Source organism: Delphinus delphis, chromosome 3 (genome assembly GCF_949987515.2).
Source record: "Delphinus delphis chromosome 3, mDelDel1.2, whole genome shotgun sequence".
Taxonomy (NCBI): Eukaryota; Metazoa; Chordata; class Mammalia; order Artiodactyla; family Delphinidae; genus Delphinus; species Delphinus delphis.
Genome location: NC_082685.1, coordinates 123831002 through 124067119, shown reverse-complemented (window position 1 = coordinate 124067119; position 236118 = coordinate 123831002). Strand labels below are relative to the sequence as shown.

General features: G+C 36.4%; 2 protein-coding genes, 1 non-coding gene and 1 pseudogene across 3 annotated transcripts; 3 read left to right on the top strand and 1 right to left on the bottom strand.

Annotated features, from left to right (window-relative positions):
• Positions 1 to 2605: 2605 nt before the first annotated feature.
• IPO11 (importin 11) lies at positions 2606 to 224507 on the top strand. The gene is made up of 30 exons (XM_060009435.1): positions 2606 to 2752; positions 32051 to 32194; positions 35192 to 35292; positions 50796 to 50868; positions 52258 to 52461; positions 61141 to 61273; positions 65775 to 65833; positions 70550 to 70598; positions 72080 to 72150; positions 74467 to 74659; positions 75510 to 75662; positions 76983 to 77026; positions 78673 to 78763; positions 80869 to 80916; positions 81677 to 81782; positions 85036 to 85162; positions 93058 to 93091; positions 93303 to 93343; positions 94632 to 94748; positions 100129 to 100242; positions 108849 to 108964; positions 113503 to 113579; positions 119350 to 119429; positions 119867 to 119947; positions 128598 to 128693; positions 129006 to 129119; positions 150966 to 151087; positions 189247 to 189342; positions 196549 to 196633; positions 223106 to 224507. Exons 2-30 carry the CDS (start codon positions 32057 to 32059, stop codon positions 223268 to 223270), a joined length of 2928 nt encoding a protein of 975 aa, XP_059865418.1. The 5' UTR covers positions 2606 to 2752; positions 32051 to 32056; the 3' UTR covers positions 223271 to 224507.
• LOC132423740 (U6 spliceosomal RNA) lies at positions 35397 to 35500 on the top strand. Its single transcript, XR_009519058.1, has one exon. It is a non-coding gene; the product is annotated as a U6 spliceosomal RNA (small nuclear RNA).
• LOC132422221 (mitochondrial nicotinamide adenine dinucleotide transporter SLC25A51-like) lies at positions 157044 to 158545 on the bottom strand (annotated as a pseudogene).
• LRRC70 (leucine rich repeat containing 70) lies at positions 171533 to 174120 on the top strand. Its single transcript, XM_060007029.1, has 2 exons — positions 171533 to 172584; positions 172963 to 174120. The coding sequence occupies exons 1-2, from the start codon at positions 171921 to 171923 to the stop codon at positions 173814 to 173816; spliced, it is 1518 nt and encodes a 505-aa protein (XP_059863012.1). The 5' UTR covers positions 171533 to 171920; the 3' UTR covers positions 173817 to 174120.
• Positions 224508 to 236118: the final 11611 nt, after the last annotated feature.

The window sequence follows — 236118 nt, the reverse complement described above, 5'->3', positions numbered from 1 at the left end:
CTGAAGGTTAGAAGTTTAAAGTCATCTGCAGGACAGAGTTTCTTACAGAGGCTGTAGGGGAGAATCCATTTCCTTGACTTTCCCAGCTTCTCTGTGCTGCCTGTATTCATTGACTCATGGCCCCGTGTCGCTGTGACCTCTGCTTCCATGGTCACATCTCTCTCTCGGATACTCCTGTCTCTCTCTTATAAAGACCCTTGTGAATACATTGGGCCCACAAGATAATATTTCCAGCTCAAGATTCTTAATTGAATCATAGTAGCAAAGTCCCTTTTGGCATGAAAAGTAATATATTCACAGGTTTCAGGGACTAGGATTTGGCTATCTTTTATTCTATCTACCACAAAGCATGTATCTAAATTTGAGTCTGTGCTTCTCCAGTTAAGAATTTGAAATTACTTAATTCATGAGCATCATCTTCTAATCTGTAAAATTAGGGAAAGAATAATCTCCATATAGGGTGGTGATGAGGATAATAAACTACATGAAATGTCTACAGTTCAATGTCAGGCACTTAAAAAACAGAACAGTAACTGGCACATAGGGAATATTTAGAAGTTAGCAATCATAATATTACTGAGGCAAATAATTTGCATTGTTATTATGTATGTCTGTTTTTTGGAACCTACTTGAGACTGAGGGGTGAGGGAAGCTAATGTTTCTTTAACTTATCATTTGCTCCATCAATTTTCTGCTTTCTCTTTTCAGTTTTCAACCATTTTGGGGGGAAAGCACTGAACATATATTTATATTTTAAATATGTTCTGAACAGCCCAATGATCATGTAATTTAAATTAATTTAATATTTGTCTTTTTCTTCAAAGAACGTGAGAATATGAGAATATAGCAACAAAATGCAGTCATATGAGATTTATCCAGCTGTACATATTTGTTTTGTACATACTATATTACTAGATTTTACATTCATAGTAGCTGAAGCTAGGACCTCCAAGTGCATCTTAATTTGGTGCCCTGAAACTGTAGGCAAAATTTATGTATGTGTATTTTTCTGAGTTACAGGTTTCCTTCAATATCTGACGAACCCATTATTCCAAACAGAAAAGATCCTTCTAAACAAATTTTTTCATTTTAATTAAAATTAGGCAATTTTTTCCTGCTTTATTGCATATTCCTTACAGCCTTGTTACACAACGTGTGATCTATGAAGAGCAGCATTAACTGGAAACTCATTAGAAATGAAGACTCTCAGGCCCCACCTCAGACCAACTGAATCAGGTTCTGTATTTTAACAAGACCCCCATGTGATTCTATGCACATTTAAAATTTGAGAAGTATTACCTTTCAGTAAAATCAGAAGATACAATCAAACAAAATAAATTTAAAAATAAAACATGCCCATAATACCATCCAACTAGTGACAAACCCTAACATTTTCGCATATACTTATTCCAAAAATGTAACCATACTGAGCATATTGTTTTGTAACCCACTCTTTCCCTAATGCATTGTGAACATGTTAACATATCAACATAATTTAAAAATTTTTTTAAATTTAATTTTTATTTTATATTGGAGTATAGTTAGTTGATTTACAATGTTTTGTTAGTTTCAGGTGTACAGCAAAGTGATTCAATTATACATACACATATATCCATTCTTTTTCAGATTCTTTTTCAACATTATTTTTAATGGCCAATTTGTATTATATATGCATGTGTCATGATTTAGTCATTCCTTTTGGTGGTCATTTAGGTAATTTTTATATTTTTTATATATATTTTATATTTTTATATTTTTACTTTCAAAAATAGCCCTTGTGTGATGAGCATCTTGTAATGCAAGGCTTATGATTGCCTGGTTCAAACCTAACACTGCTAGTTACTACTTACTAGCTGTGCGAACTTAGGCAGGTTACTTGATCTTTCTAATGTTTCAGCTTCTTCAACCTCTTAGGGTTGTTTTAAGGATTTAAATACATGATTCATCTGAAGATCTTAGAACTGTATCTGGCACATTCTAAATGATTAATGAATGTTATCTATTATTTTTATTAATCTTTGTGAACACTAAACTATTTTTTTCTAAATGTAAGAAAACTTACGTCACTAAGCTAATTAGAAGCAGAGGCAGAGAGAACTGGATTTACTCCCTTTTAATCTTTCCACTCTTGCTATCGTTCTGGACTGGAGCGCCAAGCAAGTTTAGGACCTTAAAAAAATAAATATTCGTGGGAGGGCTGACTGCTGAGAGTAGGATTATTTTAAATAATTCTTCTTTACCGAGACAGATCCGTAAAACAATGCAGTTTGGCAGCTGATATCTGGAATAAGAAAGGGAAAATGATTCTGATTTAAGCTTCAGTCAACCCAGGACAGTTGATTTTCCCAGGAGTGGGGCAGAGCCGAACTATGGTTTCCATGGTTACAGGTCGCTCAGCGTCCGGTGGGGGGGGGGTGGTCCCAGCTCTCTATACTGCGCAAGCGCACAGAGCTGCCTTAGACGCCCGGCGCCTTCGGTTTCGAAGGGAAAGCTCCTCCCTCTCCTTTCGCCGTTCTCCTATCGTCTTCTGTCTTTGCCTAGTCCACGCGCTCCGGGTGTCTGTGACGCAGTATTCGAGCGCCCGCGTCGTTTGGAGGCGCGACGCGGAACATGGCGCGTTACTAGAAGCGGCTTTCGGCATCAGTAGGCGGCGGCGTGTGGACTGGAAGCGTGGGGCGCAGGACGAGCTGACGCCGCTTCGTGTTGGAGCGTGGAAGTGGGAGAGCCGGGCCATTCCGGACCGAACCAAACGGTGAGGCCCAGGCCTGAGAGCCCCAGAGCGCGGGCGAGCGGAAGGGAGGAGTGGGCTGGGCAGCGGAGACCCGAGAGGTGAGGGAAGAACGTGTGGCTAGTGGGAGGCCAGGCATAGCATTAGCGGGAGAAGGGCGGCCTGCAGGCTTGGCTCTCCGTTACCCCAAGGACCCCTGGGAGCTCGAGGCTGCCCCAGTCAGCCCGGGAGCGGGAAGCATGGTCGCGGAGGAATCAGGGCGCGGGGAGGCAGGGAGTGGGTGCCAGAATGAGGACGTAGGGTGCTCATTGTGGCTGCGTTGCGGGTTAGGGTGGTTCATTTGCCCTTGGGGGATCGGTGGTGCCACTTTTCAGAGAACGTGGTCATCTTTAGTATAAAACCACTGTATGTTGTGATTGCACCCACAGTATTGCTACTAATAGTAATACTGTGAAAGCTTTAATTGACCATTAGACCCTTGCTTGACTTTAACGAACAAGTGAAGGAAGTTATACATGTTCATAGAGGACTTACTTGCTGAGGTATGGCCGACAGTGCTCGAGCCCAGCGACTTCTGCAGCTTTATAACTTGACGGTATTTGTGATTCAGCAAAACTATTTTGAGGCCCATTGCATTTGTCATTTTTTAAAAAAATCCTTTTGTGACCTGGTGGTGAATGAGGGAAGTCTTATTTTTTCAGAGTGACTTGTCTAGATAGATAGGACTGCTAAATTGCCTCCTGGTACCAAGGTTGCAGTTGATCTCCCCTCCCCACCCCATTTGAACGGGCTCGATTGTAGTGCGCTAGTGCCCTTGCGATTTGGTTATTCTTCAGAAGGGAATAAGGAAGAGTAGTTTACAGCCATAATATTTTTTATTTTTTCTTGGATAGGGAGTTCATTACTTCGTTTTCACGTTATTTCAAACTTCTCTGTTCAGTACAGAGGTTTCAGGTTAAAGGCAGAGTGACTCTACGATATGAGGCATCCATTTCATGACATTTTTTCTTAGGTCTTTTGTCACTGAAGAAGATTTCTGTGAAATTAGATTGAAAATCTCTCCCTGTTGGTTGTGATAGGATTGTGGAATTTACCTCCTGTAACCCCTAGCACAGGGAATAGTAAAAACCGGTTTAATTATAGCAATGATTTGTGGCGATATATTATAGCCCTAAGGCAGCTGGGCTGTCTCTGCCCTAGTTACACTTCCTAAAGCAGAAGAGAATTCTCAACACAAACAAATTTAGTTGTGATAATACAATTGGAGGTTCTAAACAAATAGGTGAAGATTATCTGGGAATTAACATAAAAATCTTTAGGTTTAAAAAAAAACAACTTTAGGTTTTGTGACACTGTAGAATTTGTTTGCGTTCAGGATCAAACCAGAATGCAAAAGAATCTTTGTAGACATGTGACAGTTAAAGTATACTGAAGATTTTTCTAGAGATAAATACATGTGTTTTTCCAGAAATGTTCATATTTTGAGAAAGAAAATGTATTTGATTAGATAGGTTTTAACCTTTGTGTTGTATATCTGTGTACATGTGTGTGTTTGTATTTAATCTTGGGCTTCTCCTAATTTAGTGTTATTGATGGCAATTCCTTTCTTTTCCTATGATTCCTTTCTTTTCCTGTCTGCACCAAATGGGGACTATCAGTTAATTTCAGAGTGTTTCACGGAATGGCAAGACATTTCGTGCAGGTGTGAGTCTAGAATGTTTTTCCTTGGTTTTCTAAATATCAGGCTGATTACAGATAAGCCGATAATTATAAGCTTTGTAGAACTTGATCTGGATCAGTGTTCTACACCCTTGCAGCTCAAAATATGGTGTAGGCATCACCTGAAAGTTCGTTAGAAATGCACAATCTCAGGCTTACCCCCAGGTCTACTGAATCAGAATCTGCATTTTAACATGCTCTCCAGATGAATGTACATTACAGCTTGAGACACACTACCTTGGTTGGTAAAAGTTGAAGACCAAGGTCATGCACAAACCTGCATAAACATTATAGCACTTCTTATTTTTAATCTGAGGTGATCTTATGCTGATTATCAAGTCTGGTTTGTCTGGTTGAAGAAACTTAAGGCCCAGAATGGTAAGTGACTTGCACAAGGTCCCATGTTATCTAGATTTTTAAACCAGGTTCTGATTCATTGCAATGCATTTCTTTTACTAGTTACTGCTAGAGTTCACTGTATTGAAATTGAACTAAAGCATTCATGAATGACACTACGTAACAAACATTTACTGACTAATGGAAAGGCAGCCTAATAATCCTCTGTGTCTTTAGTAACTACTCTTGTTTCCCATGGTGGTTATTAGCCCACCACCTCCTTCCTTCCTTCCTCTTTCCTGGATAATGTTGTCTTCTGCTTCACAGAGGAAATGCAATACATTGGTGGGAACTTCATTGCTTTTTGCCCTCTTTCACCTGCGTACTTGTCTACCTCTATCTGTTGATCTCTAATTGTGTTCCGAGTTTTTTCTCCTCAGGGACAGTGTTTCCTTGGTGTATTAGTTTGCTGGGGCTGACATAACAAAAAGCAGAGACTGGGTGGCTTAAAGAAGAGAAATTTATTTTCTCACAGTTTTGAAGGCTGGAAGTCCACAATTAAGGTTAGGGCAGAAATAGTTTCTTCTGAGGCCTCTCTCCTTGAGTTATAGATGCCCTCTTTCTGCCTCTTTACATGGTTGTACCTTTGTGCACTAGAACCTCTAGTGTCTCTTTTTCTCATTAAAACACCAGTCATATTGGATGAGAGTCCACTCTGATGGCCTCATTTTAACTTAATCTTCAAAATTCTTATCTTCAGTACTGGGGATACTGAGGGTTAGGGCTTCCAACATATGAATTTTGGGGAATACAGTTTAGTCCATAACACTTGGTTATTCCTTTTACTCTCAACTGGTACTAACTTACCAGGATTTAAATGCACTTGTCTTAAATACACTCTTTTCACTCTAGATTCCTCTTCAATTTTATCTGTAATTATTTCCTTTAAGGTTCTTGAAAAAGTTGTCTATGTTCATTATCTCCACCTTCTTCTTATTTATTTATTTATTTTTTAGTGTGTTGAAGTCTGCCAATCCACTGCAGTCACTGAATTTGATGGGGTGATGCTCACTATTGATTTCCTTATTCTGAAATCTAATGGAATCTTTTTAATCATTTAACATTTTGACTAGTCCTTGAAATTCTCTTACGTTTCTGTGACACTGTAGTCTCCTTATGTTCCTTCCATGTCTTGGTCAGTCTTTCCTTATATTTTTCTCTCTTCTCTGGCCACTCTGGCCACTTTAAATATTCATTTCACTCTATCTACTATCTTCTCCTCTCTTCTGCCTCTGCCTACTCTCCTTGAAGGCTTTCATGCTTTATGAGTTCAACTTCTATATCTATTTTGATGACTCCCAGATCTGTTTAGCACAGATCAACTCTGATACATTGTGGTTGTATTAAGATACCTTAAACTCATGTCAAAAAAATTATGTATCTCACCCTTTCTGAAGTTGCTTCTCTTCTTCCTGTGATTCGTGCATGCAGCTCATCACTCAGTCAGAGACACTAGAATCTTAACTCTTCCCTGTTATTACCCTTATGTGCTAACCTTCCCACACTTAACTATATTACTGTTTACCAAATCATCTACTTTTTCTCTGTGGCTACTGCCTTGGTTCAGATTATCATTATTATCTGGACTTCTATGTAAACCTTCTAAATAATTTCCATGCTTCTGAGAATGCATACCATCCCTCTGTACCTTTCCTTTTTCTGTAGGCAGATGGTGCTGTTATTCTGCAATCCTTCTATGCAGACTTTCAGATAAAAATCCAAACTACCAAGCCTTGGAAATAGGGATGTTAATGATTTGAGCCTTGCTTGTTTTTGCTTTCACCTTCTGTTATTTCCTGCCTCACATTGTTTTGTCATGCTGAATTGTTTACAGTTCTTCAAAAGTGTTAGGATGTTTTTTAAAATTGAGGCACTTTTATGTTGTGTGTCTTCTGCCTAGAATGTAGCCATCACCTATCTGACAAATACCCATAATGTGCTCATCTGGATAACTTCTACTCAGCACAAATGCTGCCTTGCTCCCCTCTGGGAAGCCCTCCCCAGCCTTCCTAGGGTGAGTTAGGTCATCTTCTGACCTCCTTCCATAACAGCTTATCATAGCGCTTATACTATATTGTAATTGTCTTTTTTCCTCTCTAGACTTGAATGCAAAGACTCCCTTATTTATTTCTCAGAGTAGTGCCTGGCCATGAGAAGCTGCTTCATTGCTGAATACTGTGAATGCAAATTGAATTGCCAGGGAGTTGAAAAAAATGTGGAATGTTATATACTCTGGAGGTTATATAACCACTCAGGTTATATACTGTGAGTGGGTTTGAAAAGTCAGAGACTTGGGTTCATTTATGTGACTTTACACAGCTATAAGCGGAGATTGGGATGTAGTCATTGAATTCATTTGTTGAACAAATATTTGTTAATCACTTTCTATGTGCCAGGTACTAATTCTAGATTCTGGTGGTATTCCTTTGAACAAATCTCCTGGTGTCTGGATTTTACATTCTAATTGGGATTCTGAACAATAAACACATGTGTATTAGAATGTCAGACAGTTAAAAGTGTTACGCAGAAAAATGGAAGATTAGAAAATAGAAGGAAGGATATCTGGACTAGAGAGATTCTGGATTGAAAGGTAAGATATTTTAGATTGGGCAGTCAGGGAAGACTTATTTGATTAGTTGAAAATTTGAGCAGAAACTGGATTGAAGCTAAAGAGCAAGACATGCAGATATCTAGAGGCAGGAGATTTGCAGCCAGAGGGAACATATTCTGCAAGGGGAGGATAAGATATATTTTATATATCTGTTCCACTAACGGTGGACAGCATATTGTCTCTAGCTCTCTCTTACTGTAGACAACTCCAAGACAAACACCCTTATCCTTGTCTCTTCCTTGTATGCCTATGCAGGAGTTTCTTTAGGTATAGTACCAAGTGTGGAACTGCTGGGTCATAGGATATTACCTGATCATAGAATGTACCCACACACACAAGCACATTTCATTCATGATGACAAGATTGCTCTCCAAAGTGGTTTTACTAATGTATACTCCTAGCAGCAGTGCATAAAGGTTTCTATTTACATACATTCTTGCCAGCACTGAATATTTTCAGAATTTGTAATTTTTGCCAATCTGATGATTATAAAGTAATACCTCTTTAAAAAAAATTCCTGATAAATCTTGTTAACTTTGTGTATGGTATTTTCATTGACTTTTAATTTTGGTTTTCAATTTTGCTATAGTAAAATTTATCAGGAATATAAACTCTAGTCTTTTGATACAATATTTTGGTTGTCAGGTCTAAAGATTTTTTAAATTTTGGTTTTCAGTTTTGCTGTAACAGAATTTATCAGGAAGATAAGCTCTAGTCTTGATATTGTATTTTGGTTCTCAGGTCTAAAGATTTTTAAAAACTGGTTAATTTCATTGGTATTTGACAACGCTGTGATCTAAAGGAAAAATGTGGTAGTCAATAGAGAGTGTTGGGTTGGGATAGGAGACTTGAATTCTAGGTTTCCAGAAATGTCACCAATTTGCCTGTGTGTGACTGTACAAGAGTCACAATTTTTCTCTTCAACCTTTTTAGGACACAGTTTCTTGGTCAGTAAAACAAAATGCTTAAATTAGATATACTTACTGTTTAGAGAACTGATGTGGATGGCTCTAAGGTGATAGAAAATTATTTTAATGACTCAGAACATAATTCTAATGATAAAATGTAGAACAGTTTCTAATTTTAGGGTGTTACTGGCATACTGCCTATACATTTTTTTTTTTTTTTTTTGCGGTACGTGGGCCTCTCACTGTTGTGGCCTCTCCCGTTGCGGAGCACAGGCTCCGGACACGCAGGCTCAGCGGCCATGGCTCACGGACCCAGCCACTCCGCGGCATGTGGGATCTTCCCGGACCAGGGCACGAACCCGTGTCCCCTGCATCGACAGGTGGACTCTCAACCACTGCGCCACCAGGGAAGCCGTATACATGTTTTAATGAGTGAATTTTTATAAATTCAAGTGAGTCCTTAGGCTGAACTCTCACAACAAGAATGAGATTCTTCTAAGACGAGTTGTATGATATCCTGGATCAGTAATTGGAAACTAATCAAAGATATGTATATTTGGAGAGGACTGATGTTCCCTTAACAGTTAGCAAAAAGTTTTGACTAAAATTTGGTCAGTTATGGTCTGTTAAATTTAGGCTGTGCTATTACTGCCATTCAAAGAACAGTATCTTCCCAAAATCAAGCGCACAGCTTTTCCTTACTATTTCTTTGACATCAGAGAAGGAACTTTAAAACCAATAAGCATAATTGCTGTTCTTTAATAGTTTTTATACAGTTGTATATTTTTTTCTTTCACCTAAAGAGGTGTCACAGAAGTTGGTGGTGACACTAGTTGCGGCCTCACTGCTGACACTACCTTGGTGGGTGTCACTATTGTTTAGGATAAGCTCCTTAACTTTTCCTATGAGGAGGTGTTCAGTCATGGGGGACTCTCGTGTATACCAAACAGGCAAGAGACTTATTGAAGTTTATCAATGCCATTTACTAAAAACCCCCAGTACGACATGAATACTTGGGTTTATTGGACAGGACTTGTTTCACAGCCGTCTTCTGGCACTGTATACTGTATGTAAATTATACATACTGTATAATTTACTTCTCTCTTTCCACCCACTAGCATATACTCTCCATGAGAGCAGAGATTTTTTGTCTTTTTAGTTCATTGATGTATCTTAAGTGCCTAGAATAATGTCTGTCATTGTAGGTGTTCAGTAAATATTTGAATGAATGAATGTGGAAAAGTCTAATGACAGGCCAATAAGTATCAGAAACCTGATTGAGAGAACAGGATTAGAACAGAGGATGTTAGATATTCCCAGTGAAAAGCATTGTTAAATTTTATTGGCTCAATGTGCCTCATTTCAGTAGGTGAAGATACTGAGCGAATTATTCATTCATTTATTCCTTCCTTCAATTTTTTTTTTAGCTCTTCAGCACACTGTTTACTTTCGTAGTATCTTTTATAGATATTTCTCTCTTTACTGTGATATAATTTCTGTACTTCCAGAAATATTGTTGTTCTTTGACCTCTTTTTCATCATTTCTAAAAGCCTGCCTTCCACTTTTAGAAATTACAATCACATTATTGCTTTGTTCAGTTCATCAAACATTTACTGAGCATTTGCTATAGCCCTGACACTGTATTAGGTGCTCGCATGTATGGATGAATAAGACACAATATTTGCCTTTAAGTAGCTCGTGATTTTGTAGATGGGACTCAAAAGGAAATAGATGTACCAACAGAAGTATGTTCTATGTAGAAGAGTGGTGTGGAGGAAGGAGCGCTTTACTATCTAGTGCATTTAAAGATTTCCAGGGCTTCCTTGGTGGCGCAGTGGTTGAGAGTCCGCCTGCCGATGCAGGGGACATGGGTTCGTGCCCCGGTCCGGGAAGATCCCACATGCCGCGGAGCAGCTGGGCCCGTGAGCCATGGCCGCTGAGCCTGCGCGTCCGGAGCCTGTGCTTCGCAGCTGGAGAGGCCACAACAGTGAGAGGCCCGCATACCGCAAAAAAAAAAAAAAAAAAAAAAAAAAAAAGATTTCCAGAGCGGCTGATGTCAGCAGCTTTAGTATTCTCTGTATCATGGTCCATTAGCTGCCACTTTAAAAAACATACACAAAAATAGACAGAATTGTATCATGAGCCCTTATCTACTCACCACCCAGGTTTAACAGTTGTCAGCTCATGGTCAGTTTTGTTTCATCTTACCTCCACCTACTTCCGCTCTAACTACATTGGTCGTGCTGTCTAGAAGCTTGGTCATTTTCAGGTTTAACTTTTTTTTTGGCAAAGCTGCTTTAAGATTTCTGTTTCTCAGAGTTTGAACTCTTCCCCTGGTCTTCACAGAAATTCATTTCTTTCTTGTCTTTGACACATTGTCTTTCTCTAGTTTGCTTTTGACTCCAGGCAGTTGAACAGTTTTGTAATATTTCCTATCCATAATTCCTCAAGAATGTTTTCTGCCTCTTACTGTTCTTTTCTTAGACTTGGGCTATAGATCATGATTTGACTTGCAGGAATTTAACTATCTTTGAAAAAATGACATCTTCCTCACATCTCTCTGTAAGAAATGTTCCAGTGATTCATGGTAAATACTATATTGCTTATACATTTCACAAAAAGGGCTACTCGCCATTCAAGTTTTTATTCGCCCAGTACCTGTTCTTCCAGGAGGAAATTTGGAGCTTTCAAGTTCTTATGCCACTGTCTCAATGGCTTGTATCTGGCTTTTCTTCCTCTTTCTGAATATTTGTCCTTCTGTCAAATGTCCTTCTGTCAAACTACTGCATGTTTTTCTCCTTAGGTGATTTCATCCTGCTCCTCATATCACTCTGCCTGTTCTGTTCTACAATTTCTCAGTCTCCTTTATGCTACAATATTGCTTATGAATATTACATTTTCTTAAGTTCTGTCATATTTATTTTGTGTAAAGCTCAAACATATTTATGTCTTCATCTCACATTTTCTTTTGCTAGAGAAGAGAGTATTTTTTGTTTTTAATAAATTTATTTATTTATTTTTGGCTGCATTGGGTCTTCGTTGCTGCCGCACAGCCTTTCTCTAGTTGTGGCGAGTGGTGGCTACTCTTCGTTGTGGTGCACGGGCTTCTCACTGCAGTGGCTTCTCTTGTTGCGGAGCATGGGCTCTAGGCGTGCGGGATTCAGTAGTTGTGGCACGCAGGCTCAGTAGTTGTGACTTGTGGGCCCTAGAGCACAGGCTCAGTAGTTGTGGTGCATGGGTTTAGTTGCTTTGCGGCATGTGGGATCTTCCTGGACCAGGGCTCCAACCTATGTCCCCTGCATTGACAGGCAGATTCTTAACCACTGCACCATCAGGGAAGTCCTGAAGAGAGTATTTTTAATCTTCCTTTTGTTTTTTTTTGGCTGTACCGCACGGCTTGTGGGATCTTAGTTCCCCAACCAGGAATTGAACCCGGGCCTTTGGCAGTGAAAGTGCAGAGTCCTAACCACTGGACGGCCAGGGAATTCCCGAGAAGAGAGTAGTTTTTTTTTTTTTCAAACATTGTTATTTTAATGTAATCACCATTAACAGGCTATAGTAAAATACTATAGTCTCTTTAGTAAAATAAATTTAGTAAAATGTAACTATAGATTTTTCTATATATATATATTTTTTTGGGTGTATAATTTTTTTTTTTACTGGAGTATAATTGCTTTACAATGATGTGTTAGTTTCAGCTTCACAACAAAATGAATCAGTTATATATATACATATGTTACTATATCTCTTCCCGCTTGCGTCTCCCTCCCACCCACCCACCCTATCCCACCCCTCCAGGCGGTCATAAAGCACTGAACTGATCTCCCTGTGCTATGCGGCTGCTTCCCACTAGCTATCTACCTTACGTTTGGTAGTGCATAGATTTCCATGCCTCTCTCTCGCTTTGTCACAGTTTACCCTTCCCCTTCCCCTTCTCCATAGCCTCAAGTCCATTCTCTAGTAAGTCTGTGTCTTTATTCCTGTTTAACCCCTAGGTTCTTCATGACATTTTTTTTCTTAAATTCCATATATATGTGTTAGCATATGGTATTTGCCTCTCTTTCTGACTTACTTCACTCTGTATGACAGACTCTAGGTCTATCCACCTCATTACAAATAGCTCAATTTCGTTTCTTTTTATAGCTGAGTAATATTCCATTGTATATATGTGCCACATCTTCTTTATCCATTCATCCGATGATGGACACTTAGGTTGTTTCCATCTCTGGGCTATTGTAAATAGAGCTGCAGTGAACATTTTGGTACATGACTCTTTTTGAATTATGGTTTTCTCAGGGTATATGCCCAGTAGTGGGATTGCTGGGTCATATGGTAGTTCTATTTTTAATTTTTTAAGGAACCTCCATACTGTTCTCCACAGTGGCTGTATCAATTTACATTCCCACCAACACTGTAAGAGGGTTCCCTTTTCTCCACACCCTCTCCAGCATTTATTGTTTGTAGATTTTTTGATGATGGCCATTCTGACTGGTGTGAGCTGATATCTCATTGTAGTTTTGATTTGCATTTCTCTAATGATTAGTGATGTTGAGCATTCTTTCATGTGTTTGTTGGCAGTCTGTATATCTTCTTTGGAGAAATGTCTATTTAGGTCTTCTGCCCATTTTTGAGTTGGGTTGTTTGTTTTTTTGTTATTGACCTGCATGAGCTGCTTATAAATTTTGGAGATTAATCCTTTGTCAGTTGCTTCATTTGCAAATATTTTCTCCCATTCTGAGGGTTGTCTTTTGGTCTTGTTTATGGTTTCCTTTGCTGGGCAAAAGCTTTGAAGTTTCATTAGGTCCCATTTGTTTACTTTTGTTTTTATTTCCATTTCTCTAGGAGGTGGGTCTAAAAGGAGCTTGCTGTGATTTATGTCATAGAGTGTCCTGCCTATGTTTTCCTCTAAGAGTTTGATAGTTTCTGGCCTTACATTTAGGTCTTTAATCCATTTTGAGTTTATTTTTGTGTACGGTGTTAGGGAGTGACCTAATCTCATACTTTTACATGTAGCTGTCCAGTTTTCCCAGCACCACTTATGGAAGAGGCTGTCCTTTCTCCACTGTACATTCCTGCCTCCTTTATCAACGATAAGGTGACCATATGTGCGTGACTTTATCTCTGGGCTTTCTATCCTGTTCCACTGATCTATATTTCTGTTTTTGTGCCAGTACCATACTGTCCTGATTACTGTAGCTTTGTAGTATAGTCTGAAGTCAGGAAGTCTGATTCCTCCAGCTCTGTTTTTCGTTCTCAAGATTGCTTTGGCTATTTGGGGTCTTTTCTGTTTCTATACAAATTGTGAAATTTTTTGTTCTAGTTCTGTGAAAAATGCCAATGGTAGTTTGATAGGGATTGCATTGAATCTGTAGATTGCTTTGGGTAGTAGAGTCATTTTTACAATGTTGATTCTTCCAATCCAAGAACATGGTATATCTCTCCATCTATTTGTATCATCTTTAATTTCTTTCATCAGTGTCTTATAATTTTCTGCATACAGGTCTTTTGTCTCCTTAGGTAGGTTTATTCCTAGATATTTTTTTCTTTTTGTTGCAATGGTAAATGGGAGTGTTTTCTTGATTTCACTATCATCTGGTCCTGAGCTTTTGTTTGTTGGACGATTTTTAATCACAGTTTCAATTTCAGTGCTTGTGATTGGTCTGTTCATATTTTCTGTTTCTTCCTGATTCAGTCTTGGCAGGTTGTGCATTTCTAAGAATTTGTCCATTTCTTCCAGATTGTCCATTTTATTGGCATAGAGTTGCTTGTAGTAATCTCTCATGATCTTTTGTATTTCTGCAGTGTCAGTTGTTACTTCTCCTTTTTCATTTCTAATTCTGTTGATTTGAGTCTTCTCCCTTTTTTTCTTGATGAGTCTGGCTAATGGTTTATCAATTTTGTTTATCTTCTCAAGGAACCAGCTTTTAGTTTTATTGATCTTTGCTATCGTTTCCTTCACTTCTTTTAAATTGATTTCTAATCTGATTTTTATGATTTCTTTCCTTCTGCTAACTTTGGGTTTTTTTTCCTTCTTTCTCTAATTGCTTTAGGTGCAAGTTTAGGTTCTTTATTCGAGATGTTTCCTGTTTCTTAAGGTAGGATTGTATTGCTATAAACTTCCCTCTTAGAACTGCTTTTGCTGCATCCCATAGATTTTGAGTTGTCGTGTCTCCATTGTCATTTGTTTCTAGGTATTTTTTGATTTTCTCTTTGATTTCTTCAGTGATCACTTCGTTTTTAAGTAGTGTATTGTTTAGCCTCCATGTGTTTGTATTTTTTACAGATCTTTTCCTGTAATTGATATCTAGTCTCACAGCATTGTGGTCGGAAAAGATACTTGATACAATTTCAATTTTCTTAAATTTACCAAGGCTTGATTTGTGACCCAAGATATGATCTATCCTGGAGAATGTTCCATGAGCACTTGAGAAAAATGTGTGTTCTGTTGTTTTTGGATGGAATGTCCTATAAATATCAATTAAGTCCATCTTGTTTAATGTATCATTTAAAGCTTGTGTTTCCTTATTTATTTTCATTTTGGATGATCTGTCCATTGGTGAAAGTGGGGTGTGAAAGTCCCCTACTATGAATGTGTTACTGTCAATTTCCCCTTTTATGGCTGTTAGTATTTGCCTTATGTATTGAGGTGCTCCTATGTTGGGTGCATAAATATCTACAATTGTTATATCTTCTTCTGGATCGATCCCTTGATCATTACGTAGTGTCCTTCTTTGTCTCTTGTAATAGTCTTTATTTTAAAGTCTATTTTGTCTGATATGAGAATTGCTACTCCAGCTTTCTTTTGGTTTCCATTTGCATGAAATGTCTTTTTCCATCCCCTTACTTTCAGTCTGTATGTGTCTCTAGGTCTGAAGTGGGTCTCTTGTAGACAGCAAATATATGCGTCTTGATTTTGTATCCATTCAGCCAATCTGTGTCTTTTGGTGGTAGCATTTAGTCCATTTACGTCTAAGGTAATTATCGATATTTATGTTCCTGTTCCCATTTTCTTAATTGTTTTGGGTTCCTTATTGTAGGTCTTTTCCTTCTCTTGTGTTTCTTGCCTAGAGAAGTTCCTTTAGCAGCTGTTGTAGAGCTGGTTTGGTGGTTCTGAACTCTCTCAGCTTTTGCTTGTCTGTAAAGGTTTTAATTTCTCCATCAAATCTGAATGAGATCCTTGCTGGGTAGAGTAATCTTGGTTGCAGGTTTTTCTCCTTCATCACTTTCAGTATATCCTGCCAATCCCTTCTGGCTTGCAGAGTTTCTGCTGAAAGATCAGCTGTTAACCTTATGGGGATTCCCTTGTTTGTTGTTTTTCCCTTGCTGCTTTTAATATGCTTTCTTCGTATTTAATTTTTGACAGTTTGATTAATATGTGTCTTGGCATATTCTCCTTGGATTTATCCTGTATGGGACTCTCTGTGCTTCCTGGACTTGATTAACTATTTCCTTTCCCATATTAGGGAAGTTTTCAACTATAATCTCTTCAAATATTTTCTCAGTCCCTTTCTTTTTCTCTTCTTCTTCTGGAACCCCTATAATTCGAATGTTGCTGCATTTAATGTTGTCCCAGAGGTCTCTGAGACTGTCCTCAGTTCTTTTCATTCTTCTTTCTTTATTCTGCTCTGCAGTAGTTATTTCCACTATTTTATCTTCCAGGTCACTTATCCATTCTTCTGCCTCAGTTATTCTGCTATTGATCCCATCTAGAGTATTTTTCATTTCATTTATTGTGTTGTTCATCATTGTTTGTTTAATCTTTAGTTCTTCTAGGTCCTTGTTAAATGTTTCTTGCATGTTTATTCTATTTCCAAGATTTTGGATCATCTTTACTATCATTATTCTGAATTCTTTTTCAGGTAGACTGCCTATTTCCTCTTCATTTGTTAGGTCTGGTGGGTTTTTATCTTGCTCCTCCATCTGCTGTGTGTTTTTCTGTCTTCTCATTTTGCTTATCTTACTGTGTTTGGGGTCTCCTTTTTGCAGGCTGCAGGTTCGTAGTTCCCGTTGTTTTTGGTATCTGTCCCAGTGGCTAAGGTTGGTTTAGTGGGTTGTGTAGGCTTCCTGGTGGAGGGGACTAGTGCCTGTGTTCTGGTGGATGAGGCTGGATCTTGTCTTTCTGGTGGGCAGGTCCACGTCTGGTGGTGTGTTTTGGTGTGTCTGTCGGCTTATTATGATTTTGGGCAGCTTCTCTGCAATGGGTGGGGTTGTGTTCCTGTCTTGCTAGTTGTTTGGCATAGGATGTCCAGCACTGTAGCTTGCTGGTCGTTGAGTGAAGCTGGGTGCTGGTGTTGAGATGGAGATCTCTGGGAGATTTTTGCCGTTTGATATTGTGTGCAGCTGGGAAGTCTCTTGTGGACCAGTGTCCTGAAGTTGGCTCTCCCACCTCAGAGGCACAGCACTAACTCCTGGCTGCAGCACCAAGAGCCTTTCATCCACACGGCTCAGAAGAAAAGGGAGAAAAAGTAGAAAAAAAGAATTAGGAGAAAGAAAGAAAGGAAGAAAGAAAGGAGGGAGGGAGGGAGGGAGGGAGGGAAGAAGGAAGGCGGGAAGGAAGGAAGAAAAGAAAGAAAGACGATAAAGTAAAATAAAATAAAGTAAGATAAAATATAATATAGTTATTAAAATAAAAAAATAATTATTAAGAGGAAAAAAAAACCAAAAAACAAAAAAATGGATGGATAGAAGCCTGGAACAAATGCTGGAAGCAAAGCTCTACAGACAAAATCTCACACGGAAGCATACACATACACACTCACAAAAAGAGGAAAAGGGGAAAAAAATCATAAATCTTGCTCTCAAAGTTCACCTACTCAATTTGGGATGATTCGTTGTCTAAAGGAGGGAAGAAAGGAAAGAAAGAACGAAGATAAAGTAAAATAAAATAAAGTTATTAAAATAAAAACTACTTATTAAGAAAAGAAAAAAAAAAGGACGGATAGAACCCTTGGACAAATGGTGGAAACAAAGCTCTACAGACAAAATCTCACACGGAAGCATACACATACACACTCACAAAAAAAGGAAAAGGGGAATAAATAATAAATCTTACTCTCAAAGTCCACCTCCTTAATTTGGGATGAATCGTTGTCTATTCATGTATTCCATAGCTGCAGGGTGCATCAAGTTGATTGTGGAGCTTTAATCCGCTGCTCCTGAGGCTGCTGGGAGAGATTTCCTTTTCTCTTCTTTGTTCTCACAGCTCCCAGGGGATCAGCTTTGGATTGGGCCCCGCCTGTGCGTGTAGGTCGCCGGGAGGGCGTCTGTTCTTTGGTCAGACAGGACGGGGTTAAAGGAGCCGCTGATTCGGAGGCTCTGGCTCACTCAGGCCGGGGGTAGGGAGGGTCACGGAGTGCAGGGCGAACCTGTGGCGGTGGAGGCCGGCGTGACGTTGCACCAGCCTCAGGCGTGCCGTGCGTTCTCCCAGGAAAGTTGTCCCTGGATCCCGGGACCCTGGCAGTGGCGGGCTGCACAGGCTCCCCGGAAGGGGGTGTGTGGATAGTGACCTGTGTTCGCACACAGGCTTCTTGGTGGCGGCAGTGGCAGCCTTAGTGTCTCATGTCTGTCTCTGGGGTCCGCGCTTTTAGTCGCGGTTCGGGCCCGTCTCTGGAGCTCCTTTAAGCAGCGTTCTTAATCCCCTCTCCTGGAGCACCAGGAAATAAAGAGGGAAGAAAAAGTCTCTTGCCTCTTAGGCAGGTCCAGACTTTTCCCCGGACTCCCTCCCGGCTAGCTGTGGTGCACCAACCCCCTGCAGGGTGTGTTCACACCGCCAACCCCAGTCCTCTCCCTGGGATCTGACCAATGCCCGAGCCTCAGCTCCCAGCCCCGCCCGCTGCGGCGGGGGAGCAGACAAGCCACTGGTGAGTGCCGGTCGGCCCTGATCCTCTGTGCGGGAATCTCTCTGCTTTGGCCTCCGCACCCCTGTTGCTGTGCTCTCCTCCGCGGCCCCGAAGCTCCCCCCCTCCACCACCCGCAGTCTCCGCCCGCGAAGGGGCTTCCAAGTGTGTGGACACTTTTCCTCCTTCACAGCTCCCTCCCACTGGTGCAGGTCCCGTCCCTATCCTTTTGTCTCTGTTTATTCTTTTTTCTTTTGCCCTACCCAGGTACGTGGCGGAGGGGCTTTCTTGCCTTTTGGGAGGTCCGAGGGCTTCTGCCAGCGTTCAGTAGGTGTTCTGTAGGAGTTGTTCCACGTGTAGATGTATTTCTGGTGTATCTGTGGGGAGGAAGGTGATCTCCGCGTCTTACTCTTCCTCTATCTTCCGAGAGTAGTTTTAATGATGCATTATTTAAGTACAGAAGTAGAGACAGTGCTGTAAAGTTGTTGTCATGCTTTGCCTCTGTGAAGTTTTTCATTTTCATGTTTTCAATCCCATCTTGTATTACATTATTCTTTAGGCTCCCATTCATTTCTTTCCCTCAGGAGTGCTTTTCTCAGCATTCTTTGCCCTAACTTCCTGAACCCTGAAAACACTTGCTGTAAGTTTGTCCTGTCACTTTGCAGATGGTTGTCCTGGCCAAGTGGTCACTGAGAATTCCAGTGTCGTCCTCTTCCCCTGTCGTTGATGGGAAGAGGATGCTTAGAACACACTCTTTGGGATGTGCTACTTACTTCTTACCATCAGGTGGCACTGCAGATTAATCAGTTTATTTCTACATCTTTAGAAATAGTAGATCTAGTAGGATGTTATCTTGTAAAGGAACAAGTTGATGTGGAACCTTTCATGGAAAATACTTGGAAGTGAAATTAAAGATAAACACGATATTGCTAACAAACACAAATTTATTTTCCTTTTATATCATGGAAGTGTACAGTATATATGTGAAGCTTAAAGGAAAGTAAATAATAAATCAGAATTTTTTTTCTTAGTTTCATTTTTCTCAGACTGTTAAATGTTTTAAAGTTTTGTTTTTATGAATGTCACATAGTAAGAATTTTTAGAGATGAATATTTGTAGGTAAAACTGCTGTTAGAATATAAGACTCAGAGTCCCCTGCATGAGGAAAATGTCTTTTGGTAAATATTGCCATCACAAATCCAGGTAATATGGCAGAACTGTTGCTTATCAACTCTTGCTACTGAAAACCAAGTCCTGAATGTTTATGATGAGAGTGCAGTTATTGACTACATTATGTACTTAAATGTGTATATATAATATATTACCATGTGTGCTGGACAGGAGAAATACATGATGATTTGAAACTCTTGAGGAGTTTGAATAAGTTTTAGGATTACAGAAGAGAAATCAAGCAAATATTCCCATGGAAATTTAGAGTAGGTGTAAAGTGAAAATTCTTGGCCTTTTAAAAAAAATGTTTTTTCATCGTTAAGGTAAAATGTGTAGACTATTAGAATCCCCATAACTCCTAGGACTACCTTAGCACAACACTTTATAATCTTACGTTTCCTGCTTGTCTTTTATTCTTAGGCATTTTTATATTTGTATAGCTTTATTATGTTTATGTGGTATTTTTTATTTGACATTATAGATATTCCTCTAATTACAAAATAGACTAAGAGTATTTTTAAAATCCTGATTGATTTAGGAGTTAAGCTTGAGTTTCTACCACCAAGCAGGAGTTTGTAAGTCCTTTGAAACTCTTGAGTAGGTAGAATATTTTAGGAGTAGAGAAGAGAAGGCAAGGGAATGTCTCCTCTCCTCCTTGTTCTGTATGTTTTAGTGTGTATCTTTTACTCCAGAATAGACCAGTCTTTGACAGTGTGCATGATGTCTCATAGGGAATGCTTCCATAGCCCTCGTGGTTCTTTGAGTTGAAGGTATTTGGAGATATATGGAAGCATCTTGAGTCAAAACAATCCCTAGGAAGTGTTATTTACATATACTATGCAGGGATACTAAACAACCTATAATGCATGCACAGAGAAGAATTTTCCTGCCAAGCAGTCTCTGTTGAGAAACTGAAATGAATCCAAATGGTACAGTGTGAATTTGAATAGGACTAGCATCTTTGGAACCTTCTGGCTTATGTCAGAAGTCTTTTGTCCTTTCATCTTGCTTTAGTTTCTTAAACAAGTGCTCTTCCTCGCTCTCAGTTAACATCACTTGTTGTTACTTTAGCCACATTTTTCATTTCTTCAGCTTTTCCTGGTCTCTTGCTAACTTTGGCATTTACATAGTCAGAACACTTAAAAGAAAATAACAGCTTTATTAAGATATAATTCACAGACCATACAATTCACCCACTGCAAATGTACAATTCAGTGAGTTTTAGTATATTCACAGAGTTGTGTGATCATCACTACAATTGATTTTAGAACACTTCATCACCTCAAACTGAAGTCATTCCACATTTTTCCCCAATCCCTTTTTATGGCTTGATAGATCATTTCTTTGTAGCATTGAATAATATTCTATTGTCTGGATATACCACAGTTTGTTTATCCATTCACCTACTAGAGGACATCTTGGTTACTTCCAGGTTTTGGCAGTTATGAATAAAGCTGCTATAAATATGTATGTGCAGGTTTTTGTGTGGACATAAAGTTTTCATCTCCTTTGAGTAGGTACCATCGAATGCGATGGCTGGATTTTATAGTAAGAGTATGTTTAGTTTTGTAAGAAACCACCAAACAGTCTTCCAAAAGTGGCTGTACCATTTTGTACTTCCACCAGCAATGTCTGAGAGTTCCTGTTGCTGCACGTTCTTGCTAGCATTTGGCCATTCTAAAAGGTATGTAGTGGTATCTCATCGTCATTTTAATTTGTATTTCCCTGATGACATATAATGGGGAGCATCCTCTCATATGCTTATTTTGACATCTGTATATCTTCTTTGGTAAGGTGTCTGTTAAGGTCTTTGACTGATTTTTTTTAATCGGGTTGTTTTCTTGTTGTTGAGTTTTAAGAGTTCTTTTTATATTTTGGGTAACAGTTCATTATCAGATGTGTCTTTTGTACATATTTTCTGTCAGTCTGTGGCTTGTCTTCTCATTCTCTTGACATTGTCTTTTGCCGAGCAGAAGTTTTAAATTTTAGTAAAGTCCAGCTTATCAATTATTTCTTTCATGGATTGTGTCTTTGGTGTTGAATCTAAAAAGAAATCACTATACCCAAGGTCATCTAGGTTTTCTCCTATGTTATTTTCTAGGAGTCTTTTAGTTTTATGTTTTAAGTTTTGGTTTATGATCCATTTTGAGTTAATTTTTGTGAAGGGTGTAAAGTCTGGGTTTAGATTCATTTTGTTTTGCATGGATGTTCATTTGTTCCTGCACCATTTGTTGAAGAGCCTATCTTTCCTCTATTGTACTACCTTTGCTCCTTTGTCAAAGATCAGTTGGCTATATTTATGGGCGTCTATTTCTGGGCTTTCAAATCTGTTCCATTGATCAGTTTGTCTACCCTTCACCAGTATCACTCTCCTGATTCATGTAGCTTTATAGTAAGTCTTGAAGTGGGTAGTGTCAGTCCTCCCAGTTTGTTCTTCAATATTGTATTGGCTAATCCATGTCTTTTGTTTCTACATGTAAACATTAGAATCAGATTGTTCATATCTGTAAGTTAACTTGTTGGGATTTTGATTGGAATTGCATTGAATCCACAGATCAGGTTGAGAAGAAGTGACATCTTGACAATGTTGAGTCTTTCTATCTATGAACATGGAATATCTATTCAATATTTATTTAGTTCCTTCATTTCATTGGTATTTTGTGGTTTTCCTCATATAGATCTTGTACATATTTTGTTAGATTTATACGTAAGTATTTCATTTTTAGGGGTGCTAATGTAAATGATTTTAATGTGTTTTTAATTTTCATTTCCACTTGTTCATTGATGGTATATAGGAAAGCATTTGACTTTTGTCTATTAACCTTGTATCCCACAACTTTGCTATAAATTGCCTATTAGTTCCAGGAAGTTTTTGGTTGATTCTTTCAGATTTCTACATAGATGATCATGTCACTTCTGAACAGAGACAGAGTTATGTCTTCCTTCCGGATATGTATACCGTTTATCTTCTTTTCTTACCTTATTGCATGACCAAGGACTTCTAGTTCCATGTGGAAAAGGAGTGTTGAGAAGGGACATCCTTGCTTTGTACCTGATCTTAGTGGGAAGGCTTTGAGTTTCTCACCATTAAGTATGGTGTTATGTGTAGGTTTTCTGTAGATTGTCTTTATCAGGTTGAGAAACCTCTCCTCATCTTTTGCCTTTTAATCGATTGTTTATCTTTTTATTGTTGGATTATAAACATTCTTTGTATATTTTGCTTATAAGCCCCTTATCAGGTATATGATTTGCAAATATTTTCTCTTGTCCTGTGAATTGTATTTATTTTCTCAATGGTATTTGGTAAAGTTTTAAATTTTGATGAATTTAACTGATCTTACTTTAGTTGCATGTGCTTTGGTATCATATTTGAGAATGCTTTACCTAGCCCAAGGTCATGAAAGTATACTCCTAGATCTTCTTCTAAGAGTTTTATAGAGTTGCCTCTTTATGCTTAGCTTTATGATCCACTTGGAGTTAATTTCTGTCTATGGTGTAAGGAAGAGGTCCAGCTGTTCTTTTGCATGTGGATATCTAGTGGTTCCAGCACTATTTGTTGAAAAGACTATTCTTTCTCCATTGAATTGTCTTGGTACCCTTGCCAAAAATCACTTGACTTTAGATGTAAGGGTCTGTTTCTGGATTTTAAAATCTGTTTTATTGATGTGTGTTATCTGTCCTTTTGCCAGTACCAACACTGTCTTGATTACTGTAGCTTTGTAGTAAGCTTTGAAATCTGGAAGTGTGAGTGAATTTCCCACATTTCTGTTACTGATTGCAATCTGAGGACATATTTGTATGATTTCAACCCTTTCAAATTTGTCAGGACTTGTTTTGTGGCCTAGCATATGGTCTGTCCTGGAGAATGTTTCATGTGCACTTGAGATGAATGGTTGCTTTCATTCTGCTGTTGAGTGGAATGTCTGTTAAGTCAAGTTTGTGTATAATGTTGTTCAAGACATATTTCCTTTTTTCTTTTTTTTTTTTTGCCATGCCGTGTGTCTTGTGGGATCTTAGTTCCCTGACCAGGGATTGAACCGGGGCCCTCAGCAGTGAAAGTGTGGAGTCCTAACCACTGTACTGCCAGTGAATTCCCAAGACATATTTCCTCATTGATCTTTCTAGATGTTCTCTCCATTTTTGAAAGTGGAGTATTGAAATCTCCAACTGTTATTGTTCCTGGCTGAGCAAGCTGGGTTGGACATGACTGAGGCCCACTGTTTTTGGCCTGATATGCCTGGGGTAGAGCTTCTGCCCCATGACTGATGCCTGGGTGGAAGAAGAGTACCCCAGACCTTTTGGCTGTGCTTGTCTGGAATAGAGCTTCAGTATGTAGCTCAGTTAGATGAGAAATGCTAGCTGTCGGGCTTCCCTGGTGGCGCAGTGGTTGAGAGTCCTCCTGCCGATGCAGGGAACACGGGTTCGTGCCCCGGTCCGGGAAGATCCCGCATGCCGCGGAGCGGCTGGGCCCGTGAGCCATGGCCGCTGAGCCTGTGCGTCCGGAGTCTGTGCTCTGGAACGGGAGAGGCCACAACAGTGAGAGGCCCACGTACCGCAAAAAAAAAGAAAGAAAGAAAGAAAGAAAAGAAATGCTAGCTGTCTGCTTTTCTTGGGGAGAAACTGTAGCCCTAGATTAAGAGCCGGAGTGAGAGGGCCCCATGTTCTTGGCTCATTCTGCCTGGAGTATAGCTTCTGTCACACTGGGGCAGGAGTGAGTTTGTGGCTCAAATGCCACAGATTGTTGCTATTTTTACCAAGATTTAGTAGTATTTCTTGCATAAATGTTTCTCCATTTGCTGTATGTCCTTAAATATGCTTTCCAGAGACTGTAAATGGTTGCTTTTTATAACTTTTATCAGTTACAGTTGTTTAACTGAGGAGAGGATCTGTGGAGCTCTTCATGCCACCATCCCAGAAGTATTCTCTCTCCTTTCTTTTAAACTGGAAATTGAATCTAGAGTCTTGATTAGATTGTGGCTGATCAGTTTTGGTAGTTCAGAGATGAGGTTGTATACTTCTTTTTGCATCATCACATCAGGAGGCACTTTAGCTCAAGTTGTGCAGCTGTTGGTGATACTAAAGTTGCTTTCTTGGTTGAGCCGGAGACTGACAGATCCCTTCATTTTAAAGGTTTGTTTATTTCTTCATTGTATTTAGCAAGTAATCTGTGGGGCGATACACTGGGAATATTCTGTTCCCCAACAGCTCTTCTTTCACTTAATGGTTTTAGCATCCATATTGATCTATGCCTGAATAAATTATTTCACTGAGGGAACCTTTTTTGATTTTGAAATTCTTTTTTCTTCAATTTTTCTTATAATCTTACACCTTCTTTTCTTCAGTCAGTTTACTTACTGCTTTAACTTTTAAAAGTGGGGTGTGGTTATTGTTTGTGTGGAATGTCCTAAAACTAAGGACAAGCACAGATAATGTAGTAGTCTAAAGAAAATTGTCATGGCTGAAGTTAAAGTCGATGCAGGCCTGAGAAGTCTTGTTTGTTGGTGGCAGGCAGGGGTACTGAGTTTCCCTATTTGTTTCTTTTAATGAAAATTGGTAAATTTCCAACTACAGGTGCATCTGTATTACCTTTGGATTTCGGATTTTTCCACAGTTGGCAAAGTATCTTATAGAATCAAGCCTAGAAAGTCCAGTTACAAGGTATGAGTATTTTTAGGCTCTTGGTCACATATTGCTAGATTATTTAGACTTTAATAGAATCAAAGCCTACAATAAAGTTCAGTAATGAATAAATTGAACTGACTGACTTGTGAAATAGTGAGAAGGGTGAAATGCCTGCCCTTTTAATTTTCACCTTCTCCTTTCGTATTATTGTTCTTAGAGGAAAAAAAGAGTATGCATTTAGATTTTGAATAATGCTCTTCTGTAGTGTAGTTGAGAGCTAATAAAATGCTCACAAGCAGTGTTTCCTCTTGCTTATGATTTTGAAACTATACATATTAATGAAAATCAAAGCAACCTCAGTGTATACACTATTAATTAGAAGACCTAGGCAAATTTAATCTTGCTGTTTGCTTGGTTGTCTCTTGATAATTTATAGGAGCACAGAAAGGGAAAGGATACATTGTTTTAACATAGGTATGGGATTTCTCTCACTACACATAGACCTCAACAGAGGAGATGTAACAGCACTTCTACTGTGAGAGACTAGCTTCCATGGCCTTCAGGCCTACATGATGATTGATCACCATGAAGATCCTGTCAAGTTCTTTGAGAAATACCTCTGCCCATTCCCACCAGTTAGTCTGTGTCTGTCTCTCCCTCTCCTCTTACCTTCTACCCTGTCCCTTCTTTTCTCATTCCTTACCCCCTTCTTTTCTTCTTCCCTCTCTTTCTCTGTCAGTCTCAGGTCTCTGGCTTTTTTTGGAGACTAGTTGTGTGTCTGCTTCACTACTATGTGCAAATAACAGTAGTAGCCCTGTTATATTTCTGCATGCTAATTCCAAGAGAAAGATATTGAAGGTTAGTTTCCAGGTGTATTACCCTCCAAACTGACTACTGCTAGTCAGTAGTCATCTATCTTTTATCCCAAATGAAGTTTATTTCCACACTGTTACATTTGAATGACTCAGTACATTTCTCCCCCTGTTCTTTGTTGCCATTGTTGTCCTCTCAAGAAAACTCCACAATTGAGTACTGTATGAATATTTAATACATAGAAAATGTAGTCCTTTCAGATTTCTGATGGATTTAGGAATCTTTTTCTCCAGGAACCTATTATGGGAGAGCCTGGTGTGTTTCTAATTATTAGGGAGTAGGGTGGTATGTTTTAGTAGGAAGAGCTGGGATTCTAAACACCTTGTTATTAGGGCTCACTCTGCCATGTACTAGTTTTCTACAATGATCCTGGACAGTTCTCTTGATAGCTGTAAGTTCTTCCTCTATAAAACAGTGATATTAGTACACATGCCAGATTTGCTTTTTTATAGGTTTGTTATGGGATCTTTAAAAAATTTAATAGGCTTTAGTAATGTGGTATGTTTAATAATCCATTATGGGTCTGGATTGTTATTTTTGATGATGCACTTAATCTGCAATTTAGGAACTGATTGCTGCCTGAAGCTTCCCTTCAGGAAGTTGATTAGTACTTGGAAATATTTCCAGTATAAGTTATGAATGATGATTTGTTTCTCAGACCGAAAAGCCTTTTTACCCAATAGATAAATCACTCATAATATTGTTTCTGTGGGGGAAATATACTCTGATTCCAACTGGTATTCTAGAAACTTATTTTTCATAGTTTTTTTTTTTTTAATACTTAGCAGCATCAGTATTTATTTATTTATTTATTTGGCCATGCCGTGTGGCATGCAGGATCTTAGTTACCCGACCAGGCATCAAACCCGTGCCCCCTGCATTGGGAGCTTGGAGTCTTAACCACTGGACCGCCAGGGAAGTCCTGTAGTTTGTTTTAGTAAGAATAATTCTCTGCCTCCCACCTCATTATTTCCCATATTTTGGGGAGAGAAAATGACCCTTTCTAATTCTTATCTTAACAACTACTGCAGTGCTTGGCATAGAATTGGTTCTCCAAAAATATATAAGCTGAGCTTTCCTTCCCAGACTGGATGAGCTTTTTGGGAGCAAGGATCAAAGCAAGAGGAGGAGAGGACAGGGCATATACTGCTGGGGAAGACCTGGATGGAGCAGGGTGCTGGAGGGAGGTAGGGATGGGGAACTCTAGCATTTCCATTAGAACAGGTGAATGGCGAGAGTAAGTGGGGCATAAAGTTAAGAGTACATAGACTTAAAATTTTTTTAAATATTTATTTAGGCTGTGCTGGGTCTTAGTTGTGGCATGCAGGATCTTCCTTGTGGCGTGTTTAGTTGCAGCATGTGGGCTTCTTAGTTGCGGCATGCATGTGGGATCTAGTTCCCCGACCAGGGATCGAACTTGGGCCCCCTGCATTGGGAGCACAGAGTGTTACCCAGTGGACCACCAGGGAAGTCCCAGAGATAAGAGAACATAGACTTAAGGATTGCTTTGTTGCGAAGGTCCAGAGAAGTGTGAAGGTGTGTGTGTATGTGAGTGCTCTGCACAATCTTTGTTCTAGGTAACAATTGCTCTGGGGGTTGGCAGTAGTCAGTGATTTTATTTTTCAAGTAGGAACCCAAAACAGAGACATGGCTTTTTTCTTTCTTTTTGCAGGTTGAGTTTGGGGTAGGGATGAGTTCTGGTATAGCCTTTCTCTATTATTATATTCGTATATTTTTCCTATCTTCCAGTGACTTTTTTTGTGTGTGTATCAAAGTCCAGACACTTTATTTTCCCTTACAAGGTCGTCCGTCACATGATCTGTTCCTGCCTATATCTCCAATCTCATCTTGTACTACTTTCCACTTTTCTCATTAAGTGCCAATTATACTGGCTTTCTTAAGTTTGTTTATAATATTAAGGACTTGTTTTCAGTTGTTTTCCCAATCCAGAACTCTGCTTTCAGATCTTTGCTTGTGGGTCTCTCTTGTCACTCTCATGTCTCTTGTAAATGTCACTAGAGAAACCTTCTCTGAACACCCAATCTGAAGTAACACATTCAGTTAGAGTCAATTTTTAACATTATTTTCTTCATATCACTACCTCTTTCTTTTTTTAAAAAACAGATCTGTTTTCTTCCACTAGAATGTAAACTGCATGAAGTCAGAACACCATTTTGTTCACTGCTATTTTCTCAGCACCTAGAACAGTGCCTGGTATGCAGCAGGCTTTCAGCAGTTTTATTGAATAAATCAGTTAATTAGCTCCTGTGTGGTTCAGTGTGAAGTCCTTTATTGCTCGAAATTGATCACTTTTGTTAATTCAGCAAATATTTATTAAGCATATGTCATGTATCTTGTTGGGCCCTGGGACTACAGAGATGCCTTAAATGTCTGTTCTGTCACTCAAGGAAGGCAGTATTAGATATTGATTAAGAATAGTGGCTTTGGGGATTTCCCTGGTGGTCCAGCAGTTAAGACTACGCTCCCAGTGCAGGGGGCCTGGGTTTGATCCCTGGTCAGGGAACTAGATCCCACATGCCGCAACTAAGAGCCTGCACGCTGCAACTAAGAGATCCCGCATGCCGCAATGAAGATCCCACGTGCTGCAACTAAGACCTGGTGCAGCCAAATAAGCAAACAAACAATTGAGTCCCCATCCTGGCCTCTTGTCTAAGGCCAGCATTTAAAAAAAAAGAATAAAATAAAGAATAGTGGCTTTGGTGTTCAAGTCCAGGGACTGCTACTTAGTAGATTGTGACCTTGGCAAGGTAAGGTCTCTGATCCTTTAGGTTTCTCCCTAAAAAATGGGGATAAGAGTATCTACTACATAGAATAATTATTAGGAATAAATAAATGAATAAAGCACTTAGTACAATGCTTGGCATGTAATATATGCTCAAATCTTGGCTTTTGTTTTTATTTATTTTATTATTTTTTTTTAAAGCTGGTTGCTCTTACATTGCTTGGGAGAGAATCAGTGAATTCCTGCTCTGTATACCTCAGTTCCCTTGTGAGAACTGCAAATTAGTGCTGGGTCAACCTTTTTTTAAATATATATATATATATATATATATATATAAAATATATTTAATTTGTTTATTTTTGGCCACGTTGGTTCTTTGTTGCTGTGCACAGGCTTTCTCTAGTTGTGGTGAGCGGGGGCCACTCTTTGTTGTGGTGTGCAGGCTTCTCATTGCGGTGGCTTCTCGTCGCGGAGCACAGGCTCTAGGCGCACAGGCTTCCGTAGTTGTGGCACACGGGCTCAGTAGTTGTGGCTCACGGGCTCTAGAGCGCAGTCTCAGTAGTTGTGGCGCACAGGCTTAATTGCTCCGCAGCACGTGGGATCTTCCCGGACCTGGGCTTGAACCCATGTCCCCTACATTGGCAGGCGGATTCTTAACCACTGCACCACCAGGGAAGCCCTAGCTTTTTCTTTTTTTAAAATTAATTAATTAATATTTATTTTTGGCTGCATTGGGTCTTCGTTGCTGTGCTCGGGCTTTCTCTAGCTGTGGCGACTGGGGGCTACTCTTCATTGCGGTGCGTGGGCTTCTCATTGCAGTGGCTTCTCTTGTTGAGGAGCACGGGCTCTAGGTGTGCAGGCTTCAGTAGGTGTGGCTTGCGGGCTCAGTAGTTGTGGCGCATGGGATTAGTTGCTGCGAGGCATGTGGGATCTTCCCGGACCAGGGATCAAACCCATGTCCCCTGCATTGGAAGGCAGATTCTTAACCATTGTGCTGCCAGGGAAGTCTTGGGTCTACCTTTTTTAGTAAGAATGTATAATCGAAACTGCTGTACATCTTGTCATTCACTGCATTAGCAGTAGAGCTGGACTTTCAGGTGTACCTTAGTTTTAGATGTTCTAAAGTTGTGCTTCTCAAACTCTGACAATTATTAAGATTTACCTAGAGAACTTACTAAAGCACAGCTTTTTGTCCCACTGCCTCCTGCCTTCAGCCCCTATTTTCATTTGCTAGGTTTGGAGAGAGGGTTGAGAATTTGCATTTCTGTGAGGTGATGCTGGTGTTGCCAGTCCTTGGGCCACACTTTCAGTGAGATTGTGCTAATATGGTATAGCCACTAGCCACATGTGGCTATTGAGTACTTGAAATGTGGTTAGTTTGAAATAAGATGTGCCTTAAGTATAAAATATACACAGGAGTTTGAAGATTTAGTATAAGAAATGTAAAATATCTCATTGTTACTTTCAAAAATATTGATTGCATGTTGAAAGGATAACATTTTGGAAATATTGAGTTAAATGTAATATAATAAATCTAATTCCACATGTTTCTATTTCTTAATGTGGCTACTTAAAAGGTAAAAAGTACATACATGGCTTGCTTTTGTGGCTTGCATTATATTTCAACTAGGCAGGAAGACATACTGCCTATCTCTTTAAAGTATCTTCTTAGGGCCTCCATGAAGTGAGTCTCTCTTATATAGCCTGTTTTTGAAATCACACATTACCAACGAACCGTCTAAATTGAGTAAAAATCCATTCACTTATTACCAAGTGGTAATGAAACATGGAAACTTACATTGTTCAAGAAACTCCTATAATGGAAAAGAATCTGAAAAAGTATCTATGTATCTATCTAACTGAATCACTTTGCTGGGTACTTAAAACTAACACAACATTGTAAATTAACTATACTTCAATAAAAAAAAATTTACCAAGAAAGTAAACAAAACAAAACACCCCCAAAACTCCTAATTAGTGAGGGAGACAATATATATTTACAGGGTACCACCCTAGTCAGTTCTAAAATACAGACAACAGACTACTAATTTAAAAGTAGTTCAGCTCCATTGCTAATTGGTAATATTTTGTCTGATTCCAGTTATTATGCCCTAGCGCTGCTTTACTCACATAGACTTCAAAATGAGTAATTTCCTTAAAAGTTGTAATATTTGGGTAAAATTTCTTGTTGAATCAACTTTTGGAATCTTCCCTTTTCATGAGTCATTGCAATTTAATTACAACTCTTAACAAAGGAGGTAATTTGCTTTGGCTATATTCCTTATGGGTTAATGACTTTTAGACTTTTACTGTCTGGAAGATTCTTCAGTTTTAGGTAACTACTGTCATAAAGCTAATTCCCAGTCACCTCTGTACTGGGAACTATTTTTTATCAACTCTTAGTTTTCAGTTTTAATCTTGCATACTTTGTATATGTGTATTGTGAACTATACATACTTTTCTGAGTAAACAATTGTACACAATTTTGGGGATGATTAGAAACAGAATCCTGGAGAATTCAATAAATTGCTTATGTATTTTTAGAATGGCTTCAGATTCTTGGTATAGGATTAGATCATCCAACCCTTAAGATCCTTTCTAACTTAGGGTTTTATTTTGTTTGTTGGTTCAGTTCTTTATTTCCCCTCCACAATATTTCTTGGGTATGCATTTGTCTTTTATATTAAAAAAAAGAATTTTCAGACATGTTTTATTGGTGGCACCTAAGATGATAATGTGAGGTACTTAGCACTCTGTCAAAGCATTCCTTTTTCAGTTCTCTTCCTCCTGGTCTTGTTAGGAATAAAGTAGTTAATACTTTTATAGCTTTTATAATGCTTATCTTTTTTTTTTTTTTTTTTTTTGCGGTACACGGGCCTCTCACTGTTGTGGCCTCTCCGGTTGTGGAGCACAGACTCCGGACGCGCAGGCTCAGTGGCCATGGCTCACGGGCCCAGCCGCTCCGCGGCATGTGGAATCCTCCCGGACCGGGGCACGAACCTGTGTCCCCTGCATCGGCAGGCGGACTCTCAACCACTGCGCCACCAGGGAAGCCCTATAATGCTTATCTTTAAAAACAAACTAACAAACAAAGAAGGCATTATGATTAGAGTCTTGGACAGGCAGTGGTATTTAACCAGAATTTAGAAACTTTGGTTTTTGTTTGTCATCTTTTTCCCCCCAATTTACTACCTTCTATATATGGGACAATAAAAGGCAGTTTCCTTTAGAAATAAATTGATTTAAGCAAAGGCGATTTGAATTATGGGAGTTTTAAGTTAGAGTATGGGTGGTACATAAAAGATAGAAATCCAGCAGATACATGAAAGAGTAGATACGAAGTATGGGGTAATTCAGAACATTGAAGCCCCTTTTCTCCCTTTTATTAGTGTTAATTTTTTAAGTATAATATACATTCAAGTATGTTAACTTATCATTGCCAGGTTTCCATGGATCTCAATAGTGCCAGTACTGTCGTTCTTCAGGTCTTAACACAGGCCACCAGTCAGGATACTGCTGTGTTAAAACCAGCTGAGGAGCAGTTGAAACAGTGGGAGACGCAGCCAGGTTTCTATTCAGTGTTGCTGGTAAGTTGTTCTAAAAGAGTTTACTATAAATTTTAATAAAATGAGACACTATTATTTTTAATTGTTCTAAAAACTTACTTGTATTGGTGGTTTACTTTAGTGAAACTGATCCAAATGTTTGCCTGCCATTGCTCCTGCCACATATAAATTCAGAGCATGGCTCTTTGAGAATGTTTAAAAAATGTTTATTGATGATTGAATAAATAACCCAGCAGGGTACTGGTAGAATCTGCTCAGTAGACAACACTGTGCTGATAATCTATTTTAGTGTGTTAATGCTGACCTGAAGACTTTAGGTAGTACACTTTGATGTTTTGTCTTCATCCTTATCCTTGCCCCAGTTAATTTATGTTGTCAGAGTTGTTCAGGTCTCCCCACCACTGCATCCGTCAGGTCTACCTTGGTCAGTGTGTTTCACTTTAAAACGCCATTTTCTTTTCCCCTGTCTAAAAATTTTATTTTCTTAACATATCTGATCTTTTCCTGGGTATTATGGGAAATAGTATGATAATTAACAATATGTGCTTTAACTATATCTTTCTGCGAGTTAGAAGCTTTTGGTTAATTAATGAAAATCATTTTCTCAATGCCAGAATGAAAAGATGTCTTTTTGTATTGAAGGCCTTTCTTATTCTTTTCTTCTTCGGAAAATTTCTGAACTCTGATTAGTGTGTGAGATTTAGTTTCTGGCCATGGCAAGGAGGTTACCAGTTGGATCAAAAACCAATTCAGTATGTGTGACTGGGTCAAAAATTCAGAGCAGAACTGTTTACTATATCTTGTAAAATAGAAAATTATGACATTACATACATATTTTGACTTCATGACTAAAAAGTTTTGAGTTGTTACATTTAAGAAGTTCCTAGTCATGCCTGGAAGGGAAATTAAATATCTGGAGTCATACTTGATATTCTGAATATATAACATGAAAGTTGGCTCTTTGACACAATAACACAAAGATAAAAAACATTAATTTCTAAAGATACTAAAGAAAGTATCTTATTCTTGTAGATAATCCCAGCATTATGTTTGTAAATTTGGGGCATAGTATAAATCTTTAGAAAATCTCTGACTATATGCTTATTTAAATGAATGTGCTCTGTATTTAGCCTTGTGTTTTTTCAGGCCAAAATAGAAAACATTTTATCTTATTTTGGTTACTGCTTGACCTTGGAAAAACCAATAGACTTGCTTGATACCTTTTGTGTAATGTATGAATTATTAATATTAAGTGCCTAGACCTTTTTGTTTTTATTTTTACTAGGTATACTTTTCTTCTTAGAGGGATAGTAAAATTTCTTTTAGATAGAATAGATTATAATAGATTTAAAAACTGCTGAGTTTATTTTTTCTTTTTTCCCTGTACTCACTGTCTTGCCACATTTGCTCTGTTTGAGCCTTAGCCATCCAGTTTAGTCTGGAGATTCCTACATTTGTATATCTGATCTCAGGTGTGTGTTCCAATCCTGTTATTCAGTATGTTTATTCAGTATATAATATATATTTACTTGGATTGACACCTGCAGCTTGACTTTTCTTGGTTCCTAAGTGTAGCTGAGTTCGGCTGAGATCCGCCAACTTCCGCAGTATTCCCACGTTACTTTCATTCATTCACTCATTTGCTCAGTTGAAATTTATGAATTTTCTGCTTTGCTGGGCTGTGTGCTAGACTCCACTCATAAGACACAACTCAATCTAGTGTGGGAGGTAGGCATGTAAAGTGTTGAAGTCGAATGCAATTAATTAGTTATGCAATTAATGTGGTGAGAGAATCTGTTCTTTCTTTTGCAAAGGAGACCCAAAAGAGGGACTCTGACTCAGTTGTCAGGGGTCTTAAGGGATAAGTGGGCATTACACAACTATCTTCGTAACTTTTTTTTCGTTGCACATGATTTTTTAAAAGTAGGTTTATAGTATACATACCTATTTTTAATACTTAACATCAATTGTTTTTATAGTAAAGGAGATACTTCCACATCATTGTTTTTGGCTTTGAGGTTTTCCCACACAAGGTTGTGTTTAAGAGGTCAACTCCAGGGATTTGAGTTGTTTTTGGTGTGAGGTGTAGTACAGTTTTAGTTAGTTAACATATTCCTACAATCCTGTTTGTCCTATGTACCCGCTATTCTAGAAACATTTTTTAGAAAGCAGTAAAACATTTTAATTCTCACTGTGATGTTTTAAATTACAGTGTTAGTATTAGGTTTACTATTCTTTTTATTTCATATACATATTATAACTATCACTTATAAGCTTTTGATAACAATTTTAATAAATTTTAAAATCAATTAAAGGTTATAGAACAGTTGTAATTTTGACTTCAAGGTCGTGTTGCATGGTTTAGCTTGCACAGTCATTTTTACACTGTCCCACTATGGTGCAAGGCAGGGACTGCCTGTATTTGATTAACACAGTGAATAAATTTTTTGAGTAATGGTTAACTTTGAGTTGAAATTATTCATATCACTTCTGCCTTTATATTACTTGAAAATATTTTGCTGTCGAACTCATTTGTAAGCATAATTGCTTTGATAAGGAGGATGCTTTGAAATTGTTTATTTCATAGCATGAATTAATAACCCAGGGGCTTTGGCTCTTTGAATCTGTGCTGTGGTGGGTCTGCTTTTTCTTTTTTAATTTAGCAGTGTTTATTTTAGTTCCGTGTGTGTGCGTGTAGATTATGCTGTGTAATTAGATTTGTTTCTGAATTTAATTTTTTATTAGGAAAAATTTAAAACCTACCTAAATATAGAATAGTATAATGAATCTCCACATACCCATTACTCAGCTTACATAATTAACATGCTCCCGAGCAGATATGCTTTCTTACATGAATTGTAGAGCTATAGATATTTAGAAAATAACGATATGATATGGGTAGTGATAAAATTTAAGTGAAGCATTTAATTAAAAATCTATCCATACTTTTTTGAGTTATGTTAATTATACTTTTAACTTATTACATGTTCATTCTGATGCTTTGTTTTTTATTTACAGAATATTTTCACAAACCACACTCTGGATATAAATGTAAGGTGGCTTGCTGTGCTGTATTTTAAAAATGGAATTGATCGCTACTGGAGACGTGTAGCACCTCAGTAAGTTCCACCTCTTCCCCCCCTCAGTGTCATCCTTTTCAAATTCAAGGCGATGTAAGACTGTTATCTGTTAATCTTCATTCTTTATGTGAAAGAATTCATTTGTGCTTACTTCAGCAGCACATGTACTAAAATTGGAACAGTACAGAGATTAACATGCTCCCTGCTCTAGGATGATATGCAGATTTGTGATGTGTTTGATATTTAAAAGAAAAGAAGTGTGTTAACTACTGAAGAAGTAAAGTGTTCTACATAGTTAATTACAAGTCAGCATCTATAATACTGCCTTTTTCTGTGAGTTTTTTTTTTCCCCATGGGCATAGGGTTTGTGGATTTCTCATTGGCCTTCTGTCTTAGAGGATCTCTGATTTTATGGGCATAAAACAAATGCTGAATTAATGAATCATGTTCAGAAATGTCCTTTTTTTTTAAAGGAAGTACAAGGCTTGAATTCTGGAAAATGTCATTGAGAGGGAACTCCCAGTTCATTTCTGAGCCAACTGATGTTAATTCTCTAGTCTTCTGCATAATTGCCTCTGTGGTGGAAATTGGGTAGTATATATTTGTAATCTCATCAGATTCAGTTGTAACTTCTCTTTACGTGGTTAAGTGAACAAATTTTTCTTAATAGTTAATTACATGTTATATAATTGATGGAAAGACAGTGTAGACTGGACCCAGGAATTTGTTGGATAGAAAACAGTGAACTTTGCCAAAGGAGTAACATAGTCTTTGTCCTCCAGTAGATGGCACCACAACTCTGTAGTTTTTATATTTATAAGCCCCTTTTTTAAAAAAATGAATACCTCATAGTGCTTGTAAAATATGCTCTTGAGTAATATTGGAAGTAACTAGAGTATTTTAAGGCTACACTTAGGATACTATAGTATAAATCAAACTCTTCTCTATTTATTTTAGAATTAATTCATAATTTTGAGAGAAATGGAGTGTTTAGTGATGAGAAATTTTGTATGTTGTTGAGTTGTAGGAAACAATGCAACAAGATATGTTTCTACTGCTATGTCCAGTTAAATTTTATATGTACCCTAAAATTCATTTTGTTTTACTAGTTATATGAAGAATATGGTTATAAGTGACTGTCTTGGATGGGAGAGTAAATTTATAGTTAAATATTTCAGATTGTACTTTCATGTAAAGAATTAGAAACTGGAATTTAGTTTAAATTTTAAAAGTTAAGGGAGATATCTTACAATAAGTAGTTAAACCCCAAGCTGTCTCTTTTAGTGATATATTGAGATACAAGCTAGAAAGGAGATGAATGTACTTAGGCAGGAAGGATGCTAAGAATGTAAAGCAGGGAGCAAAGATTAGTTATCAAACTCATTTAAATTTCAGACACTTAAAAAAAAACAACTGTGTTCCTATCTAAGTTCCTTCTTATAGTTTCTGTTCTTACCACTGTTGGCACAGAATGATTAATTTAAGCTTATATCATTACTATGTAAAATGCAATTCTTACTGGGTCCCAATTAATTAGATACTATCCAATTTCTGCTTGGGATATAGTCTGAATTCATCTAATGATAACAAGTGCATGAAGTTGAAGGTGGAATGCTAACTCTTATTGTAGAATTGCTAAAAACATGAGATTTCTCAGGTTAATGGCTTGTTTTCTTTAATAGTTATATAGTTTAATACAGTTGCATATAGTTACATGAAAACTGTTGAACCTGGCTTCTTGACATAGAAGAAAACTTGAATTTCAAGCTTGAATCAAAACATTATAGGAGGGGCTTCCCTGGTGGCGCAGTGGTTGAGAATCTGCCTGCTAATGCAGGGGACACAGGTTCGAGCCCTGGTCTTGGAGGATCCCACATGCTGTGGAGCAACTGGGCCCGTGAGCCACAACTACTGAGCCTGCGCGTCTGGAGCACGTGCTCTGCAACAAGTGAGGCCGTGATAGTGAGAGGCCCGCGCACCGCGATGAAGAGTGGCCCCCACTTGCCACAACTAGAGAAAGCCCTACGTACAGAAATGAAGATCCAACACAGCAAAAATAAATAAAATAAATAAATTAATAAACTCCTACCCCCAGCATCTAAAAAAAAACAAAAAAAAATATTATAGGAGAAAACATTGTTTCAGGGATTTGATTGATAGAAGGAAGCTATTAAAATTGAAAAGTGCAGCATAGTTATAAAAAGATTAGAGAGATCATTTTTATTTTATTTATTTTTTTGTAATACACAGGACTTGTATTACTTGACATTATAAACATATCAGAAATAAACAATCATAACAATGTAGCATTTTTCAAAAATAAACAGATCAACAAAACTGAAGAAAAAGTCCAGAAGATGCATGTACATGTAAGTATTTTGTACATAATAAAGAACACATTTCAAATTAGGATGGAAAGATGCGCTCTTCAATACTACTATTTAGAGCCTTATCTCTACTTCACAACAGTGAAGTAAAAGTTTAATTGTAAAAAACTCAAAACATAAAGGTATCTAAAGAAAATATAGGTTAATATGTATATAATTTGGTGTTGCAGAAGCTAAGCTTAAAGTCAAAGAAAGAAACCATAAAGGAGACCTATATTCCCATAAATAGAATAAAGGGACAATAGATTAGAAAAAGTAGATAAATCTCAAAGATGGAATTCATTTGGCTAATAAATATATTTTAAATTGTTTAAATCGTTAGTAGTCAAAGTTTTTCCAATTTAGGCAATGAGAAGATCACACCTGTTGAAATGGCATATATTAAAAAGAATGTAGGGGGCTTCCCTGGTGGCACAGTGGTCAAGAATCCGCCTGCCAATGCAGGGGACACGGGTCCGAGCCCTGGTCCAGGAAGATCCCACATGTCGCGGAGCAACCAAGCCCGTGAGCCACAGCCACCGAGCCCCCACGCCTAGAGCCCGTGCTCTGCAACAAGAGAAGCCCATGCACCACAACAAAGAGTAGCCCCCGCTTGCCCCAACCAGAGAAAGCCTGCGCGCAGCAACAAGGACCCAATGCAGCCAGAAATAAATAAATAAATTTTTTTTTTTTTTAAAAAAAGGAATGTAATGTACAGTCCTGAAGAGCGCACACTGAACCTTTGCCAGAGGGATTATATATGGCCACCACCATTAGGGAGAGCACATTGGTAATATACCTTAAAAAGACTGGAAATGTACATATTCCTCACCTAAAAAATTCCCCATCAAAAATTTACCCTGCGGAAATAATCAAACAACTGTATAATGTGTATGCAATGTTTGTTGTTGATAACAGGAAAAACAAATCTAGAAACAATTTAAAAAATCAGGTAACTAAGTGTTAAATTACGTCATTAAAGCATGAGCTAATAATTATGTCATCTAAATTTTCACATATAAATATGAGAAATAAATTTATGACAGAGCTTAAGAGATCTTTTTTTTATTAAAAAGTGTGTGTGACACACTTCTCAGAAGGAGAGAATTAAGGAGTAAAAGAAAGGCAGAGAAAGAAATTGAATGGATAAAAGGAGTTATCTCAGGATGATAGGACTCTAGGGTTTTTCTTTCTATCTGCACTATTTCTTTTCTAATGATTATAAAGTGAGCATGTGTTTCTTAATAAAAATAATAAAAGCTATAGAAAGTTGTGAGGAAAACAATCAGAATAAGGAGGCAGAAAATATACAAGATTTTTAGTTAATGAAGAAACAAAACATCTAAAGAATGTAGTTAATTTAATTTTTCAAATTGTGCATTCTCTTCATATTTTGTATGACATTATCTGCTATGCAATTTAGAATATCTGCTATTAAGTTACAGAAGAATTGTATAACTGATAGGGATCCAACATTGTATTTATAATACTGCAAGGCATTGTTGCAAGAAATGTTATAAATTTGTATGTTTCTGTGTCATGTATGACATAAAACCAAGCAACCCAAAAGATTTAACAATGGTATTTGTGAATCATATTTTCTAAGAGATAATTTAAATCCACATAACGATAAAATGTGAATTACTAATTTTATGAAGAGAGTGATTGTTTCCATGAAATTAGAAACGCTTATATTTGATTCAAATAATTAAGCAAAAAATGAAAACATACTTTTTAAATGTAAATAGATTATTTGAAGAATTGAGTTGAAGCATCATATCAAGAACTATTTTTTTTAATGTATCAATATTGGTTTATTTTTTTCTCATTTTTTTTTGTTCAAACAGAAAGTCACAAAAATTATAATCATCCTCATCAGTTCACTCAGTCCCATGTAATTAATGTTTTTTTCATCTTGATCTTTTGTTAGCACTTTTATGAATTCATCAGTTTTCCATTAGAGTTCTGAAAATGCTTATCTTATTCATTCAGTTCAGCAGTATAGTCAGTTACCAGAAGCCTGTGCTTGTCAGAGTCTTTTGCATGAATTCCTTGAAGATGAAACCCTTTTTCTTTTTTTTTTTTTTTTGCGGTATGCGGGCCTCTCACTGTTGTGGCCTCTCCCGTTGCGGAGCACAGGCTCCGGACGCGCAGGCTCAGCGGCCATGGCTCACGGACCCAGCTGCTCCGTGGCGTGTGGGATCTTCCTGGACCGAGGCACGAACCCATGTCCCCTGCATCGGCAGGCGGACTCTCAACCACTACGCCACCAGGGAAGCCCGATGAAACCCTTTTATAGGAACATTTTTGCAAAAGCATCAGAGTACACCCAGAACTGTCTGTAAATGACAAAAGACTTAAAAATGACCACGGTTAAAGATTTTTTTTTTTACATCTTTATTGGAGTATAATTGCTTTACAATGGTATGTTAGTTTCAGCTTCACAACAAAATGAATCAGTTATATATATATACATATGTTCCCATATCTCTTCCCACTTGCGTCTCCCTCCCTCCCACCCTCCCTATCCCACCCCTCCAGGTGGTCACAAAGCACCGAGCTGATCTCCCTGTGCTATGCGGCTGCTTCCCACTAGCTATCTACCTTACGTTTGGTAGTGTATATATGTCCATGCCTCTCTCTCGCTTTGTCACAGTTTACCCTTTCCCCTCCCCATAGCCTCAAGTCCATTCTCTAGTAAGTCTGTATCTTTATTCCTGTTTCACCCCTAGGTTTTTCATGACATTTTTTTCCCCCTTAAATTCCATATATATGTGTTAGCATACAGTATTTGTCTCTCTCTCTCTGACTTACTTCACTCTGTATGACATACTCTAGGTCTATCCACATCATTACAAATAGCTCAATTTCGTTTCTTTTTATGGCTGAGTAATATTCCATTGTATATATGTGCCACATCTTCTTTATCCATTCATCCGATGATGGACACTTAGGTTGATTCCATCTCTGGGCTATTGTAAATAGAGCTGCAATGAACATTTTGGTACATGACTCTTTTTGAATTATGGTTTTCTCAGGGTATATGCCCAGTAGTGGGATTGCTGGGTCATATGGTAGTTCTATTTTTAATTTTTTAAGGAACCTCCATACTGTTCTCCACAGTGGCTGTATCAATTTACATTCCCACCAACACTGTAAGAGGGTTCCCTTTTCTCCACACCCTCTCCAGCATTTATTGTTTGTAGATTTTTTGATGATGGCCATTCTGACTGGTGTGAGCTGATATCTCATTGTAGTTTTGATTTGCATTTCTCTAATGATTAGTGATGTTGAGCATTCTTTCATGTGTTTGTTGGCAGTCTGTATATCTTCTTTGGAGAAATGTCTGTTTAGGTCTTCTGCCCATTTTTGAGTTGGGTTGTTTGTTTTTTTTGTTATTGACCTGCATGAGCTGCTTATAAATTTTGGAGATTAATCCTTTGTCAGTTGCTTCATTTGCAAATATTTTCTCCCATTCTGAGGGTTGTCTTTTGGTCTTGTTTATGGTTTCCTTTGCTGGGCAAAAGCTTTGAAGTTTCATTAGGTCCCATTTGTTTACTTTTGTTTTTATTTCCATTTCTCTAGGAGGTGGGTCTAAAAGGAGCTTGCTGTGATTTATGTCATAGAGTGTCCTGCCTATGTTTTCCTCTAAGAGTTTGATAGTTTCTGGCCTTACATTTAGGTCTTTAATCCATTTTGAGTTTATTTTTGTGTATGGCGTTAGGGAATGATCTAATCTCATACTTTTACATGTAGCTGTCCAGTTTTCCCAGCACCACTTATTGAAGAGGCTGTCCTTTCTCCACTGTACATTCCTGCCTCCTTTATCAACGATAAGGTGACCATATGTGCGTGGGTTTATCTCTGGGCTTTCTATCCTGTTCCATTGATCTATATTTCTGTTTTTGTGCCAGTACCATACTGTCTTGATTACTGTAGCTTTGTAGTATAGCCTGAAGTCAGGAAGCCTAATTCCTCCAGCTCTGTTTTTCGTTCTCAAGATTGCTTTGCCTATTCGGGGTCTTTTTGTTTCCATACAAATTGTGAAATTTTTTGTTCTAGTTCTGTGAAAAATGCCAGTGGTAGTTTGATAGGGATTGCATTGAATCTGTAGATTGCTTTGGGTAGTAGAGTCATTTTCACAATGTTGATTCTTCCAATCCCAGAACATGGTATATCTCTCCATCTATTTGTATCATCTTTAATTTCTTTCATCAGTGTCTTATAATTTTCTGCATACAGGTCTTTTGTCTCCTTAGGTAGGTTTTTTCCTAGATATTTTATTCTTTTTGTTGCAGTGGTAAATGGGATTGTTTTCTTGATTTCACTTTCAGATTTTTCTTCCTTAGTGTATAGGAATGCCAGAGATTTCTGTACATTAATTTTGTATCCTGCTACTTTACCAAATTCATTGATTACCTCTAGTAGTTTTCTGGTAGCATCTTTAGGATTCTCTATGTATAGTATCATGTCATCTGCAAAGAATGACAGCTTTACTTCTTCTTTTCCAATATGGATTCCTTTTATTTCCTTTTCTTCTCTGCTTGCTGTGGCTAAAACTTCCAAAACTATGTTGAATAAGAGTGGTGAGAGTGGGCAACCTTGTGTTTTTCCTGATCATAGTGGAAATGCTTTCAGTTTTTCAAAATTGAGGACAATGTTGGCTGTGGGTTTCTCATATATGGCCTTCATTATGTTGAGGAAAGTTCCCTCTATGCCTACTTTCTGCAGGGTTTTTATCATAAATGGGTGTTGAATTTTGTTAAAAGCTTTCTCTGCAACTATTGAGATGATCATATGGTTTTTCTCCTTCAATTTGTTAGTATGGTTTATCACATTGATAGATTTGCGTATATTGAAGAATCCTTGCATTCCTGGAATAAACCCCACTTGATCATGGTGTATGATCCGTTTAATGTGCTGTTGAATTCTGTTTGCTAGTATTTTGTTGAGGATTTTTGCATCTATGTTCATCGGTGGTATTGGCCTGTAGTTTTCTTTCTTTGTGACATCCTTGTCTGGTTTTGGTATCAGGGTGATGGTGGCCTCGTAGAATGAGTTGGGGAGTGTTCCTCCCTCTGCTATATTTTGGAAGAGTTTGAGAAGGATAGGTGACAGCTCTTCTCTAAATGTTTGATACAATTCGCCTGTGAAGCCATCTGGTCCTGAGCTTTTGCTTGTTGGACGATTTTTAATCACAGTTTCAATTTCAGTGCTTGTGATTGGTCTGTTCATATTTTCTATTTCTTTCTGATTCAGTCTTGGCAGGTTGTGCCTTTCTAAGAATTTGTCCATTTCTTCCAGGTTGTCCATTTTATTGGCATAGAGTTGCTTGTAGTAATCTCTCATGATCTTTTGTATTTCTGCAGTGTCAGTTGTTACTTCTCCTTTTTCATTTCTAATTCTGTTGATTTGAGTCTTCTCCCTTTTTTTCTTGATGAGTCTGGCTAATGGTTTATCAATTTTGTTTATCTTCTCAAGGAACCAGCTTTTAGTTTTATTGATCTTTGTTATCGTTTCCTTCATTTCTTTTAAATTTATTTCTGATCTGATTTTTATGATTTCTTTCCTTCTGCTAACTTTGGGGTTTTTTTGTTCTTGTTTCTCTAATTGCTTTAAGTGCAAGGTTAGGTTGTTTATTCGAGATGTTTCCTGTTTCTTAAGGTAGAATTGTATTGCTATAAACTTCCCTCTTAGAACTGCTTTTGCTGCATCCCATAGATTTTGAGCCGTCATGACTCCATTGTCATTTGTTTCTAGGTATTTTTTGATTTCCTCTTTGATTTCTTCAGTGATCACTTCGTTATTAAGTAGTGTATTGTTTAGCCTCCATGTGTTTGTATTTTTTACAGATCTTTTCCTGTAATTGATATCTAGTCTCATAGCGTTGTGGCCAGAAAAGATACTTGATACAATTTCAATTTTCTTAAATTTACCAAGGCTTGATTTGTGACCCAAGATATGATCTATCCTGGAGAATGTTCCATGAGCACTTGAGAAAAATGTGTGTTCTGTTGTTTTTGGATGGAATGTCCTATAAATATCAATTAAGTCCATCTTGTTTAATGTATCATTTAAAGCTTGTGTTTCCTTATTTATTTTCATTTTGGATGATCTGTCCATTGGTGAAAGTGGGGTGTTAAAGTCCCCTACTATGAATGTGTTACTGTCGATTTACCCTTTTATGGCTGTTAGTATTTGCCTTATGTATTGAGGTGCTCCTATGTTGGGTGCATAAATATTTACAATTGTTATATCTTCTTCTTGGATCGATCCCTTGATCATTATGTAGTGTCCTTCTTTGTCTCTTGTAATAGTCTTTATTTTAAAGTCTATTTTGTCTGATATGAGAATTGCTACTCCAGCTTTCTTTTCGTTTCCATTTGCATGAAATACCTTTTTCCATCCCCTTACTTTCAGTCTGTATGTGTCTCTAGGTCTGAAGTGGGTCTCTTGTAGACAGCAAATATATGTGTCTTGTTTTTTTATCCATTCAGCCAATCTGTGTCTTTTGGTGGGAGCATTTAGTCTATTTACATTTAAGGTAATTATCGATTATGTGTGTTCCCATTCCCATTTTCTTTATTGTTTTGGGTTCGTTATTGTAGGTCTTTTCCTTCTTTTGTGTTTCTTGCCTAGAGAAGTTCCTTTAGCAGTTGTTGTAGAGCTGGTTTGGTGGTGCTGAACTCTCAGCTTTTGCTTGTCTGTAAAGGTTTTAATTTCTCCATCAAATCTGAATGAGATCCTTGCTGGGTAGAGTAATCTTGGTTGCAGGTTTTTCTCCTTCAACACTTTCAATATGTCCTGCCACTCCCTTCTGGCTTGCAGAGTTTCTGCTGAAAGATCAGCTGTTAACCTTATGGGGATTCCCTTGTGTGTTATTTGTTGTTTTTCCCTTGCTGCTTTTAATATGCTTTCTTCGTATTTAATTTTTGACAGTTTGATTAATATGTGTCTTGGCGTATTTCTCCTTGGATTTATCCTGTATGGGACTCTCTGTGTTTCCTGGACTTGATTAACTATTTCCTTTCCCATATTAGGGAAGTTTTCAACTATAATCTCTTCAAATATTTTCTCAGTCCCTTTCTTTCTCTCTTCTTCTTCTGAAACCCCTATAATTCGAATGTTGGTGCGTTTAATGTTGTCCCAGAGGTCTCTGAGACTGTCCTCAGTTCTTTTCATTCTTTTTTCTTTATTCTGTTCTGCATTAGTTATTAACACTATTTTATCTTCAGGTCACTTATCCGTTCTTCTGCTTCAGTTATTCTGCTATTGATCCCGTCTAGAGTATTTTTCATTTCATTTATTGTGTTGTTCATCATTGTTTGTTTCATCTTTAGTTCTTCTAGGTCCTTGTTAACTGTTTCTTGCATTTTTTCTATTCTATTTCCAAGATTTTGGATCATCTTTACTATCATTCTGAATTCTTTTTCAGGTAGACTGCCTATTTCCTCTTCATTTGTTAGGTCTGGTGGGTTTTTATCTTGCTCCTCCATCTGCTGTGTGTTTTTCTGTCTTCTCATTTTTCTTATCTTACTGTGTTTGGGGTCTCCTTTTTGCAGGCTGCAGGTTCGTAGTTCCTGTTGTTTTTTGTGTCTGTCCCCAGTGGCTAAGGTTGGTTCAGTGGGTTGTGTAGGCTTCCTGGTGGAGGAGACTGGTGCCTGTGTTTTCGTGGACACAGCTGGATCTTGTCTTTCTGGTGGGCAGGACCACGTCCAGTGGTGTGTTTTGGGGTGCCTGTGAATTTATTATGATTTTAGGCAGCCTCTCTGCTCATGGGTGGGGTTGTGTTCCTGTCTTGCTAGTTGTTTGGCATAGAATGTACAGCACTCTAGCTTGCTGGTCGTTGAGTGAAGCTGGGTGCTGGCGTTGAGTTGGAGATCTCTGGGAGCTTTTTGCTATTTGATATTATGTGCAGCTGGGAGCCCTCTTGTGGACCAGTGTCCTGAAGTTGGCTCTCCCACCTCAGAGGCACAGCACTAACTCGTGGCTGCAGCACCAAGAGCCTTTCATCCACAGAGCTCCTTAATTTGGGATGATTCGTTGTCTATTCATGTATTCCACAGATGCAGAGTACATCAAGTTGATTGTGGAGCTTTAATCCGCTGCTTTTGAGGCTGCTGGGAGAGATTTCCCTTTCTCTTCTTTGTTCTCACAGCTCCCAGGGGCTCAGCTTTGGATTTGGACCCGCCTGTGCGTGTAGGTCGCTGGAGGGCGTCTGTTCTTTGGTCAGACAGGACGGGGTTAAAGGTGCCGCTGATTCGGAGGCTCTGGCTCACTCAGGCCGGGGGTAGGGAGGGTCACGGAGTGCAGGGCGAACCTGTGGCGGCAGAGGCTGGCGTGACGTTGCGTCAGCCTGAGGCGCGCCGTGTGATCTCCCAGGGTAGTTGTCCCTGGATCCCGGGACCCTGGCAGTGGCGGGCTGCACAGGCTCCCCGGAAGGGGGTGTGTGGATAGTGACCTGTGTTCGCACACAGGCTTCTTGGTGGCGGCAGCAGTGGCCTTAGCGTCTTATGTCTGTCTCTGGGGTCCGCAGTTTTAGCAGTGGCTCATGCCCATCTCTGGAGCTCCTTTAAAGGCAGCGTTCTTAATCCCTTCTCCTTGCGCACCAGGAAATAAAGAGGGAAGAAAAAGTCTCTTGCCTCTTAGGCAGGTCCAGACTTTTCCTGGACTCCTTCCCGGGTAGCTGCGGTGCACTAATGCTCTGCAGGATGTGTTCACGCCGCCAACCCCAGTCCTCCCCCCCGGTGCTCCAACTGAAGCCGGAACCTCAGCTCCCAGCCCCGCCCGCCCGCCCAGGCGGGTGAGCAGACAAACCTCTCGGCTGATGAATGCCGGTCGGCTGATGAATGCCGGTCGGCCCTGATCCTCTGCGCTGGAATCTCTCCGCTTTGCCCTCCGCACCCCTGTTGCTGTGCTCTCCTCCGCGGCTCCGAAGCTCCCCCACTCCGCCACCCGCAGTCTCCGCCCGCAAAGGGGCTTCCTAGTGTGTGGACACTTTTCCTCCTTCACAGCTCCCTCCCACTGGTGCAGGACACGTCCCTATCCTTTTGTCTCTGTTTATTTTTTTCTTTTGCCCTAACCAGGTACGTGGGGGGTTTCTTGCCTTTTGGGAGGTCTGAGGTCTTCTGCCAGCGTTCAGTAGGTGTTCTGTAGGAGTTGTTCCACGTGTAGATGTATTTCTGGTGTATCTGTGGGGAGGAAGGTGATCTCCGCGTCTTACTCTTCCGCCATCTTCCCGGAGGTCCTTCACGGTTAAAGATTTGATGATAGTTCAGAATAATGCAGTTGACAAGGAAATTTAGTTATTTCTGAGATATACATTTTAAAATAATAATTAGAATTATGACTTATAACATTATACCAGAACATATAAGATTTTTAGGAATTTCAAGTAATGTCTGAAACATTTATATTAACATATTTCCATACAAATAACCCAAAGAAAGTTTAGTATTAGTTGTTTTTTTGTTTTTAATTTTTGAATTTTTTATTAATTTTTTTAATATAGCAGGTGAGATCATTTTTAATGGGAAAGCATAGAATTGTATTGGGCTTTAACTCTTTTTGCCTAAATGTTTATTTTTTAAATTGAAGTTTAATTGACATATAACATTATATGAGTTTCAGATATATAATATAATGATTCAAAATTTGTATGTATTGTGAAACGATCACCACCATAAGTCTAGTTAACATCTGTCACCATACCTAGAGAATTTTTTTTCTTGTGATGAGTTATAAGATTTACTCTTTTAGCAACTTTCAAATATGCAGTACAATATTACTAAGTGTAGTTGCCATTGCTGTACATTACATTCCCGTGACTTCTTTATAACTGGAAGTCTGTACTTTTATACTCCCTTCACCTGTTCCACATGCCCCCCCATGTTTATCTTAATCTTGTCTTCTCATTTGTTTACTAATCTTGAGCAAGTCACTGTTAAGATTAAAAAAAACTTTTATTGAAGTATAGTATGTAACATACTTAAAAAGTACACAAACGAAGGGTACAGTTTGAATGTTTGTAATGTGACCACATCCATGTAACTACCACTCAGAACTAATCTAGAACTAGCACGCCAGAGGCTTCCTTTTTGCCCTTTCACAGTCACCTATATGTCCTCCTCAAAGATCTGACATTGCTCACCATAGATTAGTTTTACCTTAGATTAGTTTCATACAAATGGAAACCTTATAGTATGTTCTCTTTTGTGTCTGACTTTTTTTTTTCTGGTACACGGGCCTCTCACTGCTGCGTCCCCTCCCGTTGCGGAGCACAGGCTCCGGACGCACAGGCTCAGCGGCCATGGCTCACGGGCCCAGCCGCTCCGCGGCATGTAGGATCTTCCCGGACCGGGGCATCAACCCGTGTCCCCTGCATCGGCAGGCGGACTCTCAACCACTGCGCCACCAGGGAAGCCCTGTGTCTGAGTTTTATTCAGTGTTATATTTGTGAGATTTATCCATGTAGTTGCATGGGACAGTAGTTTGCTCTTTTATGTTTTATAACGTCCCATTTTAGGAACATACCACCATTATCTGTCCATTCTGCTGTTGATGGGTATGAAGGTTGTTTCTAGTTTTTGACTATTAAAAATAAGGCGGCTTTGAAAAATCTTTTGCATGTCTTGTTGCATATAAGTTTGTATTTTATTGTCATTTATGGTTAGGTGTATGTTCAGCTTTAGTAGATACTGTCAATTAGTTTTCCAAACTATTTGTACCAGTTTGCCCTTCCACTAGTAGCATGGGCGTTGACATTTGCTACACATTCTCACCATACTTGGTCTGATCTGTTTCATTTTAGTCATGCTGGTGTGCTTGGTAATTTTTGCATTTTCCTGATAAACAATGAGTACCTTTTTCGTATACTTATTAGTCATTTGGAAATCCTGTTTTGTGAAGGGCTTGCCATTTGCACATCTAAAAAAATTGGATTATGTTATTGATTTATGGGACTTTATATATATATTTGGATATAAGTCCTTTGTTGAATATATATATATTGAAAATATCTTCTATTTTGTGACTTGCCTTTTCACTTACTTGCTGGCATCTTTTGATGAAGTTTGTAATTTTAATGAAGTTCAATTTAGCTACCTTTCTTTTTATAATTAATTCTTTTGGGATCTGTTTACAAAATTTTTCCTCAACACAAAGCCATGAAAATATTCTTTTTTCTGCTAGAAGCTTTGTTTTTTACTTTTCACATTTTGGTGTATGTCTGTGTGATTTCTGTGTAAACTTACAGTTTCTGTGTAAGTTATAGATGTGAAGTAGGGGCAGCACCATGTATTTTTCCCCAGTAGCATTTCAGTGGTTCCCTTGTTATAAATCAGGCACTTTATACATATGGATCTGTTTTTGGATTCTCTATTTTGTCCTATTGGCCTATTTTTCTATCTTTGCTTTAGGTATTGTACTTTATAAGGCTTGATGTACTTTTGATTACTGTTTTGAATTTAATTTACTGTTCTTTTTTTAGTTTTTTGAAATGGAAGCTTAGATAATTGATATTCAGTTTTTCTTTATATGCATTTAAAACACTAAGGCTTTTTTGTAATCATGGCTTTAGTTCAGTTTCACAAGCCTTGATATGTAGTATTTTCATTACCATTCATTCAAAAATATTTTTAAAATTCCCCTGTGATTTCTTTTTAGACCCATAGGCTAATTAGAAGTATTTCACCTAATTTCCAAACGTGGGACTTTTTGTTGTTGTTACTGATTTCATTCTTTGAAATGTGTTGTCTTGTTTTATGATCCCATCATATGGTATTTTGGTAAATGTTTTATATGCACTTGAAAGGAAAGTATGTTTTGCTGTTGTGGATTATAATGTTTTATATATCAGGTCAAATTTGTTAATTATGCTATTGAAGTCTTCTGTGTTGTTACTGATTTTGAGCTACCTTTTCCATCAGTTACTGAGAGAGGTATGTTAATATCCAAATAACACTCCAATCTCTGCCTTCATTTTTACATAGTGTTATTTTCAAGTATCTTCTCTGTGTCTCTGTCCAAATTCTTCTCTTCCTATAAATGGCACCAGTCATTGGATTAGGGCCCACGCTAATCCAGTATGACCTCGTTTTAACTTGATTGCATCTGCAAAGCCCGTAATTCCCAATAAGGTTACATTCACAGGTATATGGGGTTAGGACTTGAACATAGCTTTTGGAGGGTGTGGGGAGGGGTACACAATTCAACTCAACAGACGCTTTAAAACATTTTTTTAAAAAATTGTATGCAACTTTTTTTTTTTTTTTTGCGGTACGCAGGCCTCTCACTGTTGTGGCCTCTCCCGTTGTGGAGCACAGGCTCCGGACACGCAGGCCCAGTGGCCATGGCTCACGGGCCCAGCCGCTCCACGGCATGTGGGATCCTCCCGGACCGGGGCACGAACCCGTGTCCCCTGCATCGGCAGGCGGACTCTCAACCACTGTGCCACCAGGGAAGCCCGATAGCACATTTTTGGGGGGGTGATTCATCCAGTGCCAGCTACTCTATCATAGCCAGAATAGACAACCTTAAAATCAGTTCTTTAAAATTTAATTTTATAATAAATAAAACCATTCATATAGTTCAAAATTCAAAATGTATACAATCTTATACAGATGGATAGTCTCCGTCTCTTTCCTTTTGCTATCTAGTTTCCTTCCTCATTTGCAGTCAGACTTATTAGTATCGTGTTTATTCTTTTCAGACATGTAAAATGAGAGATTTTAAACTAGTTGATTTCTAGTAAGTCTTCCATCCCAAATATTCTCTGATTCCTGATCCCTTTCCACATAGAATTTTGTAAAAGAAGTCAGTGTAAGACTAATATTTACTCATAGATTTTTTAAAGACCGTCATTAATTTTTTGGTAAGCAACTGTTTTTATATCAATAGAAGGAAACATCAAAATATCACGTTCTTTACTCTGGATTTATCTTATTTCCTATTGCTTACTGTTTTGTGCTTCCTGTTTATTCAGTTGTGAAGGAATTTTGTGCTTTTGTATTACCTGATGTGTCAATATACAAGTAATGGAAATAATTCTGTTTAATTACCAAAACAATCAAGGACACATTGTTTGAAAGACTTTTTATTGCTAAAATTCTCAGTCCTGCTTACCTGCATTCATTATTAGGCAGCATTCTCTTGCATAACAAATATATCTTTTTACAGTGCTCTCTCAGAGGAAGAGAAATCTACATTGCGTGCAGGGCTAATCACCAACTTCAATGAACCAATAAACCAGGTTAGTGAGAAAATGAGTGCCAACTATTCTTTCTTTTCCCTTAGTTTTTGCTTCTTTTCCAAACTAACTTTGTTTCTTGGCGTTAAAAATAAAATCTTATAATGTTCATTTGTGATGTTTATACACATTTCTCTGATGGTTTTTTAATTTTTAGATCCAAGTCTACCTGTTAAGAATTTTGATTAGATTTGGCTGTTAATGATTTAAAACTCAGAAGTCATTTGAAGATAGATATACTTGGATATTTTTTAACTTCTTCAGTTTTTGAGCCAATATTGAAAGCACATCTCTATATATTAATTATAGACGTTAATTTAGCACTCCCATCCCCCCTTCCCCTAAACTACAGGATGGCTTCTGGTTTTTGTCTGTTTCCTTCATCACATTTGAAGTTCTCACTACTCTGTGGGAATTGAATTTTTCTTTCCCTTATAGTGAGATTTTTCTTTTAAGAATAAAATAAGTTTGCTTATGATACAAAAATTATTTTTCCAAGTTACTACTATTTCTTACATTTGATTCATTAATTTGAATATTAAAGCACACTGTATTAGGTGGTGTATCCAATGCAGTTTTATCTAAACCTATTTAAGTGATCTGAGTTTTTTGCTGTGCATTTCTTCAACTGAGGGAGATGAGGGAAGATGGAGAGGAACAGAGTTACTTTCTGTGGGGCAGGAGGTGGTTGGGGTGTCAGGGTCTTGGGTGATTAAGGGGTAAACCATTGCTTATGTGTTCTGTCAACCAGAATTTGTGAAACTGATCTGAACAAATATTATGTAAATACCTAATATTGATGTTCATTTCTACCTGAGGTCATTGGTTCTCAAAGTTTGCATTCTTAGAACTTCCTTATACTGCTAAAGTAAAACACGAAATGGTTATATATGTTGATATTTATTGTATTAGAAATTAAAATTGAGAAATCTAAAAAACTATTATTTTTTAACATAAGTAGAATTTAAAAAAGTGAACAATAGCTATTTCCCCAAGCAATAAATATTTAATGAGAAGAGTAACATTGTTTGGCATTTTTGCCTATCTCTTTAGTGTCTGGCTATTTAAAAGAAGACATCTAGATTTTCAAATATATCTGCTATTTACAATGTTGTGATATTATTTTGGCAGAAGCTATGTGATGAAAATCTAGCTTCACACCAGTACGTTATTGGGAAAGGGAGGACCTCACAGAAAGGATCCTAGGCCCCCTAGGGATCCATAGATCACACTTTGAGAACTACTATCTTAAGCAGTTGTTCAGTGAAATCTTACTCATTTTTGTTAAATGTATAATTAACCAAAAAGGTAATTTTCAACTATGAATGCATTCCTTATCTATTGCTTTAATTTCATATGTTTATTTCTGAAGATTAATTCTTTTTCCTTTAGATTGCAACTCAAATTGCCGTGCTGATTGCAAAAGTTGCTCGATTGGACTGTCCTAGACAGTGGCCTGAACTGATTCCCACTCTTATAGAATCTGTCAAAGTACAAGATGATCTTCGACAGCACAGAGCGTTGCTTACCTTTTATCATGTTACCAAGACCCTGGCGTCTAAACGACTGGCTGCTGATAGAAAACTGTTTTATGATGTAAGTGATTTAACAAAGAATTTGATAATGAAAACTGTGCTACTTGTATTAAAAGGTGTGTAATTTTACCTCTAAATATCTTATTGAAGGATTTTTAATTTCTCATTGACCTCAAAAGGTTCATACTAATAGATAACACCCAAAAGGTTTTAAGCTGGTTAGTGATATGACTGGTAAGGTCACTTAGTCGCCACTGAGGGGGAAAAATTGGTGGAGAACAGTCTGAAGGCAAAGAGACTGGTTTGAGGCTATCTGAAGCAGTTCAGATTCGATGATAAAGCTCTTAAATGAAGCAGCGGTAAAGAGAACATTTAGAAGCATGTAGAGTTGAAATTTAGGAAGTTACAATTGACACGCCTGGGTAATCGGTGGATGTAGGAAGGAGTCTGACACAACTGAGGGTGTCTATAGGTGTTTTAGCACCATTTGTTGAAAAAACTTTACCTTCTCTATTCAGTTGCTTTGGTGCTTTTGTTTGTATTTCACTGTTTTGAACTACCAGAACAGTGATTTTCATATTCTTCAACCTAACATTTTGAACTGTACCAGGTAACAGTGGGAGTCTCCAAGTGTTTTTAAGTGTTCTTGCTTACCTTTGGAATCCTCACTTTGAGGATATGGCTTGGGAATTTGCATTTTTGATAGGTTCCCCAGGTGATTATTTTTTTTTTTTTGCGGTACGCGGGCCTCTCACTGTTGTGGCCTCTCCCGTTGCGGAGCACAGGCTCCGGGTGCGCAGGCTCAGCGGCCATGGCCCATGGGCCCAGCCGCTCTGTGGCATGTGGGATCTTCCCGGACCGGGGCACAAACCCATGTCCCCTGCATCGGCAGGTGGACTCTGAACCGCTGCGCCACCAGGGAAGCCCTCCCCAGGTGATTCTTAATACACCAAAGTTTAAACCAGAACCACATTATGTTCTCTTTATTTTTAACCCAGTAGGTTTAAATAGCCAATTTTCTATTTATCTGAGGATATTGAGTGTAAGAAATTCTTTTTGTTAAAGGTTGCTTTTAAAATCCTTGTCAGTTTTGCTTGATATCTAACAAGGACTAAAGAAATGGACATTTTATCTTCTCAAGTCACTCTATGAATTTCTTGTTGATTTTTCTCACCTTTATCCCCATCTTAGGCCCCTTCAATTTCTTTTATATAGACGTTTTCCAAAATCAAATGTGTAGAAGATTCTGGGTTACAGTTACTCTATAGTGAAGGGTCCCCTTCTATAGAAGTCTTACTTCTTAGTTTGACTTTCTGAAGTTGTACTCTCTTAATGTGTTGCCTCCTTGGTTTTCAGATATAATTTATATTTAGCCTAGTCAGGCTCTACAAATTGTATCTAAACTAGCCTTAGTCTGTATAGCTTGTTTGCGTTAGCTTCCTGTCCACTTCAACTTTCTTGCTTGGTTTTCTTGTAGTGTGAGGCTATTTCCTCTCCATATAAAATGAAATATAGGTCTCCTTAGCGTCCTGTACTTACTTCCAGCAGAGTATTTATTACACTGTACATTGCATTGTAATTACGTTACAATTGTTGACTTACCTTTTTGAGATCCACCACACTGAATTTTATGAGGGTGGACTGTAGCTCTTATTGTTATAGTCCTACTATCCAGCCCAGGAGAATGCACATCAGTGGATGGTGCTCAGTAACTGTTAAATGAATAAATGGTAAAAGAAGAGATTTGTTCTTAGATACCTTCTAGATTTCAAAGTGGTATAGTGCAAAACTTCAAAAAGCAGGAGTTTGAGGAGCATATACAAAACTCAAGATACCGGGAAGAAATAATTCAGCTTAGCACCTTTCATTCTGGAATGGAGTATCTGAACCTGGAAACATGGAGCACAGTAGGGACTAGGAGGGGAGTCTTGTCTCATGGGGTTGGGGAACAAGATGTGTACTTTAATTGAAGGTAGCATGTGTGGGAAGATACTATTATAAAGAGCAAGTTTGCTAGTTAATAAAGCAACTCCTATTATTTTGGTAATCTGAAGTGTGGGGAAATCTTCCTTTTAGTAATGTGTTTACTTTATTGTTAAGATGGTCTTCATGTACTAAATTAGTTTCCCACCTAAAATTAAGTGTAAGGTCATAGTTGAGCTAGTTGGTATGGCAAAGTAGTGCAGTGTGCACTTAAAACCCTTCCCTACTGCTCTGCGTGCCCCAACAATTTCTATATCTTGTTTTCCCTCCACGTTAAAATAAGTCTTTTTCAGGGGTGACAAACTACAAAATCAGCAGTGGAGAGAAAATTGCTTTGCAGTTACAAAATTGAGCTTGATTTGACACAAAGAGGATTCATTTTCTAGAAAATCATAAGCTTTTCATACAAACCTGAATATAAAAAAGTTGGCATTAAGTACAGTTAAAATCTAAAGTCTACAAAAGCAAGGGATTTAAGGTACAGATAGTAATTCTAATGTACTTGTAAATGTATTAACCAAATAATACCTTGTAGACATGATGTGTAACCCACAAATGTTTATGCTATGGTAAATGAAGTAATCTGAAACTCAAAAAAGAAGAAAAGATTTTTTGAAAGCAAGTGTATTTCACTTGTGTTTAGAAATATGGGTTAACAAGTATGAGAAGACCTGGTTTCCAGTGAAGAATGTTTCTTTGTACTGAGCAGCTTTGGAATTTTGAGTAAGACATTTAAACTTTATGATTCTTTAAAATTTTCTTTCAATTCTAAAGTTGTGTGATTCTGAGAATTTATAATCTTTATTATTCCAAGTTAATCTATACAAACACCATTAAAGTTTTGAGATGGAAATCTTAGTTATGGTGTAATTTAAATATCAATTTTGCGGTTTTTTTTGTTTTTGTTTTTTTTGCGGTATGCGGGCCTCTCACTGTTGTGGCCTCTCCCGTTGTGGAGCACAGGCTCCGGATGCGCAGGCTCAGTGGCCATGGCTCACGGGCCCAGCCGCTCCGCGGCATGTGGGATCTTCCCGGACTGGGGCACGAATCCATGTCCCCTGCATCAGTAGGTGGACTCTCAACCACTGCGCCACCAGGGAAGCCCCAATTTTGCGTTTTCAATCACTGTTTTTTCTAGAAGCCAAGACCTTTGTACATTTAGTTTTATTTTTTTTGTATTTTCTTAACATACAGTTAAGTTCTTGACTTACTGACTTTATTGGATACTTTTCTGTGGAATTTTGGCATACAACCAGTTATATCGTTTTCTTAATTAAGAAAATTTCAAATATACTCTAGTTGAGAGAACAATACAACAACTCGCATATATTCTTCACTCATATTTAACAGTTCTTAAGGAGTTGCCACGTTTACTTTTCCTCTTTTCTGGAGCAAATCTTAATGTGTTATTTCATCCAATAATATTTATAGAGTATGAATCTCTAAAAAGGACATTTTCCATAACCAGTTTTTATTATGAATTTTTAAAGTTTGGATGTTAGGAATTAATCTTAAATTCTTCTCCCTGAGAGTAGGTCAGCAGATATTGTTTGCCTGTTGTGTACGAGAGATATCTAAGGTACTGAAGAAGATGAAAGAGACAAATAGTCGTCTCTTGACATTCATGGGGAAAGGCGTAAGACACAAACCCTCAAAGTTCATTTAGTAATTTATTAAAATCTGCCACAGAAGAAAACTAAATACTGTATTACATTGTTATAGTCAAAGCTAACATTTAGGAAAATATAAAAAACTGAAGGGTTTATGATGAATAATGTTCCCACTAACAGCATATGTATTATTTGCATGGTGAAGATAAGAGAAAACTGTGTGGCAAGGTGAAGTCAGGTTGCAGTACTACCAAAGAGTCTTCCTGATGAGTTACTGTTTTCTGAATAAACTAACAAAACAGAACCACATAGCTACTCTGAGATGGGTTGGTTAGTATAAGCTCACTCAGCCTCGTAAAAGAGATTTTCATACTTAACTTCTTATAAATTTATAATTTCATGATGTGGTCCTTAGGGAAAATTCCCAAATAGTTGAAGTTATGAATGTTACATTTGAGAATGCCAAGGTGCCACTTATATGGTATAGCTTGAACCTCCAGGAAATTTACAAAATAGTGAAATTTATTTAAAAGATAAATGTGTTTATAAGCAAATCATCAAGTAGGTTAAATTCATTTTGTTTTCAGTTTCGTTTGGGTGATTTTAAATGCCAAGTACTGATTAAATGCTGATTCTAGATCTTGTCTCTTGCTCTGCCAAATTCAAATTGGCTTTTAATCACGTTGTTTAAAGAGTGACTCCTATAATACACAAAGGGTCATCTCTGCTATGAGCCTGTATGGGTACTTAAGAGTGTGTGTGTGTGTGTGCGCGCGTGCGTGCATGCGTGTGAGTCTAGGCTTATATAAATATGAGGAAACTTTTGGTGGGAAGTTTTAATGGAGGAGAGAGTCAAGGTGACTAACTTGATCAAAAAAAAAAAAAAAAGCTGTGCACTAAACAGAAGAGGAGATTTTGAGTATAGCATGGTGCTTATCCTTTCTGGATGGTTCACAAGGACTCTTGTCTGGGTCCTAGGAAAAGGGGCTCTTGAAGCATTGCCGATTTATGCTTTGTCTTTTGCCCATGTCTATCTGTCTGACAAATATTTGAGTTCCTACTCTGCCAGTCACTGTATTGGATGCCTGAAATGCAGCTGTGAACAAAGGCAGGATCCCAAATGGAGAGGAGGATAGATTCACTTCCTCCTTCCTCATATTGAGATCATATTCTGTATACCTGAGAGCATTGTCTAGACATCAGTAGCTAAGGACAGCCTTACGGCTGTTGCTAGGATTAGAGGACTTGAGGGATCTGGAAGATGGGCCACAGTGACCTTCCTGGGCCTGAGGTGTACCAGTGGCAAGTTTGAGAACAAAATAAAAATTAGATTTTACTTAAAAAATATGTAGGTAACAGATGTTACAGGTCTTTAGGAATGTCCTTCATTGAAAGTTAATAAATATCAATTGAGAGACATTGGCACTTTGGAAATTGTTTTTGAAACCTTATAATCCACCAAAGCTTCTGGCCTGACACATTTGGGTAGTTTGATATATATGTATGTCATGGTTAAGTGGAAACAAATTTATATTTAAATATTAAGGAAAAAGCTGACTACTACTAAAGTAACTACCTTTTTTTGTTACAAATGTGTGGATGTTTTAAGAGTTACTTGTGAATTTTTTAAACATATAGAAAAATAAAGAAAAACTATTAACTGCCATATACCCATCACCTAGATTTAGCAGTTAACATTTCGCTGTTTTTGCTTTATTGCTTTTTCTAAGATATTTTAAAGTAATTTAAAGATTTCACGATATTTTATTACTAAATACTTGAGTATTCATTTGTAAAAAGATAGATTTATTTTTTTAAAGGTTAAAAGAAAATTTTCCACTGACAGTTTACTGATTTAGTAGACTTTTTTTTTTTTTTTTGCGGTACTCGGGCCTCTCACTGTTGTGGCCTCTTCCATTGCAGAGCACAGGCTCCGGACCTGCAGGCTCAGCGGCCATGGCTCATGGGCCCAGCCGCTCCGCGGCATGTGGGATCTTCCCGGACCGGGGCATGAACCCGTGTCCCCTGCATCGGCAGGTGGACTCTCAACCACTGCGCCACCAGGGAAGCCCCTAGTAGACTTTTATTCAACTATTCATGGGTCAGGCAGCATCCAGTCTAGCAGATAGGAGCTCCAAAGAGCTGTACAAGCTGAAAGAGTTTTTTGTACAAAAGCGAGCAGGAACAAGGAAGCTAGACTGGGAATTAGCTGAATAGCTAAATCCAGGGTTATTTTCCTCATATGGAGCAAAGAGAAGTCTTAGAGCTGGGTCAGGTAACTTGTGTTGAGCAGGCAGGCACTGATTGGTTGACCTAGACCTGCCTTTTCTGAGAGAGCCCAGCATAGAACCTTAGTTCTAAGTTTTGGTTTGCTGCTGTGGGGCTTAGCATGAGTGATTCCATCTTGAGCCTAATCTGGTTACTTAGCATATATAATCATTTAACTTTTATCATACTTGACACACGTAAAAGTAGTGATTTAATATGATGTAATACTTCTAGCCAGTTTTCTACGTTGTTCTTAAATATGTTTACAGGTGGTGTATTTGAGCCAGAAAAATGAATATGGCAGGTACATAGCATTTGATCATGTTTCTTAAGTGTCTGTTTTTTTGGCCACACCATGCGGCTTGTGGGATTTTAGTTCCCTGACCAGGGATTGAACCTGCACCCTTGTCAGTGAAAGTGCGGAGTCCTAACCAATGGACCGCCAGGGAATTAATTCCTTCTTAGGAGCCTTTTTAAGTTAGAATAGTATTCTTTTTCTTTTTTTATTGGTGCACCATTGACATGTTGAAACATTTTTTGGTTATCTTTTTTTTTTTTTTTAATATTTATTTATTTGGCTGTGTAGGGTCCTAGTTGTGGTGCACGGGCTCTTTGTTGCAGCACATGGGCTTCTCTCTAGTTGTGGCATGTGGGCTCCAGAGCGCCCGGGTTCAGTAGTTGTGGTGCACAGGCTTAGTTGCCCCCGCGGCATGTGGGATCTTAGTACCCTGACCAGGGATTGAACCGGTGTCCCCTGCTTTGCAAGATGGATTCTTAACCACTAGACCACCAGGGAAGTCCCTATCTTGTTGATTAGAGTTAGGTTAAGCAGGTTTTGAAAGCTCCAGTTTGTGGATAATATTCATTGCCCCACTATTAGTGATGAATTACAAGACTTTGATTTAAACATTTTTGGTGCTCACTTTTCTTAAGGGAAAATTGTGAGGACAGTGGTCCTGAGGCGAAAAAAGTTTAAGAATATTTAAAATGCTAAAAGAAATAAAACTTCCTGTAATGTTTTGCCTTTGATATTCAAGGAGTCGAGTCTGTATGCTTCTACAAAGTTGCTAAGCAGTCAGTGGGTGGCACTGTTTCTTCTGGTTTAGAAAAAGAAAAGTGCAAGTATTTGGGATTTTCGTGAACTACTACCTAAAATGTTTCATTAAATAATTTATTTTTATATTGTCTAACTGAATATTCCCTACCCCTTCTACATTTTTGAGAATAAAATGTAGAATAAATATTTTTATCCCTCCTATTTGTGCTTTATTATTACTTTCTCTTTTCCAGATGAGCCTTTTGTGACCATGTATCAGTTGGTATTTTCTGGAGCAGATAGAAGCTTGTGGAGGGCTTGTGTTTACAGGATAGTTAGCAGTATTCCGTCCCAAATTCTTGTGGTTTCTTCCTTCTTTGTCTGTCTCCTTCCTTTTACCCTTGGGCTGAAAGTGTAGCGCTATTGCTGCTTCATTCCAGCCATCGCTGTTTGTGCAGAGCCCTTTTGTAGGCTAGCTAAAAAGAATTATGAATTGTGGCATAATAGATGCCTAATGCCTAAACTAGGTGCTTAGCTCCAGAACTGGAGTGTGAAACAAAGAAGAATATTAAAGTTTTTTCATACTGCTGTTTCTTTCTTGATTTCTGTCACAAATGCTATATGTCTACACACTAAAAACAATGACCAAAGCAATAGGGGCTGGATGACTCCAGTCCAGGTTGTGGAATGCCCCATTGCTGGGAAGCCAATTCTGGACTGTAACTAAGTGGTATTATATTCTGCAGCTCTCTTCTGGGGGAGAGAGTTAGGGGTGGGATAGGATACTTTATACCTTATCAGATTCCAGGAGGCCATGAGAAACCATCTAACAGAGGAGATAGGGAGGTGAGCAGGAGATTGGTGTTCTAGCAGTTGCTTCCTCTTGTGTTCCAGGAGGATCACAAGATGTTCTGCCAATACTCGGATTAGCTGAGGTTTAAGCCTTTGCCTCTGTAGATATGTGCAGTTTCCAAGGGGTATGGTGAAGCTGTTTCTCTATACCTGGACACACAGACCATTAAGATTACTGAATTAAAATAGCAAGTGGAATTTGCTTTTTCATAGAAATATTATATTTATAGGATTGTGTTTCTGACTGGTTTCTGATGCCTGACCACATTAGTAAATACAGTGTTTAATTAGTTGATATGACATATCTCAAATAAGAAAAAATCATTCTGAAGTGTACTAATGATAACTAGTCATATGCACTTATGTATAATTTTATTTGAAGAAGATTGCCATGTAGGCTCAGGTGGTTTGCTCTTAGACCTTCTGGAAAAAAAATGAAGATACCACTGGAAGGTGGTTCTTAGTGTGAGTCAGGTTTTTAAATACTGGTACATATTAGGCAAGCGGCCTGACAAGTGATGTGGTTTGTTATGTTCTTGGCTTTAAATACCCAAGACCATATGGGTAGAATTGGCAGAACACAGAAATTTAACTCCTTTGTATTCTTAGTATATTGATTTATCTGATAAACTCAGTGACAGTTCTGTTTTTAAAGCTGAGTGTTACAACTATTAGTGGAAGAAAAAAAAGTAAAAATAGGAAATATCAGACTGCAATGCAGGCATTAGGCTAAGCAGTGTTTCAAGAAACTAATATTTGGGGGGGGCATGTGTGTGTGTGTTCTTAGCAGCAGCCAATGTAAACTATACTTACTGCTGTGCATTGTGACTAAAAAAAGTTTAAAATGTTGCTGTAAGTGATTCTTGACTATTTTAGTCAAGAATTGAAAATGTGTGCTCAGTTTTAAAACCAAAACGTATTACTACGTAGGTCTAATTGATTACTGAAATCTGTAATAATATTGTGACCAAATTTGTTGATATCTTTGCAGTTAGCTTCTGGAATTTATAGTTTTGCCTGCTCTCTGTGGAATCACCACACAGACACATTCCTTCAACAAGTTTCTTCTGGCAATGAAGCTGCAGTTCTAAGTTCACTAGAACGAACTCTACTGTCATTGAAAGGTACTATTAAACTTGACATGCTTATTTTTGAAACAACATACCTCAGAATAGTGGCCGAATAGTTTATCTGTATGGACTTGCTGTTTCCAGTTGCACTGGTGGAAGAATAAGGCGCTAATAGTTCCCTCAGAGACAAGGGCTCTTGTAGTTTGCTTTTCTTTTGTAAGAATAGCTCTTCCTCTACGCTAATTGATGAGAGCACACATAGTTCAGATGGATAGCTTGAAGTTATATTCACATTACTGGAGTTTCATGGCTCTGAATGCATACCTTTCAAATACTTGCACTTCTTTTTTGCTTCATTTCTCATTCTGGGCTGCTACCATTATTATTGTCATGCCGACTTTCCTAAACTTCTGTCCCCAAGGCTTATTAGTTGAGCTCTATCTCCCAGCTCTCTTTTCCCTGAGAACTCATCTTTCTTGTTTGTACCTTAGGCTCACTTGGATTTTAGAAGGTGCTTGTTGGGGTGCTATCTTGGCCTGTGTTTTCCTATGCTTTGTTTATAGGCATTCCCTTAGCATAAATCTCTGTCACCTTCCCTGAGCTGAGCTTATCTTGATGCATGTATTCCGAGGTTCATTTCCTTTCTAAAACATTCACCATCATTTTATTTTCTTTGTCTTCCTTCTGTTCTGGTTGCTGAGGCTCTTTTATCTTGTGTTTCTTAGTTTGAGCTCAAGCAACCTTTATTTCTTTCTTACTGCAGCTCATTTTGCATTCTCTGTTTTATTTGTAAACCCTTTTATCATACTCACCTTAGTACCTTACAATGGCACTACTCCAGTGCATCACTTACATCGATAAGATAGTGGATGCACAAACCCCAAACTGTCAACACATTTTGGGGAACCTTGTGGACAAATTATTTTAAAGGACTGTTGACATGTAAAATCCAATCCATTGTACAGGTGGTTTTACAAGTGAATGGAGATGGTTTTGCCAACATTCTTGAGGAAGACATTAAAAGGCCTTAGAAATGTTTACACAGAAAGAATTAGAGAAACTGATACAAGATTAGATACATAAAGCGTTGTGTAAGTACTGTATTTAATGATTAAGGAATTTTCATGAATCCTTTTGATTGTAGAGTCTTTTTGTCTCACTGACTTCAAAGCCTAACTCCTGACCCAAATGATGCTGTTCTACTCTACATTAGCCTGCTTTAGGCTTTTCGATATCACAGCATCTCAAGGTCTTAGATACACATTAGCATTTCTAAGGCATCCTGACGTGGAAAAATCTCATAGCATTTTTCTTTAAAATACTTGTTCTGTCAAGCTGTAAATTTCTTTGCTTTTATGACTTAAATACTTAGGACTAGAGCTTTTGTCACATGTAATCTTTGCATTTATACCTGTGTGCATTTAGTATCCTTTAGACAGGCATATGTTCATTACTTCATTCATCATATTTATAGGTAGGTGCTTGGTTCTGGGGAGACAGATATAATAAAATGGTCATACAAGTACATGTAAAATGACATCTGTGACGGGGGGCCTTACAATGTTATGATGATTGATAATAAGGTCAGAAAAGACTTCCCTGAGAAACTGATGTTTGAACTAAAATCATAAAGTATAAATGGAAGTTAACTAGGTGATAAAGGGAGAAAGAAAGCACTGTCCCAGATAGTGTAGACCAAGGTCCTGTGGTGGGAAAGATCTTGTCCAGGGTAAGGGATTCAGCTTGAGCCCTATTTTCTCCTATTATGGTGCAGTAACTTGAGTTGTATATAATTGAGGGTATGAAACTGAAGGTCTTTAGACATTTGCATTCTAAGCCTAATTTTAATACACTGACTTTATTAATTTTTTATTGAAGTTTAATTGATTTACAATGTTGTATTAATTTCTGGTGATTCAGAAAAGTGATTCACTTACACACACACACACACACACACACACACACACACATACACACATTTTTTTTCATACTCTTTGCCATTATGGTTTATTACAGGATGTTGAATATAGTTCCCTGTGCTATATATATAGTAGGACTTTGTTATTCATCTGTTTTGTATATAGTACTGATAGTATGTTTCTGCTAATCTCAATTCCTAATTCATCCCTCCCCGACCCCCTTCCCTTTTGGTAAGTATAAGTTTGCTTTCTATGTCTGTGGGTCTGTTTCTGTTTTGTAAATAAGTTCATTTGTGTCATATTTTAGATTCCACATGTAAGTGATATCATATGGTATTTGTCTTTCTCTTTCTGACTTCACTTAGTATGATAATCTCTAGGTCCATCCGTGTTGCTGCAAATGACATTATTTCATCCTTTTTTATGGTTGAGTAGTATTCTGTTGTGTGTATATGCCACATCTTCTTTATCCATTCATCTCTCGATGGACATTTAGGTTGTTTCCATGTCTTGGCTATTGTAAATAGTGCTGCTATGAACATTGGGGTGTATGTATCTTTTCGAATTATGGTTTTCTCCACATATATGCCCAGGAAGGGGATTGCTGGATCATATGGCAACTCTAGTTTTTTAAGGAACCTCCATACGGTTCTCCTTAGTGGCTGTACCAATTTACGTTCTCACCAAAAGCGTAGGGGGGGTCCTCTTCTTCACACCCACTCCAGCATTTATTACTTGTAGACTTTTTTCAAAAAAATTATTTATTTATTTATGGCTGTGTTGGGTCTTTGTTGCTACACACGGGCTTTCTCTAGTTGCAGCGAGTGGGGGCTACTCTTTGTTGCTGTGCGCGGGCTTCTCATTGCAGTGGCTTTTCGTTGTGGTGCATGGGCTTCAGTAGTTGTGGCACCCAGGCTCAGTAGTTGTGGCTCACAGGCTCTGTAGTTGTGGCTCACAGGCTCTAGAGTGCAGTCTCAGTAGTTGTGGCACACAGGTTTAGTTGCTCTGCGGCATGTGGGATCTTTCCGGACCAGGGATCGAACCTGTGTCCCCTGCATCGGCAGGCGGATTCTTAACCACTGCGCCACCAAGGAAGTCCCTGTAGACTTTTTAATGATGGCCATTTTGACCAGTGTGAGGTGGTGTACCTCATTGTAGTTTTGATTTGCATTTCTCTAATAATTAGCGATGTTGAGCACCTTCTCATGTGCCTATTGGCCATCTGTATGTCTTCTTTGGATAACTGTCTATTTAGGTCTTCTGCCCATTTTTTGATTGGGTTGTTTGTTTTTTGTTATTGAGTCATATGAGCTGTTAGTATATTTTGGAAATTAAGCCCTGGTTGGTTGCATCATTTGCAAACATTTTCTCCCAGTCTGTAGGTTGTCTTTTCATTTTGTTTACGGTTTCCTTTGTTGTGCAAAAACTGTAAGTTTGATTAGGTCCCATTTGTTTATTTTTGCTTTTATTTCTTTTGCCTTGGGAGGCTGACCTAAGAAAACATTGGTACGCTTTATGTCAGAGAATGTTTTGCCTATGTTCTCTTCTAGGAGTTTTATGGTTCATGTCTTATATTTAACTCTTTAAGTCATTTTGAGTTTATTTCTCTGTATGGTGTGAGGAAATGTTCTAACTTCATTGACTTACACGCGGCTGTCCAGCTTTCCTGATATCACTTGCTAAAGAGACTGTCTTTTCTCCATCATATATTCTTGCCTCCTTTATTGAAGGTTAATTGACTGTAGGTATGTGGGTTACACTGCCCTTAGACTTCACCTCATGAACACTAAGTCTTTAGTTATATAGAAAGCAATGCTGTCTATAAAGTTGTTTTCTTAAAGTGAAGTGACTTTAAATTTGATAATATAAGGTGGTAGTCTTATGCTGCTATCATGCTTGTTGTTACTGAATTCTGCTAAGTGTTTTACATATATTGTACTATTGAATTCTTTAATAACCCTATGCAGTAGGACTTATAACCACATTTTATAGATGAGGAATGTGAGATCAGAAAAGTTGCCCAAAATAATACAGTTTTAGACATTGGAGCTACGATTTAAGTCTAGATCTGACTTCAAATCTGTTAATCCTGCTTGTCTCCCTGTGTACATTGGTTTACTTGTAAAATGTGATGCTCGCAATTGAGCACTGTAGTTTATTCCAGATTTGGAAATAGAGTTTAATCTTTTTATCCCTTTTTGCAGGTACTATATTTTCATTAATGTAGCCTGAAACTGAATAAACCTTTTCGGTCACTGTTGAGTCATAGTTTCAAGTTTATGGAATAGAGGTAACCTTCTCAACTTAGCCTGTAGGTGTTATTGCAAGTGAGAAGTGCTAACAGTTATGTAAATTGAACTAAATTTTGCAGTATGGTTTTAAAAAACATGAGTAGTTACGATAAGTGAGAAGAGCGTTGCTTCTTAGTCACAATAACTGGGGTTTAGTTCCATCTTTCCCACTTCATAACCAACCAGTGACCAGAAGTTACCTTTCTTTATTAAATGAAAGGATTAAGCTAGATTAACCTCCAGGCTTGATGAGGCTTTGTGATTCTGAGTCTATTATGATTATGATTTTAATAGGAAAAAATATGAAAAAAAAAGATGTAAGTAAAGCTTGATTTTACTTTTCAGTGCTGCGTAAGTTAACTGTTAATGGATTCGTGGAACCTCATAAGAATATGGAGGTGATGGTAAGTGAAAGAAGTCATTTAATTTTTTTAACTTCGGAAAAGTGCTTAGTATTTTCCTGAATGTTACAAAGTTTATTCTTTTTACTTGGCATTCATTTAAAAGTTTTTTATTAAATGACCACCTAGTTTTTTACTATTCTGTATATATTATACTACACTTTTAGACTTGTGGTCTGTTTTTAGACATACAGAAACTATGTTAAAGCAGAAATATTATGTGAAGGAGAGGAAGTAGAACTAGGATGGTTCTCAAGATGCTGTGGTGCATTGAGAGTGTTACTTTGAATTCAAGTGAACTCCTATGAATTTGAGTGCTATGATAACATTACCAGGGTCAGTGTAGATTGATTTATATCCTTGGTATTTTCCTTTGTCTGTTTTTATGTTCTTAAAATGTGTTTTTTTCCCCTTGAATCATAACATTTATGCTCTTTGCATTCAATTAAAAGTTATGTATATAAGAGGGGAAAATTCCATTGATAAGCCCAACAAGTTGTGAAATATATTCATTTTTGGTATCACGTCATCTACTTTTTCTATATGCAGAAATATATAGCTGCATAAATTTTATTCCTTAACAAAATGGAATTGTATTATACTTGCTCAGATCTATATTAGTTTTCACAGTGAGTTTAGGTCAGCTAAGATGTTACTCTCTGGATTGTCTTGGGGGCTGCATAGGAATTGTGGAAAGAGTATATTTAATTGGGTCTTTGGGTCTGTCCTACTAGATTTGACCGGAGTCACAGTTTTGTTTTAAATCTTTACTATATTTTGTATTTCCATAAGATTATGATTGAAATAATGGTTCTATTGTTAAAAGAGTTCAGAAACTGCTAATATACATCATTATAATGTAAAGATGATTTTTTTCTATAAAAGCATTATATGCTTATTTTTTTAAAGGTTAAAAAACTCAGAAAAGGAAACAGGAAATAAATCATTTAAAAACTTACTATCAGAGATATTGCTAACATTTGTTAATTATCCTTTAAGACATCTTATGCATATTCTTTCAGATATACTTTCTTCCTCAATTTTATATGAATGAGACCTACAAGCTGTTTCCTTACTTGGGTCCATCTTCCTTCCTTCCTTCCTTCCTTCCTTCCTTCCTCCCTCCCTCCCTTCCTCCCTCCCTCCCTTCCTCCCTCCCTCCCTCCCTCCCTCCCTTCCTTCATCTATTTATTTATTTTTGGCTGTGTTGGGTCTTTGTTGCTGCGCAAGGTCTTTCTTTAGTTGTGGTGAGTGGGGGCTATTCTTAGTTGCGGTATGTGGGCTTCTCATTGTGGTGGCTTCTCTTGTTGCGGAGCACGGGCTCTAGGTGCGCGGGCTTCAGTAGCTGTGGCTCGTGGGCTCTAGAGTGCAGGCTTAGTAGTTGTGGCACACAGGCTTAGTTACTCCGTGGCATGTGGGATCTTCCCGGACCAGGGCTAGAACCTGTGTCCCCTGCATAGGCAAGTGGATTCTTAACCACTGTGCCACCATGGAAGTCCACTTGGCTTTTTCTTAAACTCAGTGTATTAGGGATATTTTTCTCATGTCAGTAATATTGTTATATGTCATGTTTTTAATGATTGTATAGTAAATCCATATGATTGCTGTTGGTGTACAAATTTTTTAAAAAATGATAAAATTAATCATAGGTTTTCTATAATTTACTTGCCCAATTATCTGTTGATGACATGTAGGTTGTTTCCAGTTTTTAATTGTTGATAAATGGTATTGGAATGAACATTTGGGTGCATATGTCATTGTGTACTTTTCTAAGTGATCTTCTAGGATAAATTCTTAGAAATGGAAATGTTGGGTTAAAGTGTATGCACACTGATGATATTGATATATATTACCAAATTGCCTGACGATATATCAAAAACAATCCCAGTTTTAAATACTGATACATTTAAATATCTATATTTATTGCCATGCTGTCAAAGAACATTTTCCAGAAACCAGTTTGACAACTCCCCCTCATTTCCCTCACTAGAGTGTAAGTTTCATGACTGCAGAGACTTTGTTTCATTCACTGTTCACTCCAGAGCTTGGAACAATCTCTGCAGTATAAAAATGTTCAGTAGTTATTTGTTAAATGAATGACTATATGATATGGTAGAAACATGTCAGAAGACTCAGTGATTATCTTGTTACGTAATATTATTCTGAGTACCATAACATTAACTAAAATACTGAATATGTCAGGGTTTTTTTTAGTGAAAATGAATTGATTTGAATCATATTTCTGTAAACTAGAATAATAGTTTTCAGTGAATACTATCCCTATTTTGTGAGCCTTTGGCTTTTCCTTGAGAGTCTTTCTTCTGTCTCAGAAATTGTACGTCAGCCTTTACTCAGTTATAAATGCTGTGTTGTGGCATTTAATGTATATTGACTAGTTGTAAAGAGAATAGAATTTTAACAAATTATGGGCAACTTTTCAAATAACATAAAGATCTTTAAAATAACATGGAATTTAAAAGATGCTTAAGAAGCACTATATGATAGTCATGAGATCTGGGTTTCTGGAGGCAGATAAATTTGGATTTGAATCTTGGCTTGGCCTTTTCCTGATAACATGACCTCAGACTATTTACTTACCTTCCTTGATACTGAGTTTCCTTTTTTGTAATACGAGATGAAATAATAGTACATATCCCATTGGATGTTGTGAGGATTAAGGGAGATAATGATTTTTGTAATGAGTTCAGCACCTAATTAAAATGCTCTGTAAATGACCATTTAATGATAATTTTAAGGGGTTCTTACTTTATTATTACATAACAATAGTCAAGTGAATTAGTTGATTTGGATTGCAGATTAGTCGATGGTCTAGTTCTGTAAGTTCCTGATCCTCTTGATGCGCTTAAAATTGATGGCCTTTATAATTTTCTCCTCTCTTTAGAGAACCCTGACTGGTACACAAATTATATTTAAAAGAAAATAGAATAAAATTCCTTCTATCTTGTAGCTACTATATGGGACCATTGAACCCCTGTATAAATTTAACATACATATGGGATCTCGGTGATTTTATTTTTCCTGTTTTGAAACATTCTGCTGTTTCATCATCCTAGGAATTATTTTATTGTTAATTATCATTACTTATTCTCAACTGTGCTTAAAAAGATTGAAATAGTATGAAAATGAAAGAATGATGAGATTGCCAGAGGATGAGGCAATAGTGAAATTTGTTGTTGTCCTGCAGTTTTCTTACAGTGTTGTCTACTGTATTGCATCGTCTTTTAGGAAGGTGTAAAAGACCACAAACACTATCTCTTTACTATTAGCTTTCATTTAACACAGTCGAGAGTTCAAGATTTTTCATTTCCTGCTCGAAATGGCTGAGAAAAGAAAATTGTTTATATAATTTTTACATGAATCTGAAGATGGATGCTCTCAGAGAGACCAGTAGCAGCACTCTAGACCCTAGTGATGATAGTGAAATTGTCTAAGTGAAATCCCAGCCTTTGTGTCTTCAGGTGATGATATCCTAGTTGAATTGTCTCAGGCTCAGGAATTGATGAGTGAACAATATATTTCTATATTTCAAAGAAGAAATAGAGCATTCTGTTCTAGTTAGTCATTCATCAGGAAGGCCTTCATTGTGTAGTATTTTGTGACAAAAACCTGGACCATCTCATTTGCTAGCAGGACACGTGACATCTTTTATGATGTTTATACACCAGAATTTATTGATACAAAGAAGTCTGTGATAATTAAATTCTTAAAAATTTTTAATAAAGTTGTTTTTCACTATTCCTTTATATTTATTTCTGTAAAGTTTTTTTAATTAATTTATTTTATTTATTTTATTTTTGGCTGTGTTGGGTCTTTGTTGCTGTGCGCAGGCTTTTCTCTAGTCGTGGCAGCAGGGGCTACTTCGTTGCGGCGTGCAGGCTTCTCGTTGTGGCTTCTCTTGTAGTGTAGCACAGGCTCTAGGTGCGTGGGCTTCAGTAGTTGTGGCTCGCGGGCTCTAGAGCGCAGGCTCAGTAGTTGTGGCACACGGCTTTAGTTGCTCCGCGGCATGTGGGATCCTCCCAGACCAGGGCTCGAACCCGTGTCTCCCCTGCATTGGCAGGCGGATTCTCAACCACTGTGCCACCAGGAAAGCCCTATTTCTGTGAAATTTTCATAATATTTTAAAATATATATTAAAAGGTAAAGGTGTATTGGACCCATATGGTAAATGGTGAGTCTTGCCTTTTCTGGTATCTGAAGGCTAATGTTTTTAATACTTGAGATTGAGAACTCTGCTATAAATAATTGCTACCATTTATTCATATTACGAGTACTTATTATTGCTAAATACCATTCCTGGATTCTGGGATAGAGCAAAATAACAAGGAAAAGTTCTTGGCTCTTAAGGATCTTACATTTTAGAGGGAGGAGACAGATGATAAACAGTATGTCAGGGGGTTATAAGGCTATAAAAAAAATAAAACAGTAAGGAGAATAGAGAATATGTAGTGAAATAGAATGCTTAATAAATAATTTTTTATTTATTGCAAAGTGATTTAGGTTATTGAAATGAGACACTGAGGAGATGAAATAGTTATTTTGTTGTGGAAGGCTGAAGACATTTTATAATAATGGAATGATTTTTATCTAATTTTAACTTTTTAATATGATGTGATAAGTATGTTTTAGTTTCCCTGAAAAAGTGTAAGGTAAAATTATAACAATAAATTGAGACTCTTCAAAATTTTTTTTCTTTTCTAGGGTTTTTTACATGGAATATTTGAACGTCTAAAACAATTTCTGGAGTGCAGTAAGTACTTCCATGATAGTAGTTTTTAACTGTAGAATCCTTACTCATTAATAGCTTCCGCTTGGCACTTGCAAATCTGTAGTGGCTAAAATCTTGTTATCTCGGTAATTAATTATCTGAAATTAAATTGGAAGCTCAGCTTTGTCTTCATATACCTGTCTTGTCCTAAGTATTGAGGAAATGTTTTTTAAAAAATAAAATTATTTTGTATCCATTCCTTCCTCTGTATTTCTACTGCTGCTACTACTCCGTTCCATGCAGACATCCACAACGGTAGTATGTTTAGCAGATAATAAGTGTAGACCCTATGTCAAATGCTGTTTAGACTTTTTATTGATTGTTTCTTTTAGTACATTTTATGTATCTGTTTGATATAAATGTTCTTAAATGGTTACATTCATTTTGTAAATCCCTTGTTTATTAACCTTTCTGACTTACCTATAGGACCCTTTCTGATCCACTCTCCCACACGAAAGAATTTAGCATTTGCATTTGTGTTGTATTATACTGGTGGTCTGTTTGTTATCTTTTTCTCTTCCCTATGATTATAAGCACCTTTGCTCAGGATACACACACATAACATACACAGGATACACATGAATGCGTGCACACACACGTATGTATAACCTGTATACGTGTATGTTTTTTATGTGTGAGTGTATTGGGAGACTTACTATCCTGAGAAGATACCTTAGTGTACTCACTTTTAGGGAGTTGCTGATTGTTTTATGTCAGTCATTTTCGGTTTAGTAGAATCATTATTGAGTGTGTTGCCAGGTATTGTTCTGGGTACTGTGCATGTAAAGATGAATAAGACAGCTCATATAATACAGTTTTTTTCCCCTAAAAATGGTCATTTTCCTCTGGTCATCCCCCTGGGGGAAAAAGAAGGAAGAATAGAAGTCTTTCCAGGAGAAGAGAATGACATAACTGTTGAGACAGAATATGATTAGTATGATTAGGGAGCAAGATAGTTAATGAGCTGATGGACATTATTCTGAATGTACAGAAATTAATTATACCAGGGAAATTATCAGAAGAAAATTGTTAGACGATATAGGAAAAATAATGATTATGTTAATCTTTGAATTCTGTGTTTTTACTTATGTTGCTTGATAGGTATTTCAGATATAACTAGTTTAGATTTTGAAACTGTGATTCCTGATTTTATGGATAAAATTGCTACTGTGAAATGGGCTCAGTTTGTATTTTAGGATTAATTTTATGAAATATGGCACTGAAGTTTACTGTGTCAAGTACAAGTCTTGGTATTGCTTTTTAAAAACTTAATTTTTATTGTTTATTTGTTTAGAGTTGGGAATACACACTAGTGATGCAAAATGTGCAAAAATGCACATAATGCAAAATGTGCAAAAATAAATCTGAGCAGTATTTTTGTAAAAAGTTTTGTCATTGTCTTGGTTGTGAATTTCTAGAATATTATAAATTTTTTACTAATATTTGAAATGTATTTCTAACAGGTAGAAGTATAGGTACAGATAATATATGTAGAGATAGACTGGAAAAGACCATCATTCTTTTTACTAAAGTGGTAAGTTTTTTTTTTATCTTAAGTATGTTTTCTCAAATGAAATGTACATACTCAAATTTAGGAAGGAAAATGATTTTTTAATAAGCATACACTTTCACTTTAGTGTTAAGGTAACTTATTTTCTTACTGTGTATAAGAAAGCTAAAAAACCCCAAAACCCTTGTATCTTGAAGTCTTTAGAATGCATATAAAAATTAAATTTATATACCATATATCATAGTGTATGTCACCTGGATGTAAAAAAAAAAATCAGTCCTAATAAATATTAGAGAAGTTGATTCCCATAAGGCTCATTATTCTCAAACCCACTGGAAAAAGCAGAGATAAAGAAGACAGCAATGCAGTTCAGCAGAAAGCAGCTAAGATGTCGCAGTAGATAATACTAGGAAATCATTATATTCATAATGACAGATTATCATCATTAATATCAAATATCTTTTGAATATAATTATATGGGTGCATTGTACTAGGCAGTGTGTATGTATTTCTGATGAAATTAAGTTTTATAAAAAATATTAATTTTTACAAAGTTTTGGTCTTGGAGGTTGGGAAACGTACAAAGAATTGGGTATAGCAGTGAGGAAGACCTGGTTGGAGGACTGCATAGCCCTAAAACAGGTGTTTGAAGATAGGTGGCAATATCTAAATCTGTAGCATATTTCCCCCTTTTCATTGAAGGATCATTAATAGGGTTGAGGTTGTCTGTTCCCTGATGGGGCCAGTGGAGCAAAGGAGTAGAAATGAGCTGTTCTTATTTTTTGTGGTTGGGTAGCAGTTACTTTCAGTTTCAGTTGTCTTCATTTCCAACTCACTTTCAGTTTCTGTCTTCATTTCCAACTCTCATGGTCCAAAGAGCCTCAGCAGCAAAGCCCACCTCATCCAAGATCCAGATAAAATTGACTTAGATCCTTTAAGTTAAAAACAAAAAACACATAGCAAAGTAAAACAAAATGATGTGGTTAGGCAGTGGGACTACACAGTGTGAGTATATAATTTATGAAATTCATATTTATGGTCTTATGACTTTATTAAAGCTTTTTAAATTGGAACATTTAAAGTATGCCTCCAAATAGAACTGAGTAACTTTGAATCACATGAGGTTGTCATTCAGCTTCAGCAATTATCAAAATAAGGTCATGGTCAATTCTGTTTTTACCTGTATGCTGCTTCTCTTTCCTTTCTGTTTGTTTTAAAGCAAAGCCCAGATATCACATAGTATTATCTATAAATATTTGAATATGTGTCTTTAAGTGAGGAAGGATTTAAAAAAAACATATAATCTAACAATATTATCACATTTAAAAAGTAGGAATGACTTCTTAATATCATCTAAATATTTAGTCAGTTTTCAGATTTCTCTCATAAATTTTTTATAGTTTTTTTTTTTTTTTGAATAAGGATTCAGTAGTGTTGGTTCTCTTTATGTCTTTTTTTTCTTTCTTTCTTGTTACTTATTTGTTGAGATAACAGATCATTTCCTGTAGAGTTTTCCATGTTGTGGATTTGGCTGCCTACATCCTGATGTGTTATTTAACATATTTCTTTGTCTCTATACCCCTCCTACTCCCATATTTATTACAAATTTCTAGTTAGATACAGAGGCTTGATCACATTCAGGCCTTTTTTTTTTTGGGAGGAGGATGGCAGTGACAAGAATACTTTACAGGTGATGCTGTGTATTTCCTATTGTATCACATCAGGAAATGCACAGTGTCTGGTTGTCTAAAATTGATGAGTGAGCTATTGTAAAGTTCTTCAGTAGCCTTTCCCTTATTTAGCAGCCATTGATGATCATAACTTAGATCTGTTGTTTGATTAGGGGTTACAAAATGATGGCAATGTAACTCTATTATTCCTTTTGAATTTATTAGCTGGAATTCTTCTATAAGGAAGAAATCTGTCTCATCAACTGTTTGATACATTGAAATACAGTTGATGCAGGATAGTTTTTTGATTCTTTGCCTTTATCTATTACTTTTTTAAAAGCCTATCTTTTGTATACTTGTACTTTTTGTATCACATTTGCCCATTGATATCAAATTAAGTATGAAGTAAGTTTATTTTGAACCTTGTACTAGAAATAATAGAGAGTTCAGGTAATGAGATATAATCTGATTTAATCCACTGTTGTATGATGTATCCCAGGAAGTATATTACATGTCTATTACATGTGAAACTGCATATACATATATACATGGACTTCCCACCAAGGTTCAAAACTTGCTAAGTGTTTATTACCAAAGTTATGAGATATACCTATGAATGATTATATTTCCTATGTGAATTTGATACATTTTAATTTTTATTTCTTTATAGCTTTTGGACTTCTTGGATCAGCATCCCTTTTCATTTACTCCTCTAATTCAGAGATCACTGGAATTTTCTGTAAGCTATGTGTTTACAGAAGTTGGTGAAGGAGTTACATTTGAACGATTCATTGTCCAGTGCATGAATCTTATTAAGATGATTGTCAAAAATTATGCTTATAAGCCATCCAAAAACTTTGAAGGTAATGCTTTACTGGTAGTTTTATTTTGTTCACTTCCTTATTTTAATCTAAGCATGAAGCAATTGCTATTTTTATGTAAGTTTTTTGAAATTCATTTATTTAAGTCTGAAAAATAAAATATTGCTGGGACATGAAGTAGAGATAAGGATTTGAGCCTTTAACATGTGAATGCCAGCTTTTAGAAACCATGCAGTGCATTTAGTAAACTTTCTTTTGCAACACAGTAGAAGATCAGTTGAAGCCCTCCGGTAACCACTGCAGCTCATTTGTAGGCTGTATTTATTTGTACAATTAAAACTTTTCTCTGACCTTGTATAAAGTGATGTTGCTTCTAGACAGATTAAATTGTTTGTTGTATTACAGTTGACCCTCCAACAATGAGGAGGTTAATCTGAGTATAACTTATAGTTGGCCATCTGTATTTGCGGTTCCTATGCATCTGAGGATTCAACCAACCACGGACCATGTAGTACTGTAGTATTTACTGTTGAAATATCTGAGTGTAAATGGCCTCGCAAAGTTCAAGGGTAAACTGTATTTGGAATTTATTCATGTACATGTATATCGAGATGAATGAGAAAGTCTTGTAGGACAGAGAGAGAGATACATAAGTAACTCACTTCAATGTGGTGTGATAATATAGCATGGAAATGTACAAGCTATAGTGGTAAGACGAAGCAAGACTGATGTGTGTGTGGTATGAATAAAGGCAAGAGCATCTTTGAGATTTGTCCATAATATAAATGAAAATTTATACACCACTATATAGGAGGTATTTTTTAATTTAAGTTACATAATCCAACTTGGGTAGAATGTCTGTACAATTGACTTGGAAATTTTATTTTTCTAGATAGCAGCCCTGAAACTCTTGAAGCTCATAAGATTAAGATGGCATTCTTCACATATCCCACTTTGACAGAGATATGTAGAAGATTAGTCTCTCATTATTTTCTGTTAACTGAAGAAGAACTGACAATGTGGGAAGAAGACCCAGAAGGCTTTAGTAAGTATCCGTTTTTCAGTCTTTGCATGGTTCTTTTCCCCCTTCCATCAATAGATATCATTTGTTTGAATGACAGGTATAATAACACTGTATTTTAATGTAGTACTTTTGTTCTGAGAATCTTGGTTTTTAAAAGTTAGCTTATCATTCTCTCTTTATTAGCCATTAGTACAAATTGAGAAGGAGAAAATGAATGCATGTTCAAGTATATAAAATTTTTTCCAAAAACATAAAATTTTTTAGATGTTATGAATATATCCTGTAGTTTAAAACAAAAATATAAAATTAACTGTCTTTCTCTATTATCTTTGTGGTTCATTCTGTATTATTTTTTATTTGTAGAAATTTTTACTTCAGAACGAAGTTTGGAGATGAAAATTTCTGAATTGCCGAATGGATTACCTATTTAAGTTTTAATTTAAAATTAATTTTTTGATGATTAAAATGTTTTTATAGGAGTTCTTTTTATCTATATGAATTTTAGTACTAGATAGAATATCAGGTCCTTTGCTACAGAAAATCAAGGACTTGTGTACCTGATAAAGTACCTGTGTGTGAATAAAGTGTTCGTGTGTGAATTGCTTCAGCCATGGTCAGACATAGGCTAGATTTTAACCTCTACTCATCCCTTTGGCTGGGTGCCTTTGTGTAGTTATACACGTGTTTCCAATATTTTTAGAACACCTTAAACATTTTTGTAAGACTTATCTTCTTTCTCTTTTTCATTTAAAAATATTTTAATCCATTTAGAAAATACAGCACTACACTGTATAATGCATATTTTGTTTTTGCTTTTTCTCTTAAAGTCTTATGCTTCTTATTGCTTTTTTTAATGCAGTAATATAATATTATAAGATGAAACACTGAATCCCTAGAGTTTTAAAAGTCCCTGAAGTATTTTACTTTAAATATAGGAAATTTATGGAAAATGACTAATCATTTGAACTTGTAAAACATCATTATTGTATGAAATGATTCTCAGGATTGTAATGATAGTGTATCAGGTGATGTCACATACTCTGGGAGTGACAAGTACTTTGAGCTTTCCTCCATACAGAGTTCTTAATGAAAGTAAAAATCCTTATGGATATGAGCACTTGATAGATGACTATGATGTACACAGATACGATCTGTAGGTTATAGTAAAGAAATCTTTGTAAGGCCTTGTGTTCCCAAGCATGCGCTCTCAGTGTTATTTTAAAGCAGTTCACAGCTATATTATATTGATATTATTTAAAGTCTTTGTTTTCCAAACTGAGATTTTGGAAACATCATTATTGCATTTGTGGAGAGCATCATTTGTTATATTTTTAATTGCAGCAGTGGAAGAAACAGGAGGAGATTCTTGGAAATACAGTTTGAGGGTGAGTATTGATTGAAAGAAAAATTGATAGGGAAAAGTTTAATGCTTCTATAACTCTTAGTAGAGAATGATACTCTATTGAAGATTTCAAGCATTAAGTCAGACAGGGAACATTTATTCATAATTGCAAGAGTCCATATTTGAGAGGAAAGTACTTAATTAAATTATGAACTTAGATCTGAAATTTTTGTTTAAGTTGGAGCTTTGCAAACTGAATTTTTCTTCATTTTACAAATTGATTGGGAAATAACTGTCATTGCAGAAGTAGGAAATGTTTTTGCAGTGAAAGCTACCTTTTTTTGGCTAGAATGATTTTTTTCCTCCTAAGTATTTCAGTAATTATAAAGGTCCTTTTGATACATTATTTCTCTTACTATCTAATATGATTCTCAGAGACCAGCCTATTGCTTTTAGTTATAGAATGCTTTTTAAATATACATTTATTGATAAGGGCAACATTTGAGGAAGATTTATCAAATGTGGTCTTTGAACTATTCTTTTTGTTGTGTTTACATAATTTACGTAATTTGCCATTATTTTCCTAAGTGTGTTACAGTTTTTAGTTTCATAAGCTTCCATAGAAAATATTAGTGCTTAAAAGTTTTTTTTTGTTTTTTGTTTTTTGCGGTACGTGGGCCTTTCACTGTTGTGGCCTCTCCCATTGCGGAGCACAGGCTCCGGATGCGCAGGCTCAGCAGCCATGGCTTACGGGCCCAGCCGCTCCGCAGCATGTGGGATCTTCCCGGACCGGGCATGAACCCGTGTCCCCTGCATCGGCAGGCGGACTGTCAACCACTGCGCCACCAGGGAATCCCACTTAAAAGTTTTTTTAAAAAATTTTGTTGCTTTAAGTTTTTAAAACTTTCTCTTATGGAAAATGTTAAACATATTAAAAAATAGAATAATATCATGAACTCTTCTGTATTCGAAACCTATTTTATCAGTTATCAACTCATGGCTAGTCTTGTTTCATAGAAGCACTCTTTTACAAACCACTTAGATTATTTTGAAGTAAATATCTGAGATGACATGTCATTTCATCTGTACATATTTCAGTCTGTATATCTGTAAGATTCCTTTTTAAACATAAAGCACAATACCTTCAACATTTAATTATACTTTATATTATGAAACATCTAGTGATTCAGTACTTTTAAGAATGAAAATGAATCATTCTTTTTATTTGTGATTTCTTTTTGTGTCTGTTAAAGGAAGAACAACTCTGGTGAATTGAATTCATGAATTGCTGTTGTTACTTAAGTCATTGCCAAGAAAATATACAGTTTTTAACATTAATTCCTGGACAGTCATTTATAATTCTGTAAATGAATGTGGCTCCAGATTGCTTTCTAGATTTAAAGAATTATTAATTAAACATGTAAATTTCTCCTCTTCACAGTTTGGCGTTTTGGAATGCATAATGCCAAATGATTGAAATAGTGAAATAAACATTCCATGTTAATAATTAAATTATTAAATTTGATTTTATTTCTGACTGTGTTTACAAAAAACAGCAATAAACTTTTTTTCAAAAAACATCAAGAATTGGAAACATAGAGTTTTAAGAATGAGTATTCTTTGCTTTAATGTAGAATTAATCAATGCAGTATACCATTGTTTTCATTAGAAATTTTTTTCCCCCAACAGCCATGCACTGAAGTATTATTTATAGATATATTCCATGAATATAACCAGACTCTTACTCCTGTACTTTTAGAAATGATGCAAACACTTCAAGGTGAGGTATATTTTGTGATACTTTGATTTATCTTTTAATTAGTGTTCAGTAAAATATTTTGAGTGCCTACTATGTGCAGTGCAGTGTTTCCTAGATCATATACTAGACATGAATTTGGGAAAGACAGAATGTGTGCTTTTCTGAAAGAGTGGCCTTCAAGATAGAAAACAAGGATGGGCAATTCACAAATGAGATAGGCCTTGAATGTGGTAATTAGATTTTGCTGTGGTAAGCATACTAGCAGCATAAACAAAATAGCAGTCAAGTATATTGGTTGGAGAAATAGTCTATTTGGAGCATGCTGTAGGAAGTAGTGGGAGAAGAAGTTAAAATAATAAATGTTATTAGCCTTAGAATAGTGGCAGTGGGAATGGAAAGAAGGTAATGGATTTAAGAGAAAATGATGAAGTGAAATTTTTAACGCTTGATGATTGTACTTTGTACACAAGTAATTAAATTTTTTAAGTGTCACAGGTGATTTATCTTTTTTTAGTTATTTTTATTATCAGAGAGTAGTTGATTTACAATGGTATGTTAGTTTCTGCTGTACAGCAAAGTGAATCAGTTATACATATGTCCACTCTTTTCTGGATTCTATTCCCATATAGGTCATTAGAGTATTGAGTAGAGTTCCCTGTGCTACACAGTAGGTTCTTATTAGTTAGCTATTTTATGTATAGTTGTGTGTGTATGTCAGTCCTAATCTCCCAATTTATCCCTACCCCACCCCCCTTTCCCCCTTGGTAACCGTAAGTTTGTTTTCTACATCTGTGACTCTACTTCTGTTTTGTAAATAGATTCATTTGTAAAAAGTGATTTATCACTGACTATTCTTCTATACTATAAATTTCAGAGAGGAGGCCATGAACACATCTGTGTTGTTCACACCTTGTTCCCAGCGCCTAGCACACTCAGTAACTGTTGATTGACTTTTGGCAATTAACTGACTGCTGGGCAAGGGAAAGCTATCAAAGACTATCCTGAACTTTAGAGTCTTAAACAGGTTACTTGATTGGTTTGGGCAGGAGTCACATTATAAGGGTTCAAGTATTGAGTAGGTAGTAATGTAAGGAAATAACTGCAAGAGAATCTCCTGTAGAGAAGGAGATTCCTGATCTTGTTTGTAGTATTATAAAGGGTAGCTCACTTTTTAGGCTTTTGTTTTCTCAAAAATTTAATAGAGTATTCCTGCTTAAGTTATAAACCAAGGGAAGAGATGAGCTATCAATCAAGTTTTTTGTGTTCGTTTTTAAGGATAATTTGAATAATAATTGTATTTTCAGTTTTTCTTGAACCACTGTAGGAAAGTGGGTAAGCTAATTAGGTTACACTGTGGTAAGCTGCTCTATGGGGTGGTAAGGTTTTCAGTAATTTCAGTTTAGTTATTTTCTTTCTAGTTTTGGAGCGATTTGCTTATTTGGGGCTGTACTTAACTCTAGTATTTGGACTAGTGAGCTTAAGAAATCATATTTAGCAGCAGAAAGGTGCTTTGATAAACTTGCTAGAAAACTTTCTATTCTAAAGAAATATACTAACTAAGTAAACTGTATTTTTTCCTGTCTTAACCATGGTAGTCTCCTTTCTGGAGAGTAGTGCAGAGACTGCCGGCTTTTATTCTGAAGTTTTCACATTATGTAATGGCTCTCGTTTTTCTGTTTGTACTTTGCATTTTGTTGTTAACCCTTTAATGTATTGTCATAACCTGGTTTATTTTTTATGTTTAGAACTTCTTGTGTGAATTGCCCATACTTGTTCTTTTTTTTTTTTCTATTGTGGGATTCATCTTTTTATTCTTTCTAAGAATTATCTCTTATAATCAGGGTACAATACAATAGTTAGCAATTTGGCATACATTTTTCTAGAACGCTGCTTGACATAACATTTTCCATATATGTTATAATGATTTTTTAAAATTGTAATATAGCTTTACATGTTGTATCTGTGTTCTCTAACGGTGATGGTAACAAAACTTAAACTTTCTCTTTACACCTACATGTAATATCACAAAATATATTGTACTTAATGAATTGAGAAACTAACAAATTGAATTTAAATATCTTTTAAAAACTAGTTTTATTTACGTTTGCTGATACTTATTTTTTCAGGGCCCACTAACGTGGAAGATATGAATGCACTGTTAATCAAAGATGCTGGTATGTTAAACGAAAATGATTTAGAAACATTTCTTCAGAAGATGATGTGTCTCTTTTGTGGCAGGTGTTATGCTGGGAGAGTTGGGATGCAAAGATACCTTAAATTTAGGAGCTGCCTGGTGGTGGAGATAGCCAAGTAAACAGACAGTTGATTATAACATAGTATCAGTTGATTAATGCTACAATAGGTGGTAATTATGTAGTACTGTGGAAAACTACAAGGTAGTTTTGGTGTACCCAGGGAAAGGCTCCTAAAGAAGTGTTCTGTGCGAACACAGGATAAGTGAGAGTTAATAAGGGGGAGGGGGCGGTTCCAGACAGAAGGAGCAGTAGGGACAGAAACTTGAAGGGAAGAGGAACAAGTCCAGTTAAGTTTTGAATTGGGTGTATTTTTGTTTAATTGGAACATGGAATTTAATGGGTTGTGGTGAGAGAAGAGGCTGGAAAGAGGATAATTAGGGACCCCATAGTATAAAATATTGCATCTATTTGGAAGCAGATGTTGTTTTTATAATTTGACTTGAATATTTTTAAATGAATGTAATTTTCTGTTTGAAAGCACTGAGTATTTAAGAAAAACATAAAGTAACTTAAATAATGTTTCTAAAATGTCTGTTTAAATAATTTCCCAGATTAACATATTGTAGATTTCTCTCTATTAACATATTACATATTTCAAAGTAGTCCTTAAGGCTTATTTTCTTGCATAAGGACAATTAGCATTTTGCCCAGTATCTGAAATTAAATTTTTTCTTCTTAGTGTATAATGCTGTTGGATTAGCGGCTTATGAGCTGTTTGACAGTGTTGATTTTGATCAGTGGTTTAAAAACCAGCTTCTTCCAGAATTACAAGTCATTCACAATAGGCAAGTATAAAACTCTGTGTTTGTTATATACTTATTTCATCTTATTGATTTTCTAATGAAGACAAGAAAGCATGAAAATTGCTTAAAATTTTAAAAAAGTCATAGTCTGACTTAGCTGATAGTGTCCAGTGTAGAAAGGAATAAGATTTGTGAATCTTATAATTGAAAAATAAGCAAAATCGTTTCTTGTTATTTTACTTCAAATGTGAATTGTGACATGTATGAAGTATTTGATGTTACATAAGCTAGTTTGCAGGAGGAAATTTTTGTTTTTTAGTTTTGTTTTGTTTTGTTTTTTTTAATTTATTTTTTATACAGCAGGTTCTTATTAATTATCTATTTTATACATATTAGTGTATACATGTCAATCCCAGTCTCCCAGTTCATCCTACCACCACCCCCTTGCCCCCCACCCCCGCTTTCCCCCCTTGGTGTCCATACGTTTGTTCTGTACATCTGTGTCTCTATTTCTGCCTTGGAAGCCAATTCATCTGTACCATTTTTATAGATTCCACACATATGCGTTAATATACGATATTTGTTTTTCTCTTTCTGACTGACTTCACTCTGTATGACAGTCTCTAGATCCATCCACGTCTCTACAAATGACCCCATTTCGTTCCTTTTTATGGCTGAGTAATATTCCATTGTATATATGTACCACAGCTTCTTTATCCATTTGTCCGTTGATGGGCATTTAGGTTGCTTCCATGACCTGGCTATTGTAAATAGTGCTGCAGTGAACACTGGGGTGCATGTGTCTTTTTGAATTATGGTTTTCTCCAGCTGTATGCCCAGTAATGGGATTTGCAGGAGGAAATTTTATGCAGAGGTAACAGAAGATGGAGATCTCTGAATTCTAGAAAGAAATTGTATACAAAAGGAAGCCAATTGGAGACTTAATAGAGGCTAGGCCTGATGCCAGAAGTAGCCTAACCAAAGTAACATCCATCAAAGGTGACTGCCTTGGGATCACACGGAGAGAGCATACTGCAAGTCTTTGGGGAGAAGGAGTTGCAGAGACACCATGGCAAAAAGTATTTGGACACACATTAGGCTTGTATTGAGGTGCCTAGTTCAGTAGTACAGATCTATCTGACATTTAGTAGGGTTTTTGCCCAATTCTTCTGTTGCATATACATTTAAATACTTGCCTAATTATTTTAATTTTAGGTACTGAATGAGTAAAATGGAAGGGAAAGGGTCTTTCATAATTTTTAAAATTTTTCTTCATTTAAAATTAGACACCTAAAAAAAATTCCAAGATACTTTTTTCTTGTTTTGAATCGTGCAGTTCTAGTGATTTATTTCTGTAGATGTGGTACTTGTCAGGATGCCTAGCATATAGTCATAGATCAGTTAACATATCTTGACTACTTTAATAAATGAATAGAAAACTATCTATATATGGATCATTTTATAAATATTTAGAGCCATAGAATTGTAGAGCTGGAGACACTTTAAAAGTAATTTTGACCATTAAGTAGCTATCCATTCAGTTATTCAGTCATTTATTCAATCAAATATTTTCAGCACTGGAATTTGCTGTGTCCTGTAGAGGCAGTGGTGAATAAGATGGGCTTCAATTCTGCCCTCAGAGAGCTAGTGAGCCTCTGTTGGAGAGAAAGCCTTTAGTAGGGAGACACATGTGCACTTTGCTTGTCCTTAAACCCTTATAGGCTGTTTAGTCTAGACTGATCAACCATGTATTAATTACATGTTGAAATGATAATATTTTGGATATATTGCAATAAATAAAAATATTAAATTTTCACATGTATCTTTTTACTTATTTTAATGTGGGTACTAACAAATTTAAAATTGCATATTTGGCTTGCATTATATTTCTTTTGGACAGAACTGAACTAGACCAGTATTTCTCAAACTTTAATGTGCATATGAATCACCTGGTGATCTTGTTAAAATGCAGGTTCTGGTTTAGTTTATCAGTCTGGGTCAGATTGTGTGATTCTGTCACACTTCCAGATAATGATACTGCGGTCCAGGAACCACACTTTGAGGAACAAACTGACTCCTATTCTTAACTTTGCCCAGAAGTGACTGTCATCTTGGAATTTGAACCTTTCTGAGCTTCATTCTCTTTGTCGAGAACAGAATGTTGAATGTGGTAATCCCAGAGATCTCAATCCAAAATTAAAGACTCTGTGGTTCCTTCCTTTACTCTACACAAGTCTTGTTTACTTCCACCTCTGGGACTTTGTTCAAATTGCCCCTGTCCCCTGAAGTGGCGTCTTTTCAGTTTTTTGCCCCAAATGCTATTTATCTTAAAGACTGTTCAAATCCCATCTCCTTCTGCCTGCTCTTCTCTCTTTCGTTTCTGCAATCCTAGTATATAGGTTTGTAGTCTTTAATTCTTTTAGGTATGTTAAACATTTTGAAAGCAGGGAATACACTTCTTTTGGAACTTAGTGAATAATTCTTTTTACGTGTTTAATCATATAAGATTATAATTTTCTAAAAAATGTGGTATATTCATTAGTTTCCTACATTTTCACCCAGAAATAAATATCATCTTGCCACTAAAATAAATATAATATCAAGAAGAGACTTTGTGGGTGGAATTCTTGGACACAAGTGATTTTTCTCTTTGCCTAAAGAACCTTCCTTTTCTTTAGCAAAGATGGCCATAGAGAAACAAGTATATGTACATGTTACTGTAAATGTTTTATAACTTAAAAAATACAAATCATTATTTTGGTAATCTGAGTCACAATTTGTAATTGGGCACCTTTTACAAAATTAGAAACTTTAGCTGAAATCAGTATAAATTTATATGCATATTTTATATGTCTAGAGATTTCTCACAGTGTTCTGAAAATAATCTTTTATGAGATTAACAGAATTGGAATTGGAAAATTCCTTTATTATTACTTTTTGGGGCCTGTCCAGCCTTAGGGTTTGGAACATTTGCTAGTTATACCTATTTAGATTAACTTTTTTTGGTTACTTTAAGGAACAGAAGTGGACTTGGTTTTTATGTACATAACTATGTTGTAATTCTTTAATACAAAATAATCAGATTTACAATATATCTGCCTAAGAATTTTCAGTTTTTCAAATCAGAACTTTGTTAGTATTTATACTGTGGTACATTTAAAAGTGCTTTTAAACTTTTATATAAAAATGCATATTGTTTTCTTACTACATTTTAGATTTAAACGATGAAATATACTAAGTGAAATAGGCTTCTTAAAATATGTAACCTTTTAATTTCATGATTTTCCCTATCTAGGTATAAGCCATTGCGACGCAGGGTGATTTGGCTCATTGGTCAGTGGATTTCTGTGAAATTCAAGTCTGACTTAAGACCCATGTTATATGAGGCAATTTGTAACTTGCTTCAGGATCAAGACTTAGTGGTATGTTGCTTAAAGGTTTTAAAAGAGTTATTTTTATAAGTTTAACGTATGTTAAAGTTCAAATTCAGAAGTGGTTTATATCTTTCTTTAGAATGTTGGTGGCCTTTCAGTGCTGTAGTTATTCCTTGGTGAGTAGTTTGATTTGAGGGAAAAAAGTCCTTTGATTATTTTTTGCCCTTCTCATCACTAGTAAATTAAAAAAAATTTAACCAAACTCTACTAATCTAAAATTATAATTTTTTAATAAGAATAAAAGAAGGCAGTTTTTAAAAAATCCTTTTATAGCTTTACGTGTCCTTTTTCTTATTCAGAATAGAATTTGTCATTTTTACATTTAAGATAACACCATAATCTGTTTCACCCTTACTATTGATTTTTTCTTTGTCTCTCAGTTTTGGGGTTTGTTTGTTTGCCTTTGGAATTGTTTATTTTAGGACTTTATGTATAGTGTTCACATAATATTCTTGATTTTGTGTTACTGAAAACTTGATAATGACGTCTTTGTTGCTTCTTTTGTTCCCCTTCAAGGCAAGTAGGTTTGCTGCTTTATTGTATGTCATTTACTCAGAGGGTTTTTTTAAAAAATATTTATTTATTTATTTGGTTGCATCAGGTCTTAGTTGCATCAGGCAGGCTCCTTAGTTGTGGCATTGGAACTCTTAGTTACAGCATGAATGTGGAATCTAGTTCCCTGACCAGGGATCGAACCCCGGCCCCCTGCATTGGGAGCGTAGAGTCTTATCCACTGTGCCACCAGGAAGTCCCCAAAGAGGTTTTTTTTTTTTTGCGGTACGCAGACCTCTCACTGTTGTGGCCTCTCCCATTGCGGAGCACAGGCTTCGGACATGCAGGCTCCGCAGCCATGGCTCACAGGCCCAGCCGTTCCACGGCATGTGGGATCTTCCCATACCGGGGCACGAACCCGTGTCCCCTGCATCAGCAGGCGGACTCTCAACCACTGCGCCACCAGGGAAGCCCGCCAAAGAGGTTTTTTAAAAGAAGTTCAGCATAGCGTGGAATAGTATCCTCCCCCCACCCCACCCCCACCGTTGGTGCTTTATTTTATGCCTGAGTAAATATATTCATGACTTACTGTACATTTTCTTTGTCTTGTGCTTAGGTTTAACTCCAGCATAGTCTTTAAAAAGTGAATCTGGTTGATTTTTTTTCTGAGCTTCAAATTATTTTTAGATAAAATTAAATGATTCCACCCCCCCTGCCCAAATTTTGCTAAGATCTTGTTTAATCATTTCTCAATATACCACCTTCTAAAAAAATTTCGAACCTACCCAATTATCCTGTTTTTCAGCAAAGGCTTGGGTCATACTTTTCTTGTTTTCACATGTGTGCCATGATAATATAAACTACTTTTAATGTTCAACAAAGGAAAACATAATTAGAGAAATTACAAAATTAAGAAAACATTATAATTGCACAAGCAGTGATACATTCTAAAAGCAAATAGAACTGATTTTTGGATTTTCTACTTAAATGTTACCTACTTTGTGTAAATAATTGAGAATTTAAATATCATTCTGTAATTATTAAATAGTTTAAGCATCCCATGCTTAAACAAGAGAATCCAGTTTTATTTTACCATGTTTAAATTCTTAGAAGTTTGTTAATATAATAAAACTTAGCTGTTTCTAAGAATACTATTTGCTGGAATTAATTTACTTTTGTAATACCTTTAGAATAAAGCATTTGTAAGATTTAAGTTTTGTTTTCCTAGTTGGAAATATTATTTGCTGTTCTATCAGTGGTATCAGAGAGAAGACATTAAATGCTTCATGAAAGTGTTACAGAAGATTTAAATTTCAGGTCAGTTTTCTGTGGGAAAGAGAAATTTCTTGGATCTTATATTCTTTTTTTAATGAGTCTATTAGGAGACAAGTGAAGAGAAAATGAGTCATTTAGGTCAGCACTTTAAAAGCAGAACGTTAAATCTGTCACATCAGTAAACATTATTGGGGGAAAAGGGTTTCATGGCCAGTTAAGTTTGGAAAACACTGGACTAAATATTCAAATAATCCTCTTTACTGTAGGACCCATAAGAATCTTTAAAATGTACATCTGTGTAGTGACTATCCAAGGTGACAAAAACATTAATATACAAGGAATATACTTTGAGGAAATGCTGCTGTAGATATAGATTTGCCCTTTTCCTGTATGTCTTCCAGTGGCTGCATCTCATTTTTACACTTACAGTTTTGGCCTGCCAGAATTATTTTCTTATAACTTCTTAAGAAGACAGTGTTTTGTAAGACACTAAGTTCATGGTGCGTACATTGTGTCCCCCCCCTTTTTTTAAGTACATTTAAGATCAATAGTATATAAGATATACTATTCTAATTTCAACCTGTGAGAAACGCTGGCTAATGAAATGTGGGAAGATACCTTATACATACAGACATACACAACAATGTACAGGCATTCAGACGTACATGCACAAACATACATGAGTGCATTTGTATGTATATACACATATATACACACACAAAGTATATAGATTCTGATGAATCTAAATCTTCTTTGGCTTTCAGAGTCTATGTTCTCTTGCTTGATTGCTGCTGTTATGGAGTTGGGATACATTTAACTAGTTGTCTACATGGCTTCCTAGTCTTATAGCCGTGTTATTACAAGGCTTGCTGTGGCAGAATAGAAATAGTGCAGCAACTGGAGAAAGCAACTTCCCCAGTTGGTATAGGACTCTATAAATTTTTTTTTTTTTTTTTTTTTTGAGCAGAAGAAGGTTTATTGCAGGGCCAGACAAGGAGAATGGGTGACTTGTGCTCAAAACCCCCTAACTCAGGACTCTATAAAATTTTACAATGTCAGAGGCTACTGGGTAGAGTAAATATCTCTGATAGTTGCATGATAGTGTTGTTTGATCTGGAGGAATATAATGCAAATTGAGTGAAATTTTTTTGGTTTATTTGAAATAGTGTTATAACTTTTCATCAGTATTTAGCAATTAAAACTTGATCTAGGCATAATGGGCAAGCATTTATAATATTGCAGTATTTGGAAACTTTTTTTGTAATAAATGTTGGGAATTTTGATTCGGTGTAAGATAATGCTACTTTGAAAACTTTAACTTCTAAGCTTCTTTTTTTTTTTTTAATTAATTAATTTATTTTTGGCTGCATTGGGTCTTTGTTGCTTCCTGCAGGCTTTTTCTAGTTGTGGTGAACGGGGGCTACTCTTCACTGTGATGCACAGACTTCTCATTGTGGTGGCTTCTCTTATTGCAGAGCATGGGTTCTAGGCGCTTGGTCTTCAGTAGTTGTGGCATGCGGGCTCAGTAGTTGTGGTGCGCGGGCTCTAGAGTGCAGTCTCAGTAGCTGTGGTGCGCAGGCTCAGTAGCTGTGGCATACAGGCTTAGTTGCTCAGCAGCATGTGGGATCTTCTCGGACCAGGGATTGAACCCCTGTCCCCTGCATTGGCAGGGGGATTCTTAACCACTGCGCCACCAGGGAAGTCCCGAGCAGAGGTTCTTAATTTCAGTATAATTGGATTTATTGATTTCCTTTTTTTGATTTTGTTCTTTTTGTTTCTTGTTTAATAAATCCGTTTTCTTCACACGTTCTTTATTCCATCTGGGATTTATTTTTCGACATGATATCAAGTAAGATTCCATTTTTATTAATTTTTTATAAGGACAACAGTGGTACAATGCTTTATTGAAAAACCCATTAAAAAATATCTTCTGCATGCTTTCTTCCATCCCTCTTAGAACATGTTACTTAGTAGATGCAGTGCTTATGGCAAGTTTCAGATTTGAGAATGTTGTTACCACAGTGTAAACAGAATGACTAAATTTTAGGTGAAAGGAACTTTCTTTTCCTGGGAACCCCAGAGGATTCTCTAACCAGAATATTTGATTTACATACTTGGTTTCTTTAGTGGTAAGGTTTCTGATCCAGTAATAACCTTTCAATTTCGGAAATTATAAGTAATTAAAAATTTTTTTTTGTTTTACTTAGGTTATTTATGCAACCTTCAATAAAACAAGCAGGAAGCTACTTAAAAATTAGCATCAGTGTACTCTTTCAGCCTTGTAAGAGGCAGTGTATAATGTAGACTGTGGTACAGCCAGAAGGTTTATAGTTTGGGGTTGGGGTGTGTGGGGGTTATTGTCTGTCAGGCAGAGGAAAGGCCATCTTCATGGGCAGGTTGACTACCAGCATAGAAATAGGGAGTTTTTCAGGTGGAAAGCCAGTTGATGGAGTTTAAGAAGGGACTTTGAGTGGCATGTACATGACTGTAGCAAACCCTGAATTCACTGTGGGAGGTGCAGCTGGGATCTGGGCAGAGGTATTTTTAACAAGGTACGTTGAAATTCTCCTGTCTTTCCACTCTTCTGCCTTATATGGGTCTCCCAGTTCTGTCACACTTTCTTACAGTTTCAAGTTTTCCCACTTGACCATCCTTTGTGTCTCAAAAAAACTATTACAGGTTTTAAACTCTGTGTTAGTCTGTGTTTTCACAAAATGTATTCTAAATTCACTTATATTCAGCAAATACGTTGGGTAAGATGTTGTGGAAAAAACCCGAGCGAACTTTAGGGCCAACCCAGTAATTTCCGAAGGAAATATCAAAAATATGTGTTTGAGGGCTTCCCTGGTGGTGCAGTGGTTGAGAGTCTGCCTGCCGATGCAGGGGACATGGGTTCGTGTCCCGGTCCGGGAAGATCCCACGTGCAGCGGAGCGGCTGGGCCCGTGAGCCATGGCCGCTGAGCCTGCGCGTCCGGAGCCTGTGCTCCGCAGCGGGAGAGGCCACAACAGTGAGAGGCTCGTGTACCGCAAAAAGAAGAAAAAAAATGTGTTTGAGACATCAAGGTATTAGGGCACTCTAAAACCAGGAAGAAAGGAAACTTTAATCTAGTAACTTTCTTATAGTCCATTTTGGTTTTGTAATGATGTGTGTGGTATCCATATTATATGAAAATGAGCTTTAGAATGTTTTTCTTAAAAGGAGATGAAAATATGGAAGGTGCTTTTTATCCTTTTAGGAAAGTTATTTACATGTGTATTTCAGAAGAAAATATGTAATTCAGTGATCTTGACTGCATAATAGAGTAAAAATAGTACCATAATAGTACCAAGTAATAAAAGAGCCGATGAGTAGGATAATATTATTCATATTAGTATCTCTTTCCATGCCTAGCATGGAATCAGAAAATTAGAAAATGTTTATTGAAAGAGTTTAGAGATAAGGATAAAACATTATAAAATTATTATTCTGTTTCTTTTCAGCAGAGAAATATAATCTATTTCATAATTATTCTCTCATGTTTGCCTTACTTACATTTTCCTGGTGGTCTCAAGTCCCTGAGACATTGCCATTTATTTCAGGTCCCAGCTCCATGCTCACTCCTCTAGTGTGTGGAATTCCCTTCACTGCTATGGGCAGGCTGTAGTAGTGGTCAAGCATTAGGCTGCTCCAAGCCTAGAACTCAAATCAACCACCCTGACAGTTATGCCAAGGCTCATTCTCATGCTGGACACCGAAGTTTCTGGTTACTCTTGCCTTTATGTAGCAGTCTTCTTTGGAAGTAGTGTTGACCTGTGATTTCTTCTTGTTCATTTCTCTGTTGCTGTCATGCTTCTCTGGGATTCTTCCAATGATTCTGATGGCTTGATGGCACTTGTTTGCCCCAGTATGGAATTAGTTTGTTATCTTCTTAGAACTTTTCTGATGTTTCAGCTGAAGGGGTAGGGTAGACTCAGGCTGAATTACAGTCTAGATATGGTTCTGGATACTTCGGGTTTCATTCTCCTTCAAAAAGCTAGGTTTATTCTATGAAAAGTTATGTTTGGAGTCTGGTTAAGGGAAGATTGTTTTTGTTTTGTTTCGTATTCTTGCATTTATTTATCAAGTATATATTGAATCATGTCTTGGAAATTGTGTTAGATGATCTTCTGCCAATCTTCTGTCACAGTCCCCAACTATTCATTCTGTAAATTCAGGTCCTGTTTTTTTTTCCCTGTTACTTGTGAATTGCTGCAAAGTTCATTGTCTCTATGCAGTAAGTACTTCCTATTTCTTCTATAGCTCAGGAATAGCTAATTTTGTTCTTATTTGTGTTTGTCATATTTTAAATGCTTCTCTCTTTTCTTAAACTGTGTGCTTTTTGTTTTCCCTTATGATCTGGCTTCCTAGTCTTGCAGTTAAGCTAGAGTGCATCATGATTAATTTCATCTTTTTCTCTGCATGCAGTACTGCACTGACTTCTTCCCTTTGTTAGGAGGGAAAACACAGATAGTTTTCATTCAGATGTCTCTTTCCTATACTTATTTATGTAAATGTCATCGTTATGGGTTAAATGCATCTCTGGTCCTTTTGTGGAGGAAGATCAAGAGAGATTGAAGGGTTAGTGTGCTGACAGTTTGATTTCCTTTTGGGGGGCACTTTCAAGTCCTGGTGTTTGTGAATTAAATTATTGCCACAGTGCCAGTTATATGCCTCACACTGTACTAAATGCTGACAATTTGAAGATGACTAGAAATAGTTCATGTCCTCAGGGGGATTATCCTGTTCTTAAGCTCTTCACAGTAGCCATTTTTATTGATGATTATTTAATATCTGGGTGTTTTTTTCCCCTGCTAGATTGTAAGCTTTTTGAGGACAAGGACTAGGTGTGTCTTACTCAGCATTTTTTCCCACAGCACCCAACACAATGCCTGGGAGTTATAGTTCCTTGTTGAATATTTTTAATTGCATGAGTATGTCATCTTTTCATTAGGTCATTTCATAGTAGAACACTTAGCATAGTGCTTTGCATGTATTGGATAATCAGCACATTTGTTAAATCATTAAAAAATCTAGAAATATTCATATTACCTTTAGAAACAGTGAATAAAAAGAAAAGGCAGGTGAGAAAACATCTGCACTCTAGGCTCTTAGAATCTGTGGATTTGGAACTAGAGTACTTAACATTTGATGAATATGCCTAATCAGCACCTCAAGACCTCAGAAGCTCCTATAAAATGATCAAAACTGTTTCTTTGTGGAAAATGGCTGCAAAGGAAAAACCAGGTGCTGTTACAGGTGTGGGAAGCATAGCAGCAATCTAAGAAAGTAATGGCTCTTAGCCAGGAAATAAAAGTTTTAGATACATTATTTTACAGAGCAGCGTATAGCATTTAATCATGGCTTGAGTTCATGTTACTTGGTGTGGAAACTGAGTGTGGTAGCCCATGCCCATTTAGCTGGTCAAGTCACAGGTAAAACTCTAAAAGAAATAGGAAGATTATGCTGTCATGATATGATTTTCCCAGGTAACATGCTGATACACAAAGAAAGTGTGATTTGGCAAGGTTAAGAGCTTGTACAAACCTTTCTGTATTTGTGAACTTTGGGATTTAGAAAATATCAGACTTCATCTTTTGGTTATTTCAGGGACTTCCTGTAATTGAGGTTACAAATGGGAATTTGTGTGCTTTTTCCTCCTCCCTCTTCCTTCTCTTCTCCTCCCTCACTCTTCACTTATACATCCACCAGCTTCTCCAAGCCCACCCTGCTTTCCTGCTTCTCTTCTCTGCTTCTCAACCTTCCCTTTCCCTCTGACACCATCTTCACACTCTTTTCTCTCAGTGCCACACTCTCCACAGTGTTACGGCAAATTAGTTTTCTTCCTGGAAGCACTCACTGGATTAAAGACTCCTTTAAGCAAATTATGGGAAACTGAGAAGGGTGGGAATTGACACTATTTTACTTTTTCTTTTTAGTCCTTGCTAAATAAGGAGAATGTCCTTTTATTTCTAGATGTTAATGTACTCTGTGACTTTAAGTAGAGAAAGTGATTTGCAGTAAATTTTTTTGTCATTCATTATTAATGATGTTTAGTAATTCTAGAATGATTCGTAATTCACAGTATACTTTCTTTTAGGTCCGTATTGAAACAGCTACCACTCTGAAGTTAAATATCCTTTAAAAACTTTTAAAACACTTCATTGCAAAGAATTTTAACAACAATTTAAAATTGTTACTTATTTTTAAAATTAATTTATGAGGTAGTTTAAAATGTAATTTTGGATTGGTTTGTTGTATTTGGTTTTTACATATACTTTATCCTGATAAATTTCATATATTCTGAATTTCATATATTCTCAGTATTCCTTAACTGCTCTTCACCTGTTGATGATTTTGAGTTTAGAACAGATCAGTTTCTACCGGTAAGAATATTTATTTCTAGGTTTTATAACAATTTCTGCTTATGTCTTTTAGAATGTTGTGTTATTTTATAGCTGAAATTATATATGTAGTATCAGTTATTTATTAAAGTTGCATTGAAAAGTATATTAGATTTTTTGGAAGTGATTGCTTTTATTGGTAACTTTAATTTGAAATAGTTTACTTTTATTCTGCTTGTTTTTTGTTTAGTTATCTTGTCATCTATTTTGGAGTGGACTGCTGAACTTTTTTTCTCACAATTATAAAACAGTAATTTCACTTCATGTTTGTCTGTTACTTTTCATCCTTAGGTTATCCCCCTCTGTTGTCTGTGTATGTATGTCTATCCTACACTAGATTGCAAATTACTTGAAAAGCAGAATACCAAGTCTTACTCATTTCTTTTTTTCCTTCACTCAACTCAGCACCTAGCGTGGTGTTTTCACATAATTGGTACTCAGTGAGCTCTTGTTAAATATGTCAGTAAGGTTGGCGCGTTAGTGTTTGTTTTTCTTGAGAGAACTAAACAAGAAGAAAACTTTATGATAAAATGTCTACTTATATTTCTTATGGGGTCATAGATGGGAAAACTTGTAGAGCAGAAATTTTTCTTTAATAAAAGAATCACTAGGTATTTTTGGATGAAAGAAATATGTTTTACCAATCTATATAAAAATGAACCAGATATGTGAAAGAACAAATGTTTATGTATCTGGCATCCTGTGATTTGTTAACTCCTACTATAATTTTCAAGATGTAGGAGTTAAAAGCCAGACATAGGATTTTTGTTTTCGATTTCCTAATCAGAAATATTCTGTTGTTCTTAGAATTACAAGTATTTATCTACAAAAGTTTATATCTCTGCGCAGCATATGTTAAGGGCCACATGAGACAGCTGGTATATGATTGCAATAATGGCATTCCTTTTGCTTTAATGAGTAGACTTTGCAGAACAATAGGCATATGTGGAAAACCAATGACAAAGCGCTGTTAAAAGTTGGGTTTAGCAGTATAAAATTTATACATAAAACGTTTAGATACAGTTTTCCTCTGAAAACATTACTCAGTGTCTAGATGAATTAAATTCTAAAATGGACACATTTAACATCAATAAAGAAAAAAATCAGTGCCCTAAATATTGGCACCTTGATCATTTTGAAGTTGTATAGGTAATGCTAAGGTTTTGTCTTGTATTGCTTTGATATTATGATTTAGTTTTATTTCTTATTTCATTATGTAAAAGTTTTTACATTTCTATTCCAAACTTTTATTTTTTCTTTTTACCTACAGTATTTGGAAACCATGTTCACACTACTTTTTCAGTTACTGCAGCAAGTTACAGAATGTGACACAAAGATGCATGTTTTACATGTCCTTTCTTGTGTGATTGAAAGAGTAAACATGCAGGTAATTTTGTTGTAAAGCATGAAAATAGATGTTAGAGGAGTAAGTAGAGTATATATAGAATTCATTAATATCTTTGCTTTATATATGTTGTTTAAGTGTTAAAACATCATTAAAATGATTCTCATAGGTTGTGATTTCAGTTATGTATCAAAATTGACATTTATGCTTGAGTTTTTATAAAATGACCTAAGAAAATTAAAATTAAAAAATAAAAGCTTGGATCAGCAATGTAGAGGTGTTTATTAGAAAGCAAAATTATATATCTCTTAGAAAATTCAGTTTATATTTAATAATACTTCTTAAAATTTAGTGTGTTTGAGTGCATAGTCACATGTGTCTGTCAGCAAATGCAAATATTCGCAGAAGTCTATTATTTGTACCTTAAAAATTGAGTGTGTTTTGCAGTCTAGTCCACATTATATCCATGATTGGTTTCATATAAAAATGATATGTAAAGTTCTTAACAGTAGATTATTATTTAACTGTATTCAGCTTCCCTTATCACTCCTAATCTTTGTGAAAAATTGATAATCCAGGAATCACAGTATAATTTTCTGTAATTTCTTATATCCAAGTTTACCAGTGCATATTTTTATTTGAAAAGCGCTGAGTAAATCTGTGAGGTATTAGGGAAAGATAGTACCTCGAGTCCACAGTCCTGAAGACTGCTCCTGAATTCATTAGTGAATTCTGACACCTTGAACCTGTTTATTAATTCTAAAGCAGTTGATGAAAATTGCTATCAGTTGTTGAGTAATGACAAGTTTCCAACTTCTGTGCCAGATGATTTGCATTTACTTCTTACTTAATCCTCACAAAAACCTTTGGGTGGGAATTAGAACGTATTATCTCAAAAAATTAGAGGCTTTAAGAAACTTACCAAAGTTCAGACATCTGAGTGGCATTGACAGTATTCAAACTCAGCATTATAGTATGTTAACAGCAGTTGCAGTTTTGAGTGACCGTTGATCATTTTAAGCAGATCTGAGTCCTGGTGTCTCAAAGTAGTAATATCTTACAGTTTTCTTAACACTTGGGATTCTTATTACATTAATTACGTTATTTCATTTTGATATTGGTTTATAAACAACACTGAGAGAGTTTGGTCATTGAGACTGTTTTAAACTTATTTCAAGTCCCTGTCTCTGCTCTTTATCTTGAGCAAGGTCTTTAACCTCGTGTCCCCATGTATAAAATGGTAAAGTTAAAGATAACTCACAAACACAAAAAATGATTTCATGAGTGCGAAATTATTACAGATGTTCTGTATGCTTTAGATCACCATACAATTGCAATAAGTTGTTTAAAAATTGATTATATAAGAAAGATTTGGCACATTTTTATAATTTTATTTAGATATCATCTGACTAATGGGAATTTCTTAAAGAATATTTTTTTTTCTTCTTTTAGAAATGTATTTTCTTACCCCCATCTCTCCAAACCTTTAAACCTTTTTCCCCCATTACTCTTGCTTAGTAAATTTAAAAATGCTTTTGTTTTTATCCATACTCATCTTTCGTAACACAAATAGCCTAAGCAGCTCAGGTGTCTATATCATTAGTAAATAGCAATAAGATATAGTTATCCAGTAGTACTTTTTGTTTTCAGAATGCAGGTAGGAAAGGGTTACGAAAAATGTTTTTAGTAGATTCTTTAACATTTTCCCATGTTAACCTTTGAATAACACCATCATTTATATATCCTTCAGCTATCATTTACATATGAATTTGATTTTTGTTTACTAGGTTGCAAACATTTTGAGCCATCTTACAACAGTGCTTTCTGACACATAATAGTTTTTGAAGTTTTAGGGAACTCACAATTTTTATACCATAGCTTGCAATTATTTGAAGATTATATTTCCTCTACTTTTAAAAAGCATAGTTGAAAACCTATAATTAAATTATTCTGGTGCAGGGATCCCATAAATGCACAGTCAGGAAAAATGTGTTAATCATCAGGTGTAATGTCAGGTAGATAGTCTTTGGACTTAAGCATTTCTAAAGGAAAAGAACAAAATTAAAAATTAAAGGGCCAGCGTGAAATAGTAAATGTTCGGTTGAAAATGTTACCTAAAATGAGGTTTCATTAGAGACTTACTTTTTAAATTCCCCTGTGAATGGAGCCTTTGCTAAAACATTTTTTAGGCTGTCACATATTTGATTTTCACATGTTTTTCTTTCTTTTTAATTGTCTCAAAGTATTTTTCTCCCCTTTTTTAAAATTAATTTTTATTGGAGTATGGTTGCTTTACAATGTTGTGTTAGTTTCTTGCTATACAGCAAAGTGAATCAGTCATACGTATACACATATCCCCTCTTTTTTAGATTTCCTTCCCATTTAGGTCACCCCAGAGCACTGAGTAGAGTTGCCTGTGCTATACAGTAGGTTCTCATTAGTTATTGATTTTATACACAGTAGTGTATATATCACGTTTTTCTTAATGTGTTATGAATGAAAGTGGGTATCTCCCTATCTAGAATGAACTAACTCATAAGAGTATAATTATAATGCTCATAGTAGGCACCCCCCCAGCCCCCCATTCTGTTTTCTTTGGAGAAGTGCCAAAAGATGAGAGCTGTTTCGTCTCAATTGTTCAATGCTTGTGGTTCAGTTTCTGTTATAGGGTTATTTAGCCCAATGTCTATAAAACATTCTTAATTCCACGTGTTTTTTAAATATTATATAAATAACTGATAATTGGTCTACCAAAAAACTCATGTTATAATCATTTTCAGAATGTATATGCGTAGTATTTTTTATTTCGCATCATTTCATTGAAAAATTTTAAATGTACAGATAAGTTGCAGTAAATCACTACCCATATATTCTTCACCTAATTTCATCATGACACTTCACCCAGTATATTAGACCTCTCCTTCTTAATTATAACCATGATTAGATTCAGAGGACTTAACATTGATGTAGTACTATTTTCTAATATCAAGTCCATATTCAGATTTCCTCAGTTGCCCTAATAATGTATTTTTTAACCACCTTCCTCCTGCCCTAAGGGAATGTGTTTGGCTTTCATGTCATCACTTTGTTTTCTAATCGCCAGCCCTTTTTTTTTTAACATCTTTATTGGAGTATAATTGCTTTACAATGGTGTGTTAGTTTCTACTGTATAACAAAGTGAATCAGCTATACGTATACGTATATCCCCATATCTCCTCCCTCTTGCGTCTCCCTCCCACCCTCCCTATGCCACCCCTCCAGGTGGTCGCAAAGCATGGAGCTGATCTCCCTGTGCTATGTGACTGCTTCTCACTAGCTATCTGTTTTACACTTGGTAGTGTATATATATATGTCCATGCCACTCTCTCATGCCACTTCGTCCCAGCTTACCCTTCCCCCTCCCTGTGTCCTAAAGTCCATTCTCTATGTCTATGTCTGCCCCTAGGTTCTTCAGAACCTTTTTTTTTTTTTTTTTTTTAGATTCCATATATATGTGTTAGCATACAGCATTTGTTCTTCTCTTTCTGACTTACTTCACTCTGTATGACAGACTCTAGGTCCATCCACCTCACTACAAATAACTCAATTTCATTTCTTTTTATGGCTGAGTAATATTCCATTGTATATATGTGCCACATCTTCTTTATCCATTCAGCTGTTGATGGACACTTAGGTTGCTTCCATGTCCTGGCTATTGTAAATAGTGCTGCAGTGAACATTGTGGTACATGACTCTTTTTGAATTAATGCTTTTCTCAGGGTATATGCCCAGTAGTGGGATTGCTGGGTCGTATGGTAGTTCTATTTCTAATTTTTTAAGGAACCTCCATACTGTTCTCCATAGTGGCTGTATCAATTTACATTCCCACCAACAGTGCAAGAGGGATCCCTTTTCTCCACACCCTCTCCAGCATTTATTGTTTGTAGATTTTTTGATGATTCGCTAACTCTTTTTTTGTCTTTTGCAACACTGAATCTATGAGTGATTTTTGAAATAGTGTCTTTGAAGCATTAATTTTAATTTAGAACATCATATATTCTAATGAATAACTAGGACTGGGATATAAATATTTCATGACTTTCAAATGTAATTGGGTGCTTTGGTTTTATTACTTACCCTATCTATAATTCATAGCATATACTTCCTTTCTTCCATGCCTTAGAAAGTATTCTCTCTAATTTGTTCAAAACAAAAGCTGGTTTATTTTCCTTATCAGTAGAACATGCTGTTATATGCTGCTTTTAGTTGAATATGAATGCATTAGGTACTCTGAAACCTGTGTCTTTATGTGTTAATTGGTTTGCCTTTATAAATTAATTGGAGGGATCTTTGAGATAGAGCACTTAGCAAAATTAAGTGCTCAGCAAAATTAAGTGCTCCATAAATATTTTAATAGTATGATTGAGAATTTATATGTAAATAGTCTCGTAATATTTATTCAGTTTTATCTCACTGAAATATTTAGGTAAATGTTTAACTTCTTATCTTTCTGTACCTCCTCCCCCAAACCCGGGGGGAAGAAATCCTACAGTTTTTTCTGGCTACCCTTTTAGTGTATGATGTTCTATAAGCAGAATAAAGAAACTCTTACTCTTTTTGGGAGCATTTTTTTAAATTTTAATCCGTGGGATTGATAGATAGTACTCAAGCTGTGAAACTCTAGTACTTCTTTTTATCACCAAGGGTACTCTCATCAGATCAGTTCCAAATACTGTGTGACTGTAAGCCTGAAGCTGGAGCACTGTGTCCATTTTCTGTGTGGATCCATTTCATTTTCCAAAAAGCTCAATGTCAAGCTGTGCTGTGCTTAAGGGCATATTTTTAAAACTGGTGAGCTTAATCCATAGTGGAGTTAACAGTTTTATCCTTTGAAGAGGAGTTTCTTCTCCTGTGTTTCTACCATACCTTGTGAACACCTTCACCTTGCATTTATTGTTTTTCATTGTAAGGATTTGTGTGTCTACCTTTATATCCTCTTCTTTTTGGTGCCTAGTCTTCAGGGCCTGATACTTTGAAGATGCCATTAGGTAATTGTTGAATGAATGAGTAAGTGCTAACTCTTTTTAAGACAGTATAATATCCAATTAGATAATCTGTTTTATTAAAAAGAACCAGGATGTAACAGCATTTTCTATTAAATTCTAAAGAAATAACTGGCTTCAGTATGTTGTTTTCTATTCCTAAATTTTATTTCATGCAATAAATTTGGTACTTGTTTAAAATTGTTAATATTTACCATGGAGCTTTGTGTCTCTATGTAATGTCTAATTTATCTTTAAAAGGATATGTGCTTAATACATTACATCTAGTAAATATTAAATATTTGCTGCCTGGGACCTATTAAGTCTGTCAGTGTTTCTTGAAGTAAGTCGCCTTCTTTACTAATATAATTCTTTTGCTTCCTCTACTCCTGTTGTGATAGATACGACCATACGTAGGGTGTTTGGTACAGTATTTGCCTCTTCTTTGGAAGCAGAGTGAAGAACACAATATGTTGAGATGTGCTATTTTGACAACACTTATTCATCTTGTTCAGGTAAGTTACTTCTCCACAGTTTCTTAGTTTAGTATTTTTTCTTCTTTAAAATTTTTTTACTGTTTTCATGTGGTTTTTGTCAGTGATAGTAAAAGGTCTTACATTTGTCTCATGTGTGATCTAAACAGTTTAAAAATACCTTTTATATGTTTACTATGGGCATTTTTTGACATAAAAATATTCTCTACTTTTAAAAGATGATTTCTTTCACTGGATGTAGTTTTCCCCAATGATGGTAGACTTGTGATTTGTGCAGTCAGTCACTTGTTCTTTGCATGCAGCTTCCCTGGTATTCAGAACTCTTATGCATAAAGTTACTCTCCATTTTCACTCTCTTTCCTTGATTTAATATAAAAATTTTCCCTTTCACATATTGGGAAGGCAGAAAAACAGGTGAATTGCTTTTGAGGGAAGGAATGAATTTGATTTTCAGTATCTTGCCTTTGAGGTATGGGGATGTGCAGCAGGAAGAGAGGACCCTAAAATTTCAGAGAGAGAGAAAGAGAGAGAGAGAGAGAGAGAGAGAGATGGGACTGTAGTCCTCATTTGAACTGTTATAGTGAATTATAGTCTGATGGTGAGAGTATGGTGAGGAAAGCACTTAATGCCAAGACTTAGAATATCTGGCTACAGGGATGCACAAGTGATTTTTACTGCCTTGCCCCAAAGTTTGATAGATTTTTTCCAATGGGGAGTTCTCTTTTGAAATTAAGAATTAATACTATGAAATGTTCTAATAAGTTAAAAAAAACCCTGTCTAATACTAGTTTTAAAAAAACCTTTCTCTGTTACCTTGGTACTTTTTTGAAACATAAATTCATTCTTTCACTAAATATTTATGGATGAGTTTTGCAGTTATAAATTCCTGAGGCAGCTTTAGATACTTGATTAGTGATACAAAATTTTTTTTAAAGTACTTTCTTTTTAATAAATGTCTGGCCTAGCATCTCTTCTTGTCTATCCTTTAATTCTTGTGATTATCCTGAAAAATTATATCCCTTTTATAGATGGGGATAGAAAGGCTACGAGAAGGTTAACAAGTAGCCTGAGATTGCTCATGTAAGTGTCAGAACAAAGAGTGATCGCCATATCTTTTGCTTTATATCCCTGCCAAATTTGTTTTTAGACTCAATTTTTGTGAGGGAGGTGTGTCTCTTCAGGCAATGTTACCTCAGGAAATCTTAGGAAGCCATAGTAACTTGCATGGAATGTTTGGAGTATATAGGACCTTTTTCTTTAATCCTGACATTTAAGTACCCTGTGTATTTGTATAGGCCAGGGATACAAACCTCCGTCTAAGTAATCATCTGCCCTTCCTAGAGAAAGCATATAACATTTAATATTAAAATTGAGACTAGCTTAAAATAAGTTTTTCAGGGGATTCCCTGGTGGCGCAGTGGTTAAGAATCCGCCTGCCAGTGCAGGCGACACGGGTTTGAGCCCTGGTCCGGGAAGATTCCACATGCCATGGGGCAACTAAGACCGTGCGCCACAACTACTGAGCCTGCGCTCTAGAGCCCGTGAACCACAGCTACTGAAGCCCACACACGTAGACCCCGTGCTCAGCAACAAAGAGAAGCCACCACAATGAGAAGCCCGTGCAGTGCAACAAAGAGTAGCCCCTGCTCACCGCAACTAGAGAAAGCCCGCGCACAGCAAATAAGAGCCAACGCAGCCAGAAATAAATAAATAAATCTATTAAAAAAAAAAAAAGTGTTTAAAAAAATAAGTTTTTCAGTCCTTTGAGAAGATTATACTAGGGTTATAGGTAAGTTTCCTTTCATGGAAAACAATTCATCTTTTGACTTTATTTTTATTTATTTATTTATTGAAATATAGTTCGTGTACAAGCCACCCTTTGAATTTTAAAATTTAATAGGCAGATATTACTGTAGGTATTTGTATATTTTTGTTTTCATTTTTTAAATTCTGGGAACCCAGACTGATAGTCTCTGACTGAGGAGTGTAATAATGGATGAAAATAAACTTACTCGTCTGCAGTAGTTGGCCTCAGTGGAAGTAGGCATTCATTCATTGAATAAAGATTTTTTGAACAGCTGCAATATGCAATACATGGTACTAGGCACTGGGATGCAGAAATGAATAGGGCAAGCTCTTTGTGAATGTGGCTGTCTAGGGGAAGACTGAATAGCTAAGTGCTCTGTTAGCAATAAGAACATGATGCTGTGGGGCACTTGGTAGGTTACCCATCTTAGACTGGAGGGTGAGGTGGGACATCAGGGAAGGCTTCCTTCATAGGTGATACCCAAATAGTGTTGAACAAGAGGTGTTAATGAGATACGGTGGTTCAGGGATGAGAGTGGTAAAGATATTTTAAACAAATTGACCAGCATATGTAAAGCCCCCTGGACATGTGAGAATGGGATACTTTTTTTTTTTGAGTTTATTTATATATATATATATATATATATATATATATATATATATATATATATATAAATTTTTTTTTTTTTTTTTTTCCCGGTACGCGGGCTTCTCACTGTTGTGGCATCTCCAGTTGTGGAGCACAGGCTCTGGACGCGCAGGCTCAGTGACCATGGCTCACGGGCCTAGCCGCTCTGTGGCATGTGGGATCTTCCCGGACTGGGGCACGAACCCGTGTCCCCTGCATCGGCAGGCGGACTCTCAACCACTGTGCCACCAGGGAAGCCCTTGAGTTTATGTATTGATTAGTTTTGTATGTAGATAGGTTAAGGAGTCAGTTCTTGAAGACTTTTTATGAAAAGTAGCAGTATATCCATTTCCTATTTGGTGGAGGAATCTACTTTCAACACTTATAGCCCTGTCTCTTTGGTTTTTTATCTCTAGCTCTAAGTAACATACTTATATTGTTCATTCTTGATTTAAGCATTTTAGGCATTATCTCTTGACCACCCTGTTTAGAAGATGAAATTTTAATTCTTTCATTTCCCTCTGTATGACTCCTATTCCTCCCATCCTCCCAATATAGTTAGATTGTAATTTAAATTACGTCATTATTTAGTGTTTTTATTTGTGTGACTATATAAAGGCTATTGAAGGCATATATCATTATGTTATGGTTAATTTTCTTTATTGTACAACCATCCTCCTAATCTTCACTCCTATATAATAATTTGTTTGCTTAGTTTATAAGTTTTCTATTACTGTGTAACAAATTATCACAAAAGTAGTGGCTTAAAACAACATCCAAAATAACTTATAGTTCTGTAGATCAGAGGTCCAGCACACCTTGTCTGTACTCTTTGATCAGGGTCTGACAGGCTGAAATTGAGGTGTCTGCCAGGCTAAGTTCTCCCCTGCAGACTTTGAGGAAGACTTGTCTTTATAGTCAGTCCCCTTGTTGGCAGAGTTCAATTCCTTGATCTGTAGGACTGAGGTCCCAGTGTACTTGCTGTCTGTCAGCTGGGGCACCTCTCAGTTCCTAGAGTCCAGCCACATTCCTTGATACATGGCCCCTTCCATCTTCAGCGTCAGCAGTGGGGAGATTCTTGGCTGTCAAATCCCCTCAGGCTTTGAATCTCTAACTTTCTTTTATGCAAGTAACTAAAGAAAACTCTCTTTTAAAGGATTCATGTGGTTAGGTCAGGCTTATGTGTATAATTTTCCTGTCATAAGGTCGTTCAGTTTGGGACCTTAATCACATCTGTAAAGTAATATCTAAATTAGCACTTGAATGAATAACTGGCAAATGGTGTGTGTACAACTGGGGTTAAGAATCATAGGTGGTCATCTTAGTATTCTGCCTGCTATATTTAGTTTTCTGTGTAACTGAATCCATTCTCTCCACTTGTTATCTAAATATTCCCTCAGTGTGTTTACACACATCAGGTATTTTATTACTTTCATCATCTTGGAATCTGGAAGATTCTTACGTGCTTTAGTCTGGCCTGGCTTTACTCTCTGTTTGTTCACAGCTGTTATAACTGGATCCCCTTTCAGTGTCATCTAAGGGGTTCTTCTTGCCTATCCTTTCTATAGGATGCCTGTTTTCTGTACCTGTCTTCTTCCTTGTTTTACTTCCTCTTTCTGTTGGAGCCCATGAATGCCAGTGGCATTTTGCAAAAGGTACATGGGAGGTAAGTTTTCTTCAGATTTTGCATGTGTGAAAATGTCTTACAGCTTTCACATTGACTGATAGTTTGGCTGAGTGTAAAATTCTAGATTATCCCTCAAAATTTTAGAGGCATTTTTCCTTTGTCTTCTAGCTTCTAGAGTTGCTTTTAGGAATCCTGAGCCATTTTAATTCTCGTTTCTTGAATGTTTCATCTCTCCTTTCCCTTTGACAACTTGTATGATCTTCTCTGTGTTCCTGTTTTCAATTTCATGATGATGTGGGTGTATTTTTATTCCACTGTTCTGGACATGTGGTGTATATTGTAAACTGGAAACTCGTGTTCTTGGGTTCTAGATAAGTCTATTGTTTTTTGTTGATTATTTCTGCACCTTCATGTTTTTCTTTTGTCTCTTTCTGAACTTCTTATTACTTAGATGATAGATGAATGAACCAGCCCTGTATCTTTCTTCATTTCTGCTTTTTCTTCTCTTTGTCCTTTTGCTCTACTTTCTGGGGTATTTCTTCAGCTTTATCATTCACCCTTTCTATTGAGTTTTTCTTTCCTACTATAATATTTTTAATGTCTATGAGTTCTTTCTTTTTAAGTTAAAAAATTTTTGTTTGTTTTTATTGAAGTATAGTTGATTTACAATATTATATTAATTTCAGGTGTACAACATAGTTCAATATTTTTATAGATTATACTCCATTTAAAGTTATTACAGAGTAATGGCTATATTTCTCTGTGCTGTGTAATATATCCTTATTGATTATTTTATACATGTTTGTGTCTCTTCATCCCATATCCTATTTTTCCCCTCCCCCTTCGATGAGTTCTTTTTTGTATTGTTGAATAATCATTTTACAGCATTTCATTTTTTTTTTTCATGAATACAATGTTATCTTTTATTCTGACAAGGATATTAATGATGTATTCTTCTAAGCTTTCATCTCTATGTGTGGTCTCTGTTTCCTTCAAGTTGCTGTTTTCTATTTTATTGTTCTGTTCTCTATTTTTCGTATTAGATATTTTAATCTTATATGTTGATCCTTGGTTGCCTGCTTTTTTTTTTTTCCCTTGTGAAAATTTGAAGCATATACAAAAGAAGGAAGAACAGCATAATGAATCGTTAGGTAACCATCACCCAACTAAAAGAGCTATATCAACATTTTGTCTGTATAAATTTAAGAGTGAGCACTAAAAAGCTAATTGGAAGGGTTAAGTATGTATGCGAAGCTTGCTGATTGTGGATTTTTTCTTTAGGATAATCTAGCTGGAGGTTTTTTTTGTATGGGACAGATGTTTTGGTTCCGTGTTTTTCAGATCTTTCCTTAGTGAAAGATCCATCAGTCTCCCGTCTGTTACGTTATATCTCCCTGTTTTATATAGTATCCTTAGTCTTGATTACCTGATATCTCCCTATCTTTAGACGATTTGTTTTACTTAACCAGAAAATAAATGGCCAGTTCTATACTGGGTTCAGGAGAGGGCCAGTTGTTGACTGTTGCACTTGGATGAGATCTTGTCATCAGATGTCTTTTAAAATACCTTCTAGAGGTCCTATTATTTTTAATACCTCCTCTTCAACTTCCCCTTCCCAAAATACCTTGAGCTATCAGTTCCTGAGTCTTTTGGAGTTTCTGTGATATAAATCAGGTGGTTTCTTGCCCTTTTTCACTGCTGGCTTTGAGCTTTCATTTTCTGAGTCTGCTAAATCTGATTTTCTTTCCCGCTTCCAAAAATGAGTTGCTTTTATCTCTTCTTATGCTGTCTTTGTACTTATGGTTTTAGGTCTTTAAAAGCACATCCTCATATATCCTTTTAGTGGATCTTGGGAGAGCACAGTAGTAAATGCATGTGTTAAGTCTGTCAGCTTTCTGCGGAAGTTAACAGTGATTTCTGGTACGGAGTTGTTTGGTATAGCTGCAACATAGAGTCCTGAGCTTGGGTGTGGGGGTCTGGTTAGGAAGGCATAAAGAACATCTCTTGAAGTTCAGAGGAAGAAATGTTATCTTTTGTATTTTAGAAAGGTAATCAGTGTACCAGTGGGGACACTGGTTTGGAATGGAGTTAAACCAAGGTCAAGGAAATAGTTGGGAGGCTCTTCTGTTAACCATGAAAGAGATGATGACCTGAAGTAAAGCCATGGAAAGAAGGGGAAAAATTTGAAAAATATTAGGGAGATAGAATTAAGGATTGTTTAGATTGGGAGTGAGGAGGAGGAGGAACCAGGAGGTAGTTGTGATATAATTTATTTCTAGATAGACAGTGATTCATGTCACTTGAGTTAGGAAATGCAGGAAGAGGAACCATTTTTTTTAGGAAGACAATGAGTTGGTTCACTGGTATACTTGAGAGTTTGAGATGCCTTCTGGGTGATGATGTCCTCTGTCATTTGGGGTATCTGAAGTTCAGAGGTTTTGGTTGGAGATAATAGATTTGGACATTATCAGCATGTACATGGGACATGAGAAGGGAACCAAAGACAATAACCTGAGAAATAGCAATTTTTAGAGAGTGTTGTACTTTTCTCCCCTCTTAACTTAAATTATAGATTCACAGGCAGTTGCAAAGATTGTACAGAGAGATTTCCTTATACCTTTCACCTAATTTTAAATTCCTTTTATGTTTTATGTAGTTATAGTACAACATGATTTCCCCCCTTCAAGCATTTATGATAATTTTATTAATAACTGATGACTTTATTTTTGAGCTTTCATAGTATTGTAGACAACATCTTGTAGCTCTAACTGTAATTATTTCATAGTATTGTAGACAGTGTCTTACAGTTACAGTTGTGGATTGAAAGAATGTTCAAATAAATTTACTTAAAGCTGCATATTTGGGATTGGACACATTCTTCAAGCCACTAGATTACAAAGGTAAATTTCTTCAGGCTTTAACTGAGAGAGTCTTATGTTTTTAGCAGTTGCTTACTTTAGTTTTGCTAATGCTAGCATACTGTGCTCATTGGAATGTGCACTAAGTAAGTAGATTCTGACATTCCTAGGAATATTAAGTCTACTTGATATTAAAAATGAACTTGACTAGTTTTTCTTCATGTTTTTTATTTTTTTTGTTCTGTTAAGAATTGAGCTATGGAGAGTGAAATTTAACTGAATTTTAAGGCCCAATTTACTACTTTATGAAATGTGACATTTTTATAAATCTCTTCCTTTGGAAAAATCTTTAATAAAGTCTTTCAACTGATGCTTAGTTATAGAAAGGGCCAGACTTAACATATTTCAGGATAAGCTTTATGTATTTCCACTGAAGTATCTATACCTCACTGTTAAAAATTCATATATATATACACATATATATGTCATCAAAAGGGGAATATATATGTATTTTGTTGCATTGTAATTATATGTCAACTATATTGACATCTGAATTATTTTCTAAGTGAGGAGGTGTTTGATAGTTTGGTTTCCTTTCTGTGTTTATCAGATTACAGAGATTATTATGAATTAAAAATTGACTTTCTATCCTTTTTGTTTCTTTCAAAGTGCTTAGATTTAGTGTGATATACTGAGTCAACCTCCATAAGACAGTAATTAGTCAAAGTAGAATTTTAAATTAAAACCCCCTCTTCTTCCATCTTTGTATTCTTTTTTTTTTTTTTTTTTTTTTGCGGTACACAGGCCTCTCACTGTTGTGGCCTCTCCCATTGCGGAGCGCAGGCTCAGTGGCCATGGCTCACGGGCCCAGCCGCTCCGCGGCATGTGGGGTCTTCCCGGACCAGGGCACGAACCTGTGTCCCCTGCATCAGCAGGCGGACTCTCAACCACTGCGCCACCAGGGAAGCCCCATCTTTGTATTCTTAATTCATTAAAAATTTTAGCAGAAATTCTTCGTTAAAAAACATGCACACATTAAAAAAAGACTCCTTTTACCTTCTTGCAACATCCTTTTCCAATATCCATATTTAACTAGTGTTAACAGTTTTTTCTGTTTGCTCCCAAGAAACATTTTTATGCGTGTATCTTCATATCAGATACATAGCTATTTAAAAAAATAGTTTGGCATGTGGAATTGTTATATACATTTCTTTTTAATCCCAATTTGTCATTATTTTTGAGATTGTTTTCATTCCATGCCTAATCCTTTTTCATGGCTACTCAGTATTCTAGAATATGAAGGTATCATAATTTAATTATCTTACTGATGAACATTTAGATTGGGTTCATTTTAGCTTATTTAGGTGAGATAATTTGTAGAATTTACTACATCATTGTTAACACCTCTTCAGTTGTCAGAGAAGGAAAAATAAATATTTATATGAGAAATCTCTTAAAATGAACAGATGTGTGTAGCTTTGGTGTATATGGTTTTACTACCATTAGGCAATTGAATAATATTTTTTCCAATTGTAAACAGAACTAATTTTGTTTTAGTAGTGCTTATAATTAGAACCATTCTTTTAAAATCTGATTGATTGATTTTTTATAAGTTGGTTTTAGGGCTTTTAAATATGATAGGTGATTTTTTGGTGGGAGGTGGGACCTTAGAGTATCTTATGTTAAGTTTTATTTATACTTCCCATAGGGATTAGGAGCAGACAGCAAGAACCTGTACCCTTTCCTGCTCCCAGTTATTCAACTGAGTACAGATGTTTCCCAGCCTCCACATGTTTATCTTCTGGAAGATGGTTTAGAATTATGGTAAGAGGAAAAACTTGATACCGTGGATCTTATTTATTTATTTTCCTGGCCTTCCCTACTCATGGCAATAAAGCAAAGGTCATGTAATAGGGCTTAAAAACCCAGCATTTAAAAACAAAAAACATAAAGTCAGTTTCCCTGAACTGGGTAGCATAATACGTAGCTCCAGCTTTTCTTGGCAGCTGTCACTCAGTGTAGGCTTATAATAGTCAAAGTTAGACAGGAAGTTTCAGTAAGAACTCAGCTGAATTTCTGAATTTCTTTTGGAATTTGTAATGTAAAATGGGGAATCTTGATCAAAACTAAAAATTGACATAAAACTTCCAGCATGTTAAATGAGATGTTTTGGGGGATATTGAGGTATTTTCAACCTCTTACTACTTTACCCAGTAAGTACTGAGATAGAATACCTCAGCCCTAAATGTTAATGCTACTTAGTCTTGGCTTATTATTTTACTGAGTAAGTAGTATATAGTGTTTAGAGGTAAAAAACAAACAAACAAACCCTGTTTCTGTGGCATCTCAGAGCTACAAACTGTGAAATGAATGAATTGGAGTTAAGTAAGTACAGACTGAGCATTGACTAGAAATCTTTTTTCTTCGTCTTACTGATGGCAGCAGTTTTCTTCAGGGCCAATCTTTATTTAAGATGTAATTAGTAATACAGGAAAGGTTTTAAAGTTCTAATTAAAAACCTAGTATTGGAATTAAAAAAGCAAATCATAGAAAGTAACCACAGAAAAAATAAACATTTGTGGTATCTCCCTCCCTCACTCCTTCCCTCCCTTCTTCCCTTCCTCCCTCCCTTCCTTCAGTTTTGCTTGGATGTCTAGGAATGAACAGTTTTTTGATTCTAAGAAATTGTCTTTGATGCAAATGGTAAAATTAATGATCTGTATCAGAATACTAGATGAACAATTTAAAAACATAACTAAGGTAGATACTTATTAATTTGCAATTTGTGTTTCTCATATTCTTTTCTGGGTTATGTTGTTTGAACTTAAGTGACTTAAATGATTGTAAATTAGCATATGTTGGAGCCTCTTATATTCATATATTTTTATTCGTACAGGATGGATTACTCTAGGTCAGAGGTTGGCAAACTTTTTCCCTAAAGGAGCAGATAGTAATTATTTTAGGCTTCACAGGCTATGTACTTTCTGTCCCAACTCTTCAACTCCGCTGTTTCAACACCAAAACAGTCATAGACAATATATAAACAAATGGACATGGTTATGCTCCAGTAAAACATCACTTAGAGAAAAAGGGTATTGGTTTGGCCCATGAGCTATAGTTTGCCACCTTCTACTCTAGATTACAAATTAAAACATTAATCTCTGGCACACAGATACTTTTCTGTAACCATATGTATATGATATCTATCATAAAGATTAAAAATATTATAATAAAGAGGCAGACTCATATACTTATCAATATAATTACAGATTTAGTATATTAATGTGTTAATGAGAGGTATATAAATTTTTTAGGGATTATATGAACAGTGCATTATATGAACAGTGCATGAGAAGTGCATTGCTCTACTAATGGTAATTTCTTTTTTCCTAGCCTTTCGTTGTATGTAAACAAAATTAAATCATTAGGATACATTTTAAAAATTTATCAAATTTATTAAAGCTAAGATTATTTAGAGAATCAGGGTACACACTTCTTAATATAATTTTCTTAACGGGTTAGAAGTCGTATTTGGAAGCAGATATAGGTGGCCAATCCCACGTATACCACTGCATTAGGTTTGTAATCATTTTCTGTGAGCCTTCTGTAAAATGAGGAAAATAATTTCTACCTTATGTGGTTGTTGTGAGCATGAGATACTGTTTGTAAAGTGGTTAGCATGTTGTGTATGATTTATAAAGTCTGAGAATTGGTGAGATTGCCTAGGAAGAAAAGGGCAGATAGAGAGCCTTGTGCTCAGGGCAGAATCCTGAAGAAAATACATTCTGAGGTCACACGAGGAGCCATCAGAGATGATATAGGAGGAAAACCAAGCCAAGAGAGAATATTTCCTAAAAGAGGGAATGGTTAACTATGTCAAATGTTGCTGATTGTCCTTGTAAGGGTGTACAGAGAAGTGAATGGAGATGATAGGAGGGGTTTCAGTGGAGTAGTGAGAACAGAAGGAAGAATTGGAGTAGATTGAAGAATGAATTGGAGTTAAGTAAGTACAGACTGTGAGCATTGACAGCTTGTTTGAAAGTTTTTACTATGAAGAGGGTGTTGAAATTGCGTTAACAGTTGGCTAGTGCGGGAATGAAGATCTAGAGGTATGATGAGGCTCAAGAGAGTGAGATAATTGAAGGAGGCAAGAAGGGATGGGATTCAGCATAAGTGGAAGGAGTTGATTTTTTTTTTTTTTCTTTAAATAGCAGCAGGGGTATTTCGTCCATTTTAACTCGAGGCAGGAAGATAGGTTTCTGTATTGTAGTAGAATGAGATGGGAAGGTGTTCCATCTAATAGCTTCTGTTTTCTCAACAAAATATGAAGTATAGTCATCACTTGAGTGTCATGGGCTGGAATGGGAGTATTTATAAGATGAGAGAGGTTTGTGGGGACAAAGGTATAAAATAGTTATCTTGGGGAATGGAAATTTGAACTGGTAGGGCTTACCAGTACCAGTTGATGTTTGTGGTCTTGTTTACAATGAAAAATTTTTCAGACTGATTATGTGATTTTTTTTTCATGAGTTCTTTGACCCAACATTGTTTATTTTTTTGCTGATATTAAAATATATGGTTCAGGCCTGGATTTATTGCATTGTAAATATAACATACCACTTGTAAAATTTTTTTAAACTTAATGTGAATTTTAGTGACTTCTTATAGTATCTGTTTTTGTAATATATTCACATAAATAGTAATGATAGTATCAAAGATGCAGACTTTCATGTATATCTGTTCTTTTTAACTTGTAGATTGTTAGTTCACATTATTTTGCTTTTTCATCTTGACCCTGATGTATTAAAATACCCCATTCAGTTTTTTGTTTTTTGTTTTTTTTTTTTTTGCGGTACGCAGGCCTCTCACTGCTGTGGCCTCTCCCGTTGCGGAGCACAGGCTCCGGACGCGCAGGCTCAGCGGCCATGGCTCACGGGCCCAGCCGCTCTGTGGCATGTGGGCTCTTCCCGGACCGGGGCACGAACCCGTGTCCTCTGCATCGGCAGGCGGACTCTCAACCACTGCGCCACCAGGGAAGCCCCTGTTGCTGTTTCTTAGATTTATTTTTTATTGAAGTATAGTTGATTTACAATGTTGTGTTAATTTCTTCTGTACACCAAAGTGACTCAGTTATACACACATGTACATTCTTTTTTATATTCTTTTCCATTATGGTTTATCCCAGGATATTGAATATAGTTCCCTGTAGCACCTTGTTGTTTATCCATTCTGTATGTAATAGTTTGCATCTACTAACCCCAGACTCCCAGTCCATCCCTCCCCCACGCCCCTCCCCCTTGGCAACCATGAGCCTGTTCTCTATGTCTCTGAGTCTGTTTCTGTTCACATATAGGTTCATTTGTGCCATATTTTAGATTTCACATATAAGTGATATCATATGGTATTCGTCTTTCTCTTTAAAATCCTGTTCCTGTTGATCAAGTTAAGGTGTCAAAGACATCATTGCTTGTGCATGTTGGAAGTACTTCATTTTGGGGGTAGCTGGTTTTCCCTGTGTAATATCCTGCCCAGATTACCTTATTTTGTCATTTAAAATTTGTGAAGTATTTCATAGACACAAAATAATATGAGGTCATATTGTTTATAATTATTTATAACTTACATAAAATGAAAATCAATTTTCCATACTCTGGGTAAGAAATACAACAATAGGAATGTCTGTGAAGCCCATGGTGTGGCATGTTTGTTGAATCTTCCTGCATCCATGCCAGGGATAACCCACTGTACTGATTTTTTTATTTTCATTCCTTGGTTTTCTTTCTTGTGTTTTAATGCTTTTAAAATCACATATGCACGTGTATCTCTAAACAGTATATTTTAACTTTATATAAGTTGTATCATATGTGTTCTAACTTACTTTTTTTGCTTCCTGTTTGGAGATTCATCCATAGTGAAGAGCTTAATGGTGTGACTGTAACAATTCATTTACTCGTTTGCCATTTTGTTTGTTCAAATAATGCAACATTCTTGTGCATGACTTCTAGAGCAAATGTATAAGACCTTATGCCCTGTGCACATTTCTGCCTAGATATAGTGCCAGGTCATAGGTGTATACACATGTACATATTCAGTATTACCAGATAATAATTATTTCCCAAAGTGATTATATCAACTTGCACTGTTGTTAGCAGTATGCAAGAGTTCCCACTTTTATAGCTTTAACAATACGTGGTATGTCACACTTAAAATTCTGCTGATCTGGTGGGGTAAAATTGTACCTTGTTTTGGTTATAATTTATATTTTCTTGATTACTGGTCAAGTTGGGTATCTTTGGTTCTTTTTATAGTTATAGCTTTAATGGTTATGGAAAGTGATTTAATTGTCTGTTTTTTTTCCCTAGGTTAGTGACTTTGGAAAACAGCCCATGTATTACACCAGAGTTACTTCGTATATTTCAGAATATGTCACCACTTCTAGGTATGTATTAAAGCATAAAATTACCACTGTTTTTGAATGCAACCATAATTTGGGGCATTATAGGTGACTATAAATCATACCTTCCATTTTTACTGAAGCCCTTGATTTTGAGAAATAAGTTGTGTAGTGTTTTAATAATTCCTAGATTTTTTCCTACAGTATAACTTTTTAGAGTTATTTCTGCGTATTAAAGAGCAAACACTAAATTTACTTAACTTATAGTTAATTGAGAATTGATTTTGTGCTGTCAGTTGTTAACAAATGAGCTCTGTACATATTTCTGATTTAGCTAAGGAACCACCAAAATAAAGATTATTAAATGTTAGAAAATCATTTATTGTTTGTTGAGGTATTGCTTATGTAGAAGCTTGAAATCAGGAAGCTTAATGTTTTAAAGGAACACTTTTGGCATGTGACACCAGAGAACTGGCCACTGTGCTAGGAGTAGGCTGTTAGTCTCTGTTAGCCACCATGGATACCTGGTTAGATTCTTTTCTGAACATGTATTCTGATGATACTTAGTCATAGAAAGCCAATACTTGTCTGCTACATATCAGCTACCATTCACAAGTATGTAATACCTTAAATTTACAAAAAATATTTTGTTCACAGGGTTATTTTTGTGAGCGATTTTACCAGTGCAGATTCACATTTAAACCTCATTGAGTATTTAAGAATTGTATACGGTGCTATTTACTGGCCCTTTGCTTCTTTTTCAGTCTGCAGATTACTACCATTTTAAAAAATCATTTATTTACAAAATGTAAAAATTATTTACATTTATTCCGTTCAGAGTTCCCACTTTCTAAGGCTCACCCATGAAGCATCTTTAATTCCTTCATTAGAACTTTGGGTATACTGACTGAATAGATTAATATTGTCAGGAGAGGGCATTCATGTAGGAAAAAACTAGGAAAAAAGGCATACTTATTATGGCAATATCTCAAAATTATTTTTTCTGAGAACTTACTTGTAGTGAGCAGTTTTATTAGAGGGAAGGTATTACTGAGGTATAATGATGCACCAGAAAGGTAGACACATTCTTTGATAAAATCAACAAGTGTGGACTAAAACATAATTATAGCTGATTAAAAAACATCTGTTGGGCTTCCCTGGTGGCGCAGTGGTTAAGAATCCGCCTGCCAGTGCAGGGGACACGGGTTCGAGCCCTGGTCTGGGAAGATACCACATGCCGTAGAGCAACTAAGCCCGTGCGCCGCAAGTACTGAGCCTGCGCTCTAGAGCCCGCGAGCCACAACTACTGAGCCCATGTGCCACAACTACTGAAGCCCGCATGCCTAGAGCCCATGCTCCACAACAAGAGAAGCCACCGCAATGAGAAGCCTGCGCACTGCAACGAAGAGTAGCCCCCACTCGCCACAACTAGAGAAAGCCCGTGTGTAGCAATGAAGACTCAACACAGCCAAAAATTAAAAATAAATAAAATAAATTTATTAAAAAAATAAAAAACATCTGTCTTCATTTGCTGGATGATCATGGGGGCTATAGATAATGTGATTAGTCCTTCGTGTTTTCTGATTTTTTTGTTGTTGTTGTTCTTCTACCTCATTCTTCAGAATAAATTAGACCTCAGATAATACCAAGATGCCATCTGTTTTCTAATAAAAAGCCATTTGATGTTTTATCATCTAGCATCCCCATAAAATTATGGAAGAAATTTTCAAACATGAAGACAGTGGCAATAGACCAGTCACTTATTGCTAGTCTCCTAGGAAGTTTTGTAGCTAAGATACCATAGAGGAAGAGAATAGGCAAAGTCCTTTTACTTTCTTTTACTCTCAGTGAAGGCCATCCAGTTCTAGTCTACCTAACTTGGAGATCATATATAGTGCCATCCTGGGTAATCCACAGTGCTTCTTTATACTTGCCCTGAGAATGGAAACCTCGACCAGGCCCATTATCAACTTAGTCATGAACAGGATTCAGCCATTTTCACATATGGGTAACTTCACAAGGTGATTTCACTTCATCTTTGTATTCCACCCCGAATTCAGCCTGCCTGGCCTTTACAATGTGGTGGGAGAGAAGATTGGTAGCCAGGAAGAAGAGACTGAAAAAAAAGCACATAACTAACCCTCCTATAACCATATGACACTATTTTGAGTGTAGTTTTAGGTAGGTACTAAAGTACAGTTTTACCATAGAAAGCTTTGTAGTTGATGCATAGTCCTTTAAATCAATAAGAACTTTTATGTGTTTAGAACAATGTCTGGTACATAGAAAGCACTGTTTAAGTGTTTTGTAATTATATGTATTACTACTATTACTGTCAACATTATTGCTATTTTAAAAGAAAAAGTACTGAACCACTGGCTCTGTAGGATTTGTTAGTTAACTTAATAATATGAAGAAATTTTGTATACAAATTATATCTGTGAATGTTTAGTATACCTCGACATCAGTATTACCTTTATTTTTGTTTGAGTATTGCACAACTAATTAATATTGTTTGATATGTAGCTTTTTGCATACACATTCTTTCAGGTGAGCTTTAAAATTTATTTTGAAATATAACCAGGATATTTACTTTAATCTTTTAAGAATATAGATCGAAATGAATACTCACTTTTCTTAAAGGTGAAAACATTTTTTCCTATTAGATCAGTGATTTTTAAACATTTATTTAATGAATATGATAGCTATTATTTTTTCCAAGTAGAAATAAAGCTGCTGGCTGGTAGTTTCTCATTTTCATTTAAAACACATAAAACCAACAATATTGGTGTTTAAGTTAATGATTTTTAGGATATGTTAATTAAGTGTGAATAAATCCAAGGCTAAAATTCATTTCATATCCTTCTCCCCAAATGTAAGTAGAACTGGAGATACTTTAAGTAGAACCATTGGCTATAACTAATTCTAATAATTCAGTTCTAAAGGCTTATTTTTAAAATCCTTTAAATCTTTTTTATGGTATTAATTTTCTCAGTATTCTCATTACTTAAAAGATGAACACCTGACTGACTCTTGTCCATGTTGTTGTAAGTGCCAAGGTAATGTTCCTTGACCAATAAAATTTTTCTAATTTGGAAGGAACTTTTTCCCACCTGACATCTTGATGATGTGTAGGCTATTTTACACATTTTAGCCTTCATATTTTATCAGAATTTGAAATAAAAGAAGAAACTACTATAGTTTCATTTCCAAACATAAACATTAAATAGTATGATTAAAAAGAATAAGTAAAATGTAACATGAAAGTAGAAATTAAAAATAAGAGCCAAAGAATAGAGAAAAACAGAGAGGAATGGAATATAAAATATAATTAGACTAATAAATATAAATCATATGTGCACACAGCATAACTAGATACTTTGATGGGTTACAGATTTGAATCAGAGCTCTCTGTCTATGAAAGAAAAACTTGATCACTTAAGTTAGGGATTTGCAAAATGGTTGACATTTTGGGCCATGTAATTCTTTCTTGTGAGGGACTGTTTAGAGCATTGTAGGAAGCTTAATAGCATCTTTAGCCTCAACCCACTAGATGCTAGTTTTTAACAACCAGAGTTTCCAGACATTGCCAGATGTCCCCTAGGGGGCAAAATTGCCCATGGTTGAGAACATTTGAATTAAATTATTCACAGGGCTGAAAATAAATACAGATCTGTTGTATGGGCAGCTCTTCCTGATACTAGGACCAGAAAATAATTTTTTATCAGAGTCTTACTAGGAACTCATGGATATAATGAACAATGTTCAATATACTTTAAAATAGATAAATTTATTACTTTTAGGACTTTTTTTTACTATTGATATTTAATATTTGCTGATGATAGCATGCCTTAGGAAATTTAGTAAAAGTCCTTTGCATGATGGAGGCATGGAAAACAGTATGAAGTGACCTAATTGCTTATTTGCTTATATAAATTAATCTAGAAATAGCTTTTAAAATATCTGTAAGAAGAGATGGGTACTATGGTTTTTATTTTTAGGGTTTTTTTTTTTTAATAAATTTATTTATTTATTTTTGGCTGCATTGGGTCTTCACTGCTGCACGCAGGCTTTCTCTAGTTGCGGTGAGCAGGGGCTACTCTTCGTTGCGGTGCGTGGGCTTCTCATTGCGGTGGCTTCTCTTGGTGCAGAGCACGGGCTCTAGGCGCACAGGCTTCAATAGTTGTGGCTCGTAGGCTCTAGAGCGCAGGCTCAGTAGTTGTGGTGCATAGGCTTCGTTGCTCCGTGGCACGTGAGATCTTCCCAGACCAGGGCTCAACCCCGTGTCCCCTGCATTGGCAGGCGGATTCTTAACCACTGAGCCACCAGGGAAGTCCTGGTACTATGGTTTTTAAAATAAATCTTTCTTAAATATTGTCTCCTTCATCATAGATCTTGATAAAATTTTAGATGGCAGTGATTGAGAAATTATATTCACTGACATACCTGGAATGTAGCCATTCTAAGTTCTCACTTGAATGTAGACCCTCTGCCTTATTTATCACGGTGGTTGCCAAAACGGTGGTTGCCAAACAGTCTGCTATTGTTGGTCTGTTAAACAGTGTGCACAAGTTTAGACTTGACTGCACTTGCTCCTTGAGGAGAAAAGGACGTGTGAATTGTTCATAAGAATAACTTTATCCAATGTAATGGCCTACCCCTTTATCCTGAGATTTTGTCTTACTTCTGTTGTGAAAAATATTTAGGTGACAGCCTTTATTATTTCTTTTTATGTCTTCTGTTAGCATGGTAACAAGTTGGTTAGTTTCTGTCCCCTCTACATTCTCATTTTAAACTAATATGTTAAATTCCTAAAGTATAGAAAATAATGCCTTTAAAACACATTTTGAGCTTTGAGTGGGATTGTTATTTTCTTGTGAAAGTGTATGGGTAATTCTCACCTGAATAGAATATCTTGTCACTTTGCTAGGATATGAGTTAGGTAAGAACCCAGGGCCTACACTTTTGCCAGGAAACATTTTTTAATCTGTCCTATTGCAAGTGAATACGATTTCTAAAATAGTAGCAATACAGAATGAAAGATTTTAGATATAGATGATATTTTGGGGTCATGTTTTGATCTGTATAATTAATATACATCTGTAATCTGTGTTCTATTGTATCATTATTGTATGTGATAAGACATGTAAAATAACACTGCATAAACATTTGATCATTTTCAGTTTTTAACAAGTTTTCTGCTTTGCACTTGAAAAAGAATAATTAAAAACAATATCCTTTTCCTTATACTATTCTGGTAATAACATTTTAAAGAAGATTTTTTATGTGTAGGTTTTTCATAGAGGAGTGGATTTGAAGAACAAAGCCCAAGAATTGAGAATATCTAAACACAGTATAATTTTCGGAATATAACAGGGACTCTTTTCGTAAGTAGGGTAGCATGTTGAGTGCCAGCACAATAGACACTCAGTAAATGCTTATTGAGTGAACCCATTTAAGCAGATATCAAAATATGATGATAAAATGATTCAGTTGCATGTCGTTTGCCATGCTGGTACTAGAAATTTAGTTTGAAATGCAAGGTTGGATCATGTAGTTATTTTCTGAAAGGAAAGAAAAGGGAGCTTCGTATTTTCTAAGTTGTTTTAACTAATGGGAGGTATATGGGAAAGCATTAAGTTACAGGTTAATGCCAGTTTTTAGATAGATATTTATATACTAGCCATCTGAATAGCATTCAGAAAAGATTTGTAAAGAAGGGCATGTAACTTAGCTTTAAATAAGTCACTTCATTTAAACTGATTTTGAACAATGAATTAATTTTTTCTTTTTAAAACAATTATTATTTTGGCAGAACTAAGTTCAGAAAGTCTCAGAACCTGCTTTAAGATCATCAATGGTTATATCTTTTTATCATCAACAGAATTTTTACAGGTATGTTGTAGTTTTTGCATTGTAAAAATTTGTATAGTTATTATTTTGATTGTTTCTTATTTGAAATCAGGAATCTTATTTTGAAACCTTTTCAAAATTTAATAGATTGATTTATTACTTTAAGGGGGGAAAAAACGTCATAAGCATTGCCTACTGTGGGGCAGATGTGATGTAGTCTCATGAATTATATTATTTAACATAAAAAAAAAATGCTCTACATGTAAATATATCCTTATATTTCTACAAAAATTAGAATAGCAATAAACTGTATTTTTATTTCTTAAACTTTTCCTAAAGAGTTCTAATTGAAATTTTATATGCTTAGAGCTTTAGTATCTAATTCTCAAATAGATTATGAGTCCCCAATTTAATTTTATACCTTTTTTGATATTGCAGATATATTCATATGTATATTTTGACTTTTCATTGAATTTCAGACATACGCAGTAGGTCTATGTCAGTCCTTTTGTGAACTGCTAAACGAAATTACTACAGAAGGCCAAGTTCAAGTGCTAAAGGTACTGTCATCTTTCTAATGAATATTGTTGTACATTTTCCATCTGTATTTTGTGAAATTAGACCTTCATTTGGGTTTAGATGATGGGCAAGAAGGGGAAGAGTAATTCTAGACAGAATATTTTCTTTCAGCTGTATTAAATTGGTCTAATACCTCTGGACCAGGGGTGTCAAATTTGATTGTGCATATAGATCACCTGAGGATGTTGTTAAAATGCAGATTCCACATTTCTAACTAACTTTCTGCTGATGGGACCCCACTCAAAGCTCCCCCTCATCCTGAGACTTCACTTTGTGTAGCAAGGCTTTAAAAACTTTTATAAATGATCCAAAGCCTGGTGACATCTGATACTTCTCACCTGTCCAGTTTGTTAGCCTGCTTTTGGGACACAATATTCCCACTATAATTTGGTACTTTTAATTTGGATCGGTTCTAGAAGTTAGAGTACCAAGTTTTTATGGACTGTGTATAACTAAGAACCAATGTTGAATCATTATATTGTATACCTGAAACTAATATAGTGTTATATGTCAATTATACCTGAATTAAAAAAAAAACTTACAAACAAAAAAAGAACCCATGGGCTCTGAGTTAATCTTTATGCACTATATCTTTATAGAATCACTATATATTATCTTTATATATTGTATATAATTATGTATAATTAAGAACCAACAGTCTCTGAGTTGTATGTTTATATATCTATATATTAAAGGTAAAGGAGTATCAAATGTATATATTTAAATATAAATGTATATATAAATATATCTTCACATGTATGTCACACACATATTTTGTATGGATTTTATGAGGTGTACTTTGTTAAAAGCATCTCTTTTTTGTTTCTAATTTCTTAGCTATGTTTTAAGTCAGATATGAGAGCTGGTTAGGTGAAGTGTTACTATAGCTTAACCAAGTAGCATTTTTTTGTGTGAAAACTATGGCATTGCTTTAGATCCTAAAAACAATTTGATTTCCTCCCAGTGAAATGAAAAAGTGTTTGCCCAAAGAGTTTCATTGTAAGAAATGTGTTAACCACAATAATCATAGCAACAACCCATAGTACATTTTGGGGGGCTAAGTGGGTATAAGTTTGTGCAGGCAGTAAAGTCTTTCATAATAGCCAATAAGAGTAATCATCAGTTGGCACTTATTCAAGCATTACACTATTTTATGTGCTGTTCTTTGGACATTATACACATGTATGCACCTCTAAAGCTCCAGATATCTGTGTTAATATGCATGTTAATTTGATTTTCAAATTGGTTGCATTTACTATCATTGTTGATTATCCAGTCATTCACCATATAGGTCAGGGGTCAGCAAACTTTTTCTGTAAAGGACCAGCTAGTAAATGTTTTAGGTTTTGTGGGCCCTACAGTCTTTGTCTCAACTATTTATATGTTTTGTTGTGGATTGAAAGCAGGCATAGATGGTATGTAAGTTAATGACTGTGGCTGTATCCAAAAATGCTTTATTTACACAATCATATAGTTGTTCGGATTTGGCCCAAGGGCATTGTTTGCCAACCCCTGTTACTGGTATTCAGTGCGTTCTGGTAGGCATACATGATAGAAAAACCAGTTTCTGCTCTTGAGTAATTCATTCTTTTGGGGGAAGGAGGCATGTAAGCAATCAGCCCATATTTAGTGTGTTATGTTGTTTTGGATTAGTGGTATCTCAGATTACCTGGTGAACTTTTTGAAAATTTGGGTAGGACATAAGATGTTGGTATTTCTTTTTAAAAAGTTCCCTAGGTGATTTTCATGAGCACTTTCTAGTGTGAGCCATTGCTGTCCATTGGCTTTATGTTACTCTGGGAGTATAGATGTGGTCATCTAACCCAGCATTTTGCAGAGAACATTTTTCAGGGAGAAAGGGTTGAGATGGGACCTGGGTCTTAAATGTTTGGTAGGGTTAGGGTTACCAGATAAAACATAGTACTTCTATTTGCTAATTCTGGCAATCCTAGTGGGGTGAATTAGATTAATACAGTGTTAAGTACTGCAGAGAAGTGAACAGAAATAAGAACAGAGAGAATACTGTGAGAATTGTTTGTTGAAGGTGGGGATAATGGTGTTATTTAAAACCTTTAGTGTCTATAAATTGGAGGGGTTCATATGCCAGATTACTGAAGTGTTAAATTAGAAAGTGATGAGAAAATGATTATATTATTAAGAACTATATTTGTTCCTAGGGCTACCATAACAAAGTATCACAACCTGAGTGGCTTAAAACAACAGGAACTAATTTATAATATTTATAGTGATTATCTCTCTCACAGAGTTCTGGAAACTACAGGTCTGAAATCAAGATGTTGGCAGGGCCATACTCTCTCTGAAGACTCTAGGGGAGAATCTGTTCCATGCCTTTCTCTTAGCTTCTGGTGGTGGCCAGCAATTTCTGGCTTCCTTGGCTTATACATGCGTCACTCCAGTCTCTGCCTCGATTGTCACATGACATTCTCCTTGTATCTTTGTCTTTTCTTCTCATAAGGGCACCAGTCATAATGGATTAAGTGCCTACCATAATAACTTCATCTTAACTTAATTATATCTACAAAGACTCTATTTCCACATAAGGTCACATTCACAGGTACTTGGGATTAGGACTTCAGCATATCTTTTGCAGGGAGCAGGGCACAAGTCAATCCATAACAAGAATTTACTGTTAAAAAATAAAAAGATAGCTTTTGTGTGTGGAGAGGCAGTGAGGAAAATCTGATCTGAGTAGATTTTGTAGGTAAAAGTGACCCAATAGAAAGGAAGATGGCGCCAGAATGATACAGGAGATTGGTATTTTAAGTCTAGAGCGTATGTAGAAGGGGCAAGAGTTTGTTTTTTAAGAGAGCTGGCCAGACTGGTAGTGATTGAAGCTGTAGATATAATGTTAGGTGAAGAGAGTAAGAAACTGGCATATGACCTTGGTGTTTCCAGATAAAAAGACAAGATTGTCAGAGCTGCCTGATGCCTGTCACTATGAGGCAGAGGAGCACTACAGGATGATTAGTACGTCTGCACTTATTGAGGAGGGAGAGGGGACTGAGTAGTATTCATCTCAGTATTCATTTTTAAATGAACTCTGTCTTACAGATGTTTAGGTTAAAATTTAAGAATGTTTCAGTTATATTAGAATGTCGTCTTAGACTTTGTAAGAGAAATCTTGTAAAGTAAAGGCTTTTAACAAGAGTTGAAATAAAAAGTACTTTGGTAAATTCTGATTTTTCCCAGAAAGATTGTTTATCAAACATATTACATTTTTCACACTCTCTGATTTGCTGTTTTATATTTGAAATCACAATGGAAACTTAAATCCAAAATATTGTTATAAACTAAGAAGTGGGTAAATATAGAGTGAAAATACAGCAGAACTCTCTGGTTTTAATTTCATAGGTTCTTCAGTTTCTTTTTTAGAGTAGGGGGTAAAGGATGGGAATGTATGCCCTTGTTACTGAGAAGCTTGTGGGCTCTGAAGGAGTAATAACAGGAATCTGTGTGTGTGGCTTGTCAAGACCCCAGATACTGGAGTCCTAGTCTACCGCCATGTGTCTATCAATCCTCACCTGTACTGATTTCAAAGTGTTCTAGCTCCAAAGCTTACAAGCAAGTAACATTAGACATGTTGTTTGCTAAACTGTTTTTGTGAATTTTTATTGCATTTATGCCCTTACCAAACTGATATAGTGGCAGTATATAATTATGTTGAGGAACTTCCATCTGTCTTACAGAATCTCAGCTTCATCTTTTGCCTTGGTGATAATTTCTTCTCTGAAAGTAGGGATATAAGGAATTGATACTTTGGACTTAATTCTGTTTGAGGAATAACTGATTGGCAATGTGGGAGTGATAGAAATTTGAGAGAAAATTGTCGTGTCATTTTGATGTTGCCTTTGTAGATTTTTCAATATGTGTGTGTTTTATCTTCTTCTCCTTTACTAGACTGTAAGCTTTTCCATGATCCTAAGTTTAGTAAATAATAACTGCATTTGGAATGTTGTTCTCTCCTTGACCTGTGCCTTGGTTTTGTACACCCAGCTCTGTTACTTATACATTCTTGAGTACATTTTGGACTTAAATTCTCTTATTTATTATATAAGATGTTGTACTATATGATTTTTAATAATCTGTAACTATATATTATCTGAAATCCCTGTGACAAATTATAATCTCTAAATTCTAAGTGATGAAAAAAGGTTGTTTCTTATGTTTATAAACACCTACCAGAAAAAATTTGAATTGAAAGTGTTTTTTTCCTCCTGCTTTTCTGCAATATTATTAGTAATTATTGAAAGACAACTTTTTCTGAGTCATATGGAATGGGATTGTGAAATTTATTTGAAAAATGAGGCAAGTTTTTAGGATATATCATAAGGAGAATATTTATTTTCTTTTACTATTTGTTTTAAATTATATTCTTACAAAATAATTAGACCTAGTGTAACTTAGCAGGTGACTTAAGCAAAACTGCTAGGGTTAGAATATTAGCCCTGCTACTTCACAGCTGTGTGAGGTGAACCAGTTAATCTCTGCTCCTCACTTTCCATCTGTAAAATGGGAATAAAAATGTTACGTACTTCCTTAGGTTGTGGTGAGGATTATATGACCTTATATGTATAAAGCACTTGTAACATTGCCTAACATGTAATCAGCTAATACAAGTGTTGGCTATTTTAATCTAATTATATAGTTATCTAATTATTTAATCTCCCTTTGGGGGAAAACAGGCCACCAGGGAACTCTTCCTTTGACCATCTTTTGTAAATAAATGTTTATTTAAAATAGTACATTAGTTAAATTTTTTATAACTTAAGTAGATGATTTGCACAGCGATAGAATTTTACTCTTTTTCCAGAACCATGTTATCTCAGCTGGCTTTTTAAAAATAATTGTTTTAAATTCTTTCTTTCTTTTCAAAATAACATGCTCTTTTAAAAAATTTTATTATGAAAAATTCCAAATTTATATAATGTACAGCACTACCCTTACAGTTTTACTAGAAGGAAATCTATTTGTTTCTCCTTTTTCCTTGAACTGAGAGAAGGTAATGTTATTATTTGTCCCCCAGTTGTGCCTAATATTTTTTGATTGAATGATTCAGCACAAATCAGTTACCATCCAAATATACATTGAAATATTTGTAACATTTAACATGCGTTACACATTAAACCAGTTTCTCTCTAAGTATGCTAGCCAGGGGGTCATAAATAGGATATAAATACTTGAATTATATAACATATGTTTAAGACTGTATTTTTATATAACATTGCTGTAGCTAAACCTCTGTATTTGATTTGAAATCCCAGAAACTGAATTTTATTGTTTATTAAATGGATGTTAAATACTAGAAATATACTAATTATCATGAAAAAATTATTTGTGTTTTTTTTTTATATAAAAGAATATTTTAGGATAATGGTTCTTTTATGCTTGTACTTGAAAGCTGAGAGAACTCTCAACATTTTTGGCATTTTCCTATTCTCAGAGTTCCAATAAAGTTATAATAGTTTTTAATATTGGCTCATTTTTTTCCCATTTTTTAATACCTCTCAGATACTGTTTCTTAATATAGTATGCACATTTTTAATATATTTTTGACTAAGTGTCACTGTTATACTAATTTCTGACAGTATCTGGAAGCAACTTCTTTGTTTTGAAGCAGAAAATTACAATGTTATGAAAATTGGATAGAGAGACAAGTATGCCTGCCTTCAGAGCAAAAATAGGCTTTAATGTATCCTGTGATTCGGAACAAGTTATCTAGATGAATACAATTATATTCTAAAAATACTCAAATTTAACATTTTTTTTAAATTTGAAATTTATCCATATGTATGGATATGTACTTAAAATATACAAAATTGTGTATTACCACTGAAATCGTTAGATGCATTTTTCAAAATCTTGTTTAGAAGTGAAAGCGCTGCTGATCAAAATGTTTGGTAGGATTCTGATCATTATGAAAGAACCTTCTTCATTATGGAAATAGTCATAATTTGAACTCTGACTTTTAGGTCACAACTGCAATACCTTCCCTAGAAATTGGACTGTATAGAGTGTTATGTGTGTGGAAATAAGACCATTCCATACAGATTTTCCCACAGGTTTCTCAAGTTCACCATGTCTAAAGTGAAGCCTCACTATTAACGGCATCACGATTGTACCCATTGACCAAACGTGAAAACTAGGAGTAATCCCAGACTTCTTCACCTCTGGTCAGCTGTTCAATTGGTTTTTTATATCTGATCAGCTCTGCTTTCTGATTTTCTCTTGATTCTGATCCACAGTCCTTGCCTCCAAGTCTGATAGTGGCATTTTCCTGCATAATTTTTCAGAAAGGATCTCACTGTTTCTATGGTTCCTAACTTTTTGAATACAAAGACTCCATTTTAGTTTTGAAATAAGTGAATCCTTTACATACTGTACCTTTATATATAAAGAAAGTGCATAATGACAGCTGGATTGTATTGAATGGTACGTTTCAGTGAATTTACATTTTAAAAGTCATAATCTTAAATATGTGATTACTTTTCCTTTTCTGTACAAACTTCTGTAATCTTTGGAGTTAATAATTTTTTTAGTGTAATTTTTTAAGTGCACTGAGTTCTCTGCCACTTGTCTCTGTTCAATATGTTCAGACACATTGACCCATAAGGATTTTATTACTTTAATTTTCTTGAAGAAGTCTCTTTCAGAGCCATGCTAACTCCCCCACCTTGCTCCCCCTCCCCAGGCTTGTAGCTTCTTTTTCTTTTTCCTAGTGTTCTGAAATTTTACAGTGATGTACCTTGATTTAGGGTTTTTTTAATTAATAGTACCAGGCACTCCTGGGCCCTTTTAGTCTGGAAAGTCTCTCTTTTAGACCCTTTAAAGAAAATATACTGTCTTCTCCTGGGGTGGGGGAAGGTCAGTTGCCCAAATATGCAGATTAGGGAATATCTGGCAATTTGTTTCCTAAGTAGACTTCCAACCTGTCTTATTTTTAGCTTTTCCTTTACCCTCCTTTCCAAAGATGTATGGCTCTGCTAATTCCTGTGGTTTTTGGTGGGGAGAGGTAGGGAGAAGATACATCTGATGTGCATCGAGTTGCTCTCAGCTTTCTCTATTGTAACCTTAGATTTCAGCTTTCTCTCATCTGATAAGTCATTTACCTCTTGAATTTCTTTGTACCTTCCAGTATTCATCTCTCATTCCTTTTGTCCTTTAAAAATTATTCACCCTCCCTTTAAAATCTTTTTATATAAGTTTAGTGGGGTTTTAGGAGGGAATGAAGTTATAGTGTGTCTAACAATCAGCAGATGGCCTTGCTTTCCATTCATAGATAAAATGTCCGGTGACATCTGCCTCTGGGTAGCTTATCTACACCTTCTCCCTCTATTCCAAATCTAATTTTTTGACAAAGTAAACCTTATTGAGGTCAGATTTAATCATGTTCTGAGTCTCATCATCTCCTGTTGCTTTTAATCAGGAACTGTGGTATCTTTTATCCTGTATTTCTTATTAGATAGCATGGTGTTCGGCCCACAGTAAAAGTTATTGTATTTTTAGACTTTTCTTTGCACATTCCTTTTACTTCTTGCACAAAATTAGAGGATGTTGTCATTCATTGTACTGTTTGCTTACCTTGAGAATGTTTTGAAATGCACGAGGTGTATTTGTTGCTGTGTTGGGAGCATGCCATTGGCACATAATGAACAGAGATCAGAGATGCTAAAAACCCCTCGATAGGTGGAATAGTCCTGCGCAGTAAACACTTGTCCCACTCAGAATGCCAATAGTCAGTCTTGAAAAACATTGCTGGACGTTTTAAGGGAAACCTGGCTCTGCCTTGAGACTGGTACTTGCCCACAACCCTCTCAAATGGTGTCTGCTTTCATTCTTACCCCGCAAGCAGTGGGGCTAGAAGTATAGACATTTCTTCTTGGACCTCACTGCTGCTTTCTGACCACTGCCTTCCTCACTCCACCCCTCCCCCCCCAACCCTGGAACAAACAAACAAACAAATCCCACCCCAGTTTGAATTTCATGCTGCCTGTCTTTGTTATAGAGGGAGCCCATCTCACTCAGATAAAAGTAATTTATGTTTCAAATTTTCATCTGTAACAATGTGCATGGTTAATAATCTGTATGATTGTATTATAAATAAAATAAGATTATTTCTCATTTAGTAAATATGCAGTATATATGCAACATGCCCTTTTCCATCCAATTTATGGATAAATTTAAATGTAGACTTATTTTTGGATAGTGAGTGTAGTTGTTACTGATTTCCCTTTTCACTATTAAAATACTTTTGAAGTGCCTTTTATTGCCTCAATAAGACAATAAACATTATAAAACATTAAATAGACATTAACGTTTTATAAGGGTTATTTATTTAAAATGCAAAGATAAGAAGTACATTAACAACATATCTGTTATCAAAATGGGATTAATTATAATTCTATGTAAGATGTATAACTGTCTAAATATTACATACTTAAAATCGAATTGTAATTTTTAATGGATTATCTTATAAAAGTGTGTCTAGAATATTGAATACTTCATGTACTTATATATATGTGATATTTAATACGTTGTTTTCTTTACCTGTGTTTTGCATAAAGCAGTGACTTGCATTATTAAGCATTACCAATGTGTCATTTTGGTTTTTAGGTTGTGGAAAATGCCCTTAAAGTGAACCCAGTATTAAGCCCGCAAATGTTTCAACCAATTCTACCCTGTGTTTTCAGAGGTATTATAGAAGGGGAGGTAAGATTTTTCTTAAGCTTCTAAAGTTAGTATTGGATTCTAGGGTTCTATTTTAATTATTTTCCTTATTCATTGAAAAATTATTTCTTCTTCACATATGTAATCCATATAACTATGTACATAATACATATATATTACCTTGTATGACATATATTTAGTTAGAACTCAGGCAATATTGGTGTTCATTCTGAAGAAGCAGTGTAAAGAAGAATATTGTTATTTCATATCCCTGTTGATTGTTACTTTTTGTCAATGATTGTTTATATTTGTACCATAACACAGTTTTACATATGCTGTATTTTAATTGTACAGAGGTATCCTGTAGTGATGTCAACGTATCTCGGCGTTATGGGTCGAGTCCTGCTACAAAACACTAGTTTCTTTTCCTCACTACTTAATGAGATGGCACATAAATTTAATCAGGAGGTAAGAATCAATTTACTTAAATTGAAGGAGGTCTTTATTCAAATAAAGATTGGAAATAATTTTGTGAAATAATGAGTCTATAAAAGTCTTGTAGTATTTAAACTTTATTTATTTCCCTGAATCAAATTTTATTATGTTCAAGAATACGAAATGAAATAGTACATAGTTGAGTCATTCATAGAATTACTTTCAACAAACAGATGATTTTGAAATAAATATTTTTGTTATTTTAAATCTTTAATAAGTTGTATTGATACTATAATTTGGGAGAAGGAGAAAGAAACCTGTGAATGGCAGTTGAAACTTAAATTTTGTTCTCTCTCAAAATAGGCAATTTTATTCTGCTTAGCCATAGGATAGAATTTTGATTTGTTATGGTTGCCGTTTTTGTTAACTCATACATAAAATGAAACAGGAATACTTTACATATAATCATGTACTACCTTTGTTTCATTTCCTTAATGAACTTGTTCTTAATGCCATGCAATGAGTTTCTGTCATCATTATTGTGGGAAATGACTTTTTCAGCAGAAGCTCATTAAAAATATACTGTAACTGAAACCAACTACCTGAGTAAGTATGGAATAGGTTATTAAGTGAGTTGGTTACTTGAGACTACATACATTATATTAAAATATGGTTTTTATGTCTTAAGTCATTAATCTGTTAAGATTTATAAAATGTAGAAGGTGGAATGTACTTGACTGATCTCTAGAATGGAGGGGCAGTTTGTGAAAGCTTTTGGTTTGTGGCTGAAATAGGTATTACCATTTCCACTTTTAATGAAAATCAGAGTAAGGAAGTGTGAACTGTAGAATGTATATAGTTTTTCCAGAATTAGACTAATGTAATTAGAGAATCTAGACTTTATTTTGATGAATAGGCAGGACAGATTTTTCATTAGCTTCATTAAATTTAACTGTGATGGAATAATGTTAAAAGTTTAAAGAGTTTATTCACTTGAGTTCAGCAAAATCTGTTGAGTGGTTTTAATAATAACAATATATTTAACAATATAAATTTTATGTATTATTTTAATTCTTCACAACAACCCAATGGATAATAATATTTTTATTTCCATCTTACACCTGAGAAATCTGAGGCTTGGAGAGATTTAGTGACTTGGTCAAGTTTGCAAAGCTAGCAAATGATGGAATTGATATGCAGACCCCAGCAACCTCACTTCAGAGCTGATATCTCAGCGACCACATTCTACTGCCTCCTATACATCCTGCAATAGGCACTTCTCCACTAGACACTGAAGACACCTGGTTTGACAAGCCGATAGTATTCTTTTAAGGGAGAGAGTACTTACACAGGCAATTTTGTAATATTATTATAAATACTATGTTAGAGTTTTGTCCATCGTGCTGTGGGAAGAGAAAGAAAAGCTGTCTACTCTGTTAAATTTTTTTGTCCAATTTTTTTTCTTGTGATAAAATACACATAGCATAAAATTTACTATCTTATCTATTTTTAAGTGTGCAGGTCAGTGGTATTAAACATATTCACAGTGTACAATCATCACCACCATGCTTCTCCATAACTCTTTCAGACTTGTAAAACTTGAACCTCTATATCCATTAAAGAATAACTCCCCATTACCCTCTCCCTGTAGCTGCTGGAAACACCATTTTACTTTCTATGTCTGTGATTTTGACTACTCTAAGGTACCTCATATAAGTGGAATCATACTGTATTTGTCTTTTTGTGACTAACATATCACTTAGCATAATATCCTGAAAGTTCATCATGTTGTAGGATATGTCAGAATTTCCTTCCTTTTTAAGGCTGAATAATATTCCATGGTATATATTTATCACACTCTACTTATCCATTCATCAGTCAGTGTACACTTGAGTTGCTTCCACATTTTAGCTACAGTGAATAAAGCTGCTATGAACATGGGTACTCAGATATCTATTTGTGACCTGCTTTCAGTTCTTTTGGGTATATATCCAGAAGTGGAATTGCTGGGTCATGTTGTAATTCTATTTTTAAGTTTTTAAGGAACCACCATACTATTTTCCACATAGCTCCACCATTTTAAATTCCCATCCACAGTGCACAAGGGTTCCAGTTTCTCCATATCCTTTCCAACACTTGTTTTTGTTTTTGATAGTGTCCACTTTAATGGGTATGAAGTCGTATTGTAATTTTGATTTGCATTTCCCTAATGATTAGTGGTGTTGAGCATGTTTTCATGTGTTCGTTAGCCATTTGTGTATCTTATTTGGAGAAATGTCTAAGTCTTTTGCCCTTTTTTTTTTTTTTTTTTTGCGGTACACAGGCCTCTCACTGTTGTGGCCTCTCCCTTTGCGGAGCACAGGCTCCGGACGCGCAGGTTCAGCGGCCATGGCTCATGGGCCCAGCCGCTCCGCGGCATGTGGGATCCTCCCGGAGCGGGACACGAACCCGTGTCCCCCGCATCAACAGGTGGACTCTCAACCACTGCGCCACCAGGGAAGCCCTTTTGCCCATTTTTGAATCCGTTTTTCTGTTGTTGAGTTTTAGGGTTAATTATGTATTCTGTATGTTAATCTCTTATCAGATATATGATTTATAAATATTTTCACCAGTTTTGTGGGTTGCCGTTTTACTATGTTGATAGTATCTTTTTTTTTTTTTTTTTTTTTTTGCTGTTAGAGAGACCAGACTTTATTTTCATATATTAATTAGTTATTATCCACTTTCAATTGTAAATGACAGACACATTACACAAAACTGTTTAAAAATAAAAGTAAATTCAAGAATGTTTTAATATTTATTTTGAACTGTGGCTGCCCACCCCCAGCTCCACCCTACACACACCAGTTACCTCTTTAATCATAAGTCTTTTCCTCATTTTCTGCCCTGCTCTCCATTTGGTGGCAAAGACCAAAACTAGTGATTTATCACCTCCTCATAGTTAGTTTTTCATTAAAGATTGGATTTGACTTATTTTACTCACATAATTAATAATAGAACAATTTTTAAAGGTTTATTTTTTTTAAATGTTTATAGTATTCCATTTTCCCATCCTCCAAATAATTACACTCAGTGTATTCACATTTCTTTTACAGATCATTGAAGTAGCTTTGTTAGTTTACCAGTTTTTATATACTTTATAAATAAACACTGCAAAAGTTATAGCTAGGTACTTCATATTTCTATTCTTATTCTCAAAGTTATTATTATTTTTTTTTTTTTTAACATCTTTATTGGGGTATAATTACTTTACAATGGTGTGTTAGTTTCTGCTTTATAACAAAGTGAATCAGTTATACATATACATATGTTCCCATATCTCTTCCCTCTTGCGTCTCCCTCCCTCCCACCCTCCCTATCCCACCCCTCCAGGCTGTCACAGAGCACCGAGCCAATATCCCTGTGCCATGCGGCTGCTTCCCACTAGCTATCTACCTTACTACGTTTGTTAGTGTGTATATGTCCATGACTCTCTCTCGCCCCATCACAGCTCACCCTTCCCCCTCCCCATAACCTCAAGTCCGTTCTCTAGGAGGTCTGCGTCTTTATTCCTGCCTTACCCCTAGGTTCTTCATGACATTTTTTTTTTCTTAAATTCCATATATATGTGTTAGCATACTGTATTTGTCTTTTTCTTTCTGACTTACTTCACTGTGTATGACAGACTCTAGGTCTATCCACCTCATTACAAATAGCTCAATTTCGTTTCTTTTTATGGCTGAGTAATATTCCATTGTATATATGTGCCACATCTTCTTTATCCATTCATCCGATGATGGGCACTTAGGTTGTTTCCATCTCCGGGCTATTGTAAATAGAGCTGCGATGAACATTTTGGTACATGACTCTTTTTGAATTTCGGTTTTCTCAGGGTATATGCCCAGTAGTGGGATTGCTGGGTCATATGGTAGTTCTATTTGTAGTTTTTTAAGGAACCTCCATACTGTTCTCCATAGTGGCTGAACCAATTCACATTCCCACCAGCAGTGCAAGAGGGTTCCCTTTTCTCCACACCCTCTCCAGCATTTATTGTTTCTAGATTTATTGACGATGGCCATTCTGACTGGTGTGAGATGATATCTCATTGTAGTTTTGATTTGCATTTCTCTAATGATTAATGATGTTGAGCATTCTTTCATGTGTTTGTTGGCAGTCTGTATATCTTCTTTGGAGAAATGTCTATTTAGGTCTTCTGCCCATTTTTGGATTGGGTTGTTTGTTTTTTTGTTGTTGAGCTGCATGAGCTGCTTGTAAATTTTGGAGATTAATCCTTTGTCAGTTGCTTCATTTGCAAATATTTTCTCCCATTCTGAGGGTTGTCTTTTGGTCTTGTTTATGGTTTCCTTTGCTGTGCAAAAGCTTTGAAGTTTCATTAGGTCCCATTTGTTTATTTTTATTTTTATTTCCATTTCTCTAGGGGGTGGGTCAGAAAGAATCTTGCTGTGATTTATGTCATAGAGTGTTCTGCCTATGTTTTCATCTAATAGTTTGATAGTTTCTGGCCTTATATTTAGGTCTTTAATCCATTTTGAGCTTATTTTTGTGTATGGTGTTAGGGAGTGTTCTAATTTCATTCTTTTACATGTACCTGTCCAGTTTTCCCAGCACCACTTATTGAAGAGGCTGTCCTTTTTCCACTGTACATTCCTGCCACCTTTATCAAAGATAAGGTGTCCATATGTGCATGGGTTTATCTCTGGGCTTTCTATCCTGTTCCATTGATCTATCTTTCTGTTTTTGTGCCAGTACCATACTGTCTTGATAACTGTAGCTTTGTAGTATAGTCTGAAGTCAGGGAGCCTGATTCCTCCAGTTCCTTTTTTTGTTCTCAAGATTGCTTTGGCTATTTGGGGTCTTTTGTGTTTCCATACAAATTGCGAAATTTTTTGTTCTAGTTCTGTGAAAAATGCCAATGGTAGTTTGATAGGGATTGCATTGAATCTATAGATTGCTTTGGGTAGTAGAGTCATTTTCACAATGTTGATTCTTCCAATCCAAGAACATGGTATATGTCTCCATCTATTTGTATCATCTTTAATTTCTTTCATCAGTGTCTTATAGTTTTCTGCATACAGGTCTTTTGTCTCCTTAGGTAGGTTTATTCCTAGATATTTTATTCTTTTTGTTGCAATGGTAAATGGGAGTGTTTTCTTGATTTCACTTTCAGATTTTTCATCATTAGTATATAGGAATGCCAGAGATTTCTGTGCATTAATTTTGTATCCTGCTACTTTACCAAATTCATTGATTAGCTCTAGTAGTTTTCTGGTAGCATCTTTAGGATTCTCTATGTATAGGATCATGTCATCTGCAAACAGTGACAGCTTTACTTCTTCTTTTCCGATTTGGATTCCTTTTATTTCCTTCTCTTCTCTGATTGCTGTGGCTAAAACTTCCAAAACTATGTTGAATAAGAGTGGTGAGAGTGGGCACCCTTGTCTTGTTCCTGATCTTAGTGGAAATGCTTTCCGTTTTTCACCATTGAGGATGATGTTTGCTGTGGGCTTGTCGTATATGGCCTTTATTATGTTGAGGAAAGTTCCCTCTATGCCTACTTTCTGCAGGGTTTTTATCATAAATGGGTGTTGAATTTTGTCAAAAGCTTTCTCTGCATCTATTGAGATGATCATATGGTTTTTCTCCTTCAGTTTGTTAATATGGTTTATCACATTGATAGATTTGCGTATATTGAAGAATCCTTGCATTCCTGGAACAAACCCCACCTGATCATGGTGTATGATCCTTTTAATGTGCTGTTGGATTCTGTTTGCTAGTATTTTGTTGAGGATTTTTGCATCTATGTTCATCAGTGATATTGGTCTGTAGTTTTCTTTCTTTGTGACATCCTTGCCTGGTTTTGGTATCAAGGTGATGGTGGCCTCGTAGAATGAGTTTGGGAGTGTTCCTCCCTCTGCTATATTTTGGAAGAGTTTGAGAAGGATAGGTGTTAGCTCTTCTCTAAATGTTTGATAGAATTCGCCTGTGAAGCCATCTGGTCCTGGGCTTTTCTTTGTTGGAAGATTTTTAATCACAGTTTCAATTTCAGTGCTTGTGATTGGTCTGTTCATATTTTCTATTTCTTCCTGATTCAGTCTTGGCAGGTTGTGCATTTCTAAGAATTTGTCCATTTCTTCCAGATTGTCCATTTTATTGGCATAGAGTTGCTTGTAGTAATCTCTCATGATCTCTTTTATTTCTGCAGTGTCAGTTGTTACCTCTCCTTTTTCATTTCTAATTCTATTGATTTGAGTCTTCTCCCTTTTTTTCTTGATAAGTCTGGCTAGTGGTTTATCTATTTTGTTTATCTTCTCAAAGAACCAGCTTTTAGTTTCATTGATCTTTGCTATTGTTTCCTTCATTTCTTTTTCATTTATTTCTGATCTGATTTTTATGATTTCTTTCCTTCTGCTAGCTTTGGGGTTTTTTTGTTCTTCTTTCTCTAATTGCTTGAGGTGCAAGGTTAGGTTGTTTATTCTAGATGTTTCCTGCTTCTTAAGGTAGGATTGTATTGCTATAAACTTCCCCCTTAGAACTGCTTTTGCTGCATCCCACAGGTTTTGGGTCGTTGTGTCTCCATTGTCATTTGTTTCTAGGTATTTTTTGATTTCCTCTTTGATTTCTTCAGTGATCACTTCATTATTAAGTAGTGTATTGTTTAGCCTCCATGTGTTTGTATTTTTTACAGATCTTTTCCTGTAATTGATATCTAGTCTCATGGCGTTGTGGTCAGAAAAGATACTTGATACAATTTCAATTTTCTTAAATTTGCCAAGGCTTGATTTGTGACCCAAGATATGATCTATCCTGGAGAATGTTCCATGAGCACTTGAGAAAAATGTGTATTCTGTTGTTTTTGGATGGAGTGTCCTATAAATATCAATTAAGTCCATCTTGTTTAATGTATCATTTAAAGCTTGTGTTTCCTTATTTATTTTCATTTTGGATGATCTGTCCATGGGTGAAAGAGGGGTGTTTAAGTCCCCTACTATGAACGTGTTACTGTCAATTTCCCCTTTTATGGCTGTTAGTATTTGCCTTATGTATTGAGGTGCTCCTATGTTGGGTGCATAAATATTTACAATTGTTATATCTTCTTCTTGGATCGATCCCTTGATCATTATGTAGTGTCCTTCTTTGTCTCTTTTAATAGTCCTTATTTTAAAGTCTATTTTGTCTGATATGAGAATTGCTACTCCAGCTTTCTTTTGGTTTCCATTTGCATGGAATATCTTTTTCCATCCCCTTACTTTTAGTCTGTATGTGTCTCTAGGTCTGAAGTGGGTCTCTTGTAGACAGCATATGTAAGGGTCTTGTTTTTGTATCCATTCAGCTAATCTGTGTCTTTTGGTGGGAGCATTTAGTCCATTTACATTTAAGGTAATTATCGATATGTATGTTCCTATTCCCATTTTCTATATTGTTTTGGGTTCGTTATTATAGGTCTTTTCCTTCTCTTGTGTTTCTTGCCTAGAGAAGATCCTTTAGCATTTGTTGTAAAGCTGGTTTGGTGGTGCTGAACTCTCTCAGCTTTTGCTTGTCTGTAAAGGTTTTAATTTCTCCATCAAATCTGAATGAGATCCTTGCTGGGTAGAGTAGTCTTGGTTGCAGGTTTTTCTCCTTCATCACTTTCAGTATGTCCTGCCACTCCCTTCTGGCTTGTAGGGTTTCTGCTGAAAGATCAGCTGTTAACCTTATGGGGATTCCCTTATGTGTTATTTGTTGTTTTTCCCTTGCTGCTTTTAATATGCTTTCTTTGTATTTAATTTTTGACAGTTTGATTAATATGTGTCTTGGCGTATTTCTCCTTGTATTTATCCTGTATGGGACTCTCTGTGCTTCCTGGACTTGATTAACTATTTCCTTTCCCATATTAGGGAAGTTTTCAACTATAATCTCTTCAAATATTTTCTCAGTCCCTTTCTTTTTCTCTTCTTCTTCTGGAACCCCTATAATTCGAATGTTGGTGCGTTTAATGTTGTCCCAGAGGTCTCTGAGACTGTCCTCAGTTCTTTTCATTCTTTTTTCTTTATTCTGCTCTGCAGTAGTTATTTCCACTATTTTATCTTCCAGGTCACTTATCCGTTCTTCTGCCTCAGTTATTCTGCTATTGATCCCATCTAGAGTATTTTTAATTTCATTTATTGTGTTGTTCATCGTTGCTTGTTTCATCTTTAGTTCTTCTAGGTCCTTGTTAACTGATTCTTGCATTTTGTCCATTCTATTGTCCATTCTATCTCCAAGATTTCGGATCAACCTTACTATCATTATTCTGAATTCTTTTTCAGGTAGACTGCCTATTTCCTCTTCATTTGTTAGGTCTGGTGCATTTTTATCTTGCTCCTTTATCTGCTGTGTGTTTTTCTGTTTTCTCATTTTGCTTATCTTACTGTGTTTGGGGTCTCCTTTTTGCAGGCTGCAGGTTCGTAGTTCCTCCTGTTTTTGATGTCTGTCTCCAGTGGCTAAGGTTGGTTCAGTGGGTTGTGTAGGCTTCCTGGTGGAGGGGACTAGTGCCTGTGTTGTGGTGGAAGAGGCTGGATCTTGTCTCTCTAGTGGGCAGGTTCACGTCTGGTGGTGTGTTTTGGGGTGTCTGTGGCCTTATTATGATTTTAGGCAGCCTCTCTGCTAATGGGTGGGGTTGTGTTCCTGTTTTGCTAGTTGTTTGGCACAGGTTGTCCAGCACTGTGGCTTGCTGGTCGTTGAGTGAAGCTGGGTGCTGGTGTTAAGATGGAGGTCTCTGGGAGATTTTCGCCGTTTGATATTATCTGGAGCTGGGAGGTCTCTTGTGAACCAGTGTCTTGAAGTTGGCTCTCCTACCTCAGAGGCAGAGCCCTGCCTCCTGGCTGGAGCACCAAGAGCCTTTCATCCACACGGCTCAGAATAAAAGGGAGAAAAAGTAGAGGGAATTAGTAGACGTATGAGGAAAGAAAGAAGGAAAGGAGGGAAGGAAGGAGGGAAGGAAGGAAGGAGGGAAGGAAGGAAGGAAGGAAGGAAGGAAGAAAGAAAGAAGCAAAGAAGGAAAGAAGGCAAGAAGGAACGAAAGGAGGGAGGGAGGGAGGAAGGAAGGAGGGAAAGAAGGAAAAACAAAAAGAAAGAAGATACAGTAAAAATAAAATAAAGTATAATAAAGTTATTGAATTAAAAAATTCTTAATTAGAAAAAAAGGACGGATAGAACCTTAGGACAAATGTTGGAAGCAAAGCTGTACAGACAAAGTCTTACACAGAAGCGTACACATACACCCTCACAAAAAGAGGTAAAGGGGGAAAAATCATAAATCTTGCTGTCAGAGACCACCTCCTCAATTTGGGATGATTCGTTGTCTAAAGGAGGGAAGGAAGGAAGGAAAGAAAGAGAAAGAAAGGACGAAGGTATAGTATAATAACGTTCTTAAAATTAAAATTGATTATTAAGAAAAAAAATTTTAAGAAAAAACCATGGACGGATAGAACCTAGGACAAATGGTGGAAGCAAGACTATACAGACAAGATCTCACACAGAAGCATACACATACACATTCACAAAAAGAGGAATAGGGAGAAAAATCATAGATCTTGCTCCCAAAGTCCACCTCCTTAATTTGGGATGATTGGCTGTCTATTTATGTATTCCACAGATGCAGGGTACATCAAGTTGATTGTGGAGCTTTAATCCGCTGCTTCTGAGGCTGCTGGGAGAGATTTCCCTTTCTCTTCTTTGTTCTCACAGCTCACAGGAGCTCAGCTTTGGATTTGGCCCTGCCTCTGCGTGTAGGTCGCTGGAGGGCGTCTGTTTTTTGCTCAGACAGGACGGGGTTAAAGGAGCCGCTGATTCGGGGGTTCTGGCGTACGGAGGCCGGCGGCGGGGAGGGAGGGGCACGGAATGCGGGGCGGGCCTGCGGCGGCAAAGTCCGGCGTGACTCTGCACCAGCCCGAGGCCCGCCGTGCGCTCTCCCGGGGAAGTCGTCCCCGGATCCCGGGAACCCGGCAGTGGCGGGCTGCACAGGCTCCGCGGAAGAGGGGAGTGGAGAGCGACCTGCGCTCGCACACAGGCCCCTTGGTGGCGGCAGCAGCAGCCCCAACGTCTCCCGCCCGCCTTGGGGTCCGCGCCTCCAGCCGCGGCTTGCGCCCGTCTCTGGAGTCAGCGCCCTCAGCCGCGGCTCGCGCCCGTCTCTGGGGTCCGCGCCCTCAGCCGCGGCTCGCGCCCGTCTCTGGGGTCCGCGCTTTCAGCCGCGGCTCGCGCCCGTCTCTGGGGTCCGCGCTTTCAGCCGCGGCTCGCGCCCGTCTCTGGGGTCCGCGCTTTCAGCCGCGGCTCGCGCCCGTCTCTGGGGTCCGCGCTTTCAGCCGCGGCTCGCGCCCGTCTCTGGGGTTCGCGCTTTTAGCCGCGGCTCGCGCCCGTCTCTGGAGTTCCTTTAAGCAGCGTTCTTAAACCCCTCTCCTCACGCACCAGGAAACAAAGAGGGAAGAAAAAGTCTCTTGCCTCTTCGGCAGGTGCAGGCTTTTCCCCCGGACTCCCTCCCGGCTAGCTGTGGTGCACTAACCCCTTCAGGCTATGTTCAAGCCGCCAACCCCAGTCCTCTCCCTGCGCTCCGTCCGAAACCGAAACCCTAGCCTCAGAGCCTGAGCTCGCAGCCCCGCCCGTCCCAGCGGGTGAGCAGACAAGCCTCTCGGGCTGGTGAGTGCCGGTTGGCACCGATCCTCTGTGCGGGAATCTCCCCGCTTTGCCCTCCGCACCCGTTGCTGTGCACTCCTCCGCGGCTTCGAAGCTCCCCCCTCCGCCTCCCGCAGTCTCCGCCCGCGAAGGGGCTTCCTAGTGTGTGGAAACTTTTCCTCCTTCACAGCTCCCTCCCACTGGTGCAGGTGCCGTCCCTATTCTTTTGTCTCTGTTTATTCTTTTTTCCTTTTGCCCTACCCAGGTTCGTGGGGAGTTTCTTGCCTTTTGGGAGGTCTGAGGTCTTCTGCCAGCCTTCAGTAGGTGTTCTGCAGGAGTTGTTCCACGTGTAGATGTATTTCAGGTGTATCTGTGGAGAGGAAGGTGATCTCCGCGTCTTACTCTTCCGCCATCTTCCCTTACTCTCGATAGTATCTTTTGATGCACAAAATTTTTTAATTTTCAAGAAGTTCAATATATCTTAGTTTTTTCCTTTTATTGCTTATGCCTTTGGTGCCATATCCAAGAAATCACTGCCAAATTCAGTGTAGTGAAGCTTTTGTACTTTTTTTTGTTTACGAGTTTTATAGTTTAGGTCTTACCTTTAGTTCTTTGACCTCCCCTTTTTTTTTTTCCAATTGAAGTATAGTTGGTGTACAATATTATATTAGGTTCAGGTGTACAGCATAGTGATTCATTATTTTTTTACAGATTATACTCCACTAAATGTTATTATAAGATAATGGCTATAATGCCCTGTGCTATACAGTGTGTCCTTGTTATTTATCTCTGACCCATTTTAAGTTGAATTTTGTATATGGTATGAGATGAGGGTCCAGCTTCATTCTTTTGCATGTGGTTATTCAGTTTTTACAGTGCCATTTGTTGAAAAGAGTGTCCTTTCCCCATTGAATGATCTTGGCACTCTTGTCAAAAGTCATTTGACCATATATGCAAGGGTTTATTTCTGGGCTCCGTATTCTGTTCCATGTCTATATGTCTATCTTTGTATGATTATCACATAATTTTGATTACTAAAACTTTGTAAGGCATGTTGAAATCCAAAAGTGTGAATGCTCTGGCTTTTTTTCATATTTTGGGGGATGGTTTTGTCTATTCAGGGTCCCTTGAGATTCTATATGAATTTTAGGATGGGTTTTTCTATTTCTGCAAAAAGTGTCATTGGGATTTCGACAGAGCTTGCATTGAAACTGTAGATTGCTTTGAGTAGTATTGACATCTTAATATTAAGTCTTGCAGTCCATGAACATGGGATGTATTTCCATTTATTTATGTCTTAATAAGGAGTGTTTTATATTTTTCATTATACAAGTCTTTCACCTCCTTGGTTAAATTAATTCCTAAGCATTTTATTCTTTTTGATGATAGTAAAATAGAATTGTTTTTGTAATTTCTTTTTTAGATTGTTCATTGCTCATGTATAGAAATGCAACTGATTTTTGTTGACTTTGTATTCTGCTGCTTTGCTGAGTTCATATTTTCTAACAGTTTTTTTGGAGGAATCTTTGGGATTTTCTACATAAAAGAACATATGATCTGGAAACATAATTTTGTTTCTTCCTTACCAGTTTTGATGCATTTTATTTCTTTTGCTTGCCTAATTGTTCTGGCTAGAACTTCCAGTACTGTGTTAAATAGAAGTGGTGAAATTTGGCATCCTTGTTTTGTTCCTGGTATTAAAGGATGAGATCTTCTCAGTCTTTTGTCATTCAGTCTGATGTTCATCATGGGTTTTCATATATGGCATTTATTATGTTGAGATATTTTCTCCTTATTCCTAATTTATTCACTGTTTTTATCATGAAAGGGTATTGAATTTTGTTACATGCTTTTTCTATATCTATCAAGGTGATCATGGGGTTTTTATCCTTTATTCTGTTAATGTGGGGTGTTATCTTGATTGATTTTCATATGTTGAATCATCCTTCCATTCCTGGAATAAATCTCATTTGGTTATGGTGTATCATCTTTTTAATATGTTGCTGAATTCTGTTTACTAGTACTTTGTTGAAGATTTTTGTATTAGTGTTCGTAAGAGACACTGATCTGTAGCTTTTCTTTTTTGTATTATCTTTGTTGGGCTTTATTACCAGGATAATGCTGGCCTCATAGAATGAGTTAGGATGTGTTCCCTCCTCTTTGATTTTTAAAATTGAAATTTTAAAAATATTGTAATAAGTCCCTGCTAACTAGAAAATAGTATAATAATAACCTTGATAAATGCTGTAAATAATTAATAGTACAAATTTTACTATGAAGCAGTTTATCATTTTTTTTTCTTTTGATGTGGACCATTTTTAAAGTCTTTACTGAATTTGTTAAAATACTGCCTCTGTTTTATGTTTTGGTTTTTTGGCTGCGAGGCATGTGGGATCTTAACTTCCCGACCAGGGATGAACCCACACCCCCTGCATTGGAAGGCGAAGTCTTAACCACTGGACCACCAGGGAAGTCCCTATCATTTCTGTTTTGTAAATAAATCTTTTGAATGTGCAGGAGTACAATGAAGAAATTATGTTAACAATAAATTGCAGTGTAGAACATCTTCTGATATGTTGAAGAATTTAGAACGATCTGGAACCTCTTGAAACTTTAGGACTCGGTGCCAAGTAAAAGTAATCTTTATTTCTGGAATGAAAAATATTTTTATTATTTCAGCAAAATATAGTGATTTGTTATTGCTTAATGATATAAACTTTGGATGCAAAGGTGCTTAAGAATTGTATCATTAGAAGTTGAAGGTTCTAAATACATTTCATCAGAATGTCAGTCATGTTCTATTAATGTTTCTGGCAAAGTAAAGAATTTTTGCAGCAGTCAGTGAGGAAAAAAATTAAGGAAACATCATGAATTTATGTTAGATAATAAAGTGATTGAGATAATAAAGTTTTTCCACTGTCAGAGTGAACAAAAACATTTGGAAAAGTACCATCAGCATTTAAAAAATTCTGTCAACTATGCAGTTTTAATACAGTATCTTAAGACATGAAATATTTAATAGAAATTTCAAAAAATTAATATTTATGGGACTACCATTATATTCTAAATTTGTTTTTCACCTGCTAGCTAACATGTATTTACTGAAATGAGAAAACGGCTTTTTGAAATATTTATATAGATTACTTAAAATGAGAAATTCATGACTTTGAAGATATTTAATGATGTTTATTGAACTCATATAGCTAGGTGAAACAATATTTGAAATAATAAATATGGTGTTTAAGAAAAATATTTCAGTAAGAAATATTTAACTGAAAACCTCATTGCCAGTGTCTCTCTAGGGAGAAGTTGTATATAGTTTCAGTCAAAACTAAAAAAACATTTTCCACATATTTGGTTCTAAGTCACTAAATTTAATCATATGCAATGAGGGATGTAAATCAAACAAATCAGAAAGCTTTTCTTAATAAATTTCATGTTTACTATCATACTGATTAAGCATCAGAGAAACATAAATAATATACCTGCAAATCAGGAATTGAATTATGAAATTGGAAGAATATTAACTCTGCAGTTTTACTTTTTCTTTTCATTTCTCCCTTATATGTACTAATGCTATTAAGCAAATGTTGATAGTTTTCTTGCAATATATGAAAGCTGAGATGTTCAAAACTACTCTTTGATGTAGTCAAATCCTAAACATGTGTCAACATTTCCACAAATAGTTTTGGGCACATCACCAGATCATTTCTTCAAAGAAGTACTTGACACAAAAAAATTAACTCAGAATGAATCATTGATCAAAAAAACTAAAACTATAAAAGCTTCCAGAAGAAAACATAGGAAAAAGATATCAATTTATTTTATACACATGCACATGAAACAGTAATTTCTAAATCATTTGCTGATATTTAAAAATTGTAAATATGATTCTTTATTTGATGCTGCTCACACTAGCTGAATAATACTCTAGTTTGGGTCAAGATTTTACATAAAAAAATGACATCAAATATTTTCAACAATTTCCTCCCTAAGTATTAGTCACTAGCCAACCTGTAGTCTCAAAAAGTAGTAATTTGTCTTAATGTTTCTAGTCATGAATCACCTCTCATCTTATATTAAACTAAATGCAGTTCTATTCAGCGCTTTTCTAGCTCTTCTAAATGCTGTTTGGGATATTTAGAGATATTTAGACTTCATCCAAAAGTCATATTTGTTTATCCAAAAGTCATGTTAATTGGTTTAATTTTATTTCATTTTCAGTGAGCTGAGCTTTACAACTATCATTAGCCAAGTTTAGGATACAGTAAATGAAAGAACCTAAAGATTCAATATATTTTTCATCTGTCATCAAAAAGGGGGGCGGTCACATAATTACACAATTTTTCTTATAATTAATACTTCGTTTTGGTTGAATGATAGTTCACATTTCTTAATTTTCATAATATCTTTCACTTTCATAATTTTTTCTTTTATATGGTCAATTACAAAAAAGTGATTTAACGTATCTATCACAGATCTCTCAGCTTTAATATCCAAAATATTTGCAGTAGAATGAGCAGAATTATAACAGATTTGATATATCAATACTTCCATTCATTATGATACTGGGAGCCCTACCAGTGCAACAAGGCAATAAGAAGACAAATAAAAGCATACAGATAGGAAAGGAATAAGTAAAACTGACTCACTTTGCAAACAACATGATTGTATATTACAGTCTCCAGTAAAACTACTGCTAAATTTACTAAGGTCATGGGTTACTTGGTCAATATGTAAAAAACAATTTTATTTCTCTTCACTACCAGTGAACAACTGGAAACTGAAATTCTCAAAACACGATTTACAATAACATTCAAACCTAGAAATATTTAGGATACAGTTAACAAAATGTGTGTAAGACAGGTACAGTAAAAACTACTAAACATTGCTGAGAACATTAAAAAACATCTCAGTAAATGTATATGTATGCTCATGGATTAGATGATTCGTTATTGCTAAGATAAAAATTTTCCCTAAAAAAAATTTTTTTTTTTGGTAGAAATTGGCAGGCTAATTCTAAAATTTATATAGAAATGTAATGGACCTAGAATAGCCAAACCTACTTTAAACAAGAACAAAGTTGAAGAATATATAATACTATCTGATTTCAAGACCTATTATAAACTTATATATACTAACCAAGAAAGTGGGATAGCATGAAAATAAACATTTAGGTCAATGAAACAGAAGTGAGTTGGAAAATAGGTGCACACATTAATGGTCGGTTTATTTTTGACAAATGTACCAAGGAAATTTAATGCAAAAAAGACAAGTCTTTTATTTATTTATTTATTTTATTTTATTTATTTTTTTTGGCTGCGTCGGGTGTTAGTTGCGGCTCGCGGGGTCTTCCTTGAGGCCGCTTGCAGGATCTTTCATTGTGGCGCGGGCTTCTCTCTAGTTGTGGCATGTGGGTTTTCTTTCTCTAGTTGTGGCGCGTGGGCTCTGTAGTTGCAGCACGCAGGCTCTCGTTGAGGTGTGCAAGCTCAGTAGTTGTGGCATGCAAGCTCAGTTGTTGTGGCGCGTGGGCTTAGTTGCCTCATGGCATGTGGGATCTTAGTTCCCTGACCAGGGATCGAACCCGAGTCCCCTGCATTGGAAGGCAGATTCTTTACTACTGGACCACCAGGAAAGTCCAGAAAAAGACAAGTCTTTTAGATGAATCAAGGTAGATTGACCTATAACATGCAAATATATATGTGTATACATATGTATTTATTGATGTGTATATGTGTGTAACTATATACGTGTTTTATATTTGTATAACATAAACCTCATTGGAGGGCACAGTAACTTCCTGTTTTGGTTTTAGGTGACACACTCATTCACACATTCCTTGAAATTCTTCCCTTCTTTAGGTTCCAGGACACTGTAAGTTAATTTCCCATTGATGTCCTTCTTGGTCTCATGGGTTTCACTTCCTAGTAAACCATAAGCATTTTCTAAGACTTAGTCACTGACTCTGCTTATCTGCAGCCACAGTCACTCCTTTAAGGGAGGCCAACTCTGACCTTTTCCTTACAATCCAGTCCCAGTATCTTTACGTCAAGGTCTTCTGTCTTCTTTGAGCACTCAGTGTCCTCTGACATTTCTTCTTTTGTGTGTCCATTATGCTTAATCTGTATTTCTCTCTCATTTATTCAAAAGTTTTCTCATCTTTTATTGTAGAACAGCTCTCTCATCTCCATCCTTTTTTCCTGTCGCCTTAGTTTATTTAAGGGCCTGGGCCAGTTATCTCAAAGAACTTTGAGCCCTGTCCTGGTATCATTTAACTTATTCCTTCATCCCCTGTATTTTTGTAAGCCATGTTAAATCCATCTTCTTTTCACCTCCATTGCTGCTGCCATAGCCCAAGTGCTTTTCTCGTGACTGGAATATTACCATAACCTCTAATATTGGACTTCCTCCAGTCCCTCTTCTACAGGTCAGCTGAATGGTCTTGCAGATTGAATTACAGAATTGCTTACTTGTTTGTCTTCTCCATTTGACTGTGAACTCCACGGTCACAAAGCTAGGAGATGGTAGAGTTGGGGAGATGTACCATATTTTTCTTTTCATGGCTTCATCTGTATATAGGGGTACATACCTCAGTTGGTGATGAAAGTTCTGGAGGCTCAGAAGTCCAAGATCAGGGTGCCAGCGTGGTTGGATTCTGCTATTTCCTGAATTGTAACCTGCTGACCTTTCACTGAGTCCTCATGTGGTGGAAAGGCAGAAATTATTAAAATGGTTTGATAACGATTTGTGCTACATAGCTTGTTAGACAGTGTTAAAATATCAATTTGTATAAAAAATAAGAAAGATTATATTAAAAATTTTAAATTTATAGTTACTTTCTGATTTTTAAATATTTTCATTTTACTTCAAGTGATTGTTAGTAGCAGCATTATTTGAATCTGGAAATGAGTCACCTAGCATAGTATGTATTTGCATGAATGGAGAAGATCTGAAAATATAGCTTTACTTGTTATTAGACCTTAAAGGAAATTTGCCTGTGTGCTATCCTGTGCTTAACACCATCTTTCTACCCAAAATAATATGCTTTGCTAATCCAGGGCAGACTAACTTATGGATAGTTCTTTAGGTGCTGTGCATTTAAGAGTCATCATGTGATCAATCAACTATACTCCAATATAAAATCAAAATTAAATTTAAAAATAAATAAATAAAAGTCATGTGGAAAATTTTCTGAAATGTCCTATGTTTCTCTATTATCGCAAATGTCTTAGGTTTACATTTAAAAAAATACACGAGAGTAGGCCACCACCTCCATTGTGTTAAACATCAAAATATACAGAAATAATGACCTGTGGCTGGTGCTGTTACTATTTCAACCCTTTGACAATATGAAGGATTGAAGAGAGATGTTATAGGTTCAGACTTATTTCTCTCACTGTATTTAGAGCACTGGCTTTTCATGGAACACTTCTTTTTTCACTTTTCAATGTGAAGAAGAAATGTTTTTCACGAAGAATTTGACCAAAAATTGTCAAGCCATCATGTTTGAGTCTAGAGACTACGGAAATGAAAGAGAATGAAATATTATTGTAGTTCAAATGGCTACTTTTGACTGTGAGCACAGTTTTAAAGAACATCAGAATCAAATAGGACTAGGAAAATGAGTTCCAGTAAATCCAGATAGCTTTGAAGCAAGCAAGGATTTTGCAGAAAGGTTTGTCTCTTCTAAACACTTGAAAACAGTTGTCAGATAGTAGAGAAAACCAAGTTAATTAAAAGTGATTTAATATCTTTAGGAAAGAAGTTGGGTTCATTGCAGAAGTCACCATTAGAACAGTTCCACCTCTAAGCATTTGCTAGTCAGAGTCTTTCAGAGTCATTTTTTATATTGAATGAAGAAAACTTTTTAGACTGATAACGTAATTTAGAATTTAGAGCCTTAGGGTATTGAAGAATGGTACTTTTGCTGTAGGGAAATTTGCTAGAAAATGACAGTATTTGTAGGCCCTTTTTCTCTTTAGGCTTCCTCTTTCTTCTGAGGGATAGCATCTATCTTGGTTTAAACAAGTGTTGTGGAATTCAGGATGGGAAAACAGGCTTTTGGGATGAGGGTGTTTCGCCATTCAGCGTCCTGATTTTTATTTAAGTCATCTGTTTAATTTGTTTCTCACCTTGCCTTCCCCCTGTTCTTGATGCCTTGAGTTGGAGCTTCTTGGATTTTATTTTTGCAGATACTGTATCTTTGGACTCCTTTAGGAGTGGGGAAAGCAATCTAGAAGGTTCTAAGTGTTCTTTATACAGATTCCCAGCTAGTTTTCCTGTTTTGAGCTCTGTGCCTCACCTCTGTCTTCTTTGTGGCCTGATGATTGCAAGGTTCTGAAAACCAAGTCTGTTTGCATTAGATTATTATTCCTCTGGCAGGCAGTTTGGTTCCAGGCTTTTCTGTTCGGCCAAGTCACTTACCACTCTTTCATTCACCTGCCATCTTCCAAAAACTTGTAGCCATCTTTACCCATGTAGTTTCTCCTCTTTTATAGACCCTGGGGGGTTATTTGTTTGCTTTTTATATTTCTTTACTCTCATTTTAGTGGGATTTCAGAGGGAGCCAGCAAATGCATATGTTCAAAGCTAAAATTGTTTTCACAATGTCAGTATGCTTCTAGGGTAAATAACTTTTTTATAAAGATGCAATAAGGTGTGTGCAGCTGCGTAATTGGAGTAATATTATCTGTTTATCTTTCTATAAAACTAAGACTGAACTCAACTATTCCTTAAGTATTTCCTTGTTTTCTAGAAACATTGTCATCTTACTCTTTCTGGCAATATCCCTTAATTTAGACTTTATAAATTTGGGGGGAGGAGTGAAACATTTTGTTAACTTCAGTTCTACAAGGTAAGAAGATGACTTTCCTCAGGACCTGCTACTTTGATTATAAGACTTTTTCTTTAATCAGTCCTAAGTGTTTGACTTGAAACAGCACACATCTTCCTAATACTAGAGAGATTGAAGGTACTTTTTTGTTTCCACACAATGAATGATGTTTCATGAAATTTTATGTAAAAGTGACATTTTATTGCTTGAATAGCAACTGGTATGAAGGTTAGACTAAGAAGATAACATTTGGAGAGAGAAATAAAAAAAGATCGCCATTTGCATAAACATATTATTCTGTTCCTACAAGGAATATAATTATATAAAATTACTTAATTCTTATAGACAACATTTATAACTCATATTCTTTAAAGTTGTAAAAATGATGGAACCAGTCAGAAATAAAATTCTGTCTTTCTATAGTAGATATTTATTTAATCGTGGTATCTTCAGCATGATCCACCAGGGTAGATTTTAGCATACATTATCAAAGAGAAATCTCATCATCTTTTTATTATGCTGCTTAAGAAATACCTTGATTTTAGAAATTAGTTCTCTGAAATACTGCAGAATTCTTTTTTTGCTTTATGATTCGCTATAAATGGTCATCAACATATGTTACAGTTGTCTTGTTTCTATGTTTTGTTATGTGCTGTTAAATATTTTTATAATAGAGGAAATAAATGTAAGTTATAAGTAAATAAAATTAGACCATAGAGATACTTGTCTTTGCTGATTGCATCTTCATTTCAACCACATATATTACTATAGCTTTAGTTGTATATATTACATTTTAATAACTGGATATTTGCTTTTGTATGGTTATGCTTTATTTTTTAAATCTTGCTTACTAGATATTAATTGCAGTAAGTCTATAAAATATCTGAGCCATTTGTTTCCAAATTAAGTACAAATTGAAGACACATGGTATAAATCAGCAGTTACTGGACTGTATTGCTTCGTTGTGCCCTTAATATGTTAGTAATATTTTCACAATGCCTCTAGGCTAAAAGAAATATAAATAGCTAACTGTTCCTTTTATTAAGTAGTTAGATCCAAACAAATTAATTTGTATTCACGTCCTAATAACTTAGTATCTATTGAAAATTATACACAAAAATCTAAAGAATAATATCTTTGTTTCATTCTTAAATAAACACAATTACTGATTAATGGAATGTGTATGCCTATTGGGCAACACCCAAGTTCTTAAACCTTAGAATCATGTTGGATACTTCCACTTTCATCTTCTGTTCTACCTTGATTTTTTGGTAGTACTTTGCAAAGATATGAAGTCATCAAAAGGAGTGTAATGTTAAAACTGGGAACTATCTTGAACTAGTAGTTTTTGCAGTATCTGACGGATGTCGTTAGGTTTCTCTGAATAATTTTAAATATTTTGTGAGTTTACTGTGGCATCTTGGGATGCACACAGTTTGGGGAACTCAAGTATAAATAATTGCCTTAAACTAATAAGTGTTTCCTTGACTGTTTATTATTTTTCAGAATGTGTTGGAAAAAAATGTGTTGAAACATTTTTTGGAAACAAATGTAGAAGCACAAAAGTAGGAAAGTATGGGAATTCAAGGTTGATCTTATATTACTAAAATCCATGAAATACAGATTTTGATCTTAAATGCATTCTTTAAAAGGTGCAAGAAGTGTACAGGTGTTTATAAGCAAACCCTGGGACCCACTTTCAGTCTACATGATGAGTACACTTGGTCCTGTTTTACTTTATAGATTCTTACTGTATCAGTTAGGGGTTTTCAGAAAAATAGAACCAGTTCTGTGTATATGGAAAGAGAGAGAGAGAGATTGAGAGAATATACACATGTAGAGGCGCACATACACAAGAAGGGAGGTGGGTTTTAAGGAATTGGCTCATATGATTGCAGGGACTAGCAATTTCTAATTTTGTAGGGCAGGCTGCAAATGAAAACTCAGGCAGGATTTCTATGTTACAGTTTTGAGGCAGGGTTTCTTCTTTCTAGGAAACCTTAGTTTTTGCTCTTGAGGCTTTCAACTGATTGAATGAAGCCTAACCCACATTATCTAGGGTAATCTCCTTTACTTAAAGTCAGCTCATTGTAAATGTTAATCTTATCTGCAAAATACTTTCATGGCAACATCTAGACTAGTATTTGACCAAACAACTGGACCCTTAGCCTAGATGAGTTGAATAAGTCTCTTTGGCTCTCAGAGTTAATTGGCTCTCAAGATTAATTAGAGTCGTTTTCTGGTTTTGCCCAAATTATTTTTTTCCAGCTCAAGGCTTGCCCCAAATTCTTATATTCCAATTCTCTGGTTTGCTGGAATTGAACTTTAGCCATTCCTTATGAGGTTTTAGCCTTTAACAGTACTTATCCACAAGTAAATAGCATTTCAAATATTTGAGATGCCTCCTGGTCTTTTTTCAGATGGACCAGCTTTTGGGAAATATGATTGAAATGTGGGTTGATCGCATGGACAATATTACCCAGCCTGAAAGAAGAAAACTTTCGGCTTTGGCTTTGCTTTCTCTTCTGCCATCTGATAATAGGTGAGGAAATGTTTTCTTAAAATTTGTTTTGTTAAAGCATCAAAATGTTAGCACTGTTTTGGCCATTGGTATTGCTGTATGTTGCTGGCAGTGCTGTTTTATGCATATGTATGCTAATTTTGTTAGTAGATAATGATGTGGCAAGTGTTGGTCTAGATCTAAAGAGATGTGCATGGAGTGGTGGGCACTGCTATTTAACTTGGTTATGTTCATTTTACCAATTTCATTTTTGTCTGAATTCCCAATTTTTAAAATAACCAGATTTTGTTAGACTTATTTTAGGTCCTCTTTTTATATGAATATATTAAATATATAATATTTCAATGTCAGTAGCACTTCATAAAATATATTATCCTCTTGGTAATTCAAAAGTTTGTTACATAATTTTGTTGTTATTTATTTTGGATTATCTCTAAAGAAGCTTACAAGTTATTGTTTTCTCCTTTCTTAGATGAAGTCATTATATTATACTTTACAGTAAAGCTTTGTTAAAATTCTCATTTCCAAAAGCAAATACAAAATGCTTTGATTTTGGACATTTTTCGAAGAGTATCTTGGTTTTGCTTGTTTTTTTTTTGCCTTTATCCCTGTTTTTGTTTGGCATTATATGCTTTTTTTGGGCTACTTTTAATTTTAAAGGCATAAAAGCAGGCCTTTTAAGACTTGATACTGTGTGAGAAGAATGATGTATCTTTTTGTCTTAGGGAATTTTTAGAGCACATTTATCCTAGTGATAAATTAGTGAAATAAGTGCAGTTAGCTTTAGAAATTCTTCTTAAAAATTTATTATTTATTTCTGGTATGGTAATTTGGATTAAGAACACAGGTAATTGTTTAGTCCTAACACCATAACAATAGATAATAATTTTTGAGCACTTACTGTTAGCCAAAAACCGGGTTTGCCTCTTGGTGGGTGTGGAGCCAAAAGGTAGAACCAAGTCAAAGACTGGGAGAAGGAAGGATTTATTACTTGCAACAAGTAAGAAGAGCACTGGGGATCTTTCCCAATGGGGTGTTTCCATGAACAGCAAAATTTGGGAAGTTTTAAGCTAAGAGTACATGCATATTTGTGAAGGTGCTTGGGTGTTTGACAGAGTCCAAGCTTTGGTTGATTGAAGTCATGGGGGTCAGTGAAGGTCATCATCATCCCTTATGTTCCAGTTGATCTGGAGATTGAGTGGCTAGGAGGTTTAAATTCTGCAGAACTGCTCAAGAGTGCTTCATGCTAGTCTTTACTATTGAAACAGAACTGTGAGTTTTTACAACTAATTTGTTATCTTTGCTCTTGCTACTTCTCTTGCTTGATAACAGTTTGTTCTTTTGTTTCCTTAAGATCATTATTACCAAGTGCTGCTCAAGGTTAAGCATTGTGGCCAGGCTTAGATCACAGAATGACTTAGGGCAAAAATGGCTTCTCTTATGTCAAAGCCATGCCTGATTCTCTTTCTCTGGGGACCCCCTACCTTATATGCTTACATTATCATATGCATTATACTTTTCTGAGTACTTTACATTTATATCTCATTTAATTTTTAAACTGTCCTCAGTTAGAGGCATGATTGTCTTCTTTTTATAGAGCAAAGAAATAACTTAATGTTAAATGACTTGCCTAGGATCTGGCAAGTGACATGTCATAGGGCAAAGTTTGACCTTGGGCAGCTTGATGCCAGAGCTTGCTCTTTGAACTACCAGGTGTGCTGCTTCCCAGGTGGATGTACAGAAGACGAACATTATTTCCTCACTGTGAAGCTGAGTGGCGTCTTATTTATTTTTGGAAACCAAATTGAAGTTACCAACATTTTAACTTACTGCTCTTTTCTTTTCTCTTAGTGGAAATACACTGACTAGAGATTTATTCAGGCCTTTAAAATGGAAATGTTAAAGAACCTGTTCTTTGGCAGTAGTCAACACTGTAAACATTTGCTCAGTAAATTAATGGATGGAAAAAAAGTATTAAGGTTAATAGAACATGTTAGAGTTTTCTGTAACATAAAGTACTGAGATTATTGAGGGAAAACTTGAAATGACACAGATTAAAAAGTGAGAAAGAGGGACTTCCCTGGTGGCACAGTGGTTGAGAGTCCGCCTGCCGATGCAGGGGACATGGGTTCGTGCCCCGGTCCGGGAGGATCCCACATGCTGCGGAGCGGCTGGGCCCGTGAGCCATGGCCGCTCATCCTGCGCGTCCGGAGCCTGTGCTCCGCAGCGGGAGAGGCCACAACAGTGAGAGGCCCGCCTACCGCAAAAAAAAAAAAAAAAGTGAGAAGGATACCTAATTGTATCTAAAGCATATACGTTTTACACTTTTTATGATAATACTGTTGCCTTCAATATTTAATTTTATGTGTGTGATTCAAAAACATTTTTGATACTTAAGTTGTGGAAATAGCTGGGTTCTGTAAAGAAAATAAAAAAGGCTTCTATAAGTCTAAAAGAATACTTAGACTGGGGCTCATGTCAGTCTGCATAAATTGAGGGACAGAATTTTATTAAGGCTTGAAATTTTCTTAAGCATTAAATTTTCAAATTAAAAAATATGATATCACTTATATGTGGCATCTAAAAAAATGATACAAATGAACTTATTTACAAAACAGAAATAGACTCACAGACACAGAAAGCAAACTTATGGTGGGGGTAAATTAGGAGTTGGGGATTAACATACACACTACTGTATATAAAATAAGCAACAGGGATTTACAGTATGGCACAGGGAATTATATTCAATATCATGTAATAATCTATAATGGAAAAGAATCTGAAAAAATATGTATGTAATCTCTTTGCTATACACTAAAAACTAACACAACATCGTAAATTATACTTCAATAGAAAAATAAATTTAAAAGTTTTAAAGAAAGTAAAAATTGTGAAGAGATAGCTTTGTGAATGGGAAAATCAGATCTTATTTATGTTTTTAAAATGAAGTATTGAAAAATCTATTGGGCAGTAGTGAATTCATGTCATTTTAAGTATCAAGAAAGTCTTGAATAATGTAATAGAATTTTAAAGAACAATGATTTAACTTTATAGTCCTTAATGGATTAATGACTAAAGAAGCATTGATAGCTACAGAAAATGTGACCATCTGAAAAGCAACCAAAAAAACTTAAGTTTGCCACGTTATCATTGGCCCATGACATAACTTAGGAAAATTTATGGTCACATGCTCTAGTGGAAGGTAATGTTGACGTTTAGGTCAGCAGTTTTATCACCTTTCTTCTACTTATAGGTACATAGTTGATGGAGTTTGGGGAAATTTTTTCCCCCATCCACATCCCCAGTGATATTTCTTGGTTAACCTCCTACATAATAGTAATTTCCTCTTCCTGTGTTTCTTTAGACTTTGCAATGTAACATTTCCTTTGCCTGAAATAAGCAGGTCTAGAGAATAATGTATTGATAATGATATTTTGAATCAGGCTACCTTGGGAAATGTTATTTTCTTCTTTTTTATTATAATGGATTTTCACATGCAGAAATAACGCTTTTCTAAAACAGTTTCTCAGCCATAGTACTATCGACAGTTTGGGGCCAGATGATTTTTTCATATTGGGGCTGCTGTTCATAGCAGCATATTTAGCAGCATCTGTGGCCTCTACCCACTAGATGCCAGTAGAACCTCCCACCTCCAGTTTAGAATCACTGATCTAAAGAATGACCATTTGGGAAACTATTGTATTAAGCTATCTTTTACCATGATCCACGACTTCTGATTCAGAAATGTGTTAAAGACTGTAGGCTTTAGGACCACACTTAAATTCCAGTGCCACTAGTCACTAATGACCATGGCCAAATAACTTGCCTGTGCCTGTTTCCTTGTTTTTGAAATGAGGATACTAATAGTATCTTCCTAATGAGAGTATTATAAAGATTAAATGAGTTTACATATTGAGGTCAAACTGTCTGGATAGATGAGGTTAGCTGTTTTTATTTTATCCCTTTCTTCCTCTCTTTCTCATCCATCCGTCCTTTTACTGCACTGTAAAGTTCTAAAAGCTTAAGTCTCTGTGTACATGCATTAATTTAAATTCAGGACATTTTTAATATATTGAGTATTTGTTTATCTGTTCGTTAATTCATTAAAAATATGCTAACCACATAGGTCAAAGGCATGTCACCTTTAGCTTGATGATCTTTTGTAGTATTCTGCATTGTCACTTAAACTTAAGGATACATGATTTTGTCCATGTCTTCTCCAGACGTTCTTAGTATATCTTCTTGGTCACCTTCTGAACATAGTGCAATCCTTTTTTTTTTTTTTTTTTTTCTGTAGTTGTGTAGTACAACTGTCTTGTGTCCTTTTTGTTTTGTAGCTGGAATAATTTCAAGTTTGAATTTTTTCCCTTTCTTAGGGTCCATATTATTTATACATAAAGGGAGTAATATTTTTTCTGCTAATTTTTATATGAAAATAACATTATTTACATATAACTCTTTTAATGTTTTCCTCCAAAGGCATAGATTAAACAAAAACTTTTATAGATGAGAATGAGAATAATCAAACTTTCCTTTGACTCTGTTCTCTGAAATAGCAATTCATTGTCTAACTTAAAAGACACATTTTTATAATGCAGTTCTAATAATTTCAGATGTGAATAAGTGTTCTCTGAGATTAAGCATTTTAAGAATTTTGAATTTTTTGATTTTTTTTTTTCTTTTTTAGATTTAAGGAAGTCACTAATGGGGAATATTTTACTTAAGCTAGTTGAATAATTCAAAAGAGGTTGACAAAACAGCAGGGTTTTTAGGTATGATGGCTTGCTTTCCAGGTGAAATTACCTTATAATAAAGTCCTCTTGGTATCAGATATACTACACAGGTTTGGGTTGGACACTTAGTACCTCTCCATAGTTCTCTTCTATCTCAAGAATAGTATATATTATGATCAGCATTTGGAAATTTATTATTCTGTATAAATTTTCTAAGATAATTTTCTAAGTCATTTTACAGCTTTTAAAACAGGCTAGTAGAATCAAGGTAGTATTTTGTATAGTTTAAATATAGAGTAGTATTTTGTTATAGTTTAAATATAGCTAAATAAAAGGCAGTTTAAAATTTTTAAATTGTGGATGTGTTGTTTTACCAGAATTATGTTTGGTTTAAACTGACCATTCCTAAGTGAGTATTTAATGTGACAGAATTTTATTTTCATCCTTTAAAGTAGGATGCATCTTTTTTTTTTTTTTTTTTCCGCGGTACACGGGCCTCTCACTGCTGTGGCCTCTCCCATTGCGGAGCACAGGCTCCGGACGCGCAGGCCCAGTAGCCATGGCTCACGGGCCCAGCCGCTCCGCGGCACGTGGGATCCTCCCGGACCGGGGCACGAACCCGCGTCCCCCGCATCGGCAGGCGGACACCCAACCACTGCGCCACTAGGATGCATCTTTTACTCCTAGGTCATGTATTCTTATTTAGTATTTTACATTATTTTCTTTTATCTGTAAATTCTTAACCTAATATTTTAGTAGCTTTACTACAGTAAAAATTAGTTCTTAATTTTTTACGTCTTTCACAAGAAAAATGTCTTAGAAACATCTTTTGTGTGTATGTGTGTGGTAACAGCTTGATAAGGATATAATTCACAGACCGTACAATTCACCCATTTAAAGTGTACAGTTCAGTACTCTTTAGCATATCCATAGTGTTGTGCATCCATCATCACAATCAGTTTTAGAACATTTTGTCACCTCCAGAAGGAACCATGTGCTCTTCAGCAGTCCTTATTCACTCATCCCTGTCCCCAGCCTCTCTCTCGCTCTCCCCCCCGCCATTCTTTTTTCCTACTGAAAGTGTCTATTCTGAATTTGTTGGTGCTTAAGGAAAGCAGCTTTGCCCATAATTCATTGTGCCCTGGATTTATGACACCAACTTGTATTTGGCTGATTAGGAATGAGGCCAAAATGCATTTCTCTTGGGTCTCTTCAGTTGATAAGTGGCACTTAACTGATTTCTTTCATATAATCTTTAACAAGAATTCATAAGTTGCATCAGTTATGCCCCAAGAGATGGGCACCTCTGAGATTTGTCAGATTCCTGTCCTGTTTTAACCAGAGTTTTTGGAAAACCTTGGGGAAAGATGGAAATTCACCATCAATCTGAGACTGCATTTAAGTTTTTACAATATTAACTGGAAAAAACAAGATTCCAACATGGCACCCTATAGACCTCCACAGATAATATCATTGACCAAACGAGCATTGTGAGTCATTGCCATAGGCAGATGTTCCTTGATGGGACCTCGAAGGGCAAAAAAAGGACGTTGCTGAACCCATTACTGAAAAGAACAGGCACCAGGCCTTGATAACACTCTCTAATTCCATGGCATTTCAGTGCCTTGAAAGCCTGACAAGTGTAAATTTGTCATGATACTTGTGGTCTTGAAGCAATGTTTGAACTCGTTCCAGTGGTATGAAAATTGCTTTCTGTTATCCCTGCAAGTACTGCTGCCATGCTACCTACCGGTTGCAAACTCTGGAGTACTGATATGCTTAAGGAGAGGGCAAGATAAATCCTCATACAGACCAAACATAAGTGCTAGTGTTGTTGTCTTGTCCATTAATGGGGGAAGGATTCCATGGTGCAAGTTTCGAAATCCATCCCTTCTCAACTGAAGTACTGCATCCTGGGTTTTGATTTCATACAGCTCTTGCCAAGAGGACCTTCCAATGGGAAATGCGATTGCTACATTGTTTTTTTTTTAATTAATTAATTTATTTTGGGCTGCATTGGGTCTTCATTGCTGTGCGCAGGCCCTCTCTAGTTGAGGTGAGTGGGGGCCACTCTTCGTTGTGGTGTGTGGGCTTCTCATTGCGGTGGCCTCCCTTGTTGCAGAGCACAGGCTCCAGGCGTCCGGGCTCCAGCAGTTGTAGCATGCAGGTTCAGTAGTTGTGACTCGTGGGCTCCAGAGTGCAGGCTCAGCAGTTGTGGCACACAGGCTGAGTTGCTCTGTGGCATGTGGGATCTTCCCGGACCAGGGCTCGAACCCATGTCCCCTGCATTGGCAGATGGATTCTTAACCACTGCGCCACCGGGGAAGCCCAATGATTGCTACATTGTTGAAAGCTACACAGAATCCACACAAGTAATGCTTCATTTCACTAACATTCGCAATATGAGGTGATATATCTTGTTTTTAAAACATTAGGATTGGTGGCCTGTTTTCATGAGCTTCTGAGTTCATCATGTTGCTTAAGATCTTTCTTTGTGAAGGATTTTTTTTTTAACCTGTAACACCATCTGGGCCTGGTATTTTGGGGGATGGTAGCTTTTTGATAACTTTCTCAATTTCTTCCATTGTTACTGGTCTGTTAGGTTCTCTCATCTAGAGTCAGTTTTGGTAACTGGGTTTCCCATTGCCACTGGCGCCGGCTCCATGCCTGGTAGCCCCCGCCTGCAGGTTGGTGAGCCTGCTAGCCAGCACTGGTGCAGGCGCAGACCTTAATCAACCTCAGAGCATGGAGTGGAGCGTCCGAGAGATTATTTCTTTATTACCAGGAATGTTCTCTAAATACTTTGACCAATGAGGCATAAAACTGCTTTATTTTAATTACATTCCAGCTACCTGTTTGCTTTCTAATATCCTAATGTTAATGAGTAGTAGTGGAACGGTATGAGGATAAATGTGGTTTTTGTATTTGCGGGGTAACAGTCAAGTGAAGAGGACAGAAGTTAAAGAATTACAGAACTACAGAATAAAAATGATAACAGTTGACATGGATACTGTGCAGCTGCCAGATTAGGGCATTAATGCAGTACAGAAGGACTTTCCTGAAGAAATGTTTGCTGAGATATGAAGAGGAGAAATTAACTCTAGTTTGTTGAGAGAAATTAACTCTAGTTAATTGAGTTGAGAGAGAATGAGTATTCCAAAAAGGCAGAACAACCTGGGCAAAGGCTCTGTATCTGGAGGGGTGAGGACACCTTCAGGAAACTGAAAGAAGGCCAGTGTGGCAGCCATTAGAGTGAAGAGAGTAAGAATAATAAAGCTGGAGAGCTAGGCTGAGAATAGAGCATAAATCCTAGGAAAGTAAGGCCTTCAAGGGAGAGTCAGTTTTATTCTCTGAGATGAATCAGGCAGTTACTAATTTTCATCTGGCAATACTGTTACGCATAATTTACTCATTGTAAATTTGCTGCTGCCCAACTTACCACATATTGAAAATGCTAGAATTCAGGTCTTTATGCTAGAATTCAGGTCTTTAATTTTTGATCTAGTGTTTGCTTGCATGTTTGCTGCCAGCATTCATTCTTGGCTTAGTCATTCATTTATTTGTTCAGTAAACGTTACGAAATACAGGTGCCTCCATAGTAGACCCTGGGTGCTTTAAAATGTAGGATTTAATATTTTTCAGATACAGCAAGGCCAGCAGATCAGGGACAATTGCCATTGAAGGTTTTTGTTACTTACAGTTCGTTCCCAAGAGGAAGGAGCATACCACACCACAGAGAACCACATGGGGAAACACCAGAGTTGGTCAAGAGATAGAGGGAGAGGGGGAAATGTGGGCAAGAGCCTTTATTGTGGTTTCTGTGGGAAGGGATGCGAAAGCAAGGGTAAGCCGGTTTAGGACTGGCAAGTTTGAGTAATTTTAGTAGGCTACAGGATGTAGGGACTGTCATGAGTTGTCTGGTACCTGGCCCTAGGTTAGTTAGGAGAAGGGAGATAGTGGCATGGAGTGTAAGAGCTTGATAGTTGGAGTAAGAGCTGTGGATCAGTTAGTTTGTGTATGAAATATGTGCTCAAAGGCAGCCATTTTCTATCTCGGAATTGGCTAACCCTAAGAGGGCCAGTCTTTCCAGGTCCCATCTGTCAAAGCATCAGCACACAGAAAATAAAAAGGCATAATCAATACACTGAGTATTAATTGTCTCTTAGCACCATGACTAACACATAGTAGGTGCACGGTAAGTTAATTGAATGAATTTAATAAATATTTACACTGTAATTGGGTGTTATTTTTTCTCCCACTTAAATAACATTTTTTTCTGAACATCTAAAGAATGTTTATGCCTGAAAAATTAAGCTAATTTGATCTCTCAGTTTGTCAGTTCTAGTTGGAAGTAAAGCATACTTTTTGGTCAGTCTTTTAAAAAGTGCACTTTTTGAGGTAAATAGATCATTCTTTAATTTTGTCATATTAACACACCATAAAAAGATGTTCACATTTAGCAGCCCTTTAAGAGGGGTGTTTTTATGTATACTCTGATTTGTAGTATTGTTGCAAATTAGGAGTTCTTCGAATGGGGCTACTTTAGGCATACTTTTAATCTGTTTATTAAAGTATATATATATATATATATATATATATATATCATTTGGGTTTTCTGTGAGATCTACGGAAGTTTTTGGACAACCCATACACAGCGCGCGTGTGTGTGTATAGTTATACATGCATATATATATATATTTATTTATTTAATACCTGACCAATACCCTTTGCAAAAAAAAAAGTGTGGAATGAATTTAGATGTATTACTTTGAAAAGGATGTGTCATTTAAATTTAAATTGGTCATTTGAGCATTAAATATAGTTTCATAAATTTAGAGAGGAGGGAGTGTGAGATTGTGGGATTTGGAATTGAATTTTTGTTCATACACTTGGGAAGTCACTTGGTTTCTTGGAATATCAGTTTACTGTAATGAATAATAAACAATTTATAGTGTTCTACAATGCTACAGTTAAAAAAATACATGCACAGGTTATACAAAGAGTATAGTTAAAGAAATTCCCAAGGCATTTAATAATAAACATTCAGTAAATGCTGACAATCCTTTTGCATCATTTGTTGTTTCCATGATAATGATGGTTAATTTTGGAATGAAAAGTCATCAGTGAACACATTTGTTTACACATATTATGTGCCATAATTTTTTTAAAAGATGAGAGATTATGAGACATTATTTCTAAAGTGAATTAGTTATGAATTACCTTTTGTTTTCAATAAAGTAGATTAGAGCAATGGGTAATTTCAAACAACAGATTCCTATACATTGTAGAGGTATGATTTTATAAATGGGTTTCCGTAAGTAGGTTGAGATGGCATTGGAAGTCAAGTTGCCACTGAAAAGCTATGCTGTGTATGTGTGTCAAACTCTTGTATCCCCTCTGGAGAAGAGATAGGAGAAGCCAATCTGAGAGGACTGATGGAAAGCATTTTATTCTTTACTTTTTGTGTGTACTTAATAGGCAAGATGATCAAGCCTTGGCTGAGCTATTTCAGTGTGCCATACAGTATTCTAGGTGCAGAATCAGAGTGGCAGAAGGCACCCTTATTATAATTATAATCACCCCTAAAGGTGATTATTCTGCCCTTTAAGTGAATGATCACTCCCTCCTCTTTTCCATCAAATACTTACTGAATGTCTGTGGAATGCTAAATAGTGAGATTACTGTGGGGAAAACGGACATGTCCTTGCATAGTCTAGGGCTTTTGTTTTATGATGTTTGCTCTTATTATTGCTGTTTTTTCCCCTGAAGATTTAGCTTGAACTGATTTCTAACCTAGTTAGAACCTAGTATATATCCTAGTGTTATCTGATTATATACTAATTTGTGGAAAGGGGCAGTGAGGTGTCAAGGGGGAAATTGTTTAGAATGTTTATTTTGCCAGAGTTGACCACACAATGAATAATCCTCCTTGGGTATATTGAATGATGACTATTTCTCTTTCTCTCATTGTTATGTAGGGAAAATAGAAACACGTGAAAGAGTACTTTGAGGATTCAGGACCTCAGCTGTTGAGGTTCTGCTCCTCATCTCCTTGTGAATATGTTTTACTAATGGAATAGATGCTTTTAGATTTCCAAAAGAATAATCTTTGGATTATTAACGTTTTCCTTTGCATCTAACCTAATGCAATTTTCAGTAAGTATTGGTTCAAATCATTTCAGTCTAACTGGGGAAAAACCCCTCTATAATGCAGCTTTTAATCTTATTTTTTTGATTAGGCTATGCACATGTATCTTTTGGTAACAGAAGCTGGAGGGTGTAGACAAGATGGTTTAGGAAGATGGACAGTTGGTGCCATAATTGCATGTTCACTGAGTAGTTTTGTGAAAAATAGAAGTAAATTATTAATTCCTGGGCTTAGTGATTTTTTTATTGAAGGGTTATAATCATTTATAAAACTTTCTTTTTAAAGCCGAACGTCAACTTGTTCTTCTGGCAGGTCCTTTGAAAACCCAGTGTCTCCCCCCACCCAAAAGTTCGGTAGATTTGGAAGTATTTTGAAGTGTTTCTATCCTCTCACCTTAGAATTTGAATGGAAATAGTCCATTTTGGTTTTCATTTCCAATACAAATTCACTTTACCCTTGAAACATACAGCAGAACTAAAGTGCCCCTACCTTTCTTTCTAATATCAAGCCTGGGATACTGATACAACAGACATTCAGCAATATTTTTGAAGTTTCTATCATGTGCCAGGGCACCATGCTGTGCATTCAGTTTACACATTATTATTCAGTGCAACCTGGCTTCTTAGAACAACAACTACATACGTCTTCCATCTCCTGTCCTAGTTGCTTAGGAGAGTTCCTGAATGCTTGTGACTTTGGGACTACACTCTTAATGCTCTCCTCACATCTAGGACCAGCGCCATGTCTACAAATTAGATAAGGGCTTCTGACAAACTTTTGATAATGTGGCAGTCATCTTATAGACCATGGGTAATGTTAACTAATCACCAACCATAGTATGGCATCAAGCTTCTTTTAAACAGATAACCCAAGAAAGCAATACTGTGAGTGAATAGGATTGCTTTGAAGTTTCAGGACCTTAAACTGTTTAATGAGAATAAGAGAAGATTCTGATTGAGAATGAGGTATCGATTGGGTATAGGCCCTGAAGCAAAATAGAAAAATAATCTTTACAGAGTAGCTAGTTTCAACAAGGGGATAAAAACTAAGGAATAGAAAAAGTCCTCTGACTTTTTCTATCATGAATCCTATGTACTTCTGATTTTTCCTGTGTAGGTAAATACTTTCATAGCTTGAGGAGCATCTTACTTTTTGGGATTCTTTTCTTTGGGCTTCTGCTTTTACTCTGAGTCTCAGAGAGAAAAAGACACAGTGTGATGGAGAGGAAAGCTAAATTTAGCTTGAGACGCATGCTCTACCTACTATTTGTGTGACATTGGACCACTTATTCCTCTCTGGGCCTCAGTTTTCTCATATTTCAGCAGTGAGGCATTTGAACTAGTACCTGTGGGTCATTATTAGGATAAATTGGAGAATGTATATTTAATGCCTATTAAAGTGTAATGCATATGATTGCTCAATCAATTGTTATCAAACAGGTCTGGCTGCTCACCACTCAAAAATCAATACTCAAGAGGCAAGTGTTGGTAGAAATAGAAAACATTGCTTTTAACCGGAAAGCTGGCAATCTGGGGGGAAGGCGGCCTTGTGTCCCCAAACCAACTCTGAAGTTTCTGCTTGGCCATGAAAGGTTTTTTTTTGTTTTTTTTTTTGTTTTTTTTGCGGTACGCAGGCCTCTCACTGTTGTGGCCTCTCCCGTTGAGGAGCACAGGCTCCAGAACGCGCACTGGCCCAGCCGCTCTGCGGGATGTGGGATCTTCCCAGACCGGGGCACGAACCCATGTCCCCTGCATCGGCAGGTGGACTCTCAACCACTGCGCCACCAGGGAAGCCCGCCATGAAAGTTTTTAAAGAAAAAAAGGGGAGGTAATCTCAGTTCATCATTGAGATTCAGAGTCAGAGTCATCACCATCTTTCCCTGCTTGCCAGCTTGTCGGCTTCTTGTGATCTCTCTTTAGATGCTACCTTGTTCACACAGTTTGCTCATAAGATTACTGAAGGGGAAGCTGGGAAAGAGATCTGGTCATCTGTTAATTATTTATTCTTCATTTCTACTTCTTTGATCTATGGAAAGAACCAACAGGTTAGGCAGGGTATTGTGTGATCAAAAGATTTGAAAGCTGTGCTAGGGCTGGAGATGAGTAGAGCATGGGAGTGCCTGGTTTAAGGTTAGTGACAATATAGCTCTGCTAAAGTGACAAAAGGGGCCTCCTGTAGAGAGCACTTTCCTGCCAAAAGCTGCTTACAGAATGATTGTTACTCTATCAATCATTGCTACTATCTATCAAGTAACGCTGCTACCACTATTTTTTTTTTAACATCTTTATTGGGGTATAATTGCTTTACAATGGTGTGTTAGTTTCTGCTTTATAACAAAGTGAATCAGTTATACATATACATATGTTCCCATATGTCTTCCCTCTTGCGTCTCCCTTCCTCCCACCCTCCCTCCCTATCCCACCCCTCCAGGCTGTCACAAAGCACTGAGCCAATATCCCTGTGCCATGCGGCTGCTTCCCACTAGCTATCTACCTTACGTTTGTTAGTGTGTATATGTCCATGACTCTCTCTTGCCCTGTCACAGCTCACCCTTCCCCCTCCCCATATCCTCAAGTCCGTTCTGCAGTAGGTCTGCGTCTTTATTCCTGTCTTACCCCTAGGTTCTTCATGACATGCTACCACTATTAATGTTACTACATCAGTCATTTTGACCAAGTGTGTGAAGGTACCATCTTAGGCTTTCCCTCATTTACTCTGAGTCCTTCCCCCATTCAGTCTGTCCAAATGTGACCAGTGCCACCATTTGAGGAAAGACTCTTATCTCCCTGCAGCTGTTTCATGCACATCCCTTGGGCACACGTGCGAGCACTTACTCATTATTCTTTTCATTATTGTTGTTGCCTCCATTTCATTTTTCAGGAATTGACAGATATTTCAACCCAGAAAGAAGCTTTTGTTGACTACTCTTTACAAAGTGGTTGTATAGAGTTGACCCTTAGTTTGTATTTGCTACTCTTAACATTCGTCAGTGATGGCCCTTAAACGCCCTTATCTATTATAGACCAGAGAAAAATGTTTGGAATTCAGTCTGTAGGTTGAAGGGAAACTGGAGAAAGAGGGTAGAGGGTAGAGTTTGAGGTAGTTAAAGGTACAGTTTTATTGGCTCACGGTATCATTTGCTCTCCTTTGATATTTCTTTATTTATCTCTCAGTTTTTCATTTGTCAAAACTCTTTCCAATTTCTATGTCTAAAAGTGATTTCTGCCTCCTTGAATTTTTTTGACTGAATCATGCATCTTTTATCTTGGATTACTTGTCTATTTCTACTTTCTGTATTTTACCTCCTGGGCGTTTTAGAAGCTAGGCCCATGTGTTGAGATACAGTGAAGGGCTGAAAGGTCCAGGCTCTGGAGCCACACTGGGTAGATGTGAATTCTCGCTCTTAAAATTAATTGCGTGACCTTGAGCAAAGTACTTAACCTATCCCTGTCTCTTTGCTTATCTATAAAATGGAACTAAACTGTTGCATTATTTTGTATGTTGAGTGAGCTAATACGTTTCAAATACTTAGAGCAATGCCTGGGAAGTAGTATATGCTCAGTAAATAAATGTTGCCTGTGATGATGATAATGTTGTACACATTTTTTTCCCTCTGTTTAACACTAAACATAGGATACTTGCTTACAGAATACCTTACATGGTCAGGAAGGGTATTGTTAAAATGAGTATCTCAGTTGAACATTTATTCTCTCTCAGGGCATCTTGAGCTGCTTGAGATCAGGGACCAGGATTTTGTTTATCTTTAGTATCCTTATAGTCTAGCACAATGCCTGGCACATAGTAGGTTCTCAGTAATGTTATTGAATTGGATATATTTGATGGAGGTGAGATAACCAATGTACTATGCCCCTCTCAGTCTTGGATACTTCTGAACACCCAGTTACTCTTGTCAGAAACTTCCCACATTTAATCCATCACCAAAGCTGTTAACTAGACCTGTAAATGTATCTCAGATCCATAGCCTCCATTTCCACTTCCACCATCTTTATATAAGCTATCTTATTCTTCTTCCTGGACTACTGCTTCAGTCTCCTAAACTGATCTTATATCTCCTGCAAGTCGTATTTCACAAAGAAGAAGACAGAACCATTTTTTTAAAAGCAAAAATGTTCTTTTCCCTCTCCTACTTGAGAACTCTTCAGTGGCTTCCATGGAGTAACTTGTCCTACAGGGTCTGCCAAAATTTTGGCTTACTTCTTGAGTCTTATCCTATTCAGTCATTCTGCACCAGTCTTGCTGGCTAGTCTCTCTGTGTTTGGACTGTTCTTGACAAATTCTGTAAATTGGCATGCTTTTCAGTACCTTCAAAGCACTCTCTCTTTTTTTTATTGAACTATAGTTAATTTACAATATTGTGTTAGTTTCAGGTGTACAGCTTCAAATTCTTTTCCATTATAGGTTATTACAAGATATTGACTATAGTTCCCTGTGCTATTCAGTAAATTCTTGTTATTTATCTATTTTACATATACTGGTGTATCTATTTAATCCCATACTCCTAATTTATCCCTCAGCCCCCCTCTTTCCCCTTTGATATTCATAAGCTTATTTTCTGTGTCTTTGAGACTGTTTGTTTTGTAAATAAGTTCATTTTTATCATTTTTTAGATTCTACATATAAGTGATATCTTTATAATATTTGTCTTTCTCTGTCTGACTTACTTCACTTAGTATAATCTCTGGGTCCATCCATGTTGCTGCAAATGGTAATATTTCATTCTTTTTTACGTCTGAGTAATATTCCGTTGTGTGTGTGTGTGTGTGTGTGTACACACATATCCCACATCTTCTTTATCCATTCATCTGTTGATGTACACTTAGATTGCTTCCATGTCTTGGCTACTGTGAATAGTGCTGTTATGAACATTGGGGTGCATGTATCTTTTCAAATTAGAGTTTTCATCTTTTCCCAGGAGTGGGATTGCTGAATCATATGGTAGCTCTATTTTTAGTTTTCTAAGGAACATCCATACTGTTCTCAACAGTGGCTGCACCAATATACATTCCCACCAGCAGTGTAGGAGGGTTCCCTGTTCTCCATTCAAAGTACTCTTTGTTTTTCCTTTGTAAAACTGGTCATGACTGTAAATCAAACAAGTGTTTGTCTAGCAGTTTTTTATATGTATTTTGTTTTTTACCCACAAATATTTGTATTTGAAAATAAAAGGACTTAAAAATTGTTATTTATTAATTTACATAGAGTAAATTTGACTTTTTTGGGGGTATACACTACTGTAAATTTTCACACATGTAGATTTGTGAAAACATCACCACAGTTAGAATACAAGGAATAATTTTATCACCTGAGGAAACTCCCTTCTGCTATATGCTTTAGGAAAGTCGTCCTCCCCTTGACCCTTAACTCCTGGCAACCACTGATCTGTTCTCTTTTACTATAATTTTGTCTTTTTGAGAATGTCATATAAATGGAATCAGGCAGTATATATCCTTTTGAAGCATAATGTCTTTTAAATCCATCCAAGCTATTGTGTATGTTATTAGAATGTTCTTATTTTATTGCTGAGTAGTATTCCATTGTATGGATGTACCACTTCAGCCATTGAAGGACATTTGGGTATCTAGCACATTTTTTTTGGGCCACACTGTGGGGCATGTAGTTCCCTGACCAGGAATTGAACCTGCACCCCCTGCATTGGAAGGTGGAGTCTTAACCACTGGACCACGAGGGAAGTCCCTCTAGTACATTTTAATGACTTTCTCAGTAAGTTCCATGAGCATGACAGCCTGGACTTGTTAGCATGTGTCCTCTCTCTCTCTTTCCGTATCTTATTCTCTCTGTCTCTATGTGTGTGTATACAGACATTACACACATGCACCAACACACACACACCAACCATACATGGTGCTTTATTTTTGAACCATTTGTGTAAATTGCATCAGTCATGGCCTTTTACTCCTAAATACTTCAGCTTTTAGTCGTCATGTCTTTGTAGTCTCTTTTACACTGTAATGTCATTTCCTGAGTCTTTCTCACTTAACGACTAACATTTTTGAAAAATACAGTTCTACTCTGTCTCCTTCTCTCCCTTTCTTTCTCCCTTACTCTCTCCCAGAATGTTCCTCATTTGGGGTTTGTCTCATATTTCCTCATGGTTAGATCCAAGTTAATCATCCCTGGTTGGAATATTACATAAGCAATGTGTCCTTCTTGAAATATCGCATCTAGCAGTATGTGGTGTCTACCTGCTTCTCATTAATCATGTCAATTCTGGTCAAGGTGTTGTCCGATTTCTCCGCTGTATGATACTTTTTTTTTTGTTTTTCCTGGCAACTGTTAAGCAATCTGTATTGAGTTACTGCTCCTCATTAAAATTTTCCCCTACATTGAGCAAAATGATAATATTTTTTATTGTTACTGGACTAATTTTTATTGTAAACCCCATTTCAAGTTTTCATTCTTTTGATTTTAGGATCTATAAGTAATTTTTAAGATCCATAATAAGGTCAGTAACTGCTATTGTAAACCATTCTTTAGATGTAAACCCATCTTGATTGGTTTATACATAGACACTATATGTCTAAATAATGTAGATGGCATATATGTAAAAGATGGTAATAGAACAGTTTTCCTCTTATTTTTGTATTTTTGTACTTGTGATGGAATTGCTGAATGGAAAGGAAATAGATATGTGTTGAAACTTAAGGCATGAGATTATTTAAAGATAGAGGTAGTACAAAAGAAGGTTTAGCAATAAGAATGAGAGAGAAATAATTTAGTGAGCCAATCTCCTGGAAAGAAGAGGGAGGATGCCTACTTAGGAGGCTTAGTGTTCAGAAATAGTTCTATTGAATATTCGTAGGAATGAGAAAAGGGATACGAGGAATCATTTTGATGTATTATTCCAGAGCAAATTCAAAATGTCACAATTCAGTTGGGGAGAATTATTGTGCATTGGAGATATATGAAGATTTTATTAAACATGTTATAGAACTTAAAGCTCATGAGAGGATTTAAAATTATCTAAATAATACAGATTACTGTGAAATGAAAGTATTTAAAGCACAGGGAAATGTACACTCCGGTAAGTGCAGTGGGAAGCTGGGAAACTTGAGTTCTTATCTAAACCTTGAGTGGGCAATTTTGCCACTAATTAGTGATGTGCTCATAGCAAGAAAGATGCAGAGGTCTCTGGATTCTTTCCCTGCATCAACTTTTTTCATGTTTTGATTTCTGCGGTCTTCTTTAGTAGTGATCACTTGTGTCTAAGAGCAGCACCTCCTAGATGAACAGATCTTTACTTCAAGATCTAGTAAGAATAAATATTTTTGTCTGCTTTGGATATTTCTAGAACAGAGGACAAAATTAATTAATGAATGTTCTGATCTTGTTACCTTGTAGTTTACCCTCTTTAAATTTTATTTTGATTTCAATGGACCAATTTCTCTGACTTTTTCTAGACTGTAGGAGAGTAAAAAGTTTTCCTTGACTCTCTTAGGGTCCCTAGCTGGGTCTGAAAATTAAACTGAGAAAGACAAGACAACAGGATTAAAGCATACAAATTTAATGTACATTTTACATGTCATGGGAGTCTTCATAAGGAAATGAAGACTCAAAGAAACTGTTAAACCTGTGTTTGATGTAGAATGGCAAGTCATGGAAAGATATGATAGGGAAAAGTGTATGAGGTAAGTATAATAAACCAGGGGAAATTTTACAAGTCCCATTTGTTTGGATTCTTCTGAGTCCTCTTGTCTTTGGAGATAAGGATTCCTCCCATTATAGGGAGAGCAGTTCTCACTTGAGGGTTTAATGACTTCTTTCAGGGGACAAGGGCAGGGAGTATGGGGGTGTGGCTGGGGGTGGGAGAGGTCAGAGAGAGAACTTCCTGCTCATGCTGTATGCTCAGACTCCTTCAGCTTAAAGTATTCAGTATGCCAAGGTGTATATTTTGGGGTATCGTGTCCTGAACCCCATCATAATTCTTTAAGTTGTATGACACAGTTGAAAAAAATCTGTGAGACGTATCTCATTATGATTTGTATGTTATTGAAAATATGAAACAAAATGAACTTGAAAAACCTAGCTCTTGTTCCATCTTTACCTCTAATTTATGTCATTTCTCTGTCATTTGGTTTTTTGGTTGTTGTTTTCTAATTTCTGTGTTTATAAAATAGCAGTAACAATAACCAGCCACAAAGGATAGCTGTGAGATTTGTAAGTCATTTTGATAAAGATCTGTTATCTAGTATGCACCTCTGATTTTTTATTGTAATTGAAAGAAAGTGCTGGGTATTATACAAAATATTAATATGGAAATAATTTATATTATTATCTGAAGTAGTTGTCTTGATGTGAAATAAAGCTGCTTTAATATCAAAAGGGAGTTACAGTATACAGTTATATATATTATTACTGATATTTTAAGTGCACTGTCAGGGTATTAGTAATATTAATAAATGTCAGAATTAGAAAGTCTAAGCAGTCAGGTTTTTGGAAAATTAATGACTAAACAATGTATAATATATAGTTTATAGTCAACTCTTTAAATCCTTACTTTAAAATATTACATTATGCACAGATACATTTTTATTGTAAAAAATTCGCGTTAATTCAGATGTATATATGGTCAAAAGTCATTAAAGGGCTTCTTTCACTCTCCTCAACTTTTCTTGTCAAAGATAACCTTTGTCAGTAACTTGGTATGCAACCTGATATCAGTCTATAACTCAAGGCATATACCTTAATATATTAAGGTACTAATTGGTCGTATTCAATACTTTATATGCACCAATTTTTTTTAATTAAAAAAGAACAACACAGAAGAACAGCATCTGTCAAGTTCATTGTCCTAAATTACTTGTTTTTGCTACTTGTTTTTTTTTTTTAAGGAATAAAGCAAAATTGAAGTCGCTACTGTATATTCAAAACAATACAAATATAAATATTCTATGCATTTAAAAAATTCACAAAAGTTACATTACTCTTGGGCTTCCCTGGTGGCGCAGTGGTTGAGAGTCTGCCTGCTTACTTCAACTTGCTTTTTCCATTCGATAGCTATTTGTTGTTGATGTATACAGAGTTTGTTCGTTCTGAATATTTAAAATTTTCATGTTTAAAAAATACTTACTTTTAAAATGAAATATTTAGGTTTGTGCGTTAGGAAAACTCAAGTTAACTGCATTCTGAAAAAATAAGTTCCTGAGATTTCCTTTTAACAATACTTTTGAAACACAGATAACATTACTTCCTGTCTCTCAGTTTCCTGTATCCATGGCAACCTCTGTTTTACACACTGAGTGTGGAGGAACCAATGTGAAGAGTGGTGTTTCCTGAGCAAATTGTGACTTAAAAAAAAAAGAGAGGTGGAGGGGTGGAGGTCAACAGTGCCACAAAAGAAATGGAGTTTAGAAATGTCGCTCTTCAGATATAGAAAGAAAACCTTTACTTGAATCAGCTGAGTGTTAATAATATGAATTTCCTGTTCTTGGTAAGATTATTTATTTAAATATGAACTTTTAGCTGAAACAAAAAATAATTTGGTTTGTAAAAACCTGTAGTTTAAAGAGAGTTTAATTGTTCTGTAATGAATGTGTATAATTCCTAAATTATAATGTTGTTTAATTGATATTAGACTTTAAGTTGATAAAGGGGCATATTATATCCAAAGATCTTTATCCCTGCATCATCATTTGTCACTTTAGTTATAGTCAGTTGTAATATTTAAGTTAGCAAACATTTTATTTTGCAGTTCATTAAATTTGAATTATCGTTTTGTCAAACAGTGGGTTAATGGCCTGGAGGTGCTAATAATTCTAGAACGTATTTCAGCCTTACTGTTTTATGCTATCACCATAGTATGATTCATGATACTTAGTATTATGGCTGATCCTAATAAAATAAAATATAGAATTTCTAGTATTATAAAACTTTCATTTAAAGAACTTTTTGATGATTTAAAGTTTTACCTTTTCTTTTTATAGCCAATTTTGATATGAACAGAAAAACCAAGAACAGGGCTATGTGTGGAGTACGTTTTTCTCTGCCTTGCCTACGACTGTTTCTACTTGTTACCTGTTATCTTGTGTTATTATTCCATAAAGAGATACTTGGATGTTCGTCTGTTTGCCAGCTCTGCACTGGGAGACAAATTAACTGCCGTAACTTAGGCCTTTCAAGCATTCCTAAGAATTTTCCTGAAAGTACAGTTTTTCTATATCTGACTGGAAATAATATATCTCATATAAATGAAAGTGAATTAATTGGACTTCATTCTCTTGTAGCATTGTATTTAGATAATTCTAGCATTGTGTATGTGTATCCAAAAGCTTTTGTTCATTTGAGGCAGTTATATTTTCTATATCTGAATAATAATTTTATAAAACGCTTGGATCCTGGAATATTTGAGGGACTTTCCAATCTTCGTAATTTATATTTACAGTCTAATCAAGTATCTTTTGTTCCAAGAGGAGTATTTCATGATCTAGTTTCAGTTCAGTACTTAAATCTACAAAGAAATCGCCTCACTGTCCTCGGGAGTGGTACGTTTGTTGGTATGATTGCTCTTCGGATACTTGATTTATCAAACAATAAAATTTTGAGGATATCAGACTCAGGCTTTCAACACCTTGGAAACCTGGATTGTTTGTATCTAGAAGGTAATAATTTAACAAAAGTACCATCAAATGCTTTTGAAGTTCTTAAGAATCTTAAAAGACTTTCTTTGTCTCATAACCATATTGAAGAAATACAGCCCTTTGCATTTAAAGGACTTGTCAGTTTGGAGTATCTCCTCCTGAAAAATTCAAGAATTAAAAATGTTACTAGGGATGGGTTTAGTGGAATTAGTAATCTTAAACATTTGATCTTAAGTCATAATGATTTAGAAAATTTAAATTCTGACACATTTAGCTTGTTAAAGAATTTAATTTATCTTAAGTTAGATAGAAACAGAATAATCAGCATTGATAATGATACATTTGAAAACATGGGAGCATCTTTGAAGATTCTTAACCTGTCATTTAATAATCTTACAGACTTACATCCAAGGGTCCTTAAGCCATTGTCTTCATTGACTCATCTTCAGGCAAATTCTAATCCTTGGGAATGTAACTGCAAACTATTGGGTCTTCGCGACTGGTTAGCATCTTCAGCCATTACTCTAAACATCTATTGTCAGAATCCCCCATCCATGCGTGGCAGAGCATTGCATTATATTAAATGGACTGACTTTACAAATTGTGTTACATCTTCAACAAATGTATCCAGAGCTTGGGCTATAAAATCTCTTCATATTCATCACAAGACCACTGCATTAATGATGGCCTGGCATAAAATAACCACAAATGGGAAACATTTGGAAAACACTGAGAGTGTTACTTTCTGGGAACGAATTCGTACTTCACCTGCCAGTAGATTTTTTCAAGAGAATACCTTTGGTAATCCATTAGAGACTACTGCAGTGTTACCTGTGCAAATACAGCTTACTTCTCCTGTTAACTTGAACTTGGAAAAAAACAGTGCTCTACCGATTGATGCTGCTTCGGTGTCAGGGAAAACATCTGTAATTTGTACACAAGAAGTTGAAAAGTTGAATGAGGCTTTTGACATTTTGCTAGCTTTTTTTATTTTAGCTTGTGTTGTAATTGTTTTTTTGATCTACAAAGTTGTTCAGTTTAAACAAAAACTAAAGGCACCAGAAAACTCAGGGGAAAATAGACTTGAATACTACAGCTTTTATCAGTCAGCAAGGTATAATGTAACAGCTTCAATCTGTAACACTTCCCCAAATTCTCTAGAATGCCCTGGTTTGGAGCAGATTCGACTTCATAAACAAATTGTTCCTGAAAGTGAGGCACAGGTCATTCTCTTTGAACATTCTGCGTTATAATTCAACTGAATATTGACTATAAGAAAACCTCAGTGTCATGGACATGAATAAAACTGAAGCATCCTTATAGAATTATAGACTTTATTTGGATATATAATGAATTATATGAGCTTAGCATTAATAAATATGTTTTTAATAATTTGTGAATACTGTATTCATTCAGCAAATATTTTCTTTGATAATCACTGTATTAAGTAGTTAATAATAACTAATGTTTCTGTGTACCAAGCACTATGCTAAATACTTCATATATAACATTTAATCCTTAAAAAGCCTTATAAGGTAGTACTATCTACATTTTACAGGTAGGGAAATTTAGGCAGAGTGAGTTTAAGAAACTGTCTCAAATTCTCACAGCTTGTGACACTTTTTAGGTCTGTCTGATTCCAGAGCCCATGCTTTTAATTTTATACTATACTGCTGCCTGGGTGCTAGGGTTATAATTGTGAATAGCATGGACATGGTTCCTATTCTCAGTAGAGCTTGAAATGTAGAGGAGGACACACATGGTTATTGTACAGTATGATAAATACTGCACTTGAAGGTACTCTCTTGTATAACATATGTGGAGGTGAGAGATAGCTTTATGAGAAAAGTGACATTGAAACTGGATTGCAAAGGCTAAGTAGAAATTAGCCCAGCAAAAGAGAACTGAGTAGTAGGTAGAGGGTTGAAGAAATAGAATACTGCTTTTCAGGAACTAAAATTCAGTCCAACTGGAGTTGTGAGTGGTATATTATGAGATTTGCAGCTAGAGAGAGAAATCAGACGATGAAGGATGTTGTAATTTCATGTTTTTCCCTAGGGCAGCAGGGAACCATGGAAGGATTTTAAGCATTGTTAAGGGAACCTAATGCTGCTGTTTGGCTACACATTCAGGGATTCTTTTTTTTTTTTTAATAAATAAATTTATTTATTTATTTATTTATTTATGGCTGCACTGGGTCTTCATTGCTGCATGCAGGCTTTCTCTAGTTGTGGTGAGCAGGGGCTACTCTTCATTGTGGTGCGCAGGCTTCTCATTCCAGTGGCTTCTCTTGTTGCAGAGCACAGGCTCTAGGCACGTGGGCTTCAGTAGTTGTGGCTCGTGGGCTCTAGAGTGCAGGCTCAGTAGTTGTGGCGCACATGCTTAGTTGCTCTGGGGCATGTGGGATCTTCCCGGACCAGGGCTCGAACCTGTGTCCCCTGCATTGGCAGGCAGATTCTTAACCACTGAGCCACCAGGGAAGTCCCAAGGATTCTTTTAAACATTTAGCATTTGGCAAATACAAACTGAAAGTGCACTCTTTCTGGAAGGAACAAGACTAGAAACAGGATTAATCTGAATCTCGCATGCAGTAATCGCTGATTCATGGGAGAGATGCTGGAGCCCTGGACTGGGGTGGTGGCAGAGAGGATGGATGGATTCTAGAGCTACTTTGGAAGGTGCCTTGGTGATTGGCAGAGGCATGGCAGGTGAGGGAGAAATCAGATGTTAGGTTTTTGGAAAATATTTGCCGTTAGACTACAGGCAACATTTTAGAAAACTCTTGTTTATTTATAAACCACATAGGGAAGTAAATACACCTGTTTTAATCACTACTTAGGTCAAGAAATAGAACATTCAAACATAACATATATGTGGACATTTCTTGAACTTAAAAATTATAGAAATAACCAAGTGTTTAAGCTTTAAGGTGGAGGGGGACCCACATGTAATAAGGGCATTTTCACTCCATTTCTTACCCACACCACAACAAAAACAGTAAAATTTGCCATATTTGTTTTTAAGCGTTGGCAAAATGGGAAAAGAAAGCCTGGAAACCTTTTACAAGGTTCTGAAAATGAGTTTTGATGTTAGGTCTTCCTACCAAGTTGGTCCTTCATGCATTTCCCCACATCCTATTGTACTTCTTGTTCTCCCTTGTTAGAAGGATCCCACTCCTTGCTTGTCTTCTGTTACTGGGCCAGACTGGAAAACGTATTCATGGACTTGTAATATGTTGTGCTGCTCTGGACTAAGGAAAGAGAACGGGGTACGTGAAACCAAAGAGAAGGTTGTTCTGTTTACCGGTTAGACTTTGTTTTTATGCATCGCCTACTGAATAGTAACTTAATTTTTTTCCTCCTGAGAAGGCCCATTTTATTTCTCATTAAAACTTTTTCTTTTCTGTTACTGGACTTGCTGATAAGGCCTTAGGTGAGTGGGGAGGGATATGCATCAGTTGTCTCAAATTATTATCTAGTTTGTTAGTGATTTCACAGTTATGGAGCAATACTAACAAGTGATAGGCCCATGGTTTTCAGTATTATACTGTCTCAAGTATAGTTTTTTAAAAGTGCCCTCCATCTCTAGTCATCACTCTACTGAAGTTGGTAGGCCCTTGTGGCTGCATACTTTAATGTGAGAAGCCTTGTGGGTTAAAAGATAAATATGGAGAAAGCAGCATGAATGAAAGGAATGTATAGTATGCGTTCTACTGGTCCAAATGTGCCTTGTTTCATTGTTCCTGACTTTTGAGGCATCATGTGACATAGTAGACGGCACTATATTTTAGTGGGAAGTAGTTTTTTGATTGTCAATAGTGTGTAATTGTAATATACAGTACTTTCCTTTTATCTCCATGTCTTCCCGTATGTCTTGAGTTCCGGTACCTGAGCATAAACCCTTGCCTGTTCCTAGTTTGGATATTGGCTTTGGAAAATCTAACTTTTTGCCAGATACCTTCTCTGATACTCTTCCTAGTGTTAATTCTATTCTTAATACATAAGTTCACATTTTCTTTGTATTTTGTTTGAGGTGCCATGGAGCAAATATTTTTATGTTCTAGTTCAGTTTCCTCATGTTTTGGCTTTCAGAACCCCTTTTCTTAAATCATCTGCTTCTCATCTATGAAAGCCTCCTAAGGCATTGTCCTCTAGAATGGGGACCTGTGAGATAAAAGAAGAAAATATGTATGGTCTCTACCCCTGATTCTTGGCACAGAGCTCCTGAAACCCTTGTAATTTCCTAAGTGATAAGAACATTAGGAGCATCTTTTGTTCTGACGAGGCAGCTCTGGGGTGGGCTCCTAGACTGAGGTCACCAGAGAGACTGAGCCATGACTAGAGGCTTGGAATTTTCAGCTCCAAGCCCCATCTTCCACAGAGGGGAGATGAGCTGGAAATGGAGTTAATAATTGAGTATGTATGTAAGGAATTCTCCATAAAATCCCAATAGTAGTGTGTTCAAGGAGCTTCCAGATGGGGGAACACATCCACATCGGAGGGGTGATACGCCCCACCTCCACAGGGACCAAAGCACCTGTGCTCAGGACCCTCCCAGACCTTGCCCTCTGTAGCTCTTCATCTGGCTATTCATCTGTATTCTTTATCATATATTTTAGTAAACTGGTAAACATGTTTCCCTGAATTCTGTGATTTCTCTGGCAAATTAGTTGAACCTAGGGAGGAGTCTTTGGAACCTTTGGCATCTGAGGTACTTGGGGGGTGGCTCAGTCTTGTGGGTCTGAGACCTTAACCTGTGTGATCTGACATTATCTCCAGGGAGATAGTGTTAGAATTGAGTTAAATTGTAGGTCATCCAGCGGGTGTCACAGAGAATGGCATGTTGGGAAAATCTTCCACACAATTGGTGACCAGAAGTAAAGTGTGCTGTGAGTAAAGAAGACTCACAGAAGAGAAACATAGTAGGGAAGGACAAGGTTTCTCCCTACTTGGGAAGGAAAAATCTGAGTTTTCTTCCATTTAGGACCATACCCTCCTGGAGTTTCATTCCTACTGTAAATACAACTAACCAGGTAAATTCAGGCAATAGCATTCTTAGCAGATGGAATCCCTCCATGGAAGTCCTAAGACTAAGAAAGTGTTTGTCAGAAAGAAGGCTAGTATAGCTGGAGAGTAGTATGAAAAGTTAGGTGAGGTCAGAGAGAGGTAGGCAGCAACCAGGTCAGATGGGGCTGAGTAAACCATGATTAGGAGTTTGGATTTTTATGTGTAATGGGAAGTTACTGAAAGGTTAAACCCTTACTTACTTACTTAATTTATTAAAAAAATTTTAACATCTTTATTGGAGTATAATTGCTTTACAATGTTGTGTTAGTTTCTGCTGTATAACAAAGTGAATCAGCTATATGTATACATATATCCCCATATCCCCTCCCTCTTGCATCTCCCTCCCACCCTCCCTATCCCACCCCTCTAGGTGGTCACAAAGCACAGAGCTGATCTCCCTGTGCTGTGCAGCTGCTTCCCACTAGCTATCTATTTTACATTTGGTAGTGTATATATGTCCATGCCACTGTCTCACTCCGTCCCAGCTTACCCTTCCCCCTCCCCTTGTCCTCAAGTCCATTCTCTACGTCTGCATCTTTATTCCTGTCCTGCCCCTAGGTTCTTCAGAACCATTTTTTCTTTTTTTTTAGATTCCATATATATGTGTTAGCAAGTGTAAACCCTTACTTTAAAGCAAGGGAGACCTGATCAGATTTTGCAAAAGAGCACTGTGTAGAGAATGAATTAGAAGAAGCAAAGAGTGGAAGGGTCCCCATGTGGGAAGTTATGCAATAGTTCAAAGTAGAGACAGAATTGACTTGCAGCACGCTGTTCACAGTAAGAATATAGAGAAGTCGAAAAATTTCATAGATAAATGTGACAGAATTTGATGATAAATTGGGTTTTTGATGGGTAGATGAGGAGAAAGGTCACAACTGAATCCCAGGTTCTGGCCTGAGTCACTGGGTGCTTAGAATTGCTCTGTAGTCAGATTAGGACAACTGGAAGAGAGCCTGATTTTGATTTTCTATCTTGTTTTGCTTTGTTTTTGTTGGGAAGGCACTCAAAAGTTTGGTGTTGGCTACCTTAAGTTAGAGATGCTTGTGAGACTGCCAAGAGTGGATAAGGAGGATGTAGATGTAATAGGGTTCCAAAGCTCAGAGAGGTCATTGTGAGTGCTAGCAGTATTTAGGAGGAATTTGGCAGTGTGCCTGAATGAGGCAGGTCTAAATAGCAGGCATTTAACTCATTTTTCCTATAAGAAAAATCTACATAAGGTTTTTGGTCAGCTTGAATGTGTTGTATTTACAAAGCTGTAACAAAATAGTCAAATGCCTATTATATTGTTAGTTTAGTTCCATATACATATTTTAAAATAATGTAAATAGAGAGATTTTTCCCCCTATTATTTCGTGATAGTTTTATTCAAATGCTTCATGTAAATCTTTGACATCAATATTCTCATCATCACAGACTTCCCTTCTGATCACATAACACTGTTTTACAGAGCACATTATCTTCAATTGCCTTGTGATAACTTGTATAGCTCTGTTTTCAACAATGTCCACCATTTATAATGGTGAGGTCGTGCCTCCAACCCAATAATTACTAAATCTCTATTAAATTCTTTTGTATCACTTTAAAAAAAAAAGTTTGTCAGGTGACTCCTATAAGCTTTGAAAATAAGCATTGGTTGGGTTTTTTCAGCCTAATGTCGTTTCCAAACAGTTCTGTGCCAGTCGTTGATCATCTTCTTTTTAATGGAACCTTAGTATATCTTCACTGAGCAGTGTTTCTTAAAGCTTAGTCTTCCTCTTGAAAATCATATAATATGGCAGTTTCTTCTCATCCCACTATACATAGATCATTGTAGTTATTTCTTATTGTCTTAAAGATAACGGCTTGCTTTTCCCCCCCACCTCTATGCAGTCAAAAAAGAAAAAAAGTTAATTGGGGGAATGTTTTATAATATGTAAGGATAATTGTTGTATAAACTTTAATTTTAAAATAACTTAGTGAACTTCCATTATGAACTTTTTATCCTTTTATTTCCTTGCCCAGTATTTGTCAAGGGAACTAGATTTATTAACACATACACTGTTCCATGACCACGAAGAGAATTAACTATGTAGAAAGGATGTATGTTTCCATTTAAGTGACAGAAATATTTCCAGCCTAGGTCCTGGAAAATAGAGAGGGGAAAAACCTGATCTTAGTATAAATGTCACCACTTTTATAACTTCCGGTGTGGTAGGAATTCTGGAATAAGACCGATAAATCAAGGCTTTTTTCGTTTTCCTTTTTCTTTTAGTAAACTGCTGTTCTTTGCTTAATATTGTTAATATAAGCAGAAAAGTATAATTTACAGAATATTTTATTTGATTGTGTCTTTTAGTGCTTAAAAACTTATATTCTTAAATTACCTTAACTTCATCGACCCTCTGACTTAGGATTTAATGATGTGAGTGGGTTCAGATATTATTAGGTGCAGTGTACAAATAGTATAATTGTTGTCTGGTTAGAGCAGAGAAAATTTTAAAGTATCTGAAGTTCTGATTTCTTTCTTTCTTGGGCTTGCTACTATGAAAAACTTAAATCATCAATTTTCGATTATAAAACTGTTCAGAAAAAGTAACTGAAAATTTGGTGTTTCTGCATTCCTGTTTTCCTCTAAGGCCCAAGGGAATGAAGGTGTGATGTAAATGTGTAAATCCATCACTTACAGAGAAGTTACTTAAGGCACAGGCTCTATGATGATGGATCGATTAATCTAAAAACTGGAAGTGTAAAATGCTTTCTAGAAAAATACTGATAAAAATTGTATAAGTGGAAAGAAACTAGAGTCCTGTTCACATTTAACCTAATATTTATTGTTTAGGCTAACCAAATGAATATTAGAATATTTCTTTTATTTGTGCCTTTGGGATTAAAAATTTTGCACTTTCTAGGGGCATTTTCTTTTCTGGACACCTGTGGTTGGGTTCATAGTGATACAAAAGGACAGAAATAATTTTAAGCAAGCGTGATTTTTTAAGTTGGGTGAAAAACACGAGAATGATGGATTTTTTTTCTTTAGTACATAGTTTTCAAAAGCAAGAAAAAATCACTCTGTGTGAAGTTTCTGCAATTCACATATTCTACAGATACTGTTACACACCCAGAAAATGTCATACCTTTAGGAAATACTAAGTCAAGATTAAGAGCTGTAGTTTTACTCATGTGCATTTAACTGAAAAAGAAAAGTTTACTAAACACTATGTGGAATTATTTTAAATGATCAGATGGTCTTTACCCACTGAGTAAAATTTTTAATGCTCTCACCTACTTACTTAATGTTTGTGTCTGTATATATATATAGAACATCACTTACCACATACTTGAAGAACAAAACAAGCAGATGTTTAAAAAGGCCGGTCTTCTTTCTATAGCATAGTTGTACCTCTGGTCTGTGCAAATAAATTAATGTATCAACCAAGTATGTAAAATAATAAAAGGAAAAGTATGATAGGTAAAAAGGAAGATTACTAATACTTCTTGCCCTTCAGTTTTACTTTTATTCTCTCCTTTCATCCTTGATGTTAAACTTTCCTTGCATTTTCTAAGATGAATGTTTCAGATGTAGATTCCAACACAGCCACCTTCTGTTCTATTTTCTGCCTAATGTCAGGGGTAGACTAGTCAATTGTAATATGTTATCTACAGCTTAGTTACCTATACTTGTAATTTTAAAAAGAAATAAGTAAAAATAGTATTGTTTAAAAAAAAAACAAGGGAGGGCAGTTTTCGAGCTTTGGGGATCATAAATTCCTATGATTATTTATTGTGTGTTCACATGATGCATAATGTTACCCTAAGAGACATAAAGAAATAAACGTAACACATGGGCTCTGCTTCATGTTACTTACCATCTTAGGGAGAGCAGGCATGCAGGCATGAAAAATTAAAGGACATAAGAAGAAAGTAATAAAAAAGGAGCCACATGAGTGACACGCCAAATGAGTAGTGCAGAGGTTTTATGCTATTGGAAATTCAAAGGACAGAGTGCTCAATTACAGTGAGGTAAAGAGTGGTCAAGGGAAGACTTCGTGAAGAAAATGTGAATTATACATTGAATAGAAAAAAGGAGGGAGAACATTGTGAGGAGCAGGAAGGGAGTAAGCAGTTATTGGAGTCAGGAACTTCTGTATTCAGGAGGTGATGACTTAATGCCTGAGAGCAGTGAAAGGAAGAATAGTTCAATACCACTTTGGAAAGGTGGTTTTAGTAGAGCTTGCTGAGGTTCTCGATAGGCCTTGAAAGTTCTTAAATTAAGGAGAAAGAAAAGAAGGCACCCATTTGCCTCCTTGAAGCCCTCAATAATAAGGGAATGAATAGAATCAGTTGGGTCCCATTTAGCATTGTGAAATGAAAATAAGTTTATATCAAATTTGGGATTCCTTTAGGAGAAGCATCTATCCTAATGTAATAAATAAAAGATAAGTTAACTTGAAAATTCTAAGATCTCAAGTGGTGGTAGAATGATCCAGTCTCTAGAGGGCAGTGATGAGGCTTAGAGAATAGTAATTTGCCAGTGCTTCATGAGCACCATCCAGACGACAGGACTGACAAGACTGACTTAAGCCAGTAAATACTGGGTCGGCCAAAAGGTTCATTCAGTTTTTTCCGTAAGATAGCGCTTAGTTGTCTTTAACTTCATTTGAAACAATTTTGTTAAATTGTATTCTGACAGCTGTCATATCAGCGTGCATTAAAAAAAAAACATCAAAATTGGTGAAGTTTTGTAGCTATTTTAATATTGAAGATGGAAGAAAAACAACATTTTCGGCATATTATGCTGTATTATTTCAAGAAAGGTAAAAACTCATCTGAAACGAAAAAAACGATTTGTGCAGTGTATAGAGAAGGTGCTGTGACTGACAGTGTGTCGAAAGTGGTTTGCAAAGTTTCGTGCTGGAGATTTCTCGCTGGACAGTGCTCCGTGGTCAGGTAGACCAGTTGAAGTTGATAGAGATCAAATCAAGACATTAATTGAGAACAATCAACGTTATACCACACAGGAGATAGCCAACATACTCAAAATATCCAAATCAAGCATTGAAAGTCATTTGTACCAGTTTGGTTATATGAATCGCTTTGACGTTTGGGTTCCAAGCAAAAAAAACCTTTTGACCATATTTCCACGTGCGATTCTCTACTTAAACGTAATGAAAAAGTTCCGTCTTTAAAACAAATTGTGACAGGTGGCGAAAAGTGGATACTGTACAATAATGTGGAATGGAAGAGATTGTGGGACAAGTGAAATGAACCACCACCAACTACACCAAAGGCCAGTCTTCATCCAAAGAAGGTGATGTTGTGTATATGGTGAAATTGGGAGTCCTCTAATTTGGGCTCCTTCCGGAAAACCAAATAATTCCAACAAGTACTGCTCCTAATTAGACCAACTGAAAGCAGCAGTCGACGAAAAGCGTCTGAATTAGTCAACAGAAAACGCATAATTTTCCATCAGGATAACGTAAGACTGCATGTTTCTTTGATGACCAGGCAAAAGCTGTTACAGCTTGGCTGGGAAGTTCTGATTCATCCATCTTATTCACCAGACATTGCACTTTCAGATTTCCATTTATTTCGATCTTTACAAAATTCTCTTAATGGAAAAAAATTCAATTCTCTGGAAGACTGTAAAAGGCACCTGGAACAGTTCTTTGCTCACGAAGATAAAAAGTTTTGGGAAGATGGAATTATGAAGTTACCTGAAAACTGGCAGAAGGTAGTGGAACAAAACAGTGAATACGTTTTTCCATAAAGTTCTTGGTGAAAATGAACAATGCGTCTTTTATTTTTACTTAAAACCTGAAGGAACTTTTTGGCCAACCCAGTAAGTCAGAAACCTGTAAAATTGAGAAAGTCAGTTATTCAGGATATCATAACCTGATTTAGAACAAAAAGGAACATCTCTTTTGTTGCTTCATTTCTTTGTCCTTTAGTTTCTAAGTTCCCTGAGGTGGCCATCTTTTTTATCCCCAGGGCTTTTCAGGATGTCTAACATGTTTTGTGAGCTCATAAAATGTCCACTAAAGTGAATGAACTTGACCATGGTGACCTATACACCAGGAAGAATTGGCCTAGGTAATATGACCACTTACTCTAATCACTTCTTTCTTTGTGAGTTAATTGGTATCCTGGTATAAATCCACCTCTTATTAATACTCAGTAAGCCAGTCTTCTGAAGTCTGCTCATGGGAGTATACCAAGATAAACTTCTGGCTGGAATAATCAGTAATCAGTGTTTTGTTTTTTCTTTAAGCTCCTGAATGTTGTTTTTTCTACCGTGCTGTAGAAACCTGCGTGTTCCATATCCATGGATACACAGGACCTACCGTACTACACCATTTTATAGTATAAGGGACTTGAGCATCCATGGTTATCGAGGGACCATTGTATAGACTAGCATGGAGTTTGGCTGTCTCTTTCAGGGATACTAGGTTGCCGTGCCCTAGTTAATGTGAACTGCCACTTCGTGGTAAGCACTGATTTTGGAGAATTAAGAGTTGAGTGAGATTTAAAATTACATGGTTTTCTCTGGCTACCTTTACTTCTCCCACATTATACCAGACACCAGATTTGAATGGATATACACAAGAAGACTACTATTAGGAGATGATACACTGAGAATTCTAATAAAGTATTACTCGTAACTCCAGTATGTAATACATATAAAAGAAAAAAACTGAGCTTTTTTCATAAAGAAACAAAAACAGTATAATACCTAGTTCCTGGCTTGTTGTATTTAAAGAAATAATGTATATAAGATTATCAAAGTACAATGACTTTTCTCCTTCCCTTTGTTCCTCCAAACCTATTGCTATTTCATTCCTGGTTTCCAGCTCTCTTTTGATTGTTTCCATTTTAGATGTCTAATTACATTTTAAAGCATGTAATTCAGAAAGATTGTATATTACAAAAAACAAGATTTATTCTTAATTTATAAAGTACAGGGTTGAGAGTATTGTGTGGATAAAAAGGGAAACAAATGCTTAATATTCAAAAAGAGTCATAAAGAATACTGTCTATAAAAATTTTATTTTAAAGACTTCTTCTTAAATGTAACATTTACACATTTTTGTAATACTTTAAAAAGGAGGAAAAGAATTTGTAACTTCTTAATGCTTGTTTTCTTTAAACATCTGTATGCAAGGAAAGTACAAGCCTCTTTTAGGTTTTTGTTACTTGTATTATTTTGGGGTACTTTTCCCAAACTGCTTAATGAGTGGTAGTTGAGTTGCATCCTTCTGAGTGCTTTTTGAAATTGAATACTCTGAAGATAATTTTTGTTTAACTTCTCCTTTTATTGATCCCAAAATGTGGCATAGAATCTCCTTTTCCACTCTTTTTCTTCAGTCCGTTTCCTTTTCTAGAGTCAACTCTTTTCATTCAAAGCCAGATTACATACCTTTCTACTCTGTGCCATAGGCATTTTCCCCTTTTCTGAACTTGAAGTCCAAGCCTCACCCGCTCTGGCACTTACTAAGTACCCCAGGGTAAGCATGGTTTCCCCCGTCTACTGGAATTAATCCCCCCTTTTCCCCCGCTTTCCCCCAGGCTAGATCTCTGCCTCTTGTGTCCTTTTCTGTGCAGTATGGGTGACATTTCAGTGAAAAAAATGACTGACTGAGGTTGCCTCACCTCCCTTCTTCACCCCTACAAGATAGTCATGTAAGCCTCTCACTTGGTAGAGCTAGAAATTCAGCTGGAGGCAGGGGAGGGAAGGAGTGTGAATCACAGTGATCACATGACTGACTTCTCCTCCAAGCCTGAATAAGCATGGGCCAGGACAATAGTCTTTCTTCCTGACTAGCATGTGCAGGTAGAGCCGAGGTTGGACCTATATCTTCTGGCCTGTGTCCAGTCTGCTTCTGTGAGTATCCTTATCTCTTCTTTAGTTTGATTTTAACACTCTTTTTTGTCAATCATTCACTAATACTGTCTTTTGGCTTTCTGTAAACCTCAGGCTCCTGAACCTATTAGATTTCTCTCAGAACTTTTCAAGCTTCCTTCTGGTTCTAGCAGTGTCATCTAAATAATCCGATCATTTATGAGAAAGGGGTGAAGTTACTGCCTTTGGCAAGAATTGTGCAGTCAAAAGTTTACCTTATCCGTGCTGCAGTTTATCACAATCTGTTCTGAGCCTTCAAGGCTCATTCTGTAAATGTTCATCTCTGAATTGAGGCCCAGTGCTGTAGCACTGTATCATTTTCTAATTATGGCAAAGATATAACTTCTTACCATCTCCTCAGAAACATGTGTGACCATGCTGGTAGCCCCAGCATTGATCAATATGATAATTTGAAGTAAAACATGTAAACAAATGAGCTGGTTGTCAAATTATACCTTTTTTAAATCTCTCTCTCCCCTACACTGCCTTATAATTAACATTCACACACATAGTAGAACATGGTCACACGTGGGTTGTCAGATACCTGTTAGGAAAATTCATAATCATTTTGAGAAAATACACAGTACTCAGAAATTCCATTGATTTCTTGGGAAATTTCTAGCCCTAGAAGGTGTGGGGTTGATCTTGGAGGTGATCTGAGCAGAGAAGGCAGCTGCCTGAGTGGATTGTCCCTGAATAATATTGACATAAAGGCCTGGTAAAGAGCCTTGGAAGCTATAGAATACAGGGCTTTTGTCTTTTTCAGCTAATTGAAATCAGTTGTTGATAGCTATCCAGAATGCTGCTCTGTTAGAAAGGAATGTCAGGCCCTGCCTGCCTTAGCTTGCTATGATGGATTAGTGGTGAATTAACTCTGCAGTGGGAAGGGAAAATGGCTGTATTCCTTGCCATGTATCTGCCATCCCCGAGTCCAATCTTCACTTTACAGACAAGAAGACCAACACCTAGAGAAATGACAGAGAGTGGCTGAACTTTTAGTGCACAATCTTGGTTTCTAATGCTTTTTAAAAATCATTTACTTTAATATGACTTTTAAAAATTTGACATATAGGTAATTTACAGTGTTTCAGCTAAACAGCAAAGTGATTCAGTTATATATATATATACACATATATATACACACATATATATATTCTTTTTCAGATTCTTTTCCATTATACGTTATTACAAGATACTGAATGTAGTTCCCTGTGCTGTACAGTAGGTCCTTGTTGTTTATCTATTTTATATATAGTCATGTGTATCTGTTAATTCCAAATCCCTAATTTATCCTTATCCCCCTTTCCCCTTTGGTACCCATAAGTTTGTTTTCTATGTCTATGAGTCTATTTCTGTTCTGTAAATAAGTTCCTTTGTATCATTTTTTTAGATTCCACATATTAAGTGATATCATGTAATATTTGTCTTTCTCTGTTTACCCTACTTCACATAGTATGACAGTCTCTGGGTCCATCCATGTTGCTGCAAGTCGCATTATTTCATCCTTTTTTATGGCTAAGTAATATTCCATTGTATATATATGTACCACATCTTCTTTATCCATTCATCTGCAGATGAACGTTTAGGTTGTTTCTGTGTCTTGGCTATTGTGAATAATGTTGCTCCGAACATTAGGGTGCACATATGTTTTTGGATTAGAGTTTTCATCTTTTCTGGATATATGCCCAGGAGTGGGAATCCTGGGTCATATGGTAACTCTGTTTTTAGTTTTTTAAGGAACCTCCATACTGCTCTCCATAATGGTTGTACCAACTTACATTCCCACCAACAGTGTAGGAGGGTTCCCCTCCAGCATTTATTGTTTGTAGCTTTTTTGATGATGGCCATTCTGACTGATGTGAGGTGATACCTCCTTGTAGTTTTGATTTGTATTTCTCTAATAATGATGATGTTGAGCAGCTTTTTATGTGCCTGTTGGCTCCAATACCTTTTTCTAAGGTGTTTCTCGCTAAACCAGATAAGGCAGATTGTATGTGTGTTTCTTTCTTGAGAGATTTTAAAAATTCTTATGCGAAGGATATATAATGATATCAAAAATATATACTCTTGCAATAGGTTGTTACATACATATTAAAATGCAACGGAATGATAACAACTATTGGTTATTTTGCCCATCTGGTGATTTAGTTCTCTAAAACCTGATCACACTTGAAAGTACAGACAGAAGGTTTTGACTTTACAAAGGTGAGAACATGACCCAAACTGTTGACTTCGGGAACTACTTTTAGTGAACATTTTAAAACTTAATTATGCATGTTAATGCAGTATGAGAAACACAGTATGTCCCTTGCAGGAATGATGCTATTAGTTCCCTGGAGATGAGTTATAATTTATTCAGTTATTTTTAGCTAATTTTGTGTGCCAGTAAATGGTCATATACTTCTACTTTTTAAAAGTTAGGCTTATTAAGGTATAGTTCACATACAGTAAAACCTCTTTTAAGCATACAGTTGTGGCAAATGTACACAGTGTATAACACTTCCACACTCAAGATACAGAACATAACCATCACCCCCAAAAGTTCCCTTGTGTCCCTTTGCCTGGCAACCACTGATTAAATAATTTTGCCTTTCCAGAAAGTCACATAAATGGAGTCATACGGTATATAGCGTTTCAAATCTTTTATTTTTCTCAGTGTAATGTTTTTGGGATTTATTCAAGTTGTTGCAGGTATCTGTAGTTTGTTCCCTTTTATTGCTGATTATTCCATTGGATAAATGTCCCACAGTTTATCCATTTGTTAGTTGGTAGACATTAGGATCTTTGCAGTTTCGGATTATGAGTAAAAGTACCATAAATATTTACATACAGATCTGCGAATACTTGTTTTGGTCTTGGGTAAATACCCAGGAATGGGATTGCTTAGTTGTGTGGAGTGTTAACTTATAAACTGCCAATGTGTTTTCCAAAATGGATCTGTCATTTTTTATTCTTACTGGCAACGTATGAGAGGTCCTGTTGTTTTTCACCCTTGCCAGCACTTGGTATTGTCAGTCTTCTTAATTTTACTTATTAAAATCTCATTACAGGGAATTCCCTGGCAGCCCAGTGGTTAGGACTCGGCACTTTCACTGCAAGGACCCGGGTTCAATCCCTGGTCGGGGAGCCAAGATCCCGAGCAAGCCGAATGGTGCGGCCAAAAGAAAAAAAAATTTCGTTACAGTTTTAATTTGCATTTCTCTGATGACGAATGATATTGAGCATTTTTTCAAGTGCTCTGCTCATATGCCATCTGTATTATCTTCTTTGGTGAAGTATCTGTTCAAATTTTTGTCCATTTTTAAATTGAGTTATTTGTCATCTGAGTTTTCAGCGCCAAGTTCTTCATCAGATTTATGTTTTACAGATATTTTTTCCCAGTCTATCGCTTGTCTTTTTCCTCAGGAGTAGAGACTTTGGATATTCAAAATTTTGTACCTTTATTCTTTTAGTTATGACATTAACACAAGACTATTATAATAAATTAAAGAATATTAAAGCATCTCTTTCCCATCTGATCTACCCACCTAAGTATTTAAGCATACTGGTAATCTACTGAAAGAAAATTTTACTGTAATATGCAAAGTACAATTTCTGCTTTAAGAAATATATTTTGAAAGTTTCTTTTGTACTTTCAGACTAAAATTTCTCTTCATGTTCAAGAGGATAATTGAGGGGAAAAAAAAGAATTACCTGTTGAAATACTTCATTTTAACCTATTTTGCTCTTCTTTTATTCTAGTGTTATCCAAGATAAATTCTGTGGGATTATAAACATCTCAGTGGAGGGCCTACATGATGTCATGACAGAAGATCCTGAAACGGGAACTTATAAAGAGTAGGTGGATCATTTAATTAATTGCACTTGGACTTGGAGAGTAATTAATTATATCCTGCATTATTTTTGTTTACTGTAACCATATAAGTTGCCATGGTATGGCAACTTTTAAATTTTGTCTTTATAAAAGAAAAATATTTTTGTTACTTTACTTATAATATTGTTGGATCTTGAGATAAGCTTAGTTTTGTTATAGTGAAATTCTCAATTGGACTTCTTTGGTCTAATCATCATTTTATGATTTGACATTAGGTTTTTAAAAAAAATTCCAAGTGTATTTTAACATATAAATTCCTCTTTTAAGATATCTTGAATAGTATGTTCTTTTTTTCCGCTAACAATGTTCCCCTGCCCTTCAGGTGAGTTATGGAGAAAGGGGAATGGATTAGCATCTTATATTTGTATTTGACTGGTTGAAGCATCACTGGCACCTTTAAGATATTAGAGGGTCATATGGTACTTGACTAGTTCCAAAAGAGTGTAGTTAAAATTACAGTTGATTATTGAACAACGTGGGGGTTAGGGACACCAACCCTCTGCACAGTTGAAACTCCACGTATAACTTTACAGTTGACCCTCTCTGTATCTGCGATTCCACATCTATGGATTCAACCAACCACAGATTGTGTAGTACTGTAATATGTGTAGCACTGTAATACGAATTTATTGAAAAAGTCTACACATGTTCAAATCTGTGTTGCTCAAGGGTCAACTGTGTATTCTTCGGGAGATTAGTTAAAATTATGTTATCAGGAATGCTGATAATCTCACATTTATATAACTATTAATGTGAAAAAAAATTTTTATCACTATATCCTGTTGTTTATAATAGGAGAATTATCATATCTTTCTTAATATTGCTATTAATTTAAAACATGTTTCATATAATGATAAGCAAGGCTTCATGAGATTCCATACTGCTTGACTTCTCAATAATGTACTTAGCCCATTTTCCTTGCTTTTTATAAAACCATCTATAGCAAATGGGAAAGATTGCCATTTGAATCATACTTTGTTGAAAAATATGGAAAGTAGATATGTGTAGTTGAATCTTATTAAACATGTATAAACGAAATGTTTCTGGCGTGTAACTTAGCTTTCAGGAACATAGGAGTTCAGATGAAGTGGAAACCTCAGACTTTTGTGATTACAAACCCAAAATAACAAACCATTTTATGTGTGTAGGCAGTTTTTAAAAAGTTAATGTAGGGGACTTCCCTGGTGGTGCAGTGGTTGAGAGTCCACCTGCCGATGCAGGGGACACGGGTTCGTGCCCCGGTCCGGGAAGATCCCACATGCCGTGGAGCGGCTAGGCCTATGAGCCATGGCCGCTGAGCCTGCGCGATGGGAGCCTGTGCTCCACAACGGGAGAGGCCACAACAGTGAGAGGCCCGCGTACCGCAAAATAAAAAAAAAAAAAAGTTAATGTACGGAATATGGCACATGACTATAAATACTGTGTTTACATATATAATAGGTGACAAAGTTTACAACTTTGTGAAATATTTAGGATATATTCAAATGTTCCCTGTCTTCTTTGGAGTATATAATTTAGTTAGGGGGAGGGCGTGTATAATAATAGCACCATGAAAACACTAGTAATGTGTAAAGACAATGATATATGTTTTGAACAAAGCACACAAAACAGTAGTATTCCAGATTGTGCTTTAATAGAATGTCAGAGAAAGAAAAGGCATAGTGTGTTAACTGGAAGCGCTGAGAGTCAGGAAGTTGTTAGAAATAAAGTTTAGAAATTATCTAGTGTAGTTTCATTATTTAAAAGATAGGTTACAGAAGCTCAGAAAAGTGCAGTGACACAGCAAATTAGTGGAAGAGTCAAGACTAGAACCAAGGTCTTTTGGCTCTATATGCCACACTCAGCCATGAGGGAAGTTTTGGTTTGTAAAAGGAAAATGTTGGATGTAAGCACAACAAACTGACTGGGAGACCATTATCTGGTCTCCCAGATCTGGGAGGTGCATATATCTGTTTGAATTAGTGTTTTTCTTCAGATAAATACCCAAAAGTGGAATTGCTGATTTATGTAGTAGTCCTGATTTTTGGAGGAGCCTCCATACTATTTTCCATAGTAGCTGCAGCAATTTACATTTCTACCAGTAATGCACAAGGGTTCCCTTTTCTCCATAATTCTTGCCAGCATTTGCTATTTCTTGACTTTTTGAGGATAGCCATTCTAACAGGTGTGAGGTGATATCTCATTGTGTTTTTGATTTCCATCTCCCTAATGATTGGTGATGTTGAGACCTTTCATATGTCTGTTGGCCCTCTGTATGTCTTATTTGGGAAAATGTCTGTGCAGATTCTCTGCCTGTTTTTTAATCAAATTGTTTGATTTTTTTGCTATTGAATTGAATTGGATTTTTATATATTTTGGATATTAGCCCCTTATCAAATACATGATTTACAAATATTTTCTCTCATTCAGTAAGTTGCCTTTTCATTTTTTTGAATGATTTCCTTTTGGTTTAATGTAGTCCCACTTGTTTGTTTTTGTTGCCTTTGCTTTTATAGCAGATCCAAAAAATCATCACCGAGACCAATGTCAGGGAGCTAACCACTTAGTTTTCTTCTAGGAGTTTTATTGTTTCAGGTCTTATGTTCAAGTCTTTGGTTCCTTTTGAGTTAATTTTTGTGTATGGTGTATGGTCTAGTTTCATCTTTTTGCGTGAGTTTCTTTATATGTTTGTATTTTAGTTAGTAGAGTTCTTACTTTATTAAACCAGGAAAATATATTAATGACACCTGCAATTTGCTTTCTGCTTGTCTTTGGTTAGAGTGGCTTCCCTTTTTTCCCTTAAATTATGCATTGTTTTTAGGCACAAAGGGAGATGAGATTGACAACCTATTGCCAAAATTTGGGAAGTAATAAGGAAGAAAGGATTTAGCCAGCATTTCAGGAAGCTTAGAGGCACTAAAATTTATTTGAAAAAGACTCATAAATTGTGTTTTTTATAGTTAGAGAGTATAAAACATATCAGCCATCAAGGATATAGCTTTTTTAAAACAAAAATAAAATTTAGGCTTATATAAGCATTTTTCTTCCTTCACTTGATGCATTAACCCACCAGATAGCTCTTCAAAATGGAATAGAGGATATCAGAAGAAGCCTTGGTTCCTTGACTCTAAATTATCCCCTGTATATTATCCTAACTTATGTTGGTCTCAGTGACCTCCTTGGCGTCTCTCTGTCTCCAATTTTACCCTTTTGATCCATTCTGCTCCATGTCTTAAAATTAAAAGCCCAGTTTCTTATAAAGTTGATGGGGCAGTATTCTTTGCTGATCCTCAGTTTACATTATTAGCCTTGTCTCTTCCTCCCTAGATTCTACCTTCTTCCCCAAATGTGCCACTTTTATATACATGGCTTGACTCAACATTTCTTCTTCTTGGTATGTCACACCCTTAGCTTTGCCCTTCTTCGCAAATACCTACCTCTAAGATTCCTTTCCATGCTCTCAGGAAGAATTCATCGCATCCTTCTCTGTTCCTTTGTGGCACTTTGTCATACTGCTAATATACAACCTTTAGTTAGTTGCTTGTTTTCAGTCTAGAGGATTTGAGGCAGTGAATAAGAAAAGCTCATGCTCATTATGACTGAAAACTATTAACACAGGATTGAAGGAATTTAAACAAGGTTGAATGGCGAAACATGTGGCATCTAGATGTAAAACAGCCCTGATCTTGCTAACTACCAGGGCAAAGAGATACATTAGGAATTACCTCGTTCCTATTTTCATGTAGAGGGAAGTAGGTGTATCAAGAGAGGGAGACTGTTTCTTGGCCTGAGCCCAGAAATGAATTTTTGATAAGATATTTATTTAAAGGACTGTAAAAGGATTTTCAGCTGCAAGTAAGAGAAACCCTGAGTCAGCTGTCTTTAACAGTAAAAAAATTTGTTATCCCTTACAACAAAACAACTGCAGGTAAGAGGCTCTAGGATTAGCTACTTGTGACCTCACAATATCTTTAAAGACCAGGTTCTTTCTACTCCATCCCCTCAACACATTAACTTCATATGCAGGCTACTTTCTCTAATCGTCAGAAAGTACTTCTAGGCATTACAGTTCATGACAATGCCAGTGCCAACCAAGTAATCTTTTTTTTCCTTATGTCTTTTTAACATCATAGGACACTTTTCTAGAAAGCATTTCATCAGACTTCCCTTCATGTCTAATTGGCTAGAATTTCTTAAACACGCTCCTGTTGAAAGCAGTCATTAACTAAAGGAATAGGATTGCCATGATTGCTTACTGAGCCACTGGCACCTGGGGCTCAGATCACCTTTTTCTGAAGCATATGGTGACATGGAAGAGGAGGGTAACCGACAAGTTCAGGGCTCTATTAGGAAGGAGGGCGATTATGTAGGCAACCTAAGTGTCCACTGCAGAGACCAATGGAATAATGTCAGTTCTAGTTTTATTATAACCTTAAGAAATGGGTTTGGGGCTTCCCTGGTGGCGCAGTGGTTGAGAGTCCGCCTGCCGATGCAGGGGACACGGTTTCATGCCCCGGTTCCGGGAAGATCCCACATGCCATGGAGTGGCTGAGCCCATGAGCCATGGCTGCTGAGCCTGCGTGTCCGGAGCCTGTGCTCCGCAACGGGAGAGGCCACAACAGTGAGAGGCCCGCGTACCGCAAAAAAAAAAAAAAAAAAAGAAGTGGGTTTGTATAGATTAAATGAAAGGTATACCTTTAAACCAGAAATAATTTAAAAGATTTCATGTTGCATGCTAACACTGTTGGTTGTGTTTGGCTGGTTGGAGTTTCTTGTTGGGAAAGATTCCGAGTTAGCAGACTAGAGTGCCTGGATGTATTCAGTGGATGAGAGTAGGATGTGAGGGGTGGCTGCCTATGCTCACATGTTAATTATCCCTATTTTAAACTGTTGTTATTATTATTTTATTACTATTGCTACATTCACAGCGCACACATTTTAGTTTACTAGAATTCTATTCTCACCATGCTTTTTATGTAAAACATGATTCCCTATCTTTAATCTTTGTAAACAAAATGAGATTTGACATCTATTTATATATGTATGTATGTCTGTATGTATGTATTTATTTATGGATTTTGTCGGGTCTTAGTTGCAGCACGGGAGTGCTTCATTGCGGCACGTGGGCTCCTCTCTCGTTGTGGTGCCTGGGCTCCAGAGCACACAGCTCAGTAGTTGTGGTGCACTGGCTCTCTAGTTGTGGCACACGGGCACTCGGGCTTCGTTGGATCTTACTACCCCGACCAGGGATCGAACCCACGTCCCCTGCCTTGGAAGGCAGGTTCTTAACCATTGGACCACCAGGGAAGTCCCCAAGATTTGACTTTTAATTGGAGATTTTCTTGCAGTAGAGAATTTCAGCTTTGGGCTTTTCAGTTCAATTTTTTTTGTTGTTTTTCTCCACTTTCTTCCTTTCAGAGACCCAAATGAATGCAATTTGCAGAATTGCAAAGTAAAAATATCCTGCTCTTTGGGGAAAAAGTGTGTATATTTATATCCAGAATATACTTTATTATTAGTGTGATAAATCTTTTAACTTAGGGAAGGAAGAACAGAGAGTTTTTTACTATACAAGTAAGTTGACAGATTTTGGGATGTAGTGAAGGGATTTGATGCAGTACAAAGCATACTTCCATGGAGATCCAGATCTATTGCAGTTAAAATTCAAGTCTGCAGCAGACTTAAAATAGCTTAAGTGAAGGAACTCCATCTTACTTCAGTTCTAAAATGCAAACTGGGATCTAGACTTTTTCTAAACATTTTACTTTATTAAATTAAATACCTTTTGGGTTGAGATAATAATGTCATAATTTTCCAACTTTGTGCCAGAGTTCCTTGGCCAACTAGTTGTGCTGTATCATTTTATAGTTGACCTTGAACAACTCGGGGATTGGGGTACCCACCCTCTTTGAATTTGAAAACCCAAGCATACCTTATAGTTGGCCATCATACCCACAGTTCCTCTGGTTCCACGTCCTTGGATTCAACCAACAAGGGATCATGTAGTACTGTAGTATTTACTGTAGAAAAAAATCTGCGTATAACTGGACCCCTGCAGTTCAAACCCATGTTGTTGAAGAGTCAACTTGTATATCATGGTGAACGAAAGCATTGCAGTTCCAAGAGGTTAAAGCCATGAAGTGGGTTAGCGATTGAACTCTTGCTGTTTTTCAGGGCTTCTGATTTCCAGTTTAAGGTTCTTACTGTTTGATCCCACCAGGTGTACTGACTCATCAGAGACAGTTGTTCCAAAAATTATTTTTTTAATGGTGGGGGATTAAGGATAAAAGGACATTCATGTCCCCTGGAGGAGTGAGCCTGATCAGGTTTCTGGTGTCAGCGCTTGTCTTTAACCCTGAATCAAAAGTTATTTACACGGCTGAGTTAGGAAGTGTCCTTCTCCTGTACTTGCCACAAAACATAAGAGAAACCAAGCTTTCTTTGCCACAGTTTATTGGTTAAGAACCTATGACTCTGATAAATTACTGAATTCTATTCTAAATTAGGAACAGTGACATTTGTTCTATCAACTTGATTCATTAGACAATATTCATATCTTGTCTCCCTGCAACCAATGTTGACTGAATAGGAAGCTGTATTTCTATTATCTCTGCTAATGGTGAAGAGCAGTAGTGCAGATAATCAAAATAAAATGATTTATAACTGCCCTGCTGGTACAAGTGCTATCAGGGACAGGTTCCTCATAGCATAGTAATGTAATTTGGAGCACAAAGTAGATTGTTACATAATTAATAATTAATGTTTTAATGATGTTACTGTTTAAATTACTGTTACTGTTATGAAACATAAATAATTAGACATGAAGATTAGTAGAAAAGAAGTATTAATTTTAAGTGTAAATATTTTTTTTAGTATCATTTTTTAGAAAGATATAAAAGGTACCCCTTGCTTTGTCAAGTGATTTATGGTTCAAAAGTTGCCTATAAATAAATTTCTTACAATTTATTACCTAAATACTGAAGCAGAATGCTCTAAATGTTTTTTGGTGTGACCCTTTTAAAAGTGAGATATCTTTTCATAATTAAACTTTTTAATTATACATCTAATTTATCTAGCTATTCCTCACATATTGGTACATAGAAGCATTATTGTTCTCAGTATTTTGAGGTTTGTTTTTAGTATATTATAGACTTTTTTATTTATTTAAAACATTTTTTTAAAAACTGCAGCTGTATGTTAATGTCTCATCTTGAAGAACCGAAAGTAACAGAAGATGAAGAGCCACCCACAGAACAGGATAAGAGGAAAAAGATGGTAAGTTACAAAAGTAGCTTCTAAAATCCGGGAAAACCATATATTGTCATTATATCCTGGAGGTTTCAAAATATGTGGTGGTCCATTCTTCCTTCCTTCCTTCCGTCCATCCATCCATCCATTCGCCTGACCCTGTTGCAGAATTAATGTAACATAACTGAGTTTTGAAATTTGGGGTATACTCCTAAAACAGATAAATTGCATTCATAGTACAGGAAGTTGAGTTTAACTTTTGATCTGAAATAATTGTTTCTTGTCTTAGTAGAGGGTTTACTCCTTTACTTACAGGAACCATGTGACCCTCAAACCTTATTTAAATTGTAATGCTAATTCTTCTGTTTTGAGATTTATTGAAATTTCTTTATTCCCTATTTCATGGATCTTATAATGATTTTTTTCTGAAATACATTACAAGCCTTTATAAGAATGCCTTTAAATTAACTGCTAAATTGTTTTGAAAACCATAGCTCTCTCTACAGGAGTCTGATAAGAAAAAGGAACCAAAAATAGGAAACATCTAAAATATCTTATCTCTAAAATTATTTATAATCATAAATTTTTAAATACTTTGACACGTGAATATAAAATAGTTACATAAATAAACTTTTTCTCCTTTTTTTCTTGGAATCTGCTCTAGTCTCCTGACCTCACCAGTTATTAACGTCATTGTACTTTCTGTCCTCATTCGCAATTGAGAACAACAACACTCTCTACCTCAAAAATAGAATAAATAAATTAATACATAAAATGGTCATGAGATAGATAATGCTGAACACCTAATAATTACTTTGTAAGTGTTGGCTATCATTAGCCTACTCATGATATTCACTTCTTGAATTATCCCACATTAATCCTCAAGGGCTTCATCCTAGGTGTACAGCTAATACTGCATGGCTCTGACAGCCTTCTTTTAAACTGTGTTTGAGTTTAATCCATTTTACTTTGTTTTTATGCTAGATGTCATTTCCCTAGCACTAGTGTAGAGGAAAGGACAATATCCAAGAGTTCATAAAACCTGAATTCTAGTCCTGTTTGTGTTGTTAATTATGACCCTGAGGACGTCACCTTGTCTCTTGAGAATCATTTCCTCATCTGAGAAATGAGGGGGAAATTGGATTAGCAAATTCCAGGGCCTATGAGTTAAAAAATTATTTGATTTTTTTTTTAAAGCTCTTAATACCATTCCTTTCTTTCCCCACTATCTGTGTCCTAGTGAAGTTTTCAATTGTGAATATATCTCTGGAAATATTTCTCCCATGAAATGAGACTGCTAAGCAGTATCCTAAATACATGCAAAATGTATTTTCTTCACTTAGAATAATGATAATCTTTTGGTAGAACATAACAATTTGTCTTTTCCCCTCTACTTTTTAAGCCTTGAATATATCATTGGTGTTATAGAAAAATACGATAACATTTTTCTTAATAATGTTCTGAACTTATAAATGAATAATAGGTATTCTGCTTCCTTTCAGATCAGCTTTTTGTACACTTAGTAACACGGTTAGTCTGGTAGATCTGCCCTTTGCAAATTGATCTACCCAGGTCTATTCTTCATTACATATAGAATCCTTAGTAACATCATAGAGTAGTAATTTTAATTCTAACTTTATTTTGAAGGTAAGTGCAGTACTATCTCAGAGAGCAGTGTAAGAACATAGTTTTCGAAATAACCCTTAAAGTTCTTTGATTTAGTTTTATTTGAGCACTCATTATTTTATCATTATTCTATTTTAGGTAGTATTGATTTATAGAACAACTTTTATTTTTTAAAGTGGCTGATTTTATTTGAAATTAGTTGTCACAGTAGCTATTTGATGTAGATTTATATTGTCATCTCTATTAAGATTTCCAGTGCCTTAGCCATAAGGCTTTTAGTCTTATGCTGATAAATACCACAGTGTTTATGATTAATGCTGAGATTATGTATCTTAGCCTTGAATAAATATAATTGTGAATACAGTGCTAATTTTTCAGTAACTTTTCAGTAACAAACAAGATTAGTTTCACTGTATCTTCAGGATTACAAGAATGAATTATGTACTTTCTTTCTGTAATTATATCATCATTCTTGTACTGTGATGTCTTTAACATTAGAAATTATTTGAGAATTATCTAAATGTGTCTTGGTTGTAGTTTCAAAGGGAAGTGTTTGCTGGTAGATGATTATGAATTATTATTCAAAAGAAAAACCAATCTAGCATCAACGAGTTTTTTCATTTTAAAATGAAATTTTTTATTTACTTGGAAGAAAAAGTGTAGCTGCTTGATTCCAAGATTACATAGTTGAAAGTCTGATTTACTGACTGTCATTGTTGTCTTAAAGTAGTCCCTAAAATGTGGCGTATTCATTTCAGTAGCTGCTTTGGTAGAGTGAAGCAGCAATGATTATAATTTAGAAAGGTGGATGATTAGTATTATATCAAATGTGCCAAATGATTTTCCATAAGTTTATGAGAATTCTCTGTATTTCATCTTAAATAAGGATGAAATTTCTGTTCAGGAAAGCTATTAAGCGGTCCAGACTTTTGATTGTGTGCTTTTTTATCCAGCTCTTCTCTGTTCTGTTTGGGGGGAACTAATTCTGAGAAGATTGAACGTGGCTTAAGCATTACACTTCATTTCTAAGTTTCCTCTCAGTCCAGTATATTCCAGTAGTAGAATGGTAATTTCATGACCTCTTCTATAAAGAACTTAGCTAATACCTTAACATTTTAAGTTCCTTATAATTTCTTTTTTTGTGAAATGCGACATACTAGGCACTTATAGGTTGACACTTCTCAAATTTAAGTTTTTGAGCATATTAATGCTTTCTGGCAATGTTTTGGCACCTGCTAAGAAAGCATTGTTAATGAAACATTTGATATAATAAGTAAAGCTGTGTTGATCATGCTTTCCTGTTAAAGTTTAAGCCCTAGAAATATTTTGATAATCTGTTTCTGTAAATAATAATCTAGTTTTATACATACTTAAGAGATGCTTTAATTGATAATGGGGTATAAATAAGTTGAACATTATTAAAACTACACTAGCTTCTCACTCACTTGTGCTAGTAGAAGCAGTAGCACAAATAAAGGTCTACCTAAACATCATTCATATGGTCTTCTGCTTTTGCTGTAGCACAGCTAAGCAAATTGATGATATGTTAGGTTGGGTTGCATTTTATTTGATAAATTCATGACCAGATCCTAAGTCTTGTGGCAAATATAATAAAGCCTAAGCATGCCTTGCATTTTGCCTTCGAGTGAGTGTTGTGTCCTGTGCTACTATTGCCAAATACAGCGCTGGGTCAGGGAGGGACAAGTGCTGCATTGTGGGAGTGGAACTTGTCTGAAAATCATACCCTTCAGGTACCTGATATTTCTCTTTCTGAGAGCAGATAGATGGCCTCTTCCTCCACTTCTGCCTCTGTTTCCCTCCCTCTTCTCCTTCTCCCTTCAGCTTCCTTCCTTCTCATCAACTCTCCCTGAAAACTTATTTGCGTAACTATGAAATACAGCAGTTTTCCTCAGACTTTTACTTACATTTGGAATATAGAATACATTGTTGGAGGGAAAGTTACCTTATTATCAGCTGCAAATATTCCACAATGTTGTTTTGTAAATTTTTAGTTCAAATATAATGTCAGCAGCTTGCACTATAGTGGTGGTTTGGGATGGGACATTGTAAACTCCCCCTGAACAGGTTTTTCTTTTTTTTTTTTTTAGATTGTTACATAATATTTATTTATTTAAAAATATCTTTATTGGAGTGTAATTGCTTTACAATGGTGTCTTAGTTTCTGCTTTATAACAAAGTGAATCAGCTATAGATATACATATATCCCCATATCTCCTCCCTCTTGTGTCTCCCACCCTCCCTATTCCACCCCTCGGTCACAAAGGACCGAGCTGATCTCCCTGTGCTGTGCAGCTGCTTCCCACTAGCTATCTGTTTTACATTTGGTAGTATATATAAGTCCATGCCACTCTCTCACTTCGTCCCAGCTTACCCTTCCCCCTCCCCGCGTCCTCAAGTCCATTCTCTACGTCTGTGTCTTTATTCCTGTCCTGCCCCTAGGCCTGAAGAGTTTTGATCACTGAGAACCAGTAAGATTATTCTTTTGCCTGTTCCCATTTACCTCTAAAAAACTCAGCAGAACTAGTAGAAAGACAAAATTGTATTTGTCACTAATAAGGAACTGTCTTCTTCTTAATTCAATATCAGTATTTTGAAATGCATGTTAAAAAGACATTTTTATTTTACAAATAATATGAGATTAATCCATTATCTTATTATTGGTGGTTTCTGAACTGCCTTTTGAGAATCCTTACCCTATAACATTGAGTAAATTATACAATTGTTGAAAATACTCTTTAGTATTCAACTTGCATGAAATGTCACTCTGGTTATGAATTTAGAGCTTTTCGCTTTTCCTCAACTCGCCCAGTTCTGTTACATTTTTCCCCTCTATTTCTCATGCTAAATCTTGAACTTATCCTAATTTGGAACTGATCTCATCCAAAATCCTGAACTCTGACATTTCTCTCTCATCACAACCTCTTCTTCTTCCTCACTAACTATTCCTTTTCTCCTGGTAAATCTGTTTTGTACCTTTATCTGGAGCCCCATAATTCGTCCTTGTTTTCATAATCACTTTCCCAGCTTTTAACCTACATTTCCTTGTTTTCTGCTGTTTTTAACTTTGGACAAACCATATCCTTTGCCTCCCTGCTTTAGACCTACTACATTTCTGGGCCTGGGAATCAAGCATACATATTTCTTTAAAGGGGCACATATTATTTTGATGTACAACCAGGGTTGAGAACCACTGCAATAAGAATTTAACTCCTTGTTAATCTTTACAGACCTCTGTAATATGACTCCAGCCAACCTTTTGAGGCTTGTCTTCCTTTTTCCCCATGTGTCTGCTAAACCAAATAACTTATCTCCGTTCATATCTATGTTTTCTTGTCTCTGTTATGGAGTTCATACTAGTCCTTCCATCTGGAGTAGCCCCTTTATCCTCCTTCTCTCCACTCAGCTTACTCTTTTGCCATTTTTCTCATGAGGTACTCTCTCTTCTCACTGATCACCTTTCCTACCCATACCCAGTTACAGAAATGATCTTGCCCTCTGCTAGACTTACATAGCAACTTTTCTGTATGTTTTGACTGCCTTTACCACCTGCATTTTAAAAAAGATATTGGAGATCAGAATATGAAAGATAATGATCCTTGAGAAACAAAAAACAAACACTGTGAGCCCGCTGATTGCCACATATTACTGCCTTCAGTTTCCAGGGAGTGGCCTAGGGAGCCCAGTGGTCTCTCTGATTTGAGGAGAGGAAGCTGGAAACCTGAAGACACCAGAGTGGCTCAGGTTACCAGAGAAGAGGAAGCTGCTCACATAGAATTTTGGGGATCTTCATTGGGTCCCCTCTCAGTCTTCACCTGAGTACTGATTAGCACATACAAGTGCAGAAGTTACCCAAGTCCAGAGAAAGAACCTTCAGAATGGATTGTTACGAGAACAATACTCAGAGCTGACACAGAGCAGGGAGTAGTCCCTCATGTCAGAGTGGAAATCTCAGAATTCACAGAGTATTAGGTAGAGGACTCAGAATTGTATTACCTCGGCAGTGGAGCAAAATTAGCCCTAGATTAGGTATTGCTCTGTTCCTGCCAAACAAAGCTTAAAAGCAAAATCCGACCTACCTAAGGAGACAAAGGACCTGTACTCCGAAAACTATAAGACCCTGGTGAAAGAAATAAAAAATGACACAAACAAATGGACAGATTTACTGTGTTCTTGGACTGGAAGAATCTATATTGTCAAAATGACTATACTACCCAAGACAATCTGCAGATTCATTGCAATTTCTATCAAATTACCAATTGCATTTTTCACAGAGTAGAAAAAAATGTTTTTTAATTTGTATGGAAACACAAAAGACCCTTAATAGCTAAAGTAATCTTTTTTTTTAATTATTTATTTATTTTTGGCTGTGTTGGGTCTTCGTTTCTGTGCATGGGCTTTCTCTAGTTGTGGCAAGCGGGGGCCACTCTTCGTGGTGCGTGGGCCTCACTGTCGCGGCCTCTCTTGCTGCGGAGCACAGGCTCCAGACGCGCAGGCTCAGTAGTTGTGGCTCACGGACCCAGTTGCTCCGCGGCATGTGGGATCCTCCCAGACACGGCTCGAACCCATGTCCCCTGCATTGGCAGGCAGATTCTCAACCACTGCGCCACCAGGGAAGCCCCTAAAGCAATCTTGAGAAAGAAAAACAGCTGAGGGAGTCAGGCTCCCTGACTTCAGACTATACTACAAAGCTACAGTAATCAAAACAGTATATCATTGCCACAAAAACAGAAATATAGATCAATGAAACAGGATAGAAAGCCCAGAGATAAACCCACACACCGATGGTCAATTAACCTATGACAAAGGAGGCAAGAATATACAATGGAGAAAGACAAGTCTCTTCATTAAGTGGTGCTGGGAAAACTGGACAGCTACATGTAAAAGAATGAAATTGGGGCTTCCCTCGTGGCACAGTGGTTAAGAATCCACCTGCCAGTTCAGGGGACACAGGTTCGAGCCCTGGTCCAGGAAGATCCCACATGCTGCGGAGCAACTAAGTCCGTGAGCCACAACTACTGAGCCCACGTGCCACAACTACTGAAGCCCACGCACCTAGAGCCTGTGCTCTGCAACAAGAGAGGCCACCGCACTGCAACGAAGAGTAGCCCCCACTCACCACAACTAGAGAAAGCCTGTATGCAGCAACAAAGACCCAGTGCAGCCAAAAATTAATAAATAAAATTAGAAAATTTTAAAAAAAGAATGAAATTAGAACAATCTCCAACACCACACAGAAAAATAAACTCAAAATGGATCAAAGACCTACATGTAAGACTGGATACTATAAAACTCCCAGAGGAAAACATAGGCAGAACACTCTGACATAAAGCACAGCAATATCTTTTTGGATCCACCTCCTAGCATAATGGAAAAAGACACATTATATAGAGAGGGAAAGAGATAAGGCCAGTGACAAACTTGTCATTGGAAACAGTGCAGGCAAGCCAGTAGCAGAGCAGCATTTTTAAAGTATTGAAAGAAAAAAATCGTTTCTCTTATTTTCACATTACTAAAATAATCTTTTGATACAACTTTTTACTACTGAAAATAAAAATTGTTTTATTTAATCCCTGCTTAATTTGTGAAGTTTTCAAATTTTATTTTGATAACAATGAAAGATGTCCCGTTTTCTCATTTTTCTTTATTCAACAAAAATATGAAATATTTACAGGCTGTTTACATAACCTATAATAGTATCATAGATGGCTCCTGAAAATCTATTATACTAATTGTCAGATTTTTCTCATTTATCATACTACTGGATATTCTTTATGCTACTGCTTGATTGAAACTATAGAAGTATAGGCTTGAATGCTTTTTAATCATTAACATAGAAGTACTCACATTTGTTACTTTATGGCCTGCCATCTGATTCTTTTTTTTCCCTTCAGAATTGCTGAGATGTTTTCATTTTTTTCTTCAGTCTTTGATACATAGTGATCTATAAAGTCTGTAGATAGATAATAGGAAAAAGCCATTCAGAAGCTGGTTTGTTAACAAGAAAATCAGATCTAAATTTTTCATTATGAATGTTTTTATTGATATCTAATTTTAAAAAACATTATAAATAGGTAAAATTTGTCTTTGTTCCTCTGCCTCCAAGAAAGCTTTAAAACTCAATTCTTAAACTTTAATATTAAAGAACAGTTTGAAAAATAGTGACTATAAATGATTGCTTCTGATTTTGCAAGTAAAGCAGTTGTACTGGTTAAATTTTTATATTACTTGCTTGCTGTCACTTATTTTTGGTTGTCACTTAACATATTTTCACCATTCTGATTCTCTTAAGGCCCAATTTATTAAAATTGTGTGTAAATCCTCCCAGTTCACCATTCTCTTAAAAGTAGTTCTCTGTTGACTCTTAGGTACCAAATAATTCTACCTGCTGCAGTTACACAACTGCTTCTCTTGACCTCCACACAGTGGCAATAGAGTAGCATCTTCAAAATGAGCTATTTTTCTTTTGTATTCATTCCATATGCATGTTTGAATGCTCACCATGTACAAAGCATTGATCTTTATAATCAGTATTTTCTCTGCTAGCATGTTTATCTACCCACAGAACCTATTTTCTTGTGTATGTTGGTAAATAATACATACATATTCTTTAAAAATATTCAATGCCATTAGCTTATTACAAAGCCAGTTTCTTAAAATGGGAGGATCTACTTGTTTTTATCTATGCTTTGCTTAGATTCTACCTATAAGTTTGACTGACTGCTATACTGCTGTTAATATATCCTTATCTTCATTTCTAGGTGATGCTAAAATGTAAAAAAGGTTATCCTAGGTATATTTTTTATATACCTAAGGCCAGCTATATAAAAAATACTAAATATTTCAAAGTTGGATTGAACAAAACGTTCTGTACCAAGTGAGACTTCAAAATCAATGTTAAACTTACCCCATATCTTGAAATATGCTATTGCAGTGGTTAATTCAGCTCTTACAAACTGTGGAATTGCAAGTAACATTAAACCATCCAAGAGGATAGGAAGTAATGAATTGAATAATCCAACTGAGATGTAATAAAGGCACAAATTGATAACCAGGCATCCTCCTGAGATAGCAGTTTTTCCCTGTGGTGGAGCTAAAATGTTAATCAAAAAGTAGTCTGAGATCAAGAGGTTAAGATCTTTCACAGTAGGCTATATCATAGTAATCAAAAGACACTAGAAAAGAAAATTCTATTGAAAATGCTCTTGGAACTAAATAAAGTGCTGGCTTCTAAGTTTTTGCTTTTACTTGAGATCTCAGATTAATTCCCTGCTTACATCAGTATTGTTCTTGAGTATTAAAAAAATAGGCAGCCTCTCATTATTCATTATTTACTTGAATTGTTACTGAAAACTTTAATCAGGAAGAGTTCAGTAATTTGCCACTGTTCACTTGGAAACTTTGGCAATGTGGTATTGACTCAATAAATAAAGTCTTCATATTTTTAGATGAAGAATATGACCTGGTTTGGGAGAACTTAGGTAACATTACAGTGAACTTTAGACTGTCTTCTTGATGGGTTTTCCTACTCTATTCCTGCTTTCCTCTTCTGCTTCTTTCTTTTTCTCAATAAATTATCAGTATGCTAATTGTGTTTTTATAAGGAGTCTATCTTTTGAGGAAAGGGAAATTTAAGAAGCCTTTTCAAAGAATTGTTCTACGTAAGGAAGTTCCTATTTTGAAGACTTTTTAAATTATAAAAGTAACCTATACTAATTTAAAAAATCACAAAATCATTGTATGATGTGGAATACCCTTTCGCCAAGGCAACCTTTACTAACATTATATGTATCTTTCCAAACATTTAGTTTACATATATAAACATCTGTATGTAGTTCACAAATTAGAAACACTATACATTCTATTTTGCTGCTTGATTCCTCTTAAATGTAGTAAATGCATGAGCATATTTCCTGTACATAAATTTAGATTTGCATTATTTCTTCTAATAGCTGCACACAATGACATTCCATTGAATGGATCTCCATCCCATGCATCTCTTGTGCAGCAGTTCTCAAAGTGTAGCCCACAGATAACAAGGGGTTCCCCAAACCCTTTCAACAGTATTATTGTTTCATAATCATAATAATAATGATTTCATAATAATACTAAGATATTATTTCCCTTTTCATTGTGTGAACATTTGTACTGGTGGTGCTAAAACAATGTTTTGTACCCAGTGGTGGGTATAACTGCTGGCACTTCAGCATTAATAAGGTCAGTGACAGCAAACTATACTAGCAGTCATCATATTCTCCACTACCATACACTTAGTTTTTGGTTTTTTAAAGCTCCAGTTTCATTTAAGAATGTCTTTGATGACATAGTACAAATTATTAATTTTCATATATCTCCACTCTTGAGTGCTCAACTTTTAAATATTTTCTGTGTCAAAATGGGAATATTCTCTGACAGTGGTTGGTCTTGAGGAAAAGTACCTTTGTGATTGAGTTGTGAGCTGAATTAAACCTTTTTCATGAACGCTACTTGAATGTGGAAGTGGAAGAGCAGCTGAAAGATAAATATGATCATTCAGACTTGAGCATTTGGCATGCATTTTCTCGAAAGTAAGCGCGTCACTTCAAGGAAAACAACTAACAATTTAAATTTATGTGCCCAGTGGTGGTACATGAGTTGTCCTGTACCCTGGAAAATATGATTGTTAGAAAGCGGTAATTTGTTGCTTAATGTACTTTTTCTAATTATGAGTGAGGCTGAGCCTTTTTCAGATGCTTGTAGCTCATTTATATCCCTTTGTTTGATGAATGACTTATATTTTTCTATTAGAAATTTTATTTGTTTTTTTTTGCTTTTAAATAAGAGTTTTCTGACAGATTATGTTTCCCAAGAATGGTCATAATAATATCTCCCATTCCGTATGCCGTTCTTAAAATGTGACTTTGACATTCTTCCCCATTAAGATGTTAGGCCTGTATTTCCTTTTGTTGAAACTGGTCAGGCTTGCTGGTGCTTTATGCCTTCTGAGTCTAGATCATTAGATATAGCTTCCACCTTGTTCCCTAGGGACACTTATTTTTGGAAGCCAGTTGCCATGCTGTAAGGAAACCCAAGCATCCACAAGGAGAACATAGGTCTTATTTTCCCCAGCAGAAGTCCCAGAGAACAACCAGCATTAACTGCTAGACACATGAGTGAGTGACTCTTCAGGTAGTTCCAACTCCAAGATGGCTTCACTGACTCCATTAACATTAAAAAATAGTTGTTATTTTATGCCACCTAGTTTGGACTAGTTTGTTAGGCGACAGTCAGTAACCTGAACAAGCTGTTTATAGATTAAAGAAATCAGCCCTTATTTCTCATCTTTCTTTCTATCTATCTATCTATCTGTCTGTCTATATATCTATCTAAAACTAGGAACAAAGTTAGGTTTATTAGCTTGTTACTACAAGGGAGAATGTACACATTGGGAGCTGGAGTTTAGTTACAGAATGGTCTTGTCAAGGATTGGTTAGAATTTGTAAGCCAGTCAATTTGCTGGGTCAGTCATTGGTCTTACCTTTAACACGAGTTCAATGCAGTTACCATTGGATCAGTTGTCAGTTTTCTTGTCTTGGAATACGTGGATCTAAATGAACTGTGGTAAAATAGTATGGGTTTAGATTGCTTGTCTTGCATGTCATGGCTTAGGATAGTTTTTCTGTTTTGTGAGTCCTGGGTACAGTTTTGCAAATTGTCTCTGCTTCAGTTCTCAGATTCCCCCTCACAGCTATCCGTGAGGCTTTTTTTTCTTTTCACTTCATTTGACCCTCTTTCTGGAAGATGAAGTGCTATCTTCTGAGGACATGATCAATCCAGATCTGCACTCCTCTTTGAGAGATCATCACTGTATATTGAGTTTTCCGTGGTAGTTGTTTTCATCTCTTTAATTTGACAGCATTTGTTTGGCTTTTGACTTTGTTTTCGAACTCTTCTTTTGTTGTGTATGGTTTTATGGAGTGATTGGAATGGCTACCCCACTCTTAAGAAATCATTTCTTGTGTTTTTATGGGCTTACTTCATTTAAATCTTTAACTGGAAATTTTTTGATAAAGAGTGAAGTAGAGCATCAGCTTTTTTTGTATATGTATATGTATATAAATATATAAATACATACATGCACATACATACACGTATGGCTTGTGTCACAAAATTAATCAGCAGCCTGTCTTGTCTTTACTGTTTTGAAATGCCACCTTTATCAATCAGATTCTCTGTTGCCAGATTAACATGGATTTATTTCAGAACTCCAAATTGTAGTCTGTAACCCTGCCTATTTTAATTACTGTAGCCTAACAATGTGTTTTAATACTCATATGATGTTTCTAAGGATATTTTACTTGAAAATTCACCATTATATAACTTTTAAGGTAAACTGAACACTTACTAAATAATTGTTAATTACCTTGGTCTGAAGTGGGAAAGAGTTACGCTGGAAAACAGCAAAAACTGTATTGTTTGAAAGTCAGAGGCATAAGACTGGCTATTTTGATGCTAAGAATTGCAGATTTATTTTCCTTTTAGAATATTCCTTAGATCAGTCTAATACATACATACATACATACTCCAGCTAGATCTTTTGAGCAGTGCATTGGAAGCAATTGCTTCTTTGTTGTCTCACCCTAACTGTGTGATGTGAATAAAGACATAGCTTATACCAAAAGCTAAGGTGTGCTACCATGATTCAGAGTCAAATGAAGAAAATATGAGAAAGAACATGTCCACTTATATTAATTTAAAACAATTAAAATGATTTAATTCTCCTGTATAAAGTAATATGTTCACAAATAAAATATCACTTCTGATGAAAGAGGATTTGTTAACTAAAGAATTTACAAATTAAATGATACGGATTTCATTTTATCCTAGCCACTCTAATTCATTTTTACATAAACCCTAGCAAAGTGAAATGATTTAAAACAGCTTTGCACAATTTTGTACTTATTTATGTGAAGATCATATTAATAAGTCATTGGATTTTTCAGGAACTGTCACCTTGAAATAAATTACTTTAAAATAAAAACATATAAAAGAGGAAAGATTTTGTTCTAGAAACTATCCAGGTGTTAGTTATAACTTTCTTTTAACTTAAACAAGAATTAATTTCTTCCCCACACTTTCTTACTGAGCTGAAAGAAATGAAGAAACTGATGACTTTCTTAACCCTAGTCAAAATGGCTTTATGTCATTGTGTGAATTAAGTAGGTTTACATTTACTTTTCCGTACAAACAGTAGATCCTTGTTTAATAGTGGTTCTCAACTGAGTGTAATTTTGCCCCCCCCACCCAGGGGACTTACAGCATTGTCTGAAAGACATTTTTTATTGTCACAAGGCCAGAGAAGTGCTACTGGCATTTAGTGGGTAGGAGCCAAGGATGCTGCTAAACATCCTGCAATACTCAGGACAAGTAATTCTTTGTTTTATTTCACTGAACTGTGGGTAGTGGCAGGAATGTCACTCAGACATTTATTTAGCTGCCTACTGTGTGTCAAAAAAAAGGTGGGTTGTAGAGGGCCTGGTATACCATATGATAAGTGTGGTAGGCAGAATAATCTCTTTCATCTTCAGGCATATCCGTGTCCTAGTTAGTCCCTGGAGCCTGTGAATATGCTGTATCATCTATGACTATGTTTTGTTACACAGCAAAGTGGAATTAGGGTTGCTAATCAGCTGATCATAAGGGAGATTATCCAGGTGGGCCAAATGTAATCACAAGAGTCCTTAAAAGTGAAGAGGGAGGGCTTCCCTGGTGGCGCAGTGGTTGAGAGTCCGCCTGCCGATGCAGGGGACGCGGGTTCGTGCCCCGGTCCGGGAAGATCCCACATGCCGCGGAGTGGCTGGGCCCGTGAGCCATGGCTGCTGAGCCTGCGCGTCCGGAGCCTGTGCTCCATAATGGGAGAGGCCACAACAGTGAGAGGCCCTCACCGCAAAAAAAAAAAAAAGTGAAGAGGGAGGCAGAAGGGAGAGGGTCAGAATGATGCAGTGTCAGAAAGACTCAACCTGCTATCGCTTTGAAGATGGAGGAAGAAGCCTTCTAGATCTGGAAGAGCCAAGAAAACAGATTCTGCCCTGGAGCCTTCAGAAAGGGAGGCAGCCCTGCTGACACACCTTGATTTTAGCCCGGTGAGACTGTTCTGGCCTTCTAATATACAGAACTAGAAGGTAATAAATTTGTGGTTGATACAGCAGCCATAGAAAGCTAGGAATTTGGGTTTTATTTGGTAGGAATAGGGAGCCGTTAAAGAGTTGTCATCAAAGGAGTGACCTGGTCAGATTGTGTTGTAGAAGATTGTTGTACAACCATATTCTACCACGAATTTGCTTATTCATCTGTTATGATTGCATAAATGACAGTGGACCATGAAACTTCAGATACCATTTAAATTTTGTGAATTAGGGTATAAACCCTGAATTCCAGAAATATGTCCACATTTTCATTGTTACATTTCACATTTCATGGGTAGAAGGCCTTGCTTATTAATAACTGTTTCTTCTCTTTCCTTTGAAGTAAAGTTATCTGTATAGATATTTGTCTCATAATTCCTTAACATACTTTACATATGAATTTTATAGATGTTCACTTTTTTTCTTTAGGAAAATGCCCATTATGTAATGTGACTGATTGTCAAACTATAGGCTCTCTTCTTTGTTTCCTTTGTTCATTTCCATAAGCTCTAGAACTATTAACCATACAGCCTCTCCATTCGCTCTTACCTTTTATCATTCCTGACAGGCTGCCACCTGTGGGGCCCACTGCACCAAAAATCCACAGATTTTCTTTTAACTGAACAGCTATAAGTGCATGCTATAAATGGTTTTGTCTTTTATAAACAAAATTGTGTTCCACTCAAAAAAACTATAATGCATCCTGTCAAGAGCTTCTCTAAATAAAAGGGGATCTTTTCACTTTGTCATTTTTTTGTTGTTGTTGTAAAACTCAATTATTCGGGGAAAAAATCACTTATTGGCTATTTTACAGAATACCTATATGTTCTAACTAAATTGGTTATCAAGCCAGTGTTTCTCATGCAAATCCTATTCTCCTTTATTTTTATTGTAGACTAGATGTATTGGGTTGGCCAAAAAGTTCATTTGGAAAACCCCGAACGAACTTTTTGGCCAACCCAATATATGTATTTTAAAAGAAATTTACCATCTGATGGCTTTTTAAAAAATTTCTCAGTAAATGAAAAAATTGAGCAGAAAACTTTTGGTAAGAAAAGGTTTGAGACTGTGCTTAGCCATACAGTTGGGGAGAGGCTTGCAATGTTATGCTTGCTAAGAGAACTTGACAGTGTTTTCCTACTCCATTCATTTCCTACGCCATTCATGTAACTACAGATTAACTGCTTCCACCCAGTGAATACCGATGCCATTGGATGTACCACATAACCAGCTAGCTTTCTTCTGACCTGGATACCTGAGAGAAATATCTTCTCTTTGCTGTCTGCCGGCACCCTCTTCACCTCCCCCATCTTCTCTCTTTATCTCCTCCCTTCATCACACATACACACAGTGCTGCCTCATTCCAGAGGACATTTTATGCAGCAGCTTTTTACCATTTAATATAAAAATTTATCACACCACTAATTTTCCTGTTACCTTAATTCCACCCTACCCCCCAAACACGTTTTACATACAGGGTGTGGATGTAGAATGGTACAAGATGGATTCTCAGTAACTTTTCATTGAATTAGATGCTAGTGGTAGCAAATTTCTTAAACGTGTATAAATCAGCAGTTAACATGAACTGGAGATTTGGGTGACCTTTTTTTAGGAAAGATCTGGCCTGTGGTAACTAGGTGTTGATGAATTGCTTCTAAAACTCTACTAGTTTCATTTCATTATGAATTTATTCCTTGAATAAAGAACAAGTGTAATTCTTAGAGACTGGTACAAGATCATTTATGGTCTTAAATCGGATGGGTATTGTAGATATTCTGATTGTGATTACTCTGTTTTTATGTAAACAAAATAAATGTTGATAGGCTTGGTTCTCTGAGACTTAAATAAACTCCAACATTAAAAGGTAATAGTGGGACAGACATTTTGAAATGCTTGAATTGTGTTGTTTTCTAAAGACATCATAGTGTTACATCTTTATTAATCATAGTGTTGCTGTTTTTTGAGTTTTCCACTTGACTTCCACACATAATTCAGTTCTGGAGGCACTGCTGTGCAGTTATTCCTTTGTTTTGTGCCAAGCATGCCTACTACAGTAAACACACAATGTAATTTAAATCATGTATGAGATCATTTCAGGTACTCCAGCAAATGTAGGTTAAACAGCCATAGAACAGTTTTTCCCTTCACAGAAATAGTAAATTAGTGCAGGTCTTAAAATACTGCAGATTCTCTAATTTGCTATATCAGCAGATGGTCAGAATGGGAAGTTTTCATTCCTGTCATATTCTTTCATTTTTATAAATTATTGATGGTTTACAATTTGATAAACGATAATCCCAGTTTTTAAAGTAGATTGAGGGCGCTGACTGGCTCCTTATTAAACGTTCTTGGCTTTAAAAGGTCTCTTTTGGAATTTCCTGTATATAGCACTTACACTTCGATCCTTCACCTGATAGCTTGACCTTGTAGAGCATCTTAGCAGGAAAGTAGAGATTCTCGTAATATTTGCTCAGTGATCTCACTCCTTGGAACCATAGAAGCAGTTGGAGCAATAAGCAGAGAGAAGGGAACTGGTGTTGCCTATAGATGGCTCACTCTGATGTTCTCAGTCCCTTTAATAAGGTTATACACAGAAATAAATGATATTCAGAAAACTGAGCATATCCAAAGATAGCATTTAGATTGCAAATAGAAAATCTCATCTGAGTTTTCTTCACTGTTTCTGTTTATAAATCTTTTCCATTCTCTGTATCACCTGGAAACTACATATAATTGGATCAATGTATTGTGGTACATATTTGGTTTTATAGTATATTATGTCACAGATTGGACAAACATGAATATTAATATTATCTTTGAGTAGGAAGTAGAATCAGAGGCATTGCTAAGTGGTAACATATTTAGACATCTAGCAGGCCGTTCTAATTTAATAACATTGATGTTATTAAATTCAGTATTCTGTTACACTTTGTTATGTAGTCATTTTACTCTGATGTTAAGATGACTGGAAGGAGGGCATCTTCCTCTTATTTATTAATTTAGTTATGTATTAGAATTGATTTTTTTTTAATATAAAGAGATAACTCTGTTGCTGGAAATTGAATGGAGATAGTCCTTAATTTACACAGTAAAATTAGCTTTATTTACTGCTAAAATTGGTTTATAGTAGAAATGCTTTCATAAAACATGAAAATGGTCATTTGAAAAGGCAGCATATTTTTACAGGGTTCTAAAAATACACCTATTATCATAACATTTTTATTGGTGCAAAATTTATCTTTCTACACATTTCCATTTTGCGATATCATGTCATCCCCATGGCCTTCTGAGTAAACTGATGCTAAGGATAGCCTATAGTAGTCTTGTGATCCTATGTAAAGTTGAACCTAAGAGGATCTCCTAGTGGTTGTGTAGTGACAAATCTGAATAATATAATCAGTAAAGTTAATTTAGTAGCTGTAAATAAAAATTTTACCCTATAAATAGAACATACATTTTTTTTAATGTTCATAAAACATTTAGAAAAAGAGCATAGTCGAGGCTTACAAAAATACCTCCAGTTTTTCAGAGTAGAAATAGTATAGGTCATATTCTCTGACTGCAATGAAGTGAAACCCGAAATTAAGCAATTGTTGAGAAAAATATTGGTCACATAAAGTTTTTAAAATGATATCTTAAAGAGGAAGCTTGCAATTTTTAATTAGGTGACATACTCCACTGAGATTATTACACATAAAAATATGTGGGTACAACTAAATTATACATAGCCTTAAGTAATGTTATTATCAAACAAGAAAGAATGAAAATAAATCAACCCAAAACTCATTTCAAGTTGTCAGTAAAAAGCAAAAGTCAGCCTTAGGAAACCTAGAACCCAATATGGGGATTCTTCCAGATGCTAAGTATGTGTGTTCCAATTATACATTCTGGAACTGGGAAATAGCCACAAGATGGGCAACCCACTGGTCCCACTGTGAGTTGGACCTGAGCTTAAAAAAAAACTCCATTGCCCACCTGACCTCCCTGAGCTGCTACTCTGGTGAGCCACAATCAAGGGGTGGGGGAGTGAATATAAATATCAATATTAGAGATAAGGACACATATAACTTCAGGAGTTATACATGCAGCTCTTGGCTAATCAATGGAAAATCTTGTCAGAATGGACAATTTTTAAATAAAATATAAATTACAAAAAAAGTACAAAAAACAAAAAACTTAGGACCAGGTAGAAATAGATGTATAATAGCCATGGAAGAAATGTTTTAAATTGCCTCCCCACTCCTCAAAAAAAAGAACAATAAAACACCCTCCCGCAGTACTCAGGAACGTTTATATGCTCATTTTACAAGTGGTTTTATTGGAATGTACTATCAATTAAACAGTTTAATGCGTTTAACTTTTCTAATGACATCCTTTTGGCAGCAGCTTTCCTTCTCTCTCTCCCTCCCCCATTTTTTCCTCCTTCTTTCTCCCTTTTTTCCTTCATTCTTTTCTTTCTTTCTTCCTTTTGTAGTATCAGAATTTAAGGAACAGGTAATGCTGTGCTAGTTGAACTATTCTAAAACCTAGAAAGCTGTGGGAATTGTCAGGAAAAGAATGAAACAGAAAAAAGAAAAACAGTAAATTTTTATATTTATAAAAATAGATGCAAAAATATAAATTACCCTTAGCAAATTGAATCTAGCATTAAATTCACCATTTATCCCTGGCAAAGCCTCTATTGAAATAGGAATAGAATAATGATATGCTTTTAACATGTTAAAAAAATAACTTTTTAAAACTAAACACAAACATACCACTGGATAATGAATTCTAGAGTCAAAAACCAAACGTCAAAGGGCATTAAACTTTGGGATGGTGGAGGAATCAGGCAATGATTAAAAAAAAGAAAGACACTGACATTGCCTAGTATGCATACAAGTAAAGTAAAAGGAATTTAAAAATGCCTCACTGAAACTAAAGGAGAAAGGAAGCCCCGAAGAGTTTCTAGAAATAGATGGTGGTAAATGGGAATTAAGTTTCATATGTTTTATTTAGTCTATTACCTGTATTCTTTTATTTTACTAAATGTAAAAATATAGAGTTTTTTTTAGGTTCACTTGAGACCTTAGTCCTCAAAGCTGGTTTTTCCAAATTTTTCTGTAACACTTAGATGTGCATCAGAATTACCTGGAGAGCTTTTAAAAATCCTCGTGCCTGAAGCCAGTTAAATCAGAATTTGTAGACGTAAGACTTCGATGTCATCATTTTTAAAAGTTTCACAAACGATTCCCAGTGTGCTGCCAAGGGTGAGAACCACTGTTCTTTAAGGATTTTTGGTTAAATTGCTGAAGGCTCCCTTGCCTCCTTAAGATGCCTTATTGTGAGTTTTAAAGGAAATACTATAGGTGAAGGACCTAGCCTGTGCCTAGCACATGCCTTGCTTGTGTTTGGAGTTTAGTAAATATAAATATATTTTGATTTCTATTTCATTGCTCTTATGAAGAACATTCCATAGTGAGACAAATGTGAAGAAATAAGCAGATGTTCTGTTCCTCAGAGCTGGACTTGAAATAAATAGTTGGGCTCATTGTTTAAATTTTGCATTTCTCTTAAGCTTACTTTGCAAAGAGTTGATGCACCCTCCTATGAAAGGTATAACTAGAAAAAAATTAAAACTAGAGTAAAAATACCCAAGTAGTAATGGTCTAGGACTGGTGGAGAGAATAATAATTGTATCAGAAAACGTAGGTTACAAGCTAATAACTAAGTTGAAATTTAAGTTTTTGTCATTGAGATAGGCGTGTGCTGTCATTTTTATTTCATTAAGTCTGGGTCCCAGTCTTTCTAGACATAGCAGTGTAAATAGTTCCTTTACTTACAAGCTCATCAGATAGAAATTGTAGTTTAAATTCCTCAGGGAACAGCCACAACAGTGATTAAAATAAAAATACATTTAAAAATAGAGTAAAGTAAAAATCTCAGGTGGCTCCCTTGGAATTTGGGTTTCACACTTGGTGTAGTTAGTGACTAAATTTGCATTGCCAAGCCCTATTAATTAGGTGGGTTCTGGTTGGCATCTGCAGGCCTCAAACTCTTTGTTAAGCCACCAAATTAAAAGAGTTTATATCCTAAGAGATTCTAGAAATTTAGACGTTTTAGATATATTTTAGAAATTGAGTTACCTATGGTGAAACAATCAGAGGTCAAAGAAGAAGATAATTTTAAACAAAAGATATTTTCATCAAACTACGGAATTTTTGAAGACCACATGGTTATACATTGTTATAAGCAAAATTTTTTTTAATATTTTTGGCCTGTTGCATAGCTAGTGTGTTTATACATAATCTACCAGGTTTCATAGAAAGTATATTATTTTTTAAAAGATCTTCTGTGTTTTTCTAAGGCAGGAAACTTTTTCTCTTTAGCAAAATATCATATGAAAAAATGTTACAGTAAATAATTTCTGAAAATTATCATAGGTTATATGGAGACTTGAAAAGAGAGCAATTACACAATATGCCACATAACCTAAGAAAAATAGAAGATTCAGCTTTACTGAGTATCTTCTGGGTGAAATTGAAGATTAATGCAGTGAATTATATTTTAGTTTTAAGGAATAAAAATCTCAAAGAACAAGAAATGTACATCTTCGTAAGTAGCACCACAGGAGCTAAAAATCTTATACCAACTTTAAAGATTAAACACCTATGGGTCAATTGTTGTAGGTCAGAAGGCTATATAGTTACCAACAGAAGGACCTCATACACAGTTCAACCATTCTGAACTGTACAGAACCATACAGAACCGTTCTGTCTTCAAGTAATAATTTCAGAACCAGGGAATACCGGACTTGCTTATTAAAATCCAATGTATGTACTTTTGAAGTAAGTCAGGTTATTTAGCACTTCATTTATTAAGCATAACCCTGGAGTCAGGAATTCTAGCTAGTTATCTTCTGCTAATAACTGAAACCTGTTATAAGGTTCCTAATGTTATCATAACCATTTTAAAGGAAATATTTCTTAAATAATCATGTGCTTTCTTGAAGGGCAAGAATGGGAGTTAGGGGCTTCCCTGGTGGCGCAGTGGTTGAGAGTCTGCCTGCCGATGAGGGGGGCGCGGGTTCGTGCCCCGGTCTGGGAGGATCCCACGTGCCGCTGAGCGGCTGGGCCCGTGAGCCGTGGCTGCTGGGCCTGCGCGTCCGGAGCCTGTGCTCTGCAACAGGAGAGGCCACGACAGTGAGACGCCCGCATATCACCAAAAAAAAAAAAAAAAGAATGGAAGTTAGGCATATGGAAGCAACAGAAAGAGAACAAACCAAGAACTTGGAAGTCTGTATTCTAATGGCATCTACTGATGCCGTTAACATGAGAAAAATCAGCTTTGGATGTCATTCAAAGCTTAGGGTTGTCAGTTTTTCTCATTTTGAAAATGAGCTTGCAAGTCTTGCTGCTTAAACATTCTGTATATATAATGAACATTTGTGTCAGCTAATTGAGGCGTCTAGGGCAGCTTGTCCCCCAACCAAATGGCCACAGAGGTATGTACTTTTTTAGTCTGAGTCCTTTTTTAAAAATAGCTCTTTAAAGTTTTGTTTGACATAGTTTCCCTTGTTTGTTTTTGCTTTTGTTGCATGTGTATTTTGGTTATGATATCATATCCATGAAATCATTGCCAAGGCCACTGTCATGAATCCTTTCCCCTATGTTTTCTTCTAGAGTTTTACAGTTTGAGGTCTTATGTTTAAGACTTTAATTAATTTTGAGTAGATTTTTATGTGTGGTGTAAGATGAGTGTTTCATTCTTTTGCATATGGATATACAGTTTTCCAACACAATTTGTTGAAGAGAGTATCCTTTTCCCACTGTGCATTCTTGGCACCATTATTGAAGATCTATAGGTAACTCTATATGTGTGCATTTATTTCTGATCTCTCTATTCATTTCCATTGCTCTGCATGTTCAACATAGTACTGGAAACCCTAGCCACAACAGTTAGGCAAGAAAAAGAAATTAAAGGCATACAAATTGAAATAGTAGAAGTAAAATTGTCTGCTCTTGCAGATGACATGATCTTATATATAGAAAACCCTGACGACACCATTAAAAAAACTGCTGGAGGGCTTCCCTGGTGGCGCAGTGGTTGCGAGTCTGCCTGCCAATGCAGGGGATGCGTGTTCGTGCCCTGGTCCAGGAGGATCCCATATGCCGCAGAGTGGCTAGACCCGTGAGCCATGGCTGCTGAGCCTGCACGTCTGGAGCCTGTGCTCCAGCAATGAGAGAGGCCACAACAGTGAGAGGCCCGCATACTGCAAAAAAAAAAAAAAAAACTGCTGGAACTAATAAATGAATCCAGCAAAGTTGCACGTTACAACATCAATGTACAAAAATCAGGTGTGTTTTCTATATGCTAATAATTAGCTGAAAAGGAAGTTAAGAAAACCCATTTACAATAGCATCAAAAAGAATAAAATATTTAGGCATAAACTTAACTTAGGAAATGAAAGACTTGTAGACTGAAAACTTACAAAACATTCATGAAATAAATTAAAGACACAAACAAATAGATATCCATGTTCATGAATTGGAAGGCTTAATATTGTTAAGATGTCCATACTACCCAAAGCAGTTTACCAATTCAGTGCAATTCCTATCAGAATCCCAATGGCATTTCTTATAGAAATGAAAAACACAATTCTAAAATTCATATGGAACCATAAAAGATCTTGAATAGCCAGCCAAAACAGTCTTGAAAAAGAACAAAGCTGGTGCCATCACACTTTCTGACTTCAAAATATATTACAAAGCCATAGTAATTAAAACAGCATGGTACTGGCATAAAGATAGATAACCTTGTTATTTTGGAATAGTTTTAGGTTTACAGAAAAGTAGCAAAGGTAGTACAGAGGGTTCTCATGCACCCTTCACCCAGTTTTCCCTAGTATCAACATCTTTCATTAGTATTGTACATTTGTCAAAGCTAAGAAACCAACTTTGGTATATTAGTATTAACTAAACTCCAGACTTTATTTAAATTTCACCAGTTTTCCACTAATCTCTTAGTTGCAGGATTCAATCCAAAATAACACACATTGTATCTAGTCTGGATCTGTTTTTTAATAGTTTTCTGTTTCTTCCCATTATCCCCAATATTTTCATATTGTCAATTGAGCCTCAGTATTGCTGCCTTTGTTTTCCTTGTAGGAGGTATTTATCTCCTCAGATTTGTGCATCTAAGCAAACCTGCAGCTAAACAAATATAATCACACCTGTTAGAAATGTGTGGGAAAGAAGAATAAATAATTTGATTTTGTAAGATTCTTCTATGAGTACTTTGTTTAAATTTGCAGATATAGGTGTCAAACTATTTTGGTCATTCACCTTCAGAAGTTAATTTCTTGCCTCCCAGTTTATTCTTGATGGTTGAGGCTGCCAGATTAATGATCTCTCTGGTTTATATACTGTTGCTGTCCATGTCCTGCAGTGATAACATTTGCGAAACTGTGACTTCACAACCAGAATATTGATGTTAATGAGCCAAGATATAGAACATTTCTATCAGCACAAGACCTCTCAGTTGCCCTTTTATAATTAAATCCACTTCCCTCTTGCCCATGCCCTGTCCTTTTGGTTGGTATTGTGAGTGATTTCTATTGAAACCTGGGCATTTTTGGTATTGTGTTATGAGACTCTGCATCTTATTTCTGATACTGCTCTGGCAGAAGAAGTGGATGTACCACTTTTGTTACTGCCAGGTAGGGGAAGAGGCCGTGTTCCCCACTAAGCCTCCACTGATACCTCCCTGGGTGAGGAAGGGGAGAGTTCAAGATCCCCAAGGACCTCCACAGACATGGGAGGTGGGTTGAATCCTTCTAATAGCTCAGTGGGACTGGGGCCACAGTTTATTCTGTGGTGTTTGGCTGAAGTAGAGCAATTATTGTCTAAAAGTTTTTTGTCTTGCTTTGTGGTCCCTTTCCTGGTCCTTTGGCTAGAGAGTAGTCTATTTGTTTTAGCTTTTTTTGTCTGTGCTCATTGGTGTTTCCAGGTTGCTGGCTTCTTCAGCCCCAAATCTGGAATTTATGAGGCAAGAAGAAAGGGCACTCAACACCATGTTGTTCCTTGGGTGCTGTGCTGCCTTCTTCTCTCCATCTTTTAAAGTCTTCTTATGTTTGTTTATATATAATGTCCAACATCTTCCTGTTTATAATTTACTTATTATGTTAGAAAACTAATTATTTTCTCAAGAACATACCACCTAGTAAACATGCTAGGCATTCTGTATTTTTTCACATTAAATCAGATAATTAAGTTCATTATGTTAGGTGGACATTATTTGCATAAAAGTAATAGTTTTGAAAATGTTGTTAGTGACTTCAGGGTCTCTTAATTCTAGTGACTATAGGCATTATTGCATTCAAAGAAATGATACCTGGATTTTTAGTGCATGTGCAATGATAATTCTTCTCTAGGGAATCATGTGGTCAATCTGTTTTATATATTTCTTCAAGAGTATTAATAACCATGATTAAGGAATGTCTGCCAGAAGCCAAAACAGACATTTATTTGTGAACGTGTAGTTTTTTTCACTAAAAGTAGTGTGTGTTTTGTTTTGTTTTTAAGATCTTGTAAGGTATGTAATTGGAGATTCTGTATGTTTTTTTAAATTCCTTCTTCCCTCCACAAGTCTTCTTACAAAACAGAAATACTTTTAATCTTCTAATGACTGATCAATACACTTTAAAAAAATATATACCAATGTCGTGTTATGCCACAGCTGGTGGGGTTTAGTATGGGGATACTTTTCCTTTTTATTAGTCTGTTGGAAATTAAAGCGTGGAGATGTGATAAGTTAACTGTTTACAGTTTCTTAGAGCAAATTGAAACAGCATTTAAACCACACTCTTAAGCTTTGTTTCAGTAGTGGGAGTGACTTGTTGAACATCATCTTCAAGCTCAGCTTCTTTTCACTCATATTGTAGCAGGTAGTTTTAGTGACTGATATTTCAACAAAGTTCACATCCTCTTTAGTAAGAGGTCTATTGCTTACTAATTAAAATGATATTGAACATTATTGCATGTTGCTTAAGGGAGTAGATATTTTTAAATGTTCATCTTCAATTTCTGTGCATGATATCTTCAGGCTTGTGAATTTAGAGCTTTGTGTCTGCAGTTTTTCTTGCTGTTCTTTCTCCTGTCCATCTTCCAGGAGAATGAGTATTGAAATTACCCTTGCCTTGGATTTATCCTGTAACTCTGGAATGTTCACATAAGGGGTTTAATTTCACATTCATGCCTCCTATGTCTCTACCTCTCAGTTACATTTTCTATTTGTGGTCATTATTTTAAAATCTAGGGGATATATGTATACGTATAGCTGATTCACTTTGTTATAAAGCAGAAACTAACACACCATTATAAAGTAATTATACTCCAGTAAAGATGTTAAAAATAAAATAAATAAAATAAAATCTACTTACATTGTTCAAACTGCATATCTGACTCAGCTACTTCATCTACGTAGAATAGAATTGAGTCTCAGTAAAGGAAAGAGAAGAATTTCTCACACAGAAACTCATGCACTTTACTTAAAGCCTTACACATTTTCAGCATTGTTGATAATGAGAGCAATATACAGCTGAAAGCAAAGTTGTGTTATTTTTCAATTCTTAGATTTTAAGGAATTTAAATACTGATAATACCAGTGGTAACAGTGTCACAAGCTGAAAACTCTTATACCTTTTAAGTTGGTACAAACTGTAGGAAAAACAACCTGATAATATATATCAGGAGTCATAAAATTGTCTATGCACTGTAATCTAGTAATCCTTCTGAAATAGTGGTAGATATCCTCAAGAAATAATTTGAAATGTATAGGAAAGGCTGTATAGATTGTAACATGGAACAGTGTTTGTGAAAGATTTTTCAGCAAAATTATAGTTAAAATTGTATTTAATCTAGACCATGATTACTTCAACATGCCTATAACAAAAAAATTATGACATAAGTTGATTTAGAATTCTTAAACTGTGTTAGAGTAGAATTTTTTGTGTGATAGTATAAGTGCAAAGAACAGAACTAATTGTATATTTATGTGTAGGTATGTGCATGCCACAGGCACAGAAAAGGCCAGAATGTTCTCTGTTGTGATTGTTATCTTTAGGAAGTGGATGGATGGGTTATTTTTATTTAATTATATTTCTTTTGTTTTTCAAATATCCCAATGGAAGAGGAGGAGCACGTGTTTGGGTTGTTAAAATCTATTTTTATTTATTATTTTTCTTTCTCTTTTTTAACCAGAAGAATATACATGTATATAAGTAGCATAGCAATCCAGGATAGGGCAGTGTTTCCTCTGTCAGTCCTGAGGGCCTCACTAAGCTGCCACAATAAAGTACCTGATCTTCCTACGAGGAACCCTGGACAGTTGTGTTTAAGTGCTCTTTGGCATGTTATGTTCCTTTTAGGATACTTTCCACCAGGTTTTGATTCTTTACATGGATGAATTGTTGAGAAATTGGGCTAATCAGATGACTATGCTTAGAGGCCCTAGGGAGCTGAGGTTAGACTAATTGAGTGAAATTTTCTTTGACAAACTTTTCCACAATGAGGCTCCTTTAGAATCCCTTGCAAGAAGGGAGGCAGAAGCAATTTTGTTGCTGTGAAAGACATTACAAAGAATTGAGTCACTCACATGTAAGAGGAACTTGTTTTGCCTCTCTGACACAGTGTGGCTCCTCTCTGTCCTGCAGCTGGCCCTGAAGGACCCTGTGCATACCGTGTCACTGCAGCAGTTCATCTACGAGAAGCTCAAGGCCCAGCAGGAGCTGCTGGGAGAGCAAGGCTTCCAGTCCCTCATGGAAACAGTGGACACCGAGATCGTCACCCAGCTACAGGAGTTTTTGCAGGGCTTCTGAGAGCACGTGACATGTGGCTGAGATGACCAGCCTGCCATCTGTGTGTGAGAGCCTGCTGAGACGATGGAGAAATCCCTTGTGTATTGAAAGAAAGATGGGAAGACCACATGTTTGTTTACTACAAAATTCAGCGAATACATGTAAATCCTGCATACCTAAAATCACAAACCTATTCCTCAAAAGAATTTAATTTTATATTTATGAGGGCCCTGTGTTTACTAAAGATAGATTTGACAACAATAGCTGCTTAGCTTCCTGTTAAGAGAAGAAACTGTTACCTTTTAATCATATGCTCTTAACACTTGAGAAGAAGAAGGCTAATGTCTGAGATGTTTTTCTGCAACCAAAATTAGTTAAATTTGGCTGCCTTATCTATCCCTTTTTTAAGTTAATGAGACTACAAGTTTGAAAAATGACAAACCTGTTCAGATGATGCAATTACAGAAATTTGTATACCAGGCAAAAGTATATGAATAGTGACAAATATACATTACTGAGATTATCTTGCAAGGGAGTTGCTTTCATCTGACATAGAAAACATGTTTTATCAGACAAATGCTTTTATTTTCATTCTAGTAATTTGATATGGGAATTAGTAATGGGTTTTTTTTCTTGTGTTATTTTCAGTAATTACATTTAGTCTTTAAATGCACATTGTAAGGCCCACAGATGTGAACCTGTGGTACTGCAGTGCCAGGTGGGAGACCTCTGGTCGTGATTTGATCCTAGTTCCTTTGTTACCCCTGGAGTCCAGGAGCCCTGTGAACACTGACAGAAACCAGCAGCCACAGACCCCCTGTGCTGCGAAATGGCTGTGACAGGCTGTTCAGCACTTACCCATCTCAGGTTCCTCTGTGCAGGGGTACATCAGGGCCTCGATGATATGGATACACGTGGAGGACTCAGCAGTGATCCCCAGGGTACCGACACTGATGCGACAAGTCTTCCTTCCTTATTCCTCCAACATGCAGTACCAAAAATGGGGAAAAAGGAGAAAATAAAGCCTTACTTTGTTTTACTTGCCATTGACTGTAAGGAACCTTTAAAGCATTTTTAAGAAAATACTCAAAAGCAAGGTTGGAAAATGTCTGATCTTTCTATAGAAAGTTGGGTACAGTATGTAACTGCAGGAAACCCACTGCCCCTTTGTAAGTTGTGGAACCCAAAGTGTATGGAAATATTTGATGTTTTAAGCAAAAGAAAGAAAATATGGTCCAAATTAAATTTTCCAAAGATACCTCACCTTTGCTTGCCTGATTATTTTTCCTGCCTTACAAAAAATGAGTTCATAAAAATTGCCCAGTGAATTTTAAAGGAAAGTTTTCTTTCATACTCTGGTGTTAACTATGTCCTAGCAGGTGGCAGTGCTTCAAGTAGCAAATCCTAGTTACCCTTTCAGTTTCTCTTTTCATTTAAAGACCAGAAGCTTCTTTAATATGATATTTCATTTTTTTTTAATTTTTATTTTATATTGGAGTAGAGTTGATTAACAATGTTGTGGTAGCTTCAGGTGTACAGCAAAGTGATTCAATTATACATATATGTGTATCTATTCTTTTTCATATTCTTTTCCCATTTAGGTTATTACAGAGTATTGAGCAGAGTTCCCTGTGCTATACAGTAAGGTCCTTGTTGGTTATCTGTTTCCAATATCTGTTCCAGCTGTTTCCAGCAGTGTGTACATGTCAATCCCAAACTCCCAATCTGTCCCTTCTCCTCCACGCTTACCCCCGGTAACCATAAGTTGGTTCTATAAGTCTGTGAATCTGTTTCTGTTTTGTAAATGAGTTCATTTGTATCATTTTTTTTAAGATTCCGCATATAAGTAATACCATATTATATTTGTCTTTGTCTGACTTACTTCACTGGAGACTATCACCTGATAGTCTCCACATCCATCCATGTTGCTGCAAGTGGCATTATTTCATTCTTTTTAATGGCTGAGTAATATTCCATTGTATTTATGTACCACATCTTCTTTATCCATTCATCTGTTGATGGACATTTAAGTTGCTTCCATTTAAATAGTGCTGCAGTGAACATTGGGATGCATGTATCCTTTCAAACCATGTTTTTCTCAGGATATTTGCCCAGTAGTGGGATTGCTGGATCATATGATAGCTCTATTTTTAGTTTCTTAAGGCACCTCCATACTGTTCTCCATAGTGGCTGTATCAATTTACATTCCCACCAACAGTGTAGGAGGGTTCCCCTTTCTCCACACCCTCTCCAGCATTCATTGTGTGTAGATTTTTTGATGATGGCCATTCTGACCAGTGTGAGGTAATACCTCATCATAGTTTTGATTTGCATTTCTTTAATGGTGAAGTTGAGCATCTTTTCATGTGCCTGTTGGCCACCTGTATGTCTTCTTTGGAGAAGAGTCTATTTAGGTCTTGTGCCCACTTTTTGATTGTGTTGTTTGTCTTTTTGATATTGATCTGCATGAGTTGTTTGTACATTTTGGAGATTAATCCCTTGTCAGTTGATTCATTTGCAAATATTTTCTCCCATTCTGAGGATTCTTTTCGTCTTGTTTATGGTTTCCTTTGCTGTGCAAAAGCTTTTAAGTTTAATTAGGTCTCATTTGTTTTTGTTTTCATTACTCTAGGAGGTGGGTCAAAATGGATCTTGCTGTGATTTATGTCAAAGGGTGTTCTGCCTATGTTTTCCTCTAAGCGTTTTATAGTGTCCGGCCTTACATTTAGGTCTTTAGTCCATTTTGAGTTTATTTTTGTGTATGGTGTTAAAGATTGTTCTAATTTTATTTTTTGCATGTAGCTGTTCAGTTTTCCCAGCTCCATTTATTGAAGAGACTGTCTTTTCTCCATTGTATAGTCTTGCCTCCTTTGTTGTAGACTAATTGACCATAGGTGCGTGGGTTTATTTCTGGGCTTTCTATCCTGTTCCATTGATCTATATTTCTATTTTTGTACCAGTATCATATTGTTTTGTTGACTGTAGCTTTGTAGTATAGTCTGAAGTCAGGGAGCCTGATTCTTCCAGATCTGTTTTTCTTTTTCAAGATTGCTTTAGCCATTTGAGGTCTTCTGTGTCTCCATACAAATTTTAATATTGTTTTGTTCTAGTTGTGTGAAAAATTCCATTGGTAATTTTTTTTTTTTTAAAGAAGATGTTGGGGATAGGAGTTTATTAATTAATTGATTTATTTTTGCTGTGTTGGGTCTTCGTTTCTGTGCGAGGGCTTTCTCTAGTTGTGGCAAGCGGGGGCCACTCTTCATCGCGGTGCGCGGGCCTCTCACTGCCGTGGCCTCTCTGTTGCGGAGCACAAGCTCCAGACGCGCAGGCTCAGTAGTTGTGGCTCACGGGCCTAGTTGCTCCGTGGCATGTGGGATCCTCCCAGACCAGGGCTCGAACCTGTGTCCCCTGCATTAGCAGGCAGATTCTCAACCACTGTGCCACCAGGGAAGCCCTCCATTGGTAATTTGATAGGAATTTCATTGAAGCTGTAGATTGCCTGTGTAGTATACTCATTTTGACAATATTGATTCTTCCAGTCCAAGAACATGGTATATCTTTCCATCAGTTTTTGTCATTTTTTATTTCTTTCACCAGGGTCTTAAAGTTTTCAGAGTACAGATCTTTTGCCTCCTTAGGTAAGTTTATTCCTAGATTTTTTTTTTTTTTTTTTTTTTTTTTGCGGTACATGGGCCTCTCACTGTTGTGGCCTCTCCTGTTGCGGAGCAACAGGCTCCGGACGCACAGGCTCAGTGGCCATGGCTCACGGGCGCAGCTGCTCCGCGGCATGTGGGATCTTCCCGGACCGGGGCATGAACCCGTGTCCCCTGCATCAGCAGGCGGACTCTCAACCACTGCGCCACCAGGGAAGCCCTATTCCTAGATATTTTATTTTTTTGATGTGATGGTAAATGGAATTGTTTCTTTAATTTCTCTTTCTGATCTTTTTTTGTTACTGTATAGAAATGCAACAGATTTCTGTGTATTAATTTTGTGTCCTGCAACTTTACTGAATTCATTGATGAGCTCTAGTAGTTTTCTGGTAGCATCTTTAGGATTTTTCTATGTATAGTATCATGTCATCTGCAAACAGTGAGTTTTACTACTTCTTTTCCAATTTGGATTTCCTTTATTTCTTTTTCTTCTCTGATTGCCATGGCTAGGACTTGCAAAACTATGTTGAATAATAGTGGTGAGAGTCAACATCCTTCTCTTGTTCCTGATATTAGAGGAAATGCTTTCAGTTTTTTACCATAAATGGGTGCTGAATTTTGTCAAAAGCTTTTTCTGCATCTATTGAGATGATCATGTTTTTTATTCTTTAATTTTTTGATGTGGTGTATTGCACTGATTGATTTGCAGATATTGAAAAATCCTTGCATCCCTGGGATAAATCCCACGTGATCATAGTGTATGATCCTTTTAATGTACTGTTGGATTCATATTGCTAGTATTTTGTTGAGGATTTTGCATCTATATTCATCAGTGATATTGGCCTGTAATTTTCTTTTTTTATGGTATCTTTGGTTTTGTTATCAGCATGATGGTGGCCTCATGGAATGAGTTTGAGGGTGTTCCTTCTGCAATTTTCTGGAACAGTTTCTGAAGGATACGTGTTAACTCTTCTCTAAATATTTGATAGAATGCGCCTGTGAAGCCATCTGGTCCTCGGCTTTTGTTTGTTGGGAGTTTTTAAATCACAGTTTCAATTTCAGTACTTGTGATTGGTCTGTTCATATTTTCTATGTCTTCTTGGTTCAGTCTTGAGATATTGCAGCTTTCTAAGAATTTGTCCATTTCTTCTAGGTTGTCCATTTTATTGGCATACAGTTGCATGTAGTAGTCTCTTATTCTGTGGTGTCCATTGTGACTTCACCTTTTCGTTTCTAATTTTATTGATTTGAGCCATCTCCCTCTTGATGAGTCTGGCTAAAGGTTTGTCAATTTTGTTTATCTTTTCAAAGAACCAGCTTTTAGTTTTGTGGATCTTTTCTATTGTTTTTTTTGTCTCCATTTCATTTATTTCTGCTCTGATATTTATGATTTCTTTCCTCCTACTAACTTTGGGTTTTGTTTATTCTTCTTTCTCTAGTTGCTTTAGGTGTAAGCTTAGGTTGTTTATTTGAGATTTTTCTTGTTTCCTGAGATAAGATTGTATTGCTATAAACTTCCCTCTTAGAACTGCTTTTGCTGGGTCCCATAGGTTTTGGATCGTCGTGCTTTCATTTTCATTTGTCTCTAAGTGCTTTTTTGATTTCATGAGTGATCCATTGGTTATTTAGTAGCATATTGTTTAGCCTCCATGTGTGGGTGTTTTTTACAGTTTTTTTCTGTTAGTTGATTTTTAATGTCACAGTGTTGGGGTTGGAAAAGATGCTTAATATGATTTCAGTTTTCTTAAATTTACTGAGGCTTGATTTGTGGCCCAACATGTGATCAGTCCTGGAGAATGTTCCACGTACACTTGAGAAGAATGTGTATTCTGCTGCTTTTGGATGGAATGCTGTATAAGTATCAATTAAGTCCATCTGGTCTAATATGTCATTTAAGGCCTGTGTATCCTTATTGATTTTCTGTCTGGATGATCTGTGCATTGATGTAAGTAGGGTCTTAAAGTCCCCCACTATTATTATGTTACTGTTGATTTCTCCTGTTATGGCTGTTCGCATTTGCCTTATATATTGAGGTGCTCCTGTGTTAGGTGCAATTGTTACAATTGTTATATCTTCCTCTTGGATGGATCCCTTGATCATTATGTAGTGTTCTTGTTGGTGTCTTGTAACAGTCTTTATTTTAAAGTCTATTTTATTTCATATGAGTATTACTACTCCAGCTATCTTTGATTTCCATTTGCATGGAATACCTTTTTTCCAGCCTCTCACTTTCAGTCTGTATGTGTCCCTTGGTCTGAAGTGGGTCTCTTGTAGACAGCATATATATGGGTCTTGTTGTTGTATCCATTTAGCCTGTCTGTGTCTTTTGGTTGGAGCATGTAATCTGTTTACATTTAAGGTAATTATCGATATGGATGTTCTTATTGCCATTTTGTTAATTGTTTTGGATTTGTTTTTGTAGGTGTTTTTTCTTCTCTTTTGTTCTCTTCTCTTGTGATTTGATGACTAACTTTAGTGTTGTGTTTGGATTCTTTTTTCTTTTTTGTGTGTGTATCTATTGTAGGTTTTTGTTTTGTGGATAATAGGAGGTTTCGATGTAGCAGTCTATATATAAACAAGATTGGTTTAAGTTGCTGGTCTTTTAATTTCAAATGAGTTTCCAATATCCTACATTTTTGCTCTCCTCGTAATTGCTGGTTTTGATTTTATATTTGTGTACAGATGATTTCTTACCTTTACTATATATGTTTGTGTTTACTGGTGAGCTTTTCCATTCATAATTATCTTGTTTCTAGTTGTGGCCTTTTCCACCTAGAGGACTTCCTTTAGCATTTTTTGAAAAGCTGGTCTGGTGGTGCTGAATTCTCTTAGCTTTTGCTTGTCTGTAAAGCTTTTGATTTCTTGGTCGAATCTGAATGAGAACCTTGCTGGGTAAAGTATTCTTGGCTGTAGGTTCTTCCCTTTAATCACTTTAAATATATTGTGCCACTTCCTTCTGGCCTGCAGAGTTTCTGCTGAAAAATCAGCTGATAACCTCATGTGGTTCTCTTGTATGTTATTTGTTGCTCTTCCCTTGTTGCTTTTAATATTTTTTCTTTGTCTTTAAGTTTTGTCAATTTGATTACTATGTGTCTTGGCACGTTCCTCCTTGCATTCATCCTGCCTGGGACTCTGCACTTCCTGGACTTGGATGACTGTTTCCTTTCCCATGTTAGGAAAGTTTTCAGCTATTATCTCTTAAAATATTTTCTCAGGCCCATTCTCTCTCTCTCTCTTTCCCTTCTGGGACCCCTATAATGCGAATGTTTGTGCATTTCATGTTGTCCCAGAGATCTCTTAAACTGTCCTCATTTTTTTCATTCTTTTTTCTTTATTCTGTTCCATAGCAGTGATTTCCACCATTCTGTCTTCCAGGTCACTTATCCGTTTTTCTGCCTCAGTTATTTTGCTATTGATTTCTTCTAGTATATTTTTCATTTCAGTTATTGTATTGTTCATCTTTGTTTGTTTGTTCTTGTTCTTCTAGGTCTTTGTTAAACATTTCTTGTATCTTCTCAATCTGTGCCTCCATTCTTTTTCCAAGATCTTGGATCATCTTTACTCTCATTACTCTGAATTCTTTTTCAGGTAGATTGCCTGTCTCCACTTCACTTAGTTCTTCTGGGTTTTTGTCGTGTTCCTTCATATGCACCATATTTCTCTGCCATCTCATTTTGTGTAACTTTCTATGATTGTGGTTTCCGTTTTGCAGGCTTGTAGTTTTTCTATCTTCTGCTGTTTGCCCGCTGGTGGATGAGGCTGGCTAAGAGGCTTGTGCAGGTTTGCTGGTGGGAGGGACTGGTACCCACCCACTGATGGGTGGAGCTGGGTTTTATCCCACTGGTGGGCAGGACAGTGTCTGTGGGTGTGTTTATTATGGGGCAGCTATTTTTTCAGGAAGACTTTGAACAGCCTCTCTGCTGATGGGTGGGGCTGTGTTCCCGCCCTGTTGGTTGTTTGGCCTGAGACATCCCAGCACTGGTGCCTACAGGCTGTTGGGTGGGGCCAGGTCTTGGTGAGAAGATGGCAGCATCCTAGAGGACCCACGCCAATGAGCAGTTGCTAGAGCCGCTACCGCCAGTGTCCCTGTCCCCACGGTGAGCCACAGCCGCCCCCTCCCCCCCCCGCCTTCTCAGGGGACCCTCCAACACTAACAGGTAAGTCTGACCCAGTCACTTACGAGGTCACCGCTTTTTATCCCTGGGTTCTGGTGCACCCAGACCCTGTGTGTACCCTCCAAGAAAGGAGTTTCTGTTTCCCCCAGTCCTGTGGAATTCCTGCAGTCAAACCACTGGCCTTCATACCCAGACTCTCTGGGGTCTCCTCCCTCTATTGCCACACCCCTAGGCTTGGTAGCCCCACATGGGGCTCAGAACTTTCACTCCTGTGGGAGAACTTCTGTGATATAATTAGTTTCCAATTTGTGGGTTCCCCTCCTGGTGTGTATGGGATTTGATTTTATTGCAATTCTGCCCCTCCTACTGTCTTGTTGTAGCTGCTTCTTTGTCTTCAGATGTAGGGTATCTTTTTTGGCAGGTTTCAGCGTTTTTTTCTTGGTGGTTTTTCAGCAGTTAGATGTACTTTTGGTGTTTCTGTAAGAAGGGGTGATCTCATGTCCTTCTATTCCGCCATCTTGCTTCCTTCCCCCAGTGTTATTTCTTTATCATTACTACTCAGTCCTCAAGACTGGCCTAAGAAGAATAATTTCTCTTTCATTTGAGGCACTATTTCCATTATTATTTTCATTTGAGGCACTATTTCCATTAGTGTTTTCAGAAATACACATACATGCTCCCATTTTTTAGTTATGGTAAAATACTCAGCTTTCCAATTCCTGACAGATTTCATTATAGTTTTATAGCAAATGTTACTCAAATAGCCACCTTGCAAAAAAAGTAAAAAACATTTCAGGGGAAAAGGTTGGTTCATTTTTTAAAGCTCAGAATTTAAAATAGGCTTTGTAAATAGCTCAGAGAAAAAGAGAAATTATTGAATTTTTAAGTGCTCAATTAAGATTTAAAATGTAATTATTGATTTATAGAATTCTGTTCATTAATTCAGCCTTATAGCAAATGTATTAAGTTTTGGACAAACAACTCAGCCAGCCCTCTGGTTGAACTGTGCTTCCTAATACAAGGTTATGATCATTTCCATTCTCTACATGTGCTCCTTTTCTATTTATTTTATACTCCAGAGACTTCTCCTAACCCTATGACAAAGGCCCATGTGATGAACAGTTAACAGTTTTAAAGTTGTTATTATATGTGGTCCCTCCTTCCTCTTTCCCCTACCAGTCATGTTACAGAAGCAACATCATTAGATGTTAAAATATTCATGTTTTTAGTTTCCCTTGAAAAATCTTCACCTTATATCTTTATTTTACCTATTCCTTTATTCAACTAATGTTTGTCGAGTTCCTGTTTTATGCCATAGTTCTATGCTAAATTCTGGGGTTAGAACATGGTACTTACCTTGTGAAGTTTTACAATTCAGTGGGAACACACTTGCCAGTATGATATACGAAAATAGTGGTTCTAATGGAAGTGTGTGTTCAGGAGCAGCAGGCATGCAGGGGAAGGAGATCTTTCACAAAAGAGAATGATGTTGGCACTGTATAATTTTATCTCCCTTTAAAAATTGATCTCAAATGGCATAGTTTGGTAAGGTTATTTAAAAGTACCCAGACTCAGAGCTATTTGAAATTACTCTGACATAAAATCATCAGTGAGATTTTGAAAATGTTAGAATTCTGTACCTTTCAACCAGTTCCTAATTCCATTAATTAAAACATAAGGCTCACCTACTGAGAGGAATATTCTTCTGTTCTATTTCTACGTTCCTTATAAATCCCAAGTGAGTAGCAATTTAAAAATTGTTGGAGAGCTGATGAAAGGAAGGCAAGAGATGCATGTCACAAAAAATTGTATCTCCTTCCTCCAACTTCAGGGAAAAAAAGTTTAAACTATAGGGGCGTTGAAAGAATACTATATAAGGACGTGCTATCATTTCCTCTTGCGAGAACACCAGAATCACAACTAACTGCTGAACAGACATTGACAGGAAGACACTGGAACTCACCAAAAATGATACCCCACATCCAAAGACAAAGGAGAAGCCACAATGAGACGGTAGGAGGGGCGTAATCACAATAAAATCAAATCCCATAACTGCTGTCTGGGTGACTCACAAACTGGAGAATGCTTATACCACAGAGGTCCACCCACTGGTGTGAAGGTTCTGAGCCCTATGTCAGACTTCCCAAACTGGGGGTCTGGCAACGGGAGGAGGGATTCCTAGAGAATCAGACTTTGAAGTCTAGCGGGATTTGATTATAGGACTTCGACAGGACTGGGGGAAACAGAGACTCCACTCTTGGAGGGCACACACAAAGTAGTGTGTGCATCGGGACCCAGGGGAAGGAGCAGCGACCCCATAGGAGACTGAACCAGACCTACCTGCTAGTGTTGGAGGGTCTCCTGCCAAGGCGGGGGGGTGGCTGTGTCTCAAAGTGAGGACAAGGACACTGACAGCAGAAGTTGTGGGAAGTACTCCTTGGTGTGAGCCCTCCAAGAGTCTGCCATTATCACCACCAAAGAGCCGGGGGAAGGCTCCAGCGTTGGGTCGCCTCAGGCCAAACAACCAACAGGGAGGGAACCCAGCCCCACTCATCAGCGGACAAGCAGATTAAAGTTTTACTGAGCTCTGCCCACCAGAACAACAGCCAGCTCTACCCACCACCAGTCCCTCCCATCAGGAAACTTGCACAAGCCTCTTAGATAGCCTCATCTACCAGAGGCAGACAGCAGAAGCAAGAAGAACTACAGTCCTGCAGCCTGTGGAACAAAAACCACATTCACAGAGAGTTAGACAAGATGAAAAGGCCAGAGGGCTATGTACCAGATGAAGGAACAAAATAAAACCCCAGGAAAAACAACTAAATGAAGTGGAGATAGGCAACCTTCCAGAAAAAGAATTCAGAATAATGATAGTGAAGATGATCCAGGACCTCAGAAAAAGAATGGAGGCGAAGATCGAGAAGATGCAAGAAATGTTTAACCAAGATCTAGAAGAATTAAAGAACACAGATGAAAATACAATAACTGAAATGAAAACTACACTAGAAGGAATCAATAGCAAAATAACTGAGGCAGAAGAACGGATAAGTGACCTGGAAGACAGAATGGTGGAATTCACTGCCATGGAACAGAATAAAGAAAAAAGAATGAAAAGAATTGAAGACAGCCTAAGAGACCTCTGGGACAACATGAAACACCACAACATTCGCATTATAGGGGTCCCAGAAGGAGAAGAGAGAGAGAGAGGACCAGAGAAAATATTTGAAGAGATTATAGTCAAAAACTTCCCTAACGTGGGAAAGGAAATAGCCACGCAAGTCCCGGGAGCACAGAGAGTCCCATACAGGATAAACCCAAGGAAAAACACACCGAGACACATAGTAATCAAAGTGGCAAAAATTAAAGACAAAGAAAAATTATTGAAAGCAGCAAGGGAAAAACGACAAATAGCATGCAAGGGAACTCCCATAAGGTTAACAGCTGATTTCTCAGCAGAAACTCTACAAGCCAGACGGGAGTGGCATGATATACTTAAAGTGATGAAAGGGAAGAACCTACAACCAAGATTACCCAGCAAGGATCTCATTCAGATTCAATGGAGAAATCAAAAGCTTTACGGACAAGCAAAAGCTAAGAGAATTCAGCACCACCAAACCAGCTCTACAACAAATGCTAAAGGAACTTCTCTAAGTGGGAAACACAAGAGAAGAAAAGGACCTACAAAAACAAGCGCAAAAAAATTAAGAATATGGTAATAGGAACATACATATCAATAATTACCTTGAACATGAATGGATTAAATGCTCCAAGCAAAAGACACAGGCTTGCTGAATGGATAAAAAAACAAGACCTATATTTATGCTGTCTACAAGATACCCACTTCAGACCTAGGGACACATACAGACTGAAAGTGAGGGGATGGAAAAAGATATTCCATGCAAATGGAAATCAAAAGAAAGCTGGAGTAGCCATACTCATATCAGATAAAATAGACTTTAAAGAATGTTACAGGAGACAAGGAAGGACACTACATAATGATCAAGGGATCAATCCAAGAAGAAGATATAACAATTATAAATACATATCACCCAATATAGGAGCACCTCAATACATAAGGCAACTGCTAATAGCTATAAAAGAGGAAATCGACAGTAACACATTAATAGTGGGGGAGAGTTTAACACCTCACTTTCACTAATGTACAGATCATCCAAACAAAAAATTAATAAGGAAACACAAGCTTTAAATGACACAATAGACCAGATAGATTTAATTGATATTTATGACATTCCATTCAAAAACGGCAGATTACACTTTCTTTTCAAGTGTGCACGGAACATTCTCCAGGGTAGACCACATCTTGGGTCACAAATCAAGCCTCAGTAAATTTAAGAAAATTGAAATCATATGAAACATCTGAGCACAATGCTATGAGATTAGAAATCCATTACAGGGAAAAACCGTATAAAACACAAACACATGGAGGCTAAACAATATGTTACTAAGTAACCAAGAGATCACTGAAGAAATCAAAGAGGAAATCAAAAAATACCTAGAAACAAATGACAATGGAGACATGACGATCCAAAACCTATGGGATGCAGCAAAACAGTTCTAAGAGGGAAGTTTATAGCTATACAAGCCTACCTCAAGAAACAAGAAAAATCTCAAACAATCTAACTTTACACCTAAAGGAACTAGAGAAAGAAGAACAAACAAAACCCAGAGTTAGCAGGACGAAAGAAATCATAAAGATCAGAGCAGAAATAAATGAAATAGAAACAAAGGAAACAATAGCAGAGATCAATAAAACTAAAAGCTGGTTCTTTGAGAAGATAAACAAAATTGAAAAACCATTAGCCAGACTCATCAAGAAAAAGAGGGAGAGGACTCAAATCAATAAAGTCAGAAATTAAATAGGAGAAGTTACAACAGACACCACAGAAATACAAAGCATCCTAAGAGACTACTACAAGCAACTCTATGCCAATAAAATGGACAAACTGGAAGAAATGGACAAATTCTTAGAAAGGTATAATCTTCCAAGACTGAACCAGAAAGAAGTAGAAAACATGAACAGACCAGTCACAAGTACTGAAATTGAAACTGTGAGTAAAAGACTCCCAACAAACAAAAGTCC

Coding starts and splice junctions, on each gene's coding strand:
- IPO11 (XM_060009435.1), top strand. CDS start 32,057: ATGGATCTCAATAGTGCCAGTACTGTCGTTCTTCAGGTCTTAACACAG. Junction 61,274..65,774: donor AACTCTACTGTCATTGAAAG/GTACTATTAAAC, acceptor TTTACTTTTCAG/TGCTGCGTAAGTTAACTGTT. Junction 74,660..75,509: donor GCCATCCAAAAACTTTGAAG/GTAATGCTTTAC, acceptor TTATTTTTCTAG/ATAGCAGCCCTGAAACTCTT.
- LRRC70 (XM_060007029.1), top strand. CDS start 171,921: ATGAACAGAAAAACCAAGAACAGGGCTATGTGTGGAGTACGTTTTTCT. Junction 172,585..172,962: donor GGATTGTTTGTATCTAGAAG/GTAATAATTTAA, acceptor ATAATCTTACAG/ACTTACATCCAAGGGTCCTT.